At 40.8% G+C, this 223,807-nt stretch overlaps 3 protein-coding genes and 1 long non-coding RNA gene across 7 annotated transcripts; 2 read left to right on the forward strand and 2 right to left on the reverse strand.

Annotated features, from left to right (window-relative positions):
* Nucleotides 1-14,585: 14,585 nt before the first annotated feature.
* On the reverse strand, nucleotides 14,586-15,544 carry LOC148371273 (uncharacterized). Its single transcript, XR_015849629.1, has 2 exons — nucleotides 15,378-15,544; nucleotides 14,586-14,961 (listed from the first exon to the last, which is right to left on the reverse strand). It is a non-coding gene; the product is annotated as an uncharacterized LOC148371273 (long non-coding RNA).
* Nucleotides 15,545-22,606: 7,062 nt separating this feature from the next.
* On the forward strand, nucleotides 22,607-140,355 carry efna3a (ephrin-A3a). 3 transcript variants are annotated; one of them, XM_088329273.1, is made up of 5 exons: nucleotides 22,607-23,000; nucleotides 96,568-96,869; nucleotides 97,605-97,673; nucleotides 97,753-97,830; nucleotides 140,145-140,355. In XM_088329273.1, the coding sequence occupies exons 1-5, from the start codon at nucleotides 22,882-22,884 to the stop codon at nucleotides 140,171-140,173; spliced, it is 597 nt and encodes a 198-aa protein (XP_088185399.1). In that variant the 5' UTR covers nucleotides 22,607-22,881; the 3' UTR covers nucleotides 140,174-140,355. The 3 variants fall into 3 exon arrangements, with proteins under 3 accessions (XP_088185399.1, XP_088185400.1, XP_088185398.1); XM_088329274.1 differs by lacking the exon at nucleotides 140,145-140,355 and adding an exon at nucleotides 115,065-115,522; XM_088329272.1 differs by lacking the exon at nucleotides 140,145-140,355 and adding an exon at nucleotides 103,054-103,989.
* Nucleotides 140,356-176,267: 35,912 nt separating this feature from the next.
* On the forward strand, nucleotides 176,268-211,137 carry LOC148371275 (ephrin-A1-like). The gene is made up of 5 exons (XM_088329275.1): nucleotides 176,268-176,532; nucleotides 201,717-202,012; nucleotides 204,276-204,341; nucleotides 205,648-205,731; nucleotides 207,679-211,137. Exons 1-5 carry the CDS (start codon nucleotides 176,435-176,437, stop codon nucleotides 207,795-207,797), a joined length of 663 nt encoding a protein of 220 aa, XP_088185401.1. The 5' UTR covers nucleotides 176,268-176,434; the 3' UTR covers nucleotides 207,798-211,137.
* A 5,458-nt stretch (nucleotides 211,138-216,595) lies between these two features.
* Nucleotides 216,596-219,270, reverse strand: dpm3 (dolichyl-phosphate mannosyltransferase subunit 3, regulatory). Of its 2 annotated transcripts, none has more exons than XM_088327836.1 (2): nucleotides 219,056-219,190; nucleotides 216,596-218,027 (listed from the first exon to the last, which is right to left on the reverse strand). In XM_088327836.1, exon 2 carries the CDS (start codon nucleotides 218,000-218,002, stop codon nucleotides 217,724-217,726), a length of 279 nt encoding a protein of 92 aa, XP_088183962.1. In that variant the 5' UTR covers nucleotides 218,003-218,027; nucleotides 219,056-219,190; the 3' UTR covers nucleotides 216,596-217,723. The 2 variants fall into 2 exon arrangements, with proteins under 2 accessions (XP_088183962.1, XP_088183961.1); XM_088327835.1 differs by lacking the exon at nucleotides 219,056-219,190 and adding an exon at nucleotides 219,195-219,270 and having other exon boundaries at nucleotides 216,600-218,027.
* Between the last annotated feature and the right edge of the window lie 4,537 nt (nucleotides 219,271-223,807).

The following is a 223,807-nucleotide window of genomic DNA, read 5'->3' on the forward strand; positions in this document are numbered from 1 at the left end:
GGACAGGTGTCTTTATGCAGCTAAGGACCTCAAAAAGGTGCATCTGATTCAGGATGACAGACGGAGAGGAGATGGACCTCTAATGGACGCACTAACAGGACTTTCAGGGTCATAATTCTAGATGATACACAGTTGTTCAAATACTTATTTGTCAAGTCAAGTCATGTTTATTTGTGACGCCCTTAATCACAAAGAGTCTCAAAGGGCTGCACAGACCACAGATTATTGCAAACCACGGACTATTATGACACCATCCCCTGAGCTAAAAGCTACATGAGGGCAAATAATACACAGATATTGTCAACATAAGATATAGGTTATTCATTTGCTATAGAATAGAAGTGTTTTAAGTTTAGATTTAAACATTTCTACTGAGGTTGCAGATTGCAGCTGTATCACACAAATAAATTGTTAAAAATCCTGCATCGTGATTTATAGATTTTTCTTTTTAGTTTATCCCTCTCACAGTAGACATGCACCTGCGATGAAAATTTCAGACCCCTCCATGATTTCTAAGTGGGAGAAATAGCAAAATAGCAGGGTGTTCAAACACTTGCGTATTTTCTTGACTGTATATCCTAGACCAAACCAGTTACCCAATGAGTTGGTTCGGGTTTGCATATACCGTACAGTATTATTGCCGTTAATTAGTACCTGAACCCCCGCAAAACTTGAAAATTCGCGAATTATTGACACCCCTTCATAAAAGCTCACAGGGGTCAAACCCACCACGATATGACGGCTTTTCCGTGTGAGAGTATATGACTGTAACAAAATCACAACTATAGTTCTACAAATAAAAACAAACACAGAATTGCAGTTGAATAAATGGTATGTATTGTCATTATAACAAAAGTTTAGGGGGTTCTTCTTTCAGTGTAAAAAAGTGACGACTGGCTGAAGGCACGCCGGCATTGGATGTCCTTGGAGTGAGCCTCTATAATGATAAATATACAACCGTCACAAATGTAGCTGTTTCCAACGAGTTGTAGTTCCAGGTCACCTTTTTCATGGGTAATGGATCTGGCGTTGGTGAGATACAGGCTCTGCAGGAATAGCTTGAGAAAGTTGTTACTTCGCCTAACCGGAGAAGGTGGACTTGCGGCGCCATCATTGCCATCTCTCCTGACGTTGCCTCAATCTATTACCATACCTGATAACAATCCATGGGGCACCCACTGGTGATCACCATTTCGTTGCCCTCTTCTGACTTTCCTTGGAGTCCGATTTAATTGATGAATTTCTTTTCGATGTAACGAGCTACTGAAATAGTAGCTGTGTTTTAAAGTATGTTTTGGGTAGACACATTGATTTGTGTGCCCGCCCACCTTGGCTGGTGTGTGCTGTCAGTCAATCACACAACACCCAAAGCCCTTTTCAACATGCCCTTGTGATAGCATTTGCTTTGCGCTGTCTACTGGAGAAAACTATGCACGATGCGTTGATATCAATGACATTAAAGACAATTCAATTTAGAATCTGCGGAGAAGTGAACCAGCAATAACTAGGATGTAATGCAATTGAACCTCTAAAGAAAAGATGACTACGGTCCCTTATTTAAGCCAGGAGGAGCCATAACTAGCCTGCGAGCCATATGTTTCCGAACCCTGCTCCATTGCTGACTCGGTGATAACTAAACTTACAGACTAGAAAACATCACTAACCAATCAGTACATTGCAATGTCAAAGGACAGCTTGGTGATCCCTGCAGATAGGTCAGCGCTTTTTTGTTTGTATTGCTAACTCAAGGCGACTAGCCGACACTGTGTTTACCGAATGAATTCCGGGCTGAGCAGATCTCAGAGGTGATAACTTCACTGAGGATGGGAGTGAATGAGGATGATGCAGCTGAAATGGAGAAAAAAAGAGCTTTTTTGGGGGGGTAATAGTGTGTGAAAACGTCGAAAATGCTAACCCTAATTGCTTCCTCGATCGATGCTCATCCCGCAGCCAGCAGAGGGTGGCGCTCTTATTGACTCAGCTGTTGTTTGCCCCGCGCTACAAATCTCCTAGCTTCACTAAGTCGGGAAGGGAAAACAACAGAAAAACATGTGTTCTGCTGAGAAGTAAATCATGTTTGCATCCACATATAGCATCTAGTCAAGTCTAGTCAAGTCATCTTTATTTGTATAGCCCTAAATCACGAAGAGTCTCAAAGGGCTTCACAGATTATTACACTATATTACACAGACTATTTTTCAGCCGACGAGAAGAGTAGGTTATTCATATGCTATGGAGTAGAAGTGAGTTTTAAGTTTAGATTTAAACATTTCCACTGAGGTTGCAGATCGGATCTCAGGGGGAAGAGCATTCCACAGCACCGGTGCCCGGATGGAGAACGCTCTCGAACCAGCAGAACACTTCTTTGCTCTTGGGATCACCAGAAGACCGGCACTCTCAGATCGTAGGCTTCGGACCGGGACATAGGGGCAAATCAGATCCGAAAGATAAGAGGGAGCAAGTCCATGTATGATTTTGTATAATACTAAGAGAACCTTAAAATCACATCTAAGGCTAACTGGGAGCCAATGCAGGTTAGCCAAAATCGGTGTGATGTGATCGTACTTTTTTGTCCTGGTTAAAAGCCTCGCTGCGGCATTTTGTACCAGCTGAAGAGACTTGATTCTAGACTTCGGGAGACCAGAGAGTAGTGCATTACAGTAATCGAGACGGGAGGTAACAAATGCATGAATTATAATTTCCGCATCAGACTGAGACAGTATTGAACGGATTTTAGCAATGTTACGAAGATGGAAGAAAGCGGTTCTAGTAATTTTCTTTACATGCATTTCAAAGGATAGATCAGGGTCAAATATGACACCTAAATTTTTAACTGAGTCACTCTGTGTGATGTGACATTTGTCAATGTTCACAGCAGTTTTTGAGAATAAGTCACGGCATTTAGATGGACCAATGACCAACATTTCGGTCTTTTCAGAGTTAAGACGCAAGAAATTGAGTGACATCCACTCTTTTATCTCAATGAGGCAGGCCTCCAAATTTCCACAGTTTAGTGTGTGAGATTCCTCCAACGGAAGATATAGTTGAGTGTCGTCTGCGTAGCAGTGGAAGCTGATATTGTACTTGCGAATAATATCACCTAATGGAAGCATGTAAATGCTGAAAAGAAGGGGGCCAAGCACTGAACCTTGCGGAACACCGCAGGTAACATTAAAGGGTTCAGATGTCATTTCACCATATTTAACACAGTGCGTCCTATCTGAGAGGTAGGATCTGAACCACGAGAGGACGGTTCCTGAGAGACCAATCCATTTTTCCAACCGTTCTAGTAGGAAATTGTGGTGCACTGTGTCAAAAACAGCACTAAGATCCAGCAGCAGCAAAAGTGAAGAAGCGCCAGAATCCATTGCCAGTAGGAGATCATTTGTTACCTTGATCAGAGCTGTCTCAGTAGAGTGGTTAGCCCTGAATCCTGATTGCATGGATTCAAAAAGGTTATTCTCGGATATGAAAACATTCAGCTGCTGTGCCACTACTTTTTCAAGTACTTTAGAGAGGAAAGGTAGGTTTGACACAGGTCTATAATTACTTAAGATTTCTGGATCAAGGTTGGGTCGTTTCAGTGTGGGTTTAATAACGGCGGACTTAAAAGCTGCTGGAACTACACCTGAGGAGAGTGATATCTTTATAATATTTAGAACTGAAGGTCCAAGGACGCGAAAAAGACTTAAAATAAGTGAACCTAGGAGCGGGTCGAACTGGCAAGTTGTCGGTTTGGCCGCATTCACCACCTGTTTGAGATCATCGAGTGACAGTTCACTAAAACCGGACAATTTCCCAGGACAGCCACCATGTCGTGCATCTATAGATTTGAGTGCTTTAGTATGTGTTGAATTAATACTGTCTTTGGCGATTTCTTCCTGTATGTTTTGGATCTTCTTAGTAAAGAAGACCATTAAGTCATGAGCAGAGTGCGTCGAACTATCTGCGATAGTCTGTTGCCTTGTAAGCGATGCTACAGTGTCAAAAAGGGCTTTGGGATTGTTCTTTTGAGACGCAATCACCTTCGAAAGGTAGGCCGATTTTGCAGAGGCAAGGGCCGCTTTATACTTTAACAAGCTGTCACATCTCTTTTATACACCAACTACACTCTCTTACACATACTATTTTATGCATGTATATATCCATATACCTACCTACCTACCTACCTACCTACCTAAGCAATCAGGAGTGTAAATAAATTTAGTTTGTTTTGATGAAAATCCCAATGGACCAGGGTTTGCTCTTTGATTTGAATATGTAATAGAGTCGACGGTTGACAGTTGTTGGCAAGTACCGCCTGGAGGAGCCCATCCCTCTCGGGCGGGGTTTTTGGGCAGGGGTTCGCTCCCCCACATGAAACAGACTGGTTTCCTTGGTTACCATTTGAAGGAGAAGTCTCTTAAACTGACTCAGATATAACACCTTCGTCATCCGGTCGCAGTGGTTTTTCGGTTCAGAGCGTCATCCCGCTCCTTGGAGACCAGCCAGACATCGACATTGATGAGAAGCAGCGTGTGACGATACTGATACTAGATCTTCAATCAGTGGGGAAAGACGATTTTGTTTTGAAATTTTGGGTATCACATCGCATCATTTGTCGCTTTTGGCAATAAAAGTTTCTACTTCGGGGATTTTGACTATCAGGGGTCGTTTTTGTAACGCAACCCCCGCAAAAAGCGAGGGGAGTACTGTAAACTAGAGGTAAGATCTTAAACCTGAGCTCGAACAGAGTCCGACCAGAAATTTGGGGCTGGTCCGGCTGCATTGTGCTCAGAGACACGTAAAAGGGGTACTGAATCCCTCGTGCAGATACCCCTCGGCACGACCAAAAGAAACAAAGAACAATGACAAGTGGATAATACAATACAAAAAGTCAGTGAGGGGGAAGCCCGGCCCTCACAAATGAAATGAAAATTTGCGTTATTTTCAGGCTCGGCCCCTCGAATCAAGTTAATTGGTTGGGCTCAGCTCAGGCTTTAATACCTGCTTGTTGCATGTTTTTAGGCCCTGTTTTACCTCTACTGCAGGGGTGTCCAACTTTTTTCAAGATGAGAGCTACTTTTTGTTACCAATTAGCGCAAAGGGAACCCAGTTTGAAATGCATTTCTAAAATAACAACTTATCATATTATGATTATTTTGTTACTATGTTATTACCAGATTAATTATCGGAAGTAGGGTTCAATAGACTCACCCAAACACTAAAATAATAATTTTACGAGAAAATCAAAATGAGCAAGCACAGGTGACCCAATTTCAGAACAGGCACCACATTGGAGACCCCTGCTCTACCATATACTAAAACTCCAAAATGCCAAGTTTGTTTACCACACAAGAACCCAACTACTCCATTCTCGTTTTTTTCTCCCACAAGCCTTCACTTCCTGCTCAATATTTCATGTGGTCCCAAGTGCATCTATTCTCGGTATTTCCTCGTCTCCCCTCGGCAGTCTCAACAGTGTTTAGCCATCAGCCTGCACCCTGCCGGCATCTCCATTTGCATCATATCACCCAGTTATTATTTTTTTGGTTTCATTTCCTGTCACGGTGGATAGCGTGCACCCTCCAGCCTGGACATTTTCCGTCCCCTGTAACCCCCCCTGAAGGTGCTTTCTAGAGTGCATTTTCATCCCTCAATAGCGCACTCCCTGATTGCAGGACAGATGACATTATCCGGAGCTTGCATCATCACAATTAGATTAGCTTGCAACAGCGAGGCAGGTTAGGCGCGGGTGGCGCCCGAGGGGACAAAATGATGGACGCCCTGCACCCTTAGCTCAGGCCAGGACACTTAAAAAGCCCTCGTCTCTCGCAATTCGTCCACGTCCCCTGCGATTTTTTTTTTTTGGGGGTGGGGTCGTTTTGTCAACCTTGGCCTCTCCATTTAGGAACCTTTAGCTTTCTGCCGCATCAGCAGAGTAACATTTTTTTCCGCTCAGAACTCAAAAGCACAGTGTTGGGGGTGTTGCTAGGAATAAGTAATTAGTTAAAGTGACACGTTACTGTATTGAACAATTACCGTATTTTCCGCATTATAAGGTGCACCTAAAAGCTTTTTTTTTTCAAAAGCTGACCATGCGCCTTATAATACAGTGCGCCTTATATATGGATCAATATTAAGTCGCAAAGTCATGCAACTCAGGCAAGCAGCCGCCGACTAGATTTTCCCCCGAAGGCGAAGTCGTCCGCTGTGTATGCTGGGATTTATATACCAGCGTTTCATTTCCTAACCAATGTGTCAATCATCATTTGAATCAGTCACTATTGGCTAAAGTTATTCGGAGGTAAAGGGGCGGATCCTTTTAATCATTTACAGGCTCGCATAGGCTAAAGGGGCGAAACAAAGCCTGCAATTGGCCGAAAAAGATGAATGTGAATCACACGTTGGGTTGCACTACGGCATAGAGAAAACATTTTTTACTATTCTGTATTTGTAAATATTTTACTCTCCTGGATTTACTACACTCACGGTTGTAAGAAGACCATGGTTATGCATCATTATTGAACGTGATGGCTGCAAGAGAACTTAGGTGAGCTATGCGGCTTTATATTTTCCCGGTATCTTGTTTTAGAACGATCTTGATGTTTCCGTGATGAGTCTATTTTTAAACTAAATTCGATTCAAAGTGTTTATTGTCATATGCACAGTAAAGAACGCCGTTTCCCTGCACAATAAAATTCTTACTTTGCTGTCCACACAGTTGCCAGCAAAATATAAAATGGAAACTAAGAAATGTTTGGCATTTCTTGAATCCCAAGACTTTAACCTTCCGAATGATATTTAGAACGATGCATTTGAGTGATTAGTGACATCGTAGAGACACTGTTTCCATACATGTCTGAGACACGTATTTGCTTCTTTGCAAGCTTTGGGAATGTTAAGGGGGTAATAAGTTTGACTGAACTATCTGACTGTTTTGTCAACGTTCCCATTGTAGCGCCTTATAATCCAGTGCGCCTTAAGTATGGAAAATATAGGACCAAAAACTATTTTTTTGGGGGTGCGCCCTATAACCCGGTGCTTATAGTGCGAAAAATACGGTAATTGAATTACCAATCCTGCAAATTACTGACACCCAAAATAGTAATGCATTACTCGTAAAGTAACGACAGTGGTATGTCCACTTACAAATGTCAGATTACAAAGTACCTGAAAATATTGCCTATTGTTACAAAGCCAAAAATTACAGTACAGTACAGTACGAGCTGTAATTCGCCGCTCCCTCGGTTCTACCTAACAACCTGATGCGTATCGTGAATCCCAGCATGCTCTTTGTGTCCCCTTCCCGCTCTGCAAACAGTTTACTGCAGGGGTGGCGAACGAGTTTGACACAAAGAGCCGAAATCTTTAACTGTGAGAGTCAAAGATCCACACCACGCACTGACCGGCCATGACAGACAGACACACACAAACACAGACAATTAAAAACATTATTTCCCATAACACACTCCTCTCCTTACAATACAACGAGTATTGTTCTTGTGTTGATTTCAAGGAAAGTGTCCACCCTCAATACACACAAAAAACTAAACACGAAACAAGGCAAAGAGCCACAGTATATAGAAAATATGATGAGGCAAAGGGCCGCATTCTTATTGGCCAAGAACCGCTTGCGGCTCTAGAGCCACGTGTTCGCCACCCCTGGTATACTGTATAGTACTACACCGAAGTACTATCATTGACAATGGACCCCAAGAAATACATGCAGAAAAGAGGACAAGGAGAAAAGAAGAGGAAGAGACTTTTTCTGGTCATGGAAACAAAGCAAGAGATAATAGAAGGGTATGACAAGACACACCGTTGTGCAGGAAGAGTTTAGAGACGACAAGGAGGAGAATGCAGCCGTCATTCCGACAACCAAAATTCAAGACATTTTGGAAAAATTCCATGAAGTCTCGAAATTTGTGGAAAAGAATCACCCGGAAAAAGTGTTGAAAGGTCGGGATCAGTTCTTGAAGAAACGTGAGGCAAAAAACACTGCTGAAGACTAGTAAATAAAGACGCTAGTTAAAAGTTATATTTTTTTTCCCTTTATTCTTTGTAATTTTTTTACATTATGTGCCTATGGGTTTATGTTCATTATGCAGCAATGTATTTGTTTCTGGTTCAGGTGTGCTTTTATGATTTTTAAAAATAGAAAACAAATCATACTTTTGCGGGGCTTGGAACAGATTAGTGCATTTACATTCAAAAGGTGCCTCTACTTACAAATGTTTCAGGTTACAGAGCTACTCTCAGAATGAATTCAATTCGTAAGTAGAGGTACCACTGTATCTAGTTCTCAAACAAATATGGGTAATATAGATACATACATGCTTATATAGAGTTTTATTGCGGCTCCAGACAAATTTGTTTGTTTTTTGGTCCGTTATGGCTCTTTCAACATTTTGGGTTGCCGCTCCTTGACCTAACCTGTGCCTTTGTGCATGTGATTGTTTTCTAAGTTAATCTTTGTTTGTCACCTGCATGTACATACTGTTCAGTTATGGATATGTTCTAAGTCAAATCAAATTAACTTTTGTTTAGCACAAATCACAACAAGTTATTTCAATTAAGGAGAAAACAAAACATGTTTTCAGGTGAAGTCATTTTTTATCTGGATTTCAAACTACCTGAGCATTGTAGTAGGTAAGACTACCCATACCTGGCGTCCTAGTAACACCACTGTTGCAAACTAACACAGCCGAGGCATTCCATATCCATTTTGTGTTTTGCGTTCAAACTACTCGAAGAGCAAAATTCAGTTCTCTTTTACAAAGTCAGGTGCTCACATCAGCCTCGTTGATTTTGTTGTTAGTATGTTTGTAGTATTGATTTAGTCCTATTGATTTATTTCTGTAGTAGTACAGTAGGTCGGTATTATAGTATTACTGTGGTGGTATTTTGTTTTATTTCTGTGGTATTTTATTAGTACTTGACTTGACTTGTAGTATTCATTTAGTAGTTTTGTAATATCTCTGTAGTAGTATAGTATGTTTTTACTATAGTATTACTGTAGTGGTATTTTTGTAGTATTCCTGTAGTATTTTTTTATTATTTGACATGACTTGACCTGTAGTTATAATTCAGTAGTTTTGTAATATTTCTGTAGTAATACAGAGTGTTTGTATTTTTGTATTACTGTAGTGGTATTTTTGTAGTATTTCTGTCATATTTTTATCACAGTATTTTTGTAGTATTAATTAGGTAGTTTTGTAATATTTCTGTAGTAGTATGTTTGTATTGTAGTATTACTGTACAAGTATTTTGTAGTATTTCTGTAGTATTTTCTTGTAGTATTTTCATCATAGTATTTTTATGGAATTATTTAGTAGTTTTGTAATATTTCTCTAGTAGTATGTTTTTCTTTTTTGGTGTAATAAATATTACCATTGATGGTGGATCAGTAGTCTGTAGTCTGTGCAGCCCTTTGAGGCTTCTTGTGATTAAGGGCTATACAAATAAACATGACCTGACTTGATTTGTTCCTGTATAAGCCACACCCCGCTCGCCACGTGGTGCCTAGCATTCGCTAGTGGTGACACACAAACAAATATGCGCGTATAAACGGACCGCTTGATAACAGCATTTTATTTAATAGTTGTAAATATGGATTGGACTTGTGTATATACGGTGGAGAGAATATCAGTAAGGAGAAATTACGCGCCCCCGAACTCAATGATTGAGACGGCGCTACTGTAACTGTATACTGAATAAACACACCCACCTCACGTATAATCGGAAGGTGGGTATTTGTATTCTGTAACACCAGGGTGGCAGGGGCACCAATTCCTGTGGTGTTTCTTGGGTAATTACAGCCTGGTGGTGCCCATCCCTCTCCAGGTCAATAAATGTTTCTACCTGGTCTTGAACCAAGGACCTTTCACGTGTTAGACACGCTTCAAAGGCTGTGCAATTGGGCAAGTAGTTCAAATGGGTGTGTTCAAAAATAAGCAGTGTGAGTTCATTCATTTCGGGGTAGAAAATAAATAAAATCAGGTGTGAATTGGGTGGCGCCTACTTAATGATGACGAAGCCAGCACTGGTTGAACATGCATTTGAGGAAAAAGTCTTGGTTCCAGACCAATTGAATTAATGTTATGGAGTGGCCAGCTTAATCCCCAGATCTCAATCCGACCGGGAACTTGTGGGGTGCTATCAAAAACGCTGTTTGTGACGCAAAACCCCAAAAATGTAAATGAATTGTGGAATGTAGTTAGGCAATCATGGATTGAAATGACAACTGAAAGTTTGTTGATTCCATGTCACACAGATGGGAAATACAAAATTATTTTGAGTTTTTACAGTCAACAGAAAACACTACTATTTTTTTAAACACACCCCTTTGAACTATTTGCTCAATTGCACAGCCTTCGGAGTGTGCCCATTATGAATGCTGGGTCTTGTTTGTTTTCTGAGAATCTACTGCACCTACTGATAACTTGTTTGCCGTGTAACAGTAAAAATATACTATAACCTGAGATATTCTGGTTGGTCACATTGCACTGCTATTATTTTGAACGCTACTGTACATCTATCTTCTTTTATGCTATGAAAAAGGTGTAAAAATCCTGTATTATTGTGTGTGCCACCCCCTCTGGAGGGAATCTAACCGAATCGAGCAAATCAGTGCAACATCGGCGACAAATTCCATCACAGCCAGCGCAAAAATGTTAAAGATGAAGAAACCAGGCAAAAATACATCCTTACGCTCTTACTCGAACACATGTTCATCCGTCTCCCGACATCAAAAGGCCGCCGTCGCCGCTGTTATTTTTGCCACTCTCGCTTTCGCTTATTATTCAAAGATTGACATTTCGCGCTATCCGCCGACGTATCGAATAAGTCATTGCGAGCTAATTAACTGCAAAAAACAAGCCGGAGATTAATGTCGGAAATGAGCGATGGCATCGAGACGGGAAACTGAGGAAACCCGCGGAAGAGCTGAGGATTTTCCCCCCTCCCTTCGTCAATATCGCTTACGCCGAACGAAGGAATCGATTGCCGGTCGAAGATCGGAAAACCCGGGGGTTGATTAATGACGGACAATTATGCGCATAACAAACACGCCGGCCCTTTGCACGAATGGTCCGGGCTTAGCACGGTAAACCGACGGGTATATACCGAGAACAAATGTCTTCAATAACTTATGACCTCGCATAGCTTCACCACTGCACAAAGCACACATCATAAATATGCATCCGCTGTCCTCTGCTGCTTTTTTGCCGGGTCCTGGAAACATATTAAATGTCACTCTCCATAATTTCATCGCGCTTTCATTGGCGCCGCGTGGCACAGGAGGCAAGACAGCATCGCTTTACAGGCAAACTGCGGAATTCGCTGCGTTTATACAAGTAGATATCGTATTATGTAGAAATAGAAATAGAAAAAAAACAAACATATATATATATATATATATATATATATATATATATATATATATATATATATATATATATATATATATATATATATATATATATATATATATATATATATATATATATTTATTTATATATATATATCGGTCGCGGTCCCACCTTGGGCAGGACTGGCAAAGTGAGAGAATGACAAACGTGCCGGAACGGAGGGGAGTCAGTCATATGAGGTGGAACAATGAGGGTAGGGATGATACGGTGTTCTTTGTCGCCACAGTAACGGGCCCAGAGGATACCCGGAAGAAAAACGGAAGAAAAACAACCCGTAGAACTTGTTAAAAGTAGGAGATACCCACGATCCATGTGGGGATATTGGAATATGTCACTACCTATATTCAGTAAGGGTAAGAGATAATCGGCCTAAAAAATTCAGCCCGACACGACCCGAGTCGCGGTGTGTGAACCTGAACCCGCGCAAACCCGACGGATTGACTTGATTCGGTAAACGACCCCGAAACAAACCCGAAGATTTTATTTGCCGCCAAAGTAAAAAAGAAGCTTTATTCCGGACGTGCGTACTTCAGCTGTCACGAGCCAAGACAGGAAACATGAATGAGAACCCAATCGCATAACGTACTCACAGTTTGTTGGGGAGAGGAGGGATGAGCGCAACTCGATCCGGGGATCGATGGTCGTGGAAATGGATTGAAATCAGAACTAAGGAGTGGTCAAAATCAGACAAATCAGGTTGAAAATAAAACAGGATCATAACACAGGCAAAAATGGAGATTAACAGGACTTGGCATATCACACAGAGAGTAGCAGGAGTTTTGCAGGCGCTCTGACGCCAGGCGACTCACAAAACCGCGTTTAAACAGTCCGGCAGCAATCTGTCAACGCATTTCAGCTGGTGTCAATGGGCTGGGCCATTTGGGTGCCGTGGCAACCGTGACAGAACCTGGCGCCACACGTCAGGGACTAATTGGGCGCCATGGCAACCATGACATCAGCGCTGAACTGTGCGCTTTGAAAGTGAAACTGAACAAAATGGCACCGAAACGAAAATCAGATTCTGCAGATGACAAGATGCAAATAGTAAAAGATATGCCCGAAAAACAGAAAGAAAGTTTGGAAAGCATGGAAGCTATTGGCAAGAAGCAGAAATGACGTTTGACGTAAGGGAGGTGGAAGGAGGAAGCCACGCGTCTTTTACCAAGGATGATAATGTATTTGGATTGAGTGATTTTGAGTTAAACTGATAGTTTGGTGGATCCTCCACGAAGGGAAAAAAAACAGCGAGAAAAGCCCGACCGGCCCAACTTAATTATTGACCAAGATCTTACCTCTAGTCAGGATTGTATATATTTTTTTCATTCATTACTTCATATATTTAGTCGAAATTATCTATGTTCCGTCATGTTGTATTTCTTTGTCAGAAGTGGCCTATGACTGTGGTCGATCTCCTTACTTCTTCGAGAGACGGAAAAAATGAATTTCAGCTCATGAGGAAATGTTACCAGCTCAAGAACGCCAGCATGAAAGATCAGATCAACTCATTCACTGCCGTAATGTATAAATACGCTTTCAGAAGCGGTGTCCCTGAGTGCCAAGAAGTAAAAATATGTTTTTCTTGTTTTATTTTAAAGAATATTATAAAGGGGTTTGGGACTGGTCATTGGTAAGTATTAAGGCTGAGTCCCATTCTTCGCACTTTCACTCGCTATGTGCCCTAGTCACTCGGTTTGCGCGTTCACGTGAAATTGGGGTGTGTCCCGATACTCTCAAGACCGAGGCAGAAGTGCCCTCAAACCATGTCGTAACCACTTCAAGACCGAGGGGGCTCTCGACCTCACTTGGCAGCGAAGTGACTACCCAGAAGGCTTTGCGAATTCTCAATATCAACAAACATGCCCGAAAAGGAACCGCACAAATGTAAGTAGTTTTCCACAACCACGCATGTATTTGCAGCAAAATGTATTGAGATATCTTAGTTAGACGTAAATGCAATAGAAAATCGTATTTTCGCGTTAAAACACGAACATTGCAAAATCGCTACTTTACGAAGTGCACTAATCTACCAAGGGAGCTGGCAAAAAAAATCTTCACGCTACAAACTGTAAAGTAGGATAACTGTGCAGAAAATCACGGTTCAGCCCATCCCTGTTTTTATCTTAAACGAGTCGTGCTTATACATCTACATGGAGCATAGTCAGAATACCGTTCTGGACATAAGCCCTTGTTTACTGCACACAATTTCGGGTGTCGTGTTTTATTTACAATATGATTCTTTCATGTGAGATCAGAATGCATTAGTTTTCATCATGCATTATGAGTAATGTCTCCGAATTTCACGTGGAAATACAGTTGAAACAAATTACTATCACACAGTCCACTGCCTTCTCTGTAAACACATATTAAGTAAACTAATTACCTTCTCAAAATGTTGTCCAAATGTGGAGACAATTCTAAAGCATATGTGATGCTGGCCAATAGAAGGCTCTTACAGCCATAAGAATAACATGTCATTTTTTTGTATCTATTCACTATCAAATAATTATCCAGAACACATCCTATAATTTCCTGTCTCATATCAACTTGTTGAGCATCCTATACACAGTTGTTTTGTACAATACATCAGCATTAAGTAATTCTTGTTTTTTCCACCCAACCTAAAGGCCACTGTAGAACGTCCCGTGGAAGAGCTGGTCACCATCACAGCTACCACGCCATCCACACCACCGGGCACGTCGTTGGCACCTTCTAATCCGGCGCCAAACCCCAAATAACCCAGAAAAAAAAGGAAGCACGATACACTCCTTGACTTTTTGAAAGCGGAGTCTGCCGGAGCGAGGAAAAGGCTCGAAGAAACTGTGGCCAAAACTGAGCGGTTCCCGTCCTTTTTGGGAAGCTCGTGGACAAATTTCCAGAACAGTGACATCTCTGCAATGTTTCCCTTTGTTTTATAAGAGGAATTTTTTTTATTTTTATTAAGAACTCAATGAAGTTCCAGTTTGTGTTTCCAGCTTTATGGAAGTATTGGTATATTTTTGTTAAAATTTGTGACACATTATTTATTTACTATTATGTATTTTGGCCCAATGTGAGTTTGTTTTTCTGAAAGTAAACTATTATTTAAGCTGGAGTGATTTCTAGTTGTTTTCTGTCCAACAGTCACATAGTTCACACACAGTATCTCACATCATTATGAAATAAACCACCAAGGTGTTACTCAAAATGAAGATGTTTATTGAATAGTAATGCAGAAAAGCACATAATGCAAATGTGGGTCTGACTTCCAGAGCCTAAAATATGGCTTTTGGGCAATTTATTCCATATTAACTGTGGACAATTCTTTGTACGGTGGACCTGGGAACCCTGAAGACCCGTGACACCACACGGTAGGACAGAGCGTGGGCCAGCCAGTACACGTAGATCAGGACCTCCAGCCACGGCCCTGTTCCCTCTTTAGCAGCTCATGCAGGGCCCACATAACCTTCTTGCTCAACCTTAAGTCCTGAATGAGTTCTGACTCCACATCCAACCATAAGCACAGGATGGGAACATTCCTGTCCAACCTGTCCACGCTTATGGGACAGCCACTCTGGAACACAATAGATAACAAACAATTTAGACATAAATGTGGGCATAGAAAAGAAAAAGACCGCTTTAACTGTGATGTAAGCATCATGAAAAAATGTTGAAATGACCTTTTTATATTCAATGACAACTCTTTTGAATTAAATTCCTTATGAACTAAGGTTTTTGGGTCGTACAGGGAAGTTTGGTGACGATATTATGTCAACTAAAGGGTCAGGTGGACTGTTCTTGTGTTTGTTTACGTTTCGTCATGTCACAGATTAAAGACCCCTACTATATGTCATAAAATGGCATTAAAATACTAATAAGTAGATTGCCATTTATGTCTACACAAACATAGGGTATTATGTGAACGTGCATTGTATGTTAACTCATACTGTATTTGACCGAACGGGTCATTTTTTTAATGAGTGTACGTACCTTGTAAAGATGACTCAGCACTACATAGCGCCGAAGCTGTCTTCAGTATAGCACATTTCTCCTCCGTTGATTGGAGACACGGAAAAGATGATGAGCTTTCAGGCAATCGGTAATAACACAGCAGTAGCGGGCATTTTTAACGTTGCACGAACTCTCCAACTGACACACTACAGATTGAGACTCGAGTTGTTTACATGTGACGTAGACCAATACGTCACTGAGGTCTACAGCCAATTAATATTACCGCCATCTCCTGGACAGGGGTGGAACCTTGCAAGTCTTGTCCAAACCATCTCCACTTTGCACTCAACTCGCGGAGGACACTCCTCTATCGAGGGACCTCACTGGAGGGTTCTCAGGGCCGAGTGAGAGAAATGGGATTGGGCCTAAATCTCATCTCAATCATTTCAGTAGGATAAATCAACATTAAATGGCAGGAGGGGCTTCGATCATATCGTTGTCCACACAGTGAGAAAGCCCAAATTCCAAGTGTTGCTTCCAGTATTCAGCGATTGAGAGTGTGTAGATCCCGTAGTGAAGCAATGTGGTGAAGGTTGTAAGATATGGACAAATAGCAGGCAGTTAACTCCTCAACAGAGCGTATTACTTTCAAAAAAGATGACAAGGTCCTATCGTCATTCTCTGGTTATGGAAGAAAGACTTTCTTTCAAACATAGCATTGTTCAACTGTTGTTCACTAAATAATGTTAAAAGTAAGAAACTAATGAAAGTGTCCTGTGTCTGTGTAGCTACAGAACAACATTTTCTGTCGGCCTACAAAAAAAGAGTCAAAATCTCAAGTATTGATCTTTTCAATTTGAGAAAAACGTCTGGCATTGAATGAGATGTCAATGACTTGTTATGAAAAGGTCTAAATCAAGGGTCTCAAACTCGATTGAGTCCAGGGAAGACTACAAACTACGGAGACTGAAAGTCGACAAAAAGGAACCTATTTTTTCACATCTTTACTCAGCCTTTCTCTAAGAAAGACAAAAAGAAGGGAAATATTGATACAAATAAAAAATAGGGAAAAAGATATAAGAATAAGAGTTTAGAAAGGAAAATGGAGGAATTCAAGTCAAGTCAAGTCATTTTTATTTGTATAGTCCTTAATCACAAAGAGTCTCAAAAGGCTTCACAGGTTATTACACAGACTATTTTTTCAGACTATTATTACTCCATCCCCTGATCTGGAAACAACATGAGGGCAAGGAAAAACTCAAAAAACCTCAACATGAGGAAAATGAAGAAACCTTGAGAAGGGAAAGGAAAAGGGAAAGGAATTAAAAGACACGAAAAAAATATACATTTTTTTCATTTTTCTCTTCCTTTTTTAATCCTTTTTCTTCTTGTCAAAAACAATAAGGTGCGTTTCGGTCACTTTGAGTCTTTCGTCTTCTTCTGTTGTGCTTTCAGCACTCTTTTTTGCTGGCACGACAGAATACAGTGACATCAAGTGGGAAAATACTACACACTGTCCCTTTACTTTCATATTAAAGCCTCAAACTATCAACGCGTTTGAGAAGTCTTTCAAAATTCTGCAGGTAAACATCATTTTGGGTCTTTTGGGTCACATCGACTCGAGTCAGAATGTTCCTTCAACGCTCGGTCGAGTTCACTAATCCCAAAAAGACAACCACGATGTCCCTGTCCGCGTTTCCAGGTTTTTTTTTTTGCTGCTTCGGGGAAAAAAAAGACTATTACGAGATATGAAATTGGACGAGTTAATCAAACCTAGGCAGACGCTTAATATTCGGAATTAAGCGAGATATTAATATAGCGGATCCGATAGAGTGGTTTTAACCACTGCGGGCGAAATTAAACAGGTTAATTAAAGTCTGGGAATTCACCCGTTCTCCATTTCCATTTCTCTATTTAACTCGCAGCTATGAATATCTGCTGTTTTTTTCCCCATTTACTCATAATTAGGATATTCCAAATTTTCGTTAACCTTTAACCGCAGCGTCTGACTGTTTTTTGCATTGCTAGCGTGTTAGCGTCTCAGACATTTCCAAGATGGCGTTAACTGTTACTGACACAGTTGTGCGAGGTCATGTAATTTCTTCTCACTGATATTCTGATTTTCTCCCTACTCGCATCTTACGCCGTATTTAGAACTATTAAAAAACGTCTGAAATCCAGGGTCCACTTATATGCGCATGTTTGGTGGTTGTCACAAGTAACGAATAATAAGCAGTGCCTGGCGATGGGGCGTGGCTTATACATGGGCAACAAAACCAATGGGGCAAATGTGAGCACGGAATTTACGGTAAAAGAGTGCTCAATTTTTGTCTCTCTATTCGTAAAATAGCCATGCCAGGAAAAAAAAAACATCCTAGACGCTACCTAGGAATGGAGAAGGAAATCTTCGAATGGTTTGAAGACAAAACGGATATTGAAGGATTTTATACATTTGACTATAAAGGATTTTATACGATCAAATACAAATTACATCTAATGCAATAGATATTCACTGGCTGGCCTGTGGTGCGATGTCAGCGCACCCTAGTAGAAAATATTGTTTACCGGAACGGCGGGAATGGGACGTAAGGCTGATAAGATAATAAGCACATCCAGACGCAGAAAGGCCTTGATGGCGTAGAAACGCTCGATATGGTTTTGGTTATTCCAGACATCGACGAGATGGTGAAGCCCAGGGGGGCTTCCCTGGCACACCCATGGGAGGAGTCGCCACACCATTATGCGGGGAGAAGATGGCCAATAAGAGAGAGCTAAAGGACTTCAGAAGAGGGCTTCCCAGAGACTCCAACGTCACTAATTCAGCCCTTTTGGATGGAGTACACTTAGTTAAATTGTTAATGAAATGAAATCTGCCCCCGTGGGAAAATGTCGGCTTCCTGTTCATCTTTTCCATCAAGAAACGAGCACGCATAAATTGTTGGGTGAATGTAGGTTGTGTTTGGTTAATGGAGTAAGATAACTAATTCGAACAATTTGGTAAATGGTACATTTTGATATTTCATTCCCCACAATATGGAGTGTCTCAGCTGTGTTCAACTCTTCCGCAGGTTGGCGTACATGCTTCCTTATATTTCTTTTATCAGGTTTCTGTCATGATTACCGTCGTGAATCACCTGTGCCCGCTCCTTTGGCGCCAACTGCCTTGGACTCTGATTGGCTCCCTGTCCCTATTCAAACCCTCTCCTATATGTCCCCTTTTGTCAGTCTGTCGGCGAACCTCAGTGTATACTAGGCAAGCCTTTTTCGACCCTGACTCCCACCAGTTTTTTTTCTCCCGTCTGTCCCCCGGCTTCGACCCGTTTTTTATCCTGACCACATCTACTCTCCCGTCCTGGCTTTCGACCTCCTTTTGTCCCCGACCACATCTACTCTCCTTTCCTGGCTTACGACTCGCCCCCGACCACGTTTTTGCTCTCCTGTCCCGGCTACCTGTTTTTCTGTCGTTGACACCGCCATAGCTCGCTACGGAAGATCCCCTTCCGTGTTTGGATCACAAACTGTGTGCGAGAGCGACTTGCTTCCCGCGCCTAGCGAACGCTGGATCGTGGGCGCAGCCCTTCCTCTTTCCTTCAATAAAACTTGTGAGAAATGTAACGCAATTGGGTCCTGTTTCCGTTCTGGTCCTGACAGTTACTATTTTAATCAGTTTTAGAGGGTCGGCTTCAATATGACTATATTCTAGTTTTCGGCAATTGGGGGAATTTTGGTATCGATCTGATCCCAGTTAATACATGATAGTATCGACCGGCGTTGATCGATACCAATCCGATATTTTTATCTTGGAAATGTCGTGATAAACGGAGCACAGAATTTAAGCACTAAAAATTTTACTTTTAAAAAAAATAAAATAACTAAATTTCAGGCAGCACGGCGGCGCAGTGGTTAGCGCGTGTGCGGCACGGTTCTAAGGTCTTGGGAACCTCCTGTGTGGGTTCAAATCCAGCTACCGGACTTCCTGTGAGGAGTTTGTATGTTCTCCCCGTGCTTGCGTGGGTTTCCTCCGGGCACTCCGGTTTCCTCCCACACATTCCAAAGACATGCATTTCAGGTGGATTGGCCGGTCCAAATTGTCCCTAGGTGTGAATGAGCGAGCGAGTTGTCTGTCCCTGTGTGCCCTGCGATTGGCTGGCAACCAGTTCAGGGTGTCCCCTGCCCACTGCCCGATGATTGCTGGGATGGGCTCCAGAACCCCCGCGACCCTACTGAGGATAAGCGGTGCAGCTAATGAGATGAGATGAGAACTACATTTCAACCTTTTACTGTATAAAATAAGAAATAAGAAATAAGAAATATCTTGATTACAACAGTTTCTGAACAAAAATTAATAAAAAGCAACAATGTAAAGAAAATACAAATACTGTAAAACAATTATAGACAAGATAACTGAAACACCTTTGATTATTTGTAAATAAGATTGCTAATACCAATTAAGTGTCAATTGTATCTCATTACCTTTTTTGCCATATTGACAATATCTTGAGTGACGTTCAGGAACAGCAACATGTGTACAGTTTGGTCACAGTTAATTGCTTTGAACAAGGTGAGCTTTTCCATGTGTTTATGTAAATGTGTGGTGTTGTCCTTTTCTGTAGTTGAAAATAAAAAGTCCACACCGCACTTTCTATTTATCTCTATCTTTTTGAGCTTCTGGTAGGGTAGGGCGCATAGATTTGGCTTTCTTTTCTTCCCGGCAAGCAGTGTGCAGCAGCAGGCCGGGTAGGGAGAAGTGCAGAGGACGCTAGGCGAAAGAGTCACGGGCTGCACTATCTACCCATGAAAAGCGGCGCTGTGAAGAATTTGGTAGAGGAGTGAAGTATAGATCACAGGAAAATAATATCGATCCGATACAAATACTTGCTTAGTATTGATAATATCCAGATTTTGCCCCTAGAATATACGTTAATTAGTAACTAGTTACTTTCAGAGTAATGCACTACTTTTGGGTGGTAACGCAATTACATTTTATATATATTTACTGTAACAAATGACTATTTTGCACAACACGGGTTACCACGGCGACCACAGCAATAACACTCGAGCAGACAATAGAATTTTCAGCGGCGCTCTGCCTCCCGCTCAATCATTAATGCGATTGGGATTGGGCTCGCTCTGCTGCTTCAGGTGGCAGCCCGCAGTAGCAAAAAGGATACACGGGGGGAGAATTCCAGAGACGTGTTGATTTGCAGCAGATTACAGAGACCCCTCGCTAGTTTCTGTTATCGCTGATTCACTTTCTCAAAAAATCAATACCTATTTTTAGTATAAATGTTTTTGATTTTGATTTGAATTGTCGTAATTGTCATTGATATGAACGTTTCATGCATTGTGTTCTGCAGCGGACTCATTCTATTGTTTGGGCTGTGGTGTGCGCCAAATGAGAACCCTTAGTCCCACTATCGCCCTCTGCATCTCACTCTCCATCTGCAGACGCTCAGGATGATAGTATGTGACATACTAATTGTATTAATAATGTTGATAATTGAATGAGGAAATTCAGCTAATTTGAAATCTACGATAATGGCATGTGATTGCTTACTTTACATAGAATCCTTGTAGGACTTTGTAGCAGATCTTATGTAGCCTTGCCATAGTAGGCTGGACTTGCGACACTGCAATTTTTCTCTCTACCCAGGCCGCCTAAGTCCCTTTCTGGACCCGATAACAAACCACGTAGCACTTAATGGTGATCATTGCTTCTTTGCACTTTTCTGATTTTCCTCAGAGTGGGCGGCAGTGGCTCAGGAGGTAGAGCGCTCGTCTTGGGATCAAGAGATCGCAGTTCGAATCCCAGCTCCTCCGTGTTACATGTCGAAGTGTCCCTGGGTAAGACACTGAACCCCTCATGCCCCCAATAAGCAGGTTAGCGCCTTACATGGCTGCACGGCCGCTATTGGGAAATGTGAAGCACATTGTAAAGCGCTTTGGGAAGTCTTCATTGACTTGAAAAGCTCTACTTAAATGCAGATCATTTCATTTCATTTCATTTCTCAGAGTCCGATTTAATTGATGGATTTGTTTAAAAGCTAGCTGTCGATATGCTTGGCAGTTTGTTTAGGTGGCCATATTAACCTATAAGCCCGCCCTGCTGTATGACTGGCAGCATTCACCAGCCTATCATAGTCCTCCACACAGTCACACACACACAAACACACAAAGACAATCTGCCCTGTGATAGCATTTGCTGTGTGGTGGCTGCTACAGAACACAATGCGCGATACGTTGATATACTGTAAATGATACATTCAGTTCAAAACATGTTGTGCAGCGAACCAGCAAAACAGAAGTAGCGAGGGATTGCTGTAATTGGTGTTTCTCTCTTAATGTTTCTTCTATTTCTTTCTTTCTGTTCCTCCTGTTTCTCTCTCCCTCTCATTATTTTTTCTTCTTTTTCTTCTGTTTTTTTCTCTGTCTTCTTTTTCTCTTTTTCAGTTTCTTCTATTTTTCGCTTTCTCTCACTTTCCTTTTTTCTTTATTTTTCTTCTGTTTCTCTTTCTTTCTTTTCTTTCTCTTTCTCTCTTTCTCATCCTGTTTCTGCTATTTCTCTCTTCCACTCACTTTCTTTTTCTTCTTTTTTTATTCTGTATCTCTTTTTGTTTTTCTTCTCTTACTCTCTCTTTCTCAATTTTTGGCTCTTCTATTTCTTCCTTTCCCTCCCTTACTTGTTCCTCATTATTTTTTCTGTGTCTCCCTTTTTTTTCTGTTTCTTCTGTTTCTCTCTCTCGCTTGATCTCTTTCTGTTTATTCTATTTTCCCTCACTTTATTTTTCTCTTGTTGTTCTTCTGTTTCTCATTTTCTTGCTTTGCTTGCTTTTGCTTCTCTTTCTGTCTCTTTCTGTTCCTTGTATTTCTCTCATTCGTTCACTTCCCCTTTCCCTTATTTTTTCTGTGTCTCTCTTTCTTTCTTTTTCTTCTATTTCTCTCTTTCTGTTTCTTCTATTTCTCTCTTTCTATCGCTTTCTTTTTTTCTTCTCTTTCTTTTTCTTCTGTTTCTCATTTTCTTTCTTTTTCTTCTCTTCCTTCCTATTTCTTACTGTTTTTTTCAATCTATTTCTTCCTCTCTCTTCCCTGTGCTTTACAAATACATTTAGTACATTCTTAGTTGATTGATTGTTAGATGGGTCGATTAAACTTCCGTGCGCGCGCACGCCAAAGAAAGAGACAGGTGGGTGCACGAAGAGGGCGTGTCCGCAGCGGCGTGCGCGCGCACGCAGCCACCGAGATGAATGAAAGAGACGAAAGCAAGCAGGCGAGCAGGCAGCATCCGAGAAAGCTCTTCCAATTCAATCACTGAAACAAAAACGTCGCCTCTCATTTGTTCATTTTTTCCCGGTATTCCTTTTTGGAGAAAAAGAAAAGTGAAGCAATGGATCTGAACACGTAACTCGGACGAAGCGAACTATTTCTTGTGCAAAGTGTCCGGCTGCTGGTGCGCCCTATAGAGGGGTTCGGGAGCGTGCACGTGGATTATCCTCGCTCCTTTTTTTTGTTGAAAACGAAATCTTTTGGAACATTTTGCTTCACGATGATGGCGACTGCCTTGGCCACGTTTTTCGTGAGCGTCCTGACGCTGGTCTTTTCCAACTTGGAACCGTCCAGAGGAAGCAACCGTCATGCCGTGTACTGGAACAGTTCCAACCTGCTGTAAGTCATAAGACGGTGCGTGGGTGGGACCCGGACCGCTACTGGTACCGTGGGCTGCTCTTTGTTATCGGAATAGCGCTCGTTCATTCATGTTTTGCAAGCATTCATTGATAGCTTGGAATAAATAGTGAGGAGACGGGCTGTTTTTTTTTAAAAAAAGCTTTCCCCGTAAGATGGGCAACATAAGGAACAAATAAAGCCCCAAGGCAGGGGTGTCAAACATGCGACCCACGGGCCGCCAAGAGATTTAAACTGACGCTAGACATTGCTGAGAGAAAATGAGCTGCAGGTTACAAACATGTACAGTATTCACTTGATGTTGCCAAAGACTGGAAGCACTCACAAAGATGCTGTAGTTGTATTTCTCTGTCTCTTTTGCCTTTTCTTTCTTCTTGGTTCTCTTTCCTTTTCTTCTTTTTTTCTTTCTATGTTATCGTTTCTTTCTTTTTCTCTCTTTCTCGCTTTCTGTTTCTGTCTTTCTCTCACTTTCTTGTGTTGTTTTTCTTGTTCTTTTTCTTTCTTTCCCTTTCTCTTAATCTATTCATCTCTTTCTCCTTCTTTACTTTTCTTATTTCTTCCCTGTCTTTTTCCTTTCCTTCTTTTCTCATCTCTTTGCTTCTTTCTCCTTTGCTCTCTGTTTGTTGCTTCTTGTGTCTTTCTTTCTTTTTTATGTTTTTTTGTGTTATTATCTTCTAATTGTCTTTCTTTTTATCTTTATCTTTCTTTATCTTTGTATTTTTTTCTTTTGAACTCTTTCTCCCTTTCTTTCGCTCTCTCTTTTATATCTTTCATCCTTTTTTTATTTCTCTTTTTATTTATTCCATCCTTTCTTTCTTAGTCTTTTTATCTTTCTTCCAATCTTTTTTTCTTAATCTTTTTATCTTTCTTCCTTTCTTTCTTTCTTTATCTTTTTATATCTTTCATCCTCTCTTTCTTAATCTTTTTATCTTTCTTCCAGTCTTTCTTCATTTTTCTTTTTATATCTTTTATCATTTCTTTCTTTATCTTATCGTTGCATTTGTTTACATTTATATCTTTCTTTATCTATTTCTCAAGCTTATGCATGGGTGGGACCGGACTGTACCGTGCTGTTCCGTGGGTTCCTCTTTGTTTTCAGAAAAGTGCTCGTTCATTCATGTTTTGCAAGCATCCATCGATACCTTAGACTAAATATTGAGGGGATGGGCGGGGGTGTTTGTTATTGGCAGGGCTTTGGGGGGTAAATAAAGCCCAAAGGCTCTATCAGCAATTTCCAACATCTCGTAAGCCAAATCCATACTAACCCATACAGTGTTTCCCACAGAATTTTGTGAGACCCAGTATGGAGGTGTCGGGGGGCACGTCCCCTCAGAATTCTTTTTTGTACATTTTAAATTCAATTGATTGATTCGATTAATTTTTAAAGCAAAATAAAGGATGTAAATCTAAGATGAATGCTTGCCCTTGGTAATTCTTGAATCATAAAGACACTAGTTATGAAAGGCAATGACACAGCAGAAGTCCCATTCACAAAGTAAACAAAACATGCACAATAAAGGTGCCCTATTTACTCACACCAAGACAGACAATGAAGATTACCAAATCATTTGTGTCAACAAAATGCTCGAAAAATAAATGCTCGATTGTGAATATCATTTGCTAGCATATTGGGCAATATTAGCGATTTACGCCGACGTTGTCGTTTGCTACCGGTGACCGAGACGATGCGAATTTGAGCCGGAATGGGCAAAACAAGATCGGTCTTACAAAAACTATTATTCTTTTCCACGCACACAATTTGAAATGAGCAGAATGGGCGAAAATGTATACATTGTGACTGGTGTGTTATTGAAACATGGAACTAAAGTGATGGGAATCCTGGTTGTTTTGAGAAAACCGGCTCTTTCAGCTCGGCTCGCGACAAAGAGTCGACTCTTTCGGCTCCCAAATGGCTTTCCATGTTTTTGTTGTTTCTTCAACCGATACATTACCGATGCTAATACAACATTATTTACGAAATGAATGACAGAAAATGTATCATTCTACTATATTATACTAACCTTTACGTTTTCATTCTCCAGTAAACTTTTAACAAATTTCAATTTTAACTTTAAAGTCAAGCGACATTGAAAAACAAACTACTCAACAAACTAAAATGGAAAATATGAACTCTTCAGTGCCATAAAAACTACTAAATAACATTTAACTATCTCTAATTCAACTTTTCAACCAATGTAGACTGAAACGACACAAATCATCTCTAAAAAAACCCGTCTTAAAACAATAATACAGCTTTAGTCTCTCCTTGATATTGACATTTCGTTCCCAAAGCTTTAAGGGACAGATTTTGGGTTCATGCACTCCGCTTTAGAGCCAAATTGGGATCAATTTCCTGCTTTGACTCCTTTTTTATTTCCTTTCTTTCTTTTTTTGTCCTGGGCTCACTTGTGCTGTGCCGCTGCCCCTCCCAACCACTCTCTCCTCTGCACAACAAACAAATTAGTGCAGCGACATACCAAAACACGCATATTACTAAAACAAAAAAGTGTGCAAGCAAGCACACCAGAGTGTTTGTGATCTTTTATATAATCAGATATCTTAAAGTTATTTTGATTAACTTTGCATTTACATATATATTTTAAAATGTTATTATATTTTTAATAATAAAAGTATGAGACTCTGGCGAGGACCAAACAAGCCCTGGTGGCCCGCCAGAGACTTTCAATTGTATTGGAAACACTAAAGATGAAGTTTGCGTAATCCTGCACTGCGAAGTATAATAAGCATAATAAGCAACGCTAAATTTACTGCAGGTGGGGAAACACCTAAGAAAGAAGCTGAAATAATTGTTTGTACACAAATGATCATTTTTATTCTACATAGTCTGGCTTGCTGTGACAAAATAGGTGTCGTGTTGAGTTTGTGATCGGATAATTGTAAGTACATTTATTGTTCATTTACTGCACTGTTAGAATTAGAGTTGGGATTTGAATGGTCTCTTGTATAGGGTTTCTACAGTGGAGTAATATGTTTCTTGCTTCAAAGACTTGAATTACCTTGTGAACCACTCAACCACTCACCTCAGAAGAGAAGCTGTTGCATCGTCATGTTCATTTTATCTGGTCTGTTTGATATTTCTTATTTTACGATGGTGTCCTCTTTCTATGTTAATGCCGCCCCTCCCCATCGGTGACTCAATTGTTAATGATAAAATAGGGGTGCGGTTGCAGTTCTAGTCAGACGTGAACCAGGCTTTGACTGTGAAACATCTCCTCATGAGCAAATATTGGTGTCACCTTTATTTTATTTTCTGTTTTATTCAGAGACGTACGGTTTATTACCGTGTAATAAAGGAAATTGCTTTCATTAATAAGGGAAGCAATTGGTTTAGTTTGACAGGTATGCACTTTCTTGGGAAAAAAAAAAAAAAAAAAGAACAATTATGAGATTATCCACGCAACTCAAGCCGACTTCTCCTAGTGGCAGCCGGACGTCAAGAACTATGCAGCGCACTGGCGGGTTCAACTCAGTCCATTTGCAGTGTTCAACTTTGCACCAGTCAAGACGGCGTGTATTCTCCGACACGTAGCGCTCAGGTCTGGGTTCGAGCCCCCTTTTTGTACACGAAAGTCGATGGACGAGATAGATTCCGGATTTTGTCTCCTCGTTAGCCGGTTCCCACGTTCTTTTATCTGTTCTCCTCGCCCAACCTCAATGAATCCATTTGTATTCACCCCCTCATCTTCTACCTCCATCTCATACTTTGCTTATTTCCTTCCCCCCCCGCCCCCCGTTTCTCTCTCCCCCGTCGCGTCTCAAGCCAGACGGACCCTCCCTCTCAATTCCCCTCTTTTAATTTCCTGCTTCTCATTACCAAATGATCCATCTGCCGCCCGTAAGCCCCCAAAGCGCTCAACTGGGACTACAAATTCGGCAGATGATTCGTATTAGGCATTGTCGGAAAGCGTGTTTACGTGTCAGGGGAAGAAGTTTGGAATGAGGGATTTGGAGATGGAAACATGTCCGTTTGAGTTGCAAGATTCGTACGGCTGCTTGAAATCCTTAAATGCTTGCATTTTAATGTCGTGTTTTCAAGGAAGTTCGGGTCAAGTGATAGTAAATGCTTGAAATGGTTCCCATCTTTCTCGGCAGTCTGACTCGATATATTTCAGGACTTTTAGGACATGGGTAACTGGAGAATTTGGAAAATTGGCTTTGAAAGTTCTTAAAAATGATTTTCGCCATAAAAAAAGTGTACGAACCAGGGAGGTGTCATTAAAAGTGCGCCTATCTGCTTTTAGCATCGCTGTTTTGTAACTCGCTACACATTAGGATGCAGGAAATGAGAAGGAGGGGTGAAGAGTGATTTCATGCTCCTTCCCAGGGTTTTTTGTTAGAGTAGCCTGAAAACAGTGAAAGTAAGAAAAGGTCTGTTTGAAATACAATCTAAACACCAACCCAAACCCCCCAAAAACATGAAAGAGTTTTTAGTACTTGAAGAATAAGATGACTGAGGTGGAACGTCAAAAATTCATGTTGAGGACACCGATTTTTGCTACGTAGAGTTCCAATGACTAAAAGCTCCCCGAAGCCCTTTTTTCTCGACAGTGCATCGATAAAACTCCAAGGCGGAAGGTCTTGTGTAATCAGTTTTGGAAGAATTGAATTGGCTAAATTGTAATAAAGAATTCTGTATAAGAAGTCAAATCACATGGATTCGGATAGCCCCTAAATCACATAGTCTCAAAGGGTTGCACGGACCCCAATTCAAACTTCTGATAATAATAAAACAAACACGAAATTGAATTGTAGTTTTTCTTTGCGTGACCAAAATGGCAACCGGTGGGCATTGCATCTACTCAGAGGTGGGCAGAGTAGCCAAAAAGTGTACTCGAGTAAAAGTATAAGAATAATATGACTCAAGTAGAAGTAAAGAATAGTCATCCAAATAATTACTTGAGCAAAAGTAAAAGAGTATATGGTGAAAAGACGACTCAAGTATTGAGTAACTCTAGTAACCTCTTATTGATCGATTTTTCATTTTCAAGCAACCATTCAATCAGATCATCAAAGTCCATCCAATCAACAATAGATTACCAGACAGTGTACTCTGACAGTTTGTTTGGGTGAAGCCTCCCTGAATAAAAATATACATATGAAAAGAAATTCAAGTTGAAAGATGTCACCTGGTGGTTGTTTGGGTCACTGTTCAAATCTATATTATAGAAACAAGATCTCTGACCAAATGCATTTGCCTTAGCAGAGACACACGCATACTTACGAGGAGGGGATTTAAGTAACAGGTTCAATTTAGCCTAATGTAGCGGAGTAAGAGTACTGTTTCGTCGTCACAAACATACTCAAGTAAAAGTAAAAACTATAGTGATTTTAAAAATACTAGAAGTACAATATGTCCCACAACTTACTCAAGTAGTGAATGTAACTCATTGCTACCCAATTCTGCATCTACTCTAACCCGAGCTAGTCATGGTTGCCTTTGGCTAAATTAGCACCATCAAAAAGTGTGTAAAATTCCCCTTGTGTCCATCTTGCGTGTCGATTTTAATTAGGGAGGCCATTGTCGCCTCGTTTCGCCCATCATCACGGCGTTTTGTGCCTTTGAATGGACATTTATACGACGTTGTGATAAAGAACGTGCTCACGCTAATGAATTTGGGTGAGAGGGAGAGAGAGAGTGCAAAAAAAAAAAAAAGACCCAGTCTGCAAATCCGACGGGGTTACATCAGAACGGGGTTCGGCCTTCCCCGTTTCCCAAAAATTGCACGAGAGGCGACGGCGGCCCCTCTTCGCTCTCGCTTGCTTCAATTAGGAGAAGAAAACTCGAGAAACGGAGAGCGGGGCCCTCGAGGGCCTAAACGGCAAATTGTTGGCGTTTGAGCTTCGGGGTAGCTGCAAGAAATGAGATCGGCGATAAAGCAAGCTGAGTGTGTGCCGATGTGGCGGGAACTGCTCTTTACAATGATGTGGATGGTAGGGTCAAGGTTCATATGGGTGCTTGAAATCCTTTTAAAGTGCTTGAATTTTGGGTGAAGTGCTTGTAAATGCTGGAAATTGTTGCCATATTTCTCAACAAGTTATAAATGAAGCTGCCGTTGCTTTCTCATACCTGTCAAGCTCCAGGGCTCCATGCCCTTACAATCTGTCGTATTTTCCCTTACAAAATAATCTTACACCATTTTTATTTATTTAGTTTAACATGTTATATTGTACATTTGTTTCGTTATATCATATATATTGTTATTTAACATTTTTTAGTGAGATACTGAGTTGGTCGACATGAATGAGGTTTATTATTAAAAATAAATAAATCAAAAATTAAGTCATTCATGCAAATATAATTAAGTAGAATAATACATTTTCTTATTCAAATTATGAATTCATTTTCTGCATTAAATTATTGTTAGTAATATACTGATGGAAGGGATGACCACTGACCAGTTTTTTTTTCATTTTCTCATTTTATACGTCCTTTTTTTCTTAATTCTTTATACAAAATAATAATTCATACTATAATGCATCAAAGCAAGTAAGCCGTTTGTTTGAGAGTCGTCTCTGTTTAATGAGTTGAGCTGAAAAAGCCGGTTCTCTAAAAAGAGGCGGACTTCCTTTCACTACATAACCACCACATGAAATCCGAGGTGGCAGACGCATGCGCACAGCAGCATCAAAGCGCTCGCTTCGTTTGCAACGGAAACAAAACCGATACAGAGATAGCGACGAACTCGTTTGACTTGATTGATTTGCTGTTTCGTTATAGTCGGTGTATACCGGATGGTACCCATAATTCACAAATTTGCGTTTTTCTGTACAGATTTTCTTGTACTTTGTAAATGTCTTAAAATGCATATTAAACATACTTTGTACGGCAAAAACGTACAGGTTGACAGGTATGCCCTTTCGTGGCTTTACAGCTGGTATTACTTTGTATAGAATTGTCTTATGAAAGGTAATTTCCCCAGTACCGGTCCTGCCCAAGTGGACAGGTTCATGCCACACCTATTCACGTAGAGATGCCTCACTGTTGGACATTAGTTGATAATGAATTTTATCGTTTAATGTCAATAATCATTGCAGCCCTACATGTGACTTTAGATATGGAGAGAAAAGTGAGGTTTACCCCACTACAAGAGATGTCCTACATCTCCCTCCTCTAATTGGCAGATGTCCTCCGATGTGAGATGATTTAATGCCTTGCCTCTTTGTGCGATTTTGCACCAGTTTGCGTGTTTTTCCCGCCTCCGTCAGCCATTAGCGGGGGACATGTGTATCAAATCGGCTGCTGATGAACCTGGCCGATCATTTAAGAGGTTAAGGTACCACTTTGACACATTGGTTTTTCTTTTTCTCGCTTAACAAGAAAAAATGCTGTTTATTGCGGGGGGTGCATGCAATACTCAGCTGCAATAAAATTGGTGGAGATTGGCAATACAGAGACCAAATAAAACATTTAACAGCGTTGCCCCTCCGACATGCGCTAAATACAGAAAAAAAACATACAAATAAAACCTCTCCTATGCATCCTATTGTCGACTATTGTTGCTAGACACGAGCGGTAACATAAACAGTTAAAAATGGAGACGGCAACATCAAGTTTGTGTACCAACATTTTTGTATTTGATCTGAGTTCATACTTTATAGCGCCATTGATCCTTTTTTGTGGTATTCATAATACTCCTGCCATTCCTGCACATCTTTGACTCCTAGCTGATTCAAGCAGACAGGAAGCCCACAGAGGTGAATAGTAGATGTAGCGTTGTGATACTTGACTTCATCCTCATCAACTTAGTAATTGTTTCTTTATTTCCTCATGCTGAGGTTTTGAGTTTTTCCTTGCCCTCATTTAGGTTTTAGATCAGGGAATGGTGTCATAATAGTCTATAGTCTGAAGAGCCCTTTGAGACTTCTTGTGATTAAGAGCGTCACAAGTAAACAAGACTTGACTTGACTCAGTATTCTAAAACCGAAAGCGCTAAAGAATTGAGGTGGTGGGTATGACGAGCACCAAAAACAGTTTAGCCTGGATAGGGCCTATAATTTTTTTACTTTGTCATTGTTAATCATTCAAGTCGACATTGGATCATTCAAAGGTGATCAGGGGGCCAATAGTTGTGCAACATCTAGTTTTTAGTTTTTTGTAGTACATGTCATATAAAATGTTGAAAAAAAATGTTTTCAATTCGCAGTTGTGCCTCAAATTTGTATGTTTTTTAAGTTTCAAGCCTGAAAATTTGGCAAAATGATCAAAATTCTGCAATACTTTCACTAGGCACTGTAAAGTACACGGGGGTCTTAATGGAAGAAGGACCTTTACCGTGCTGCTTTGTGTTTCCTGGGTCTCTTTGAAACGGAGATGATACCCTCGAGAGTCTAACCGTGCTAATACGGACACGGGTCCCGGCTCATTCGTGTGCACCGGCGCCCCTAGACAAAAAGAGAAACCCTTCTAATGCCCCCCCCTACACACTCCGCTACCTGATTATATCGCTCCACCTGCAGCTCGGCCTCTTTTGTTCCTCGCTGCTCGCCGGAGCATTCGACAGCAGGCGGAATTGCGCTGATTGAATATTGTAAAGCCTCGCCCTTTTTCTTTTGGGTTTTTAAATTGAATTCTCCCTTGCTCTGTATTATAACCGCGCACTGTAACCTGATTACTGTCCCGGGCGTCCTTGTTCCTCTCTTGGATTTGAGCTGTCTCGATTCTGTGGCTGGAAATTAGCTATGGGATGCAAAAAAATCGATTCATGTATATATATCGTGATTTTCTTTTTGGCGATTTTCAATTCGGTATCAATTTTTTTTCTGTGACGTCGTATCCGGTATGTAAAAATGAGGCAGAGCAAACGGAGATCCGGGGCACATTGAAAACCCTTATAATAATAATAATAATTTCCTTTGTATTTTCATTCTTTGTAACAATGTACACAGAACGAAATGTCGATACATCTGACCCGTTGTAGCGAGTCGATGCAGCCGCAGCCAACAGAGGGCGCCGCCATTATACCAATTAGGTATGTCTTGGCCGAGGCGCGAACCAGCGACCTCCCAGTCTCAAAGCGGGCACACTACCATCTAGGCTACTGAGCTGGTCAAGGCATTGACTTCAATATTGTAAGAATAAGGCCTTATTTGGCATTAAAATGTGTTAAATCCCATTTTCGAAAGTCTTGAAAATTTGAATACATTAATAAGATTTTTTTTTAATTTGTGTTTCAACTGAAAAGATTTAGTGAAAAAGTCATTTTTCATGCTTCATGCTAAAAATGTTTGGAGAGCTTTTCAGATGGAAAGTTTTCAACTGGACCAAAATCTCATCTCATTAGCCGTACCGCTTATCCTCATTAGGGTCGCGGGGGGGCTGGAGCCCATCCCAGCCATCTCCGGGCAGTGGGCAGGAGACACCCTGAACTGGTTGCCAGCCAGTCGCAGGGCACACAGGGACATACAACTCATTCGCTCATTCACACCTAGGGACAATTTGGACCGGCCAATTCACCTGAAATGCATGTTTTTGGAACGTGGGAGGAAACCAGAGTGCCCGGAGGAAACCCACGCAAGCACGGGGAGAACATACAAACTCCGCACAGGAAGTCTGGAGCTGGATTTGAACCCACGACAGGTTCCCATGACATGAACTGTGCCGCACAAGCGCTAACCACTGCGCCGCCGTGCTGCCCCTGGACCAAAATGTGATTTCAAAATAAAAACGAATATTTTTTATGTGGTGTTTTTTTTGTTTTGTTTGTTTCAATTTTGTGTTTTTTGTCGGTTTGGTCATGAATTTTATTTTAAAAATGCATTCAAAATTCTTGAAGTCTTAAATTGAACTTACCTCAAGCTGTAGGAATCCTGATGGAGCAAAAATATGTGTGTGTGTGTGTGTCACCATAAACCAGCGGTTTGCAAATTTGGGAGTTTGGGACCACAATGGGTTAAAAAATTTGGCAACGGGGCCTCATTGGATATAACGCTAAAACTAGACTTGAAACTTTACTCCTAGTTTCAAAACCCCATACCTAGTTTAACACCCTTGTTTGAACTCCTTTCCAGTTTCAAACTATGAGGCGCTCAATAATACAAACTGGTCCTTTAATGTCAAAAGTTCTGTGCGGAAAAAAAATTCTATTTGCATAATGACGTTACTCCCGCCACGTATATGGAGTTATTGTCTCTAGGCGTGTAAACAATTCATTCGTATTGCTCCAGAAATCCAATCTCCCGTTTCCAATCGGATTATTGCGCGCATGTAAACGTAGTCTGCAAAAAAACAAACTGACGTCTATCTATGAGGCGTACACGTGAAATGAGGTTATACCTTTGCCGGTTTGCATTTCAAAGTCCCCTTTCTTCTGTAGCGGAGCCGCTTTGGTTTTTTTCCTGCGGCCACAAAAATATATATTTTTTCCAATTACAAGCCGTATAGATTAAACCTTTCACAACGGATCGAGGCTCCAAATTATAAGAACTTGTTGCTGTGCGGAATTGACATGAAAGTGCCAATTCGTTTCTCCGAGATAATAGTCTTTTGTCATACATTTTTCATACATAAGGCGCACCAGTCTATAAGGCGCAGTAAATTGGGATTACGGCAGAGGTAGAGGTAAGATCTGGCCTAAAAAAATCAACCCGACCCGACACGAGTCGCGGGTATATAAACCCCGAACCTGCCCAAACCCGACGAATTGACTTGATTCAGTAACTGAGCCAAAAGTAAACCCGAAGCTTTAATTTGCGCCAAAGTAAACATGAAGTTTTGCTTCGCCCGTGCCTACATCAGCGCCGAACTATGCATTTCGGCTAAAATACGCAGCTTGGGATTTACTTGGGTCCTGAGTCCCTCTAATCAAGTGTGCACGGCAAGTGCAGCGCGAGAATAAACAGTTTGGTGCAGAAGTGTGCATTTCAGAGAAACAAAGTGAAAGTGAAACTGAACCAACTGGCCCTGAAAAGAAAATCAAATTCTGCAGATTACAAGCTGCAAATTGTGAAAGATTTGGCCAAAAAGCTCGAAGTTTGTAAAGCTTGTAAGCTTTTGGCACGAAGCAGAAATGACGTCTGATGTGAGGGAGATGGAAGGAGGAAGCGGCGCGTTATTTACCCCAGGAATACTCACAGAGGAACCAGAGGAAAATTTATTTGGATTTAGTGATTTGAAATTAAACTCATCATTTAGTAAGCATTTTTTTTATCTAAACCATCACTTGAGTAAAAGTAAGGGCATGATGTGTATATCCTCCACGAAGAACAAAAAAAACGTCGAGTGAGAAGCCCGACTGACTTAATGATTCACATTTCGGGCCGGGTTCGGGTTAGGTTCGGGCATGGGCCCAAGATCCTACTTCTAATACAAGGGGTCAGAAACCTATGGCTCGGGAGCCATATATGGCTCTTTTCATGAGTATGTATGGCTTGGAGACAAAACTGTTTCCACGCAAAACTTCTAGTGACAGAAGTTTATTGTAGTTCAGGCGAGGCTGTACCAACGTTGGAGTTCAAGGCGTTATTGTCCAGTATAGATAGAGCACATTTTCAACTAAAGTTTACAGTCACACCAAAAAACTTGTTTTGGCTGTCCATTTGTTTAAGAATATGGAAGCTCATCAAATAATCTGTGTTCACTGTTGAGACACTTGATGATGAAAATCAACATAACATAACATAGTGTAATTACGCGCAATTTGATTGGGTGAGCGGTCGGGTTGGTTGAAGCTATGCAAAGAGTGCAAGAACTCCCTCCTGTCTCACACCCTGCGTTGAGAGATGACAGCAATACCTACTGAGAGTATATCACTGTAACAAAATAACACCTATATATTTCCAAACAACAACACAGAATTGCAGCTGAACGAATAGTCTTTATAATCATTACACAAAACACACATGTTCCGATCCAGGAAAATGTTTGCAATTTACTTAAAATCTAAAAATGGTTTCTTGATAAATTCTCATGCCAGATTAAAAATTGCATATGCCGATTGCAGAGATGGAGAAATAAAAATATTCCACTTCGTTTTATGGGGTTTGTATCTGATGGCTGATATCTTCTCACTCTAAATACAATTTGAATGATTTTTACACCCTGATGTAAATAACATTGGCAGCAATTTTGTATTTGGGGATTTGCTTTGTTCAGTATCTTAGTACAGTGGAACCTCGGTTCTCGACCATAATCCGTTCCAGAACCCTGTTCGAAAAACGATTTGTTCGATCACCGAAATCATTTTTCCCATTGAAAATAATATAAATCGTTTTAATCCGTTCCAACACCCTGAATGTTTACCTTGAATGTTTAACGTAAACATAAAGCTAACCCAGGCTAATCATGCGTTCGTGTTATCGTAATCTTCCGTACGAAAGATTCCCCTAACATGAACGTGTAAAAATAAAAAAAATCAGGTCGTTTACAAGTTATTTAGCACCTGGGTCTCCACAACAAGTGGTGAGCAGTTCATTGGAAAGGGGGCTCCGTTCCAACACCCTCAATGTTGGGCTCCGTTCCAAAACCCTGAATGTTTAACGTAAACTTAAAGCTAACCCAGGCTAATCGTATGTTCGCGTTATCGTAATCTTATGAATAGGATTTCTTACCGTTGTGGTGGTCAGCAGAACGCGCTCGCACACCTCCTTCATATTTGGCTATTATTTCTTTCTTAAATACAATAGTTGTACGCACTACTTTTCCTTTTTCACCTGTAGCAACTTTGCTGCTTGCACTGACTTTCTTCGGAGGCATAATTAGGGGCTAAAACACCCTTACGCCGCTCAGCATCGCACCCTAGCGTACGCACTCACGCATTACCGGCGTTCGAGCTCCGATTTTTTGACCGAACAACGAAGCAAGTATTTCTCGAAATTTTTGATCGGACACCGATTTGTTCGAACTGAGAGGCGTCCGAAGACCGAGGTTCCACTGTACTGTATTTCCTTCAGTATTCGTGGCACCAGCAAAAAAAACCAAAACATAGTTAGGATGGAAAAAACATACACGCATGGCTGATGCCCCTATCGGTGTGTGAATGTGTGTGTGTGAATGGGTAAAAGTTAAGCACATTGTAAAGAGCTTTGGGAGGTCTTCAGTGACTTGAAAAGTGCTACAAACTTGCGGATCTTCATAAAACATGATCCACACTCCATTTCCTCTTTTACTGTTGTACTGGAGATAATGGAAAATTGGCTTCGAAAGTCCTTTAAAAAGTGCTTGAATTTAGTCATGCAAAAGGTGTACAAACCCTGTATAAAGTCCATTTTGTGAAGCTTTTTGATTAATCACAAAATCGGTTGCGGTATAAGAATGTCCTCAGCCATGGGAAATCAAGCTCTCTTTTTCCCCTTCCCCTCCGAAAGGAATATTTCGCCGATTCTAATCCACATTTATCCAAGACCATGTGACGATATCAGCGAAATCATCGATAACGATTCGCACCGATCCAAGCACGGTTAAACGGGTACAGCGGGTAAAAAGCACCCGGCCGGAGAAAATTACACAAGGAGGCTCCTTTGTGAGCGGCGATCGATGGAGACGCCCGGCGTCCGAATGTATTTTTAATTCGATTCGGTCGAAAGTATCGGCGGCCGGCAGGGTTCACCCGTGCAATTAGCGCCTCGAGCGAAATCGATTTCAGACTCCAAGCTCGAAAAAAAACACATCATGAAAACGCGTGTATCTCTAAATATCACACAGGTTGCAACATACATAACACTATTGATTTTGAACTGCATTGATTTGTTGTTAGCGGTGTTAGCGTGAACTTGTTCATATATGTTTTTTTGCTGGAATAGGAAAGAAGCAAATAGAAGAAACGCAAAAATGTCAATTTTTTATTTCCATAGTGGCAGATCTCAATCCAATCGAGAACTTGTGGGTTTTTTGTTCCATCCAATGACGATTTGATTTTATATAATAATCTGAAAAAAAACAGCCAAATTCAAACAGTGTTTTACAGGGTGTTGTAGCCCCATCCAATGCCGTAACTTACAAAATTATTTTGGGGGTATTTTTGAAGTTGACATTATAAAAAGTCTTGTTTTTTTCTCTGGCCACTGTTATTTCAGAGTACAAGGCATGCCATAATTAGCTATTTGGTTATAATTCAGATCAAACCCCCTAAAAACTCCCCCGCACCCCCTCTCGCTCGCCACCCCAAATTGAATCCATAATTATTCGAAGGCCAGAGAACCCTCCCGTGTCCGTAATGAGAACATTTGAAGGAAATTGAAATCCTTCCCTAATACAGTCTGAGGCCCCCACTTTCGTCGTTGAGAAGTTCCATTACAAATATCCTAGCAGGGGGCAAAGGAGATCTTCATGAAATATGTCTACGCTAACAGTGGGCTTCATTAGGTCCACCAGCACAATAAAGGAGCTCAATACAACTTCTGGAAATGACTTCTTTTGCACATTATTATGCACATTTTTGATCAAGGTTTGAAAATGGTTCTCAAAAAATTAAGTAATATCCATCCTCGTGGTGAAACTATACAGAAAGGACATGTGATGTCCTTAAAGGAGGTTAAAAACACACACACACACACACACACACACACACACACACACATATATATATATATATATATATATATATATATATATATATATTAGTTTTTTTAGCATTTACCTCATTCACGGTTCTTTAAAAGTACATGGAAATTTATAGTATATAGTTGTAGTTGTATTTTTTTTATCTGTAGAAGTACTTTTGTAGTGTTTCTGTAGATCTCCAATGTAGAATTGTTGTACTATATCTGTTGTATTTTTGTAAAACTACTGCTGTTGTATTTTTGGAATATTTCTGTCTTAGTATTTGAGTAGTAGTATTTTTGTATTATGGTATCACTGTAGTTTTTTTCTTATTTCTGTAGAAGTAATTTCGATATATTTAATTTTGTAGTATTTCTGCAGTATTTTTTTTAGCATTTCTGTAGTATCTTTGTAGTATTTCCAACGTATAATTTTTGTAGTATATCTGGGGTATTTTTGTAGTATTTCTTGCGTAGAATTAATTTTGAAGTATATCCATAGTAGAACTTTTGTAGTATTAGTGTTGTATTTCCATAGTATTACCATAGCAGTATATCGTATTATTTTATAACTGTATTTTTTTTGTATTTTGTATTTTTGAAAGATTTTCCTAGTACTTTAGTAGTACTTTTATGGTATTTATGTAGTATTTTTTTATTTGTTTGTAATATCTTTGTAGTATTTCCAACATATAATTTTTGTAGTATATCTGTGATGTTTTTGGGGAATTACCGCAGTTGTATTTTTGTAGTATTTTTGTCATGGTATTTGTGTAATATTATTTTTGTATTATAGTATTACTTTAGTGATATTTTTGTATTTCTGTAGAAGTAATTTTAAAGTATATCCACGGTAGTACTTTTGTAGTTTTTCTGTTGTATTTCCATAGTAGTATTTTTGTGGTATTTCTTAAGTATTTTTGCAAAATTACTTGTAGTAATTCTGTAGTAGTCTTTCATTATTGTAATAGAATTGTAGTAGTATTTCTTTCTGTGGTAAAGTAAAAAAAATAAATGTCATAGACTTTTTGGACAACTTTACTGACTGTGACATATAAGGTCCCTGTTTTTAAGCACTAAATTTAGTTTTGAAGTTATTTTGTAGTTTTTTTGGTAGTATATCTCTCGTAGCATTTTAATAGTAGAAAGAGAACGCGCCAATGGGGACTAAGCTGGCGCCACAAATAGTTATTTGAAAAAAATAGAACTTTATTATATATACTGTCATTATATTTTGACCATTTTGGGTGGGCAGGCCGGATTAAAAATCCTCTGTAGTCTCTTCCTTTATGTGGGGGGCCCTGAGAGTGGGTCCCCAGACACCTGCATTCCATCTCGTTGGGGGCCAGGCTTTCATTAGGGCTGTGCTGGTTTTAACACGGCCAACAGATTGCTGCTTCCACGTGAGCAGGGATGATAAATAGAGACTTTGTGCAACTTTAAAGGGATTCTGTGCCACTTCCCTGGAGGAGGCAAGATGGATTGCCGCACCGAAATAAATACAATTCTATATATAAAGATTATATTAAGGAACAGTGCGAGGAGGAAAGTGTTGGGAATGTTGATGTTTATCAACTGGCAATCTTAAAAAAAGGATATTTGTTTGGCCTTGGTATCTAAAAACGCGTTAATTACTTTCTTGCTTCTGTTTGCTTCTTTGCTCGACTATTTTCTTTTAGTCAAGGTTATGTAAAGTATGACTCATCAGTTGAGCATAAAAATATTCCGAGCGAATGACTTGGTCACTAAATAATGGAAGAGCAGGTCATCACATTTCGAATGAAGAAAAATACATGTTCATGTAACACAATGTTTCGAATGGAATTTAGACCAAGTCTCTTTGTTGCTTCTCTGATTAGTTTTTTCCTTGTTTGGGCTTAAAGTTTAGAGGTATGACCAGGTCTTGGTAGCTTTGCAGTGGCTTAATGCTCTCTCCATTTTGTTACGAACTGAGACTGAGACCCTTTATTATTTAAGTATCATACAGGCCGCCTGGAATTCTTTGGATTACTCTGGTTGAGATCAATCTGCTCCAGGCAAACTTGTTCTTTCATCTAACTCTCCTCCTCTAAATACATTTTTGAAGGATTTGTCACTCTCAGATTTTCTAGACATAATCCTACTCACTTATTTTTCTCTCATGAATTGATCAGTACAGTATATACAACAGCTGAGACACGTTGACTGATTGCTCCTTGGGAGTACTTAAACGCTGTCCTTTGAGCTTTTAGTTGTCGGAGCGTTGTGAAACTTCTGCAAGACTTGTTTGATTTTGACCACTCTTTTTTTTGGATTTCAAACCTCTTCCGGGACCATCGATCCCTGGATCGAGTGTGCGCGCATTCTTCCTCTCCCTAATAAATTGTGAGTATGTTACGCAATTGGGTTCTAAATTCTGATTCCTGCCCTGGTCCGTGACATTATATCCCAAGCCTGTCTTCTACTGGACTGTCTCAGAAAATTAGAATATTGTGATAAAGTTCTTTATTTTCTGTAATGCAATTAAAAAAACAAAAATGTCATACATTCTGGATTCATTACACATCAACTGAACTATTTCAAGCCTTTTATTATTTGAATATTGCTGATTTTGGCTTACAGCTGAAAAAAACTCAAAAATCCTATCTCAAAATATTAGAATACTTCCTCAGACCAAGTAAAAAAATAATTTTATAACAGCAAAACTAAATCAAACATTTGAAAATGTCCATTTATGCACTCAGTACTTGGTTGGGAATCCTTTTGCACGGATTACTGCATCAATCCGGCGTGGCATGGAGGCAATCAGCCTGTGGCATTGCTGAGGTGTTATTGATGCCCAGGATGCTTCGATAGCGGCCTTCAGCTCATTTGCATTTGTAGGTCTGGTGTCTTTCATCTTCTTCTTAACTATACCCCACAAATTCTCGATGGGGTTCAGGTCAGGGGAATTAGCAGGCCAATGATGCCGTGGTCAGTGCACCAGTTACTGGTGGTTTTGGCACTGTGGGCAGGTGCCAGATCACGCTGGAAAATGAAATCCTCATCTCCATAGAGCTTTTCAGTAGATGGAAGCATGTAGTGCTCTAAAATCTCTTGGTACACAGTTGCATTTACTCTGGACTTGATGAAATACAGTGGACCAACACCAGCAGCTGACATGGCTCCCCAAACCATTGCTGACTGTGGGAACTTCACACTGGATTTCAAGCAACTTGGATTTTGCTCCTCTCCAGCCTTTCTCCAGACTCTGGCGCCTTGACTTCCAAATGAAATTCAAAACTTGCTTTCGTCTGAAAAGAGGACTTTGGACCACTCTGCAACTGTCCAGTGCTTCTTCTCCATAGCCCAAGTCAGACGCTTCTTCCGTTGTCTTGAGTTCAGAAGTGGTTTGACCATGTGAATACGGCTATTGTAGCCTATTTCCCGGACACGTCTGTGAACTGTGGCTTTTGATACCTGGACTCCAGCTTCAGCCCACTGTCTTTGAAGCTCCCTCAAATTCTGGAAGCGGCTCTTCTTCACAATTTTGTTAAGGCTGCGGTCATCTCTCTTGGTTGTGCAGCGTTTCCGGCCACATTTTTCCCTTCCAACAGACTTTTTGTGGATATGCTTTGAAACTGCACTCTGTGAACAGCTTGCTCTTTGAGAAATTTCTTTTTGTGTCTTACCCTCCTGATGGAGGGTATCAAAGATGGTCCTCTGGACAGCAGTCATCCCCATACTTGTGATTTAGTTTACTGAACCAAGCTGAGTGTTTTTAAGGCTCAGGAAACCCTCGCAAGGTGTTTCGAATTAATTAGATGATTCAGGTGATTAGTTGAATAGCCTACTTGTATACTTTTTCATGATATTCTAATATTTTGAGATAGGATTTTTGAGTTTTCTTAAGCTGTAAGCCAAATTCAGCAATATTAAAATAATAAAAGGCTTGAAATAGTTCAGTTGATGTGTAATGAATCCAGAATGTATGACATTTTTGTTTTTTTAATTGAATTACAGAAAATAAAGAACTTTATCACAATATTCAAATTTTCTGAGACAGTCCAGTATTCTGAAAAGAACTGTTTGAACTTTCTCTTTTAGCCCATTAAATGGCGGAGTCATTTAAATGTCCTTGTTAGACGGGTGCGCTGGCGCACCCATGGTGATAGGGCAGATTCACTATCACCATTGTTAGTCATTTAGGTCAACATTGGCTCGTTAGAAGTCATCAGGGCAACTTCTGGAGTCAGTTGGATGAGCTGAGAGAACAGGGGGGCAATATTTCTGCAACACCTACTTTCCAGTTTTTGTTGTAAATATGATACGAAAGGTTGAAATATATTGGTTCCAGGGTTCCCTCGGATCATTGAAAAGTCTTAAAAGGCATTTAATTCATTTTTTGAAAAATAAGGCCTTAATTGGCATTAGAATGTCTTAAATTCCAAAAATGTGAACACAATAACAATAAATTTGCTTGAACTAAAAATACTTAGTTAAAAAGTCATTTTCATTAATGTAACAGAAGAATTATTTGGCATCAGTAGTTATCGACCAATTTTGACTTGAGGATCCATGATGCACTGTAAACATCCTTATCATTCAATGTTTCAAATGTCTTCAATTTTGGAGAGTGCTATGTATTTTTCAGATATAAATATTTCAACCAGACCAAAATGTGGTTTTAAAAACATTTAAAATTTGTTGAAAAATTCCTCTAATTCACGTTGTGTTTTGTGTTTTTTTTTTTCAATTGAGTCTTTTGTTGACTTGGTCTGAATTTTTTTTCAAAAGGCATTCAAAAAAGTCTTGAATTTTTTACCCGCCTTAAGCTGTAGGGAAATATTTTGTCTCACATTCTTGATTGGGCCAATAAAAAGATTAATCTGTCGTTGTTAGTCATTTAAGTCGACATTGGATCATTCAGGGAACCCGAGAGAACAAGGGGCCAATATTTTTGCAACATCTACTTTTTAGTTTTTTCCTAGTAGAAGTAATATAGAATGTTGAAAAAAATCGTTTTGCTTCACAATCGGGTCTCACATGTTGTTCGTTCTTAGAAAACATTTTCAGCTTTTAAGTTAAAAGCCTGAAATGTGGCAATATGACCACAAGTTCTCGAGGAGCCAACACTTTCGCTAGGCACTGTATGAAAAACTGACAGCAGATTTAGTGAAATCACGGTCCTTTTACACGGGGACAGAGTTGTCTGTCCCCGTGTGTCCTGCGATTGGCTGGCAACCAGTTCAGGGTGTCCCCTGCCCACTGCCCGGAGATGGCTGGGATGGGCTCCAGCCCACCCGCGACCCTAATGAGGATAAGCGGTACGGCTGATGAGATGAGACGAGACGGTCTTTCTATCTGATTTTTAGGTTTTGTTTTGCAAGGGTCGGGATCCGAGGGGATACATCGAAAGGGAATGGACAAGGATAGAGATTCCCGTTTTCCCGAAAGGGGCCATCTTTCAGGCAAAGCATGATCCCCGGGGGACTGACGGAAAAACTAAAAGCTTTGGTTTTGCTTTGTTTGGCCTTACAGTAGGCGAGTTAGTGAAACCCGAGCTGTCGGGAGTCCAGCAGCGTGGAGAAGACGATATTCCATCCAGCCCGAGGTTGTTGTTCAAAGCAAGTGTGACACGCAAGATGGATTTCCTGTGTGAAAATTGCTCTAATACCCGCTGGTGCGTTTCTGGTACCATTAAAGTGCACGTTGTAACACATCGTCGCAACACGGAGAGACGGAAGACCGGAGATAATCTTATTTGAATTTTTCCAACTGGCGTGCATTTTCTCTCTTCTTTCATTTGATGCGTGCTCGTGAAAATCGACGTAAATCTGTTCCCGATTTGAACTAAGTGTACGTTTTACAATCATCTGTTAAACTGGTTCCTGTTTTTCCTCAAATTGTAGCTTCTGTGTGGTCTGCATGCTAACCAGTGTTCTAGTTACTCACTACTTCTTTCAAAAGTAACTGAGTTACTCTATAGTAAAATGAACGATTTACCAGGGAAAGTAACTATTTCCGTTACTTTCAAAAGAAGTTGTATGTCAAAAAATCTGAAATTTTCTGTGCAGTATTCCATTGAATAGAGAAGAACAGATGGGTAGTTGTGCTATAGAACTTTGGAATATTTGTTGCACCTCACTAGCAACAGCTTCATCCTACACTTGAAGTGCAACAAAGGGACACTAAACAATAACGTAAATAACAATCAGTGTCACAGACCAGGAACGGAGACAGGACCCAATAGCGTTTGTATTGCTCATTTTTTATTAAAAGAGCAGTGCTTGCATCCACAATCCGATGATCGTCGGTCACAGGTAGCAGATGGCAGGAATGCGGAAGTGGCACTTCCGAGTTGAGCGAGGGTAGTCGTTGACTGCGAGAAAACAGGTCGATGGCCAGGACGGGTGAGCAAAACAGAATTGGGTCCAGAAAAGGGGTCGGCAACAGGTATCAGGCAAGAATCAGGGCAAAACAGGTCGATGGCCGGGACAGAGGAGCAAAAGCAGAAACGGGTCCAGTAAATGTCGGCAACAGGTATCAGGCAGGAAAACCGGGCAGGATAATGTCGGAGAGTACAAAAGCTTGCCTAGCTGAGAGCATAGGTTCCCAGACGGTCTGACAGGTTCCTTTCAGAAGACGGGAGTTTAAAAGAAGTCCAACCGCCAATCAGGTCCCGTGGGTCGGCGCCAATGGGGCAGCCGCAGGTTCCCCGAATCAGTAATCATGACAATCAGCAGTCAACAATATGGAGTAAATTCAATAAATTCAATCGATCTGGAATGGTCTGTTGTGAAGATGAGAATTCCGACTCTATTTGAGAACCTAGAACCTAATTTAGAGATTTTGGCTTGGCTCACTAAAAAGAGCTCTTTTGGCTCCCAAATGGCTTTTTTAGGTTGTTTCTGTTGTTTAATCTATATAGTACCGTGCATTATGTGTTATTATAAATCACTAAAAAAGGGGAAAAATAAAGCAAAATTAACACTTTAATGTTACAAAAAAAAACACAGAAAATGGAAATTAAAATATTTATAAATCTACAAAGAATTAAATCCAAAATAATTTTAACCCCTGAAACAATGCATTTCGACCAATCACAAGAGAAAAATAATTATCGTCATAAAATTTTCGCCGCAATAAATTATAAGAACGCTTTTTTAGAGTAAATAATTTAAGCTGTAATTAATCGACTACCAAAGAAAATGGAGGCGCTAATGCAATGAAACCAAAGGTACCAGAAGCAACATACAGGAGACAAAGAAGGTGACGAGGACCAGCCGAGTGCTAGCAGACGTCCAGCAAGCACCGGGCCAGAGAGGAACAAACGGCTAGCTAGCAAGGCGCTACCTGCGTATACAGGCAACCAGAGCTGAGAAGGTATTCACTTGTTTCACATGTTTTTCACATGTGGTTTGCGAAATGCTGTGTAGCAGTTTGTCACCACGGGACTTTGTTCTGACATAAAGCAGCGTCAGGTTTTCACTCAGGGGCAAAGCATAAACCTTTAAAAGGGAAAAAAAGAGGTGTCAATTATCGTTATCGATAATGTTTTATCGTGACAACAATTTTGGTTATATCGCCAAGGCCTATTCTTACTAAACCATCTTCAAAATCCAGCTGGATCCAGTCTTGTTTCTTGCTTAGCCATTTTGTTATTGATTTAGTGGCCACTTTTTGTTTGTTAATTTATTCCTGGCATTTTCCACCTTGGTCTTTCTTTCAGGTTCTCTTTTGTTTGGATATAGTAAACCCCTTGGTTAATAAATACCATCCCTTTTTTTGAGCACCGCTGCCTCCAGTTTCCGCTTCCCCCACATGGGTCCATCACCCACAAAAATGAACAGTCGGGTTATGCACATGGGGTCAGTAAGACACCTAAATGCATTTTTTGATTGTTCCGTCCTTGCCCCGAAGGCAAATTGATGTAAGTTTGAATTGGCCGGTGTGTCGCTGAGCACTCAAAAAGGCAACTAATCAAACTAATTAGCATCTTTATGAGCGCTAATTAAGAAGCGCCGCGCCTGCTTCGTCTGTGGGGGTCCGGTTCTGAGGAGTGGGCGATACTGAGAATGTTGGTGTCGATCCGACCTCAGTAAATACAGTGTAGTGTTGATCCATCCCGATACTTTTTGATTCGACATGATCATCATTGAATAATTTGACCCCTCCTTCTTTGATTTGGATTCTAATTACACAGCACAAAAATTCCAAGGACTAAAAATCTTATCTGTTAATAAATTGCTACAATGCATGGGACAGTGTGTAATATTTAGTGCCGTCTATTGGTTAAAAAGTAATTTGTTGAATAAAAAAACAATATTGGTTTAAATTATAAGCAAAAATACATAAGCTGTCATATAAAAGTTCAAATTCATATTGTCATTACACAAAACTACAACAAAATTGTAAAAAAACAAAAAAAGCGATTTAGATAGTGGCTGACAAGCTGAATGAAAGCATCAGGTTGAGCCAGGCCTCCGTGATTGAAATACCCACGAGTTGTAGCTCGAGGTCATTCGTTTATGTGTAATGGATCTGGTGTTTGTGAGATAGAGGCTTTGCAGAGGATGATTTTGACAGTTGTTACAAAGCCTAGCTGCAGTAGGCTGGATCTGCATCACTGCTATTGCCTTCTCTTTCGGCGCCACCTGTCTCTTACCGGACTTGATAACAATCCACAGAGCTGGTATTCACCATTTTTTTGTGCTCTACCGACTTTCCTCAGAGTCCCATTAAATTAATGAGTTTCTTTCCTTTGGAACAAGCTGCTAAAATACTCGCTGTTACAGTACCTCACAGTATTTTCAGGTATATACATTGAAATGCTTCGCCTGCGCAGCCCTGCGTTTTGACCATACATCAGCCTATCACAGTCGCGCACACGCAACACACAAACCCTGCCCACATAATCTAATTTGCTATGTGCCGTCTGCTGCAGAACACACGATATGTTGATATCAACTACAATAAAGACAATCCCTTTGAGTATCCTTTAGGCAGTGAAACAACAATAATCGAAGCGTGAAGTAGCAAGGTTTCTCTGTACTCTCTCAGTATCAATAATATCGATTTTTGGATCGATCTGCCCACTTCCTTCTCCCGCTTGGAATTCCCCTGCCGGACTTTCCCCCCGCGCTGACTTGACGGAGCGTAGCGCGGGTTAAACGGCTGGGGGAGCGCTCCATCGCGACTACATCCAGTCCAATTAAATGACGATTTAATCGGAATATGCAATCTGATGAGGTCGTCGGCCGAGCCGGCCCTACGGTGACGTCAAACTCCCGCACTGTCGCTTTTCCATCTTCTAGGAGTGACTGATGAGCCCTGAGCCTTGAATACGGGTGGCGGGCCAAAAGCGCTCAAGTGTTCTTTCATTCATTTCAGTAAAATTGGACTTTTCTTGCCATTTTAAAATGAGCTAAAGAGCTAATGTAAAATGTAAAACTCAATGGTTTAGAACGGGAGTGTCACACTCTGCTAAGCTCCTGGGCCACGTGGTAGTAAGAAAAAAAACTCACGGGGGCCAAACTAGTAGAATAAACGAAAAGAAAGGAAGCGAAAGAGAGGGAAAGAGAAATAGAGAGGGAAAATAGGAGGGAGTGAAAAATAGATAGTGAGTAAGATTGCGAGAAAGAGAGATACAGAAAGAGGGAAAGAATGGGAGGAAAATAAAAGGGTAAAGAAAGAACAAGAGAGACAGAAAGAGAGAGAGGGAAAAAATAAAAATAGAAAAGAAGATAGAAAGAGAGTTAGAAAGAGTAACAGAAATGGAGAAAGACAAGAAATAAAGACAAAAAGGGAGGGAAAGGGGGAGGGAGAGAGAGAGAGAGAGAGAGACAGAGAAAAAGAAAGAGAAAAAAAACACCGAAAAAGAGCAAGGGAGAAAAACAGGGAGATAAACGCAGAGAAAGGGAGAGGTAGAGAGAAGGAAACACAGAGACAGAGAGCGAGAGAAAGAGAGAAAGAAAAAATGGAAAATGAGGAAGAAAGAGAGAGGGCAATAAGAAGTAACAAAAATAGAGAAAGAGGGAAAGAAAGGTGCAGAGATAGAGAGAGAGAGAGAGAGAGAGAGAGATGGAGAAAGAGAAACACAGAGAAAGAGATAAATAAGGTAAATAGGTAATTATCTAAAGTAGCCAAAGTAATTACAAAATAATCAACTAGCTAACTGACTAGCTATTATCATAACAATACTACCGTTGCGTACTGATTTCACATCAATCTTGCTCCTTATACACAAAGCCACCTACTGTCGCTATATTGCGCCGTAAGGAAGGCAAGCAGAACCGGAATGCCGTACCCAGCAGGGCCTGCCAAGGTTCCCCTTTGTCCTGTGCTATAATCTGAGCTACGGCTCTTGGCACTCCGTCAAAGTATGCTGTGTCACCTTCAATGCTGCAACGCTTACAAATGAGAACGTGCTAACCCCTTTAAAGCGCCTACTGATGTTTGCTCTAGTTTTAAATAAGGTCGGACCACCCGGCTGGACCGTGCAGCGTTTATTACAGTTGAGATTATTACCTCTGCCAAGTGTCGTATGCTTTTTTTTTTTAACGAGTGCCACTAACAAGTTAATCAACTTGATCGTTGATTAGCTAAATCACAAACCAAATACCAGAAATATTGACAAAAGTTATACATATCTACTTTGAAAAGGTCATTCAAACGAGTTTTTGTAGGCAGATATAGATCATTTGAAGTATTATCTTTTTCATTTTAATAAAATAATTCTTACAAGAAATGAAAGAAAAAAATCTAGAGTGTAATTCATTTTGATCATTTTAAGTGTCCTACTCGTGTTTTTAAATACAGTTTTACAACTTTTTCCAGAAAAATATCATGTCAGAACCAGAACAGATGGTAGACCCAAACGCATAATGTTTTACACCAAGCTTCATTAAAGCGGAGAAGTCAGGCGTGGGAAAACAAACGCCAGTGATCCGGTGCTCGCTGGGCAGGAAAAGCAGGGAGCCCTCGAGATCGGAGCATGGTCAGAGGACGGAAACAAGTCGGGAAGCCGGTACTGGAGATCGGAGCGTGGTCAATGGACGGAAACAAGTCGGGCAGCCGGGACCGGAGATCGGAGCGTGATCGGAGGGAGGAATCAAGTCAGGTAGACGGAGAAAATCAGGAAGCCAAGGGTAGACGAGCAGGATACAGGACAGGACGGGACAGACGGGAGCCAGAATCAAAAAGTGCTTGTCTTGCATGTGCGGAGGTTCGCTGACGGACTGACAAGGAGTGAATGAGAGTGTTGAGTTTAGATAGGAGGGGAACTAATCAGGAAAGGAGAAGCAGCTGGAGCCAAAGGAGCGGGCATAGGTGAGGGCAATGGGCAAATCAAGACAATGCAAAAATAATGTCTAAAATAGTTTATTTTGTGCTTATTTCTAGTGCCACATTTTCAGGACCATTTTGCAATTAATTATATCTCTCGGGACTTTCTGTTTTCTTCATTGTCTTACATTTGTTTTTGGTACTTTGAGTAAAAATAGTGTGATAATGAGCTAAGATCATATGCGGTTTCATATTTTATCTGTTTCACTAGTGGGGCAGTGGTTGGGTTTCAGCGTTTACACCACAGCAACATGGGTTTGATTCCCATTGCATGCAATGTTTTGCGGCTATATAGGGTAAGTGTTCTAAATGCGCAATAGTTATATAAGGTAGCTTTAACTGTAGTATAAATTCCATGCGCCTTATCTCTTTGATCTCCGGCAAAACTAACACAAAATGCGACAGAATCAAAATGAAAATAAATCCAAACAGCTTGCCAACATCATTTTTGCCGTTCCATGTATTCCGTTACTCCCCAAGCCGGCACAAAATTTAGTAATTTTATTCATATTTAGTTTCTTTTGTCTTATATTAGCATATTTGGTATTGGAGTAATCCAAAAGTAATTGAAAGTAATCCAGTTAAAGTAACCCTACCCAACCCTGCTTATAAGCCATGGCGCCTTATAGTGCGAAAAATACAGTACATATGTGAAAATCTTCAAATGGAAGATTACCTATCTACAGTATGTCCCAAAGGTAAGAAAACCCTCAGCAGAGATTTCATGATAGTGTTTAGTAAAAAAACACTGAAGAAACATCGCTTCGACACAATGAAAGGTAGTCTGTGTAAAGCTATTATAGCAGTGTAAATTTATTTTTTATTTTACCCCCCAAAAACTCAAAATATAGCCATCAATAACCAAACAAAAGTGAGTACACCCAAGGGCACTACTCCCCTATATGTCCAAACAAAGCACTGCTTGTCATTTTCCCTCCAAATACACCATGTGACTTGTTACCCTTACCGGGTCTCAGGTATGAATAGGGAGAAGGTGTGTTCAGTTTGAAGTGCGCTCGGTCTTACTGGTCACTGAAACTCCCAACATAGCACACCACGGCAAGGAACTCTATGGGGACCTTAAGAAAATGAATTGTGGGACCACATAAGGCTGCCCAAGGCGACAAGATGATTGCCAACATCCTTAAGAGAGATGTTGGATTCTGATCTTCTCCTTCGCGTGTTTGTTGAATTTCGAGTGAGGAGAATGTTGGTAAATTAAGAGGTTGGAGATGAACTGCTTCTTGAGAAGTTTTTTTTGGCGGTATATATTCTTGAGACCACTTCAATACAAGTCTTCAATCAGGTAGTCCTTAGCAATAGCCTCTTTATGACATTTTGAATCAATATTTTTATACCTTTTTTTGAGGCGAAACAGGAAACCGCAACTTCAGTTTTCTGCTTAACACCGTTTGCACATTTTTGTGTTGTCAGCCAATTATCAAAGTTTCAGTTTGTGTGGTCTCGTGGTTTCTTGACATCAGGCTGAACTTTCTTCCTCCGCTTAAAGTTCCTGACACTAGTCTGAACCTGTAGCCTGCATTGAAAATATCCGTTTATAATAAAACCTGATATCCTTTCTGTACAATATATCTACGAAACCCTAAATAAGATGTCATTTTTCCATAATTTTTCCAATAAAGTCATTTTTCGCCAATGAGTTGCATCCAAGCAAAAATCCAAATGCTAACAGGTTCAACTGTGGTCCTGGTCTTGACATTAGCATCATGCACGGACACCATTGGCATGCAAAGCATTTGTGCAGTTGCTGAAAGATCAGGAACCTCTAAAATGGTCCACAGAGGCTGTATTTGTTAATTACACTGAGAAATTATTCTTTCTTTTTTTCTTACTATTAGCATTTATGCAGCTCCCACCCGCGGGATTTATGCCATTCCCTCTCCTTCCGTCTCTGATCTGTTCAATTTAATTGGCTTTTGAGCAAGGAGAGAGACCCCACTTCCTTTTTTATAACAGGTGTAAATGAGAGCGATGAAAAAGTGAAATAAGAGCGCTCGAGTCGGAAATGCTAACACTTGGAGATAGGAGGAAGTGTTTTTGTGGGGCCTGGACTTGGAAATCAGCAGGTTTTGGACGTTGAAATCAGATAAGAAAATGGAAAAAGATAACAGAAAAAGACAAAAGATACGGGGTGAATAGAAGTGTTTTAAGCCTAGATTTAAACTCTTCCACTGAGGTTGCAGATTGAATCTCAGAGGGCAGAGCATTCCACAGCACAGAATGGAAAACGCTCTCTCGAGCCTGCGGATTTCTTCTTGGCTCTTGGGATCACTTGTAGGCCAGCGTTTTACGAGCAGGAACAAAGGAGGGAAATTAAATCTGAGAGATATGAGGGAGGCATGTCCACGCAACATTTTCTATACCAACAAAACCTTAAAATATCATCTTAAACTGACAAGGAGCCAGTGCAGGTCAGCCATGCTTTCAATGGTTTGATATTTGAGAAAATCACCATTTGTCGAAAAAGACATAGAATGCAGTTTTTCAAATGTATCAACATGCACAAATATAAATGAGAAAAGATGTTTACCATATGTTTTTAACATATGTTTGGGGAACACCAGTTGTTTTTTGCAACCTAAGGATAACCTAATAGAGATTTTTGTGTCCCCCAAACCCAATACACGGACAGCAACAACAAGAAAAAGTAACTAAGAAATCAAACAGAAAAACAACAGTCTAACTTAAAAGAGAGCAGGTTATGTAAATATACCTGTTGCTATAGGTGGCTTCCCACACACGAGACACCTGAATGTATAAATGTAAAGGGAAAATAGTATTTAAATCAATAACTAACCTTGCAAAGGACCATATACATAAGGCAGTAAAGTTAAGAATTCAATGAGGAGGTTGGAACAGTCATCAGGAGATTCCACCATGTTAGTTAATCAATCAGGGATAGCTGGGAAATTTAGTTTTCTAACATAGTTTAAAAAAACTTGACTTTCTTGCATAGATTCACAGAATCCTTAAGTAAGTATCAATTTTTTACCAGATGTAATCATTGTAGGGAAGATTGAATCCACATAGTGAGGGAAGGTGGGGCTGAAGATTTCCATAGTAGGATCAGACGACGTGTTTTTGGTAGCTTTAAAGTACCTAAAGATGTTCCAAATAATACTACCATACAGTCTGGTTTCACAGGTGAGCCATATATTTTTGAAAACGTTTGGAAGATCTCTTCCCAGCTTCAGCTTTTACTGTACAAGGATCTAAAGCCTGGGACTTTTTACCAACTGAACTAAAGGAAAAGTCAAACTGGGTCCTCTTCAAGCAAAAACTTAAAGACTTTTAAATCAGAGGTCGGATATGTGACCACCTGTAGCCTCTGCAATCGTGCTGTTTTATAATATTGTGTATTTTGTTTTCTGTAAAAGCCCTTCTGGGGACAGACGATGAGATTTAGCCTCAGCTAAAAGGTTATAGTATGTGACACGAGTATATGGAGCATACTTTTCAAATAAACAAAACTTGAAACGACGATGAGATGGACATGACGGTGTGATTGGCTGGAAATTTGATTGCACCGTGCACAATTTGAGTTAGCTTCCTTGAAAATTTTTGACATTCTATGTTCACTCCAATGAGCCCTGTGTACAATTTTAGTCTGAATCAGCCCATGACACGCACATATTGAGGAGGTATGTACTCTCTCCAGCGTAGCTTCCCGGAGTATTTTTGGTATTTCGTGGTCAGTTTCCTTCTCCCATAGTGTTTTGGTTTTTGTCAGGGAGCCTTTACTGAGGTCACATATCTGGCCGTAGAAAAAAACCTTTGAAATGAGGGAGAGGAACGAGGAACTTGGCCAGTGCAGTTTCTTTATCGCGAGGTGTGCAGAATTTGGCCATGATTTGCTCAAAAGTTGCACATTTTTTACACTATTTTTCCTCATTTAGATATATATACAACCCCTAACAAAAGTATGGACTGAGCAGTTTTGGGCAAGCCCTCACCCCGACATTTTATTCTGTAGAAAACTCAGATCACAAACATGAAACAATCGTAAGGTCATTCCAAAGTGCAAAATATTGGCATTCAGAAACACTAATAGAATTTAAGAAAAACAGTGCATTGGTCAGTAAATGTTAGTTTTATAGAAAAAGTGCAGGGATATAAATATGGAATCACTCAATTCTCAGGAAAAAAAATAGGTAAGTATGGTAAATAGACAGAGAAATAACTATCAGAACATATCTTTGGTATTTAGTTGCATCACCTTCGGCTTTTGCGACAGCTTGCAGTCTCTGTGGCATGGACTATCAATCTGTGTAGAGCAAGGGTAGGCAAACCTTTAAGTCACGGGCCGCATTGGGTTAGCAACATTTTGCAAAAAAATCCAGAGGGAAGTTACAGTGTGTAAGTGGAAACTGCTGTAAATTGGAACGGTTGTACTGTTAACATACTTAAGTATCTAGAAAAAGCTTCATCTTGCAAAAATGAAGTTGTAATGAAGGTGTAATAGTCCGAGAATTAAGTCTCCTCCATGAAAGCCGTCATTTTAGCGGTGCAAAAGTGCTATCTGAAAGCGAAGCGTGTTTGAATTGCTTGCTCCGCGGCCGCTTTGAGCCAAAACCTTACTAGACGCACTCTCCACTATCTCCCTGCCTTTTATGTATTTGCGGAACCAAACAAACTGGAAATTGTGTTCATCTGTATGCAAATTTGTGTGTTTGTCTCACCCCCTCGGGTTGAAGCCGAGAATTCAAAAGTTTTACCGTCCCATTAATTCTCAATTACGCGCTACCGCTGAAGCGGCAGGTATCCGTCTTTCGCCGCCAAAACCACGTCTCCGTCAGGTTAAGCTTGTTTAGTTCGCCATCTGTTCAAACTGAATCGGAATTTGGGCTTAATCGGTTCTGTTGATTGATTACGCTCGCTCTTCTTTACTCATTTAATATCATGTGTTTTTCACAGTTTTTTGCCATTTTGACTCCTTTTTAAAGGCCTCAATTTAGTTCTGTAGCTTTATAGGCAAAGGGCGTATCGAAAGAAAACCTTAACTCTCATCCTTTATTAGACAAATTAGTGTTCTGCTTGTAAACAACAGTTGATTATCTATTTTTTTATTGATATACAACATCATTTAACACAACAGGCAATCTCCCGATTGCAAAGAAAAAATAGATAATAAAAACATCTAAAATTCAATATTCTCAGTATAAATAAAAGCCCCCGAAACACCAAAACACACAAAATTAACGTTAGGTTTATTACGCTACACCTCTGAATAACGTGCACCAAGAGAGACAAGTGACATTAATATTTGCTCATGAGGAGATGTTTCACAATCAAAGCCTGATTCAAATCCGACCAGAACGGCAACAGCTCCCCTATTTTATTACCAAAGAATTAAGTCATGGGGTCAATAGGGTACAAGAGTTTAACATAGCAAGAAGACACTATCGTAAAACAAGAAACATTAAACAGGCCGGAGAAAAATAAACATGACAATGCAGCAGCTTCTTTTCTCGTGCAATTGGTTGAGTGGTTCACAAGGTGATAAAAATCTCTGCTCTAAGGTGAAAAAATTCTGGTCTGAAATCTGGCACTTTATTGCTGATTAGATAGACAGCGTGTGTATAAGAGAGTACCCGGTTTGTTTGGACACATGAAGAGGATCTACAGAGCAAAGGTAAATGGAAGGAGACCGAGAGGAAGGCCGCGATTGGCGTGGATGGATGGTGTTATGAGTGCACTGCAGGAAAGAGGTTTAAATATAGTGGAAGCTAGAACTCTTGTTGGTGATAGGAATGAGTGGAGAGGTGTTGTAAAAGGATAGTGGGATGTTTGGACACGTTCTAAGGAATGGGCAGGGCACCCGTATGATGCGGCAGGGGTAAACCGGTGAAAGCTGTCGGGCCCTGCTGTTGAACAAAAGAGTGTGTTGTGTCACCCTGACCCGAGTGACATGGCCGCTTTCGGGTGTCCCATTTCATCTGGAGTGACGAAAGCATGACCGACTTAGGTGCCGAGGTGCCTAACTTGTTGGGGTGTTTGGGCATTTGGGTTGGCCATGGTCCCCAAAAATTTTCACGTGTGTTTTTTGCCATTTTTCCCTTTTATTTTCTTTGTTTTTGTATGTGTTTATCTTGCTGTCGGTCATCCCTATCAAGGGATATGACCAAGGTAGATAGATAGATGGATAGATAGAATATGGACAGTAGGTTCCGATTATTTAGAAAATATATTGCACTTGGCATATATGACTCAGAGACATGTAAGTTAAAGCCAAAGGAAAGCTTTATTGTCAATCTTAACATCGTGATTGGATAGTTGTAAATACATTTTTTAATTCACTAAAATGTTACAATTAGAATTTACTTAATTATAAATGGTTCCTACACTTAAGTAATATGTTTGCCTTACTTCAAAGAGTTTGATCTTTATTTTTTCTGGTCTTTTTGATGTTTTTTGTTTGACGATGGTGTGCTTGATGTTTATTGTTTTACATTTGTGTCCTGTTGCTATGCTAAACTCTCCTCCCTCATCGACCCTGTCACTCAATTGTTTGTAATAAAATAGGGTGAGTTCTGGTCGGGCTTCGACTGTGAAGCCTCTCCTCATGAGAAAATGTTGGTGTCGCCTGTCTCTCTTATTGTGTGTTTTATTCAAAGATGTAAGCTCATGGGTCTAACACGTCTTCATAAAGCAAATGCAAAATTAACTAGTAGAAAAATATATCTCATTGCCTTACATGACATAATATCTATAATGTTTTCCCAGAAACAGAAAGCCATTAAAACAAATAACTTCTGCAAACATTTTGGCATCCTAATGCAACTTAGTTTTCCCCCTCTCATGTTTTATGTTATTGTTTTGTTTTTTATGTTTTTCTTCATTAGTATTTTGATTTGTTGTACAGTTTGAGTGTACTGTTTACGCAACACTGTGGTAAGATTAGAATAGAATAGAATAGAATAGAATCGAATATACCCTTATTGTCATTGTTACAAAATGGGTTGAACACATTGTGACAACGAAATTGGACGTGGCACTCCAGGTCCACATTTTACAGTGAGGATAAAGGAAAACAAAGAAGATTAAGGAACAAAGAATATAAAGGTTATAATTTATGTAAGGTAAAGAGGATGTTCAATTAAGCAAAAAAAAAAAGCTAGAGAACTACATTTTCTGTAGGCCTTCGAGTCGAAATAGCAAAAATTGGCTCGTCCCATTTAAGAAATACATCCGGCATCGAATGACTTCATAAGTATTGATGGACAAAATGTAATTAAGATCACAGGCAGGGCTGACTACCGACCACTGGGGGGAGCTCCGGGAGACAGTAGGATCGGAGTATTCGTTTTTTAGAGCGAAGGCCGACGTATTGAATGTCTCGTTAAAAATGTGCGGGGAAACGCACGACCTCGCCGGTGACGGGAGGCCGCGTGCTGACAGTCGAGGCGATATGACAAATTAGTCGTCGCCAAAGCCGATTTGCATAAAGGACCTTGTCTTCATCATTTTTGCTGACGTGCCACGCGAACAGCGGATTAATTCGATGCTTTCTGAGGTATTGACGAGATCTCCCGTGTCGGAAATTGTTACGACGTCGCCAGAGAGGAAAGATGGGTGGGAGTCGGGGGCCATTTTATGTTCGGCGCTTTGGGGGTTGCTGAGCACCCAGAGCAGGGGTGTGAAAACTACAGCTCGTGGGCCACATGCCGCCCGTCAGGCTTTTTCATCCGGCCCGCCAAGTAAAAACAGTCAATATAACACAGTATTTATAATGGTAGATATAGTACTGCTAATAAAACGTGTTTTTTTTTGGGTGTCAACTTTGTCTCCATTGTCCCGTTGTGTGTCTGCAACAAAAATACTATGACGGAAACACTATGAAAATACGACAACATGACTATGGCACCTTAAATATTATTTTGTCATAGTATATAAATACTACTACTTTAATACTATGATAAAAAATACTATTGCAGAAATATTACGACAGAAATAATGCAAAATACAACTGATAATATTCTAAAATAAGTAATATTAGAAAATACTAAACAAATGCTACAAAGATACTAGTATGGAAATACTTGAAAAACACTTTTACAGAATTACTACAAAAATACTACTACGGTAATACTTGAATACAAAATACTTGTATACAAACATTATGACATAATTACTACAAAAATACTTCCACAGAAGTATTACAAAAGAAGTACTACAAAAATACAATTAGGGTAATACTATACAAATACTACATATATAGTACAAAACATGTACTACAAAAATACTAATGTATACTACAAAATGCTACAAAATAAAAGTACAGTTATACTCTAAAACTACTACATAAATACTACAAAAATACAGTACCATTTAAAAATACTAAACAAATGCTACAAAGATACTAGTATGGAAATACTTGAAAAATACTTTTACAGAAATACTACAAAAATACCAGTACAGCAAAACTTTTATACAAAATACTTGTACATGAATATTACGACAGAAATACTACAAAAAATGTTCCCACAAAAGTTTTACGACAGAAATACTACAAAATAATGCAACTAGAGTAATACTGTAAAATGATTACAGATATACTACAAAACTTATACTATGGAAATACTGCAAAAATACTACCAAATACTACAAAATATGTATACTCGTTGCTCTAAAACAAGGGTGTCAAATTAATTTTAGCTGGGGGCCACATACTAGAAAAACACATCTAACGGGGGCTGGACAAGTAGGCTTAAGAAAAACAGAAAGAGAAAGAGGGAAAGAAAAAGAGAGGGAGAAAAAGAGAGAGAGAAAAAGAGAAAAGGATAACAAGGGAGACTGAGTAAGAGATAGATGGAGAGAGAGGGATGGAAAGAGAGATGGAAATAGGGAGAAAGAGTGAAAGAAATTAATGGGCGCAATGGAGAGAGAGAGCACAATAGAGAAAGGGATAAAAAGGGAGACAAAGAGAAAGAAAAAGGGAGAAAAAATAAAAAAGAAAGAATGAGACGGAATAGAAAGAGAAAGAATCCCAAAGAGAAAGAAAAATCAAACGTATGAGAGAAAGAAACAAAGAGAGATATAAAAATCAAAAGAATAAGAGAGAGAATTAGAGAGAGTTAACGAAAGAGAGAAAAAAGAACGAGAGCAAGAAAGAAAACTAAACAGAAAGAAAGACGTAGTGAAAATGAAAAAAGGGAAAAAGAAAGAGAGAGGAGAAATTAGAAGAAAATAAAGAGAGGGGGAGAATGAGAGAGAGATATTAATCCAGTCGCTTGTATCGCGAGTGGTGCCTGGTTTGGGCAACACATATTTCAAACTGCGGCTCATTTTTCTCTTGCGCGTCTCAGTGCAGTCTCGCCGGCCGGATTAAAACACATTGGCGGGCCTGATATGGCCCGCGGGCCGCCTGTTTGACACCAGTGCCCTAACATGACTCCTTTAATGAAGACTCGAGTCTAAGTAAAGAAAGAAAAACACCATTGTGGCAAAACACACCTGAAACATTCATTTAAGTTAAACGTTTGTTTTCTCCACGGAGGAAAATAATTCGAGTGCAATCGAGCCGGATAGACATGAAGTCATAAAATAAGACGTACAAAGCTAAATATTTCTCCAAGAGAAGCGCATTGATTCAGATCTAAAACACTAAAGACCTACTCCAAAGAAATGCCATCAAGAGAGTGCTGGATTTTACGACAACAAAAAACATGTTTTGGAAGGCTTAATTCTTTGTTGTGTGCAATTTGCAATCACATGGCGCGCTCTGCTCCAATCACGCTGATTGCAGCAGAACAAAGAAAAACAAAAACTACAACGCTTTCCTCACATTTGTAGCCTTTAAGAGACTTTAAACTGCACTGATTCTTTTCAGTGAATTCTCTACCTGCGCTTTATTCCAAGGGCTGCAACTAGAGCAGGGGTGTCAAACTCATTTTAACTCGGGGGCCACACGATAGAACAAACATTCTCTTGGGGGCCGGACTAGTAGGTTAGAGAGAAAAAAAAAGAGACAGAGAGAGAGAGTGGGGCAGAGAAAAAGAGAGACGGTGGGACAAAGAAAAGGAGGAAGGGAAAAAGAGAAATAGAGAGAAAGATAGAAAAAAGAAAGAGAGAGAGAGAGAGAGAGAGGGTGGTACAAAGAAAAGGAGGAAGGGAGAAAGAGAAAGAGAGAGAAAGATAGAAAAAAAAGAGTGTGAGAGAGAGAGAGAAAGAGAGAGAGAGGTAGAGAAAAAGAGCTGGTGGGATAAAGAAAGAGAGAGAGAAAGAGAGAGAGAGGTAGAGAAAAAGAGCTGGTGGGATAAAGAAAGAGAAAGAGGGAGAAAGAGAGAGACATAGAGAGAGAAAGAGAACGCTATAAAAAAAGAGATGAACAGAGAAATAGTGAGAGAGGGGGGAAAGAAAGAGAGAGAAAGAATGAAATCCAAAGAGAAATAGAAAGAGAGAATGAGAGAAAGGAGGAAAGAGAGAAAAAGAAATGCAAGCACAGCGTTTGTGAGAAGTACCTGGCTTTGGCAACATAAAGTGGACATATTTCAACTTGCAGCTCGTTTGTCTCTTGCGCTTCTCTCAGCGTTGTCTTGCGGGCCGGATTCAATCCCCTAGCAGGCCTGATCCAGCCCACGGGCTCGAACCCTGACCATGTTCGGGCTTAAAATGTCAATCATTAAGTCTTCTCTCGCAGCATGCACTTACTTTTACTCAAGTCATAATTTAGATAAAGAAAATTCTCACCAAACTATCAGTTTAACTCAAAATCACTCAATCCAAATACATTTTCATCCTCGTTGTTGGGGTAAAAGACGCACGGGTTTCTCCTTCCACCTCCCTCACATCAGTCGTCATTTACGCTTCTTGTCAATAGCTTACAAGCTTTTTGGCCAAGTCTTTTACTATTTGCAGCTTGTCATCTGCAGAATATAATTTTCTTTTCGGTGCCATTTCTTTCAGTTTCACTTTCACTTTCGTTGTGCGAAATGCGCACTTTGGCGCTACAGTTGCCGTGCACACTTCATTTGAGGGACTCAGCCCCAAGTAAACCCCAAGCTGCGTACATCAGTAAAGCTCGGAGTTTACTTTGGCGGCAAATTAACGTTTCTGGTGTATTTCGGGCTCAGTTACCAGATCAAGTTAATCCTTCGCGTTTGGGCGGGTGCGGGTTTATATACCCGTGATTCGGGTAGGTTCAGGCTGAATTTGTTAGGCTAGATCTTATATCGGTCTATTTTTTTTCGATGAATCTACTAATTGGATTCTTATAAAAAAAAAAAACACATTTTTAATTTCTTCTACTTCAAATGTTGAAGTTTTGGACAAATACAAAAAATGTGCACAAAACTGAAGAATATTTGATGATGTAAAATGTTAAAAAAATCCACGTGTTTGTTAAATTACTAAATAATAAAAAAAAAGATACAAACAAATGTCTGCTACACCACCTTTCCAAAGATCATATTACATTTGGACTTGTTCAAAACACAAAATGAAAAATTGAGTAATTTTATCTTATCGATATCGTACCCCCATTTTTCAATATTTTATCAACACTTTTGTTTTGGGGTTGAATCTTTGAATATAATAAACATTCCCAATGTGCAAATAATATATACTATGCTTAAGAATCTTCCTCTTGTCCTGAGTTAAACATGTCATAATTATTCAGTTTTCTTTTGACTTTATTCGATCAATTTACTTTCTGATTTTGTTCCGTATTTCAGTAGCACCTTCTGTTCCCTTGAAAACGTCTGGCTTTGTAGTGCTTGACTGTTTCATGCCAGTTTAGTTTGTAACGATGCAATGTTCAATAAAAAAGATTTATGAAAATGGTCTCGATGTCGTACTACAACCCTTTGCTGTCACGTTCCAGAAACGGAGACAGGACCCAGTAACGTTCGTTTTCTCAGTTTTTTTTTAATAAAGAGGGAGAGTAGGGCTTGCTTCCACGATCCGATGGTTGACGGACAAGGGCATCAGGAGACGCAGAAATGCCACTTCCGTGTCGAGCGAGGATGGTCGAAGACAGGCAGGAAATACAAGTCGTTAGCCGGGACGGTGTCAAGTTCGAAAACGAGGTCGGCCACGGGTGTCAGGCAGGTAGCGGGGCAAAACAGATCGGATAACGGGAAGGCAGAACGGGGCAGAGTCAGGTCCGGAAACAGGTTGGCAACGAGGATCAGGCAGAGAAAAAACAGGGCAGGAACATGAGAGCTTGCCGAGCTGGGAGCAACGGTTCGCATAACGATCTGACAGGGATCTCTTGAAAGCCGGGGGTTTAAAAGGAGTTCATCAGCCAATCAGCTCTCAGGGCTGTTGGCGCCAATTGAGCAGTCACAGGTGCTCTGAATCGGCAATCATGATATTTACCTCACAAGGAACTTCAATGCAATTAATTGCATTGATTTAATGTGTTTAGTGGATCATAAGTCGGGGCGAGGCAGAGTCTTGTGCTGGTTGGCTCGGAGCTTTAGCTTGAGCTGGGCCACCAGCAGACGATGGTCTGTGTTGCCAAGCTGTGCTCCTCTGAACACCCGGCAGTTGGTTACAAACGACTTCCAGCGTCGTGATATCAGGATGTGGTCCAATCCCTTCCTGGTTCTGCCATCTGGGCTGTACCACGTCCAGTGATGGATGCATTTCCGGGGAAACCAGGTGTCAGCAACACAAAGGTTGTTTTGGTGGCAGAGGAGGAGGAGGCGGTTGCCATTGTCGTTTGTTGTGCTGTCAACGAAGGTGGTGCCGACAGGTGAGCCGGGGGACCGATCAATGCTGGATAGAGTGGCGTTGGCATCAGTGAGGATGATGGTGACGTCGTGTGGTGGGGCTTGGTTGACAGCCTGGTGGAGTTGGTCAAAGAACGCGTCCTTCGCATCCTCATCAGCGACATCGGTGGGGGCGTAGGCGACGATCACTGTCATCTTGCCGTGATGGTGGAGGAATCGAGCAGACAGTAGTCTGTCACTTATTGGTGTCCAGCTGATGAGGGACCTCCGGAGGGCTTTTGGAATGGCAAGAGCCACACCGTAAAGGCCGGTCCGACTCTCGGGGCCACTCCAGATGTAGCAATGGTTGCCAGCTGTTGTTTCACCATTGCCTTGCCATCGTACTTCACAGAGCCCTGCCATGGTGATGTTATAGCGACAGAGTCTTATGACGAAGATCGATCCGTACTCGTTGGTCGGGGGCAGGCTGGGGTCCGTTACCGTGTTGGTCAGTCCGGCTTCTTTCTCTGGTCAGTTTCGTAACAAAGTGTGTTTCTCCTGGGTGAGTTGTTAGCCCTCCGCAGGATAGTCGGTTGGTGGGGCTGCCACCTCACAGCGTACCGACACGCTGGGGTCTTTGTTTGTCTGGAACCTACCCCGGAGACCGGCCCGCCATGGGTGACCCTACCAGGAGCAAGCTCCCGACGGTATCGCTCTCCAGGGTCACTGGAACACGCAAGCCCCCTCGCCGCATCAAGGCCAGACCCATCCGACCCATCAAAAAAAAAAAAAAAAAAAAGTGGATCATAAAATAAGTGACACAAGGAATCGTTGATTGTATTAGTTGCCAACGCTTTTAACATCCGATTTTATCGATTCATCGTTGCAGCCCTAGTTCATTTCATTCATTCAACGCCATATTAAGAAAAGCATCAGAACTCCTATGTAGTGTAAAATTTCTTTTTGTGCTTTAATATTTTGGTTTCGTGCAAGGTAAACGGCGAAGCAAATGACTGCTGAGGAGACATGTCACGTACCAGGCGGTCCTTAATTATTCCATTACAATTCAACAGAGTGGAGCTTAAGGGTACCGGAAAGTGATAGGAATCTACGCTATCTGCGAACGACAGGGAGTGAATACAGAACAGTAATATACACACTAGCGGTGAAATTTGCGTCTAGTGAGGCACAGTCAGATTTACAAATAAATGAACTTACATTGTATTCATCATTTAATTGACAGAGAAAGAAAGCAATAGATAAACTGTAGCATGTAAAAAAAAAAAGTTTTATTGTCTTTTCTTAACTTATAATTGACTAGACGGCTTAACCTGCTGTTAGCTTGCTAATACTAGCTTTAATTCTACTGCTTGGGGCTGAGGTGTGCGCCAAATCACAATCCTTGGTCTCACTATCGCCCTCTTCCATGAGGCAAGACAATTGCATGCCTCAATCCGCATCTGCTGTTCACAATCATATGTTACATACTAATAGTAATAATAATATTAGTAATATAATGTGAAAATTCAGCGTTTTTGTGGAAGAAAATTCTACTTTAACACCAAAAAGATATATACATTTCATATACTTCCATGACGACAGGTGAGCCGCAGCCTTACCTGCCTCCCCTGACTGCACTTTACTGATTGTAGACCGATTGTACATAAGGTATATCGGCTTTTAATATAAATGGATATTTCCAATGCAAACTACGAGTTCACAATAACTTCAGGAACTTTAAGCGAAAGAACAAAAGTTCGGCCTGATGTCAAGAAAACGCGAGACCAAACAAACTGAAACTTTGAGAATTGGCTGATAACACGAAAATGTGCGAACGGTGGCAAGCAGAAAACTGAAGTTGCAGTTTCCTGTTGACCTATACAATGCCTTCAAAAAGGGATATAAATCTTGCTTCAAAATGTCACAGAGAGACTGTTGCTAAGATTGTCCGATTGAAGACTTGTATTGCAGTGGTCTCCAGAATATATTTTGCCACTAAAAACTTAATCTCCAGCCTTTTAATTTACCAACATTCTCCTCACCCGAAATTTAACAAAAATCCGAAGGGCAAGATAGAAATCTAGAATCCATCTTCATGATAAATATTAAAAGTAGATTTGTAACTGGACATGTTTTTCTTAACAGAGAAAATTGAATTTTATTCTTTTGAAACGTAACATATATTGGCTTAATATTTTGACATTTATCACATTTATCACATTTATAGACTAGAGAAATTTCATATTGTTTCGAGTGATAATTGAATATTGCCACTGGTTGGCACGTCACTGGTTGCTACTAGTATTTAGATACATTATTACATTTTTTATACAGTGGTACCTCTTCTTACGAATTTAATTAGTTCTGGGGTTAGCATCGTAAGTTTAAACATTCGTAAGTAGAGACGCATTTCTAATGTAAATGCGCTAGTCTGTTACGACCGGAACAAGGACCCAAATGCGTAACGTTTCACACAATGCTTTATTAAGGGATCTGGGAAGTCAGGGCGATCTGGTGCTCGCTGGGGATCGGAAGCAAGTCAGGTAACCGGAGGTGATTGGGAAGCCAGGGACAGAGGATCGATACAGGAAACAGGGGAGGCAGGAAGCGGGAACAGGTCGGAATCAAAACGGGAGCCAGAGTCATAAGTGCTTGCCTTGCATGTGCGAAGGTTTACTGACGGACTGGCAAAGAGTGACCGAGAATAAAGTGCTTAAATAGGGAGAGGGATAATTAGGAAATGAGTGGCAGCTGGGGCTGAAAGAGTGACCGCAGTCGTGGGGAATTAGCGGGCAAGTGACAGAATCGTGACATAATCTGTTCAAAGCCCAGCAAAAGTATGATTTCTTTCTTTACTGAATCATTATAGAGCATCAGAACATGAAACAAATAGATGTTAAAATTAGATTACGGCACACTAAACATAAAAAAACAAAGAAAAAAGGAAACAAAAAACATATTCAATGACCTATTTGCCATGCGTTTCTTGAAAAACTGATTCTAGAACGTCTGTTTTTTCCAGCTTTTGACAATCCGTCAGAAATGCATTAGCTTGACTTGTCAACACTTTTTCGAGGATTCCTTTCCACAAATTCCGACACTTCATAGAATCTTGCGAAAATGTCTTTAATTTGATTTGATTGAATGATGGCTGCGTCCTCGTCCCTGCTATCTTGGCGGAACCATTCTTCCTCCTCGTCTCTTAACTCCAAACTCTGATGGTGACACGAAAAGCATGCTGGAAGCATGCAGATTTTAAGCAACAGCCATTTTTTTTTTTACGTGCAGGAAACTCTAGGAGCAGCTAATAACTGCGTGTACTCTATTGTGTTTATTGACTACGTAACTAGAGGCGATATTTTTACATTCAGGTACTTCATAACCTGAAACTTTCGTATGTATAGCTCGTTTTCTACTGTGTTTCCTCCTGTGTGTTAGCATGAAGCCGACATGGTTTTTTTGTTCACTTTAACAGCAGCCGTCAACAAAAAGGACATTATTTATAGGGGTGTATTTTGCTTTCCATTTCAGAATCAGCGGTTTATAGCACACATTTTATTTCACTGCCGGGTGCCGGTGAAGGTCAGCGGGAGCTTTTTGAGCGTGGGCAACACCTACGGCAGACATATCCACTCAGACAGCCCCGGTACTGCTGAGGAGGATTAGCGAGACATAAATACACCCTGCAAGGAATCATCCCTGTTGCCCGGGCGAGTCTGCAGCGGAGGGGACCACTGTATTTACCCGTAATTGCATTTTTCTCTCACAAATAAATAAAAAAACAACCTGCCGGGCGCCTCAAGAAGTCGGAGGTGGCGGTAGCTAGGGAGAGAAGCGACAGGAACACAGCCGTTTGACAGCTTATAGGGACAATCTGCGCCGTAGACACGGCGTCTACATGGAAAAGCTGCCCGTCAGACGCTTGACCTGCCGGTTTTGCATTTCTTTGTGAATTTCGAGCACTTAGCGTGTTTTCCAGGCTCAGGCGCAGCTCCGAAGAGATAAGAAACAAGAAGTAGAGGCTAAAAGGGAAAACAAGAAGGAAAACACGGAGAAAAGTAGGGGAAAAGAAAGCAAAAAAAAGGAAAATGGAGAAAAAGAAAGAACAAAAGGAAAGGATTTAAGAGAAAAGACAAACAAAACACAAAATGCAATTTTCCCTTCATTTTTTAAATAATATTTATCATTTTTTATTTTTGCTTGATTTATTTCTTTTTTATTCTTGTCTTATCTTTTTTCTGTCTTTTGTTTTGTTTTGTTTTTCTTTTTCTCTTTTTCAATTTTTCTTTTCTTTTTTTCTTGAATTTTCTATTTTTCTTATTTCTTTTTCTAACTTTTCTCTTCTTTTTCTTAGCATTTTTTTCTTTTCATTTTTCTCTTATTCATTTTTCTTTTTTTTTGAGTTTATTTTTTTCTTCTTATGTCCTTTTTTCTTTTCTCTTTTTTTCTTTTCTGATTTCTCTTCTTTTCAAAGGTACCGTATTTTCCGCACTATAAGGCGCACCTAAAAGTCTTAATTTTTTTCAAAAGCTGACCATGTGCCTTATAATACAGTGCGCCTTATATATGGCTCAATATTAAATCGCAAGGTCTCGCAACTTACGCAACAGCCGCCGACTCGATTTTCCCCCGAACGTGGAGTAGTCCGCGGTGTATGCTGGGATTTATATACCGGCGTTTCATTGGCTAACCAATGTGTCAATCATCATTTGAATCGATCGCTATTGGCTAAAGTTATTCGGAGCCTCGGATAGGCTAGAGGGCCGAAACAAACCCTGCAATTGGCCGAAAAAGATGTGTCAATCATCCGTTAAATCGATCGCTATTGGCTGAAGTTATTCGGAGCCTCGGATAGGCTAGAGGGCCGGAACAAACTCTGCAATTGGCCGAAAAAGATGACTGAATAGCAAGCTTGCTAAACTACGCCATAAAGAAACATGTTTCATTAGTCTGTATTTGTAAATATTTTACTCTCCCCTGGATTTACTACACTCACGGTTGTAAGAAGACCATGATTGCGTATCATTATTGAACGTGAGAACTTAGGTGAGCTATGCGGCTTTATATTTTCCCGGTATCTTGTTTTAGAACGATCTTGATGTTGCTGTGATGAGTTGAGTGAATTAAACTCAATTCCAAGTGTTTATTGTCATATTCACAGTAAAGCTGTGAGCGAAAAAGAAAATAGAAACTAAGGAATGGTTGGCTTTTCTTGAATCCCAAGACTTTAACCTTCCGAATGATATTTAAAACGATGCATTTGAGTGACATCGTACGGACACCGCATCCGCACGTGCCTACGACACGTATTTGCTTCTTTGCAAGCTTTGGGAATGTTAAGGGGGTAATCAGTTTGACTGAATCATCTGACTGTTTTGTCGACGTTCCCATTGTAGCGCCTTATAATCCGGTGCGCCTTATCTATGGAAGATATAGGACCAAAAACTATTTTTTGGGGGTGCGCCCTATAACCCGGTGCGCCCTATAGTGCGGAAAATACGGTAATATGGTACGATTTGGTCACTTTGAGTCTCCGTATTTTGTCTTTTTCTGTTGTGCTTTTAGCGCTCATTTTCGGCGGCACCACAGAATTCAGCAACATCTAGTGGGAGAATAATATACACTGGCCCTTGAACTTTCATATTAAGGCGGTGGCTTCAAACTATCATCCTGGGGCCCATTGGCTGCGATTTTGAAGTGTTGCTTTTCAATGAAAGCAATTTTGGTTCCGTTTAGCCTGGGTCGTGTAAGGAATCAATGGAGAGTCTTAGAAATAAGTTGACGATCCTGGTCGTACGAGTGCTTGATTATCCTTCAAAATGCTTGACTTTTAACATTGTGTTTTCAAAGCTTGAAAAGTTGTTGAATTTTGGTGAAGTGCATGATAATGCTTGAAATTGTTTCCATGATTCTCAACAAAAATGACGCCAGTCCGACATAGAGGGAGTTTGAATGGAAAGTCAAATTGCGTTACTTGTATACACACTCTATCACTTCAAAATAAAAGTCAAGTCAAGTCATTTTTATTTGTGACGCCCTTAATCACAAAGAGTCTCAAAGGGCTTCACAGGTTATTACACAGACTGTCACAAATAATACAGAGATATTGTCCACGAAAAGTATAAGTTATTCATATGCTATAGCGTAGAAGTGTAAAAGAATACATCACATTTATATAGGTGGAACTGTGGGAGGGTGGGGGATTTCTCGCATATTTCCTGGGATTACCCAGAGATATTTAAATTCCGTAAAAGTGTCCAGACAAAAATAACATAAATTATTGGTTGGGAGTTACGCTTGAACCCAGTGACCTATGTATTGGAAATTTGAAAAGAAAAAGTACATTATGGAAGAAAAATCACTGCAAGACTTTAATTGAAAGTAGATCGATTTGAGAAAAGATGGAAGCCTATTACACAACTTCTACTTGATGTCGAAACATCTCGCCTTTTAATTTGATTTATTATCATTTTGTTGTTGTTTCCCCTATTTCTTATGGCAATGTCTATTGTATTTTGTTTTGTGTTTTTATATGGTGAGTGACTCAACTCTGTGTTGAATTGTGACTGTGCATTTCTTCTTCCCTGGTGATTAACGGAGACGGGTATTCGTTTGTATGGCTTTGACCTAAGAAACGCCATTGCCCCCTACAGGACAGGTGCGTGTTACACCTCAGAAGGGCGCTATGAAATGTGTATTAAGTGCAAGGATTGTGTATCAATCACCGACATTTATTTTGGGCTATTCAAAAAAATGAAGGTAGTAAATTGTAATTGAAAGAACTTCCTGCAACTGAAAATGTAGGCTATATATATTACGTTTTTACCCAGCACCTATATGGAAAGAAATTTGTCTCGAAAATAATTATACATGCGTTGTTCAGATTCACAAAAATGTTTGCACTTTGCTCAGATCCATAAAAATATTAAGATTTAAGAATCGTGGAATAAACAGTGGATTTCTTCTATTAATGGTACTAGAGAAATTGGAAACTTAGCTTTGCAAGGCCTTAAAAAGTGCTTGAATTTGGCCATGAAAAAGGTGTACCACTCCTAGACTATTTTAAAGATGCACCTTAGAATCGGGTGCCCCCTAGGGTCCACAAAATACAGTACAATACAATACAACATTTGTCATAGAGGCACCTTAAAAACGACATGATCGTACTCCCTTTGACCAAGACATTTTCAGTAAGATCTTAATAAGTTTTTCTCTGGAAATCTCTTAAGTTAAAAAAAAAAATACAACAAGCATCTTTTTGTGTGAGTGGCTAATGGAAGATAGGAGCAGATTGCTCGAGTGCTTGTGACTCAAAAATTGTCCATCTGCCCCTATTATGTGAGCACGGGGCCTCTTTACTCAGAAAGCTAAGTTAGACGGAAATGATACTCCCGCTGTGTGGCTTTTCTGCAGTATGCATGCCAAAGTGGGGTCCACGGACCCCCAGGGTGTTAAAAACGTCTTTCCAGGGAGATCCGTAACACCATCTCTAAGACAGAGTAATAATAAATTGATTTTTTTTTTTAGGAAAAGAGACAAAAAGTTGTTTTTTTCCCGTTCTGTCTCGCTATTTCTCAGATCTTATACTGTATATTCTACTTTGAGCACAGCCCAGATGAATGATTCAGGCAGAGCCAGTAGCTTAGCAGAGGGAGAGAGCAACGAGAGAGAGGACACGTGGCCCAAGAGGCAGGAGTGGATTTGACTGTAATTGTGGTTTTGTTGCTACATACAAGTGTCAGACAAGGTTTTCAACAGCGAAGACAACAAATGTAATTGTCTGAAAGCCAATCATGATATGAGAATTACCCTTTCCTGTCTTGAACTACGTTTTGATTTTTTTGTCCGGAAATAAAAACCAAGAGCACGTGAGCCTCTAAGATCGAGTATTTATTTGCACCAGAATGGCCTACCTGTGTCCAGCACTATATTATTGGTAAAAATTGAGGTCGGGGGTCAGGGAGCTATTTGAACGACTCACTGGGGGTCCGGGCCCTGGTTGACTTTGGGAAACACTGATCTCGTAGCAAAAAAAAAACAAAAGAAAAGAAAGAAAAAACGTTAAAGTAGGGAAAGAGAATCATCTCGGTGAAAAATTATTTGCAGGCAAATAGCAACGGGGCTCAGTTTCTAGAAGTTTCCGGTGTTGACCGGCGTGGGCGTGTTTTGGTCCCTCGGCCGCTCATTGTTCCCCGTTGGCTGCTATGCAATTTGGCCACAATGCCACCACGTAGCGAATACACCTGGCTGCCAGATAAGGGGAAAAAAAAAAAAGATCTGGGCTCGTTTCAACAGGGGTGCCCATGGTGTTTTAACCAACGGGGGGCGCTTGACATGAAAAATGATGGATTATTCGTTTAAAAGGCCACAATTACCATATTAAGTAGGTTGCGCTTAATTCTTGAATTAGCCGCTGCTAAGAATGAGGGGACAGAGAATGGAAGCGGGCCGGTGGGTCGTGAGGCTGCGCTGCAAGGCGTCCCTAATCCTCGATAGCATCTCGTATCGATCGGGGATGCGACACGTCAGATTGTGATCGGACGGCAGCGAATGTAACATTGTGGTTTCAGCATGGAGCAAAATATTAGGTTTAAAGATTTTTACATTTGAAGTCAGTGATTACAGTGCCTGACGAAAGTATCGCCCCCTCCCAATAACCTTTTGTCATATTGCTGCATTTCAGGCTTCAGATCTAAAGTTAATAAACTGAAAATATTATCTAAGACTCAACAATTTGTGGGACACAATTGTGAAGTGGAGCCAAAGGATTTCAACATTTATTGTGATATTTACAGAGAAAAAACTGGGAAGTAAGTGTTGCAAAGATATTGGACCCCTGTTCTCTCTGCTCACCCAAGAAGCTCACTCCAGAAATTCCTTAATGACTTCTGAATGATTCAAAGTCAACCTAAATGACTAACAATGACAGTTTGTTTAAATGCACATGCTCTGTGATGGGCTCAGAGGTCTGTGAAAGGAGATCTTGGATCACAAGCAGTATTATGAAGACCAAAGAACACATCAGACATGTTCGGGATAAAACTGTGGAAAAGTTCAAAGCAAGAATGGGATAGAAGAACATTTCTCAACATGTATGCATCTTCTGAGCACTGCACGAGCAATAATATAGAAATGTAGAGAGCGTAAAACCACTTCAAACCTAACATTTCCCTCTAGATCTTTGGCCAAAACAAGGAGAAAACTAATCAGAGAAGCAACCAAGAGGACTCTGATCACAATGGATAATCTGCAAGGCTTACACAGCTGATGTGGGACAGTCTGCACAAGACAATTTTTAGTCGTACTCTGCATGAATCTGCCAGTTATGGAAGAGTGGTAAGAAGAAAGTCCTTCCTGAAAGAATGACATAAAAAGACTTGTTTGGCTTTTTTAAGAAGCCACATGGAAGACACAAATAACATGTAGAACAAGGTGCTCTGGTCGGATAAGACCAAAATTCAACTTTTTGGTCAAAATGCAAAGCGTTACGTTCGGCGTAAGAGTGACACTGCACCTGAAAACACCACCCTTACTGTCAAACATGGTGGTGGAAGCATCATTCTCTGGTGTTGATTTTCTTCAGCGATGACTGGGAAGATGAATGGAGCTAAATGCAAGACAATTCTGGCAGTTGTATTCTGCAAGAGACCATTGAAAGGTTTACCCTCCAAATGGACAATATTTCTGCAGCCCTTCCTTTTCAATTTGTTTGTCTCACACGCTGTTCATTTTTTTTATTTTGAGTCTTTGTACCTATAGATATGAAGCATACGTCACAAAGTTCTTGGCGGGCCATTCCTCTTGCAAGACACTGTAAACGAAAGACTTCCTGTCAGCTTGGGTCCTTGATTTTTCCGTGTTTCCTCTCGGAATATACATCCAGCAAATTATATGGAAGTCAGAGGGAGTCATCATTATTTCATGGTGCAGCCTCCCAATGATCATTAAACTTTGATGGCTCGCTCCGCCCGCATTCGATTGCACCAGCAGATTTTCTTTTTCATTTTGCCGTTGCCCATTTGCCTATTATAGTTACTTCTGATGGGGAAGCATAAGAAACATAAACCCTGAATTTCTCGTCATTTTTGTAGAGGCTCCTTCAATTGGTCGTGATTTTCCAACATGCTCTGCCCCATCAAGACTAGGGCCGTGACTCGTCACCCATTATTATTGGGCGAATAATTGGATGATTCATATTTTTTTCCCTTAAATTGACCATATACCTGTAGTTGGTTTAATTATCTGCAGGATTTATATGGGTGCTTGAAATGTTTGAAATTGAATGTCTTGGTTTCTAGGATTGAAAAGTGCCAGGATTTATGGGGAAGTGCTTAAAATTGTTGCCATGTTTCTCAACATGTTAGCTAAAAATGACGCGTGTTGTGATGGCCTTTCTTTGTCATTGCATTTCTTCTTCCCTTGTGATTGACTGCAGCCGGCATTAGTTTGTACAGCATTGTATTTTGCAGCCTCATCACCCACTATAGGTCGCACCCTTGGGGATAGGTGGATGCTAAAGCTAAACAGGGCATTTTTAAATTAGTGCAAGGATTACGTATCAATTATGGGCATTTATTGTGAACCATGCAAAAAAAATAAGGAACTGTGATGTATTTCCTTCAAGTGAAGATGTAAGCTACATATTAATGTCATTCGACCGACACCTATGGATGAAAAGATTTGTCTCAAAAATATTTACACACCTATTGTTCAGATACACAAATAAATTCGTGATTTACCCAAGATCGAAAAATGGTAGGCCTTGATGGATGCAAATCGCAGATATATTTGTGGTCCTGCAAAATACACGATTCCCATTACCCAATGCTAAATCTATTCCACCCTGGTCATCCTGGTTCCTTTTTCCTCACGCTGAGGTTTTGAGTTTTTCCCTGCCCGCGTGTTGGTTTAAGATCAGGCGATAGTGTAATTCTAATCCTGTGCAGTCCTTGGAGACATTTTTGTGATGAAGGGCGTCACAATTAAATCTGACTTGACTTGACACCAGATTTTGTCTTTTAACAGCACTGTAGAAATTAAAGAATTGGCTTACAAAAAGCTTGAATTTGGCCATAGAAAAGGTGTACGAACCCTAAAAATGCACAATGCATGTCAAAACTGCATTGACTTGAACATTACCTGAATCTTACTGAGGCGAGTCAGACTCTGTTTGGATCCCTTTAAATGTCTTTGTCATGTCCTGCATGGTTGTCTTGGCATCCAGCTAGCCCCGCCTCTTGACACCTACTGAGACGCATTGAACTGATTGTTTGTGGGGTACTTAAAGGCTCCTTTTGGGACTGCCCGTTGCCAGACCATTGCTTTACCTTGTTGAAGACCTGTTCATGCCTGTTTGATCTGAGTAACACCTAGTTTGTAATTTTGATTGCCTTTAAACCTGTTTTGTTTTGTCTTTGGTCCATTTGTGTGTTGGACAACTTTTATTTCCTAATTAAAGTGACAGATCGTCTACGCATATGAGTTCCGACTTCCTGCTTCCCGGCCCGTTTCCTGACAGTTTAAGCATCAACGATCTACCGCAATGATACCCAAGGCTTTTCAAATTCTATTTTTATTACCCAGGCTAAAATACTCCGACATTAGGAGTTTGTTGCTGCTAAATATTGTTGCGCTTCTTCCTTATCGGCTTTCCTTCGGTTATTCATAGTGTTGCTTTTTGTTTTCCTTTTTTTTTTACTTGTTTGCTTCCTGCTCTGCACTGTCACGTTTGAGTGCCCACCCGGCAGAAGCGCTCTGACTTATATTTTCATCGAGCAGCCTCAAATTGAACCGTTGTAGCAGGCTAATTGATCACTTGCTGTAAGTGTAATTGCAATCATTTGAGGCGCTATGCTCCGATTCGACTCCCTTGTTTCTCCACTCTCGTGGTTTCGCTTCAACGCCCCAGCTGAGTATCGACTGTAGACTAGGAGGCGCTGTTAAATCGGCATCGTTGTAAAAGAGGGCTTGGGTCCTTTGAACCGCCCTGCGTCTCGCTGTAATAAACTGATGCCGGTGTTGTTTTCGGGCTCCTTGGTGGTTTGAGATCGACCTTTGATTCCGCTGGTGTCGTGACTTGCCGTCTTAGCCTGACCCTTCAAAATAAAAGCCACGGCACCTCCGTAGTAACACACTAGGGCAGCGGTTCAAGACTGCTCTGAATTGAGTACCCACCGTTGCACTCTAATGACAACCAACTACCCAATTCAAGAACAGAAAATCTACTTCTCAAATGCATCCAATGAAATATTTGTGCTGTATGAAGCGGCGATAGTAAAATACAGGACTGTCTCAGAAAATTAGAATATTGTGATAAAGTTCTTTATTTTCTGTAATACAATTAAAAAAACAAAAATGTCATACATTCTGGATTCATTACACATCAACTGAACTATTTCAAGCCTTTTGTTATTTGAATATTGCTGATTTTGGCTTACAGCTGAAAAAAACTCAAAAATCCTATCTCAAAATATTAGAATACTTCCTCAGACCAAGTAAAAAAATAATTTTATAACAGCAAAACTAAATCAAACATTTGAAAATGTCCATTGATGCACTCAGTACATGGTTGGGAATCCTTTTGCATGGATTACTGCATCAATCTGGCGTGGCATGGAGGCATTGCTGAGGTGTTATTGATGCCCAGGATGCTTCGATAGCGGCCTTCAGCTCATTTGCATTTGCAGGTCTGGTGTCTTTCATCTTCTTCTTAACTATACCCCACAAATTCTCGATGGGGTTCAGGTCAGGGGAATTAGCAGGCCAATCAAGGACAGTGATGCCATGGTCAGTGCACCAGTTACTGGTGGTTTTGGCACTGTGGGCAGGTGCCGGATCATGCTGGAAAATGAAATACCCATCTCCATAGAGCTTTTCAGCAGATGGAAGCATGTAGTGCTCTAAAATCTCTTGGTACACAGTTGCATTTACTCTGGACTTGATGAAACACAGTGGACCAACACCAGCAGCTGACATGGCTCCCCAAACCATTGCTGACTGTGGGAACTTCACACTGGATTTCAAGCAACTTGGATTTTGCTCCTCTCCAGCCTTTCTCCAGACTCTGGCGCCTTGACTTCCAAATGAAATGCAAAACTTGCTTTCGTCTGAAAAGAGGACTTTGGACCACTCTGCAACTGTCCAGTGCTTCTTCTCCATAGCCCAAGTCAGACGCTTCTTCCGTTGTCTTGAGTTCAGAAGTGGCTTGACCATGGGAATACGGCTATTGTAGCCCATTTCCCGGACACGTCTGTGAACTGTGGCTTTTGATACCTGGACTCCAGCTTCAGCCCACTGTCTTTGAAGCTCCCCCAAATTCTGGAAGCGGCTCTTCTTCACAATTTTGTTAAGGCTGCGGTCATCTCTCTTGGTTGTGCAGCGTTTCCGGCCACATTTTTCCCTTCCGACAGACTTTTTGTGGATATGCTTTGAAACTGCACTCTGTGAACAGCCTGCTCTTTGAGAAATGTCTTTTTGTGTCTTACCCTCCTGATGGAGGGTATCAATGATGGTCCTCTGGACAGCAGTCAGATCAGCAGTCTTCCCCTTTAGTTGAATAGCCTACTTGTATACTTTTTCATGATATTCTAATATTTTGAGATAGGATTTTTGAGTTTTCTTAAGCTGTAAGCCAAATTCAGCAATATTCAAATAATAAAAGGCTTGAAATAGTTCAGTTGATGTGTAATGAATCCAGAATGTATGACATTTTTGTTTTTTTAATTGCATTACAGAAAATAAAGAACTTTATCACAATATTCTAATTTTCTGAGACAGTCCTGTATATTCACTTTAAAAAAACACACACACAAAAACAAAATGACTCGCAAAACCAAAATAACTTCAGGTAAAGTATATACTGGCATATAAGCGACCCCGTAAAACTTCTTCTGTCAGGACCAGAATGGAAACAGGACCCACTTGCGTGACATTTACCACAAGTTTTAATGAAAGAGAGAGGAAGGGCTGAGCCCACGATCTGTTGTTCGCTGGGCGCGGGAAGAGAGTAGCTCTCGTACTCGGATTGTGTAGCGAATGATGGAGGTGTCAGGGGTGGAAAACTGGTCTGTAGCCGGGAGTGGGAGAGCAAGATGTAGTCGGGGTCGGAAACGAGTCGTAAGCCAGAACGGGAGTGTAGGTGTTGTCGGGAACAAAAAGGGGTCGTAAGCCGGGACAGGAGAGCAGATGTGGTCAGGATCCAAACAGGTCGTAGCCGAAAACAAACGGGAGCAAAAACGGGACGGGCGAGAGTCAGGGTCAAAAAAAAGTATACATGGAGATTCGCATACGGACGGACAAATGGAGAGTGACAGGACTAGGTTTAATTAGCAGGGAAGCTAATCTGTCAACGAGCCGCAGCTGGCGCCTCACGGGCGAGGCCAACTGTGACATCTTCAGAATTGTGAAATACCAAAATAAATTCCAAATATTGATAAAGTGTGTGCCTCAACGTAGATAAGTATTTAATTATGCAATTAAAAACCATTTATATCTTGGTAAAACAAAGCTAGTAATATTACATTTAAAACCATCTACTGTACCTTCCAGCAGCAATTCAATGGCAGACACTCGTACACCATTTTCTAAATTTCGCAATAGTTCTCCTCTTTCATTCAATCGTTTTTAACACTTTTTCCCCCCTTATAACTACGTTTTTTGGGACTCGTTATTATAGGCACGAAAAGCAAATTAAACCAGAAAAATCCCAATAAAAGGAGATGTGGTCCTTCTTAAATGCGCCAGTTGACTAAACAGGGAGAAAAGATCGAGCAGGGCGTTGTCACCATCTGCTGTTAAGGAGTGTAAAAGACCCTCCATTTTTTTAGCTTAAATTTGCCAAGGCAAAGGCTTGCGGCCACTGAAAACAGGTACGTGACCCACTCTTGGGTCCCAACCCACCAGTTTAGAAACACTGCACCAGAGCAGTGTTTCATCCACTAGTGGTCAGTGAGACATTTTCTGTAAGATATTGTCCAAAATGCCCAAAAAGCAAACACTTTTACAGTATATTTACTTTCTTTTTGGTCAGCCAATTAACTGCAACGTTCATCCATAACAGTAGATGGCAGTAGATTACGATTTTCTTTTCTTTTTATATGCCTATTACCATAAATTCCGGATGACAGCTTGACCTGATTATAAGCCGCACGCTCAAATTGAAGAACGAAAGTCAATTTTGTACCAGCCGCACCAAATTTTCAGACGCAGACTTAAAGTGGCATAAAAAGTCAAATGACGTATTTACTGGTGTATTTGCCCCTAATATTTGATGAGAAAAATTATAAAAACATTTTATGAGAGGAATACCAACATAAACTGTTCAGTGTATTTATTTAATATCCTTCAAAGTTAGATTCATTATCAGGCACCAGAAGTTTGCCTTCATCGTGCTTTGTTTATGTTTATCTATATCTTTCAGGACGACTGTTATCTCCACCCTCTAACATTTGTCTCTGGTACTGTGAATACAAAAAATGCCTTTGTAGATTTCTTTGATGGAAAAAAAGTGTGTTTCGGCTCAATAAGATTGCAAAAAACTGCACTCGTGGCTAAGAAAATATAAATATGAATGTAAATTGCAAAAAAAAAAAAGATAAGAAAAAAATAAGAGATTAGATGAAGCATGGTACCGGTAACTTCGGTAATAGTCTGGCTATGCTCCACTGCTCCGTTTCATTTGCTTAAGCGAGATTTGTTTATTTGTTTCGTTTTGTCGTTTTCCAGCAGTCTATTTGCCGGCTCATTCGTCAAACGCTAGACGGAGGGGAAAAGAAATTGTTCCCCGCCAACGGAGCGGAGATACAAATCGAGAGGGCGGAAGACCCTGCTTTTTTTCGTTTGACTTGCTATAACCCATTTCCAAATATTTTTTGGGCATGCAAAACTTTCATACACATTGAAGAAAATGTTTAGTCTGGATCGGCCTGAATGATTCAGGCATGTCAAAGATAGTTATTATTTGATTTGGCCCGCTATCAATTTTGGAGTAAGTCCAAATAGAAGCAAGTTTTTGTTCATTTCCATCCAAAGTCATGATTTTTTTAATAAAAGCAAACAAAATGCTCATTGGGGCCGCAAGAGGGCAGTGCATATCGTGGTGAATTGGTACAGGTGTGATATCGAATTCCCTCAACTGTTAAAATAGACTAGTTCAAACATTGAATGCCAAATATGAAAATAGTTTCATCCCATTGTTTGTTAATAAATGTGTTGTGTTTCGAAAACATCCCTTGTCATCTGTGATTATAATATGTAGGGTAGTTTAGCTGGGCACTGAACTCGGTGAAAATTCTAAAGAAGGCACGCCAAAGAACTTTCTTCCTAAGGAAGTTGAACTCCTACTATGTTCATCAGGAAATCCTTGTCAATTTTTATCGTGCGATTATTGAAAGTGTTTTAGCAAATTCTATTATTGTTTGGTTTGGTTGAATCACAAAGAAAGATCTGTCGAAGTTCAATTCTGTAATCCGCACAGCGGAAAAGATTGCGGGCACCGGTTTGCCATCCCTGGAATCTATATATCGTGATAGAGTTTTGAAACTGGTAATGATCATTTTCATCTATTACGGAGCGGTAGACGCTTGAAGTCATTCAGGGGTACTAAAAGGTTTACAAACAGTTTTTACCCAAGAATTGTCCGAATCTTTAATAATTGTAAATTGTAATTTCTGTTTTTCGTTTTATATTCTGAATGTTGAATGTTGTTAAATTTTTAAATTCTCACTGAGCCGAGACAACGAGACAATTTCCGATGATTTTTATGTGAAGATTATTGGTTGAACAAACTAACTATACATAATGTAGGCTGAATGATAAAGCATAATACTGAAAAACAAAGCTAAACGAACAATTCGTAAGAGTAACTCTGCGCATATCCCTGAAAACATTATCCCCACTGTCTAACATAGTGGTGGCAGCATCTTGTTCTGGGGTTGCTTTTCTTCAGCCGAGACTGACAAGATTGTCAGTATGGGGAGGGATAGACGGAGCCAAATACAGGTCGATTCTGGCAGAAAATCTGTTGGAGTCTGCAAGTGACCTGAGAGTGGGGCCCAGAGTCACCTTCCAATAGGACAAAAACCGTAAACATAAAGCGGAATCTACAATGGAATAGTTTAAAACAAACAATGCGTAGCCAACCTCAATCCTTTAGAGCATTTGTGAGAATCTCTCAAAAGTACTTTTGCAAGGCGCTGTACACATACAGGTATACAAGCATTGTGCAGACTCATCTTAGGTGAAGAACACAGAAATTTGGTATGCAGCGGCAGCAGAAGGCACTCATCCATACTGATCTTAAAACAACAACCCTCCTTCCCACCGTCTCGCCTTCCATCAGCATCACTGTCATGCCCGTCTCCTACTTTTTTTGTCACTTCATTCAAAACTGATCTTTGATTTTGCTTTATTTTCTACTCTTCGTCTCTCGATTTAATCACGCCATCATATGTCAAGCACATCCACTATGGTTGACTTTGTTTGTTATCCGCGGCATATACAGTGCTGTTCAAAATACTATTAGTGCAATGTGACTAACCAGAATATCTAAGGTTTTTAGTACAATTTTTACTGTTACATGCCAAAGGGAATTTGATAAAACAAAGGCATGTGCAGAAGAGGGTAAAATTCACCAAAGAACCCATCATCTGGCCTAAAAAAATGAAGGAACATTTTGTGGACAGTCTATGTGTGAGACAACCCCCAAGCTCTCAACTCAAACCTCAGTACACACTAAAGACAGTGAAGCATGGTGGGGCAAGTATCATGGTCTGGGCATTTTTCTCCTTCTCTGGTGTTGGGCCCATTTGACGCATACCAGAGATCATGGATCATTCTGTGTATGTCAAGCTACTTGAAGAGGTTATGTTGCCTTATGATGAAGAGAACATGCCTTTGTAATGGGTGTTTCAACAAGACAATGACCCAAAACACACCAGAAGACGAGCAAGGTCTTGGTTCCAAAGCAATACAATTAATATTATACAGTGGCCAGCCCAATCCCAAGATCTCAATCCAATCGAGAACTTGTGGGGTGAAATAAAAATGCCGTTTCTGATGCAAAATCAAGAAATGTAAATAAGTTGTGGAATGTTGTTAAGCAATCAAGTAGTAAAATAACAACTGAAAGTTGTCACTAGTTAGTTGACTCTATACCACACAGATGTAGAGCAGTTATAAAAAAAACTATGTGGTCATGCAACCAAATATTAGGATTGCTAAATCCTACCTTTTTTCTTTTTACAAAATAGATTTGGGTTTGTATAGTCAACAACAGACACTGCTATTTTTTGGAAGAAAACTTTTGTATTATTTCCAGGACGACATTTTACTATCTTTCACCTAAAATGGTCACGTACAACCGAAACACTCACAATATAACAAAAATTGATTTGGGTCAGGTTTCTAATAACACTACTGTATTTTTTGAACAATAAGTCGTAGCTAAAATCCTTAAATTTTCCCCGAAAATGAAATCTGCCAAAATCAAGCGTCATCTTCTTCAGCAAAAACATGCTGCTTATTGTTGTTTATTTTTACCCCAAACACATTTCATAATGACTTATGTTTTATTTTTCCGTCATAGCTTGCTGTGATCTGCGCTTCGGCAATATAAACAGTCAGCCATTTTCAAAATACACTTGAGAAACCATTATAGTCTTGTTCTATAATGGTTCTGCACTCCCAAGCCCAAAATATTCCGTTTTATTTCCTTTTTTTCAATGGAAGTACTTCATATCTTTGTTTGTTATAGCCAGATGTTAAACCATGGGGCTCCAATGTGGTGCCTGGGGGTACTAGGGTACCCACTAAGCACAGCTGAGATGCCCGCAGACATGTTCTGAAAATGGCTCACCAGTGCTGGGTCATTGTGATTTTCTTGTTAGTGTTTGACTGTGAGTAATTAACCTTACTTCTAATGATTAACCCCGTAATAACATAGTAACAACATAGTAATAATGCATATTAAAAAGTTGTAGATCTCTGTGTTAAACAAACATGCGGAGTTAGAAAAGTCTGTCTTCTGTCCTTATGCAGAAAACTCCTTTGTAACATTTTGTTCCATGCTAAACACCTGCATCGTCCTTCTGCATGCCAAAAATAAGCTTTGTCTTCTGTGCCAAAAAGTGGCATAAACCTATTGATTCATATTGCTGCGTTGTTCCCTAACCTTCAAAAAACGACTTTTTTATACCAGTTTTCCTGACCCATTATTCATTTTTATGTCTAGTGCGACTGAATCACCACTAAACATCAACGCTTCCTTTTCAGCAGGGATGTCAAACTCAGTCTGGTTCTCGGACTGGATTCAGATTTTCTGTTCTCACGCGGGCCGGATCCGTATTAGGATGTCAACTTGATGTCATTCAGCCTACATTAGTAACCTACCCTTCTTAATCATGGATGACAGGGGAACTTTTCTAAACACAATTTCACAAACAAAGGGGAAACAAAGATTTTTATTGGATGTGTTAACTGTTTTATTTTAACAGTTGAGTGAATGCAGTTTTACACCTGAACAAACTCACCACGCTATAAAAACTCTTTTTTTTGATAAAAATGAGCTAGAGACTCGCTTCTCTTTTGACATACAGTATTACGTCGGTTATCATGGTTAATAGGCGGCAGAACCCTTTGTAAAAAGTGAAAATCTGGGATGTAGAGACTCCCAGTCAAACTTACCTCAAGATGATGTCTTTACTTACGAAGAGTATACAACTATCCATCCCTCCATTATCTGCGCCGCTTATCCTCATTAGGCTCGCAGGGGTGCTGGAGCCCATCACAGTTATCTTCGGGCAGTGGGCAGAGGACGCCCTGAACTGGTTGCCATCCAGTCACAGGGCACACAAAGACAGACAACTCACTCGCTCAGAAGCACCTAGGGACAATTTGGAGCGTCTAATTAACCTGACATGCATGCTTTTGGGATGTGGGAGGAAACCGAAGTTCCCGGAGGAAACCCATGCACGGGGAGAACATGCAAACTCCACAAGGGAAGGTTCGATCTCATGACCTCAGAATTCTGCCGCACACGCGCTTATCACTGGGCTGCCGTGCTGCCCCGAGTATACGACTATATTTCTATAAATAAAAACAAAGACCTTAAAATTGCAGTCGAATGAATGGTCTTTATTGTCATTGCACAAAAGTACAACAAAATTGGAGGGCTTTCAGGATAAGAAAGTGATTAAGAGAACAGCCATCTAGTCTCTGTGATGAATAAAATACAACCGGTTTCCCACGAGTTTTAGCTCCAGGTCATCCGTTTCATGGGTAATGGATATAGCGTCAGTGACATACAGTGTTTGCAGGAGTGGCTTGTTACTTAGCCGTAGCAAATCACTTTCTCTCCCGATGCTGCATCAGTCTCTTATTGGACTTGATAACAATCCACGAAGCACCCGCTCGTGAACACCATTTCTTTGAGCTTTCTTAACTTTCCTCAGAGTCTTATTAATTCATAAAAAAATTTTTCAATGTAACGCGCCACTGAAATACTAGCCGTAGCTGTAGCCGTGCTTTGCAGTTTATTTTGGATGGACACATTGACTTGTGTGCACGCCCACCCCCATTTTTTACACAGGCTGGTGTACGCTGCCAATCACAGTTGTGCACGCAGACAGTCTCACACACACACACACACACACACACACACACACACACACCACTTGTCCCTGTCATAGCATTTTCTTGTCAGCTGTCTGCTCAGAACACAATGCACGATACGTTGATATCAAAGACAATAAAAACAAGACATATATGGCTGGTTGGGTAAAATCGACTGGGCATGCTTTACAGCTACTGTGATGCGTTAACATCCCCGGCAGGGGTGGGTTATTGCCCATTTTTCCACCCGAGAACATGTAGCGGCGTGAAGGTTATCGGGCCCGGCGCAGCACCTTGACCGGAGGTGCCGGCGCAGAAACGAAGGCTCCCCGCAGGTTTTTCGGCACCTCCCGGCGGGAAGCGGTCAAAGCGCCGTCCTCCCGTCAAGACCCGACGCCCTCCTCCAGCTACAAAAAGCCGCCGGCATTGGCACGTACCGCCTTCCCTGCTTCCCTCAACACAATGTCACCTTACCCCCTCCGCCCTGCACCCCCTCCTCCCTATTTGTCATTTTTCATCATCCGGTCCGTGTTTGCTAATCTGCGTCTTCTCGCAATTCATCATCTGCACTCCTGAAGGTTACCGAGCGGCCGATAGACGCCACAAAACTAGGGGGGAGACAATCATAAAAGGTGACAGGGAGGGGAGATCGGAGGACAGGGGGGAGGAGTATTTGGGGAGGGGGGTTTTCTTATCTCTGAATGTCTATGCTTCACTTTTTTTTCTTTTGTAATCTCTAAATCACCCTTTTTTTCTCCTCGTCTCCTTGCTAAAAAGTCCATTTAAGAAAGTGATTCTCAACTGGTGGGACTTAAGGACCCTGAATACTGCCGTAATGACAAGCGGCGTTATAAAAAGCTAGGTCATGCAAATAAGTATTAGGATTGCTAAAGCCTACCTTTTTTTAAACAAAATAGTTTTGAGTTTGTTAATTAGGTAGTTAATAAAGTTTAGCTTAAATCTTAAAATATAACATTTTTAAACACTTGACTGTATCCTTTACAGCGCTTCAACAAGGTAACAACTATAGATCTGCAAAAAAAAACAACCCACAGTTTAATTAATAGTATCTATTGTTATGAATACTCATTCTATTGTAATAGAACAAGGTTTAAGAGTAACAAAGTGATTTAGAGACCGACTGGACAGCTTTACTTTAGCATTGCGTATCCTCGGTTTGTGCTAGGTCTCCCGATAATTAAAATACAATCATCCTGAATGTACCGGTTTCTGGCGAGTTGTAGCTCCAGGTCACCTTTTTCATCTGTAATGGATCTGGCATTGGTGAGATACAAAGTTTACAGGGGTGGGTTGTAGGGGTTGTCACAAAGCCTATCGTTGTAAGTAGGCTGTAATTGCTTTCTCTCCCAAAGCCGCCTTAGTCCTTTTCCCGACCCGATAAAAATCCTTTCTTCTGACTTTCCTCAGAGTCCGATTGAAATGATTAATTTTTCAATGTTATTAGCATCTAAAGCCACCAACTCAGCAATGTATCGTGAGGGAGTGGACACATTGACTCGTGAGCTCGCCCTGTTGTTTGATTGACAGCCTATAGACAGGCCTATACACAGTCGCACACACAGTCAAACACACAAAGCCCTTCCTCACCTGCCTCTGTGATAGCATTTGCTGTCTGCTGTCTGCTCAGTACCCATTGGACAAATCCACAAAGTAGTGAACCAGCGATAAATGAAGTGCTAAGTAGCAAGAGGGGTCTCTGCATTACAGCGACTACTGAGGGGTTATGACAAACTCCTTAAAGTTGGTGTTAGCAATGCTGGGGCTACCTGAGGCCAGCTTCTGTGTCTCGCCGTCATTCTAATCAGCAGTTTGCAGTCATTACTATTCCGCCAGCGAACTGCACAAAGGCCCAAGCTTTGCACTAAAGTTTTACTCCAAAACCTTGAAGGCCACAGCACTTTTCGCTCAACTCCCCCTTCTACAAACCCCGAGCTTAACCCGTATTGAGCGGGCAAATCAGGGCGCCTAAAAAATGGCCGTTTGCTGGGAGTCGAGCGGCTCGGCTCTCTTTGTAGCTGCCCGTGTTTGCATTATGCATCTTTGGCCTCCAAATCGGAGCTCTCATCTTTCAATTTCCCTCACCGGCTTTGCTGCTTTTTTGGCTCAATTCTTATCGGGTTGCCTTGATATTCCTTCATCTGTGTGTTTCTTTTCTCTCCGTATGCATTTTACCCCGATTCTCTTTTTTGGCTGGAATTGAGCCGACTCGTGCCAAATCTCAAAGAACCGGGCCTTCCCGCGGTAAACTGGTAATGGAAAAAAAGTTCCTGTTTTTTTCTAGAGAAAGGATCAATTTGCCACATTTCAGGGCTCAATCTGTAAGCTAAAAAACACAAAATATTTTCTAAGAATCAACATGTGAGACACAATGGTAAAGTGGAACCAAATTATTTCAACATTCTATACTATTTTTACAATGAAAACTGAAAAGGTGTTGCAAAAATATTGGTCACCTGTTCTTTCAGCTCAGCCAATTGATCCAATGTCGACCTAAATGACTAACATTAAGTCTCGGTTTGAATTTACCTGAACCGACCGCATTATCAAGACCAAAGAACACTATAAGAAGATTCAAAGCAGGAATGGGATACAAGAAGATTTCGCAAGACCTACACTCCTCCCGGAGCACTATGTGAGCAATAATATCAAAATAAAAAGAACACAAAACAAAAGCAAACCTACCAAGAACGGGCTGTCCCTTTAAACTTTCAGCCCAAAACAACAGGAACAGTAATCAGAGTAGCAACCAAGAGGCCCATGATCACGTTGGATAACCTGCAGGCATCCACAGCTGACAATCTGTGCATGACACAACTATTAGATGACTCTATGTGAACCTGACCTTTATGGAACAGTGACAAAAAGAAAGCCCTTTCTAAAATAATACCATAAAAAGCGAGCTTGTCATTTGCAAGAATTCACATTGGAGACACAGAAAACAAGGAAACACACAAGGTTCTCTGGTCATATGAGACAAAAAATTTACTAATGTAATTGGGCTGAAAGCGAATGGGTTATGTTTAGTGGAAGAGTAACACTGCACAACACCCTGAAAACATCATCCCCACTGTCAAACATGGCGGTGGCAGCATCATCCTTTGGGGTTGCTTTTCTTCAAAAGGGATTGGGAAGATTATTAGAGTTAAAGGGAAGATGGATGGAGCCAAATACAGAGTGATTCTGGCAGAAAATCTTTTGGAGCTTGCAAAAGACCTGAAAATTGGCTGCAGTTTCAGCTTCTATCGGGACAATGACTCTAAACCACAGGTGTCAAACAGGCAGCCCGCAGGCCAGATCAGGCCCGCTAAGGGATTGAATCCGGCCCGCGAGACAACACTCAGAGAAGCGCAAGAGAAAAACAAGCTGCAGGTTGAAATATGTCCACTTGATGTTGCCAAAACCAGGTGCGTCTCACAAAGACACTGTTCTCTCTCTCTCTCTCTCTCTCTCTCTCTCTCTCTCTCTCTCTCTCTCTCTCTCTCTCTCTCTCTCTCTCTCTCTCTCTCTCTCTCTCTCTCTCTTCCACCCCTTTTCTCCCTCTCTGTCTCTTTCACTCTCTGTGTCTTTTAACCTCTTTTGCTCTAATTTCTTTTTTTCCTTTTCTCTTTCTCTCTTCATACCCTTTGCGCTTTCTTTTCTCTTTTCTCTCCTTCTGTCTTTTTATTTCTCTTTGGATTTCTTTCTTCCTCTCCCTTTCTTTTTCCCCTCTCTCATGACTTTTTATCTCTTTTGTTTCTCAAACTCTCTCCCTCTCTCTCTTTCTTTGTCCCGCCCTCTCTCCTTTTCCCTCCCTCTTTCTCTTATTTCTTTTTCTCTCTTTTTCTTTCTCTTTAATCTACTAGTCCGGCCCCCGACAGAATTTTTGTTCTATCGTGTGGCCTCCGAGTTAAAATGAGTTTGACACCCCTTCTCTAAACATAAAGCAAAATCTACTATGTAATGATTTAAAAGTCAAATTTTAAAGGTGTTAGAATGGCTAAACTAAAGTCCAAACCTCAATCCTATAAAGCAGTGGTCTCCAATGTTTTTCAAGCATCGAGTAACTTTTTGTTAATATTTAGTGCAGTTTGAGATATGAAATTGTAAAAAAGCAACTTAGCAGATTGTTTTCTAAATAGCTAAAAGGTATCTTAATAGTTAGATACAAAGGTAAACATCTAAAAGGGGATTAGATACCTATCTTAATGAGTAAACCATCTAAATAGCAAGATAGAAAGCCAAAAATAAAGCTAGATAGCTAGCTAGGAATGAGGCCAACGTTTAGCTTGATAACTAGCATAAAGGTAAAATGTTACCTATATAGCATGCAAAAAGAAATCTCGCTAGATAGCTTGCTAAGTAGCTAAAAAGGCAGGAAGATAGCTATCTACAAAGCTAAAAAGATAACCAGAAAGCTATTTTTTTTTAAATGAATTTTTTTTGGTCATTTACTTTGTAAAACCTATTAATTAATATTTAGCGTGTATTTCCTGTAAAATACATCAACAAAAACATGAAAAAATACATTTTTAAATACACAACTAGATTCTCATTCTACTCTTATAATACATTTCTTAAAAATGTTTTTTAATTTTTTTTTCAATGAAGCCAATGAAATGAAATGTATTCATTTGAATATCTAAAATAACAACTTATCATTTTATCACTATATTTTTACTATGTTATTACCAGGTCAATTATTTAAAATAGGTTTGAATAGACTCCATCAACTAATAATTGAAAAAAAAAAAATTCTGAAAAATTACATTGATCCTGCACTTGTGAGCTATTTTCCTACCAGGTCCGCGGGTACCTCAACTGTCTTTAGAATTTGTGGAAAGATCGGAAAAACACTGTTTATTTGTTAGCACAGTGTAAAATGTTGAATAAATTTGGTTTCTTTTCACGATTGCGTCTCGCATGTTGGGGATTCGTGGAAAACATTATTAGTTATTCATCTCTAAATTGGAAGTCTGACAATATTTTCCAAAAAGGTCTTGGGGGCCAATACTTTTGCAAGGCACTGCATTAAAAGTGTACGCACGGGGGAGTGTTTACTTTTTCTCTCCATGGTGACCCCGCGTCCTCTGAGCTAGCTTGAATGGATTTTCGCGCAGCCTCCTTCTCATTCCGCCGGCACGTCGGCAAATTTGGGGAAAGTTCAACGCGTGTCGGAGAGTTCGAGTGATAAACGGCGCCCGGCAAAATGTTTTCCAAAGAGCATCTGCTGCTTCTCGCCCAATACAAACTGCCGGTAACGGCGCCCTCGCCACGCTGCACACATCACGAAAGTCATCTTCTGCGGCAGTTAGCTAGCGGAAAGAAATTACGTGAAGGTCACCCCCAAAAATCGTTTTTTTTTTTCTTTTTTTACTAATCCTTTAACGTTGTCTGTTGAGAAGCAAATAGGAGTCTGTACGATGTCACTACTCACTGAAATACACCATGCCACCAATCATTGGAAAGCCTTAACTCTTGGGATTCAAGATAGTATTTCAAAATATACTCATCACAGAAACATCACAGTCCGAAACAAGATACCCAAAAACTATAAAGCAGGCATAACTCTTCAAAGACATCTTGCAGCCATGAAATTTGATAATAGTACACAACCATGACCTCCTTACATCCGCAAGAGTCTAGTGAATCCAACCGAGTAAAATATTGACTCCAAAACACATGTTAATACCGACAAGTAAAAAAAAATAAAAATCCACCTAAAAGCATCTCTGCATCGATGGATGTTCCTTGTTACTAGCCGTCTGTTTAGCTCCATAATTCCTGTTTACAAATAAATAGACTATTACAATTATTTTCTGCGGGCCGGTTTCAGCCAATTGCAGGCCTGCATTAGCATATACAGACGCTCCCCTACTTTCGAACGATCGCTCGTTAGTTGAATTTGTTGTTGCTTCAGTGCTATATTTTGTATGTTTAAGGTTTATATAAGTATGTTTAAGGCTTGTATAAGTAACCTGTATTGTTTTGTATTAAAAATAAACATTTCATAAAATAATATGCTCTATAGATCTTACTTTTGATGATGCGCTTCAATAGTTAGGCGACCTCCTCCTCCATGGTAGAAAGTGGCCAAAAAAAAGCGCTTCAACCATTTTCCCAACCGGATCAAGCTTTCTTATTCCACTTTCAAAAGAAAGGGCTCGCCTCTTTTTTACACTTTACACCAACCATATTGAATGAATTCACGAGATATTAAACTGTCATGGTTGCCATGGCACCCAATTGGTCCCCACAGTGTGGTGCCTGGTTCTGTCACAGTTGCCATGGCGCCCAATTGGCCCCGCCCACTGACACCAGCTGAAACGCGTTGACAGATTGCTGCCGGACTACTTAAATGCGGTCTTGCGATTTGCTTAGGGTCAGAGCGTCTGCGAAACTCCTGCTAGACTCTGTGTGATATGCCAAGTCCTGTGAATTTTCATGTGTTCTGATCCTGTTTTATTTTCGGCCCGATCTGTTTGATTTTCACCACTCCTTAGTTCTGATTTCAATCCACTTCCGCAACCATCGATCGCCGGATCGAGTGGGCGCTGATTCCTCCTCTCCCCAATAAACTATAAGTAACGTTACTCGATTGGGTTCTCATTTCTGTTTCGTGTCCTGGTTCGTGACATTAAACAATACAAATGTCAAAGTTCTTAGCGCGCTGGAGATACAGTATAGACTGTTTCCACACGAACTAGGAAGTACGAGCCGGATATCTTCTTCGGTGTGGATGCTGGGTGACCTCTCACAGCCCCACACGCACAGGGGATAGAAGCACTACAGTAATGTCCTCTGCTCGGAAAAAGCTGCACACAACACAAAATCTCATTTTCAGCAATGTCCAGGTATTTTTCGACATCCCGGAAAAAATGATTGTATCAACCGTTTGTTCGTAAGTTGGGGAGCGTCTGTACTCACTTTTGTGACATACTGTATCTGTTACCTAACTGTACACACAATCCATTACCACTACTTCTGTATCAAGGAACCCCGACATTTTTCTTTAACTTCTCTTCATTTCACTATTGTTACGATACACTGCTGTTCTTTTTCATTCACGAACATTGCACGATTATTAGAACTTAGGTCAATCTCTAAGCGATGGTTGGTTGGTTGGATCCCTTAACCACTAGGGTACCATTTCCTTTGGTGTACAGCCTGGTGGCACCTATCCCATTTCGGGCTGACGAGTTTTTCCACCCGGTCTCAAACCGGGAATCTGTCGCGTGTCAGGCGAATGTGCTAACGACTGCACTACGGAAACTACGTTTGAAAAAAAAATTCTGCATTTGATTCAGAAGGATTTTATACATTTGACTATAAGGGATTTTAAACATTTGACTATAAAGGATTTTATACGATTGACTACAAATTACGTTTAATGCAAAAGATATTCACTGACTGGGCTTTAGTTCAATGACAGGTCAGGATGTTCCAAATGCAGAATATTTTGTCTAGTTCTGTTGATAACAGGACTCTGACGGAGGACGGCAGGCGTTGTTTTGGGAACAAGGCGCAGTGTTGTGAGAACGTTGGGCGCAAAACAATTCCTTGGCACCCCCATGGGAGGAGCTGAGATGCCATCTTGCGGGGAGATGTGGGCCAAGAAGAGAAAGCTAAAGGACTTCAGAAGAAGGCTCCATACAGACTCCAACGTCACTAATTGGATGGCGTGTGAAAATGTCGGCTTCCTGTTCATCTTTTCCATCAAGAAACGAGCGTGCATAATTGTTGGGAGAATGTAGGTCGTGCTTGGTTAATGGAGTCAGATAACTAATTTGAACGATTTGGTAAACGGTACATTTTGATATTTAATTCCAACAATTCTGATGTGTTTATTACATATTTACTATGGAGTGCCATGTCCAATCTCATTGCATACAACGTTTCACACTGTTGATAGGAATGACAATAAATACAATTCAATTCAATAACAAATGTGCAAAAAAAAAGACCAAAAAAAAATCATTTTATTAAATCACCGTTCACAAATCGATTAACCTCCTGGGTGATAGGGGCACCACTTCCTGTGGTATGTCTTGGGCAAGTATAGCCTGGCAGTGCCCATCCCCTCCAGGCCGTTTTTATGGGGTAGGGGTGTGCTCCCCTACATATAACAGATACTATTGGTTTCCATGTGTACTAGTAGCAGAAGAGGCCTCCAGATCTGACTCAGATACAGCACCTTCAACATCTGGTCGCCGTCATCCCGCTCTTCAGAGATGAGACGGATCTTCCGCAACGACGGGGAGCAACATGTGACAGTACTATAGTAGATCCTAAATAAGTGGGGGGAAACTTTCGAGTATCACATCATACACTACTTCAATGATGTTGTTGGCGAGCGCTAAAAGGCAGAATAGAAGAAGAGCTCGTCCGCAGGCTGCATGACGAGACGGGTGTCATGAGGATTTGCTTGGAATTTCCCGTGTTTGCCTTTGCAATTTTTGAATCTGTGCTCGTAAGTACACAAGACGGCAAGTGTGACAATCTGCCTTTGAGATTCAAGGTGGATACAAACTCTATTTGCTCGCTGCGTAGAAAACAAATACAGCACTGCTCAGCTTTCGGCTCGCAGATCACGACACAGTGACAAACAGGGTGCTTGAAATTCAAGCGAATTTAAATGTTGTGTTTTCAAGGAAAGTACTTGATTTTTGGGTGAACTTCTTGCAAATGCTTAAAATTGTTGCCACAAGTTTGCTAGAAAATGACGCCGACGCTGCTCTCTGGCATCTTCGCTTTTCCATTGCATTTCTTCTTTTTTCCTGATTAACAGCAGCTGGCATTGGCTTGTATGGCATTGTCCTATGAAGCGTCATTGCCCCCTACAGGAAGGGTTTGCATTACACCTAAACAGGAACGTGTAGAAGTACAAAGGAATACGTCTCAATTAATAATAATAATAATAATAATTTCCTTTGTATTGTCATTCTGTGTAACAATGTAAACAGAACGAAATGTCGATACACCTGACCCGTTGTAGCGAGCCGATGCAGCCGCAGCCAACAGAGGGCGCCGCCATTTTACCAATGTTACAAGTCTTAGGTATGACTCGGCCGAGGCGCGAACCAGCGACCTCCCAGTCTCAAAGCGGGCGCCTTACCATCAATTATGGACATTTGTTAAGGGCCGTGCAGAAAATGACATTAGTGTTTGTGGGAAGAACTTCCTGCAACTGAAAATGTAATCTGCATTTTACTGTCATTTTTACCTATATGCGGAAGGAATTGTCTCAAAAACAAATATATTTGCGTTTTTCTCAAGACCTAAAAATCCTATGTCTTGATAAATGCACAAGCAAAAGATTAAAAATCACATATACACACCAAACTTATATTTTGTTTTACTGGTACTGGAGAAATTGGTAAATTGGCATGAAAAATGTGTACTAACTCTTGTCAAAATGATCCCAAAAGTCATGCCCTGAATTATTGACGTGGAAAGTTTTTTTTTTTGGGTGGTAATAATTTGTTGTACATTGATACAATTAATTGGATACAAATAAAATCAAAGAAGCAACCTAGTATTTGATCATACCTTCTAATGTTAATATAACACATTAGAACAGGGGTGTCAAATATGCGGTCCACATCAGGGTTTCCATCTGGCTGGCGAGGCAACGCTGAGTGAAGTACAAAAGAAAAATGAGCTGTTGTTTTAAATATGTCAACTGGATGTCACCAAAGTGTAGTGTATTTCTTTTTCTCTATATATTTTTCCCTCTCTCGCTCTTTTTTTTTCCTCTTTTACGCTTTCTTTCTCTCTCCTTCTCTACTTTATCTTTTACCCTCTCTTTCTCTTTCCCTATCTTTCTCTGCCTGTCTCTCACATTGTCTTCTCTGTTTTTTTGTTACTCTCTTTTCTCTTTCTCTCTCACTTTTGTCTTCTCTGTCTGTCTGTCTGTCTTTCACTCTATCTCTTCTCTCTTTCTGTATCTGCCCCTGGCATTTTCTTTTTTTCTTTGTCTCTCTCTCTCTATTGTTTCATCTTTCTCTCACTGTATTTTTCTTTTTTCTTTCTCTATTTCTATCCTTCATTATTTCCTTCTTTTTCTATTTCTCTTTCTTTCTCTCTCTTTTGTCTTCTCTTTCTGTCTGTCTGTCTGTTCTTTACTCGCTCACTTTTCTCTTTCTGTATCTGCCTCTTGCTTTCTATTTGTTTCTCTGTCTCTCTTTTTTCTGTCTCTCCCTGTTTTGTTTTCTCTTCGTCTCACTGTTTTTTTTCTGTCTTTCTTTCTTTCTCTCTTTCTTTCTTTCTTTCTTTCTTTCTTTCTTTCGAAAGCGTTCTCCATTCGGGCCCCAGTGCAGTGTGGAAAGCTCTTCCCTCAGAGATTCGATCTGACACCTCAGTGGAAACTTCTATTCTATAGCATTTGAATAACCTATACTTTATGTTTATAATATGTGTATCATTTGCTCTCATTTAGGTTTTAGATCAGGGGACGGTTGAATAATAGTCTGTGGTTTGCAATAGTATGTGGTCTGTGCAGCCCTTTGAGACTCTTTGTAATTAAGGGTGTCACAAATAAACATGACTTGACTTTCTTTCTTTCTTTCTTTCTTTCACTCTTTCTTTTTTTCTTTCTTTTCCTCTTTCTTTTGCTATTTCTTTCGCTGTTTCTTTCTTTCGCTCTTTCTTTCTTTTGCTCTTTCTTTCCTTCATTCTTTCTCTCTTTCTTTCTTCCTCTCTCTCTTTGTTTCATCAGGCTTAATATCTTACCTCTACTACCCACTGTTGTTCCGTTAATCAAAGCAGCAGCACCTTTGTATAGCCTTAACCGGAATTCCCAGCAATGTCCAAAGCCGTCCTCGGCTACAACACAAAGACCTCGGTGCCAAGCTTCTACACTAATGAGTCCAGGAGGGTCATTTGGACCAAAGTACAGTGTGGCTATGCAGTTAATACATCAGCGGAGTTAGGAGTACTTTTACCCGTATACTGTATATCCATCGGACAGTAACGGCAGCAGTTTCTCTGTGCAAGAGTGGCGGAAGATGGCAGAGATATAAATGCATAATGTATGCGGCTCGTGAGGTGTCGGCGCACGAGGCTTCGATTGCTGATGCAGGACGAGTTTCTGCTGCTTTTTTCGCTCCGGCTGACTCCAGAAATGGAGAAATTAGCAGCGAGCCCCAGTGATAGATGATAAAGAATACATACTTTGGAGCGGGCAAGCTTTTCCACTAGGGACCAGGGAGACTAAAATAATGATTGGTTTGATTTACTGCATTTATTTGCGTGTAAAGAACACTTGTATTTTTTTTTACCTCAAAAAGGACTCAAAGCTAAGGTACATGATTATATTACCGTATTTGCGTAATGGTTGATCAGAGGAAAAATCTCGCCGACCACCATCGCAAAACAGATGAGACAGGAATAGAATCCGGGTTATGGCGGCGAGAGTCTAAATCCATAGCCACTAGACCCCAGCAGTGATGTAGCTGACATATGAAAAGGCATCCGAATTTTATCTTATACTAAAATCAAAGTTGCACTGAACTAAACTGCATTCCTTTGTCATTTCATGTCATCTGTATTTACACTTTAGATAATGAATATTTATCATCGATTACTGCTATCTCAGTTGCTGCCTACTGGGTTTTTATATCGTGTTCTGTCTTGTGCTGTGCAGTTATATATATATATATATATATATATATATATATATATATATATATATATATATATATATATATATTTATTTATTTTTGGGTGGGTCAAAGAATTGGAGAACGACGCGTTAATAAGTGTTTTAGTGTTCATAATGTAGACTTGCGCCGATAGTTTCCTCCTTTGTTTATGGAGGGTTCGAAATAGGGATGGAAGGGTGGCAGAAAAGGGAGAAGGAGGGAGTCAGAGGAAGGCGCACCAGGGAAAGCATGATACTGCCATCGAGTGGTAAAAAGGATTCATTGCACTTTTTAATCCGTTTTTAAAAAATAACAAAATAAATCTGAATACGTCTCGATCATTGCTTTATGTACTATAGATTTTTTTTCAAATACATTTTGGATTAATTGTATTCTTTTTTTCAAGGGGTTCGTTTTTTTATGGTTTCTGACGGGTTATGGTCTTCATTTTTCAGATTTATTGTATTATTGTATTATATTATATTTTTTGCAGTAGTTGTTATTTAGCTTTTGTTATTTTGAGAAACTTGGAAGGAATGTGGAACCATTTTTTCAGAATGTACCGAGAAATTGCAGAATGTGTGTGCTTCCTGCCAGACCACCTTTGACTCTTCTAAAACAGTGGGTTTCAAGTAGTCTGACTTGAGGACCCCAAATTTCACCCGAATGACAAGATGGGACGCGAATCAAGAAAAAAACCCCACTTCTGAAATGTATCCACTGAAAGGATTTTGTATTTCAAACCAGAGATAGTAGAATAGATATATCCCCAAAATGAAATAAAAATAAAAATGAACGGCAAAACCCTAACCACTTCAATCACCCGACATACTCGCACATATAAGCTTCGTTAAAATAACCACCTACTAAAAGTTTTAATTATTGGTATAACAACTAGAAACAAAATATTTGAAACCTGTTACCGTACCTTCAAGGAGTGCTTCAATGACAAACACTATTTTCGTAATGGCAATCATAATCATACCTGTCAAGCTCCAGGGCTCCATGCCCTTACAAACGGGCGTATATTACAAAAAAATCTTACACCATATTTTTTTCAAACGTGTTTATTTATGTAGTTTAACATGTTATATTGTACATGTGTTTCGTTATATCATTCTGTACATATTCTTAAGACAATAAAAAATAAAAGAAAAAAAATCAGGAACAATTGTTATCAGCGTAACTAAATATCCTTTAATAACACTTTAAATTTAAATTTGTAAATGAAGATATTTTTTGGAGGAAAAAATTTTGTAGGTTTCTATTTTGTGTTCTACAACATCAACCATTGATGCTTGTATTTTAAATTTGAATGAATGGATGAATGGATACTTTATTTTGAACATTAAAATAAAAACAGAACAAAAACAATAACTCAACAACAAAATAATGTTTTATTGTTTTAATAAGCTTATTATGTAGAATACGATCGCTATTGTCGGAAGCGCAGAAGAATGCGCGTTCACGCGTTGGGGAGGATTTTGCAGGGGAGTCGAAATTAGGCACTACAGCGGCAGACGCATGCGCACAGTAGTATCAAAGCGCTCGCTTCGTTTGCAACAAAAAAAACGATACAGAGATAGAGGCTACCGCGGCGGACTCGTTTGACTTGATTGATTTGCCAATTCGTGATAGTCGGTGTCTACCGGATGGTACCCATCGTTGACAAATTTCCGTTTTTCCGTACAGATTTTCTTGTATGTCGTACACGTCTTAAAATGCAAAATAAACGTAATTTGTACAGCAAAAACGTACAGGTTGATAGGTATGCATTTCCGTCTTTGACTCAATCGATGTTCTATTCCACTTTTCCTTCCCATTATCACTAACTTTCTTGTGACTTATTATAAAAAGCAGAAATGGAAATAAAACCAACAAACTCACAATAAAATGAGATGAGGTCCCTCTTAAACACAAATGGGATGGGGCTGATTGACTGAACAGGAAGTCATGTTCGAGCAGTGCGTCATCTACTGTCTTATTGCCCCTCTGTTTTTTTTCTTCTTTTTATGATTTTGCTGGGGCAGAGGCCAGTGACCCACTGAAAACAGGTCGGCGACCCACTTTTCGCTGAATTTCCCTTGTTTTCCAAGGTTTGTGCAATGTATTCGATGGCTTGAAAGGGTTAGGTAATCTCCTGCTCAGAGAAACCCAATCTTGTTTAAAGTTGTTCCTCACCCAATGATCTGCAATTTTACACATTTTAAATGGAATCCTGTAATAGAAAATGGTGGGAAGTGCTGCCTGAGGTATGTTAACAATTCCTAATTGAGTTCAAGGGGCCCTGATGCATTATTCGCCACTGTCCCTATCTGCCCCTATCTTACTTTTACCATAGCTATTCGGGGCAGAACACATTAGGTTCGAGACATGAGGGCTGGTATCCTGCTCTTGAGGAGGTAGGTTATATTAGTGCCGGGTACAACCAGAATGCCCTATCTGGGGTTTGAACTGGGCACAGGCGTGTCAAGTCACCACACATATGTCCGCAATTATCCTGAACCATTTATTAGGTCATTTTCAACAGCGCATGCGGTCGGGTCATTTTCACCACCATGCCAGGTTGGTTGTTGCTGGTTTATTTGTGTCTTTGCGCCTTGCATTTTCAATTTACAGTTTCGGTCTTTGATTCTGGTTTGGACTTTGCCAAGTTCAGTTGCGTCTGGATGATTTGCTGTTTTGTGAATCCTTCTTTGTCACTTTTTACCTCCTTTTGTTATTATATACCAACCCTGTCTTTGAGCACCCCTGACTCCTGTTTCTGTTACCCCCACATGGGTCCATCCTCGGTCACAAACATCATTTTGGTTTCTTCCCGGTCTTCAGGCTTCGCCGGGAGGGCTACACGGTGCAGGTGAGCGTGAACGACTACCTGGACGTTTACTGCCCGCACTACAACGGAAGCAGCCGAGGTACGCTGGAGCGCAGCGTGGCCGAGCAATACGTCCTGTACATGGTGGGCTACGTTGGCTACAAGACGTGCGACCCCCGTCTGGGATTCAAACGCTGGGAATGCAACCGTCCTCACGCTCCGCACGCACCCATCAAGTTCTCCGAGAAGTTCCAGCGCTACAGCGCCTTCTCGCTGGGTTACGAGTTTACCGTGGGACAGGAGTACTACTACATATGTCAGTAATAGGGCTTGCCTGCTCTCTCTCACTACACCTTGCTCTCTCTTTTTTCCCTCCCTTCTCCCTTTTGCCTTCTTCTCTTTCCTTCTCACGTTCTCTCCCTTCTTTTCTCTTACACGTTATTGCTCTCTTTTATGCTCTCTCTATGTCTCTTTGTCTCTCTCTCTCTTTCTCTCAGTGTTCTGTTCTCTCACTCTCTGTCTTTATTTCTCCTTCTCTATCTCTCTTGATCTCTATCTTGCTCTTTGTCTCTGTCTTTCTCTCAATCTCTGTTTTTATCCCTTAGTCTCTTGATCTCTCTTATTATCTCTCTCACTCTCGCTCTTTATTTTAGTGTCTCTCTCTTTTGGGCTCTCTGTCTTTATCCTTAGATTTGTCTTTATCTCTCTCTCTTTCTCTCAGTGTCTCTCGGGTTCTCTTTCTCGCGCTCTCCGTCTCTCTGTATCTTTCTCTCTCTCTGTCGCTCTCTCTCTCTCACCCGGTGTTTCTCTCTCTCTCTCTCTCTCTCTGTCTCTCTCTCTCAGTCTCTCTCTCCCTCTCTCTCTTTCCCTCTCTCCAACTCTCTCTCTCAAACTTTCTCTTCTCTGTCCCTCTAAATCTCTTTCTCTCTCTTTGTTTCTATCGCTAGCAGTTTCTCCCTCTCCCATTATTTTGAAACACCTCCAATGGCTTTTATACTAATTATGTCACTTTTATCTGACCCCAACCCCGGCCTTTCTCCCTGGCCTTTAGCCACACCCACTCACCACCACCATGGCCACAGCTGCCTCAGGATGAGGGTCTTCGTGTGCTGCTCAACAGGTGAGGAACACGGCGCTAAATGGTGCCGCATGTTTGTCGGCCATTTTGATTCCGACCAGTCGTCTCTTCGGTTTTCCAGTTTCCCATTCGGAGGACGACTCCAGCCAAACGATGAGCACCTACACGGTGCGGCCCAGTATCAAGATACACGACATTGGTGAGCGTCTGCTAACAAACTTCAACTCTTACCTTCTGACATCGCATGAGAAGTTTTTCGCCTCGGGCTACGAAGGTATCAAACCGATTGCGCATCAGGGGAAGATTGGCGAGGCGGCAGACTGCCCTTCGGGTGGGAGAAGACACATTGGTCGCAAGGCGAGAAAACCGCTGTCTGTTTGGATAAATCCCAGTCCGAACCTGCGGCGAGGACTTCACTTACAGCTTACTCAATGCCTTTAGCATAAGGCTGGCAAACAAATAGCGTTGGTGTTGTGGAGATATGAAGAAAGAATTGATCACTTGTTGAGCAGATCTATCCAGAAATCAATATTATCGATACTAAGCAAGTACTTGGATTGGATCGATACAATTGTCCTGGGATAGATAGTTCACCCCTCCACCAATTTCCTCAAAACGGCCTCACAGAGGTAACCCTCTTCCAAGATGACCAGCGTGCAATAGATTTAGCATTGGTTAATGGTACACAAAACCTCGTTAACATCAATAAGAAAAAAAGTGGTAATATGTAGGAATCGTCCATGACAGCAACGACGCAAATTCCCCTCTGGTTGATGCAGACGTTGAGATGCTTCAGGTCCAGGCGGTGGTTCGCTGACTCAGAGTTTCTGGTTTCTTGTTTGGACATGTTGCTAGTGGTTTAGTGCCCACTTGTTAGTTTGTTACTTTGTACCTTCCATTTTCCATTTCCAGTTTCAGTCTTTGTTTCTTGCTTGAACTTTACCAGGTTTTGTTTTGTTTTGTGAACCCTTTTTCGTTTGTCACTTTCTACCTCTTTCTGTTATTGTAGACTTACCCCCTTTTTGAAAACCCCTTCCTCCAGTTCCTGCCACCCCCACATGGGTACATCCCACTCCTCCCAAAAACGGCTTTACAATCTTAGTGACCTGGTATGCCCATTCCTGCCCACTAACGTTTAAAATCTGTAGGATTTACATCCGCGTTTGGGGGATTCTTGGGGGAAACCGGCTTACGCAGACAAAACGGAGCAGGCGGCGTCAGCTACGGATAAATTCCCCGCCGCTGCATATTTGTGGGGGCCCGCCGTAAGAGGGCGGCGTATTCATATGCAAAGACGACCGAAATAGACGTCAGCAGCTCGCGGGCCTGGCGGCTGACAAGAACAGTTTTTTTTTGACGATCGGAAAAGGTCAAACGGGTGCCGGGAAATAAAAAAAAAGTGGGAGCCTGAGGTCTTCTGATTTTGATTTTTCATGAAAGCGCAAAAAGGTCAACATCCGAATGCCTGGCGGCTTCTCAGTGAGGAGCGTAAAACGCATCAAGCAAACAAAAGTGTCCTCAAAAGACCAAGTTAGTTTTTATTTACATAATATGACTTTCGATACTGCTGTTTATAAACCAGGCCAGATACTTCTTCTTTGAGTAGTCATCGATAACGATACGGCATGTTTATAGTTTAGAAGACACTCGAAATAAGGAGATAAGACATCAATGAATTTTGAACATGCACGGAGACCAGGAGAAGACTATTAAAAAACCCTTACGAATTCAAAATCTGTTCTAAAAGCCTTAACCTGAGCCCGTGCTTTTTATCAAAAGTTCTAGGTTACATGGGCAAATTGTAGCACCTTTTAAGGACTTTCAAAGCCAATTTTCAAAATTTAACAGTACCATTAAAAGAAAAAACCAGCGCTGACCAAAAGAACGGGAGCCTCAACTTTAGTTTGAAACCCTAACTATCCCCTACCTTGTTTCGGGAACCTAAAACGGGTTTAAAACCCTAACTTATAGCCCAAACCTTAGCTCCTAACCCTGGCCCTAGACATAACGCTAGCTGTAACTGTAACCCTAGCTCTTAATGTATTTTGGAACCCTACATTCAGTTTAGAACCCTAATATGGAGCTCAAATGCTATTCCCTGACCCTAAACCTACAACTTACCCTCGCTGTAACCCTTGCCCTAACCCTGTTGCAAACCCTAACCCTAGCTTTAAGCGTATTTTTGAACCCTACATTCAGTTTAGAACCCTGATATGGAGCTAAAACTCTAGTTCGTATCACTAAAACTTTGCTGTAACACTAGCCCTAAACCTAATTCAGAACCCTAAATTCAGTTTAATACCCTAATGAGGAGCCTAAACCTTAGTTTTAAACCCTAACTATCCCCAACCTTGTTTCTGGGACCTAAAACTGGTTTGGAACCCTAATTTACAGCCCAAACCCTAGCTCTAACCGTAGTCCTACACCTAACGATAGCTTAACTGTAACTCTAGCTCTAACTCTAGCTCTTAACGTATTTTGGAACCCTACATTCAGTTCAGAACCCTCGTATGGAGCTCAAACACTATTTCCTAACCTTAAACCTACACCTAACCTTTGCTGTAACCCTAGCCCCAAATCTATTTCAGAACCCGAAATTCACTTTAATACCCTAAAAAGGAGCTCTAACTTTCGTTTCTAGCTCCTGCCCTGATCCTTTTTGGAACACTCTCATTTGAACACCTAATCTAAGAAACATACCAACAATTTCAAGCATTTACAAGCATGTCATCTAAAATTCAAGCACATTTCAAACCTTGAACACAAAACTTCAAGCATTTTGAAGGATTTGAAGCATCCGTACGAACAGCAACATTATCGGCCAATAGTGACAAAGTAAACACTGTATAATAGTCAAAATCATGAACCACAATGGTGTGGGATTGGCAAAATAATAAAGTGGCATACTATGCAATCTCCTATGCAGGTGTCAATTGGGCAAATATTACACACTGTCCCTTTGCGTAAAAGTAATACAAAATTCTTATCTATTAGTAATAGACACAATATCTCATCTCATCTCATTAGCCGTACCGCTTATCCTCATTAGGGTCGCGGGGGGGCTGGAGCCCATCCCAGCCATCTCCAGGCAGTGGGCGGGGACACCCTGAACTGGTTGCCAGCCAATCGCAGGGCACACGGGGACAGACAACTCACTCGCTCGCTCATTCACACCTAGGGACAATTTAGACCGGCCAATCCACCTGAAATGCATGTTTTTGGAATGTGGGAGGAAACCGGAGTGCCCGGAGGAAACCCACGCAAGCACGGGGGAGAACATACAAACTCCGCACAGGAAGTCTGGAGCTGGATTTGAACCCACAACAGGTTCCCATGACATGAACTGTGCCGCACAAGCGCTGACCACTGCGCCGCCGTGCTGCCCTAGACACAATATATTACAGTAAATACACTATTTACAGTATGTGTTGCCTTATATAAAGCTTTGAATTTTTTGCAGCTCCCAACATATGTTTAAGTTTTGTCACCTTACAAAAAGAATCAAAGCTGGTATCTTTGTTTTGAAATACCAGGGATGGCACAGATGCCTATGTATTAGCACTACGTGTCAGTACCGGGCCACATCAATACAGATATCCATGTGTATGACTGTGTAACATAAAATAAATGCAATCAATTTCACATAATTTCAGGGAAATTTCATTCATTTGTCACATAAAGTCGGACAGACCCAAACGCAGGGCACAAGGAATCGAAAAAGCAAAGTCCAACAAGGGTGTTTATTTATTAGAATATGAGACTCACCACTGAAAAGGAAGAGCAAGACACTTGAAGAGGTTGTCTTGTTGGGGAAGGTCTTGATAAAAATATTTGAGGAATATTTTGAGAAAATGTTTTGTGATGTAGAGCTTGTTGTCTTGGAGATGGAGAATCTTGAGATGAGTGCAAACACATTCCAGTTACATGGACTGGGAGTATTTACAGCAGAGGGTTGCTAATGATTATTGGGAGCATCTGGACAGGGGAGTGGAAAGGGAGACTGGAAAATGGGGACATGCTGCCATCTCTTGAAGGAGGGGAGGTACTGCAGGACCCAAACCATGGCCACTTATTTGGGAAGAACAACGAAATCAGTCAGTTCTGAAGAGTTAAGTCGTTTTATATTAGTTTGTATGATACAAAATGAATGCGCTTTGGATTCTATTTTAGCATTAAAAAATTGGTAATGACAACCGAGTTGAGCTCCCGGGTAAGTCATCTGGTCCAGATCCAGGATCCAATTTTTCCGCCGTCCCGGATTCGTCTCATAATTGCTTTGCAAATTCAATGCGAAGCGAGCTCAACGCGCCGCTCTTTCGCTGAATACCGCGAGACGTCCTCTCGCCGCTCTTTTGCCCCGCGGCTAATGTTCTTGTTGAGTCCAATCAGTGGCAACGCCGTGCTAAATCAGCTTGATTAAACACCCCCAGACACATGAACAGATACTTAGGACAAAAACATAATTATTATAGGGAGGGGGGGAACCCTGACAAGAGCAATACGTTGAGGATGATTGCCAATTTGATGATCCTTCATCATGCCTGTGATTCAAATGGGAATGACAATTTTGGTCATTTTTACTCTTTTTAAACAAAACCCATAAGAAAAATGTCTTTTTGTATGCATTTCAGGCAGAACTTTAGGGTTTTTTTGTGCATGTGTGATACCTCCTGTATCCAAATAATGATTTATATATAATAACAAATAACATTTTACAGAAAGAACACTGAACTTATGCATGAACTTTTCATTGACGTTATCGCACGAGTTCGACTGCATACTCTCGATCGCTGGATTTAAGGAAGAAACACGAGCAGGTGGGGGCTTCCTTAATGCGTGGACAAAGATCTTGTCATAGTTTGCCGTCTGAAGTCCCTCCCCTTCTCCAAAAGATAGCAGAATCTCTCCATTTTCCAGTCTTCCTCTCCACTTCACTGTCCAGGTGCTACCACCAGCCATTTAGCTAACCTCTTTATAATTATTCCTGTCTTCCACTCCCTGTTGCTGTTGTGTCATTGAACTCATCTCCGGTTATTCCCTCTCCAAGGCGACAAGCTTTTTATTCCAAGACATTCATCTCCAGATATTTCCTCAAGATACTCCTTAAATCTTTTCTCAAGACCACCTTCTCAAGTTTCTCTCTCAGGATTTGCCACCTTGGCAGTTCCAGTTCCACTCGTCCTTCTCAGTCGTGATTCATACTTTTGTTATTGAATAACTCAAATCATTCCCAGAAGCCTTTATAATATATATATATATATATATATATATATATATATATATATATATATATATATATATATATATATATACACATATTCTTTTTTTTCTTTCTAATAAACCCCAAAAAAGGGACAACACTTCTGAAAACGTTCCTATACATTATGGCATAAATAATGAATGTATATTTCTCCCCCTTCAGACGAGTTTAACCCTGAAGTCCCCAAACTGGAAAAGAGTGTGAGCGGTAGCAGCCCGACCCGTGACCACCTCCTGCTCACCGTGGCAGCCATGTTGCTGACAGGCAACTCTCTGCTGTCCTAGCAAGCCGGGATGCCAAATTCCAAAAACGTCAACATACTTTATTTTCCTCTCTCCATCTGTTGCCGTTAAGTTTCCGGCAACACAGAGAAAAACGCCGTCTCGTCTTTTGACGTTGCCGGATGCAAGGAAACGGTGCCGGGTTGAGTCGAAAAGGGGCTGGATTTGGACAAAATTTGCATCCAGATGGGATTAAGACTGTTTACGTTCAACGCTCTGTTGGCTGCCGGATGCAGAAAAATCGTGCCGGATGCGAACTACAGTGCTGGTAACGGAAAAGACCGGCACGAATGACATAAGGCGTGCTTCAATCGAAGGCATTTTTGGGGAAATGTAGACAATAAAAGCAGGAGAGGGATACGGGTGAAGAAAACCGTGCCGGATGTCGACTACGCTAGCCCCAAAATGGAACGCGAATGTTTTTGAGGTGCCAAATGTGGACTCGATTCAGACTGGAGGTAGGATCGAACCTAAAAGAGCAAGCCTGACCATGGCCAGTGGGTCTTAAAGCCCACCCCTGATTGGTTAACCCCTTAACGTTCCGACGGCCTGCCGGTGGGCAGCTGGACTTTTCATGTAAATGGAATGCATTTATAAACAAATACGTGTATTTGATGTTTCCAGTCACTGAAATACATTTTCATGGTTAAAACTTGAGATTGTATTAAGGTAAAGACAAGAACCTACTGAGTCGGAGATTAGGTTTTTGATAGCACTTCCATCGGAGGCGCGTCCCACCTGAACTTTCCCCTAGGTTTGCTTCCAAGATCGACTCAGAGAGAATTCACACACATCCAATGGCCACAGGCTCATTTATTTAAAAGACAGGCATAAAACAACACCTCTGATTGGCTTAAGCAAGATCACGTGGATACGTGAAACTAATCTGATTGGTTTAAACAATTACATGTTTAAATAAAGCGAATAATGCTGGGATCTAGGAGCATAATGAATGACTAGTAAAAAATGTGAAACTTTGTAACACAGAAAGACAATGCGTTGTACTGTAAAACCTAGGGAGGCAAGCTTGTGACCAGAATTACTGGCACTAAAGGGAAGGCCATCTTGATAAATATTTAGCGGTCCCCAAAAGGATACAATTATTGTAAGAATACAAACAGCACTTAGATATCATCTTTGGCTTCGTTAAGGTAATTTTGAGGATAAAATCATGCAAAGGCACATTCAAACTATAATCAAACTATAATTTCCCTTACATACATCATGCCACACATCATTTGAAAGCTTCAACTCTTGAGATTAGATGTGATGACCGTTTCAAAATACTGTATAATCATCACTGAAACATCACAATCAGTCTGAAACAAGATACCCCAAAATTATAAACCCGAGGTAACTCACCTTTACATAGCCAACTTCTTTGAATGTCCGCGAAAATGGCTTCATTTCAACAGTGTAAAATAATAATTCCAAAACACTTGATAATGCTGACAGATAAATAGCCATCCGTCTTAAAGAGTGTCTGCTTCATTAGACGTTGCTTCTTGGAATTCCTTTGCTCCGCTCCAAAACTCCCCTTTAAAAATAAACAGACTTGAAATATTATCTCCTTTTGATTGACATCTTTCCCTGCCGATAAGAGGCTTTTTTCCACGGTCCATAGCCAGCATTAGCTTATACGGGACTGTTACATAAAACGGATATCACCTCCAGTAGGTCTGAATATCTTCAGCCAGTGGTAACCAAATTGAATGATGATTGACACATTGGCCAATGAAAATTAAAACATAATTTGATGCCATTTTCCGGGGGTGTATTCAAATTAGAAGCGGAAATAACGTGCGCAAGGCAATTCATGATTCATTTTTACGCACCATTATCATGCACAAGTATGCACGCTCATTAATTTGACTTCTGGAAAGAAAAGTAAAACATTAACAATTCTTTCACAATGTCTTAGGAAATGGCCAAGGAAGCATACAAATTTGCAATGGTTTTAGTCTAGCAAAGAGGTTGTCTCCTTCTATTTCTGTGTGTTCCAACTCAGATTACTAAATGTCAGTTTGACTTGACAGTGATTATTTCAGTTTGCTGCAAAAGTGTTACCTTTTAAAAGAGACCAAAACCGTCCATATTCAGCATTCAATTCACTTTGGTAAATCTTGGATTGGGATTTTAGGCGAATTGTACTGGAGCGTTAAGGGGTTAACTTGATTAGAAAGACCGAGCCTGAAGAAAACCCGAATTTTCATATTTTATTTGTGAGAGCCGAACTGGGAGACTCACTCCCAGGCTGTGCTAGAAGTAGACTGAATCCTTCCTCCACCACACAACACAAAGGAAAGTAAACAAAGAACAATGACTGGTGGATCTGTGAAAAAAAAAAAAAAGTATATCAGGTCTGGCTTAGGTTGTGCTCGGTCTTAAGATCTTACCTCTAATTCAGACAATGTTAGCATCAAACTGGATAAAATTGAAGCCCGATGACTGCCAAAGGAAGGTGATAGTGGGAGACATTTTGCTCTCCTATTTCCTGAATATTTATATACCGGCTAGCCAGCACCATTTTCTTGTTTTCCACAGATCAAGAACACTTTAGATGATGACACTTGTTTAGCCGTGGTGCAGTAGCAGTGCTTGAGTTTGGACGTAAAGCCGTCCTATACGAATGTCCGACACTGAATCCCTAACCCGATTCTTATCCTGCCTTTAAGGGGTACTCTGAAAAGAAGTACTAAATCAAATACTTTTAGATTTGAGTTAAATCAATTATATGTCATCCAGTAAAATCACCTTTCACTGGCTGCCTTGTTACAGTCCTTTGCAAAAGTATTGACCACTCCAAGCACCTTTGGACATATTACCATATTTCAGGCTGCAAACTTATAGATAAAAACTATACATTTGTAAATCAACAACATGTTAGACACAATTGTGAAAGGAAACAAATTTTATATTGAGCTAACAACTACAAAATTGCAAAAATATTGGCCCCATCTTAGTTTATATTTAAAGTTCATATTTTGTACATCCTCCTTTTGCTGCCATCACAGCCACAAGTCTTTTAAAGTATGACCCAAGAAGTTTTTAAAACTGAAATATTTGTATTTATATAGTTAGTTTTGGGCCCTTGTCCTGTTGGAAGTTGAACCTACGCCCCGTTCTGAGGTCTCTTGCCGACTCCAACAGATTTTCTGCTAGAATCGCCCTTCATTTGGCCTCATTTATTTTCCTATCAACTTTGTCAGTCTTTCTGCTGAACAAATGCTACCCCAGAGCATGATACTGCCACCACCATGTTTGACAATGGGGATTGTGTTTTCAGGGTGATGTGCAGTGTTATTCTTAAGCCAGACGTTACACTTTTGCATTCAGCACAAAAATTTTGGTCCGGCCAGAGCACCTTGTTCCACGTATTATTTGTGTATCCCATTTGAGTTCTTGCAAACCCCAAACAGGCCTTTTAATGGTATTCTTCCACAAATGGCAGATTTATGGAGAGTACGACTAAAAGTTGTCTAATGCAAATATTGTCCCACTTCGACTGTTAATGACTGCTGGTTATCCAATTTGATCATGGGACTCTTGGTTGCTTCTCCGATTAGTTTTCTCCTTGTTTGGGCCAAAGGTTTAGGGGGATAGCCAGGTCTTTTTTAGTTTCATGGTGGTTTTATGCCCCTCTCCATTTTGATACAATTGCTCGCATAAGACTCCAGGAGATATGTAAATGTTGAGAAATCTTGTATCCCATTCCTGGTTTGAACTTTATCTCGGTCCTTCCTGGTGTGTTCTTTGTGTCACAAGCCAGAAACGGAGAAGGGACCCAATAGCATTCGTTTTACTCTGTTTTATTGAGAAAGAGAGCAGTGCTTGCTTTCACGATCCGATGATAGTCGGACACGGGTAGCTGATGGCGGGAACGCGGAAGTGGCACTTCCGTGTCGAGCGAGGATATTCTTGGGCGGCAGGAGAGCTGGTCGATAGCCGGGGCTGGGGGAGCAAGGGCGGTAACGAGTCCAGAAAAAAGGTCGGCAACAAGTATCAGGCAGGAAACAGGGCAAAACAGGTCGATGGGCGGGACGGAAGAGCAGGGCAGAAACGGGTTCAGAAAGAGGTCGGCAACAGGTGTAAACAGGCCAGAAGATTGTCGGAAGGTACAGAGCTTGCCTAGCAAAAGCGTAGGTCCGCAGGACGGTCTGACAGCTTCCTCTTGGAAGCCGGGGGTTTAAAAAGGGTCAGGGAACCAATCAGCGACCAGGGCTGTTGGCGCCAAAGGGGCATTCGCAGATGGCCCGAATTAGCAATCATGACACTTTGGTCTTCATAATGCTTTCATAACGCTTCATAATACTGTCCGTTCACATGCATTTAAACTTAATGATAAACAGGTGCACTATGTCACTTTTAGTCATTTAGGTTGACATTGGATCATTCATAAATCAGCTGAGGACAATATTTTTCCAACGCCTACTTTTTAGTTTTTCATTCTAAATATACTATAAAATGTTGAAATAATTTGGTTCCACTTCATGATTGTGTCTCACATGTTGTTTTTTTTTAGAAAATATTGTCAGTTTTTATAGCTAAGTTTGAAGCCTGAAATATGGCCTTATGTCAAGTGGTTCTTGGGTGGGCAATACTTGTGGGCACTGTAAAAATAATCCAATTCGATTGGATTATTTGATTTTACAAAAATATGACGGCAAGATTCAGATTTAAATGGATGTACAATTTGAAAAAGGAAAGAAAAATATCACAAATAATTCAAACTGGTATCACCATGTTGATTCAATATCAGTATCGGTAAAATTACGTTGTAATATCGGGGGAACCATGAACACGTAATTGATTTCCCTTCAAAAAGAAAAAAAAAAGAAATCTGGCTTCTTTTCACTGTGGCCCCTCAACCCTTTGTTATGTACACGCTCACAATAGGTGGCCCCTTGCTTGTTGGTTGCCGTGGAAACCAGCCCATCTTCCAGCCGGAGGAGATTTTTACTCTGTTTACTTTTACACAGTCAAAAAATAAAGCGGTGTGAACGTGCAAAGGGTGAAACAACTTTCTTTGTTTTCATAATATTTTATAAAATGTGTATAATTTATTTATTTTAATTGATGATATTTGTGCACTCTCACTTGCCTTCTGTGCATCTTTGTGGCTTTTCCTCTGCTTTTTGGGGATTTGTTTTTGTTGTTTTTTTTTACAACACAGGCGGCATTATTACGAGTGCAATTGCGTGTTCACGCTTTTCCAAGTTTTGTGGCACCTAGAAATTTGTAAAGGAGACGTATGTAGGATCTTGTTATCCAAGCAAGAGAATGTGCTCTTAATAGTTTGGTCATCGAAAGCATTTACTGTCCATTGAGGAAAACCACCAGAAATGTGTTTACCTTGAATGACTTTAACAAAAAAGGTCTGTAAATGGAGCAAAGAATGAGAAAAAAACGACAATTAAAGTCATTTTGCAAAATGACTGCGATCATTTTTTTCTGCGTTACATTTGTGCTTTTTATGTCTCTTGTCAGGGTTCGTGCTTGAAATCCTTGAAAATGCTAGGATTTTAATGTGTTTTTAAAGATTGTAAAGTGCTTAAATTTAGGGTGAATTGTACATGCTTGAAATTGTCGCCATGGTTCCAGTCAAATCCGCTTGAAAATGAATCCAACGCTGCTCTCAGGTGGATTGGGTGTTTTTCTTCTACCCTCATGATTAACTGCAGTTGGCATTAGTTTGTATGGTATTGTCCTACGAGGTATCATAACCCCCTAGAGAAGAAGTGCATGCTACACCTGAAAAGGGCACTACAAAATGAAAATATGGGTTGTTCAGAAATGTTCTCGATTATTAGTATTAATAAGAAGCCAATAACCGAAATTTGGAGCCAGTATTTAGCTGCTGTAAAAGCTTAGAAATAGGTGCAACAAATTCCTCATAACGCAAATATGTTTGTCACGAATTGAAATAAAACATTAATAGCTTTCTGAAACCTTTTACAATAAATAAATTAAAATTTTAACACAACTAACATGACCTTCTTTCACTTACAGTGCAGTAAATAAAATTAGGCTTATCAGCAACTCATATAAAGGTACATGAAGACTTAAATTGAAACTTTTGACAGAAAAAAAATGAATAAAAATATTTATACAACCAACGTGACTTAGATTAGCTCAAAACAAAAAGTGCGTTGACATTTCGACAGAGCTCGCAAATTGAAAAGTGTGGGAACTCCCGTTTTAGAGCCAGATTGACAAGCTAATGTTATGGTAACCACTATTCACTCAGATTTCCACTTTAGCATGCTTTTTATGCTTTCTCACAATAACAAACACACACCATTCATTGACGAACTAATGTTATGATAAGAGCTAATATATCAGTCTCCACCTGAACATGTCAGAACCCGAACGGACGGTAGACCCAAACGCGTAACGTTTTCACACCAAGCTTTATTTCATGCGGGGGAACTCAAACGCTGGGCAGAAAAAGTGGGGCAGAGAAGTCAGACGCGGGAAAACCGGAAACCAGGTGCAGACGAGCAGGATACCGGACAGGGCGGGACAGACGGAATAGATACCGGATACAGGATACAGGATAACGGGGAACCAATCAGGCAATGAGCAGCAGATGGCGTCAAAAGAGCGGGCACAGGTGAGGGCAATGGGAAATCGTGAAAGAACATGCTTCCATAAAAACAAGTTAACAACACTTTTTTACGCTATCTATCAATCAGGCCCTAGCTTTTCTACATGGGAATTAAAATCTCAATATTATCAGCGGTCTTGACTTACAGGCATGTCGTGACTCAGAAGTTAGCAGAGTTGCCACTGATTACTCCGCTCTAATGTTATTCTTCCTGCCTTAGTGTCTCCATCCTCGGTCGCTTATCCAATCAGAATGCACGGCAGGAGAAGGGAGAGAAAGGCTCGGCTGTATCTGAGCCTAAATAATCTTCCCATTAAATGGATAAAAATGCGGATACCGATCGCTGTCATATTTTGGAATATCGGTTGAGATAATCGGCCCAGATGCAAAAATTAGGTATAAATGATTTACTTTAGGCCATGCGAAAAATTAAGCGAGCGTTTTCATTGGGAAATTGTAAGAACTTCCTACAACTGAAAAAGTGAGCTACATATTACTTTTATCATTTTTTTTTAATACTTTATTGGGGAGAGATTTGCCTTAAAATATTTACACACATATTGTTCAGCTGCACAAAAATATTTGCGTTTTACTCAAGATCTACAAATCATATGTCGCAAGATTACAACTTGTGCATGTAAATCACAGATATATTTTTGGCTCTGCAAATTACATAATTCACACTGGATTCTTTAGGGAGAAATTGGAAAATTGGCCTTCAAAGTCCATAAAATGTGTTTAAATTTAGCCATGAAAAAGACATACAAAAGCTGTAAAAACAAACAAAAAAATGTATCACTTCTGCAACCAAAAAAAATCTAAACGTGTTACAAATTCATTGGGAGATAACATTTGAAATTCTCACTTGGGCAGACTTGATTAAGATTATGATTTAAGATGGTGTGTTAAAATAACGGAATAAAAGTCAGTGAAGCAAGCAGGCCACGAGGTGAACATAAAAATAACTTGAAAGATGATTATTTGGAAAAGACTCAAAATTCGAGTCAAGTCAAAGGTTTATGTCTGCGTTATGCTCTAAGCTATTTTTGTTCCTCATCTTGTGCGTAAGAAAGTATCAAGTCGACTTTCTAAGTTTAGTGTTTTCTCCCACAAAAAAAAGAAAAAACTATTCCTACTATGTCTGCCAAGCTAATTAACTTATGATAGAAGACAATAAAAATACCGTATTTTACGAACAAATCAAATAATTTCCAAATATGTCCAAGTGCATCTTATCCAAATCCAAATGTATTATTATAACATTTTCATCCACCGAAACGCAACTCAAAATTCTGCATGAAGACATTCAATGTACATAGGATAACACTATTACAGACAGTTTCCCTCCTCAGCGAAAATAAATACTATTTTTTAGACTAACATAATTTTCTTTAGATAGATAGATAGATAGATAGATGATAGGTCTAATGATTGTTAGATCTATTAATCGTTAGATCTAAAGATGGATGGATTGATAGATCTATTGATCGATATATCAATTGATCGCTGGATAGATAGATCTATTGATCGTTAGATCTAATGATGGATAGATCTAATGGTTAATGGATGGATAGATCTACTGATCAATATATCTATTGATCGATGGATAGATATATTGATCAATAGATCTAATGATCAATGGAGAGAGATCTATTGATTAAAATATCTAATGATTGATTCATAGATAAATCGTTGATGGATAGACGGATAGATTTATTGATCGATGGATGTATTGATAGATATATAGATGGATGGATAGATAGATCTATTTATCTATTAATCGATAGATAGATCTTTAGATAGATAGAAAAAGCAATTCGTATTCCTTCGAGAGTTGTGTGTGGTCTGTGCTTTGCCATAATCACGTTTTATTTCTATTACTATTTATTTTGTTTTTATGGTATTTTAACCATGAAGTGTATCTATATATCAGTATAAAGGAGGGGATTTTATCGTCTTATTATACAATGAATGTTTTTATACAGCACTTAAAGTGGCATTTTATTGCCTGAAAAAATGCTTTACGAATAAATATAATTTGATTTGATAAATACAGGTGTCTTGTAAATGTTGTCTTTCTGGACTTTAAAATGTATTGCAGTTTTTCTTTTGTCCAATTTCCCCCCCTCCTTTTCGTTTAAGGTGTTGCGGGTGAGAACGGTCAGGTGACCATAAAATCCTGTTTACCTTATAGATTGGAAAATACAGTCATAAACTTGGAAATGCACAATTACAATGAAAATCCTGCTACATACAGTAACCATTTATCAATGAATCGATTTAATTTAGTGGTGAAATCGACTTTGGCTTGTGCATTATGAAATATGTTCATTTTTTTAATTTCTGAGTTTTTTTGACACAACCTCAGCTTTTCACGGGCGTAACGACGCTTTGAGATCGCGATACAGACGAGATACAGCCGTGCTTTACACGCGGTTAGAAATTCACACGCGGTTGGCCGCGCGAAAAAGTTTTGCGCTGCTCAAAACTTTAGACCACGGGTAACCGCGGGCGGCACACGTGGTACACACGAGGTAAAGACGCGGTACGAACGTGCTAGGACGTGCTACGGCCGCGGCCAAGACGTGGTTACACGTGGGTAGGACGCGAAATTTTAGCGGGTAATCGCGGGTGGAGCACGGTCATAGCACGTTTGTTCTGCGCCTGTATCGCGGTGTTATCACGTGCATTAGCGTGTGTACCGTGTGTAAGCACGGTCAAACGCAATGCAGCCGCGGTTACCCGTGACAAGGACGCAGAACAGTCGCCGGCGTCTGTTTCGCGGGCATACCACGGGTAAACAGCGGGTTTAGTCAATTTTGCACATTTTCAACCGTGTCAGCTTCACGGGCAGAAATTTCTGGCGGTGATTCAGCCTCGATACGCCCGTGAAAGGCTGTGTGACCGGGCCTTTACAGAAGCAGGCCTTGCATTTCACACCCAGGCTTTCAGCAGGCTGAATCACTCCAACCCTCGTTAACCTATTCTATGGCTATAAAACATTTGCTACTACAACACTGATTCAACGGGGGAGAAAAAAAGCTAGCTCGAATGCATGAAAAAAGTGTAACGCCCAAGTGCAAAAGTGCACCTGCATGAGAATGAGGCCCGTCATGGCGATTTCCTGGACGTTTCCCTCCTCCTCTCTCTGACAAGGATCCGCTTCCTGTGAGGCTTCTAATTTGCATATTGGTCGCTTCCTTCCGTCGCCGCAATATTGGCTAATCGCTGCCTTCTCTTCCCTCTGCAGATTTAACAGTAATCCCCTCCCTTCAATGTGTGTGTTTTAGTGGGTGCGCAAATGTGCCCACACTTTGGGCATCTGGTCAAAACTTAAGCGCAAAAATAACTAATGAAGTTACCCTTTCCAAAAAAGTTGTTATGTCATGTTGCAGATTAACGATCATCAAAGGAAATCTTAAAAAAATATGCATGCCCCTAAATTTCACGTCTGTTAACAAGACTTTAAAAAAGAGGAAATCCTCCACGCAAAATACCCGATTTCAAAGAGAAATTTAATGTCTGAGCCAAGCATTCTAAATGCAGCAAGCCAATCAAAATGGCCCCCAAATATTACCATATTTCAGGCTTCAAACATATAAATAAAAGAATCAAAACATTGTCTAAGAATGAAGAACACGTAAGACACAATCGTGAAACAAAAACGAACCACATAAACATTTGATATTGTGCTATAAAATGTAAAATAAAAAGTAAATGTTGCAAAAATATTAGCCGCCTTTGATTTAAATACATTCTACAACTTCCTTTTGTACTAATCGGTTCCACCAGTATTTTTGTGTATGTCTCTAAATTGTTCACATCTTGAAACAGGAATATTTGGCCCCATCCATCTTCTCATCAACTCTGACGATCTTCCCTGTCCCAGCTGACGACAAGCAAATTCAGAGCATGATGCTGCCACCACCATGTTTGACAGTGGTGATGGTGTTTTCAGGGTGATGTGCAGTGTTACTCTTACACCAGATGTAACACTTTGCATTCAGCCCAAAAAGTTCAATTTTGGTCTCATCTGAGCAGAGACGATCATCCACATGTTATTCGTGTCTCCCCTGTGACTTCTTGCAAACGCCAAAAGAGGCTTTCTATGGTATTCTTACAGAAAGGGCCTTTCTTCTTTCCATTCTTTCATAAAAGGCAAATATACACTGACTACAACACAGATTGACCCTCTGCCGGTCATCCAATGTGATCATGGGCTTCCTGGTTGCTTCTTCGATTGATGTTCTTGTTTGGGCGGAATGTTTAGCGGGACAGCCAGGTCTTGGTAGGTTTGCAGTGGTTTTATGCTCTCTCTATTTTGATGTTATTGCTCGTACAGTGCTACGGGATATGTGTAAGTGTTGTGAAATTTTCTTGTATCCCATTCCTGCTTCGAACTTTTCCATAACTTTATCTCGGACCTGCCTCGTGTTCTTTGGTATTTGTAATTCTGTCTGTTCTCTAGAACAGGTTTATTTAAACTGAAACGCTGCCATTGTGAGGCATTTAAGCCGACATTAGATCATTCAGAAATCATCGGGAAATTCTGGAGTCATTAGGCTTGGCTGACAGAACAGGGGGCCAATATTTTTGCAACACCTACTGTTCCGTTTTTCCGTTGTGAATATAATAAAGAATGTTATCTAGATATACTTTGGTTCCACCTCACGATTGTATCTCACATGTTGTTCACTCTTAGGAAATATTCCCTTTTTTTTTAGCTTTAAGTTTGAAGCTGTAGTTGTGGCAAAATGTCATAAAGTTCTTGGGTGTGGGTTGATACTTTCACTAGGCACTCTATAGGATGATAAGATACAATATACATATTAATATATCGGGATGAAATGGGATGAGAGGCTTTGCAGCTGCTGTGACCTGTGCCCATGTGGCTAAGCGGCTTTGATATATCATTGATTTTCTTAACACGCGTATGCACGTGCAACAGCAACCACTTGATAAACAAACAGGTCAGAATTTGAACTAAATTTTTAATCAAAATCGGATCTGTATCCCCTTTGGGCGTTTGAACTCCACCCCCCATTGATGTGATGCAACATCGAATGGCTTTAGCGTACGGCGATCCTTTCCATAGAGATCCTGCAAAATTGCTGTTTACGTTAGCGCTGTTGCAGATAATTAGCAGGTCGACTTCAGCTGCATAATCTGTAGGTGCTGCTGTTTTTGTTCACTTAGCAAAAACGTGGAGTGAGCACAACCTCTGTCAAACGTTTTCAATTAAAATGTATGAATCATGAGATCTGACTAAAATATTTCTGTCACAGTCTGGTGCGCTACCTTCACCTAGAGGGCGACAACCGGGTGTGGAACTGGACACACCTGAGGCCAAACCAAGACACATCGGTCCCTAATTCTACAGCTCTCTGACTGTCGAGCATTGCCATTCCATGCCACTTTCATCCTGTCGCCTGTTACAATGTCATGTTTAGTTTTATTTTCTATTTTTCTTTGTGACTTCCTTGCATTCTTTCAGTGACAGGTTTGTTTATTTTTTCTGGTTTCTCAATTCGGGCATTTTTGATAGTTGTTTTTTTTTTACTACTTGTTTGGTCGGTACTTTGGTCTTAGTTCTGTAAATAAATACCATCCTCTTTTGGACCACCCCTTCCTCTCGTTCCTGCTTTCCCCACATAGGTCCATTTCCTTCACAACTTGTCAGAATGACCCGACTAAAGTGAGAAGCGTTCATCTCCTCTGTCCCTTTTTTGGGGGCGAGCCTGTTCATAAAAAAATAAAAAGCAAAAACATTTTTTACATTTTTAAATTAATCGTTTAGATTAGGGTTTGTATGCTATTTTTGCTACTTTCCAACCTGCATGAGCTTTCTCTCGTTTAACTGTTGTGGAAATGAATTAAATTTGTTGTTGTTTCCCAATGCACAGTTGATAAACAATACAAGAAAGAGAGAGAAAATAAACCCCCCAATAATCCTTTTACAATCAAATTATTTGTGAGCCTCCCAAAAAAACTAGCCCTCCAGCTAAGGCACACGTTTTACGCCATTAATTTCTGAGTCTTGCCCACTTGAGAATGTTTTTCTACCAGCTCAATTGATGTTCACTTCGTTGTTATTTTAGCCATCGATATGAAAATCAAACTAAGCAACCAAAGAAGGACCGTGACCACAGGGGACATGTTATCGAAGCTTTAATTCCATTATCTGGATGGTGAAAACTGCAAAAGTACAATTAATGCATTGAGACTATGTGCTAATAACTTGAAAATAAAAGGAGTAAACTGTCAATCTGTCTGGACTATTACGAGATATAGTTGCTTATACATCATAGACACACTATTCGAAATATATTGAATTGGACATGCAGTCCTGTCAGCCATTGTCTATGCCTCTGTTTATTTTAAACTGGCGATACAGGAAGTTTCATGAGAAACCCAGATGTAGTATCATTTTGCTGCGCTTTTCAACTTAAAGCTCAAATTAAAAAAAAATATTTGTGTAAAACAATTCCTAAAGAAGTTAGATCGGTTTTAGCCTTGGGTAACATTTTAAACACAGTAACTCATTCATTGAAGAAAAACAGTTTCCCAGTGACAATAAAGAAAATTCCAACAGACCCAAAAGACTGGCTTTTTACAGTATCTTAAACAAAAAGATCAATCCTCTCATGTACATCACTGTGTTTAATATCTAGCTTCAGACCCTACACTTAGCACATTATTGAAACCCACAGCTTTTTATCTCTAACCTACAGTCCATTAACAGTAGGTCAGCCGGCAGGACGTTTTAATATATGAAGCATCCCTGGTCCCACTGGCCCAAGAGCCAACACGGACCCCGGATTAATCCTGGGCTAATGCCATTTTTTTTTAAAAAGTCAAGTGTAATGATTTGGAGCGGTATGAACAAAGCTTTAAGTCGGGCGCACTAAAGCCCACCAGGAGAAATCCATCATCCTCGATGGTGTCCATATGTGGCAGAGGAAGGGGGTCAGGGAAAGGCTGCCAAAGAACCATCCAGCTGTTGTGCCAGTTGTGGGGACGAGCGGCGAGGATTAGCCATGGCTAAAGCTATCCCATCACCATTTGGGGAAAATAAAGACCCCACAGGGGTCGCGTGGCTTGCAGGCGTCCTGTCGGGATGGGCAGCTAGGAAACCATTTAAGTAATTGATCTCAACGTATATATTTTATCAATCCTAATTAATAGGCTAACAATAATCGTATAACCGTAAAGATACCAAATTTCTTTTTAATCAAATGTTGTAAGATTATAATCACTGTGCCTTCATGTTTTGATCTGATTTAATAGAATTTTAAAAATGGTTTGTATACTGTACTTTCCGGACTACAAAGGTGGGCGAGGCCTTCTCTGCCGGCCTAAAAATATATCTTAAACATATGATGTTATTTATATACTATCCATGAATACTCATTAAATAATTCTAGGCTGTCGGTCATCTTCATTTCATTACTTTCACCCTTTTCATACACAGTGTAACCTCGGTTTTCGAACGCCTCTCAGTTCGAACAAATCGGAGTCCGACCAAAAATTCCGAGAAATTTTTGCTTCGCTGTTCGGTCAAAAAATCGGAGTTCGAACGCCGGTAATGCGTGAGTGCGTACGCTAGGGTGCGATGCTGAGCGGCGTACGGGTGTAGATCGCTCTTTTCGTGACCAACTGTTATCGCTTGCGGACGTGCTTCGTTTTGCTTTCGCTTTTAATATAGGTGTACCAAGTGTTTTAGCCCCTAATTATGCCTCCGAAGAAAGTTAGTGCAAGCAGCAAAGTTGCTACAGGTGAAAAAAGAAAAGTAGTGCGTACAACTATTGCATTTAAGAAAGAAATAATAGCAAAATATGAAGGAGGTGTGCGTGTGTCTGATCTTGCTAGGAAATACAGCATGGCTAAATCTACGATCAGTACGATACTAAAGAATAAGGAGGCTGTGAAATCTAGTGATGTGGCCAAGGGAGTGAGTGCTATAAGCAAGCAACGGCCGCAAGTTTTGGAAGAGGTTGAAAAACTTTTGATGATTTTCCTCTCCCCACCGTCTACCTTCTGCTGACCACCACAAAGGTAAGAAATCCTATTCATAATTCTTTTTTTTATCCTTTTTTTTATTTTTACACGTTCATGTTAGAATAATCTTTCGTACGGAAGATTACTATAACGCGAACGTACGATTAGCCTGGCTTAGCTTTACGTTAAACATTCAAGGTAAACATTCAGGGTGTTGGAACGGATTAAAACTATTTACATCATTTTTAATGGGAAAAATGATTTCGGTGATCGACCAAATCGGTTTTCAAACAGGGTTCTGGAACGGATTATGGTCGAGAACCGAGGTTCCACTGTACAAGCATTTAACCAATTACATTTCAGCCATTACTTGTGACCAGGGTCAGATATCTACCCGGAGGCCTTCACAAACAGCTCTGCGGGCCCTGAGGCATAAAATAAAGCTGCTGGTTTAGGCAATCAGATTAAGACTTCTTAAAGGCATAACAACATGTCTGCAGTTTTACGAACTATGATTGGCTGGGGGAAGTAACATTAACAACGAAAAGTGAGGAAAAACGATCCCCTGTGTCCAGATATAGAACAGAATGGGCTTGAACTTCAGTATTAGCTTCAATGGCAGTGGAAAAGAATTTCTTGATGGAACCGAAACACAACTGAAAATCTGTGAGACAGGAAAATTAAAATCTTGAGGAAAGAAAGGTGAATGTATTTTCGGCACTAATAAAAAGTATTTTTGGTGAATAAAATATGGCTATAAATCGAAACAATCTTGCAATTTTGTATGGTTATTGTTGATGTGTTTTATATGTGTTGCAGCAACAACTGGTTTGGATTAATTCAGTGTACTAATGGCCTAGGTGTGAAATGCAAGGCCTACCACAGAAAGATATCAAGTATTTTCTTCAAATTTAACGTTGAAAGATTATGAACCCTGTTCTTTCATCTTTTGACTTGAATTGATAAGATTTAAAAAACTTGAATAACGTGTTTTCCGGACTATGAGAGTCAGATCAGGAAGCTTCTCCTGCTACTGGTATCCATGGAAACCAAAATTGTTTCCTGTGGGGGAACAAACCCCCACTGAAAAAATGAAATATTGCCAGAAATAAGAAAGTGCGCCTTATAATTAGTCACGCTTTATAGACCAAAAATGCTGTTAATATTACTGATATGATTGTACGTACAGTAACCATTTATGAACAAATAAAGTAAATTTAGTTGTGAAAGCACATTTCCTAACTATGCATAATGCAATCGTAGCTCTAACTCTAGTTTTAATTTCATGTGACTCATAGTCCGGTGCACCTTATCTATGAAACAAAAAGCGCAGAGAGAAATATTTTGAGGGTGCACTTTATAATCAAGTGGGCCTTGCAGTCCGCAAAATAAGGTAATTTTATTTTTTACTTCAATATTTTCATGAATCCTTTGCTTAAAATATCAAACTATTTTAAATGCAATAATACTGGCAAGAAGTGTTTTTGTTGTTATTGATTACATCACAAATTAATTGCGATCATTAAGCTAATGTAGTGCCTCAAATTGTAATTGTTAGATATGTTTTCATCTAAAAATTGTCGTGATCACCTGTGCCCGCTTATTTGGCGCCAACTGCTGCGGGCTCTGATCGGCTCCCTGTCCCTATTTAAACCCAGTCCTGTCAATCAACTGTTGTCAGTCCGTCTGTGAACCTCTGTTTTTACAAGGCAAGCCTTTTTCGACCCTGACACCCGCTTGTCCCATTTTTGCTCCCATTTGTCTCCGGCTACGACCCGTTTTGATCCCCACCACGTTTTTGGTCTCCCGTCCCCACTTACGACCCGTTTTTGATCCCGACCACGTCTCCTCTCTCGTCCCAGCTTACGAACCGTTTCTGACCCGACCACGTTTTTGCTCTCCCAGTCCCAGCCAATAAGTTTTTCTGTCCCTGACACCGCCATCGAGAGCGACTTGCTTCCCGCGTCCAGCCAACATCGGGCGCTGCCCTTCCTCTTTCTTTCACTAAAATTGTGAGAAAACGTTACTCGATTGGGTCTACCTTAGGTGCTGGTCGTGACAAAATTACTTAAAATAATTAAAATATTAAAATAAACTACTTGGATAACACAGAATAGGTTAATCTACAAAAAATAAAAAAATTAAAACATAATTTTTAAATTCTGCAAAATTGAAAAAGGTTCCTAAATAACAAGGGGACAAGTATTCTAAACACGATTAAGAACAGGAACTAAGAGATCTGTTCAATTGCCAGTACACAGCATCAATCCTGAATGGAATGGACATAAGCATAGAAAAATACAAAAAGAATGACCAATAACCCCCAACATATCACCACAAACATCAGCATCAAGAGCTTAAACTGTCACCAAATTTAAATATCTTGGAGCTGTCATATCAGGAGAGAGGTTAGAACTACAAATCATGGCCAGGGTATGTTAAACCACAGCCGTACTTGCCAGACTTAAATCCATCTGGAGAGACAAGAACATAGCAGTGAAATCAAAGATCAGACTCATAAAAGTGCTGGTTACTCCCATCTTCCTCTACGCTTGCGAGACATGGACACTCACAATAAAACTGGAAAGGGAATTCCAGGCCATGGAGATGCAATGGCTACAGGAATCTTCTAGTTATTAGCTACATAGTCTATGTGACAAACAAAACAGTGCAGAACATCATCAGGGGGTACATCGGACCCGACAAAGATCTGCTGTCTACTGTGCACAGACGGAAACTTGGTGAGGTCACATCACAATATCCTCAGGACTGACCAAAATAATTCTCCAGGCCACTGTCCAAGGGGGCAGGAGAGGAAAACTGAAAAAAAAACTGGGCCAACAAAATCATGGAATGGACTGGTGCCAGCTTTGCAACGGCCAAAACTCAGACCAGGAAACATCAGCAGTGGAAAAAGCTGTCCAGAGTTGCATCCCCAGTGGTACGACGACCGTGAAGAATCCTATAATACCTAGCTCATTTGCAAGAGATCCGTGATAGGCTTCAGATCCTGGATCGATTTGTGGAAACACCCAGGCCTGTGAACACAATATAGCGTCATCTAGGGGTCAAATATTACACAGTGTCCCTTCAATGTTGTCTTTTTGTAAGAGTTCGCGCTCAACCTGCGAAATTGACGTAAAATAGGCCGCGTGATGTAAACTACGTCTGCAATAATGAATCTGTCGTGATTACTGATGCGGGGCACCTGAGTCTACTCCGTTGGCGCCAACAGCCGCGGACACTGATTGGCTGCTTCTTCTTTTTTAAATCCCCGCTTTCCTGACAGCACTCGTCGGATCGTTTGTGAACTTATGCTACACTCTAGGCAAACTTTTGTAACTCTATCCTGCCCTGTTGTTCTGTTTGATTCCCGTTGACGACCTTTCTTCTGGATCCGTTTATGTTTTTGCTCCTCCGTCCTGGCCATCAACCTGTTTTTCCTCGCTCTCGACATTGCCTGCGCTCGACACGGAAGTGCCCAGCGATCTGCTACCCGTGACCGACGATCCCCAGCTCGTGGGTGCAAGTATAAATTATATAGTATAGTATATAAGAATATAGGATGACATTAACAAATCGTTTTTGAAAATGTCAGACTCATCGATAAATCGTAAGGATAATCGTCTTATTCATCGATGATTAAAATAATCTTTAGTTGCAGCCCTCATGTAAACACACATGAATACGCTTGTTTTCAAAAGTGTGAGCTCAAACCTGGAAAAGGCAGAGGCGTTTTGTCATGTTGGGAACCGAAGACGAGCGTGCACCCGCTAACCTGAAGTCGACGGAGGAGAGGGCGGGGGAAGGGAGTAGTAGTCTTCGTGCGCCAACGCGACCAACGGGAGCGCGAGTTTGGGAACGATATCCAAAAACGAAGTCTGGCAAATCCCTACTGTATGAATCCCGAGAGGGGGGGTGCACCTGCCTGCTTAGAAAGTGTAAAACGGGGGCGGGGGTCGGTGGGTCCCTCAGCCAAAAGGCTCTTTTGTCCCCGCTTTTCACGGGTTCTGCTCGCCTCCGATGACGGGCCCATTGTGGCAGTCTCGGCGTGGACTCGCGCCATTCAGAACTTCTGATAAAGCCCCCTTTCACAGGGGCGCTCGGAGCAAGAGGGGGGGGTCCGCAAAAGGCCAAAGAGGCGGCGAGCGGAATGTCCTCCGCGCCGGCATCCGCTGATCCGAGATGAGCGATGGCCGACGGAGCGAGGCGGACAGCCGGTCCCGTCTCTTCTGTCCTCTTCCGGCTTGTCGATTCGCACGCCGCCGCGGATATTTTTGAGAACTCGGGAATGAATGAGTTTTGACCTTTTTGTTTAAGCACGCAAAGTAGCGTTTGTGCGGATTAGTTTAAATGTCACGGTCGGAAATTCGATGTTATTGGATGGGATTTGTTTAATTCAGCTACTTTTGTTATGTTTGGAGCTGGGATTTCAAGTTGTAATGTACCGTATTTTCTTGACTATATGAGTTAGATCGGGAGGCCTCTCCTGCTACTGGTATCCATGGAAACCAGTACTATGTGTTTCATGTGGGGGAGCAAAACCATCCCCTTTTTTTCACTGTGCTTAAGGATCTAGTGTTGTTTGAATCTGATACTCATCATTTTGGAGCAAGAGAGTTTCCTCCAGTATCATTATAAGCCAATGCTGAAGTGACGCTTTACAATGAAAACAAATAGCGACCAGATGATGAAGGTGCTGTATCTGAGTCAAATCAGGGGAATTCTCCTGCTACTTGTATCTATGGAAAGCATAGTAAAGTATGTGTTTCATGGGGGGAGCAAACGTCTTCCCTTTTTTTCCCAGTAATTTAGGATCTAGTATATTATGGTAACAGCTAATCACTCAGATTTCCTCTTTAGTGTGCTTTTATGCTCTCTGATAATCACAATCACACACGCTTGATTAACGAACTAATGTTATGATAAGAGCTAATATATCGGTCTCTACCTGAATGTGATACTTCAATGTGATACTTCTGAATGTGATAGTTCAATGTAATATTCATTATTTTGGAACAGGAAGGTTTCCCCCCTAGTATAAGTATCGTCACATGCTGAGGTCCGGCTCATCCCGGACAAGCGGGATGACGCTTTACACCGAAAACAAAGAGCGACCAGATGATGTTGTTTCTGGCTCAAATCAGGAGACCTCCCCTGCTACAGGTAACCATGAAAACCAGTAGGATCTGTTTCATATGGGGCAGCAAACACCTACCCAAACAACAGGGCTGTAAAGGGATGGGGGCCAGAAGGCTATACTCGCACACCACCAGGAAGTGGTGGCCCTACAAGACTAGCAGTTAAGGAATCTGTGACCCATGAAAAAAACAAAAACCCCAAATAGGCCACAAATTCAAAAGTGGGCCTTCTAACTGTATATACCGGAAAATACGGTAGATACAATTGGAAATGCTTGCAGTAGTTATTCGTTTTCAGGACTACTAGGTTTCACGGTATACTGTTGCATTTTTGCAAGGATTGATCCGCCGGAAAACACGGCTGACCACAATCGCAAAACATTGTATGCAAAGGGAATCAAACCTAGGAAGCGGCAATGAGAGTGTCGAGACCTTACTGCAAGACCGCCAGTGATACAGTTATTGTACGAAAAGGCATTCTATTTATCTTATTATCACACTGTTTTTACTCACGGTACCAGTTAGAAAGTTTTCAAACTAAAGTGAGATTGAATAAGGCAATGGCATCCTATGAAATCTCCTTTGCATTTGTCCAATAGTAGAAAGAATAAACTATTCAATGACAAACCGTTTTTAGCATTTAGCCCGCGTTTTATGTTTACATCCAAACATAAGAAGCCAGTCAAAACTTCTTCCCCCACACCGGCATTCCTACGCTTAAATCGGAAATATCTACATCGTGGATCGTACTGCCTGTGATCCTCAGGGCATATATTGTATTTGCAACTTTTTTTAAGGTTTGTTATTTTATCCGTATTATTCTGACATTTCCGAACGCACTGTGTATTAATTATAAATTGATGGAAGCTCCGAGCGTTTTTCGGGCCCGGATGCAATTTTTGAGACGTTAGCGTTTCATTGGCAGTGGCACTCCCGGTCGCCGTTTCAGCCAAAAGCGATCTTACATAATTATGCATATTTATCTATTTATTGTGCGTAACCATGCAACTAAACCGAGCAGGGCTTTTTTTTATTATTCTCTAGCTCGAGGAGGCGGAAGAATACGATGCCTTTTACAAAAAAAAAAAAAAAAAAAACTTATGCGGACACACAAAAACGGACCGCAGCGGAATGTCAGCCAATGTTGGTGTTTTGAAAATCCTTTTTTTCCGTCCGTGCAATGTTCAAGGCCAAAACCTTACACGGAAAGTCAAGGACGCGAGGAAAGAGTGAGGCAGGAGAGATCCAAAAACCTATGTGTATGATTTGAAGCAGTGTTTATCAACTGGTGGCTCTGGACCCGAAAGTGGGTTTCAGACCCGTTTTCAGTGGGTGGCGGGACTTTGACTTGGCAAAATAATGCTAAAATGTAGAGAAAAACAAGGGTCAATACACTCCTTACACTAGATGGCGATTATGCCACGTTCGATCTCTTCTTTCTGTTCAGTCAAACAGCATGTTTTAGGAGACCCCATCTCATTTTATTGTGATTTTGTTGGTTTTATTTCCTTTTTCTGCCGATGATAATGGGTTTCACGAAGCTTAGTGATGAAGGGAAAGAAAAGTTGAAAACAGTGACAACAACGGCCAAGTCAAGGAAATAATCGCGAAATGCAAAGATGACGTACGAGTGTCTGACATTGAAGCGCTGCTGGAAGGTTTAAAAATTGTTTATTTTTAGCTATTTAATTCTATATGATGAATACATTGTTTTTAATGTTTTATTTTTTTGTACATGTTTATCTTTTTGATTTGTTTTACTAGCACTGAAAGGGGAAACCCTCCAATTTTGTTATGCTTGTATAATGACAATAAAGGTCATTCATTTATTCATTCATTCATTCATTCGTTTACCACAGCATTAAATAATTATCAATGTTTAGGTACACGCTTTATCAATATTGAATTTCTTTTGGTATGTGGTTATTTTAAAGCAGTTTTAGGGGGTACCTTACATGGGATGTAGGCTTATATGTGAGAAACATACAGTGGTGTTCAAAATAATAGCAGTGCAATGTGACTAACCAGAATATCTCTGGTTTTTAGTATATTTTTTATTGTTACATGCCAAACAAGTAACTAGTAGGTGCAGTAGATTCTCAGAAAACAAACAAGACCTAGCATTCATATAGGCACGCTCCGAAGGTTGTGCAATTGGGTAAATAGTTCAAAAGGGTTTGTTAAAAAAAAATGCAGTGTCTGCTGTTGACTGTACAAACTCAAAACTATTTTATTTTTGAAAAAAAAGGATGAAGCAACCCTAATATTTAATTGCATGACCACAGTTTTTTAGAACGGCTTCACATCTGTGTTCTATAGCGTCAAGCAACTTGTGGCACCTTTGAGTTGTTATTTCACTCCATGATTCATTTACATTTCTTAGTTTTGCTTCAAAAAAGCTTCATTGATATCACCCCACAAGTTTGGGCTGGTCACTCCATAACATTAATTTTATTGGTTTGGAAGCAACACCATTAGTACTTGAAGTCATTTTATTTTTTTCTGGACATTTTATTTGTGAAAAAAGCTAAAAATATTCTCCCATATCTTCTTTAAGCTGTGAGAATCCTTTCATTGGATACATTTGAAAAGTGGACATTTCTATTTTATTTTCATCAGGGTGAAATGGTTGGTCCTAAAGTCAGATCAGTTGAGAAGAAGAGCTTTTTGCAAAAGGGGTCCATTAATCTTACTCTACCGGCTCTAAATTTAGTTTCTCTAACGATGAAATGTGTCAGGCAGATTCAGCCCAACTATTTTTGGGTCAAAGCTTAGCGATGATGTCACGCGACGTTGGTCATTTGTGATGATTTACGAGCATGTGTTTGAAGATGCTTTAAGCTTCTATTCGCGTTAAAATATCTAGCGTTACCTTGGTTCATCGGTTGGTAGCAATGACAGGGTTGAGTACGGCGTAGCGTAACACGTGACCAAATAAGACTCCCCGTCCTATAAACGGCTACGCGCAGATAAAAAAATACATGCATAGGCTTGCCGAGCGCATATAGGAAGCACATATGGTTGGATGCTAAATCACAGTCGATGATCTCGGTTTTGACAAGCGGAGCGCGCTCCGCTTTGAACGCTAACATGTTTACCACATCTGTTAGGCCGGCGCAAACATGTCGGCCTGATCCGTCTCGAGTATTTTTGGGTCCGGGTGAAAAAGGGATGAAACGATCGCTGCGGAACAATACTGAAGGCTCTGTAGAAGCGCGGGGTTTAATCAAGCCAAGAAGCGAAAAAGTTAGGCAGCTCGACGGGTTGAGGTAGCAATTGGAGGGGACGACAAGAAGTGTTGAAATGTGTTGTTAGATATGTTCATGCACACAGCAAAAAACTATACCCTACTCATTGGAAGAGATCCGAGATGTGCTTCAGATCCTGTGGCGATTCGTGCGTTAGGAGCCAGGCAGTGAGCTAGACACTGTTAAACCCTTTGAAGAAAGGATGTGATGAGTTTTGTTTTAGCTTAAACTAAAGAAAATAACAAGACGGGATAATTTTCTTTGGTAGTGGTGTATTTTATGAGAAAGGTATTCGAATAGTCTAGCGGATAGGACACGATAATTGAAATGCCCAAAGTATTGTTTAACACTTTGAAGTAAGGACGTGGAAAGTTGATTTCAGATCAGGGTATGTTTTAATGGTGGTTTGTGCCCTTTAAGACATGTTTTGATTAAGGGCTATACAAATAAATGTGACTTGACTGAAATTGAACGATGTAGCCCTGTACTCCATTAAAAATACTCAGAGTAAAGCCAATGGACAGGATATGAACATGACATTTTAAAGAAAGGATCTGACCAGTACGGGTATCTCATGGCACAGGACAAGAAATGAAGATTGAATCTTATAGTGCTGCATTCTAACTATATGCGAAATTGATTCAAAACGGCTAATGGGATAAGACAGAAGACTGGCAACATGCAAAGAGGTGCTACATACTGTACATGTACCCTACCTTTAGTACAGGAAAAGACCAAATCAGAACTGCATTTTGAAAAAAATTAAACGTCTGCCGCGAAGCAGACAAAGTAACTGTCCGACATTGTGAAGAGGCGGCAGTAGCTCAGGAGGTAGAGCTATCGTTTTAGGATTAAGGGATCCCAGTTCGAATCCCGGCTTGTCCGTGTTGCATGTCGAAGTGTCCTTGGGTAAGACATTGAACCCCCAATTACCCACAATAAGCAGGTTAGCGCCTTACATGGCTGCACAGATCACGGCCGCTATTGGGAAATGTGAAGCACAATGTAAAGCGCTTTGGGAAGTCATTGACTTGAAAAGCGCTACATAAATGCAGATCATTTCATTTCATTTCAAGAAGGAGCTGAGCCAGAAGGAAATGCTCTTGATTTCCCGGTGATCTACAGTTCTACCTTCTTCTGTGGTCACGAACTGTGGGTCATGACCGAAAGGACTATATGAAATGAGTTTCCCCCACTGGGTGGCTGAGCTCTCCCTTAGAGAAGCTTGGTCACCCAGAAGGGACTCGATGTAGAGCCTCTTCTCTTCTGGATGATTCCTTCGAGAGGTGATCTGGACACGTCCCACTGGCAGGAGGCCCCAGAGACGACCCATGACACTCTGTAAAGGCTTTGTCTCTAGGCCGGGATCTCGTTATATGAGCCGGATGAAGTGGTTGGGGAAGGGAGCTCTGGGCTTCCCTGCTGAGGCCTTTGGCCCTGTGACCCCACCCCAAATAAGCGGAAGATAATGGATGGATGGATGGATGGATGGAATTTAGGCAGCATCAAATGGGTCAGGACATTTGGAGAGCAATAAGCAGCACCACCTTGTGAAGAAGGATAGGTCCTACTAAGTCCTGTAAAAATGGGGTGTGAAGCATTGACTGAGGCCTGGAAGGACAGGACATTGCTTGACAAAACATTCCTGCCATGTTTTATTTTCTACTCATTGTGTCTCGTTTCTTAGAGGGTCGTCCAGTCTCTCAAGCATCCCCTTTTCTTGTAGTGTAGTATTGCTCTATTAGTCACATCCCTTCTGTATATATCACTGGTCCCTCCCACCCTCCAAATGGAAACGCAGTTCGCAAAAAATTGCACATCAAGAATGCAACAGAAATGAAGAACGGGGCGGGAAGTCCGAGGTAGGAGGCTCCGAGTTTTAAGTACAAATACGGAACCGCAACGGGCTGACCACACTCTGAAAGACTATCATTTGAATTCTCCCAGAATAGCTCCATAAACCAGGCGGCCAGGAGGAGCCGAAATAACACGGACTCTGGAGCGGCGGCACGCAACGCGACAACACGACCGCACCAATAAGGACGTGATGCTCATGCACGTATAGATATAGCCTCCATAGTGCCTATGTTGGAGCGCTTAAGAGATACTTCGATACGGTATTTGAATTTGAACGAACCTTTATTGCTGTTTTCCAAGCACCGCACCTCCACAGCTTTGGAGTTTAACTGCTGAATTGAGTCCTAGTTGTACAAAAATATGATAATTAAAACTTTAGCAAAGTGCTTATATTAGCATTCAGTGCTGCTGTTAGCCAAAATGATAACGTTATGCCAGTAGTATCAGTAGTATTTTTGTATACCCCAAAATCTCAACATGATACATAAACAAAGTGTAAAAAGTATCTGAGACAGTGACGTGTGGTGAGGTTCGCGTCTGAGGCACAGTCAGTTTTACAAATAAGTGAACCCACATCTTATATATCATATAAATATAAATTGTAGCATGGATAAAAACCTTTTATTGTATGACCTTAGGGCGGCTCGGCAGCTCGGCGGCTTGGCGGCTGTGAGTTTAGCACGTCACAGTTCGGAGGTCCCGGGTTCAAATCCAGCTACCTGCATCCCAGGATGAATGTCTTTTCCAAATGATCCCTAGGTATGAGTGGACGTGTGAAGTTTTTCCGTCTCTTTGTGCCCTGTGATTGGGTGGAAACCAGATCAGTGTGTCCCCTGCCCAAAGTCTGCTGGGATGGGATACAGCACCGATCCACTCTCGTGAGGATAAGCGGTGCAGAAAATGGCAAGTGGATGTATTACCTTAACTTGGAAATGAAGTCTATGGTAATAAAACAAATTCTTTTGTTTGGGGATGAAAGTCCTTGCATCACTATCGCCCTATTCCATGAGGCAAGAGAACTGCGTGCCTTACTCTGTATATGCAGATGCCAAGCACAGCATTTTGTTACATACTGCTCCTTTTGACTAAAAGCATTGATACATAGGTAGTCTTTGATTATGAAAACAAGTACATTGCTTGACTTACTGTTAGCTTGCTAATTCTATCACAAATTCCATTGTTTGGGGCTGTGGAGTGAGGCAAATCAGAATCATTGGTTTAACTATTGCCCCCAGCCATGAGGCAAGAGAATTGCATGCTCCAATCAGCATCTTCATACGTTACATAATAATTAATTGATAATATGAATGATATCATGTGAAAATTTGGTGATTTTAGGAGAGAAAAATCACAAAATTGCAAGGTTAAATGAGAAAGAAATTTATATTTGGAATGTTATAAATCAATGATGAGACATCACCTGCCTCTCCTGACTGCACGTCAGAAACTCCAATACTGATATCATCTTATTATGCTAGTACTAGCATATTTTCACCTGCATTCGCTTGATCTCAGCGCGTCTGACAGTTGACGACCGAGGGCCCCCCGCATCCTTCGAATTTTTCATCCGAGGCCCCTTTTCTACAAACTTTCAGGCCAATATTTCCTTTTGTTTCCAGCTGTGGTCTTTTCAGTCCTCTTTGGGGTCATAAATCTGTTTCTATAAGCAATCATGGCACTTGTAAGAGAGGCTAATACTTCCTCAAACAGCTGAAAGCAATGAGCTCATGAGCTGTCCCTCGCACCCTGGCTGATTTATGACTTTGCGCCATCAGGGCGGCACATTGAAGGCTATGGAGGATATACAGCTTCGCTTATGTCAGCAGATTTTAGCCGCTTAGCCTTGAGACTAAAAAGGTTTTGCTCAAATGCAGGAGTATTAAATATTGAGTTTTGGTTTGCCTAATACAAAAAAATCATTTAGAAAGGAAGAACTTCTGAAACAACTTTAACCTCTGCTCTAGAGTTGGCCAAAACGTAAATGCAGGGTTTTTAGCTAATAGGCTTTTATGCCGTTTAAAGGGACAGTAAGGTTGAATTTGATTATGGTGTGTAATAACAGTCAAGATCTGTGTTTTTTGTCTAAATATGTCTTAGTCAGTTTCTGGTGGCTATTTAACAATCAGGAATCTGAAATTAAAGTAATTAGAGTATATGGGCATAAAAACATTCAATATTTAGGAAAAATATTTTGTTATGATTTTGTCATGCTGAGGTTTTTGAGTTTTTCTTTGGACTTGTGTAGGTTTTAGATCAGGGGATGGTACAATAATGGTCTTTGGTTTGCAATAATCTGTGGTCTGTGCAGCCTTTTGAGACTCCTTGTGATTATGGGCTATACGAATAAACATGACTTGACTTGACTTAACCATTTTTCTTTATTCAGGGTTGGTGCGGGTGTTTGAAATCCTTGAAAACGCTTCAATGTTAATGATGTGTTTCCAAGGATTGAAAAGTGCTTGAATTTTAGGTGAAGTAAATGCTTGAAATTGTTGCCATGTTTCTCAACAAGTCTGCTTTAAAATGACGTTCTCTGGTGGCTGTGCTTGGTCATTGCATTTCTTCTTCCCCTGTGATTAACTGCAGCAGGCATTAGTTTGTACCGTATTGTCCTATAATCCGCCATTCCCCCTTGCAGGTTGCCCCCAAGAGGACAGGTGCATGCTACACTTGAACTGGGAACTATGAAAGCCGTCCCAGTTAATATGTGCGAGACATGATGCATGTGAGAGAAATATCTGTGTTTTGTCTGTTTCAATTTTGTTTTTTGTTTTTTTGGTCGACTTGGTGTTAATTTGATTGTGAAAGGCATTATAAAAGTCTTCAAAAGTCTTAAAATGACCTTGCTCTGAGCTCTAAATGTCATGGTTGCCGATTCAGAGCACCTGTGACTGCTCAATTGGCGCCAACAGCCCTGAGAGCTGATTGGCTGATGAACTCCTTTTAAACCACCGGCTGTCAAGAGATCCCTGTCAGATCGTTATGCGAACCGTTGCTCCCAGCTCGGCAAGCTCTCACGTTCAGACTCTGTTCCTGCCCTGTTTTCTCTGCCTGATCCCCGTTGCCAACCTGTTTCCGGACCTGAATCTGCACCGTTCTGCCTTCCCGTTATCCGATCTGTTTTGCCCCGCTACCTGCCTGAACCCCGGGGCCGATCTCGTTTCCGAACTTGACACCGTCCTTGATCTCCCGTCCCGGCTAACGACTTGTATTTCCTGCCTGTCCTCGCTCGACACGGAAGTGCCACTTCCGCGTCTCCTGCTACTCTTGTCCGTCAACCATCGGATCGTGGAAGCAAGCCCTACTCTCCCTCTTTATTAATAAAAACTGAGAAAACGAGCGCTATTGGGTCCTGTGTCTGTAACTGGTCTGTGACAGTAAAAACCTTGAGCGAGTAGTCACTTGGAGCATCATTCTCCACAGGATGTGCTGAATTAAAATCTGTCTTTTCGATATTTCGTTAATATTGCTAATATAGTAGTAGTATTAAACTATATATTTGTATATATATATATATATATATATATATATATATATATATATATATATATATATATATATATATATATATATATATATATATATATATATATATATAATCTCATCTCATCTCATTAGCCGTACCGCTTATCCTCAGTAGGGTCGCGGGGGGCTGGAGCCCATCCCAGCAATCATCGGGCAGTGGGCAGGGGACACCCTGAACTGGTTGCTAGCCAATCGCAGGGCACACAGGGACAGACAACTCATTCGCTCATTCACACCTAGGGACAATTTGGACCGGCCAATTCACCTGAAATGCATGTCTTTGGAATGTGGGAGGAAACCGGAGTGCCCGGAGGAAACCCACGCAAGCACGGGGAGAACATACAAACTCCGCACAGAAAGTCTGGAGCTGGATTTGAACCCACGACAGGTTCCCATGACATGAACTGTGCTGCACAAGCGCTAACCACTGCGCCGCCGTGCTGCCCATATATATATATATATATATATATATATATATATATATATATATATATATATATATATATATATATATATATATATATATATATATATATATATATATATATATATATATATATATATATATATATATATATATATATATTTATGTATGTATACAGTGCATCCGGAAAGTATTCACAGCGCTTCACTTTTTCCACATTTTGTTATGTTAGAGCCTCATTCCAAATTGTATTAATTTAATCTCTTATCTCAAAATTCTACACAAAATACTCCATTATGACAATGTCAAAAAGTTTTTTTTTTTACTTTTTTTTTAATTTATTAAAAATAGAAAACTAAGAAATTACATTTACATAAGTATTCACAGCCTTTGCCATGAAGCTCAAAATTGAGCTCAGGTGCATCTTTTTTCCACTGATCATCCTTGAGACCTTTCCACAGCTTAATTGGAGTCCACCTGTAGTTGATTGGACATGGTTTGGAAAGGCACACACCTGTCTGTATAAGGTCCCACAGTTGAGTGTGCATGTCAGAGCACAAACACCAAGCATGAAGTCAAAAGAACTGTCTGTAGACCTGCGAGACAGGATTGTCTTGAGGCACAAATCTGGGAAAGGATTCAGAAAAATTTCTGCTGCTTTGAAGGTCCCACTGAGCACAGTGGCATCCATTATTCGTAAATGGAAGACATTTGGAAACACCAGGACTCTTCCTAGAGCTGGCCGGCCTTCTAAACTGAGCGATCGGGGAAGAAGGGCCTTAGTCAGGGAGGTGACCAAGAACCCGGTGGTCACTCTGTCAGAGCTCCAGCGTTCCTCTGTGGAGAGAGGAGAGCCTTCCAGAAGGACAACCATCTCTGCAGCAATCCACTAATCAGGCCTGTATGGTAGAGTGGCCAGACGAAAGCCACTCCTTAGTTAGAGGAACATGGAAGCCCGTCTGGAATTTGCCAAAAAGCACCTGAATGACTCTCAGACCATGAGAAACAAAATTCTCTGGTCTGATGAGACAAAGATTGAACTCTTTGGTGTGAATGCCAGGCGCCATGTTTGGAGGAAACCAGGCTTCAGAACCACTCCGTGAATGTCCTGGAGTGGCCCAGCCAGAGTCCAGACTTGATTCCAAAGAACATCTCTGGAGAGATCTGAAAATGGCTGTGCACAAACGTCTCCCATCCAACGTGATTGAGCTTGAGACTTATTGCAAAGAAGAATGGGCAAAACTGCCTAATGATAGGTGTGCTAAACTTGTGGGATCATATTCAAAAAGACTTGAGGCTGTATTTGCTGCCAAAGGTGGATCAACAAAGTATTAAGCAAAGACTGTGAATACTTATATAAAAGTGATTTCTTAGTTTTCTATGTGCCTCAAAAAAAGTAAAAAAAAAAAAAAAACTTTTTCACATTGTCATAATGGAGTATTTTGTGTAGAATTTTGAGATAAGAGATTAAATTAATACAATTTGGAATGAGGCTTTAACATAACAAAATGTGGAAAAAGTGAAGCGCTGTGAATACTTTCCAGATGCACTGTATATATAATATAGTAGTCTGTTTGTGACTTGTTGTGATAAAGGGCCTTACAAAGAAAGAGGACTTAAATTGGCTTGACTATGAAATGTGTAGTGCAAGGACTATATATCAATTACAGACATTTATTATTGGCCATGCCAGTGGTAGGCTTCATATATAATTTTTACCCAACGCTTACCTTTTTGTAAAGAGATTTGTCTCTAAAAAATATTAATCAGTGATTCACTCAAGTTAAAGCTCTGCAAAGCACATGATTCACGCAATATTTTTTCAAATAATGTTACTGGAGAAATTGGAAAATGCACTTTAAAATTCTTTAAAAAATTTGCGAATTTAAGAAAGTGTATGAACCCTGTGTCTATTCTTCTTATTTTAAGTGTCCACCAAACAAAAAACTCATCAGATTCCCACAAATATGGTCAAGGTTCCACTAAAATGCAATGAATTTGCTAGAAAATATATCATTTCCACTTGACTTCCTGTCATTTGATAACGAGTAACGCCTTCTAACATTTGTTATCTTTTCACATTAAAACCGAGTCACCGAGCTCTGCTCTTAACATGACATTCAATGTTTACACATCTAATCAAGCTCGTGCATATAGAGTACGTTTTCAACGCTGTGGGAAATATTTACTTTTCAACGCTTGGCTTCCTTTCACTTTCGACCGGATTTGCATCCAATCACACGTTTGGACGAATGCTTTGCGGGGGTTTGGAACCGGCGAAGGGGGTTTATAGGAAATGAGAGCTAGCGCGGCGACGCCGTTAGCCACGGCAGGTCAAGCGTAAGAAGTAGGTCAGCCGTCTATTCAAAGTAGGTTACGCGAGCGGGGGGGGTATTAAGTATACGTCGTCCTCATTAACAAACAATCATCATCATCCTGCCGCAAGACTTGAGATTTGTGTCGTTTTTAGGGCACAAGTGGTGTTGGGCGCGTTACTGGAAACAAATCAGTTGTTATTATTTATTTCATCTAAAGAGTTCTTGTGTAACACCCAAAAGTAGTGCGTTACTCTTAAAGTACCGTGTATACTCGCATTGAAGCCGACGCCCTAAAACGGCTTAGAAATAGTTGCAAAAGGGGAAAAGCCTGATCCCCTCTGCCATTGCCTTTCTAAACAACAGGCCCCGCTGACCCATCTCATCAGTCCGGCCTGATAGTCCTACTGTCATGTATGTCATTATGCTGTTTTTTGTGCAATTCTTATTCAAAGTCTGTTGTTTTTCCCAGGTACAGTCGGTGAAAGTAAATGTCTCTAGGGGGACCAATGAATTAAAATTAAATTTCATCAAAATAGAAGAAAAGGTGTGCACTACCTAGTGGAAGCAGTGAAATCTTGCAATCTTGAGATTTTGCAAACTTACACAGTCGAGACCCTCCATATCCATTTTGTCTTTAACTTTCAAACCACTCGAAGATTTTCTTCCCCGTTTCTGATTAATGCCCAAAGCGTTTTTTTTTCTTCCTCCAGGCATGGTGTATTGCAATTTTTTTTTAATTTTTTTTTTTTTTTTTCGAAAAAATAGGTTCGCCCTGTTGATTTCGTTATACCTGTATAAGCCAGACCCTCTACCTACGCGCTATGTTGTTGACACATATAACCAACCCATCCACACATTGTTATCAGTACAGTGCTTACCATTCACTACTGGTGACGCATAACCTAATACTTGCATATAAACTTCCCCCTGATACAGTATTTTGTTTTATAGTTGTAACCAGCCTATTTTGGGGAGTCCTCAAGTAACCCAGGATCCCCCCAAAATTACAGCACTTTAAAAGTGTCTTTTCCTCAATAAAGGACAGGATACGATATATGATGAAAAAAACACTAGATATTTTTAAAAAATAAGTAAAACAAAAATATGAACAATGCTGTGTCTGAAATACTCCACTGCCTTGAAAAGGTTTAGTCAATATGATTCCTGGCACTGCTATGTTGTAATTTTTTGTAGTATTTTTATAGTATTACTGTACTTTTAATTCATAGTATTTTGTAGTATTTCAACAGTAGAATTTTGTAGTATTTCTGCCATAATAGTAAAGGTATTAGTAGTAGTACTTTTGTATTTTTATTTCCGTAATAGTACTTTTGTAACATAGTATTACCGCAGCACTATTTTTGTAGCTTTTCTATAGTATATTTTTCTTATATATTATGTATTGTGTTTTCAAGTACTACATTTAATATTTAGTTTTGTAGTATATTTGTAGTATCTTGTAGTATTTCTGGAGTAGATTTTTTGTTGCAGACACACAATGGGACAATGGGGACAAAGTTGGCACCCCAAAAAACTTTTAAATTATTACTACTATATTTACTATTTTATATTTTGTCACTATGTATTGACCATTTTTGTTTGGCAGGCCGGATGAGAAAGCCTGACGGGCCGCATGTGGCCCATGAGCTGGAGTTTTTTGACCCCTGCTCTGGGTGCTCAGCACCACCAAAGCTCTGAACCTAAAGTTTCCCCTGGTTGTAAATATGTCTTATATGTCAGTATATATTGTAGGGAGAATATCTACATATTAATAGGGAGAAATTACACGTCAACAAACTGTGCTTGACAGGGCGCCACTGACTGTGTGCATAGCTGTGTTTTGTAGGTACATATAACAAGCCCACCCGCACATTGTTATCAGTAGTGTGCCTACCATTTGCTACTGGTGACGCACATCTACTACACACATCTAAACTGCCCCCTAGATGTCAGGATTTTATTTTATGTTTGTAAATATGGCTTGAATGTCAGTATATTTGGTAGGGAGAATATCAGAATATGAGTTGGGAGAAATTACACGTCAAGGTAATGTGTGCGTCACTGGAACTGTTCACAGTTATATTTTGTATGTACATAGAAGCAGCCTACAATCACATTTCTATCAGTATTTTGTTGATTGATGGGCAAAATGAAAACCGACATTGACTTTATAATAAACAATTATCATGATTATAATTCGTAATCTGCTATTAAAAATTAGCAGGGAAACACGCCATGTTGTAACAACCAGTTACAGTAGCGGTTAGCGTGAAAAGCAATGGCATTGTTCCTAAGTAACATGTTTCTCCCAACACTGTAAACTACTCTCATTTTTTTTCTTTTTCTCGGCACTCTTCTCCTGTTCGGCATCTTATCCGAGAGTTTGATTTTTCTCGCATCGGCTTAAGCGCCCCGAGCCAAAAGTGTTTGATTACAAGCAACGTGTCTCAATAGCTCAACATCACCTTGTTAAGAGCAAAATCAGGCTCGTTCGCCAGCCTGTCAAACGCACCCTTGATTTTGGATTGATTTGGCCATGGGTAGCTTGACAGCTCTCAAGGTAAAAAGATCATTTAATCATTACCCAATGACCCAAATGAGATGTAATGTTTCTACTTGACGTTTTCATTCAGGTTGGTTTGATTTTAAATTTGGAAAAGTCTTTATGTAAGACGCACCCCTATCTTTTTGTTAAGAATCTTAAGTGCTGACGTGTTCTTGAATACAGGCCTTCGTACACCATTTTAATGGCCAAATTTAAGCACTTTCTAGGGCACTTTCAAAACCAATTTCTCCAGTTCCATAAAAAGTAGAATTCCGGTGTAAATCATGTATTTTGCACAGCCACAACAAATATATCTGGATTTAAATATGTGATTTTAAATCTCACATGTGCTTTTATCAAGACATGAATTTTAGATCTTGAGAAAATGGTGACTGTATTTGTGGATTTGAACAATATGTGTTTAGATTCTTTTGAGACAAAGCTCTCTCCATAGAGGTGTTAAGGAAAAATGTAGCTAACTTTTTCAGTTGCAGGAAGTTCTAACCCATTACATTTTACCACTGGGAAATGCAACCTATATTTTTTGCCTGGCCCATAATAAATGTCGATAATCGATACACACTCCTTACAGTAAAACACATTTATGTAGCATGCAAATGTTTTCTTGGGTGCGACCCAAAGGGGTGATGGTGCTTCATGGGCCGACGCCATACAAACTAATGCCAGTTGTCCTCAATCACCAAAAAGAAATGCAAATGGCAACGTGAAGCCACCAGAGATCAGTGTTGAAGTCATTTTTAAGCAGACTTGTTGGCAACAATGTCAAGCATTTATAAGCACTTCAGCCCAAATTCAAGCACCTTTCAATCCTTGAAATCATAACGTAAAAATTCAAGCATTTTCAAGTACTTCAAGCATACAAAAACTGCGAATATGATATGATTACAATCATTTATTGACAACTAACTACAAGCTATTAGTCGGTGATGTTGGCTTTTACCTAGTAAATACAGTACTTGATCATTTCGTTTTTTTGAAAAAAAATTTAAAAAGTAATTTTTTTTCTACTATCTCTGCTTAAAGTTGCACAATCCTATAATCCAATAATTGAATAAGTGGAATTTGTTTATTTATTTGGGTCGCAGCTTGTCATCGGAATGGAATGGTGGGTCCTTAAGTCAGACCCGTTGAGGAAGCAGTGTGGGAAAAGACCCACAGCCTCAAATGTTGCAACCACCATATTTAATAGTGCAACCATTTGGTTTCCATATACTATTGACCACACAACTAATTAATTTCCTTACCAAGGTCACTCCATGGACAAAATAAGAAAAACATGTTTGGCAAGGCATGATTTGTAATCGGATGTGAATAAATCATTCGTCTGACAGCGGGGATGTTTTTTTGCGGGTCGCTTCTAGCTAAAAACACGTCGGGCATAATTAGATTTGATGTGACCGTGTCCTCGTAGCATAATCAGGGTGAAAGATGATTGTCAGGAGCCTATTACTAGACAGTAGTTCGAAAGTTCATCACTTTCTAATAGGGCACTAATTTTCGAACGGTTCGACTTCCCTAATGACAAGCTGTAACCCAAATCATGGAAACATTTCCACTTCTCAAAAATAAAGTAAAGTAGAGATAGTAGAATATATTCATTTTCAAAAACTAAATGACTAGCAAAATGAAAACGACTTTTAGTATCGTATATGCTCGCATATAAGCCTACATCACATACCCCCTGAAACTGGAGAAGGCCCCTCGGCTGCACCTGGGTTCCTGTCTTTTCGGTAAAGGACCTTCAGCCGTCCCGTTGCTGTGGTAATTTTTTTGTTTCTTTGGGCCCGCCTGATATCCGGCCTTTGAACTGAGGTTATTCTAGGGTCTGGTGCACCTCCTTCCGCCAGGGGCGCCGAACGGGTTTGGAACTGGGCACAGGTGTTTTCAATATCCACACACCTTTCCGTTATTATCTTTACCCTTTTTAAGGATATTTTGGACAGCACAACTTGTCGGGTCATGTTCATTCCACTCTCCATACCAGGTCTGTTTTGCTTTGTTTCCATTTTCTTGTTTGTACATTTTTAAGTGGTCTAGTTCCCACTTCTTAGTTTACTACTTTATTCCTTACAATTTCCATTTCCATTTTGGGTCTTTGATTCTGGTTTGGACTTTGTCTGGTTTTGTTTTATTTGGACATTGTGTTGCTTTGTGAACCATTGTTTGTTTGTTACTTTGTACTTCCTTTTGTTATTAAATGTCATCCCTCTTTTGGGGTACCCTTCCTCCAGTTCTACTTTTCCCACATGGGTCCATCTTCCCCAAAAACCTAACAATCAGTCTTCATTTGGATTCGCAAAGTGGCGGACTTTTCGGTGGCGTCCTTCAGTCAACCTCACCCCCTAAATTGACAAATAATGACTTTTGGAACATCTGTTCTCATTGATTTGACATGCGCTGACACAAAGCCACGGGCAATTTATAGTATTTTTTTGGTAGCGTAATCTCATTTGTGCCTTCTCTGGCATGGCAGTTTATTTTTTTTCAACAATTGGCCCGAGGGCTCTTCCGAGGGTAGGAACAAAACCACCATGTTTGAAAAGGCTTCATGCATAAAGTATGCTGTGTACAGAATAGTCTTTCCATTGTTCACATCGAGACAACGCTCACACAATTCGAGTCTAGTTTGTCATCTTGTGACCCGCATCAAATAGTTGAATCTGAACCCAGGCATTTACTTCTGACCCGCCTTAATTTGGAGGCAGTGTCTTGCGGCCGCCTGAGTTCTGTATTACACTGCGACTGTTTTGTTTGAAGAGTTAGTAACGCGGTCTCTTGCATGACACGGTCCCAGTGGCGAAAAGTGCCGACTCAGTAGAATTTTGCCGTCTTTTTGAATGTTTCAGATTTTTTGTCCATGTTTTTGTCCACAAAGGTCTGAAAATTCCATATACACATGCTTGGCATACTTGAGTTTGAAGTATTGGGGCATAAATCTGTCAGCATTAATTTTGGGGGGTAAATACTAGAGTTTTGGTGGCTTAGCTATGAAAATGACCAGTTTCTCCTGTCACCGTGAATTTGCGATGAAATGTCAATCCTAATACATAGGGTGTTCCAAAGGTTTTGGGCATATTTGAAGTGCCCATATATCCTTAACTATAAACGGCAGTAAGCTAAAAGTCGTGCCATTTTACAGCTAATTACATTCGTTTTTTTTATATAATATTTAATTTTGTATTTCATTTCAGACCCATTAATGGCGTCGACTTAACAAAAAAAGGCGTTTTGTGTGCTTGAGTTGGGAAAAATAGAATCAGGGATTGTTGTTAAATGTGGTTTTTGCAGAAATTTTGAGAGGAGCCAGAAGTTCATAGCCAGATGGGTGCTTTTGTCCATCTAAAAGAACCGGACGTCCCTCAACTTCAGAAGATGTGATTGAACAAGTTTCAACTCCTTTCCAGCGGAGACGTCTGAATGAATCAGAAGAGACGGTAGGGAACTTCAATGTCCTACAACAACTGTTTGGCGTCTCTTGAGATGACGACTGCACATGACGCCATTGTTCTTAGAAAGGGCAACACTCAATGGTGAGACGTACCCTGACATGCTGGAAAACTGTTCAAAAGATACATTTTGTTTTTAATTCTGTGCGCCTTATAAACCAGTTTCCCGTATATATTTATTATGTATCACAAAATACTATTTAGGGGGTTGCGCCTTGTAATTTGGAAACTATGGTAGTTGAAAGATTTAATTTCAAAGGCAACACATGTAAACATGAAAGTCGCTGACTACTCAGTGGGAACTCATAAAATTCCATAACGTATAAATATAAAGGGGTTGGCGCTGCTCATCTGTAAGTATGAAGCTTCTGGGAATGCTTTCAGTATGACAAATCACCGTTAGATGGCAGGAGTGGCTTCGATCAGATGTTTGCCCTCATATTAAGGAAGCCCAATTACCTAGTGTTGCTTCCTCTATTCGGCCAATAGGTATGTGTAGGCCGTCCCATCAGGCGAGTAGACATAGCAAAGCAGTATGCTTAGAGTTGCGCTATATGGAATACTAGTAATAGGCAGTAAAGTCTTCAACAAATCTTATTTCTTTTAAAAAAATACAAAGTCCCATCGTCATCGTATGGTCAGAGAGAGATGACGTTTCGTGGACGTCCGCAGGAACATGGTTCCCTGAGGGAACGCAGTCTCCATGGTGACCAAAATTTCGCCGCTAAAAAGTACTTGCAAAGTTCATCCATTGTTCATGCATCTGTTCAGTGTTCTTGCAATAAAATGTTATCTTGCAATCAAAGTGCCCACGTGTTTATGGAAATCCTTTTTTCAATACTGGATGTATCACAAATGCAAAAAAAAGGAATGAGAGTTCTGCTATAAATGCATCCTTTCACAAAAAAATGTTTTTACCGAAGTTTTCTTGGAATCATGTATTTTCAACTGTTTTTTCCAAAGGATGGTCTCTAATGGAAGATGAGGGTTCAAACTTTCTGACGGTTCCCTTACCTATATAGTGAACTCAATTTTCTTTAGGCCTTGTGTTGAAATAGCGAAAAAATGGCTCTCTTCCAATTTGAGAAAAATGTCTGGCGTTGAATGAATTCAACACAAAAGGAACTCAGCCTCTTTGGTTCAAAACAGGCATTTTAGGACATCTGTTGTGATATACAGGACATGACATTTTGGAAGCCGTTTGCGTTGGGTGAGGATCCGTTGTCTGAGCGGGCGTGCAGACAGACATTTGGACGTGCCAGGATGTGACCAAGAGAAAGTTGAAAACAAAGCAGGGAAGGGTGTGTGAGAGAGAGAGAGAGAGAGAGAGAGAGAGAGAGAACGGGGCCCCTGGCTTGACCACACTCCTGACACACTGGGGTCCCACTTCTTGCCAGCTGTACATTGTGGTTGCAAGCACCTATACTTATGCTCCCGATGAGGACATACTTGGCCTACGTGCACACTTTTGTGTCGCTGGTGCAGACGAAAGAGAAGAAAATCCTTGTCTGTGTTTGCTTTCCAATTTAGTGTCCTCGAAACTCCATTTCTGTCCTTTTCCCTCTCTGTGCCGCCTGAATGCCCAGGTAGTTTGAGTCGTTGCATGCTCTTTTCTTCTTATATTTAATAGCAATTAACCGTGATAAGCTTGAGACCAAACCTTCAGCTTTGTGTTTCTAAACATGCTTTTCCATTTTTTTCTTGCTAAAACTACGACGCCACTGGTGAGTATCAAACATGTATGATCATTTTAGCCCTCAGCCAACAAATTCTCAAAGTGCGCAAAGGAAATTTACACAATGCATGTGCTCTTAATACAAAACACTGCGATAATGTGTAAAAACATTTGTGAAGCTACTCTAGAGTCGATGTCACTGACAACATTGTTCATATACAGACTATAAGTTTGGTTATCTCTGGTTAATTGCTTCAAGAGTTTTAAATTGAATTTCTTGTCTCTATTGTTATTGATACCAACGTATCGTGTATTGTGTTCTGAGCAGATAGCACACAGCAAGTGCTATAGCAATGGCAGGTTGTATGTTTGTGTGTTAGGCAGGCTTGAGTGCCTATGTATGATGTCAGTCAAACAGCGGTGCTATCACATTAGTCAATGAGTCCACCCAAAACGGCTAGGTTTGAGCAGCTCGTTACATTAAAATATAGAAATCAATTGAATCAAACTCTGAGAGAAAGTCACAAGAGCGGAAAGAAATGCTGATCTCTAGTGGGTGCTCAGCGGATTATTATTGGGATTGTGAAGCGTCTGTGGCAGCGTTGGAAGAGAAAACAATGGCGATGCTGCAGGTCTGGCCTACTGCTACGGCTGGGCTAACAACTCTCTTAAGCCATTCCAGCCGAGCCTCTATCTCACCAACGCCAGATCCGTTACCCTTGAAATAAATGACCTGGAGCTCCAAATCGTGGAAAATTGCTACATTCTAGACAGTTGCGTTTTAATTATCGCGGAGACCTGGCTCACTCCGAGGATACCGGAAGCGAGCGTGTAGCTAGCCAGAGTATCTGAATCAATCTCGTACACTGAACTTAGAAGCCCTCCAATTTTGTTGTACTTTTGTCTAATGACAATAAAGAGCATTGATTTAGCTGCCTTTAGCTGACTTGTTACAGTTGTATAGTTTCCATAAGAAAGGACGTCATCTCGAGGTATGTCTAACCCTTTTATGAATGCGAATCTTCACTTTTCGCTGGTTATTCTGCCACCCATTAACCCAGAATAACCAAGGGATCACTGTATTTCCGTCGCCATTCAACTCAGGTAGACCCTCATGTTAGAACCACCACTTTCCTCTCACGTCTGCTAACCATTAGCAGCATTTACACTAAGAAAGTGCTCCGAGGCGCAAGACTAACACACATACCCCCGCTCTAAAAATGTGTTCCCGTCTTTTCTTTTTGGCCCGTCTTTGAGGCAACAATTCCCACCCCTCGAGCGTCCACGTCTCCCCAAATAGAAACGGCGGCGCTGGAGGGCGCGGGCACCCTGTGTTTTGCCACGGGAAAACGGCAGACCGGTTATATTTAACCAAGGAAGCCAAAACCAGGAAGCTCACAAGTCAAAACGCTGTCTTCTTGACGCAGCGACGGTTTGTGAAGGATACACCAGAAAAAAGGATGCTGAGAGTCAAGCAGACCACTTAGACTGTTCATGGGGTTTGTATGGGTGCTTGAAAACCTTGGTTCTGCTTGAATTTTGTTGTTGTGTTTTCAACGATTGAAGTACTTGTTAATTCTTGCAATTGTTGCCATTTTGTGTCTATAAATATGAGGTTGACACTGCTCTCTGGTGGTTTTGCTTTCTCATTGCATTTGTTCTTCCGTCATGATTAGCTGGCATTAGATTGTATGGCTGTCAGAACCAGCAGGAGGAGGATCCAGATGCGTAACGTTTTTCACACAAGCTTCATTTGATGGGAATGGGGCAGTCATGCACGTTAACACAAACGCCAGTAATTCGGCGATCGCTGGGCGGAAGAAGTAAGGCAGAAATTTGACGTGGAACAACAGGAAGCCAGAGGCCGTCGAGATCGATACCATTTACACGAGCAGATACCGGACAGATGGGGTCGATACCGGACAGGACGGGACAGACAGGATTGATATCATATACAGGAGACTGGAGACAGATATCAGACAGGACGAGACAGACGGGATCGATACCAGACACTGAAGACTGGAGTTGGATATCAAACAGGACGAGATAGACGGGGACGATACCCGAAACTGGAGATTGTAGCAAGGTATCAGACAGGACGAGACAGACGGGATCGATACCAAACACTGGAGACTGGAGTCAGATATCAAACTGGGCGAGCTAGAAGGGATCGATACCGGAGAGAGTCAAACCACACGTCTTGCAGGTGTAGAGGTTCGTTGACGGACTGACAAAGGGTGAGTGAGAGCACTGAGCTTAAATAGGAGGGAAGCCAATCAGTCAATGGGCTGCAGCTGGCGCTAAACGGGTGGGGCCAATTGGGGGCAATGGGCAACCACGACAATGGCATTGTCCTATGAAGAGTCATCGCTCTCTATCGAGCAGGTGCATGATTTCTTCTCTTATGATACTGGAGAAAAGTTGGCTATATAAGTACTAAAAAGTGCTAAAGTGCTTCATGGAAGGCAAATACTTTTTAACTCAAATTCTCTCATACAACCTTCCTGTCACGAAGCGGGTCGGGAAGCAGGAAGTTGGAACTCATTTGCGTAGACGATCTGTCACTTTAATTGCGAAAGAAAAGTTGTCCAACACACAAACCGACCAAAAACAAAACAAAGCAGGCTCAAATGCAGGCAAAACTACAGACTAGGCATTTAACGGGATTAAACAGAAATTGCAGGAATCTCTCAGAATGTCACACCGAAGTGCAACAAAGTCCAACAAGCACAACAAGAATAAACAGGTATCAAACAGGCATGAACAGGTTTTCAACAAGGGTAAACAATGATCTGGCAAAGGGCAGTTCCAAAAGGCCCGTTTAAGTACCCATAGGAGTAATCAGGAAAATGCAGGTCAGCCGGTGTCAAGGGGCTGGGCCAGCTGGGCGCCATGACAACCGTGCAGGACATGACACTTTGACCTGTTAGCAACTATATATATATATATATATATATATATATATATATATATATATATATATATATATATATATATATATATATATATATATATAAAGATATATATATTATCAGGTGGGTATGTTTATATTTACCTACAAAGTACAACTGAATACAGTTATGGTGGCGCTATCTCAAGCACGGAGTACGAGAAACCATATTTTTTTCCTAGCTGAGATATTCTCCCTACCGTGTATCCTCGGATCCAAGCCTAATTTACAACTATAAAATAAAACCCTCAAACCAAGGGGTCATCTTCCATGTGTATATTTGGCTTGTGTCACCAGTAGCAAATGGTAGGCAGTGCATGGACAGGGGGGCGTGGCTTATCCAGGTTCTATAACCTGAGGGGAATCAATGAGGCAATCATAAGCACGAAATTTACAGTTAAAGTGTGCTTTCTGTCCATTTATTTGTAAAATTATTGTTGCAATACATTATGCCTGGAGAAACAAAAGTAGCCAAAACAGAGAAGGACATCTTTAAGAGGTTTGAAACCCAGAGACAAAATGGATATGGAGTGTCTCGGTTAAGTGTTCATTTGCAAGCTCTCAAGATTGCACAAGTAAACAAATGTGAAAGGTGCACTGCTTCCACAGGTTGGTGCACACATTTTTAAAATGTATTTTATTATGTGGCTATTTAAAGCAGTTTCGTTTTTTTTTACGCGACTATATACGGAACTTTGTGACTAAATTGTTACTTTCGGAGTAACGCGCTATATTTTGGCGTCAGTAATCTTTTTGGGTAACTGAGTTACTTTTTAAATGAAATAACTGGTAATGACTATTTTTCAGGAACAAGACCAACACTGATGATGAGTATGCAACATCACAGTTCTTTATTTGTTTTCTGGTATGTAAATTTCATTGATTGTTTCGAGCCCCTCGAGACTTTTCGCATGAAGGCTGCAAATCAGTCATTCCCAAGTGCCGATGTGAAGGATTACCCGGCGTTGTCGTTTTCTCTGAGTCATATCCCTCAAAGTGAATGTGCGTGGGATGCTTATTGGCGTCCATTTTCTTCCCTCCGGCCTTTCTAGCAGCATCCGCCGCGCAACCTCTCCCTTGTGAGGTTCGCCTGAACCTCAACCCGTTTTTTTTTTTAATATCTTAAATACTTGCTTCATTAGAAATAAGAACCAGGATATGTCAGTCAGGATAATAAAAAACAGCAGGTTCCATTTTTACTATATACTGGATGGCAGAAAGATTGAATACACAGGTGTGGCTCCTTTTTCAGTATGACGCAGATCAAGTCGGTTTAATCTAAGATAGTTCCGAGTCTTACCGTCTTGGCTACCCACCCACTCAGGAGGTGGGCGACACGGCCTCTTCAATGTGCCTATGTGAGACTCAACGGTTGTAAGAAAGAAAGGTAACAGCAACCTAGCAGGTCAGCTAAAGTGTTCCATTTAATATATGAGAGGCCTAATCTAATAACCTCCATCCTTCCTCGCCCTCGGAAAAACCAAAAAACAAAACAGGGAATTGATCCGGCGCCTCCATGTGCCGAGGTTTGGCAAAAACTCAGCGGTGTCAACGGCAGCACACATGTTGTTGACGGGGTGGGGGGGGGGACTTCCCCTTTGAGCTCATGAGATTTTAATTCACCCCCCCGCCACCACCAAAAAATAGGTTTCCACTGAGGTCAGGTTTTTGGACACTAGCCCCGTCAAAAACTTCTGTCCTCGTCGTGCCCTTTGCTAGCGTGTTACGTGCCTATGCGCTATGTTGAGCAGGAAATCGATGCTCAAGCACTTTGCATAAGTTTGCACGTAAGCGGGGCGCCGGCATCGACTTGAGATAATCAGTTGTACATACAAACAAGTCTGGCTCGCTATGCATAGAAATGGCGGCTAAGAACAAGCAAGAAGGCTGGTTGCTATTCCAAGCCCTGTTTTCACTACGAAGCTTTGTTTCCACACCAAATGCCCTAATTTCTCATTTCTGGTGTTCTGCCAAATCGTCCTAGTGACATCCTACGTTAGGTTACAGCAGCAACACTGAAACTGTCTTTTACCGATGACATCAAATGAGGGTTGGCAGGCATTCGTTCCCTGATTACCTTAGTCAACGGACACCCCGCTAGAAAGCAGTTGCGCCTCCAGAAATTTTGATAGGGTAACTTAAAGTCTTGGGGTGGCGCGCCAAAACTAAAAGGCATAATTTCGTGAAGGCAGGGCAAAAATTTCAGAAAGACTTAAAGATACAGCTACTGATATATCTTGGTGTACTATGTAATATTTGATGTTACGAATGTGCATATTCCATAACCTGTCTAGTCAATATTTTGAGTTTCACAACTCTTTTATAGTGTTATGTATATATTATGCACAAAGTGTACATTTAATACAACAATTAATGGGTGGTGGCCGATACAAATAAAATCGAGTACAGAGATGATCATATCTTAACTAGATTCTTCCGAACACAATGGTAATGTGACAGAAAAATAATTATTACTGAATGTACAAAATGTAACAAAAGCAACAGGGATCAACAAATTACCAGGCTATATCGTATGTGCAATATACACCCATACATTTACTTAATGTGACACAAAAGTTATTATTTCTGGATAAACAAGTCTGGCATTCTTTGAAGAAGTTTTAATGAATTCACCCTCCGAGAAATGTGTGCAGTGATTGGCGACCTTTGGAATATTTTCATTTGAAATGCAATTTCTTTTGAACAAACGCTGCTGTGCTATTAAAACAGTTTGCAGATGCTTCACCTTTTCACAGTCCTTCCCAGTTAAGTTTTTGTAGTCAGCATGTTTGGTCTGGCAGTGCCTCTCAATATTATATTTTTTGAAAACAACCACAGTCTCTTGGCAATTTAGGCAGACACAGTTGTTTCGGATATAGGTGAAGAAAATACTCCAATTTCCACTTGCCCTGGAAGTGGCAGCCCTCACAGTCAACTTCCCTTTTTTTTATAATTTACAGTCGCCATGACGGAAGTAGGGGGAGCAAAAATTCTCACAGAAAGCCAAGGGCCTGGTGAAATGGTGATTTCATTTTATATTTAAATGTATTTTATACTGCGGTCAACATTACTGGTGGGCCACATATCATTAATTTTATGACAGTTGCCATGGTCCAGTAAAATCAAACGAATGACCTCTATTTCATGTTGACAATATCCATGTGTTGTTTGTTAATGCAACATCCATTGCAGCCTGGTCATCCTGGAAGCTGAATGACCTCATGTGAGGCTCCTTCTCAAGGTTACTTCATTTTCCGCATGTTGAGGTTTTCGAGTTTTTCCTTGCCCTCATGTAGGTTTTAGATCAGGGGATGGTGTCATAATGGTCTGTGCTGCCCTTTGAGACTCCTTGTGATTAACAGTGTCACAAATAAACATGACTTGACTTAAAAATTTGATCATGGGCCATAACAGGCCCCTGGGCTGAACTTTGGGTATGCTTGCTATAATGCTTTTCCATCACGGAGCCTCACAATTACAAATGTATACAAACTTGAAATAAATTCTACAATTATTGTAATGTGCCGTTGAATTCCCAGACTAGATTCTATAAATTAAAGTGCACAATAAATTTTGGTCTGTCCGTGACTCTGGTGTTTTTTTCATGGCAAAGTCTCTGAACAGAACCCAAAATACCTAATTCTAACCAAAATGTCTGACTTCTTCTTCACTTTCTAGCATGGGTCTCTAGATGGTGGCTGATGCATCTTTGAGGAACTTGAATCCTACTGAACCTTCCAAAAATGACATCCTCAAAATTAAATATCCCACTTTCTGTTTTGACATTAGGTGCTTTGTTACAAGAGAATAGTCCACCATTTTCTGGTCGGTGGTAATCCAAAACAGGAACATTTTCCGCCAATGTTATCTTAAGACTAACATAAGAGCTTTTGGCCACTTTTTTGCACCCTTAAAAAAAAGCAACGAGGCCGCCCTCAATGGCAGCCGTGCCATCTGGGAGCATTAAGAAGCTGTTAATGAATAGCAGTGCTGCAATGCAGCCACAAGTGGAGGCGAGGCAGTGAGGCAGCTGGAGGACTTCAAGTGGGGGATGTTGGATTTGCGAGTGGGTAGCATCTGGGCAGCAGATATATGCATGTGCAGTCATGTAAAAGAGGTTGCGGTCTCATTCACTCGCAGGCATTCCGTAGCGAAAACAGCCTCTGAACAGCAAATCATTATTCCGTTTCGATCATCAGCTTGATTGCAGTGGCCGCATACTGGATTTTAACATTTCAATCATCGACCTGATGATTCAGATTCAGATTCAGATTCAGATTCAGATCTACTTTATTGTCATTCTAGTACACGTGTATACAGAACGAAATGTCGATGGATCTGACTCCCACAGTTTCCCTCAGTGTCCTTCAGTGTACAGATATAAATAAAGCTGTATTGTGTTATTTACCATAGTGCCGATAGTGCAAGAAGAGACGCTAACCAGATGTGCAAGATGGGCAGTCAGGTTAACAAGTCAGGTACACAGTACCATTATATTGTAAACAATAACACTGTAAGTAATAACACTGTAAGTAACAATAGTGCAGAGATCAAATGTGCAAGGAGTGGCAAGCTATAAAAAAACTGCCACTAGTGCAAAAGTCAAATTAGCAGCCGTTTAGATTTAAGTTAACTATATGTTAGATTGACCATTTAACAGTCTAATGGCCAGGGGGACTAGACTATTGCGGAGCCTGGTGGTCCTGCACCGCACACTGCAGTACCTCTTCCCAGAGGCTAGCAGAGTGAATAGTCCATGATGGGGGTGAGAGGGGTCCCCGGTAATGTTCTTAGCATGGGATAAGCAGCGCTTCTGGCCAATGTCCTGAATGGAGGGAAGTGTAGTCCCGATTATTTTCTCCGCTGTCCTCGTTACCCTCCTCACACTACCCCAGTCGGTAGCGCTGCAGCCTCCACACCACACAGAGATACAGCTGGTCAGGATACTCTCTATGGTGCCCCTGTAGAATGTGATGAGGGATGGTGGGGGCAGGTGGGCTCTCCTCATCCTCCGCAGGAAGTACAGGCGCTGCTGTGCCCTCTTAACCAGAGATGCAGTGTTCACGGACCAGGTGAGTTTGTTTGTGATGTGCACCCCTAGGAACTTGATACTGCTGACAACCTCCACAGCCTTGTTGTTGATGCAAAGTGGGGCATGGTTGGGCTGGTTTTTCCTAAAGTCGACAATGATCTCTTTAGTCTTGTCAACATTCAGGACCAGGCTGTTGTCCTTGCACCAGCCCACCATCTGCTCCACTTCCTCTCTGTAGGCCAGGTCGTTGTCGTCCCTGATGAGGCCCACCACCGTTGTGTCGTCAGCATACTTCACGATGTGGTTTGTGGCGGACCTAGGGGCGCAGTCGTGTGTCATCAAGGTGAACAGCAAGGGGCTTAGGACGCAGCCTTGGGGGGAGCCCGTGCTGAGGTAGATGACATCTGAACTGTTCTGACCTATCCGCACAGATTGGGGTCTGTCACAGAGGAAGTCCAGCAGCCAGTTCCGCAGGGGGGTGTTGAAACCCAGAAGCCCCATTTTGTCTACCAGATGTTGTGGGATGATGGTGTTGAATGCTGAACTGAAGTCCAGGAACAGCATCCGCACATGGGTGTTCTTCTCCTCTAGGTGTGTCAGGCTCAGGTGAAGCGCAGAGGAGATGGCATAGAGGTGAGATCGGGCCTAAACAAATCCCGTCCAACCCGAGCCAGGACCAGACCTGCGGGTATGAAAGCTCAACCAATCCCGAGTTCAATTGATTCTCTTGATTTGCGGAACGGAGCTTGAAGCAAACCCAAAAATGTTATATATCATTTGTGAGGACTCTGGAGGAGTGGAGGTGATTTAGAACAAATTCAAGTCTCTTTTATAACGAAACCTCCAAGAATACTAAAATCCACAAAGTGCCGACCACTCTTTATAAAAGCTCCCAAGGGTGAAACTTACCCCCACATGACGTCCTAACTGACTGAGAGTATACGACTGTTAAAATATAACAACTAAAAATCTACAAATATAAACACAGCATTGCAGTTGAATGAATCATCTGTACTGTCATTATACAATAGTACAACGAAATTGGAGGGCTTCTCTTGTCAGTGTAAGAAACTCAGTTATAGAGTGGCTGGCTAGCTGCACGTTAGCATCAGGTATCCTCGGATTGAGCAAGGTCTTTGCGATGGTTACAATACAACCATCCCGAAAGTAGCAGTTTCTCATGAGTCACAACTCCAGGTCATCTGTTTCATGGGTAATGGATCTGGGGTTGGTGTGAGGCTAGTAAAGGTTTTTACATAGCTTAGCCGTAGCAGTAGGCCGGACCTCCAGCAACCGCGATTGCTTTCTCTCCCCACGCTGCCTCAGTCCCTTCCTGTGCCCATTAACAATCCACCGAGCACACCCACTGGTGAGCACCATTTCCTTGCGCTCCTCTGACTTTCCTCAGAGTCTGATTTTTTTCGATGACATTTTTTTCATTTTAACAAGCTGCTAAAAGCTAGCTGTCGCTGTTTGTTTTGAATGGACACACTGAATAGTGCGCCCGACTGACAACATACACAAGCCTATCACAGTTGCGCACACAGACTGTCACGCCCGTGATAGCATTTGCTGTGTCCTGCCCTCAGAACACAATGTATGATATCAATCAATAACAGTAAAGACGATTCAATTAAATTCAAAATCAGCAGAGCAGTGAACCAGCAATAAAAGAAGCTTTATTGAAGAAATGTTTGCTGTCTGGATCACATTTCCATTTGTTTTAATTTGACATTTACTTAAATGGTCCGATGTTTTCCATTGATTAGAGGCCCTTTGTGATATGTGACGTCACTTTGCCTTTCCTGGGATAATGAGAGCCATGACGGATGGCAAAAGCACCTGAGTGGACAACAGTTGAATTAGCAGTTGAGTTGAAACAAAAATCAATAACCACGACAGAAGAATATAGCCACGACTTTTTAAATGGTGATTTTTTTTTTTGCTGCACCGTGGGCTGAGCGAACCGACAAGGTTCTAAGCGCAATTAGGCATTTTATCGTATCCCTTTTTATAAGAACAGAAGACGGCGATCGATATCTCAAATAAGTCAAAGTATTTAAGTTTTGCAGCGAGAATGTTTTACAAGGTATGTTTATTATTTCGGAGCTTTGTTAAGTCAGTTCGGGTCATGTCAAAGACACTTCATACAGCTACCAATAAGATAACTAGTGCTACTGTAGCTGAGTGTGTCTGAAGTCTGCTGTGGATAAAAGTGTTGGCTTATTCAAAATGACCATAAGTGCAAAAAACTATTCAACTGTTTTCTACGGTTTACTGCCGTCTGTCATGCCGTAGTCACATGTGTGCATAGGGTCAATTCCTCTTTTCAAAGTGAAAGCACGGACTAAACAAACCATTTCGCCCTCTGTTTGGTCCGTGGCGGCCGGGGGATTGAGGAGGAGGGGACGACGGGCAATTCCAAACTAATGACTTCATCTTATCTCATGGAAGAGGCGTGGCGGCCGAGGGGCCCGTTATCTAAAGTGACCTTTTAAGCGGGGCCCCGCACGCGTACACAGAAGCCCTTCGGGAATTGATCGGGACTTTTTTTGGTCTTTCCAGTGTGCCACTTTATTTTCCCTAGGGGGCAGTAACATTGATTTTTCCCTTCTTTTGCCACGGCGTAAAAAGTTGTTGCAAGGGACAAGTGTGCCACCGGTTGCTGTGTTTGACAGAAGGCTCTTGAATGCATCGCCGTGGCTTATAAATCTTTGCAAGTGCTGTCTTTTGTGCGACACGGCTGTAAAATGTCTTCATTCTGGTTCCAGGGAGGGTGGTGGCCTCTTCATATGGAAACGAGGGTGCGAAGCCTGTTATTGCCGAGACTATAAGGAGCACAGAGCGGCAGCATGTGCCGATGTCAATGGAGGGCGGAGTAATTGCTCCGGAGTACTTTTTCTTTTTCTTTTTTGCAGCGGCACACTCTGACATGCACATGCCACGGACCACACAGATGCACATTTGTTCATAACCTGCGTCGTTTACTTATTCCCCTTATTAAGCAATAGTAAACCTGGCAAACACAACGTGGCACCTATTTACTCACAGCAAACGGACCGTGTAGGGTAAAAACAATGACAATTTGTTTAAACACGTTTATTTATTGACCAAATAAACAACACCAACAATTATTTCAGCATCTTTAATAACTCTTTCCCAGCTCGCAGTAAATTTAGTGTTGCTGAATGATCAGACAGAAAAAGGTCACAATTTAGTTTAATTTGCATCAAAGACATCAGAGTATCAGTTCCCATTGTCTTCCTGTACCCGATGACGTTGACGCCTGCTTCCATTGACCGAGACGATCCGGATGAGAGCCGAAATGTGGCTCTGGGGCAGTTTCTGTTCTGAGGCAGGCCATATCAGTAATCGAAGGTCAACTCAATTTTTTAGCTTTGTTTTTCAATAGTATGCTTGATCATTCAGTAACCTACCCTACATAATATAATCACGGACGACAAGGGAGCTTTTCTAAACACAACACCTTTATTCACAAAGCCTTAGGAAAATAATGTTACTTTTCGCATTGATTTTATTATCTGCTTTACTTTACCAGTTAAATGAATGGAGTCTAACACCTGAACCAACTTACCACGCTACACAAAATCAACAGTGCCCTTTAGCGGCTAGGGAGAGTTCGAGTTGTATTGTTTTTGAAAAATCATAACATTTAATAGAAATGAATAGGCTTGGTTCACACCACAGGAATATCAGGGTTTTTGCACAAACGTGATCTGTATCCGATCTGTTAAAGTCCGCTTTTTTCACACCGGACCCATGCCACGATCCAATGTGGTCCCAAATCCGATACACATACAATCTTTGAAAGGTCGAGACGCATTCGTGTAACCTCCACGTCATCGATAGGTGGTCAGTCACTATTCTGCTTACAACCAGGCAGGAGGAAGCAGAGAAAACAACCACGGCAGACGAAAATACAGTCTCATTAAATCACACATTCATATGGAAGATGAATATTTGTTTATTTTATAACTCATGAAAAGGCCAACATCGCATTGCGGATTGACAACATGTCGCTCAAGGTCATTCTTAAAGCGCTAGTATCCATTAGTGATAATTAACAATATTAACATTCAAACCCCACCACTCGGGTAACATTGAATGGGGGTAAGCAAGATTTTGTTTTAACAAATCTTTGGGTGGGACAACGCTCCGCTGTTAACATCCATGAGTACTTCCGCAAACATGAGTATATTGCGTGTGACGTTACATGGCATTTACACAGGAAAGTCGCATTTCGATAGAAATGTGAACGCTCTTACAAAAACATCTCCAAAATAGATTAAAACCCGCAGTGTGAACTTAGCCTTAGAAACTTGTTTTGTTTTATGACACACTCAGTCATTTATAGCGGGCTGGAATAAAATCATACAACGGGCCGGATCCTGCCCGCGGGCTTTATGTTTGATATGAAGGAAACCAATAAGTATGAAATTAGAATTCATGTGTCTTGGTGGAGGTCCTCATTTCTTCTTCTGACACAAGGGTTGGCAAATACTCGGTGTTGGGGGCTGCATTGGGTCAATTTGGCCAAGGGACCCATCCTGGAGACCTATCTAAATTGTTGATTGAAAAATAACTATACATGTAGACATCTACATTATATATTTCTTTATTTTTTTTTTAATTGATAAGTTTCACCAAATTGGTTGTGAAACAATCACAATTAAAGCAACATACTGTATTTTGATCCTATTTTTAAGATAAATATTTGATAATTAGTTTTTACTATTTCTGTAGTTGTATTTTGGGGTTGTGTTTCTGCAGTTGTAGTAATTTCTTAGTATTACTACAGTTTTATTTTTGTAGTATTTTGTAGTATTGCTGCAGTAGTATTTTTGTTGTATATCTTTATTAGTCCCCGCGACCCTAATAAGGATAAGCGGTACAGCTAATGAGATGAGATGAGATGAGATATCTTTAGTAGTTTTGTAGTATATTTTATATTATGTTAATAGTATATCTGTAGTATTTTTGTAGTATTTCTATAGCAGTATATTTGTCGGATTTCTTTTTGTAACATTACTGCAGTTGTATTTTTGTTGTAATATTCATATAGTAGTCTTTTTGTAGTGATTATCTTAATATTTCTGTAGTTATATTTTTGCAGTCTAGTGTTACTATTGTAGATTGTTTGTAGCATTTCTTTAGCATTTTTGTAGTATTTCCTTAACAGTATTTTTGCAGTATTTCTTTAGTATTTGTCTAATATTACCACGGTTGTATTTTTATAGTATTTATGATGGTATATTTTTGTTGTATTATTTTGTAGTATAGTATTACTGTAATAATTGTATTTTGCATTACTTCGATAACATGTTTTCCTTTACAGAATGAAATCAGAATAATATTTTAGCACTAAATTTCCGATTTAGTTTTGTTGTTGTTCCTGCCCTGTGAAGCCCTTTGAGACATTTTGTGATAAAGGGCTATACAAATAAATTTAACTTGAGTTAACTTAACTGGTTATTTTGTAGTGTTATTTATTTTTGTTGTAGACACAAAAGGGATAATGGGAACACAGTTTGCATTTTTAAAAAAAAAGTTTTTTTAGCAGTACTTTATTTACTTTTACATATATTCTACCATATTTTGACCATTTCTGTTTGGCGGGCCAGATAAAAAAGCCTGGCGGGCGTTATATGGCCCACAGCTTGTAGTTTGCCCACCCTTCCTCTGACACGTTCATAAAAAATACAAATAATCAACAGTAAACCCGAATGTTGAGGGCCATCCCTTGTTAGCATCACCCGCTATCACCGGGCAATGTGACAGCCGGGCCCAGATGCCACTATATTTTGGGAACGCATCAAACAAATGTCCCTTGGGGACCCGCGGTGCCGGGGAGGTCATCACACTGCGGACCCTTCGCTTCTCTTCAGGGGAGTTGTCACTTTCGCTAATGTCATGCTAAAAGCCATTAGCGAAAGCGGACGGCCTTAGCGCGATTGAAGGCAGGAGTCCATGCAGCTGCCGAGGGGCTCAGGTGCCCCTTGCCCGAATGGAACCAGGCCGTCTTCACTGTTCAGCTCACATTTGCTCAGAGTAAAAAGCTCAGCTGTTTAAAAAGCTCTCTTGAAACATTGTGATGAAATTCTGGGTTATAACCAACCTTGGTCTGCAAAAACAACATTTTCTCCACAATACAGTAATCCCTTAGGTTATCGAGGTAAATAGGGACCAGGACCCGACGCAAAACGTGAAAATCCGCTAAGTACAGAGAGAAAAGCGATAATGGTGCTGCAGGTTTGGGCCATAAGGAGCCTGTATCTCAACAAAGCCAGATCCATTAAATCGATGACTTGGAGCTACAGCCAATGGGAAACCGCTACATTCGGGACGGTTATATTTTAGTCATCACGGAGACCTGGCTCAACCTGTGGATACCCGATGGTAGCATGCAGCTAACCAGCAGTTCTCTTAATCGCTTTTTTTACACTGAAAAAAGTCCTCCAGTTTTGTTGTACTTTTGTACCATGACATTAAAATACCATTCATTCACCAGTCATTTATCCATAGTTGTTATTTTGCATACTCTCAGTCGGTAAGGACATCAGCTCGAAGTAAGTTTGACCCTTGCGGGCTTCGCTACATTTCACAATAACTGCGATAACCGACTTAATAATGTATATTGCAGTGGAACTATAGAGAGAGAAGAGAGAAAGCAATTGTGGTGCTGCAGGTTTGGGCCATACTGATCCTGTATCTTAACCAAGCCAGATCCATTACCCATGAAACCGATGACCTGGAGCTACAACGAGTGAGAAACCACTCCATTCGGGATGGTTGTATTTTAATCATCACTGAGACCTGGCTCAACCCATGGATACCTGATGGTAGCGTGCAGCCAGCCAGCAGTTCTCTTGATCACTTTCTCATACTCAAAGAAGCCCTCCAGTTTTCTTGTACTTTTGTATGACGATAAAGACGATTAATTCAACTGCAGTGTTGTGTTCTGTGTTTTTATTTGTAGATCTATAGTTGTTATTTTGTCACAGTCATGTACTCTCGGTCGGCAAGGACACCATCTCGAGGTAAGTTTGACCCTTGGAGGGGTTTTGTAAAGGGGCATCGCTACATGTTACGATAACTGCGATTACCGAGGTAATACTGTATATTGCAGTGAATCTAACGCATGTTTTTTTTTTTTCCTGAGTAAACATTTTAATCTGAAAAATAACTTTATTGCAGATAATTCAATGGTTTCAACATCCCTTGTTAACATTTTTTCTTGGTTTTACTAAAGTACCGTATTTTCCGCACTATAAGGCGCACCTAAAAGTCTTAATTTTTTTCAAAAGCTGACCATGCGCCTTATAACACAGTGCGCCTTATATATGGCTCAATATCAAATTCGCAAGGTCTCGCAACTTACTCAACAGCCGCCGACTAGATTCTCCCCCGAGCGCGAAGTCGTCCGCGGTGTATGCTGGGATTTATATACCGGCGTTTCATTGGCTAACCAATGTGTCAATTATCATTTGAATCGATCACTATTGGCTGAAGATATTCGGAGCCTCGGATTGGCTAGATGCCCAAAACAAACCCTCCAATCGGCCGAGTTTAACAATGGCGTAGCAAGTCCGCGGTGTATGCTGGGATTTATATACCGGCGTTTCATTGGCTAACCAATGTGTCAATCATCATTTGAATCGATCACTATTGGCTGAAGTTATTCGAGCCTCGGATTGGATAGATGGCCAAACCAAACCCTGCAATTGGCCGAAAAAGATGTGTCAATCATCAGTTAAATCGATCGCTATTGGCTGAAATTATTCAGAGCCTCCAATAGGCTAGATGACCAAAACAAATCTTGCAATTGGCCGAGTTTAGCAATGGCGTATCAAGCTTAGCAAGCTTGCTAAAGTACACCATAGAGAAACATGTTTTATCAGTCTGTATTTGCAAATAATTTACTCTCCTGGATTTACTTCACTAACGGTTGTAAGAAGACCATGATTGCGTATCATTATTGAACGTGAGAACTTAGGTGAGTTATGCGGCTTTATGTTTTCCCGGTATCTTGTTTTAGAACGATCTTGATGTTGCTGTGATGAGTTGAGTGAATTAAACTCAATTCCAAGTGTTTGTTGTCATATGCACAGTAAAGTTGCGAGCGAAAAAGAAAATAGAAACATAGAAATGTTTGGCATTTCTTGAATCCCAAGACTTCAACCTTCCGAATGATATTTGAAATGACGCATTTAAGTGACATCGTATGGACACCGCATCCGCACGTGTCTACGACACGTATTTGCTTCTTTGCAAGCTTTGGGAATGTTAAGGGGGTAATCAGTTGGACTGAATCATCTGACTGTTTTGTCCACGTTCCCATTGTAGCGCCTTATAATCCGGTGCGCCTTATCTATGGAAGATATAGGACCAAAAACTATTTTTTGGGGGTGCGCCCTATAACCCGGTGCGCCCTATAGTGCGGAAAATACGGTAGGCATTGATACAAACTTTACTAGACACTCAAAATGAGGCGAGAAGACATCATTATTTTTAACTCGTAAGGAGGACCCGGAGAGGGTATTTCAGAAAAGAGAATTCCATCCCTCCCTCAAGCCCTGCTCCGAGTCCCCTCATTTCATAAAGTATCCAAGGTTACGAAAAACAGAGCAAACTCAAAGGAGGTAAAAATCATACAAAAGTCAATTCCATTGAAGTTGGGAAAAAGTTTAAAATGTCAGTAAAATTAGAATAGAATGACTTGCAAACCTTTTCTAACCCATATTTAAATGAATACACCACAAAGACAAGATTATCCATGTTCAAACTCATAAACTTTATTTCCATAAGCAAATAATGATAAACTTAGAATTTTATAATTGCAACAAGTGCCAAAGTAGTTGGGAAAGGGGCTTCTTCACCATTGTGTTACATCACCTTTCCTTTTAATAACACTCAATAAACGTTTAGGAAGTGAGGAGACTAGTTGTTGAATCGTTGATAGTGGAATCCTTTCCCATTCTTGCTTTATGTACAGCTTCAGCTGTTCAACAGTCCGGGGTCTCCTTTGTCTTATTCTGCGCTTTATAATGCGCCACACATTTTCAATGGGAGACAGGTCAGGACTGCAGGCAGGCCAGTCAAGCACCCGCACCCTCTTACTACGAAGCCACGCTGTCGTGAGACGTGCAGTGTGTGGCTTGGCATTATCCTGCTGGAAGAAGCAAGGGCGCCCATGGTAAAGATTCTGTTTGGATGGCAACATACTTTGTTCCAAAACCTGAATGTACTTTTCTGCATTAATGGTGCCTTCACAGATGTGCAGGTTACCCATTCCTTGGCCACTCATGCACCCCCATACCATCACAGATGCTGGCTTTTGCACTTTGCGTGCATAACAGTCTGGGTGGTTCTGTTCTTCTTTGGACCGGAGGACACGACGTCCACAATTTCCAAACACAATTTGGAAAACTGACTCATCAGACCACAGAACACTTTTCCACTTTGTATCAGTCCATTTTAGATGGGCTCGGGCCCAGAGAACCCTGCGGCGTTTCTGGATGTTGTTGATGAATGGCTTACGCTTTGCAACATAAAGTTTTAACCCACACTTACGGATATAGCGTCGAACTGTATTGACTGACAGTGGTTTTCCAAAGTGTTCCTGAGCCCATGTGGTGATGTCCTTTACACATTGATGTCGGTTCTTAATGCAGTACCGCTTGAGGGCTCGGAGGTCACGGGCATTCAATAATGGTTTACGGCCATGCCGTTTACGCACAGTGATTTCTCCAGATTCCCTGAACCTTTTCACAATATTATGGACTGTAGATGATGATATCCCTAAATTCCTTGCAATTGTACTTTGAGGAATGTTGTTTTTAAACTGTTCAACAATTTGCTCACGCAGTTGTTCACAAAGAGGTGAACCTCGCCCCATCCTTGCATGTGAATGACTTAGCTTGTTCGGGTCTCCCTTTTTTATACCCAGTAACAACTCTCACCTGTTGCTAATTCATCTGTTCACCTGCAAATAGTTGGTTGATTTCCATTCATCCACTTTCTGAGTAGTTATTGACACCTGTCCCAACTATTTTGGCACGTGTTGCTGTCATCAAATTACAGAGTTGATGATTTTCTCCCAAAACAATAAAGTTTATGAGTGAAGACAATAAATATGTTGTCTTTGCTGTGCATTCATTTAAATATGGGTTGAAAAGAATTTGCAATTTACTTGGATCAATTTTTATTTGCAATTAACACACTTTCCCAACTTCATTGGAATTGAGTTTTGTAGAACAGCAGTCAAAATAACAAACAACAGTGAGTCCCAAATAAGGAACTGGCATCCCAATAAATATCCTTTAAACTGGTTCAATAGTAGCAAACTCCTCAATTATCCACAGGGTTACATAACTCGCCTGTTTTCATAGACCCGAGAAAGACCCGGAAGTCAGCATGTCAACCGGCAAGTCGAAAGACGGACCACGAAGAAAAACGCATGATTAGTTAGGTGCTAATTCTCATGCGGGGTTATTTTGGCATCCCCTAGATTCAAAAGCGTTTTTTGTGCCGTTGTCGTGTTGCTGTATGGTAAACACCGTCCCCCGGGTGGTCCTCTTTTCTCCGGGACAAACTGTCCACTGGTTTCCAGACAGCAGAAGGACTCTTTTCAATGTATTTTCATAGGCCCTCATACATATTGAAGGGCCCTTTGAGCGAATCTGCCTCTTTCACTTTGTCCGCCCTCGCCCGCCTATTTACATTGGAGTGTCAATCTAGGTCCTCTTTTTTCTCCTTTTTTCTCTCGGCGTATTTTGTCCCAGCAAAAGAAAATGACGTCTCCCCATTCCCGGCGTTTTCCCACCTGCCCACTTTCTCACACCGTTCCTCTATGCCTCCAAAGCTCCTTGTTTTTGGAAAGAACAACTTGTAAACACTCGAAAAGCTCGATTCTCCCACGGCTTCCCAATGCAGCTTCCGGGCATAAGTTTTGATTCATCTTGGGAAAAGCTGCACGGTAATCATCCGTATTGGTGCTCCGAATCTTGCCTCTTTGATGCGCCTGTTCAACCTTGTGCCTCATTTTAGGCGGTTTATTATTGTGTGAAGGCCCTAGAGCATTACGCCGCCTCTCTTTGACACGTTTCTGGCACTACCCAAATGTGTCACTTTCCACGTGATTCCAAAATTACAAGAGGGAAGAAAAATACGTTCAAATCCACAAAAATATTTCCATAATCCAAGCGGTGGGTCGTCTGAGCCTGCAAGGCCTTCTTTGCTGCCATAAAACATATCTGAATCATGTGATCTTACTTATATTTCGTCCATCAATACCAAATTATCTGTCAGCTTACTTTCATTGCGTCTCCCTGGTTACGCTGTTTCCAGATGTGTTTTATATTTAACCAATCACATATCAGCCATAAGTTGTTGCTAGGCTTCAAAATATACCAGGCCTTCACAAAAATTCTGAAGGCCCTGAGGGATGATTTCAGTTTTGGAGGAAGCTGTTAGTCTAGCCAATCGGATTCAGAGTTGGCGACTGAAGGCTAGCAATTATGCCATGAGGAACGTCACCGGTTTCGCAAACTATGATTTGCAAGGGGCAGCAATCCACCAAAGCCGTCGCGCCGGCAGCCATTTTATTTGAAGAGAAAGAACTGCACTTGTGTTGGTTTAATGGCGTTTTTTTCTACCCACAATGGCTGAAGGAGGAGAAAAAATAGATTTGGTCACAGATGTACTGGCAAGCCGGGGGGGTGGGGGACAACCCGATCCAGGAGATCTGCATGTCCTGCATGTTTTTAGACTTTCTCCATTCCAATACAGTTAATACCAATCACCTGGATCATGATCAAGCTTCATCACAGCTTGCAAACAAGCTTAGGATTTCCATCACCTGAGTTAGAGAAGAGAAACCTCCAAAACAGCTCTCGAGGACTGGGTTGACCAGCCCTGGTCAAAGCCATTTTCAAGAGGGACTTTTCGAGGAAAGCTAGATATCGTTAAGACAGATAGAAGAACTGTAAAGCGAGCAAGCCTTTCACAAGCAGGAGGAGGTTTTGTCCACCACTTTCAGCCTAAAGGTAAGATTTGAACCCTGAAATTTGGGCCAGGCCCGGCCTGAAATGTCAATCATTATGTTTGGGCCGGCTGACTATTATTTATTGTCCGCATGACATTGTTCTTCTTTGTCTCTGTTTATACAGTCGTGTTTAACTTTTTGTTACAAAAGACAGGCTTCACGTACAAAAACCCAACCCATTCCTCCTGCGCTGTCCACGATGCTGGCTCTTGAGCGGACCGCCATTAGACATTTCACTCCTAAGAGCCTACTGAAGGCCTACGTGAGAAATGCAAAGCCCGCCACTGCATTATTCTAAGTATATAAGAGAAAATAAAAAATTACATGAAAAAATGTCTGTTTACATTTGAAACAAACCTTTACATAATTAAAAATTAATGCCAGAATGTCAAACATGCAGCATACTGACCAAATCCAGCCTGTGGGTTGATTTTATCCAGCCAGCCATAAATTTCTGGGTATGTATGAAAAAACAAGAAAGTCTCTTGGTCATTTTTATCAACGAAATGCAAACCAAATGCCCTATTTGGCCACTAGGGGGGAGTGTTGAGTCTGTATACCATGGTGAGTTGGTTGAGGTGTAAAACTGCATTCACTCAACTGTAAAAATAAACCAGTCAACAAATTCAATGCCAAACATTTTTTGACAAATGTGTTGTGTTAGGGTAAAGGTTGGGGTAGGAGTTGGGGTTAGGGTTAGGGGTTATAGAACACTCCTTGTCATCCAAGATTATAGTATGTAGGGTAGGCTACTAAAGCAATGATAAATCATAATACTGAAACACTACGGAGAGTAAGACAATTTAAGTTGACATTTTTTCACTGTTATTTCTTACTTAACACACCACAAGATGTCAGCAACTTTTAAAAGTTATTCTGGTCTTTTCACCCCAAGGATACAAATTCTGTGGTCTTCATAAATGGCTCGTTTAGTGTTTGTGAATGAATCATCGGCATCCGTCTAAAAAAATGATTCATTTCGCCACGGAAAATCCCAAACAGCCTCAGCAATTAGCACGGCTCACCGGTTAGCACGTGCGCTAATTAGCGACAACGGCGGCCACGTTGCTTCTGTTTATTTTCTGCCTCGTTAACTTCGGTGTTTTTTTCTTTTCTTTTTCTTTTTTTATCTTGGCGGAGTGCTAGTCCTAACTCGATATTTTTTCTCTTTGCTCACTTCCTTTGCCGCTTCTTGTTATCTAATATGTTCCTTCCTTCCTCCTCCATCTCTTCCTCTTCTACCACCTCCTTCTCAACTGCTTTTGTCTCTCGCCTTGGCTCGTACTGCCGGATGTTCAGTAGTCATAAATATGCATGTAAAAAGACAGAGATTGGGTTGATAGAGATTTATACAGTGATTTGCAAAAGTATTGACCCCAACCACTGGGCAGATTTATGAAGAGTATGACTTACAGTTGTCTTATGCACAGATTGTCCCGCCTCAGCTGTGTAAGCCTGCAGGTCATCCGATGTCATCATGGGCTTCTTGGTCGATTCTCCCATAAATGTTCACCTTGTTTGGGCTGAATTAAAGAGACGGCCACTGTTTGTTTGTAGTGGCTTTATGCTGTCTTCTTTATTGCTCGCACAGTTTACATTGTGTAAATGATGCAAATACATTTTGAAGCCAATTCCTGCTTAGACCTTCTCCATAATTTTATCCCGGACCTGCCTGGTGTGTTTTTCAGTCTCTTTAATCTGTTTTTCAATGTCTGCTTTCACTGACCACTGATCCCATCACAGAGCGGGTACATTCAAACTGAGACTTAATGACACGCAAAGTATGCTGTTTGTTGTTAATCATTTAGGTCAACATTGGATCATTCAGAAGTCATCAGAGAACTTCTGGTGTGAGTTAGGTGAGCTGAGAGAACAGGGGGTCTATGTTTCTGCAAAATCTACTTTTCTGTTTTTTTGTTGTTAGTATAATATCCATCCATCCATTATCTGCACAGCTTATCCTCAGTAGGGTTGGGGGTGTGCTGGAGCCCATCCTAGCCATCTTTGGGCAATGGGGAGGGGACACCCTGAACTTGTTGCCAGCGAGTCGCAGGGCACACAGAGACAGACAACTCACTCGCTCAGTCACACCTAGGGACATTTTGGACCGGCCAATTAACTTGATACACATGTTTTTGGAATGTGGGAGGAAACCGGAGTACCCGGAGGAAACCCACGCAGGCACGGACGGGGAGAACATGCAAACCACGCAGCCGCAGTGCCGTCTGTTATTTTATTAAGTTTAGAAATAATTTTGTTCCACTTCACGAATGTGTCTCAAATCGTTGATTCCCAGAAAATTATTTCCCGTTTTTTGGCCTTCAAGGTTGATGCCTAAAATATGGCAGTATGTCAAAAAGTTCTTAGGGAGGCACTGTTTTGGTGTCCTCTGGTCAGGTTGCATGCTCATAATATTAGGGATTTTCCTTAAAATTAGGAACGAATTACATACCCAAGAGAAGACAGTCTAAATTCTTCTTTATCAAAGTTATGCAAAACAAGGCCTCTCTTTTCCACGAACTTTCCTGGAAATACATCACAGTCAGAGATCTATTACCCTATCAAAGATGGGTCCAAAAACGCCTACAGCTTGATACATAATCCACCAAATTCCTTTCATACTATGTGCCGGTAAACCATCACAACCTTTATTCGATAACTCAAAGCAGACGGGCGAAGCGCTTATCACAGGAAACACTTAGCACCTATAGGCTCTTTTATTTGTTTGTATAAATTGTGATATCCGGTGGGTGGGGCTTAGCCCGGAGGCAAAAGAGTACCGTATTTTCACGCCCATAAGGCTTGAACTAGCTGGTTTTATTCCTTTATTTATCGACTCATACGGCGCACCGGGCTCATCGGGCGCGAGTGCCGTGCGACCGTCTTACAAATGCAGAGAAGCCTACAAGTGTAGCGGTAGCAAAACTGAGTTTTGTTGTGGTTTATTAGTGTTAATTACAAAGTAAAACACATGGATAAAAACTTGTCAGAGTTTGTTTTCAGCTCCCTCAACTTGCGAACCTTCGATTCATTCATCTTCAATTCTCTTGCAGGCGGCTACACGGTTTCCATTTTCTTCCACGTAGAGTAGAAATCAACACAATGTGGCGGACGAAAACACAGAGAGAATTCAACGGAGGGAACGTAAAATTAACGCGTTAACTTTCAAATTTCTAAATACGCTAGGGATTTAGCATCTATGAGCACTTCCGCTAACAATGTATTGCATGTGACGTCATGCTTCCTCTTCCGATGTCAACCAAACAAGAGAGGCTTAAAAATCACAGGAGAACCATAGAAGTCGCATTTAGTTGTGTACGATCTCACAAAAACTTGGGATTTCACCAATAATCTTTGTAGGTTTTGAGGCTTTAACCTGTGACCTCCCAATTTTGGGTGCAGGCGCCCAACCCTACGCCCACCGAGCTAGTCTCCTGCAATAGTGAGACAGGGCACACTCCCCAATATGGCGCCGCCTACATTTTGATCAGAAACCCGAGACATTTACGTGTACCTTAAGGGCGTGAATATACATTAATTGGACTGGTTAAAAACACAGAGGAAAATAACAGTTGTCATAGATGATAGTTGTCGTCAGGTTGTGTGTTTGTGCGCCAAAATTGGAAAAAAACCTTATTAATCGTAAATTACAGTTTTACAAGGTTAACAGGAACACTCCTGATCAAAGAATAAGAAAAGAGTTGAGCATTAAACCGAAAACTTGAGACAGAGGCACTCACCAAAAATGTTTGGGTTTGCAGCACACACTTTCTATCAAGTAAGAGAAATTTAAAGTTTTGATTGATGCTATCGAGTCCATATTACTTATCATATCGGTTAAAAATCTTGGCTCAGCTAACTGTTAGCGTCTAGCCTAAATGCCAACGGTAGCTTTGTTAACACTGCGTATGTCAAAATCCCAATTTTTTTTGTCTTACATTTAATTATTTATGCATTTATTGTTTCTTTTTTTTTCCTTTTTATTTTTATATGCCCAATGATTGTTTGCAATGCTGACCCACGCGGTGTTTACGAGGCTAACGTTGGCACTTAGGATACACGCTAACAGTTGGCGGAAGCTAGGAAGATAACAAGATTATTTACCCATACAATAAGTAATATGGACTCAATAGCAATAATCATAAAAGTTCAAATTCTCCTACCTGATACGAAGCATGCCCTACAAATTTGAGCATTTTTGATGAGCGCCTCGGTCCAATCTTTTCGCTTGTTTGTACTTAAGCACAATTCTCTTCTTTTTCTTTGATGACGAGTGTCCGCTGGGATCTGTCGTGTCCTGCATGGTTGTCGTGGCAACCAGCTGGCCCCGCCCACTGGGCAACAGCTGAAGCAGATCGCCTAATTTGCGCGTTTGCTTCTTAAGGGGGGTTTTGGGTTTTGCAGGTGCTGGCTCATTGCATTTTCTGTCTGCATTTTCCGTTCTGTTTTGCTCTGTCCTGTTTTGTTTGATTCGGAGGAAACCTGTGTTTTCACGTTTTGAGTAAAAGCCTGTTTTTGTTCTGTTTTGTTCCGGAGTTTTGGACGACTTTTATTTTGCTAAATAAAAGTTTTCATCGTCAACGCAGTTGAGTTCTCCCTTCCTGCCTCCTGCCTCCGTTCTGGCCCGGTCTCCCCATGACAGGATCCTGTAAAACTTCCATTTACGATCACTGACGTCTTTTTTCTCTAATTCTGGCACACAAACACACGACATGACGACAACAACCATCTACGGCAGTGAGTATTATTTGCCCCCCAGCTTGGACTGTGACATCAAGCGTAGGCTATCAAAAGGTCTATTACACATCAAGGATTGGTCCAAAAATGCCTACAGCTTGATGCATAATACATCAAATTCCTGGTAAACTGTCTCAACCTTTATTTGATCATTCGAGGCAGACGCGCCAGTTACAGGAAACGCTAAGAGCTTATTGTTTGCTGGGATTCGCAGCGACACGTCCCGCTGAGTTAACGCCGAGCGACTGCCCAGGTAGCGAGCGCAGTTTTCGTAAACACGCGGCAGGGATGTTTGGAGACGGGAACGTAATGACAGGGCCTCGCGACATCTCGAGTTTGTGTTCGAGCGCCAGAAGGACTCGGCTGTTTCTGGCTGTAATTTGTTCCGAGTCGAGAGGAAAGTGTAAACAAGCTTTCCAAGCATAAAAGGAGGGGAGTGTCGGCTCAGGATGGAACGGCTCATCCCGGGGAACTCCTCACTGACATAACGGGATTTGAAATTCATTTTTGACTGTTAAAAGGAAAGCCATATGGAACGACGGTACTTGCAATCTCGGTATCGGTCCGATTGGAGCGGATGGGGGGAATAGTAGCGATCAATACTGATGCGATCCCAGAACTATTCGCTTGGAAATGGGGAATCACTTTTTGTAGCAACATTAGATGTCTGTATCCTTTTCTCACCCTAATTTTTCTCTTAAATCTGCAAAATGTGTATGAAAAGTACTTTAATTATTCACTTGAAGTGTTTGATATCATTTAAACCCAAATAAAATACATTTCAAATATTATTTTGTATTTTAGATTTGGTGACACACATGCTCAGATTTTTAGTGTTCGCAAATGCAAAGTAATCAACTTCCTCAAGAAGTGTATCCCATACAATTACAAATTCAATTTTTTTCTGGAATAATTTGATAAACTTCACTAAACTTTATTTACATTTTTATTTTTCTCTACACGTCTCTCTTTTTTACCATCATCGTTTCAATTATATTTTATGAATTTATAATTTTACTTGCTATTTTGTTCACGTTCTACATGTCCCAATAGTATTTCCCACCCTGTTGGAATCTGCAAAATCCTCCCTGAAATACTACAATTCCCTGAAATCCATTTACAGGAAGTGACATCAATTGATTTTGGCGGGAGTTCAACTGTGGAAAAGGAGATAAGATTAAACTTTTACTCTCCTTAAGTGAATTAGACAATCTTGAAGTTCTACCCTGTTATGGCCAAGTATGGAAAATGTTTATTGACTACAATTAAAAAAAAAAGATTTAGTTATTAAAATTGTGCAACTCTGTTGAAAGTTAGCTAGCTGAAGGTTTATCAGCTAAAGAGCTACAGCGAGATAAGCTAAAAAGAAATCCATTCTGTTTGGTTCCACCCTGTTAGGTCTATGAAATTAGTGGGGAGTGATTATAATAATATTGCATATTAATGATGTATAAATTATAAAATTGACTTCATATAGTATAAATGTATGTCTTTATGAACAAAACGTTTTTTAAAAAAACAAGCTTTGTTGCTAAAATTCTTACATGTCTGTTAAAAAAATGACAGGGTGGAAAACCTTCAGAAAAAGTTTAAGAAAACAAGCTATACTTATAATTGCCTCCATCCCTAAGCTTGACGCTATTCATTTCTTAGTGTTAAACATATTAGTGTTGTATTAAAATGATAAAAACATGAAACATAGCATTTTTTTTCTTCAAAATCAATGACACACACAAAAAGGGTTGCTGCAAACAACTAATAACTCAAATGTCACTAAAATGTTTTATTTGGTCTTAAAAAAACACAATGCCAACATTAAAGGTATGAAAAATATCAATATTTATAATACAACTGTTTCAAAACAAAATTCAAGAGGCACAAACGAAAAAGTTGGAATGTAACAAAATGCAAATAGTTTATAGCAATGTCAAAAAGTCAACTAAAACACCTTCCACTGCACAATATTTTGAAACAAAGTCAAAACTGCATTTAAAGTGTCAATTGGTTCTCATTCCCAGATTTCGATTTTGATCCCAGGACATTAGTATATATGTCAATCAAGTACTTGTTTGGTATCGATACTCCAGATCAGGGGTCTCCAACCTTTTTCAAGCATGGCTCTACTGTTTGTTTCTAATTAGTGCAAAGGGTACCCAGTTTGATATCCATTTCCAAAATAGCGACTTAGCTAGATGGCTTGCTAAACAGCTAAAATGGCTTGATAGTTAACTAAAAAGGCAAACAGGTAAAACGTAAGAGGGTTAAAATTGTAAAAAGCCATCTAAATAACAAGATGAAAAGCTAAAAACAAAGCTCGATCGCTAGCTAGAAAGGAGGCCAACATTTAGCTTGATAAGTAGTAAAAAGGTCAAATGTTAGCTAGGTGGCATGCAAAAAGATGTAAAAAGCTAGATAGCTTGCTGAAAAGGTATGAAGATAGCTACTTAGCTGCATAGTTAAACGGGTAGTCATTTAGCTAGCTGCTTTTTCATGGGTCATCAGCTTTAAAAAAAAGCATAAATTGAAATTTAATTTGTTTAATTTCCTTTAAAATAAATCAATAAAAAAGAAATGAATACATTTGCTTAATTTACAAATAGATTACAAATCTATTCCAGTCTCTTAATGAATTGCCTAAAGATATTTATTTATAATTGAAGACATTTTTCATGTCCATGAAGCCCAGAACTTGACATTTATTTTTTGGAATTCCTAAAATAACAACTTACCATGTTATTTCTCATTTGTTACTGTTATTACCAGGTTAATTATTGGAAGTAGTGTTAAACAGACTCCGATAACAACTTAAAAGAAGACTTTTATCACTACCGCCACCTTAGATGGTCAAACACAGGGATTATTTTGTTTTTTAATTGTGGTATTTTGAAGGACAGAATGATGAGAAGACGAAGGAGAAAACAACAGATGGCAGATTAACTTGTAGTTTTCTCCATCCTCCTGAAGGGATCGGCCAGAGTCCAAGTTGATGACATCATCTAATGACTTTGCTTTAAACTAGGAGTGTCAAACTTGATTTAGTTCTGGATTCGGATCCAGACTTTTTGTTCTCAGGTGGGCCGGATCAGTAAAACAACTTCAAATGTTTAGCTTCATGTCGTTTTCCACTATTACGCTTTATCATTCAGTTTACTTTAGTAGCCGACCCTAAATATCATAAACAAAAGGGAGCTTTTCCAAACATAACACGTTTATTCACAAAGAATGTGGGGATTAAAATTGTCGTCAGGGGCCAAGTGGTAGAAAAACCCTCTCGCGGAGATTAGTAGGTTCGAGAGAGAGAGGGACAGAGAGAAAATGGCAAAAGAAAGAAGGAGAGAAAGATAGAAGAAAATGGAAGAAGAGAGAGAAGGAGGGAGAAAGAGAGAGAGAGAGACAGGTAGAGAGAAAGAGAGATGATGAGGGAAAGGAAGAGAGGATAAAAATAGAGAGTGAGACAAAGAGAGAATAAGAGAAAGAAATAGATGGAGAGAGAGGGAGAGAGAAAGAAAGAGAGAGAGAAAAAAAATGAGAAAAGAGATAGGCAGGGAGGCAGGGAGGCAGGGAGGGAGAAAGAGAGAGATACAGGTAGAGAGAAAGAGACTCAGATGGAAAGGAAGAGAGAAGAAAAAGAGAGAGACAAACGGAGAGCAAGAGAGGAGAGACAAGGGGAGGTAGAGGGCAAAAAAGAGAAAAGAGAGAAAATAGAGAGACAGAAAGAATGAGAAAGAGAAAGACAGAAGAGAAAGAGAGAAAATGAGAGAGACAGAGAAAAATGTAGATAAAAGGAGAGACAAAGGGAGAAAAAAGAAAGAAAGAGAGAGAGAGAGAGAGAGAGAGAGAGAGAGAACAAGGGAGACAGAGGGGAAGAGAGAGAAATAGAGAGAATAAGGGAGAGGGCATAAAACAGAGATAAAGAGAAAAAAAGAGAGAAGAAATAGAGTGAGACAGAGAGGTGGAATAGGGGAGAAAAAAAGAAAGAGAAATAAAGAGAGAATGAGAGAAAGAAAAAAAGAAAGAGAGAGACAGAAAAAGAAATACAGCTACAATTGCTTTTGGAGTGAGGCCTAGCTTTCACTAAATCAAGTGGACATATTTAAGACTGCATCTCATTTTCCTCTTGTGCTTCTCTCAGGGTTGTCTCACAGGCCGGATTCGATGCCTTGGTGGGCCTGATGCAGTTTTACACCGGCATCAACTCACCATGCTATAAAAACTCAACTGAAAGCTATGAAAAAAATACATATTTTGTCATGATTGTTGTACTGGTTTGAAATGAATCAGGAAAAAATACATGCTTTACTGCCCTCTTGCAGTCAGAAGGACCCTTTAGATTTCATTTATTTCAAAAAATACAAAACTTTTGATAAAAAATGACCTATGTGGTGCCTGCGAGCAGTAGGGTGCAACCTTTGACAGTTGAGGGGCCCAAAGACCGGTTCTGAAAAAAGTTCATCAGAGTTAGATTATTGTGATTTTCTTAGAAATAATCTTTTGTATGGGCTTACTAAGTCTAATTAACCCTACTTTTAATATTTAACCTTGTAATAACATAGTAATAACATGATCAATTGTTATTTTAGAAATTCAAATAATTCATTTCCATTTAATTGTGAAAAAAATCAAGTATTGATACTTATTTTTTCAAGAGAATAGAGTGAAAGTAATTTATCCATCTTTTTATGGATTTATCAAACTAAATTCCAATTTATGGGTTCTAGAAAGTGAATGAGCAAATATATATATTTTTTTTTAACCTACATTTTAGCTTTGAAGCTAGCTATCTTCCTACATGTTGAGCTATCACGCTAGATTTTTAGTTTTTGGATGATACCTAGCTAATGTTTTATCTTTTTTTCGCGAGTCCTCAAACTAAATTTTGGCCTCTAGCTATTCTAGCTTTTTATTTAGCTTTTTATCTGGCTACTTAATTGGCTGTTTTCTCTTTCGCCTAACAATCTAACTCCCTTTTAGTTTTTTGCCTGTTTCTAGCTAACTGTCAAGCTACATTTTAGCTATTAGCAAGCCGTCTAGCTAATTTGCTATTTTACAAATTGATATCAAACAGAGTGGCGCTGATTAGTCAAAAAAGTAGATCGATGCTTGAAAAAGGTAGAGGACCCCTGACCAAGGACTTCTTCTATTTTTGACATACTCGGAAATTTACGGCAGGCCGGATTAAATCATCCAATGGGCCGTGTCCAGCCCGCGGGCTTAATGTTTGACAAAAAAACCCATTCCTTATTCATGTCGACCATCTTTCTTACCTCCACCTTATCGATGAACCACAGAAGCAGGTCACAGTTTGAGGCGAACAAGGATTAGGTGCAAAACAAATAAAGAGAAATAATCCGGCCTGTCAAGTTTGGTCCCCCTTTACATTCAATATTCTCTTTAATGGTAAAGCGGCCCAGGTACGGCCACCGACAGGCAATCTCTCTCCATTGTACCTGAAAACGTTTCTTTCCTCAACAATCGGCTTTGATTGCAGCGCAAATAACAATTACGCCTCGCAGTCGCACTCATCCCCTCATTTTGCCACCTCAGCCGAGGAAAACAATCGCGCTCGGCCGCGGAACCGCCAGGGACCGCCGCTTTTCCCTCGAAATACAAACACATTACTCGCGCTGACCCGCTTGACATCCAATAGTTTGCAATTAGCATATATATGTCTCTTGCTGCAGTGCTTGGATTGTTTTTGTTTCCTACCTGAAGGCAAAATTACATAAAAGTGGAAAAATTGAGATTCCTTAAGCCCTGGTTTTTCTGTATAATGTGAAAAAAATGGATGCCAATTTGTAGGCGAGTTGGTTGATCCATGCAGCCCAATTTTGAAATCAAGGCATTCAACTTACCCAGATTCTTACAAAATGTGAGGAAATAATACATGTTTTTGCATAAAACATGCACACATACGCAGCACGGCAGCGCAGTGGTTAGCACTTGCGCGGCACAGTTCATGTCATGGGAACCTGTCGTGGGTTCAAATCCAGCTCCAGACTTCCTGTGCGGAGTTTGTATGTTCTCCCAGTGCTTGCGTGGGTTTCCTCCGGGCACTCCGGTTTCCTCCCGCATTCCAAAGACATGCATTTCAGGTGAATTGGCCGGTCCAAATTGTCCCTAGGTGTGAATGAGCGAGTGAGTTGTCTGTCCCTGTGTGCCCTGCGATTGGCTGGCAACCAGTTCAGGGTGTCCCCTGCCCACTGCCCGGAGATGGCTGGGATGGGCTCCAGCACCCCCGCGACCCTAATGAGGATAAGCGGTACGGCTAATGAGATGAGATGAGATGCACACATACACATAGATTATTATAGCTAAATAGCAATACCTTTTATCATCATTCGTGACGTGCAGTCTTTAGAGGCAGGGAAGGCCCAGCCTCACCGTTCATATGAAAATGTGTATTTTATCTTTATATTGTAAATATGACTAATACAATTAGTAAGTAATGTATTACTGTGCTGAGTAGATACAGAGTGAGGCACGCAATTCTCTTGCCTCGTGGCAGAGGGCGATACTGAGACCAATAGATTCTGATATGGCGCATACCTCAGCTCCAAACAATAAAATTAGTGATAGTATTAGCAAATTACCGGAAAGTCAAACCGTCCAGTATTTTTCTTTTCTAGTTGCATGAACTTTTTTTTTTAATAATGGAGGATTACCTAATGTATTGATGCTTTTATTACAGAGGAGCAGCAAATATACTGAATTTATAAGATTAACTAAGACAATACACCTTTTTTTGATGCCAGAGTTTATATATAGACACTGCTTTACTTACAAACAATAAGGTAACAGTGTTCATTTTACCTCTGAAAAGTGATGGGTCCCGGGGACTCGCATGCTCAAAATCTATGGGTCCCAACAGAGATCTTTGGGTCCCCAAAATTTAGTGTTATTGAGGTTGAAATTGTAAATCGGTGACAAATATATAATAAAAATCCTCCGGGCACTCCGGTTTCCTCCCACATTCCAAAAACATGCATTTCAGGTGAATTGGCCGGTCCAAATTGTCCCTAGGTGTGAATGAGCGAATGAGTTGTCTGTCCCTGTGTGCCCTGCGATTGGCTGGCAACAAGTTCAGGGTGTCCCCTGCCCACTGCCCGGAGATGGCTGGGATGGGCTCCAGCCCCCCCGCGACCCTAATGAGGATAAGCGGTACAGCTAATGAGATGAGATGAGATTTTCATTCAGTTTTAATCATCAGTTAATTGGTAATACAAAGCAGTTATCACTTCAGATCTTTCAGTTCATATATTCTTCGTGGTTTGCTGTCCCGCCACAGTTGTCATGCCTTCTCAAGGTCCAATCCATTATCATCCTCCTCATAGCGTAACCAGGAATATAATTTAGTCAATTTTGGCTGAAAAGTCCTTTTCTTGCTAGGAGTATTCTTTTGTTTATTTTCTGTTGTATTTTCCCTTACAAAATAATCTTACACCATATTTTTTTTCAAACGTGTTTATTTATGTAGTTTAACATGTTATATTGTACATGTGTTTCGTTGTATCATAAATATTGTTAATTAACATTTTGTTGTGAGATCCTGAGTTGCCTCACATGAATGAGGTTTATTATAGAAACGGTTCAAAAATGAAGTAGCTTGGACGTTCAGCGTAGAAGGAAAAAATACATGCAAATATAATTAAGTAGAATAATACATTTTCTTATTCAAATTATTAATTTATTTTCTGCATTAAACTTTTGTTGCTAATATACTGACTAAAAGGGATTATCACAAACCTGTCTTTTTTCATTTTCTCCTTTTATACTTCCTTTTTTTTTAACTTATTTTCTTAACTTCTTTAAACAACATAATCGTTCGTAATATAATGCATCAAAGCAAGTGAGCCGTCTGAGAGCCGGCTCCCTTTAATGAGTTGAGCCGAAAAAGCCGGTTCTCTAAAAAGAAACGGACTTTCACTACGCAACTCGAACTGGAGATCGGCGTGCAGACGAAAACTCGAACTGCGAGACCAAATCAACAAGGGGGGATCTGCCTCACGAAAAGTTTGGAGTGCGGTAAATCTTTGTCAAAAAATGATAATGACAGTTTCGTGTCAAAAAAGTTGCATCCCGGGGACGCACGTTGAGTTGACACGATGCGTCCCCAGCAAAAATAATGCGTCCAGGACGCAGGGACGCGGGCAAACGAGAACACTGAGGTAAGTTTGTAATTTGCTTCAGTGCTATATTTTGTATGTTTAAGGTTTATATAACGATGTTTAAGGCTTGCATACGTAACCTGAATTGTTTTGTACTAAAAATAAAAAACATTCAATAAAATAATATGCTCTATAAAGATAAATAAAGCTAAGTTTAACTTACTTTTGGAAGATGAGCTTCAATGGTTAGGCGACTTCCTCCTCCATGTAAAAGGTGGCCGAAAATAAGCGATTTTACCATTTTCTCAACCGCATCAAGCTTATTATTCCACTTTCCTTTCAAAAGAAATGGCTTGCCTCTTCTTTACACTTTACACCAACCATATTCAATGGATGCACAAGATATTCAACGATAAATTGTCAAAGTTTTTAGCGCGCTGGAGATACAGTATAGAATGTTTACACACAAACTATGAAGAGGAAGCGTATTTCTTCGTCGGAACGGATGCTGGGTGACCTCACAGCGCCACACTCCGGTAGCAGGGGAAAGAAGCACTACAGTAATGTCCTGTACTTGGAAAATGGTGCACACAATTCCAAATTCTAACTTACAGCACTGTCCAGATATTTTTTGACATCCTATCTACCGTAGGTCGGATGGTCAGTAAGTATGGGAGCATCTATATTGCTTTCTTGCTCTGCCAATCAAATGATGAACAAAATGTAGGTTAATTTATCTGTAAAGTTGACTCTGCCTCATCAGACACAAACCTAGTGACGATATCAGCCTTGTCTTGAAGTCGCAGTTTGTAATATTTGATGGCAATGTTGTCTAATGCGAACGAAAACCAATGCCACAGCAAGCAGAAAGACGCCAGAAAAACATGGCGGACTACTAGGAAATAGACATTTTTTGACCTATGATTTTTTTTTTAATTCATGTTGTTTTGCCTAGCATTCAAACCCATGTTTTTTTTCTATAAATGGAAATTGTCTGTACCACTAGGAGGCACTAAATGTTACCCATTGTCCCTTTAATATATCCATACTCCAAATTGTGGCAAACACCAGTGTCACTTGCCTCTGATACCTTCTTTACAATTATAAACACAACAGTTGATTATTATACTGTATTTTATTTTTGCAATGTAAAGCAAAAATATATTTTCGGAATTACACGTATTAGCTTAAAATTGTGACTTATTTTTCGGGGTAGGAAAGAAAAAACGTTGAATTTGAGACCCCTTATAATATAAACATCCTTGAAGAACCTGCAAGCATTGGCCCTTCTCGGACCGTCTTCTGATTGGCCACCTGAGAGTCCGTGGGCGTGGCCTTCATTTGTAGGCGTTTGACAAAATCGCCCGCCACGCGTACCCACGCACTCATTTACTTCAGATCCACGCCAAGGACGCAGTATCCGCTCGTTGGTTTTAAATCCCCCTATTCATATTTGACTTCTCTTGACATTTTCGCCACTTATTTGTCATCGGGGGCTGAAGGTTTTGCATTCCGTGCACTTTTTACCGGGGCGCGTGTGTGCCCGTGTGCCTGTGCGCGCGTCCCACCATGGATTTCCTTTGGATCTTCGGCTTGCTGGCGTGCATATGCGCCGGATGGGCTGCTTCGGAGCGCCACAGCGTTTTCTGGAACGCCACGAACAAAAAGTAAGTGGAAAGAAGCATGCACGCCGCATCGTTTACACGTTGCGACTCCCCTTTTGACTCTCTCCCTTGCAGCAAAAGCAGCGCCTCTCTGCATATGCAATGAATTTGTGATGCGAGCAATTTGGCTTGCCCGTTGTTATGATAATGTCAATAGCTGCAGGGATCCCCCTCCGTCCATTGACTCCCCCTTCCCCGTCCCCCTCTTGAACCTGTTATTATTATCGTGGCAAGTTTTAATCCCTTGCGCAACGTGCGATAAGCGAAGGCTCGTGTGTGAAAAGCAAGTTCGGTGGGGAGAGAGCTCCGACAAAATTCAGGCACGCTAGTTTGCACGCCAGGGTTGATTTATTTTGTGCCAAAGTTGCTTTGTATAAAGGCAGGTGTCAAACATGCGGCCCGCGAGCCAGTTGAGCCCGCCGACATGGGACGACTGTTTTGCCACAGAGAATACAAAACTCAATGCAAGCAGTCCATATACATGTCCACGCTTTCTTGTTTACAGATCAAAATTTCTTGTTTATATCTCTCTCCTCCTTTTTGTCCATTTCTTTCTTTTTATTTTCTCTTTTCTCTCTTTCTCCTTCCCTCTGTGTTTTTCCTTATATTTTGTCTTTTTTTATCTTCTTCCTTTCTCCTTCTCTCTTCGTCTTTCTCTCTCACCTTCTCCCTTTCTTCCTTTTCCCCTGTCTCTTTCTCTCTCTTCCTCCCTTTCTCTCTTTCTTTCTTTTCTTCCTTCGCTTTTTTTCCTCACAGTCTTTCTTCCCCTCTCCATCTTTCTTTCTCTCTCTTTCATCTACAAGTTAGGCCCCATGAGTTTTTTTTTCTAAAATGAGTTTGACACCCCTGTTCAAAGGGGTGCAGTCCACACACAATATTTTCTCCATACTTATGCGTGTTTTGCTGTTTTTGCATGACTACAAGGTGCACTTTTAAACTCCAAATTGGCCAGAAATGAGAAAGTGCACTTTGTAACCTGGTGCACCTTATATATTGCAAAAAAAAAACTGGTGGACAAAATTGGAATTGCATACATATATTCGTTTCATCATCTAATACATCTAAGAGTTGTTTCCCTCATCGTGTTTTTTTTTTTTTTACACTTATTTATATCTTTTAGGACGACTTTCTTTTTTCACAATTCCATAACATTCGTCTCTGGCACCGTGAGTAGAGACAGCAGGGTTCGTACAGGTGCTTGAAATCATTGAATTATATCGTCAAGGATTGAAATGTGCTTGAAGTTTGGGTGAACTTGTTTGATACTGATATTGTTGCCATGTTTCCCAACAAGTCTGCTTAAAAATGACAATCACTGCTCTCTGGTGGGTTGGTTTTGCCACTGTATTTCTTCTTTTTGAGTGATTTACGACATCTGGCATTAGTTTGTCTGGCATTGTCCTCAAAGCAATGTGCCCAAGAAGACACGTTTATGCTACATCTAAACGGAGCACTAAAAAACTAAACAAAAACAAATGAAAAAAACAAACAAAATAAAATTGCTGTGTTGGGGAATCTCTTCCATGTTGAAATCATTCTTCAAAGTTCAGTTTTGTCCATTTGTTTTATAGCAATTTTGCGTGGACGTTTGCCTTCCTAAAAAGCAAAATCGAGAGTTCAGGTTTTACCCCCCCCATAAATGTGTGCAACGTGTACTTTGAAGGGATGCTAATGTGTCATTTCGGGGCGCGAGACGGAATTGTGCCGGAATTCCAATGTTTTTCGCACTTGGCCGCAAGCGTGTCAGGACTGGCAAACGGGATTGTTGTGTCGTGCGGTCTCTAAAAAGGATTCTGGTGTTTTTCATTTACCTGATGGTACGTAATCGGTTGGCTTTGCCCGTTTTTTCTCCTGACAAAGCGAAGCAATTTCCTGGACATAATGACGTGCACGTGTGTCATAGCTTCATATTTGCAGGGTTACAAATCCCATATTGCGTGTTGAAATATATTTTGCAATATCCTTTTGACTTGACGGCTGCCAAACCCCGTAACAGGGGAGGTGGGGTGGAGGTAAGGGGGCTGTCAGGTGGAGGGGCGCTAGTATTTCAGTGGACAGGGTAACACGGGGGTCAGCAACAAGCGGCTTTGGAGCTTTATAAAAAAAAAGAAAATGTTCCTGATTCTTTTTTTAAACTCACCTCTCGCTCTAACTATAGCTTTATATTCTAGTACACTTTACATATGAAACAAATAGCACAGGGAGGAATATTCAGAAGGTGCACCTTATAATGAGGTGTGCCTTGTAGTCTGCAAAATGTGATAATTTAATTAGGGGGTTGTTTCGCATATTTTATTTTATTTTTTTCAAATTTATCCACCCGTCATTGTTCTTTGTTTGTTTTTCTTTGTGTCACGCTGTGGAAGATCTGCGCCAATGGATACAGTTCCCCTGCAGAGCCGCACTCTAATCTTCCATATATGAATAAATAATCATGAGTAAAATGTCAATCATTACGTTAGGGTTCAGGCCAGGTCCCTCTCTTGCTGACTCTTTTTTTTTTTTGTTGGAATTATTTGCCCGTCATTGTTCTTTGTTTCCTTTTCTTTGTGTCGCGCTGTGGAGGATCCTCGCGTTTGGATACTGTCTCCCTGCAGCGCGCACTCTGATCTTCAATATATAAATAAATAATAATGACTAAACTGTTCAGTACTATAAAATGTCAATCATTACGTTCAGGGGCCAGGCCTTTCTCTCGCTGACTATTTCGTTTTGTAATTATCCACCCGTCATTGTTATTTATTTCTTGATGATTAAAATGATCAGTACTATTTGTACATTTTAGCGTTAGGGTTAACCAGTTATTTGGTTTATGAAATGGAAGCATAATGTGAGTCCTGGAATGATATCTCTCCAAAAACTTAGAAAGTGAATCTTTGTGCAGACGTTTGTTTACTCCTGGCAGTTCCATTCGACCCCCGCTGATTCCAAGCAACCCGGGACAGTTTGGGCTCCGATTTCAAGCTTGTCAAGGGTCTCACTTTTTTACCCCCCACTGTGAGGGCGCGACCCAACTGGGCAGGCCTCCGGTTACCCACTTCGGCATTATCGCTTACCTCAGAGGTTGAAAACTCAAAATGCAGAAAGAGCCGTATTTGACCCAAAAAAACACATTTATTTTAAAATTATTGGAAAAGATATGTTCATTTTTAGCATTGAATGTTTTAACTGGTTTATTTGAAAGTCACGATTCGATTGTATCACGATACTAAGGTGCCGATTCGATTGATATCACAATTCTTGATACTTGTGATTCTGCAAATATTGTGATTTGATAGAATTAATGATTGCGATTAAATTTTCCATCCTAAAAAACAAGCAACAAGCAAAAATATATATAAATATTTTTTTCTTTGTGTCTGAAAATTTAAAAATACTATCGAAACAATACAAAAATTCTACTACAGTCCCACTAGAATACCCCAGAAATACTACAACTGAATACTATAACAATACAATTACGGTAATAATACAAAAATACTAAATAGAAATAGTACAATAGAACTACTACAAAAATACCACTTAATACCAAAATAATACTACTATGGAAAAAATACTTTTAGAGAAATACAACCAAAAATACCACTGTCATAATTCTATAAATCAAAAATACTACTACTATACTATTACAACTGAAATGCTATTAAATACAGCTACAATAATATTACAAAAATACCAAAGAAATACCAAATTAATACTATTATTTAAACACGTAGGTATCGGAAATGAAGTCAAAAAAATCGACTCGGGGAAAAAGGTCGTTTTTAAATATTGTGCAAAATAAAATTACGATATACACACAAATAGATTTAAGCAGTTTAACACCTGAACCTACTCACCATGCTATACAAACTCGGCACTGCCCTCCTGTGGCTGGAGAGAGCATTTGGTTAATTTAAAAAAACAACCATAACTTTTGATAGAAATGTCACAGACACTGGCTTCTTTTGACACGATCAAAAATATATGTTGGGTCGGATGAATTGAGCTAACGAGCCGGATCTAGCCCCCGGGCTGTATGTTTGATCTATACTGTACAGGATTTTGTTTTCCCTACCTGGAAAAAATAAATCCATTACAGATGATGTCCTAATGCTAGTCATTTACTTAGTTTCTAGGAGAACCAATTTAACTTCTCTTTTTTAGAATCTGGACAATCTACCTCACTACAGAACTCTTTCACAATAAAATCTTACTTAATAGCATGAGATTTCAGGTTTCATGTTTGTTAATTCTATTACTAGCTAATGAACTTTATTGTTACGATGGCCTATTCCTTTTTCATTCAAACATTGCAGTATGAATTCAACTTAGGCCAGTTTCTTAGCACTTGGCTGTAGATTTTTGTCTCCGCTTTTTATCCTACTAGTCTTTTATTTTAATTTTTTTCTTTAAAGTCTTTATTACATGTTTACCCTGGAGTGCCATGTCTAATCTCGTTGCATACACTGTTTACTATGTGGTTATCGAAGCGCACAGGGAGCGCAGTTGCTGTGTTTTGCGGAAACGTGGCTCACGTTTAGCATTCCGGACGCTAACGTGTAGCCACCCGGAGCCACCTGGAGAAATCCGGCTTCAACGTCGCTAAACAGAGACATGAAAGCCGGGGGGAATCGGAGAGGAGGCGGACTTGCACGAGGTGGTGTATCCCTGGATTTTCACAAAGAAAAGATTTCCATCTGCCGCAGGAATGTCGAACTTTTGGACTGGCGTGACGTCATCCACTCCGCTACAAGCACCCCTAGGGCATCATGTTAATCTGTTAATAAACAACGGGGTAGACTGCTGGAAGTGTGAATTTCCCTACGGGGATGAATAAAGTATCTATCTATCTATCTATCTATCTATCTATCTATCTATCAAGGACAATAAGGACAATTCAGATTTATTTCCGCCTGCAATTAAAATAAACAAAACTATCAACAAAACAGGGCAGCACGGCGGCGCAGTGGTTAGCGCGTGTGCGGCACAGTTCTGAGGTCACGAGATCGAATCTCCTGTGTGGAGTTTGCATGTTCTCCCCGTGCTTGCGTGAGTTTCCACCGGGCACTCCGGTTTCCTCCCACATTCCAAAGACATGCATTTCAGGAGGATTGGCTGGTCCAAATTGTCCCTAGGTGTGAATGAGCGAGCGAATTGTCTGTCCCTCTGTGCCCTGTGATTGGCTGGCAACCAGTTCAGAGTGTCCCCTGCCCACTGCCCAAAAATAGCTGGGATGGGCTCCAGCACCCCTGCGACCCTGCTGAGGATAAGCGGTGCAGATAATGGATGGATGGATAAATAAAGCAATTGATGTTAATGATTTTAAATGATGTATTCGTCAAAAAGCTATCAGTCTTCCCAGACAATCTTTGGATTTGTCTAACAATAGACTTGCTTGAAAATCTTAATTTTAATGAGTCAAGTTAACTCTGCCTAATTCTATGATTTATATACAAAACTACCATGAATATTTGGTTTCACATGTGATAGGAGTCGTTTTCTACCCCAAAACACATCTTGAATTGTAGGCGGGCCAGATCAGTACAAAAATGTCAACACAATATTGACATTTAACATTTCTTTACTGACAATGGAAAAATGGTTGCTATTAAATGTGTTAACAATTTGTTTATTCTAACAGTTGTGTAAATGCAGCTTTACATCTGAACCAACCCACCACAAATATAAACAAACTCTAGTGGGAGTTATGAAAAAAAATGTTTCCCTTAATTTTCAAAAAATTTAAAATAAACACAAAATAAGAGTTTTCGCAGTAAATGGGCAGTACCATTAGATCAAATAACTAGGCCAAAGTTACTGAAGCTGATAAAAATACTGCAAAATGTGGTCTTTAACGTCAAACCAGACTAGACGTCAGCTCTTTTACACATTTACAGCCGTTTAGCGCCAGAAGGGAGCATTTGGTTTGTGTTTGTTTTACAAAAAAATCATAACTTTTGATAGAAACAAGCGAGAGAGTTGCTTTATTCTTTACATACTCCGAAATCTACAGCGGGCCGGATTAAATGAACACACGTGCCTAGTCTACTTTCCGGAAAGGCAAAAGCCTTTTGCGAAAATGTGATTTAAGTCCCGGATGGATTTTGTTTTACTTGTGTGGTTGTAATCTGTCGTTCATTTGCCACGGGCTATTTTTATTTTCCTGGATGACCGCAATTGCGTAATCCTCGAGCGAAAGGAAAACCCAAAAGTTTTAATTTGTTGCTTTTATCCGATCCGGAAATCACTTTGCCCCTCTTTTATTCGATAGCAGCGTGTTGATGCTTAAAGCCCCTGGTGGACGGTTTCAACCGCGAGTGTAAGACCCCATCATCTGTTTTCTCCCTATTTGACTCATGTTACAACTACATTCTTCGCACGTTTTAATTCCTCTCTTTGAAAAAAATGAAGAGTATAAACTATATCGAATTAGCATTTGTCTAAACACATGGAAGTTTTTGTATGAGTGTCTAGTAATATTTGCGACAGAGTGTATGAGAGTATAGTATTATCAAATATGCTGTATGCACAACACAGCACAGATGAAATTACTTCTTCTTCCCGGCGTGCAAAAATGCAATAAATAAGACACGATACAAATAGCAAATTCCAGCGATATCAAAAAAAGAAAAAAAGGTATACATATAAAAACATAAAAAAACATGAGGTGTAGATTAAAAAAAATTGCAAAGTATTGGTGGAATCTAAATAAATTTTTGCATTACTTTGGCAGAGGGCAGATAGGTGGGAGGGCAAGGAGTTTGGAGTCCTGACAGCCTGATGGAAGAAGACGTCCTTGAGCCTGCTGGTTCTGGATCTGAGACACCGCAGTCTTTCCCCTGACGACAACAGGTTGAAGAAGCTGTGAGATGCGTGGGTGGAGTCACCTGCAATCCTGGTGGCTTCGCAGAAGTTGTCGGGGAGTATAATGATGTGTGAATGAGAGAGTGTAGTAGTGTTTGTTCATGGTTATGACTTTGTTTGTATGAGAGTATAGTGTTGCATGTGTAAGAGTACCATGTTACAAGTGAGAGCAAGTATGATTTACTACTCAAACAGCCTCTCATATAAACGTACACACACTTTAGTCGGTTTGAGGAGCTCAGCTGTCCGGCGTCGCCGACTTCCAAGGTCGAGGCCGGCTTAATGACTACTTTACTTTCTGGGGTGAAATCCTGAATAGTTTGCGTACTTCCTGATGTTTTTACGAGGAGAGCGTGCAAACTCTTTGGAACTTTTTGAGTCAGAGGCCGCTTGCTCCTTCCAAGAAGGAAGTTGACCAGTAAGGGTGTTTGGTATGCATGGGCGAGTAGAGAGGGGTGACTCAACCATTCTTGTACAACCTTAACCCCAACACTTCCGAGCCCTCAGGACCCAAAGTGCGAGGCAATAATCAGCTCGTTGGCAAGATTTTCTCATTTTTTGTTGCTTACAGCGCATGAATTCTTGTACCTGTCTCGCCTCCACTCCAAGAAACTCCCTTGACCGCTCCTTGGCCGGCTTCCCGCTTTTTGACTTTTCCACTTGTTATTGCAGCCTCCGAATCTGCCTGATAACTGGCTCTCCGGCTACCGTGCCTTGCAAAAGAACTTTTGGACATATTGCTATATTTCAGGCTTCAAACTTATAGATAAAAACTCGAAATGTTTTCCAAGAATCAACAAGGTGAGAGGCACGATCGTTAGAAGAAACCAGATGTATTCAACATTTTATTCTGTGTTAATAAATTAATAAGGTGTTGCAAAATTATTGCCCCTCCTTACTACCTCATTTTATTGCGATCACAGACATAAGTCTTTTTGGGCATATCTCTATATGTTTTGCACATCTTGAAATAGTTTCCCATTCTTCTTTATAAAAAAGCTCGAGTTTTTGCAGGTTTTATGATTGTTTGTGCAAAGCATTTTTCAAATCTTTCCTCGAATGCTCTATAGGATTGAGGTCAGGACTTTGGCTTGGCCATTCTAACACCTTTTACATTGTTAGTTTTAAACCATTCCATACTTGATTTTACTTTATGTTTAGGGTCCCTGTTGGGAGGTGAACCAGTGCCGCATTCTCAGGTCTCTTGCTAATTCCAACAAATTTTCTGCCAGAATTGCCCTATATTGGACTCGACTCATCTTCCCATCAACTCTAACTATCTTCACAGTCCCTGATGAAGAAAAGCAACCCCAGAGCATGATGTTGCCACCAAGATGTTAGACAGTGGGAATGGTGTTTTCAATGTGATGTGTAGCGTTACTCCTATGCCAAATGTAACGCTTTCGTTCAGCCCAAAAAGTTCAACTCTGGTCTCCTCTGGCGAGAGCATCTTGTTCCACATGTTATTTGCTAGTTTTTGTAAACACCAACCTGGCCTTTTTATGATTTTTTTTCAGAAAGGGCTTTCTTCTTGCCACCCTTCCGCAAAAGGCAGATAATTGCAGAGTACCTCTTATAGTTGTCCTGTGCAAAAATTCTCCGACCTTAGCTGTGTGTACCTGCAGGTCCTCCAATGTGATCATGGTCCACTTGGTTGCTTCTCTGAATACTTTCCTTCTTGTCTAGGCCAAAATCCATGCAAATCCATGAAGCGGTGAACCAGCAATAATCGAGGCGGAAAGTTGCGTGACGTCTCTGTATAGAACTTTTTAGAGATTTAGTATGTAAACCTCAGTCATATGCAATCATCCTTGGCACAAGTCTGCACTCCTCTAAATAATGTTATCATGTTCTTGCGGTATCGGCTTTGAAAAATTGAGTTATTCCAGGTATGTGTCTTCCCAGTTAGGGATTAATTTGGCCTTTAACCACTCAATATGCACCCGTTTTTTGTATCTGCTCCCATACAAATTAGGGCGCGGTCTTCACGGTGCGCCCCAGAAAGAGAATGCTAACCGGCGCGACTGATTGGAGGTCAGGGGTCGCCTTGTGATGAAGTGGCTGGGGCCTCTATCAATCTGTCAGTCATTCCGGCTCGGCGGTGGTCCATGAATGCCGAGCCGCCACTCATCGTCCCCGCCCCTTGGGAAAGTCTCATTCTCCGGGCCGCCTTTTTTGATTTTGCCAGCTCTTTTCTATCAGGACCTTACAAGCTGTCCCTTCTCAGTCTGTTATTTCCGTGGTACTGCGTGAGAGAGGGGGAAAGAGGGAAGCCTTTTTAAGAGGTGTGGAATTTTCTTAGCATTTTCTTGGCACTGGAGGGGATCAGTCACAAGGCACTTTCCCCCCCGCCCGGAAGGCTTTGCTTTCCCTTCCGTTCTCTACTCTGAAAACTCTAGAACCACTTCTTGTTTTTTTGACTCGCATGACTGCAGATTCTTCTTGGGTGTCTTGCGGAAGTAAAGCCACATGTGGCCTAAAACTAGGGGGGTCCTGATCCCATACTTCAAAGGTAATCCCAAAAAGACATTTTTTTCCAATTAGGCAGAGAACGTGTGGTGTTCCTCCCTACAATTATGCAAATATGTTGCAAAATACTCCACGCACTAAAGGTCTCACAATGGACCTGTTTGGCTTATCTGCTTTAGGTCATTGAGGAACCAAAACACTTTCAAAATGGTAAATCCCAATAACACCACAGGTGAGGCAGCTCCAAAACAGACAGAAATTGTCGTGAACGGCGATGGGATACGGCTTTTTTCTGCTTGGAGATAAGCGCTTTTGGCTTTTTGCTTGTGTTTTTCGCCACGTGTGTCGTTGTTGGGATAATTTTGTCCTTTTAGATCCCCGTTAACGCCGGGGCTGCCGAGCGCTTTCCGGTTTTATTTTCTCCGGTTGGCGCTCGTTGGCTGCCCACTGTGTGTTGTATGGCTGGCTAGCCTGGCGTTAGCTCCTGTTTTGCTGTTTTTCTTGGTTTATTCCCGTTGTTGTTGTTGGTTCCTAGTTAGCCTGGCTGCTCACCGGAATACACGGATACAATATATATAGATTTTGTGCCAAACTTATTATCCTACCAGTTTAAAAATTTGGGATTACCTTTAATTTCGGTACCGCATTGTTGAATGACCGAAATGACAGTTGATAGTGGTATTGGCTACCATTTTCAAATTGAAAAACCACGTGTTACTACGTGTCCATTTTTAGGAGTATAAATCATTCATGTAAATCATTCTGTCAAGCGTTTTTTTGTCTAGTAAACAAAAGATCACTGAAAAAATCTGATATCTACTGTATTTATCTGTGTATTTTATAGTTCTTTTGTTTTTTTGTTTTAATGTATTACTGATCATTGGATAAATAAATGTTTCTACATTGCAGGTTTTGACTATTGCAGGTCACTTTTGGGATCCAACCTGGGTGGAAAATGAGGGATTACCTTATATATTTATTTGGAAAACCTTTACTTTGTGTCAGATAGCATCACGACATCTAAATCAATGATCTCGCTAGACTAACCATCCCGAATGCGTCCCGACCCACTCAGGTTTCGCTTCTGACGCGGCAATCTAGCGGGGAATGCCGAGCGAAAGCAGCCACAGATAAGCAACTCACATGTTTACCCATCAGCCCTGAGCAATACTCTCACAACCCCTGTTCCAACTTCTCTCCCAGCCGACTCCTGTTTCTCTTCTCCCGGTTATGTTTTCAAATTCCCAAGACGATCCCCATCATTGTCCGCCCCGTTCCGCTTAATCTGACTCTGCAATCTGTTTGATGAATTTAATCTGGGTTGGAGCTTGTCAAACGGATGTAATCGTCTCTTACGGACTCGGCGATGCGCGTTGTTGTTTTTCCCGCATCTCCCCGGGTAGCGAATCGGGCCAAAGGTTGTTTCCTCGTCGCCGGCTTACAATGTTACACGCCTGGGCTTTTCCGTTCAGGTCTTGTTTTCCCGGGAAAAGTGTGTATCCTGTCCGTGGCCTAAACAATGGACGTTCTCACACGTCTCGAGTACACGAAGGAATCACACCAGCGTTTCCCAGGCTGTTTAAAACCCTGTCGTAGATTAGAAAGTGATTCGCGGATTGTTTTATTTAAGACGGACGCGCCATTGTCGAGACACCAGGGCCATATGGAATCAACCTTCCCTCGCTGTCAGATACGCTTCGTCTCTGTTTGGGATTCTGAGTGTCTCCTACTTGGCCCCACTCCCCTGCCCATCCTCTTGTCTCTTCCTTATCTAGGCACCAGACTTCCCCTCCTGGCTCAGTCCTACACAACAAGGATTCAGAAGAAGGGTTTTGCCTCGTAAACAGCCCCGTGATTGCGGCGTTAATCTCGAATTAGCCAGACGGGGGCCATCGGATTTTATCTTGCTTTGTTGCATCAATATAGGACATTGTTTCATTTATTGTGTAAACGCAAAACATTGAGCTTCTTATCCCCCCACCCGACAAACTGTATTATCCTTATCTGGAAGTGACATCTACTTCGGCTACCTTTTAGACGGCTAATGGAAATCGATCATTTAGGATGAAAAGGTTTATAGGTTACTTGTAAAATCTGGAACAATCTGTCACTGTGAGTAGTACTGTAGCTGTTTTCCTTCCAGGATGTATTTCTTGCCCCGAGTCTAATGTTAGCAGGATTCATACTGGGGTTTGAAATTCTTGAAATGTTTGAATATTAATGTTGTGCTTTCAATCATTTCAAAAGCTTCACATTTTGGCAGAAGTGCTTGTAAATGGTTAAAGTTTTTGCCATGCTTCCCAACAAGTCTGGTTAAAAATGATGCTGACACTACTCTCTAGTGGATTGCATTTCTTCTTCCATCATGATTAACTGTAGCTGCCACTAGTTTGTACGACATTGTCCAACGCCGTCACACCCAAGAGGACCAGTGCATGCTACACCTAAACATGGCACTATAAAATATGTATTAATGCAGGGATCATGTATAAATTATATACATTTATTATGGGCCCTGGTAAAAACTAATTGCAACGAAAAATGTAAGCTTTGTATAAAATCTTTACCCAAACAAATATATCCAGTATATAATCAAGATCTAAAAATCGTGAGTTTTTATTAATTGGTTGAAAATTAGCTATGAAAGTCTTTACAAAGTGCTTGAATTTGGCCATGAAAAATGTGTAAGAACCCTTACTTATACTTTGAATCCTACCCTAAGGATATCCCTTACTGTAGTTTTTCGGGACGGCAGCAGAGTGAGAGTGAGTTACTGTTGCATCGAATCGACTCTGCAAAATCGATACATCTGCTTCCTGAGCAAGGCCACGTCAGCGTTGACCTTATATGCCGCAACCTTCTTTTTTTCTTGAGATCCAAATGTCTCCTAGGAATGCATTCAAGACCACATTGCTGAACAGCATGCGTATTCATCTGAGCCCCCGCAGAGCCTGCCAAATCAGCCAATTATTTGCCCGCCCCGGAGCTTCGACTTTGTCCGTTTGGGCCGTAGTCGCGGGCGGAATAACAGATGAAGTCGTCTGACAAACAGGGTCCGTACTGGGGCTTGAAATCTTTGAAAATGCTTGAATTTTGGGTAAAGCGCTTGTAAATGCTTGAAACTGTTGTCAGTTTCTCAACCAGTCTGCATAAAAATGACGCTGACACTGCTCTCTTGTGGATTCGTTTTGCCATTTCTTCTTCCCTCATGATTCAACTTCAACATTATCGGCAAAATGCTTTATGCACAACATACAACACAGATGAAGTGACTTCCTCCTCCCCACGTGCAAACATTCAAAAAAGAAGGCACAATACTAAACTAAAAGCAGCAAGATCGGAAAAAAAACAATTTGCATATAAAATACATAAGGTTTCAAATAAAGAATGTGCAAAATATGGGCAGAATCTAAATAGAGCAGGTTTGCATTGATTTGGCAGAGGTGTAGGAGGGGGTAGGGCAGGGAGAGAGTTCAGAGTCCTGACGGCCTGATGGAAGAAGCTGTCCTTGAGCCTGCAGGTTCTGACACTGAGAATCTGCAGTTTTTTTCTGACAGCAGAAGGTTGAAGATGCCTAACTGCACTTGGCATTACCTTGTACGGCATTGTCCTATGATATGCCATTGCTCCCTATGGGTTACACTCAAGGTGCATGCTACACCTAAACATGGGACTATAAAATGTTTTTTTATTGCAAGGATTACATATCAATTATGGACATTTATTATGGGCCATGCAAGGAATTAAGGTAGCGTTTCCCAGTGGTAAATTGTAATGGGAAGAACTTCCTGCAACTGAAAATGTAGGCTATTCATTTTTCATGTTTTTGGGGAGATATTTGTCTCAAAAACAAACATTTTCTCGATTTACCCAAGAGATGATAAATGCACACAAAAGATTAACATGTGTAAATTACAGATAAAGTTTCATGTCGGATTTCTTTTATTAATGGTGCAGGAGGAAAATTGGAATAATGGCGTTCAAAGTCCTTAAAAAGTGCTTGAATTTGGCTCTAAAAACGGTGTTCGAACCCTGGACATATAAAGCAGATTGCAAGTTGATCATCTGGAAATCACACAAAAAGCGTCTGCCGGAATATTATGTTCGAAAAGGAAGTCAAAGGATCGGATGTGTTCCTATTACGCCAACAGTGGGCAGGAGAAAGTTGCATTTCTGGAATACCAGTTGAGTGAGTTTGTGATTGGCTCTGCAGGTCTGGCGTGAGTTGGAACCGGGGGTTTGACGCTTCGGGGTGAGTGGGGGTTTTTTCGTGTGTTCTCATCAAAGGGGAACAACGCGTGGGAGGTGGTTGTGAGTGACAAAGATTTATGAACAACGGTAGCATAGCATCAATTTTCTTTCTGATCTGGTTACAGGTAAGATCTGGCCTGACAAATCCAGCCCGACACAACCCGAGCCTAAACGATTAATATGCAGGAACGAGCTCGAAGCAAACATGAAATGTCATAGTTTATTTGAGAGAACTCGGGAGGAGAGGTGATCGATGGTAACAAATTATCACCTTAACGTTTCTGTAAAATTCGCCAAAAATCCCAATCCAAGATGCACCCAAAGTAAATTGAATGCTGTTCTTGAACCATTTGAAGAATATGGACAGTTTTGGTCTCTTTCGAAGGTAACACTCTGAAGTTTTGTCCCAAATTAGAATAATCACTGCAAGTGCTAGCATTTTGTAATCTGAGTTGGAACACACAGAAATAGAAGGTTTTTATTCTTACCTGATTTTTTTAATGCAATTAAATGACCGCAAAATAGTATTGCATGGGCATATTAGATCAAAAACAGGTATATATAGAATAGCTTGAAGCCTTACCTAGTACCTTGTGAAATTTAATCACAATATGAAAAAACATTGTGTTTTAAACTTTTTTTCTCAGGGTAGGTTTAGGTGTTTCTAAAAGTGGCCATTTGTTGACAACAAGTTCACAACCCCTAACATTTTGGATTCCTGTGTTTTACTTTGGCAATTTTTTTAGATATTGTGAAAGAGTTGTAAACGTTTGAACTCTCTTTACGCATCTCTTTCACTATCGTGCACACTTGCAAATAAAATGGGTGCGTAAAAACGAATCACTAGTAGAGTTACGCACACTTAAACAGTTTTTTGTGAAGGGATTTATTTCAAGCAGAACTTTCACTTCAATGTTTTTTTTTTTTTTTTGCATTTTGTGATTTGTATTTCTAAAAATGCTATTCATAAACACAAGGGAACTGAACGTATGCATGAACGATCCATGAACTTTCGATCACCATGGGAATCGCAATCCATTGCAGAGGACGACGATTGGACTTTTTTTGAAAGGAATAAGCTTTGTTGCAGAGTTAACTGCATATTACTATTTGTTCATATCTCGTGACTCTCACCACACTGCTTCACTACAGCTACTAGCCATATGGGAACGCTAATACACACTCATTCTGGATACAGGAAGCAATGCTAGTAGTAGTAGTAAGTAGATGGGCCTCCTCAATGAGTGGACAAAGATCTGACCGAAGCAACTCCCGCCATCTAATGGTGATTTAGCATACTGAAATCATTACCAGCGGCTTGATACTTTCCGATAAGTAGTGCCAAACCCTTTCAAATGGTTTTTAAAATAATGCTCGGAAAAACAATACATAGTTATGGCATTGAATGAGTTAAGAACTCGTTACCGACTATTGTAACATTTTCTGTACCCAGCTTTGGGCCTTACTGGACCACCCTCCCCCTTTTCCCATCCTCACCCCTCGGCATTAAGCAGGGTCTGGTGCCACTCAATGGACTGAGCCTGGCTTTTGCTCCAGCCAGTAATCCAAGCTTGGATGAGACGATTAGGTGGTCCCCTCCTGCCCCAGCAACTCAACTCCCTTCGCTCCCCCCTACCCACATTCCGGGTTCACTCATCCACAATGTAGGCCAGTCACCTTTTAAATCACATTAGCGACCAGTGTAAAAGCTCATGGAGGAAAACAACCATGCTAGTGTGGTCGGCGGCCTTCAGATGAATAAAAAATAAGAATCGATCCAGTTCGCTTGCCGGGTTCTAGCCCAAACGCTTTGTACCTGACCTGGCATTTGTCCAACCGTTTTTCCCCCCTCGTCTGACATTCGGCCAATACCAGAGTGACGAGATGAGAGGCGAACGGACGAATGAAAGGAGGTGCTGAAGAAAGCGGGACACTGGTCGGAGAGTATTAAGAGGAGAGATTAGAACTCTCCTGGAGAAAGACCAGTAAATCTGGAATTCCTTTGGTTGGGATTACATCCCCGGATAGAAAATAGCAAAATATTGTCAGCGGTGTTGGGTTCCTGGAATGCAATTACTTTTCTTGGTAATGAGTACTGTATAGCGTTATTAACTCGTTCAATGCCGGGCGTTTTTCTCAAATTGGGGAGCCAATAGCGGCCATTTTGGCTCATTTTTGAAGGCCTGTGGAAAAGTTTGTTCTGTAGCTATATAGAATTGATACATCAAAAGAAGGCCTGAACCCCTATCTTTTGTTCGTATGTTCCTATCTCTTTTAGCTCATCGTTTAGTTAAAGCAGGTGAAGATTGCTAATACTCGTTTCCAAGAAAATTGAGAAACAAACAGCTAATTGTGAAAGGATGCATTTCAAGCAGAACTCTTGGTGCTTTTTTTTCATTTGTGATACCGCCGTACAATTCAACCTAAACAATGGGAGTGCACTAGTCTTATAACTGTTTATTACAAGAACTGTTGATGAACTTTCACATGATTTCGGTCACCATGGCAATTACGTTCCGTCAGGTGATGACGTTCCTGTGGATGTGCACGAAACGTCATCTCTCTCCGACCAGACAATAAGGATGGGGTTTTGTCCTCTTTTTTTTTAAATTAAAAAAACCTCTGTTGAACATGGGGCAGCCTACACACACTCATTCGCCAGATACAGAAAGTTGGGCTTCCTTGATGTGTGGACAAAGATCTGAACAAAGCTACTCCTGCCATCTAATAGTGATTTATCATACTGAAATCATCCCCAAAAGCTTAATATTTACTGAGAAACACCAAACTCTTTCTAATAGTTTTAAAATAAAACAAGAAAAACACATTTTTACAATTTGGCACTTAACGTTATGGTGTCGAATGAGTTAAGTGCACTTGAAAATTTCGACTTGAATTATGGCTAAACAAACAATGGACCACCAGACTTTACTTTCGCTTCCTTATGCAGTTTAGAATTGCAAAAACACCCACGGCAGGGGGGAGGACTTTACCGACACACATTTGTTAGCTTAAAGCTTCTGGCGACGAAAAGCTAAGCCGGCCCTTTTGAAGTGCGCTACACTGATCAGTTAATTAAGCCGATGATGCGGAGTAGCTCGACGGCGCCAGAACAAAAGGCTGACGGGTAATTCAACCTATTTGCTGTTAATAAAAGAGGAGCGGGAGGGCTAGGGGATAGTCAGCACCTCTTTGGTGTGGAGTCAATATATGAAACAGTGGCTATTGATAACTGTAGCACTCACTCACACAAGCCCCACAGAGAGAAACTTCAAAAGCTGGTCCCAAAGTTAAACCCTTTGACCACAGCCACCGTTTTTTACCCCACCCCCTTTCCACAGCTTAAAGCGACTGGGAAATAGGCATAATTAACCCCCTCCACTGTGACTTTAATACCCCTTTTTTTGTCTTTTAATTGCACACCCCCTACCGACCAACACATTGAGACCATAATGTGGCCAGTTGGAAGACACCGGGCGTGGTTATATAGGAGGGTTGGGGGCGGAGGTGTGTGTGTTTATGTTTGGTATATGCAGTAAGGATGGGTGTTACTGGGAACTTTGGTATCGATCAGATCCAGGTAAATACAAGGTCCGATACCGATACTTTTGCTTGGAAATGTCATGATCATCGAATAACTGAAACCGTCCCGCTTGAGATAGTTTACAATTTCAATAGGATTTTTTTTCAACTATAATGATTAAATAAGTACATTGTAAACTTTAAAAGTTACAAAATAGATATAAATATTTCTTTTGCAACTGTTTCAGAACAAAAGCCAAGAGAAATAAACTAAAAAAGCGGAAAGGTGATTAAAATATAAATCCTTTATAAGACTTTCAACAAGACACCTTAAGTACCCTCCACTGCACATTATTTTGAAACTTGTCTCTCATTGGCTCATTTGCCATAGTGACAACTGATTTACAAGTCTTTGTTCAGTAACGTGTTAACATTTTGGTTGCAGCTCATTGCTCTCTTTTTTTCATGCGTTTATGTAAATGTGTGGTGTTGCCACGAAAGCAGACCATTTCACCACACCAATTAAACCTGGCATTGTTCTTTTCTGGAGTGAAGAAAAGGTCCACACCGCACAGCGCTTCCTATTTGCCTGTCATTTTAAACATCTGGTTAATAGATTTGGCCCTCTCTTTTGCCTTGCAGACAGGATGCAGCAGCAGGCCAGGTAAAAAAAGTGCAAAAGGGTTCAATCAGAACTCAGGCTTAAACTTAGAGAGTGGCAGATAGAGACATCGGTCGAGGAGCCAAGTATCAATCCTAGGACAATAGTATCCAAGGACTTGCTTAATATCGATAATATCGATATTTTGATCGATCGGCCCATGCCTAATTTGTAAGGGTGAGTGGTAGGAAGGAGGGGAGGGGTAAATAACCTTGTCAGGCGAAACACAGACAAGTGTGTTTGCTCAATAGTGTTATCGATTGCGAACCCCAAAGGTCCAAACACGTCGTTGGTGTACACATAGCGTGCCGGGTTCAAATCCTCGAGCCCAGGGGGGGAGTATTTTCCTGGCGCCATGTCTCGGGTTCGCCACACCGATCATCAACACGCCAAAGTCTCCGAGCCGGCTTATCTGCTCATCGGCCGTGAAGGGAACTCAGTCGAGCGCCTGCAAGAAACTGCCGGTCCGAGGGGCAGGGGGGTAGGCTGTCGGTTGGAGACGCCGTGTCTGTACCTAAGGGGGTTTAGGGCGGCCAAAATTTTACAAAAAACACGAGTTAATGAGACACAGGGGCATCTGGAGCGTGTCACACTGGCACAAACGTTCGGCTGCCACCTTGGATATTACCCCTGGGAAAAAGGAAAAAAAGCAAGAAAAAACACCTTTTTATAAATCAGAAGCTTTGCTTGTTCTAGTAGGCCTTTCCTGCCATTTTATCTTTGCTTAATTCCGTGTCATCCACATGACAGCGAGCTAAACAGCCAAAGAAAGACCGTAACCGTAAAGCTTCAATCTCCTTCTCATACAATGCAACTATGTGCCAAAATATTCACGAAAATAAACTGCATCAAATTTACATCTGTCTGAACTATCACAAGATATAGCTGTTTATACATCATATAAACACTTTTTAGAAACTTACGGCATTGCCTTGTTAACCCTTCAACATGGATGGAGATGGATTGGACATGCAAAAGTCCTGCCTGCCATTGTCTGCGTGGATTGCTGTTTACGTTTAGCTGGAGGTACCAGAAGTAGTATTATTTCACGTAAACACAGAATATATACGTAGAAGACTTCCGAATGAAACTAAATCTGTTTTTAGCTTTGTATTATAATATAAACACAGTGAATTTAAAAAAACACTTTTCGCATGGGCAACACTACGTCAGTGGCCTAATTTATATTACTTGAATACCAGTGTTGGGTATGTTGCTGAAAAAGAGTAATTACCTTTAGTTACTAGTTACTTTATTTCCTGACACCCAAAAGGAGAGTGTTACTCTGAAAGTAACAATAGTAGTTAAAGATTTCCGTATATAGATGCATGGAAAACACACCCTAAAACAGGGGCGTCAAACTCATTAGAACTCGGGGGCCACACGATAGAACAAACATTCTGTCGGGGGCCGGACGAGTAGATTAAAGAGAAAGAAGAAGAGAGATAAAGAAATAAGAGAAAGAGGGAGGGGAAAGGAGAGAGAGAGAGAGAGAGAGCGTGAGAAACAAAAGATAAAAAGTTGTGAGAGAGGGGGAAAAGAAAGGGAGAGGAAGAAAGAAATCCAAAGATAAATAGAAAGACAGAAGAAGAGACAAGTGAAAAGAAAGCGCTTAGGGTAGGAAGAGAGAAAGAGAAAAGTGAGAAAAGTGAGAAAAGGAAAAAAAGAAGTTAGAGCAAACGAAGTTAAAAAGACACAGCGCAACAAAGGAAGAGAAAAAGAGAGACACAGGTAGTGAAAGAGACAGACAGAGCGAGAGAGCGAGAGAGAGAGAGAGAGAGGGAGAGAAAAAAATACAAGTACTGTACAATGTCTTTGTGAGAGGAACCTGGCTTTGGCAACATCAAGTTGACATATTTCAACCTGCAGCTTGTTTTTCTCTTGCGCTTCTCTGAGTGTCGTCTCGCGGGCCGGATTCAATCCCATAGCAGGCCTGATCTGGCCCGCGGGCCGCCTGTTTGACACATGTGCCCTAAAACGTCTTTCACATAGCCACATGATAAAAGAAAAATGCATCCACAGGCACTTTGAAGCAGTTATCCCTTGATATTTCTCGGCTTGTGCAATCTCGAGAGTTTCCAAACAAACGCTTTGCCAAGCCACTCCATATCCATTTTGTCCCAGGGCTTCAAACCACTCAGAGATGTCTTTCGAGTCTCTGTAACTTTTACCTTCCTTGTGCTTTTTAGTACTCTTTTCTGGTTACACTACCCTAGGTATGTCAAAAATGCAGTCCGTATTCTCTCTGGGTGATTGCTATTTTAAATAAATGCAAACTAAATACTCCCTCCAGCCACTAGAGGGCATTGATGAGATTGTATAGCGCAGTGAGTTGGTTCACGTGTAAAACTGCATTCACTCAACTGATAAAATTAACCAGGAAACAGATTCATTGCCAAACATAAAAATATCTCTTTTCCCTCTTGCTTGTAAATAAATGCGTTGAATGTATACAGTGACATCCAGTGCTCAAATCATACATACTGTCCCTTTAAGAATGGTCTTAGAGGGGATCTTAGCGCTATACCGTTTAGATTCGAGTTCTACCCGATCCTTAAAGCAACAGCACATCGGACTTTTGCAACAGTTCCTTTAAGATTGAATCCCTTTTCAGACTTGTCAGGTCGTCTGGATCTGATATTCTCGCTGGGGTCCTACCGGACAACCCTCAGAGGAGTCATTTGCAGCCCCTGAGCCTGTTAAGGACCGATCCCCCAAAAATCCAAAGTCTCGATGCAGTAGCCCAGGCGTTGACAGGCCTTGCCCGACGCGTATTTCTTCACAAGAGCAATAGAAAGTGATATCGGTCGCTCGTTCCCGGCGCTTGTTGTGTCAATATTTAAAGTCCACCTTCAGGACCCCCACCGGGAGATTTAGGACAGTAGGAGGACGGTAAACCGATAGGCATCGCTCGGCAAGGGAGAGTAGGAGTTGGGGGTTTATGAGCGTGAGCGGCAGCTACTGTTTAAGGTTGTTGATGGATGGGGCTCACTGGGAAGAGCGTGAGGCTCCACTTCCTCGCCGCTGTGGGAGGAGAACTTAGCCTTCGTGCATCTTTTGGTCGAATTCAAGCACTTTTAAGGACTTTCACTGTCTATTTTTCCAAATGTGCAGTTCGGTTCGGGAATGAATCGTGTATTTGGCAGGGATGCGAACATGCCTTCAGTTTACATACGCAACTTCTAATCTTGCGTGTGCATTTATCAAGACATATGATATTTAGAAATTAAATGTATATCCTAAATACATTTAATTTTGAGATAAATCTCTCCCCGTATAGGTGGTGAGTAAACATGAAAATGTAATATTAACCCACTGGAAAAGCTACCTTCGATTTTTGCATGACCCATAATAAATAATTTATACGTCATCCTTGCACTCATACACATTTCATTGTGCCCCGTTTAGGTGTAGAAGAACCCTTTCTGGGTCTCTTGATGTGTGTAAAATCCTTGAAAATGCTTGAATTTGAATGCTGTGTTTTCAAGGTTTGAGAATTGAAATGCTTGTAAAGGCTTGAAACCGTTGCCATGTTTCACAACAAGTCTGCTTAAAAATTAGGCCGGCATTGCTCTATGGTGGCTTTACTATGCCATTGCATTTCTTCTTCCCTAACTGCAAGTGACATTAGTTTGTAGGGCATTGGCTTCGCCCCCTACGGGTAGCGCTCAAAAGGATAGGTGCATGCTACACCTAAACAGGGCACTATGAAATGTGTATGAGTGCAAGGATCACGCTTCAATTTTGGACATGCGAAAAAAATTAAGGTAGCATTTCCCAGTGGTAAATTCTAAAGGTAAGTAACTTCCTTCAACTGAAAATGTTGGAGGCTGCAGTAGCTGGGTTGGACCCTGGATCTCTGCGCTAACCACTGATCCACCAAGCCGATTACTTTTAACAATACTGGAGGAACTGGAAAATTGGCTTAAAAAGTCCTTAAAAAAGTGCTTGAACTTGCCACAAAAAAGGTGTTTGAACCCAAAAGTGTCATCTTGTGTGCAACTCGTAGGGGAGATGACGCTTAAAAGGAAAATACTGTACAAACCAATGCTAGCTGCAGTTAATCACAAAGGAGGATGGAAAACAATGGCGAAGGCAAGCTACCAAAGACCAGTGCCTGCACCATGTTTAAGCAGGCTTGTTTGGGAAACAAGAATTTAAACCCCAAATTTAAGTACTTTTCGATTCTTAGGCACAAAACATTAAAATTCGAGCATTTTTAAGGATTTCAAGCACTCGTACAAACCCTGAGAACGGCGGCCTCCCTGCCCACGCCAAGGAATAAGCCTCAAATTCTTTCGGATAAAGAAAAAAAAAAATCCACGCAGACAAAAACTGGTAATAAATCCGACCCGATTTTGACGCTGCTACTTTGTCTTCTCCTGGGGCAGGAAGCGGCGTTTACGTCGTAAAAGCAAGTCAGGGGCAAAAGGGGGTCAATGGGAGGCAGACAGTCCGACCCGTCGTCTCCGAACCGACCCCAGTGGAGACAGGTAGTGGTAGGATCACAAGAAGGGGTTATTCAAAGGACTTTTTTTTTTTTTTTCAAATAAATACTAAAATGCTACTTACCCCTTAACAGTCCTGTAAAACTTGCCCCAAATCCATATGAAAGATATATGCTGACCTTGAGCCCTTTGGAAAATATGAAAAACAGGTGAATTAATTGCTTGAAGTCTTAACTGGTACCTTGTCAAATTTGAAATCTGAAAAATTAAACGTTGGTTTTCGCACGTTTTTCTAAGGGTAGAATTAGGCCTTTCCAAAGTGGCCATTTGAAGATGACCAGTTAAAACACTAAAACCTTTGCAAATGTGTATTTTAATTTGGTCAGTATTTTAGACATTGTGAAAGAGTTGTAAATGTTTGAATTCTCTTTCCGTCTCTATCATTATTGTGCACACTTGCATGTAAGAACAGTGTGTAAATAGGAATCACTAGTGGTGTTATGCACACTTATTTTAGGGTCTAATTTGAATAGAATAGGGACATCTTCATATTGGTTAATTCAAAATTTCATTGGCTAACCAATAAGTCAATCATTATTTCAATCGATCACTATTGGCCATAGTTATTCGGAGGTAAAGAAAGGGTTTCTTTATCAATACAGGCCTGTATAGGCTAATGCTACCTGTGAACTGTGAAACAAAGCCTGCAATTGGCTGAAAAGGATGTCCATCAAAGGTTCAGAAGCCTATAGAAAGTAATTTTACTCTTCTGTTTATTTGTAAACGGGAATTATGGGGCTAAACAGACGGCTAGCAAAAAGGAACGTCCATAAATGCAGAGATGCTTTTAGGCGATTTTTTTTTGTTTAATCTGTCGACATTATTGTGTGTTTCGGAGTAAATATTGTACACAGTTGGATTCACTAGACTCTCACTGACACGGATATAAGCAGGCCATGGCTGCGTACTATCATCGAATTTAATGGCTGCAAGACCACATCTTTGGTGAGATATGCCGGATTTATAGTTTTCGGGTACCTGTTTCAGACTGATGGTGATGTTTCTATGATGCTTATGTATTGAAATCATATCTTGAATCCCAAGAGTTGAAGCTTTCCAATGATATGTGACATGACGTATTTCAGTGACTGGTGACATTGCACCGACACGTAAGACAGACGATGCAGTAATAGTACACGTTGACAATCACCATCCTGTGCATCTCCTATACCTTCCAAGTATTTGACATGTTTACACATTCGTTACACATCTCTTCCCGGATGCGTTGAATCTTCTTATTCATGAAAACCATAAGGAGCTGAATTGGTAGAACCACCTGAAATAATGTGCTGTCTCGTAAAAGCCGCTACCGTGTCAAACAGGTATTTGGGGTTATTTTTATGTGCAGCAATAACCTTAGAAAAAAGGCTGATTTAGCATAGGCAAGAGCTGTTTTAGAATTCAGCAAGCTGTCGCTCCAGGTCTGACAGAAAACCTCAAGCTTGGTAGCGCGCCATTAGCGTTTAAGTTTCCTTCAGCGCATATTCTTTATCCTCCTTGATTTACTGCTGCGTGCGGTAGCTGTAAAACTCTTCTGTGTATATGCTAAACCACACAATCATAAAGCCTAAACACTAAAAAAAAGTTTGACCCAGACACTTGAGTCATTTAATTTTGACAAGTAAATGAGAACTTTTCTAGATTATTAGAGAAGGTATTTCCCTCTAAAATATTCCTTAGTAAAATGATCTGATATAGCAGATATTCTACTTTTTTTTTCTCTCATTTCAAGAATACTTTTCTACCCCAAAAGTATATATAACGCTTGTGATGAAATCAGGAAAAGAATCCACCATTGGCCTTTCTAAAAAAACTAGCAATTCAGTTTTTGGGAGAAAACATGTGTTAAAAATAGTTTGCAATAAGAAAAAATATAGAGTATATAACAGTGTCCCAAAAATGTAAACATAACTGATTTTATATAGCCAATTGACTTTTTTCCATATCAGATTTGCTTTTGGAGTAAGAACATTGAATAATGGGCTTACGGCTGAGATTATACAAGTGTAACAAAATAACAACTGTAGATCTATAAATAAAAACCCCGAACACAAAACTTAAGCTGAATACATGGTCTATATTGTCATTACACAAAAGTACAACAAAGTTTGAGGGCTTCTCCTTTCAGTCCAAGAAAGTGATTTTGAGAGCAGCTGACTAACTGCAATCTAGCATCAAATATCCTCGAAATACAACTATAATGAATGTAGCGGTTTCCCATGAGTTGTAGCTCCAGGTGATTTGTTTCATGGGTAATGGATCTGGCGTTGGGGAGATACAGGCTCGTCATGGGTGGCTTGCTACATATCTGTAGCAAAAGGCTGAACCTTGCTTCCTCTTGAGACGCCACCTCAATCCTTTCCCTGACCCGATAATAATCTAGCATTGGGTATCCTCGGATAGGCCCAGGTCTCTTTGATGATAAAAATTCGACCGTCCCAAATGTAGCCGTTTTCCAAAGGTTGTAGCACTAGGAGATTCATTTTATGGGTAATGGATCTGGTTTTTGAGAGGTACAGGCTCGGCATGGGTGGCTTGTTACCTAACCGTAGCAGTAGGCTGGACCTGCAGCACCACTGATGCTTCCTCTCCCAACGCTACAGTCAGTCCCTTCCCCGACCCAATAACAATCCACGGAGCACCTGCTGGTGCTTACCATTTCTTTGCACTCTACTAACTTTCCCCAGAGTCTGAATTAATTGGGGAATTTCTTTTCGATGTATGAGCCGCTGAAATACTAGCTGCGGCCTAGGCTGTGCTTTGTGATTTGTTTTGAGTGGAAACATTGACCTGTGCACACACTCAACCCAGTTTGATTGACAGCATACACAAGCCTATTGCAGTCACGCACACCGACAGTTGCATCTACCCGACACACACACACAGCCATGATTCTATATTTTTACTGACGTCTTCCTTGGAACTTGCAGGTTCTTGTGGGACGACTACGCGGTGGAGGTGCGTCTCAACGACTACCTGGACATCGTGTGCCCGCACTACCCGCAGGGCGAGGTGGCGCTACTGGACGCCGAGCGCTATGTGCTCTACATGGTAGAGCGCCAGGACTACCAGTCGTGCAAGCCGCATTCGTACGACCAGATGAGGTGGGAGTGCGGACATCCCTTCGCGCCGCACGGGCCCGAGAAGTTCTCGGAGAAGTTCCAGCGCTTCACACCCTTCACTCTCGGGAAGGAGTTCCGGCAAGGAGAAAGCTACTACTATATCTGTGAGTCAAGTTGTGACCTGTTAAACTGTCCCTTGCAAAAGTATTGATGCTGCCAAGACCATGCTTGGCAGTGGCGATGGAGTTTGCATATTGATGTGCAGTGTTACTTTTATTCCAAAAATAACGCTTTGCATTCAGCCCCAAAAGTACAATTAGGGTCTCATCATCATCTTATGTTATTTGTGTTTCCCATGGGGCTTCTTGCAAACGACAAACGGGCCTTTTATGGTATTCTTCCTTAAAGGGCAGATTTATGTAGAGTACGACCAATAGTGGTCTTATGCACCTCCCCTGTGAATGCCTGCAGGGCATTTAATGTGATCATGTGCCTTTTGGTTGCTTCTCTGATGAGTTTTCTCTCTGTATGGTAACGGTTTAGAGGGAAGTCCAGGACTTGGTAGGGTTGCAGAGGTTTTATGCTCTCTCCATTTTGATTTTATTGATGGCACAGTGTTCCAGGAGGTGTGTAAATGTTACAAAAGTATCTTGTATCCCATTCCTGCTTTGAACTTCTGCAGACTAGCAAAACATCTGCCTGTTGTGCTACTGGTCTTCATAACACTGTCTGTTCTTCTGTGTCTCCTTTCACAAATATCTTAAGCCATCACATAGCGGATGCATTCAAACTGAGAATTAACAATACGCAGGTGCACTTTGTTTGTCATTGTTAGTCATTTAGGTCGACATTAGATCATTCGGAAGCTTAAGGGAACTTCTGGAGTCAGGTGGCTGACCTGAGAGAACCGGGGGGCAATATTTTCGCAACACCTATTTTTCAGTTTTTCGTTGTAATTATAATATTCAATTTAATACTTTCACTAGGAACTTTACATTTCTTCCAGTGACAGTACGTGTCCGGTGAGGCTAAGTCAAATGTACTAATAAATGAAGTTACATCTTATCTTTGATTGGCAGAGGAAGAAAGCAATATAGAGGCTAGCATGGATTAAAACAAAATCATTTTATTGTCCTAGCTTAGCTTCTAAATGAAATCTATGCGCTGCCCCTTTTGAATAAAATTGTCAATAGGTAGGTCAGCATTAGGCCCGCCAACAGGTATTGAAACGGCTTGCGGGACAATGCCCAGAGAAGCGAAAGAGAAAAAATGAGCTTTAGTTGTAAATATGTCCACTGCATGTTGCTTTATCTCTTGCGCACTTTCTCACACTCAATCTTTCTCTCCTATTTTCAATTTATTTCCCTCTCATTTTTCTTTCTTCCGCTCTCTCCTTTTTTCTTTCTTCCTCTCCCCCTCTTTCACTTTATCTGTCTCCCCTCTTTTTTATTAATCACATTATTTCTGCCGCTTTTACTTTTATTCTGCCTATGTCTGTTCCTTTCGTTCTATTTTCATATCTCTCTCTGTCTCTGTCACACTTTCTTTTACTCTTATTCTGTTTTTCTCTCTCTCATTCTTTCTTTTACAACCCTCTTTTTATCTTTCTTCCTTTCTCTTTTTCTCTCTTATTTCTCTATCCTATTCTCTGTCTTTCTGTTTCCCTCTCTCTCTCTTTATTACCCTTTTTACTTCTCTCTTTCTCTCTTCATTTCTCTTTTTTATCTCTCTATCTTGATTCTCTGTTGTTTTTTTCTCCCTATTTTGCTCTCTCTCGCTTTATTTCTGTCTCTTTATGTCTTTCGAGTCTATCTTTCTCCTCTTCTTAATCTCTTCTTTCTATTTCTCTGTCCATCCCTCTTTTTATTTTTGCCTCTTTCTCTCTACCTTTCTGTCTCTCTTTCTGCCCCACTCTCTTTCTCAATCTGTCTCACCCCCTCTCTTTTTTTCTGTTTCTCTTTCTCTATCCCTTTCTATCTTTCTTTATCTCTCCTCATGTCTTTCTCTTTTTACCTCTTTCTTACTTTCTCTTTCTCCCTCTTTTGTTTTATTTCTTTCTTTCTCTCGCACACTATCCTTTTTTCTTTTCGTTTGTTTTTCACCACGTGGCCCCTGAGCTCAAAAGAGTTCACCACCCCGGGCTCGACCTTTCGCAACTCCCGACATCCCGCTCGCCGACATCTAGCTTATGTCTGAAAGTTTCCTGTAGGCCGGCCCGGGTGAAACGGCGTGCGGCTTTTTTGCTCCGACGGTGGCCGTAATTAGATAAGCGGCGGCAGCGGGGGCGCTCTCCGCCTCGTCACAGATGGCCTCCTAAAGCTTTACGCGTCGGTTCGGGGTGCGCACGCATGCGCGGGATGGATTAAGCAAGAGGATAAGTGCATTAGCTTGTATGCTAACGCGTGCATGTGTGTGTGTTGTGCACAGCCAAACCTTTACACCACCACGGCGAAGAGTGCCTGCGGCTTAGGGTGGACGTCGTTGCGGCCGACGGTGAGCATCAACTTTTGCCTCTATACCTTCAAACACGACATTTCCGGTATACGAGTTGGATTGGCCACAAAAATCTCTCTCGCTATACAAAAAGAAATCCAGTTTCACGAGCAGTCCCAGGGGCTACCACTGGAGACCGCTCTTGACTGGCTCAGAATACTGACACTGATGCAGGCAAAAAAAAGAAGTGTGTTGTAATATTTGTGTGTACGTTCATTTAAAGTTACAGTAACTTTCATTTTCCGTATCATGAACAATCTCTTACTCTATTCCATGGAATACCTGTCAGTTTCCACCAATTGCCCCCCTTATTTATGATTGCAAATCATTATTAAGTGAAAATAAACCTTACAAACACAATGCAGAACCAATTTACTCACAGCAAGACAGACTATGGTAGGGTCTGTTGTCTTTTGTTTCTGGTTTGGACATTTTGTCAGTGCTTTAGTGTCCATTTGTTAGTTACTTTATTCCATGAGTTTTCCATTTCTAGTTTTGGTCTTTGTTTCAGGTTTGGAATCTGTCAGGTTTTGTTTTGTTTGGGCATTGCGTTGTTTTGTGAACTTTTTTTGTCACTTTTTACCTTTTTTGTTACTAAATATCATCCCACTTCTTGAGCCCCCTGTCTCCGGTTACTGCTTCCCACACATGGGTCCATCAACTCAAAAACAGAATGACCCGACCTCCTTGTCGCCAGGACGGGAAACTAGGGGCGGCCGAGGAGCTTTTTCCTTGCCGCCAGGACAGGAAACGCAGTGCGGCCAAAGGGCTTTCTCCTCGCCGCCAAGACAAAAACATATTGACTGAAAAGGAACAAGAGATCAAGCAGGGTAGGATCACCATCCAGTATTAAGGAGTGTAATTGACCCTCCGGTTCTTCTTAGCAGAATTAAATTGCCAAGTCAAAGGCCCGCGATTCATTGACAAAAAACCAGTTGCGGCCGAGGGGCCTTTCTCCTCGCGCCAAGACAAGACCGGGTCCTTTGGTTGCACTGGAGGCAGGGATGATATTTAATAACAAAATGAGGAACCAACTGACGGATAAACAAGGGTTCATCAAACAACGAAATGCCCTAACAAAACAAAACCTGACAAAGGCCAAGGCCGTATGTTTGACATACACAATTTGTAATGATCAAAAAACATATAAAACACGAGCAAAATATATAAATTGATAGGTATTTGATCACTTTCACTCAAACGAGCAATTCATGCTACAAGCACGATCATGCAACGAATCAAGCTTGTATGAAGAGGCATCACTTTATTGCTTTTGCATGACGTCGCCATTTTTTTCTGCTTCTAGGTTCGCAGGAAGCCCGGGTAGGCAAAGGGGGTAGAGACGGAGCTGGGGGCGGGGTCCACAACCCGTCTAACAGGCTTCCTGCAGGTATGTTGATGAACAAACCAAAATGTACACTGTAATATTTGACCACTAGATGTCACTATATTGTGTAGAGAAAACGAGCGCTATAAAGCACAAAGAAGAATACAATTAATGGAGACTCAAAGTGACCAAACATCACCGTTTTACTTCTTATTTACTTGCCCAGCCTTGTCCAACTCTTCCAGCACACATGCATTATTGTACAATGGAGATACTACAAAAAATACCCCAGAAATACAGAGACCCCTCGCTGCTTTGCTGGTATTGCAGATTTTTAAATGAATTGTCTTTATTGTCCTTGATATCAATGTATTGTGCATAGTGTGTCTAATAGACAGCAGTATGCTGTAAGTCAAACAGCGGGGCATACGCAGTCAACGTCTCCGAATCAAAGCAAACTGGGAAGCATAGTTCCCGTTAGCTTTTGGCGGCGCATTACAGTGAAAAGAAATCTATCAACTAAATCTGACTCTAAGGAAAGTCAGAAGAAATGCCGATCACCAAGCAGGTGCTGCGTGGATTGTGATTGTGTCTGCTTTTGCTTTAACATTAAGCATTTCAAAAGTAAAATGATGGAAAAAAAACTATTTTTAAAAAGTATAAAGAAATAGAACATTTAGATGTCTGCACGTATATTAATTCACAAATCAAAAAATTAGGTCTCCAAGATAGGCCCCTTGGCCCAATGCAGCCTAAATAATTGCCGACCGATGCATCACAGCGACATTTAGTGGTCAAATAATACACATTGTCCCTTTAAAAAGTCTCATTGTGCCCGAAATGCCAAAGGGAGTCAGCCATTTTGCTTTAAAGGACTGGTTCTCTAGTGGTATGACTTCAGGACCCACTAAAGCACACAAATTACATGCTGCGACCCGAATCAAAAAACATTCTCAAATTTAGAGAATAAAAGTATTATGCCGTTTAAGGCAGTTATAGTAGAATACACTCACCTTTTTTCCAGAAAACCAAATAACAAGAAAAGCCGAAAAGACATACTAAAAGAAAATCATGCTTGAAATATAAATAAAATGTGTACCTTAACAACAATGAGTATTTAACAATGCAGATGATAAATATGAATATACTGGTAAGAAACAAAAAATATAACTCTTTAAAACATTGTTTGTACCTTCCAGCAGCATTGTAGTGGCAGACACTCATACACTATTTTCGTATTTTACAATAATTTTCTTTATCCACTCGAATGTGTTGTTAACGTTATTTACGTTTCCTTACCCTTATCACCAACATTATTGCGACCCATTGTTATGGGCAGATAAAGGAAATAAAACCAACACAATCACAATCAAATGAGATGTGGTTACTCTGAAACACAAGTGGAATAAACAGAGATTGACCAAACAGGTAGTAGAGCTCATTGGGAGCGGATCGCCATCTGGTGTTAAGGAGGGTAATTGATCTTCCATCGCTTCTTCTTAGCATTAATTTACCAAGGCAAAGGTCAGAGACCCATTGACAACGGGTCCGTGGCCTACTTTTGGGTCCCAACCCACCAGTTAGGAAACACTGATTTGCGATAAATGTCCTTCTTCCACTTGAACGTTGTTATCACTGTTTCCATGTTTCTTTCCCCTTATTACCAACTTTCTTGCGACCCATTATATTGGGCAGAAAGAGGAAATAAAACCAAGAAAATCAAAATAAAATGAGGTACGGTCCTTCTTAAACGTGGCAATTGACTGAACATGAAGAAGAGATCAAGCGGGAGGTTATCACCTACTCATCTACTGTTAAGGAGCGTAAATGACCCTCTATTTTTTTAAAGCAATACTTTCCTAAGGCAAAGGCCCGTGACCCATTGAAAACGGGTCCGCGACCCACTTTTGAGTCCCAACCCACCAGTTGAGAAACACTGCTTTAAAACACTACTTTTGACTCGATTCCCCACCGAAACTAACACACCGCTCTCCTTCTCCTATTTTACAGCGGACGACCCGGTGGTCGGCCTCCCAGAAGTACGAAAAAGCGTTCGAACCAACTCGGCATCGTTGACGTTACCGTCCGTCCTGTGCTTGTTGGTCCCGTTTTTCTTGCTGCTGCACTGAGGTCTGCTCTCATAAACTTTTTGGGAGGGTTTTCCGGTGAGAACACAAATGGAAGGACAGTCTGAAACGGACCAAACCACAGAGCGCCTGAGCTCAGCCCTGCGGTGGGACGCGCGGACACCAAAAAAAGAGACGGGACTTGCAACGGAGCCAAAGATTGGTCACCCTGCCCATAGTCGTCTTGTGATTTTGTCCCTCCCCCACCGGTATTGTGTTGTTACAGTGTCTTGCAAAAGTAGCGGCCTCCCACTAACTTTTCATTTCGGGCTTCAAACTTATAGATCAAAAAATAAAAATATTTTATAAGACTCAAAAACATGTGAGACACAATCGGGAAAAAGAACCCCATTTATGCAACATATATTGTGCTAAGAAACTATAATTGAAAAGTAAACTTTTCAATAATATTCACCCCTTTTAAGTTAATACATTTTGCAACCTTCTTTTGCTGCAATCACAGTCTAAAATCTTTTTAGGTATTTGTCTTTAAGTTTTGCACATCTTGAATGAGAAATATTTGCCCATTCTTCCTTACAAAACACCTCAAGTTCCTTAAGGTTAGATGGTGATTGTTTGTGAACAACATTTCTCAAACCTCTCCCTAAATGCTCAATAGGATTGAGGTCAGGACTTTGGCTTAGCCATTTGAATTCTTTTATATTGTTAGTTTTAAAGCATTCCATTGTAGATTTTGCTTTATGTTTAGGGTCGTTGTCCTGTTGGGAGGCAAATCTGCACCCCATTCGCCAACACATTTTTTTACTAGAATCGCCCTGTATTTGGCTTCATCCATCTTCCCATCCACTCCAATGATCTTCCCAGTCCGTGCTGAAGAAAAGCAACAGAGCATGATGCTGCCACCATGTTTGACAGTGGGGGTGGTGTGTTCTGGGTGATGTGCAGTGTTACTCTTACGCCAAACGCAACGTTCTGCATTCAGCCGAAAAAGTTCAATTTTGGTCTCATCTGACCAGAGCACCTTGTTCCACATGTTATTTGTGTCTCCCATGTGGCTTCTTGCAAACATTCAGAAAGGGTCGTCTTCTTTCCACTCTTCCATAAAGCGCAATTAATTAATAGTTGTCTTATGCACAGATTGCCTCACCTCAGCTGTGTATGCTTGCAGGTCACCCAATGTGATCATTGGTTGCTTCTCTGATTAGTTTTCTCTTTGTTTGGGCCGAAATTTTAGGAGGACGGCCAAGTCTTAGTAGGTTTGCATTGGTTTTATACTCTCTCAATTTCAGTATTATTGATTGCACAAAGTTCTGAGACTTAATGACAGAGACGGTCATAGTTAGTCATTCATGTCGAAATTGGATCATTCCGAAGTCATCGGGGAACTTCAGAAGTCTTCTGGCTGAGCTGAGAAAAGAGGTAGCTAATATTATTTGCAACACCTACTTTTTTTTTGTAAAAACAATATAATGTTAAAACAATTTGGTACCACTTCATGTTTGGGTCTCACATGTGGATTCTTAGAAAATATTTTCAGTTTTTAAGCTTTAAGGTATAAGCCTGAAATGTGGCATCTGACAAAAGTTTTCAAGAGGGGGTGTAATACTTTTCCTAGGCACTGTATGTCCCCAAATGTAGCATTGAGAGACTGTCGTCGTGACAACCACACATTTCCACGCGCTGCCCCACTGCCATGGGAACAAACTTTTTATTTTGTACATTCTGTGAAGATAATTTATGACATTGGGAGAGAGGTTTCCTGTACTTACCGCGAGCGAAGGAAAGCGGCGCGACAAAATGGACCGGCGCCGAAAACAAACACTGACTTGCTATGTGTTTTTGTATCCCGCGGAGAGGCTGGTCTTCTCCGTTTGGTCATCTCACCTACGTCCCTAAAAGAAAATAACACATACCCCAGTAAAGTTCAACCAATAACAGGCTTGAAAAGGGCTCTTGGGTAAGATACGGCACAAAAAAACTAGCTCTATTCGACCCAAGGCCCACTTGTATGAAAGACCGGCCCAGCCCAGAGCAAACATGAATATACACATTTTATTTGTGAGGAGCAGGAGGAGGGTGAGCTTCTCTTCCGCTGATTTAATTTTTATCTTTTATCCACCCTTCATTGTTTTTTGTTTATTTTTCTCTGTGGAGGATCCACGCGGTGGATTCCTTCCCCATCTCGTGCCGCCGAGGTTGCAGATGCGCGGAGAGCGTGGGCTCATCGGCAGTAAAGAAAAACAAACAAAAAAATACAGGTGGATAATTTACAAAAAAAAAGTCAGCAAGAGAAGTTCGGTCCAAACCTGAACATAATGAATGACATTTTAGGCCTGACCCTACCAGAATTTCGAGTTAGGCCTGGGCTTAAGATCTTACCTCCAGTCTGGGGTTAAAAGGGTGTGGAGGAAATACTGTATTGATTCATGTATAGCGCGCACTTGTGTATTTGGCTCACCCCTAACTTTTGATGTTTAAACGTAATAAGACATTTTTCCCAGCTCAAACTAAGCATTGTAAGTGACAAACATGTTTGGATAGGTGCGGCCATTATTAAAATCCTTTATTGACACAATGCCAACATAAAATTTCAAATACTCTGTATTTATCTAATGTCCTGTGTGTGATTCATTATCAGATACCAAAGAGTTGTTTCACTCATTGTGCTTTTTTGCGTTTATTTATATCTTTCAGGACGATTTTCTGTTTTTTTCTATCTTTAACATTTGTCTCTGGTACCGTGAATAAAATTTGTGTGCTAATGAGATATACTCTGATGCCTTTCGTAAGTCATCTAGATATACAAACTAGTGGTTATGATTTGGCGCTCGGTTTAATTCATATTTTTTGTTTTTCAATTGCGGTCAGCGATATTTTTCGATTGATCAGCCATTGCACAAATGTGCCGATATACCGTAAAACCTCATGTATAACGTGCACCTAAACTTTTGGAGTTCTCTTTTAGGAAAAATTAAGCGCATTGTACACTAATAAATACAGTACTCCCACCCGTGCGAATTACATAATTTAAATTCAAACACACTGCCTCAATTGCCCGATTCACTCTCTGCAAAATCTTATTGCACCCCCCCACCGGGAACATTTTCTCCTCGGATCTACACAATTCACGCAGGTGACTCTTTTTGACTTCTCCAAAAAGGTGAGAGGTTTTCATGCCTACAATAAGCTATGACCACATTCAGTTGGAATACGTAAAGACAAAGCACAACCGTGTGATGAAAGCATTTTGTTGTTGTTGGTATTGATGTTGTTTTTCTTGGTGGTTGTGTTTTTTTACCAGGACAACTTTTTTTTGTACATGCGTGAGAAAAACAAGTGTATCATATGTAAATACATAGATTATATAAAGAAGAAAAAAGAACCTGTTTGATATGACTAATGTGAAATTTTCATGTGGAATTAAAAAACAAACGTTGGGAAAACCAAAAGATACACTAAAGTTGTGTTATTTATAAATGAAAGCTGAAAATGTCTCGAGGGCAGGCCCACATTGGTATCTAAATGAGTTTATGTTGTACTTGAGTTTTTACCCAGTATCGTCACATTCCGCTGCCCGTCAATTCCCTTAAGAGCCAGATGACGCTTCACTCCAAAAAACAACGGCAACCAGAAGGTGAAGGTGCTGTATCAGACTCAAAACAGGAGGCTTCTCGTGCTACTGGTATACATGGAAACCAGTACCATCTGTTTCATGTTGGCGAGAAAACCCCTACCCGAAAAAACAAAATAGGTTGAAGAGGTATGGGTGCCGCCAGGCTGTACTTGCCCAAGACACCCAGCAGGGAGAGGTGCCCCTACAAAACGAAGCGAGTTTGGAAAAAAAAAATTTACATTAGCAAACATTGATTTGTTATTTTCCATTTCAACAAAGTTTTGTAAGAAAAGACATCAGCGACATGATGGCAAGAACTGATAGGATGTCTTTCGAATTGCTCACTGCGGACAGAACAGGCATAAAAGCGTAGAGGACACACTGGGCCTGAGACTATCAATAGCATTGCTTGGAAAAAAAAAAACATATATTTACAGGGAGTGCAGAATTATTAGGCAAGTTGTATTTTTGAGGATTAATTTTATTATTGAACAACAACCATGTTCTTAATGAACCCCAAAGTCTCATTAATATCAAAGCTGAATATTTTGGAAGTTGGAGTGGGGCTTTTTTAGTTTTAGCTATTTTAGGAGGATATCTGTGTGTGCAGGTGACTATTACTGTGCATAATTATTAGGCAACTTAACAAAAAACAAATGTATACCCATTTCAATTATTTATTTTCATCAGGGAAACCAATATAACAGCTCAACATTCACAAATATACATTTCTGACATTCAAAAACAAAACAAAAACAAATCAGTGACCAATATAGCCACCTTTCTTTGCAAGGACACTCAAAAGCCTGCCATCCATGGATTCTGTCAGTGCTTTGATCTGTTCACGATCAACATTGCGTGCAGCAGCAACCACAGCCTCCCAGACACTGTTCAGAGAGGTGTACTGTTTTCCCTCCTTGTAAATCTCACATTTGATGAGGGACCACAGGTTCTCTATGGGGTTCAGATCAGGTGAACAAGGAGGCCATGTCATTAGTTTTTCTTCTTTTAGACCCTTTCTTGCCAGCCACGCTGTGGAGTACTTGGATGCGTGTGATGGAGCGTTGTCCTGCATGAAAATCATGTTTTTCTTGAAGGATGCGGACTTCTTCCTGTACCACTGCTTGAAGAAGGTGTCTTCCAGAAACTGGCAGTAGGACTGGGAGTTGAGCTTGAGTCCATCCTCAACCCGAAAAGGCCCCACAAGCTCATCTTTGATGATACCAGCCCATACCAGTACCCCACCTCCACCTTGCTGGCGTCTGAGGCGGACTGGAGCTCTCTGCCCTTTACCGATCCAGCCACGGGCCCATCCATCTGGCCCATCAAGACTCACTCTCATTTCATCAGTCCATAAAACCTTAGAAAAATCCGTCTTGAGATTTTTCTTGGCCCAGTCTTGACGTTTCAGCTTGTGTGTCTTGTTCAGTGGTGGTCGTTTTTCAGACTTTCTTACCTTGGCCATGTCTCTGAGTATTGCACACCTTGTGCTTTTGGGCACTCCAGTGATGTTGCAGCTCTGAAATATGGCAAAACTGGTGGCAAGTGGCATCTTGGCAGCTGTACGCTTGACTTTTCTCAGTTCACGGGCAGTTATTTTGCGCCTTGGTTTTTCTACACGCTTCTTGCGACCCTGTTGACTATTTTGAATGTAACGCTTGATTGTTTGATGATCACGCTTCAGAAGCTTGGCAATTTTAAGAGTGCTGCATCCCTCTGCAAGATATCTCACTATTTATGACTTTTCAGAGCCTGTCAAGTCCCTCTTCTGACCCATTTTGCCAAAGGAAAGGAAGTTGCCTAATAATTATGCACACCTGATATAGGGTGTTGATGTCATTAGACCACACCCCTTCTCATTACAGAGATGCACATCACCTGATATACTTAATTGGTAGTAGGCTTTCGAGCCTATACAGCTTGGAGTAAGACAACATGCATAAAGAGGATGATGTGGTCAAAATACTCATTTGCCTAATAATTCTGCACTCCCTGTATTTTACCAGGTTTTTTTTCCTCCCAGGAAAATTCCCTAATCCCTTAGACCAGGGGTCTCAAAATCGCAGCCCGGGGGCCAAATGCACCCCTCAGGATGATAAGTTTAAGGTCCCCGCCTTAATATGAAAGTCATGCATTCAAATTGTCATTAGTGTACTTTTCTGTAACTTTAAATACTGACAAAAACAGATTTAGGTTGATTCCAAAACCCTATCAAACTGCGCATAAATGTAAATAATACGTTTCCACCGAAATTAGAGTAGATGACCGGCCATCAAACTGAAATAGAAAGAAAACAGCGTTAGTAAATCACAATGGACCAAATCTGGGATTTTTAATACCTTAAACCAAATGTCCGCCATCATGCAGACCTCTGATCGGTTAGTTGTGGTGAAGAGGAGCTGATCTCCGTTCCTACCCTCGCCTATTGTCAAGAACCGTGGATCGTGACCAAAAAGACAAGATTCCGGATACAAGAAGCTTAAGCGAGCTTCCTCCTCAGGGTGGCTGGGCTTTTCCTTAGAGATTGAGAAGCTCGGTCATCCAGAAAGGACTCCGTGTCGAGCTGCTGCAGTGCGTTGAGAGGGGCAAACTGAGGTCGCTTGGACATCTGATAAAGATGCGTCCAGGACGCCTCCCTTGGGAGTTGCTACGGCATATCACACCGGCAGGAGGAACCTGGGACAACCCAGGACACACTAAACAAGGGGTCTGCATCTTTTTTCAAGTGTCAAGCTACTTTTTGTTACCAGCAAGTGCAGAGTGCACCCAGTTTGATATGAATTTCTAAAATAGCAACTTAGCCAGATGGCTAAATAGCAAAAAAGATAGCTTGATAGTTAGATAGAAAAGGCAAACAGGTAAAAAACTAAAAGGGAGCTAGATAGCTAACTAAAAGAGTAAAAAATCAATCTAAATAACCGGATGGAAAGCTAAAAACAAAGCGAGAGAGCTAACTAGAAAGGGGGCCAAGATTTTGCTTGATAACTAGAAAAACAAAAAAAGGAAAATGTTAGCGAGATAGCATGCAAAAAATGCAACAAGCTAGCGTGATAGCTTGTTAAATGGCTAAAAAGATAGGAGTAGGAAGATAGCTAGCAAAGGTCAAATAAATCAATAAAAAGATGAATAAGGAAATTTGTTCAGTACACAAATTCTAGTTGCTTCAAAAATATCAATGCTTGAATGGATTTTTTGGGGGTCCATGGAGCTACGAAGTCGAATTTCTTCATTTTAATTTCTAAAATTACAACTCATCATGCTATTACTATTTTGTTACTATAACCAATAAAAGAATAATTTTACTAAAAAAATCACATTGACCCAACACTGGTGAGCTATTTACCGAACAGGTCTGCAGGCACCTAAAATGTCCTTGGGGGCACCACGTTGGAGACCCCTGCACTAGAGAGACTACGTCTATAGGCTGGCCTGGGACCCTGTCAGATGAGTTGGATGAAGTGGCTGGGGGTAGGGCGGACTGGGCTTCCCTGCTGAGGCTGCTGCACCCATGACCCAACCACGGATAAGGGGGAGATGGACAGAACCCAAAAAGACCCAATAAGAATCTATTTATATGAAATATTGTCTAATGTCTTGTTCATTAAATTGTCAGTTCTTGTTCAAATTAAGACTGACTATGGAGTTTCCTCTATTCATGTTCCCACTCCTCAAACCTAGTACTAGTCCAGTAGCTTATCTTCCCTCTGCCTAACCACATTGGTGCTACACACTGCAAAGCTTTGGTGAGGTGAGGTGTCGCTCGTGACCTTCATGTGACAGGACTGCTAATCGGTTTAACGCGTCTACAGAGCGTCAAAAAGCAACCAAAGAGGCGAGACTAGTTGCAAAAGTGAGAACGTTCACTTCAGAGTTCGCCTTTCCTCCGATCCCTCTTCTTTACGGCCGTGACAGTAGAAACAGCTGTGGCGGCCATTGCTGACATAGAGTGGGGGGGATTTTCTTTGTTGTTTCTGTTGACTTGCTTGTGGGGAATGTCAGTCTACAAATGAACAAGGCGCGGAGATCTTAATTGGGCCACTAAAAATGTTACGGCCCAGTCGGGAGGGCACGTCAGGGGCAACGGGTGAGTAAACATACATAAAATAGTGCGCAAAAGCTAACATTTAGTTTAATTGACCGTGAAGCTAGTTAGAACGTGCCTATGACGTCTATCGGGGTCAATGGCACTGAACGAGTTCGCACAGGAACCAAAAACAGGGTTTGAACTCCCTTTTCATGGCCAAATTCAAGCGTTTTTAAGCACTTCCAGAGGGAATTTGCCATTGCTAGTACCGTTAAAAGGAAAAATATGAAGAGTCATTTATTTTACAGAGCCACTAACATGTCTGTGATTTACATATGAGAGTTTTAATCTTGCGTGTCCATTTATCGAAACACGATTTTTGGATCTTGAGTAAATCTTGAAACCCTTTAGTTCACCTTAGTTTTTAAAATACATTGATATTTTATTTAAATTCAGCTTTTAGTAAATACTTTATTTTCGCCCGATTGAATTCATTATTTTACTATATTCCAAAAGTATTTTTTCCTTGCATATTAATTTTCATATATTGCATGTTTAAATTAAGGAAATTGGTTGAAATCTGACAAAAAAATGTCTCTGAACAAAACAAAAAAGGGGTTTTACCATTGTCTTCTCAAACTTTAACTGAATTTTTGAAATTGTGTAATCTGTGGCCTAGTTCATTTAGAATTGTTTCTGGTGTGTGGTGGCCAACTGTGTTTTTTTACATTCCCCAAATTACAGGAGCCTCTAATGTCGCCTTCAGCCTGGGCTGACCTTTTCTTTTACCAACGGATTTGGGGCGCACAAAAGAAACACTCCTCGCCAGAATCAGATGAGCTTGCTGCTACGTTGGCTGGCTAATCTTCTTCGACCGTGCAGGAAGGCTGAAAATGGCAGGAACCGGATCGCGTCATTTACTGTAAATCCGAAGCTGTAAAACATAAATTGGTTCGAATATGATGACACCGTGCCGGAAAAGTGTAAACACATAAAACCGGACATCAAATTGAGTGTTGAAACAACAAACTGCAGTTGAAGCATGTTATTTCAAATTTACTGTGGTTTTGCTCTACTGTGCGCTTGCATCAACTTGAAGGCATTTATACAACACATCATGAATTATATGAGCAACACAACTATATAAGCAAGTCTATATAATACTCTGGGAGATCAAGAATTAAAACCTTGTTTATGTTAACCCACCGAACATTGCAATCGAGTCATGTGGGTAAAAAATGCTCAGTAAATCAGTTGAATTTGTCGTTCTTTGCAGAGGTTAAGGAATACCATATATACCACATAGCAGTACTATGTCTGTTTCCTTTCCTTCAGGTTGCTTGTTTAAAGGGACAGTGTGAATCATTTAACCACTAGATACAAATGTATCGTGTAGTGCAACTGAAAACAAGTGTTAATAAGCACAAAGTAAAACCATTTTTCTTTTTATTGGCCAGCTTTTAGAAAGGTTTTTGAGTTCCCGTAGCAGTAAGATGGTGAATACTTATTTTTTTTCTTCTAAGTGAGGTTTATATTATGCAAATTACTCGACATACAAATATTTTAAAATGCATGTTAGTGCAATTCATGTTTTGTTTCTTGATTCTGAAATCAGCAGTTTTTTACCCCAGATACTTTTACATAAGAGACCAGATTGGATCTAGAATTTCTCGCATATCGACTGAATTTTTCCCAATACGAAATGACTGAAAACCATTGAATCAAAAGCCTCTCGAAAGCATAAAAGTTAACTAGCTACAAATCTTCCTGATCACTAAAATCAATACTAGTCACCTGTAAATAATACATGCTGTCCTTTTAAGCACACCATTTGTATGACCGTCTGTGAGTTTTTTTTTTTTTAGCATAAGGCTAAGCGGCTCATTTCACACACAAATGAAATACACTGTACACAACATTTTTTTTTACATTTTCGTTTGCTTTTTTTAATTAAAAAAAAGAAAATTATGGTCTTCAAAATCAAAAAATGTTTGGGTAGTTTTTTGATAAATCATCTATAATACCACATAATAAAGATGATTTATTATTTGAAAGGAGAAGCATGCGCTCCAAATAACACCAATTCTGTTTAAAAAACAAAACTGTGCACAAACACATGACATGATTTACTAGAAATATATAAGATCTGCGATGTTCACAAAATAGTTTTTCAGGATTACCTCAAAGGTGCCCTTAACTAACATCACCATTTCCATAATGTTCCTCAAGTCTCCATCAGTTTTGAATGGTCCACAGTTGGCCGCCTGCCAAAACAAGTCCACCTTTCAGCCTTCTTTTCTTTACTTCCCTAAATACAAAAGTCATTACAAGCTATATCTTAAAGCCTTTCCTTCTCAAATCCTTCTTAGCCTCCTTGATCTGCTCCTTCAATTCCCTGGCAGCCTCGTCACAGTCGTTGAAGGTGGCCACGCGGTAGCCCACCGTTGCCAAAGAGAAGCAGCCGAATGACACCAGCAAGTAAAGCGGCAAAGGTAAAGCCGCCTCCCGGTACGCATCCGGCACGCTCAGGTCCAGTGGGTCGAACGCCACCAGGGTCCAGACGGCCAGGACCACAAAAGTCCCTAACAGCCATTCCATAAGTTTGGTCATGACAACGCCGGGACACAGAAGCAACCTAAAAAAGAAAGAAGAGAGGCATAAAAACCACTCTCCTTTTGGAGAAATTCATCGTTTTGAAGTCAAAAGGGTGACCTGTGTGAATTGTAAATCCAAGGAGAAAATGTAAGCTATCGCAGAGAATGAAGCGGGGGTTTGAGGTACTGCGTTTGTGATACAGTTACATTTAAGCAAACATCATTGTCCGTGGAAGCTACATCAACGGATGAATCAATCCAAATGTCTGCGTTTCTAGACAATCAGGGTGGAGAATGGTCAACTGCAACCCATACTTAATGATACGTGGATTAGATTGTTTAAAAAAAAATAGAAGGATGTTAATTGCCTAGAATGATCATTGCAGTTCATGGAAACCTTATATTGAGAATAACAATGCCAGCACACTTTATTGTATTTTCAATTTCTTGGCACACGGATCTACATGACGTTACAATAGTGTTGCATTGAGATGGCACGGAGTTGCCCAGGGGGGTATTGCACGGAAGTGGAATAAAGAAATACAGGCTGATTCATTATGCGCAGCTTGAACTAGTCTGGCTGTCACTTTTTGGCTTAATCAGATGCACATTTGCCAATTCAAATTTGACTTCTATCTTTAATGTTAGCTTTATTTCATTGATCCTTCAAAGAACAAATCCCTCTCTTTGACATGGGAACAGAGGGATGGGAATTGGACCTATATATATGTACTACATTACCCTTGTCAAAAACGTAATTGAAACGATCATTGTAGGTTTGGGGTCACTTTATTCATTACAAAAACAACTATGAAATACATATTCATTATAGCGCCTATGGCCATTTCACAATTATTCTTAACTGAACTAGCAATTAAACATGACTCAGTTAAATAATAAACATATCAACAATGTGTTGGTCTGTACAGTGTACTGGAATATATCTCCTCAGCACTCTTATCAACTCTTTAAGCACTGAACCATTGATGTTTATAAAGGTACTGTATGAGTGACAATGTACTTCTTGCTAGCTTAGCTTTAGCATAGCAGGGAAACACAGCACTTTTACCTTTGAAACAGCGACTAACAACGTTATCTTAGAAAATTTTAACACTGGGTTTTGACTAAAACAACTTGAGCTTGTGCATTGAAAAGTTCCATAAATATCCATCAGTTTTTAAAATAATAACCCCACTCCACGTACGTACCTATTGCTTTCAGACAGCTCAGACGAGCGCATTTAAATGACGTTTGGGTGCCGTGATGCTTTGTGGGTAATGTAGTTGATAAGCCTTGAGGTCCCAATTTGCAGCAGATGCTTTGTTTCGGGGTTTGTTTATTTGTTTGTTTGTTATTATTTGGGCACAACAACATCAACAAATAACAGAATAGAATAGAATAGAATAGAATAGAATAGAATAGAATAGAATAGAATAGAATAGAATAGAATAGAATAGAATAGAATACCTGTCAACCACGGCCTATTAATCCCCTTATTGATGAGTGCAAATACCCGTATTAGGTGATAATAAACCTTACAAACACAGAAAGACACCTATTTACTCACAGCAAGAAAGAATATGTGGAATTAAAATAATGTATGTATACAAGTTTATTTTATTTACAAAGTGTCTGGTTCTGGGCGGTTGCGATGGCGCCCAGCTGGCCCCGCCCCTTGACACCGGCTGACTCGCATTTTCTGATTACTCCTGTGGGTACTTAAACGTGCTCTTTTGAACTGCGCGTGGCCAGATCGTTGTTGAAAACTTGTTTATGCATGGTTATACTTGTTGTGCTCGTTGGACTTTGTTGCACTTTGGTGTAACGTTCTGAGAGATTCCTGCTAGTTCTGTCTAATTCTGGAAATGCCTAGTTGTAGTTTTGCCTGTGTTTGACCCGTTTTGTTTTTTGGTCTGGTCCGTTTGTGTATTGGACAAGTTTTCTTTCTCAATTAAAGTGTGAGGACATCTACGCAAATGAGGACCTACTCCCTGCTTCCTGTTCCGTTTCATGACAGAACGATCTGGCCAAACGATGAGAACTCAGCAAAAGATCCCAACACAAATTGGAGAAAGCTGGGGACTCCCTACGCTCTCCAGCAGTTGGATCAGACGGATGGCGCCGTTTGGCGATCGCCCAGCGAGGTCACCGCCCTTCGGCTGCAGGTCGAGCAAGCTCAACGGAGCATACAACGCCAGATGGAGCAATTAGCTCGGCGGACTGAGTTCATGTCGCGTCGGCTGAATGAACTCCTATTGGCAACGGCCCCGCCTCCCGGGGCTCCTTCTCCGGCTGCGTCGTCACCTTTCCCACCCACTCGAACCACGGCCCCGCCCATCGTGGCCATTGCTGTGCTTCGAATAGGGTTTCCGGAAAGACTTGGCGCCGAGCTGTCGGAGGTCCCCGTCGACCTCAACGTCAGCCTGTCTTGACGTCCGTCCGCCTGCCTTCCCACCAGTCTCGAGATCCGTCCTTCCGCCTGTCTCGACATCCGCCCGTCCGCCTGTCTTCCCACCAGTCTTGAGATCCACTCATCCGCCTGTCTCGACGTCCGCCCGTCCGCCTGCTTTCCCACTGGTCTCGAGTTCTGTCCTTCCGCCTGTCTCGACGTCAACCCGTCCGCCTGTCTCGACGTCAACCCATCCGCCTGCCTTCCCACCAATGTCGAGATCCGCCCGCCCGCCTGCCTCGACGACCGCCCGTCCGTCTGCCTTCCCACCGGTCTCGAGGGCCGTCCTTCCGCCTGTCTCAACATCCGCCCGTCCACCTGTCCAGATGTCCGCCTGCCATGCCTGTTTGTCGACCTGTCTGCCTGCCTGATTCGCCTGTCCGCACATCTGATTCTTCTGCTCGCCACCCCAATTCGTCTGCCTCCCATTCCGACTCTTCGACTCGCCTGTTCGACTCTCCTGCACTGCCCGACCCGTCTGAGTCCGACTTGTCTGCTCGCCGCTCCGATTTGTCCGCCTGTCACCCCTGCCTCTTCCCGTTCCTGCGTTTTTGGGGGAGGGAGTGGGGTTGCCCTCTTCGGGAGCGTATTTGTTTTTTTGGGGGGACCTCAGGGGCTATCCCTTGAAGGGGGGATTCTGTCAGGTTCTGGACGGTTGCGATGGCGCCCAGCTGGCACCGCCCCTTGACACCGGCTGACTCGCATTTTCTGATTACTCCTGTGGGTACTTAAACGTGCTCCTTTTAACTGTGCGTGGCCAGGTCGTTGTTGAAAACTTGTTTTTGCATGGTTTTACTTGTTGTGCTCGTTGGACTTTGTTGCACTTGGGTGTAACATTCAGAGAGATTCCTGCAAGTTCTGTTTAATTCGCGAAATGCCTAATTGTAGTTTTGCCTGTGTTTGACCCGTTTTGTTTTTAGGTTTGGTCCGTTTGTGTTTTGGACAACTTTTCTTTCTCAATTAAAGTGTGAGGACGTCTACGCAAATGAGTTCCTACTTCCTGCTTCCCGTTCCGTTTCATGACACCAAGTAAACTACACAAACAATTATTTCAGCATTCTTCCTAGTTCCCTCCCCACTTGCAGTAAACTTAGTGTGGTTTATTATATAGTACATAGCAGATTTTTTTAATTTCCCTGTCCAAAAAAATGTCATATATAAAATTTGAAATGATCAAAAACCGCATGGGGTGGGGGTGGTGTCGTATAAGTTGACAGGTAGGAGAATAGAATAGAATATATTTTATTGCAGTTGTAACATGTCAGATGCACAACCAAATAAAAGGGCCATCCTGTTGGTGCAAGAAAATTTCCAAAAAGAGAAAATATCACAGTTCCAAAAATATGTTAAAAATAATAGTATAAAAAAACAAGTAATATTAAATGTAAACCAGTGTTTTATTTTGGAAACAACAAAATATTTACACACTGCAAAATACAACGATATAATACAATGCTGCGATTGGCTGGCAACCAGTTCAGGGTGTCCCCTGCCTACTGCCGGATGATTGCAGGGATGGGCTCCAGCACCCTACTGAGGATAAACTAATGAGATGAGATGAGATAATACATAATCTAAAGAGAGTAGGCAAAGTGGAAGCTTGAAGTGCCTACTCCATTCCATTTCTTCTTGCAGAAAATGCCTTTTCAAAATAAAAAATAACAACAAAATGGTACTCCACAAAAGGGGTGGGGAAATAAGACGTTTCAGGCCTGAAATTATACGACGAGGGACTCCCATAATATCGAATACTTATGAAAACTGTTGCTATTCAGAGTGTTCCGAAAATGTACAGTAATCCTTTGGGGACCAGAACCATTTGCCCCTTCTTAAAAGTCCCCAAGGGTCAAATTACCTGAAGATGACATCCTTAACCACTGAGATAGCTATAGATCTACGAATTTAAAAAAAACACAGAATACAGAATAACAGTTGAATCAATGCTCTTTATTGTTATTGTACAAAGAGATTGGAGTGCTTCTCCTTTCAGTGCACAAAAGAGCGATCGGCTGCACTCTAGAATGGGTATCCCCGAATTGAGCCAGGTCTCTGCGATGATTTCAATATAACCATCCTCAATGTAGCGGTTTCCCACATGTTCTAGCTCCAATTCATTCATTTAATGGGGCATATATTTAAAGGCTTCTCTCTTCAGTGTAATAAAGCGATTTAGAAAGTGGCTGGTTAGATACACGCTATAATCAGGTATCCTCGATTTGACCAAGGTCTCCGTCATAATACACAACTGTCCTGAATGTAGTGTTTTCCCACAAGTTGTAGCCCCAGGCCCTCCTCTTGGTGAGATACAGGCTAGGCAGGGGTGGCTTAAAAGAGTTGTTGGCCTAGCCGTAGCAGTAGACCAGACGTGCAGCCTTCTCCCCAACGCCACCTCAGAATCTTCCCGGTCCCGATAACAATCCGCAAAGCATCTACTGGTGATCACCATTTCTTTGAACCATTTCTCACTTTCCTCAGAGTCCGATTGAATTGATAAATTTCGTTTCAGTGTAAAAGCTGGCTGTCGCCATGCTTACCAGTTTGTTTAGGGTAAACACATTGACTCGTCCGGCCGCCCTCGCTGTTTGACTGACAGCATACAGCTGCCAGTCACGGGAGCGCACACAGACAATCACAGGCACCCACACAAAGCCCTCCCTTATCTACTCCTATGATAGTATGTGCTGTTTGATGCAGTACACAATCCACGATACTTCTATATTAATCACAAAAAAGACAATTTAATTCAAAATCCGACGATGACAGAAGTGTAAAGTAGCAACTTTTATCCGCATATTTTAATTTCTAGAACACAATCAACATCCCACTTTCACTAATTTGATTACAGTCATTACATTTTACTTTTAACTATTTAGCGGTGATTAGAACGTAATTAGAATTAGGAAATAAAAGGGCTCATTCCGACCACTTTCACCATCTCGATTGGAAAAAAAGCCTTTCTGCAAATGTGTTTATCATTACCCCCTCATTTAAAGTCATTAGAAAACGCTAATGTGGTCCCCCCACCCCTAGCCCTGTGCAGCAGCTCCATTAGGGATGCCATCAGGCGCTGTCAAATCAGATCTTGGTGGTGTGTTCATGGGGTTAATGGCGGTCCTCGCGCTAAAGTGGGGGGGTGCAAGTCCCCTGGGTGTTGTACATGTATACATGGCTGACTTAGTCGGGCGTGGAAGAAAATGATCATCGGTCTTGAGGGAGCCCGCGGTTTTAATGTTTACAGTTTGCCTTTGCCGCAGCTGTTTGTTTACTTTTGATTTCATCAGCGTTCGCGTCCATTTCTCATCACTGATGGGGTCGCCTATCAGTATTGTGTTATTTAATTGTTCAATTCAATGGCTCTTCTTAAAATAATGA

Source organism: Urocampus carinirostris, chromosome 2 (assembly GCF_059441175.1).
Source record: "Urocampus carinirostris isolate Australia breed hairy pipefish chromosome 2, RoL_Ucar_1.0, whole genome shotgun sequence".
Taxonomy (NCBI): Eukaryota; Metazoa; Chordata; class Actinopteri; order Syngnathiformes; family Syngnathidae; genus Urocampus; species Urocampus carinirostris.

Bases quoted from the DNA above. Each gene is read 5' to 3' on its own strand.
- LOC148371275 (XM_088329275.1), top strand. From the start codon at position 176,435: ATGGATTTCCTTTGGATCTTCGGCTTGCTGGCGTGCATATGCGCCGGA. The intron at 202,013-204,275 runs GTGAGTCAAGTT...TGTTGTGCACAG, and splicing joins AGAAAGCTACTACTATATCT to CCAAACCTTTACACCACCAC. The intron at 204,342-205,647 runs GTGAGCATCAAC...TTCTGCTTCTAG, and splicing joins GGACGTCGTTGCGGCCGACG to GTTCGCAGGAAGCCCGGGTA.
- dpm3 (XM_088327835.1), bottom strand. From the start codon at position 219,226: ATGCGCTCGTCTGAGCTGTCTGAAAGCAATAG. The intron at 218,028-219,194 runs GTACGTACGTGG...TTTCTTTTTTAG, and splicing joins GAGCTGTCTGAAAGCAATAG to GTTGCTTCTGTGTCCCGGCG.
- efna3a (XM_088329272.1), top strand. From the start codon at position 22,882: ATGATGGCGACTGCCTTGGCCACGTTTTTCGTGAGCGTCCTGACGCTG. The intron at 23,001-96,567 runs GTAAGTCATAAG...CCCGGTCTTCAG, and splicing joins TGGAACAGTTCCAACCTGCT to GCTTCGCCGGGAGGGCTACA. The intron at 96,870-97,604 runs GTCAGTAATAGG...CCTGGCCTTTAG, and splicing joins ACAGGAGTACTACTACATAT to CCACACCCACTCACCACCAC.